We start from the raw sequence: 269400 nt of genomic DNA on the forward strand, positions 1-269400 counted from the left end.
AATCACTTAGTGCAGCCAATTCCCCAAGGCTTTCTTTCCCTCTGACTTTGCATTGTCAGCAGCATATATATATTACCGTCTCATCATCCAAGTAATTGTTAAAGCTTGAACTCTTAGCACTGATTCGTGTGGTACTCTACTGTTTACTACCTGTTAACCTCAAAACGCCCTATTTATGCCCATGCTCTGCTTCCTGTGTGTAACCCAGTCCACTATCCATGCTAATATATCAGTTCCATAATCGCTCGCCTTGCTGACTAATTGTTTTGCTTTATAGCAACTTACCTATTACTTTTTTTGGAAATCCATGTGACTTCTTTATTTTATTTTTTAAAAATTCATTTGTGGGATGTGGGCATTGCTGACTGGTCAGCATTTTCATTGCCAGTCCCAGGTTGCCCTTGAGAAGGTGACTGAGCTGCCTTCTTGGCCTGCTGCAGTTTGCCTACTGTGCATTGACACACAGTGCCCTTAGGGAGGGAATTCCACTTTATTGGTCCCACTTTATCGATACTGCTAATCACATCCTCAAAGAACTGTAATAACACAGAATTTCCCTTTTGTAAAATTATGTTGATTTGTTCTGATCATAGGATGTTTCCTAAGTAAATAACGGATTTCAGCCTTTACCCAATTTTCCCTGATGTTAAGTTAACTGAACTGCAATTCTTTGGTCTACACCTTAGGTCATCAGGTCCTGATGATTCATTGATTCATATGTCTAACATTTCTCCCAATTCATTTTCTCAATGCTCTTAATAAGAGATTTAGGGACACAATGACAATGAAGGAATGTAATTACCTTCCAGGTATACTGTTAAAGTTCCACTTCAGGATGAAGTTGTAAATGTCTTCAAGCTGACTTCAGCTTTAATTTGTAATTGTGTCTTTTGTAAAATTTAAAATATTTATCTCTAAAGCTGAAAAATGCACCATCTCTACAAATAAAAGCCCAGCTTAGTAAGCATCTCTAATTGTAACTATTTGCTACTACTTTCCAGAATGATTTGGTTTAAAGGGAAACTGTATAGAATAATGGAGGGTCACATCTCCATATCCTGCCCCCTACTGCTGATAGGTGCTCGCTCAGTGTCACCATTGTATAAAGTCAGAAGTTACACGACACCAGGTTATAGTCCAACCAGTTTAGTTGAAATTACAAGCTTTCAGAGTGCTGCTTCTTTCTCAGGTGAAGTGGCAAAGAAGCAGCGCTTCAAAAGCTTGTGATTTCAAATAAACCTGTTGGACTATAACCTGGTGTCGTGTGACTTCTGAGTTTGTCCACCCTAATCCAGGGCTAGCACCTCCATATCATCACAATTGTTTGGAAGACCAAATGGCGCCATCCTCCACATAAGGATAGGAGGCAGAACCACATTTTGGGAGGCACAATGAATGGACCTGCACCACTAGATAGCCAACAGCTCCACTATGAGTGAAAGGCATTGATGAGACAGGTAGGCACATCAGAATGGAGGCACTTTCAGACTACTGATTAAAAGGACACCTCAGTTGTGCAAGGTCCAAAGGTGTGGAAAGCCAGATGATTGTGATCTCAGTTTTAACCATCTCATTCTTACTGCTCCATGATTAGGATTTTGAGGATAAGCTCCAACCTACTGTCTTCAAGTCGGATTGGGTTGCAGACTCAGCAGGGAATGCCTGCTGTTGGGAATGTTCAGCTGGTGATAGACAAAGTCCTTTAACTGGGTTATTACTTAGATTGGCTGCCCTTGCATGATGCAGGTTTCCAATCCACATGGCAACCCACCTTAGCCAAAGCTTTGGCAATATCAAAGTGCCATCTCATAGGATTTTCCAATATTTTCTTTGACCTTTCAATTCCACCTAGAAAACTGGATCAAAGGTGCTGAGAAAATCCATTCAATGAGTTATCCAGTATCGTTTTCTCAGGTTGTTTTTCATTTTAAAGTTAACAATCCATTAATAGTTCACTCAACAACAACAATTTGCATTTATATAGAGCCTTTAACATAGTAAACCATACCAAAACACTAAAACACACTGAGAAACAAATTGGACTTCAGATAAAGAGCTGTGAATGCCTGTTTTAAAAGTGTTTGACTCTATTATGATGGTATCTACATGGTTAGCACAACAGATGGAATAGTGATGATGGTCCAATGATCTGACAGCTGACAAAAAGTCAGGAGGCTTCCCAGCTGTTTGAGCTCATTAGGAAATCATATGGAAGTTCATTTGCAAGTATTTTAAATCCATGAGACAAAAAGAAACCAATGTAAGGCCATAAACGTATTTGAGAATGGAATGCCTGCAATCCAGCTGTCCATGCTCATAAACATCTGGATTTTTCTTTGTAAACATTAGTTAATTGAAACAATAGATATGTCTGTACACTCATTAACGTAATCACCAGAAAGCATCTTGCTTTCATCAATGCAGTTAAAGGAAATTTCTTAAACTACACATTATTGGAAAACCAACCGCCATAGAATTTACAATTTAAGTGTGGTACAGCAGGTAATGTACAAAAAGTGTTGCAAAGTGTAGGATTTTCCACTCCATTGAGAGCTTGATCTCAGCTCTACAGAAGTAAATACTTCTTCGGAAAAACAACTTGGGGAGAAAACTGAAGTTGGAGTTGTCGTACTCATCACTGTAAAACAGCATTGACTGAGGTCCGCGCCGCAGAGGAAACAGAAAGACATGTATTTTGGAAAAATGTTGATAATGTAAATAACAATCCATGGTACATCACAATAGAAATGGACTTGGTTCACAATGGAAGTGAAAGCATCACCATTTATAAGTGAGACCTTTAAAAACTAATAGAATATTGAGTTTCATTAAAAAAACATCAAAATATAATGTTGAATCTATATAGAACCTTTGTGAGGTCACACCTGAGGCTTAGGGACTTCAGGAAATTGAGTTTTGAGAAAATACCAATATGAGGAGATATTTGAATTGGCCTGTTTTAGTTGGAAGAATGAAATTTTGAATTATTTTGCTGGATGCATTTAGAATTTTGAGCGGACAACACACGGACTGATGCGAAAATACCACTCGCGATTTAATCAAAGATAGTGGCCTGTCTCACTCTTAAAGGGAGGCCACAGGTGAGTCTCCTCACTTAATAAAACATTTCCCAATTAGTGTGAGGGTAGAAGGGGCTGATGCAAGATTTCAGGCCACCACTGGCAGGATGTCAATTGGTTCATTAATGAGCTGATGGATATCCATCATCCCTGAGCCCAGCGGTCTCCGGGGATGGGGGAGATGGGGAAACTGATTGGACCCCTCACTATCAGGCTACCGGTCAAAGAACCGAGCATCATGAAGTGAAAAGAGCAACAGTGAAAGGTACTTTATCCAGGCTTCTGTCCTTCACTGCCTCCTGTTTCTTGCAACATCCACTCCACAAATCCATACAGCCATCACTCACCTTTAGTCTGGGATTGCACTGTATTCCTGAGCCTCTGGTGGCTGTGTTACTGCTGGCAACCAGTGCTCCAGCTAACACTTGTAACATGAGAAACCGTAGGCCTCCAAATGACACGTTCTCCAGCTAGTGGCTGAAATCCCCTGTCAGCCCACAGAATCCTCGCCACTGTTCAGGTGGCTGAAGAGTATAAACATCAAGATGTCTAATGCTTATTTTTATTGACATCATTTTGAATGCATTTTTTATTTCCATAGAGCTGGTGTTCCTCTGTTAACTAAGGAAGGAATTGGCATAATTACTCTTAACACTCTAAAAAGAAATGTAGACTTGAATAGTGACCTCTCTTGATTTTATTTTCATTTCTTTCAAGCTAATTGTGGTATGAGAGGTTAAACGCTTTCTGCCTGTGCTCACAGGAAATGACAGAAACAACTCAAAACGTCAGGCAGCATTTGTGAGGAATGAAACACCTCGAACTGAAATTTTGTTCCTGGCCCATTAGATCACACCTGAGTTCCACAAACGTGGCACAGGAGAAAGTGCCCTCGAAGTTGAGATTAACATTCAGTGTGGCCAGATTCTCTGGGAGTCAGGCCAGCTGGCCCTGGAACAAGTGTGGAAGTTGGCAAGTGGGAGGCAAGCTGCATACAGGACCTGCCTTGGCACTGAGGCACTGGGTTGAAGTTTTAAGTGAACGTAAAACATAAATAGTCCTCACACCTCACAGTCCCCTTTCACCATCTGCACCAAGCCTTGCCACATCAAGAACCATCCCCACCCTATCCTCCTCCCGAGTGTTTTAAAACATTCAAGACATTTCATTTTAAAGGTTTAAAGGTTAGGAGGTTTAAACGACTTGACAGTTTCAAAGTTCCCTTTGTAGGCTCCTTTTGATACTCTTAACAGCACCAACAAGCTTGTAAGTTAATGAGCTCATGCATTTTTACACACACTCATGACTATTTTTAATAATACTAAAGGGCACCTTACCACTCCAAAGGGCAACTCACTTTACCCAAATATTACAGGACCTCTAAATATGTTTGTGAAGAATATACCAAGGCTCGCATGCCCTGAAACCATACACACCTTTCCGAACAATTCTTCAATGTTAAAACATACGTTAACCGGATCTAAATTATGCAGGACTCCTGATGAAGGCTTCAGGCCAAAACGTCAAATTTCCTGTTCCTCTGATGCTGCCTGACCTGCTGTGTTCCTCCAGTTCCACACTGTATTGACTCTGCAGTTCTGAATATCATGCATGGCCTGTTTCTCACAGAAACAAAAACGCAAAGTCCTTGAGATATTGAGATCTGGCAGCATCGGTAGATAGAAAAACAATTAACATTTCAAGTCCCCTGACCCTATGTCAGATCATCAGACTTCTAGCAGCTGTAGTTTATTTTTAATTCTCGTCACCAAAATCAGAGGAGTTTGTTGCTGATCTATATAGGCATCTGCCTTTGTGAGGCTTGCATGTGCAAAATTCAATCCACCCCAAATCTCACCCATGTGAAAATGGTAGGGGCCACGTTCGGTGGCAGAAGTTCCAAATTTCAGTCTCCTTAACATACCGAATGTTTCAGGGTGAGAACTTTTCATTTATCTTTGGTTTTCATTACACCATATTGTCATTGAGAAAACATATCCAAAGTTAATCTTGATGTAAGATGCTGATCAGGTCAAAAAATATCCCATTATATACAACAAATAATTAAAAATGGCAAACAGACTATCTTTAAAAACAACACTTTAAAAACATAATTCCCAGCAAACGATCTAATAGCAATCTAATATATTGTAGCATTGGAACCACAAATGCACTCAATATCACCTCAAGATGTTATTTTTCTAAGCATCCACGATGGTATCTGTAAATAGCCACATCAGGTGGAGCCCCAGACATCTATGTGAGCTGGTAATGCAAATTGTGGTCTAAATAAGCCTCTGCCCAAGATTTAGAAAGGTCCACGAGACAGAAAATTAGAACACAACTTTTAAATAACATGTAAGGTTGCGTGCTTGCAGTCGTTTAGCATTTCTGCAATGGGAGGTATTGGTGTAATGGTAATCTCACAGGGCTTGCAATGCCAAGGCAGGTCTACTGCTTTTTGGGTTGGGGGGTGTGGTGAATAAAAGCATATAACTGTGGATGCTGGAGATTGTAAATAAAAACAATGCATTGGAGAAACGCAGCAGGTTTCCAACTGAAATTTCAAAAAAGAGAAACTAGACTCAAAACATTCACTCCATTTCTTTGTTTCTCAGCATGTATGCTGCCAGACCTGCTGGGTTTTTCTTTCTGTTTTTATATTAATTCTCTTGGGTCATGGGTTCATTCCCACTATGGTGCTAATGGAATTTAAATTCAATTAATAAATGGTTGTTTCAGAAATAGTGACCATGACAGCTAACACTGATTATTGAACAATCCCAACTGCTTTAGGAAAAGCAATCTGTTTTCCTTACCCAGTCTGGCCTCCATGTGACTCCAGGCAAACAGCAATGTGGTTAGCTCTTTACAGTCCTCTGAAATGGCCTAGCAAGCCATTCAGTTCAATGACACTTGGAGATGGAAAACAAATACGAGCTTCCCCATGGAAATCTACCGGCCATAAAATAACAAATCTCCAAAATCTGTTCTTCTACCGTATAAACCAGTGGAACACAGAGGATCAGGAATGGAGGGCTTCCAAAAGGAGAGGCTGTATGTGGTAGAAAGACACCTTTACACCTGCAATGCAATTAGGGGGCAGTACAAAGTGATACTGCCATCAACATCACTTTACAAATTATAAAGTATGAGATCTGCAGAGAATCGGCATTGTATAAGCTCAAAATGTGTCTATTAGTCATCCATTAGATTAGGGCTACTACTCTGGCAGAGTAAAGGCAGGGATCAGTATCAGCCTGCTTGCAGTCTGGATGTCCATATTATAGATTTCTACTGTAGTGATTGGAGCCAGATGGATCTTGTTGACTATGAGATCCTTGATTAGGGTTGTTAACCTGGACCAACCAGGAAGTCCTAGCTGACCAATATAAACATGGAATTTACAACCCCTTCAGTTCAGGGACTCACTGCAAGCTGGCTGGCCACAGCTAGTCTAATGAGCACATGAGCAATGAGTAACAGGTGGCACGATGGATAGCACTGCTGTTTCACGGCGTCAGGGACCCAGGTTCGACTCCATCCTCAGGATGTGGAGTTTGCATGTTCTTTCTGTGTCTACATGGGTTTCCTCTGGGTGCTCCTGTTTCCTCTCACAGTCCAAAGATGTGCAGGCTAGGTAGATTGGCCATGCTAAATTGCCCACAGTGTCCACAAATGTGTAGATTAGGTGGGTTACAGGAGCATAGGTCTGGCTGGGATGCTCTAAGGGTCGGTATGGACTTGTTGGACTGAAGGGCCTGTTTCCACACTGTATGGATTCTATGATTCTATGTACTAAAGCATGACTTGGTGACAGGAACATGCCTCAGTGCAGTTATTTCATCTACAAACATTGGTGCTACTATCAAATACAAATGCACCTTTCTATGAATTGCATTTCTTTGTTTGGAAGGTGAACGTAACAAAATGGACCTGAAGCAAATAAGAAGTTTTTTTTTCTTTAAACAAAGTAAATCTGACAAAAGCTCCAGAAACATGGATCCAAAAAGGATTTGAATGATGATTCTGTGAGTTTCCATGCAAAGGGTGGGTGCAGGGTAAAGAAAATGGCTGCCAGTTTGCCACTAGCATGTTTCACACAACTGGCCAAGGCCCATTTCACCTCACTGGCTTTTCAATAAAGAGAATAGAGGACAAAATAAGGAACTTAGGATATCCTGCAGAATGCATTCACTAATTAGCAAGGTTGGTTCTGCAACTGAAGTGGAAACATTATTGTCATTCCTTACATTTTCTCTCCTGCATCTGGTGTGCTTAATTGGGTGGTGGAATTACAAATAATTTGTTCCCTGTGTAACAATAGATATTGTACATTCTCTTTGTACAGCTATAGACAACTGTGATATCTGACAGTAAAAGATCCTGTCACTAGTCCTCTTTCCTTTTAAGGCCCTCACTGATTTACAGTGTTGGAGAATCAGCCATAAATAACAAGAAGAGGCGCTTCACTTCGTAAAATGTTGTTTATTACATAACAGTAAATAGGCATGTGACGTTAGTTTGTTGGGCATTATTACTAAAGATTAGAGGAGACCTGTGGATGGCATTCAATATGATGCTTAGATGCTTTGCCTTATTTCCACACAAGCTCATATGACATCATCAGATTGGATTGAGCTTAATGCAATTTCCAACATTAACCCTTTCACACATATGACCTTCTCAAACATCCCCTACCTCAAGCTCTTTTTTTCCTCGACAGTTAACACTTACATATTTAACACTACCCTAGCTCCCCTCTCAAGCATCTGATTTTACAAATTCAAGCTTTGATCATTTATCCCAGACGTGTTGCCTTCAAACTTGAAAGTTTGTTAGGTGTTTGGTTTGAGGACCATTGATCTCAATCCTAATCTTCACTTTGTGTGGTTTTTTTTCCATTGGATGCCCTTTGTTTTGGGTATCCTTCACAGAGGATGTTGTTTCCTTGAAGCCAGATGAATGGTCTACTACTTTATCTAATAGCAGATTGAGAATAAAAATTTTCTTACACACAGTGGAGATGAGCTGCATAAGAATTCTTGGAAGCCAATGTCCACAGATTCCAATTTGCTATTGGGAAGGTGATGAGGCCTATAGCCTCTCACAAGAGAACTCTTAGTCTCTTGAATTTACTTCACTGGAGAACTCTTTCCTGCAAACTCAGGCACCTCATGGAAGCTGGCTCTTGGTGGAATCAAGTACTTTCTTCTTTGTAGTAGCTTGGATTTCTGAGCCAGGTAATTTTTTCTTTTTGGTTACTCTTCTTTTGTTCATTCACAAAATAATGGCATCAATGGCTAGGCCACCATTTATTGTCCCTCCAAGAGGGCAGTTAAGGATCAACCACATTGCTGTGGCTCTGGAGTCACACGTAGGCTAGACTAGGTAAGGATGGTAGTTTACTTCCTTCAACAGCATTAATAAACCAGATTTCTTCCTCCCCCGACAATTGACAATGCATTCATGGGCATCAATAGATTTTTAATTCCAGATTTTTATTGAATTCAAATTCAACCATCTGTGGCGGCAGGATTTTGAATCAGGTCCCCAGAATATTACCTGGGTCTCTGAATTAATAGTCCAGTGATAATACTACTAGGCCTCATTACCTCCCCTACAACAAATCTGAATCTGTGGACATTGGTTTCCATGAAGTCTTATGCAGCTCATCTTCATGGTGTATAAGAACACTTTTATTCTCAATCTGCTATGAGATCTGTTTGAAAGATGTAAATGTATTACTTCAACTTGTTGATTAAGTTAGGCATCTTCATTCATCCTTCATGATGATTGTATTGGTATTTCTCATTATTGGTCCTGGCAGATTCTGCTTATTTCACATGATTGCCACAGGTACTGGCAACTTTGCTTTCCTAGACAAAGAATTAAAATGTTCCTCTTGAATTTGCATCATTTCATCATCTGACATTAAATTCAAATCTGTTATAACCATTTGTTCTGTAAATGGCTTGGCTGCCAGAGCGGCTTAGTTAAAGATTTCTCAAAGAGCTCGCAGGCTGTATTTGCTTCCACTCATAAACGTTGCTGATTTGTGTCATCTGAAGGTGCTTCAGTGAGGAGAGGTATAGCAATCATTTCCACTACTCCTGTATAGTCACAGATTTCCTTCCTGTTGGTTGTATAAAACAATTCTCTCACGCCAATGTAGCCAACCTCTATCTAATACTAAATAGGCTGTTAATATTCCGCATTTATTGAATTTTAAACAGAATCTGATATTTTTGAACTCTTGTGGAATTTAATCCTTGCCAGGCATCTTCTAACTTTAAGTTGTTAGATTGCTACACATGGCCATAGGGACCTCATTCTTATCAATATCCTGTTCCAGGCCTAAAATGAACACCCTTCACCAATGTTACCATGGAAAGTTTGGTTTCTGTCTTTGCTATTCCTGAGCTATGATTTTACATTACACTGCCAGCCCAGAGAGATGGCAGCTCGATCCTCTCAGCAGTACCACTAAGAGAGTTGGACACTGCTTGTGGCAGCAAGAGGAATATGAGGACCCCTCCATTTTCAGGCACCCTGGGAAGGATGGGTATTAAATAAAGTTTTACATGGGACAAGCAGACACTGTGCGGAGAATGGAAGTGAAATTGAAGGCCGGGTGATCACTTTGCAGAACGCCTACATTCTGTCTGTAAAAGTCACCCCAAGCTTCCACTTGCCTGCCACTGCAACGCACCACCATGTTGCCACACCAACATGTTGTCCCAGGCCAGCGGTATCCCAGCTCGAACAACAACATCACATTTTCTGCTTGGGAACCTTGCAGCCTCTGGGATTCAACATCAAGTTCAATGACTTGAAAGTCTGTTTCCATCGGTCCATTTTTTAAAAAGTCCTCCCCACTCCCTGGACCTGTCATGACATGGATTACTTTTAGCTCCGTCTACTCATTCCCTCCTACTCTCCGATCTTAGTGTCACTTACTCAGCTTCTCTTCTGTCCCAGCCTTTACTATCAATAATCCCCTCGCTTACCTATCCCTTTTGTCTCTCTTTCTGGGCTCTTGTCTCCAACTATCTGATCTTCTCTTCTCCCCACCAAACAAACCCCAGCTCCAACCTTGTCTTCAGCTTTAATACCATGTGTTGCCAGCTGCTATCAGTTCTGGTGAACTTTCACTGGCCTCAAAATGTTAACTCTGCTTTCTCCTCAGAGAGGCAGCCAGACTTGCTGAGGTTTGCCAGAAATTTCTGTTTTTGTTTGAGGTAAATTGCAGCAGTTGGCCATATAAACTAGATGGACAGTTAGAAGAGGTGGCACAGCCAATGAACTCCTTGTCGGTGAGTATCTTTTATGTTTTTATAAAAAGAATGCTCCTCTGGCCTCTAGAAACCCAGTCAATGACCATGACAGTCAGCCATCTCACATGAAGGCTAGCATCTCCCAAAACTCATAGGTGAGAGCTTCTCATTGTACCGGTAGAAAACTGGTGAGTTTCCCAAGGGCGCTTGGTTTCCAACCACAGACATTCCATACATGCTGTAAATGAGGCTGATCCTCAACATGAACCGGATATCCTAGTTCACATTTTGTCAAACTGCTGTACAGATGCTGCCCCGAAGGGCAATCCATCTTTATATTTCAATGTCTGACCAAAATGTATAATTCAAGCAAGACTAATAGAAAATACTGGGCATTTACCAGTTTTGCTGTTTGTGTGACACTGCTACTAAAAAAAAACGACGAAATCATGAAAGAAGATATACAAATGCAAGCCTTTCTTTCTTCCTTGTCATCTACCTTTTTGTGTTACTTTGGATGTTTTCATTTCTCTCTGCAAATTTAGGGATATGATTTTAGACTGGCTAATGATGAATTTATGGCAAATGTAGGTGTGCAGTGAAAATAAATACTCCACTCCATCTAAGAAAGAAAAACAATGCAAACCAGACCAATCAGGTAAAATATAATTTATTTAATATGAATATAAAGCTCAGAGTGATAGTTTATATTACAACTAAATTGGGCAATGAAGCCTCTCTCTATACAATCCTTTTTACAATTTAAATACTTTGCAGGAGGCTAAGTCTCCCAAGCAGCATAAATTATAGCAAAGTGTTGCTTCTGAAACCATCTGTAACATAAACAGATGGAAAAGAACTGGGAAGAGAAAAACTACCAGCAAAGGCTAGGTTGGAGTTTTCCAAAGAGCTAAGCTGAGTTGAAGATTAAATACACGTTTAGACAAAGTGTGGATCTTCTATGAACCTGAATGGCATTTTAACCTTTGAGTGTCTGGCACATCCACAAAGGAGTCATGTAATAAAATGTGGCTACAGGAATGAGAGTCCCTGGGCAAGGTAATGATTAAACATTCCTATGGGGAGGCAGAGAAACAGCAGTGCTCCTCAGATGAAAGGTCAGAGCCCTGAGATGTCACATATCACATCCTCTCAACATCCCGCATCCTTCCACCCCACAGCAGTACAACTGAGTGTGTCAGTGAGATACAAAGAATGCCTAAATATTAAAATTTGGCAGGCCTATCCTCCAGCTTCTAGACTGGCCTCTCACTCATTCAGCTAGCTTCCCATCAACTACTCCTTATATTATGTCAATGGTACATTGGGCTATTTCTAAAGTGTGTTAATACTGGCAGTGTTTATGACTTAAGATCCTGTCAGTTCACAATGCAACAAGTTTGAGATGACTAACAATTTGGAGAGTACCGCAACATGAGAAATAAGCATAGGAAGTGCCAGTGCCAAGTTTGCTATTGAGGCATGCCGCAGCATGTCATTTTCCAATGTTTTTGCTGTGTTCTGAACTGCCTCATCCCAAAAACTGGGAGAATCTGACCCCTTTCGAATTTGATCTTACCGAATTTATTATTACCTAAACAATAAGAAATTCAAACTAAAGTAGTTTACTGGCTCTTAAATGAGTTTGGATAGCCTCAGGGAATGTTAAGTACATCTAAATGCAAGTTCAAGAGCTGGATGAACACAGCAGGCCAAGCAGCATCAGAGAAGCAGGAAAACTGACTTTTCTGGTCGGGATCCTACTTAGAAATGGGGGAGGGGAAGGGGATTCTGAAATAAATAGAGTGGGGGGGACATGGATGGAAGATGGATAAAGGAGTAGATAGGTGGAGAGGAGACGGACAGGTCAAGGAGCTGGGGATGGAGTCAGTAAAGATGAGTGTAGGTGGGGAGTTAGGATGGGGGTAGGTCAATCCATGGAAGACAGGCAGGTCAAGGAGGTGGAGACGAGGCTGTAGGTAGGAGGTGGGGGTGGGGGTTGAGATGGGAGGAGTGGATAGATGGGAGAAAGGACAGACAGATTAGGAAGGCAGGGACGAATTGGGCTGGTTTTGGGATGCACCCCGACCACATCCCAAAACCAGGCCAGATCATCCTTGCTTCCCTAACCTGTCCATCCTTTCTCCCATGTTTCCACTCCTCCCATCTCAACCCCCACCCACACATCCTACCTACCAGCCTCTTCCCTGTCTACTTGACCTGCCTGTCTTCCCTGGACTGACCTATCCCCAGCCTAACTCCCCTCCTACACTCATCTTTACTGGCTCCATCCCTGCCTCTCTGACCTGTACGTCTCCTCTCCACCTATCTTCTCCTTCATACATCTTCAATCTACCTCCCCTCCCTCTCTATTTATTTCAGAATCCCCTACCCCTCCCCCATTTTTGAAGTAGGGTCCCAACCCGAAACGTCAGCTTTCCTGCTTCTCTGATGCTACTTGGCCTGCTGTGTTCATCCTGCTCGACACCATGTTATCTCAGATTCTCCAGTATCAGCAGCTCCTACTATACCTAATAAAATACTAACTTCTTGTGACAGAACATTTTTGAGCAATGCTTCTGTGCCTTACTTTAATATTTTCAAGTGGATTTTGATGTCAACAAGCTGAAAGACGGGAAGCCATTGATGATTACTCATGGTTATGAGGAAACTATATGGATTTGCTCAGTTCATTTTAAAAAAGTTGACCCAAATCCAAAAAAACAGAGAAAAATGTGTGGTGTGTTAGTTCACACGTAAAATCCCCCTCGTCTGACTAAATCTGTAACTGGCAAAATGTAGCCAAATTGGTATCAAAGCATAGCTTTGTCCAACAACTTAATTCGTGTTAAATTTCATAGTGCTTCCACCTCAATATTCCCATTTCTCATTTTCTCTTACAATGTTTATAATAAAAGCCATTGAAGGTTTACAACAAGGCAAGAGACTCTTCGGCCCACCATGTCCACAATGGTCATTAAGCTCTTATGTACTCTAGATCCATCTTCCAGCCTGTAGCCATGTATGCTGTGGTACTTCGAGTGATCTTCCAAACATTTCTTAAATATTGTGATGGTTCCTGAACCCCATCACCCTTTTAGGCAACAAGTTCCACATACTCACTACACACTATTGAAAAAATTCTTCCTTAGATTTCCTTCTAAACTCCTACATCTTACCTTAAATCTATGCTCCCTTGTTATTGATTCCCCCCTATCAAGGGGAAAAGTTTCTTTCTATCTACACCCCTCACTCTATTGTACACCTCAGTCAGGTCCTACACCAGCCTTCTCTGCTCTAAGGAAAACAATTCCAGCTTATCCAACGTCTCTCTGGAGCTGAATTGCACCAATCCAGGTAACATCCTGCTAAATCTCCTTTGCACCCTCTCTACTGCAATTATATCCTTCATATAATGTGGTGACCAGAACTGCATGTAGCATGCCAGTACAAATTTTATGGATACTGTATATTTATGTAGTTACTGGAGCTCAGATTATTTTGTCCATTGTTATTCGAAGATCTTTTCATTGAAAGAAAAGCTTGACAATAATCTCAAATACTTACTGTTGATGTAAGAATTATCCTATTCATGGAGGAATAAGTAATTTCAAAACTCCTAAGTGAAAAGATTTAGAAAATGATAGAACTAGCATTCAGATGTCGCTTTTCATGTCCTGAGGCCATGCAAACCCATCTCAGAGCTAGTGAACTACTTTAGTTTGAAGTCCTTATTGTTGAGGCAACAATAAATTGGGTAAGTATCAAAGTAGGAGGCAGTCATGAAAAGGGTCAGATTTTCCAAGTTTTTGGAATGAGGCAATTCATAACACAGCTACCATCTTATACAGTTCCAGCATAACCTCCAACTCTTGTACTTAATGCCTTCAGTGAGAAAGGCAGGTTTCCTATCTTAACCACCTTATTTACCTCTCCTGCTATGTGCAAGGAGCTGAACATGCACACCAAGATCTCTCCGGTCCTCTGTACCTTTTAGGGTCCTGCCATTCAGCGTGTGCTCCTATGCTCTGTTCGTCCTCCCAAAATATAGCATCTCACAATTTGTCTAGAATGTCCTTTTGTTTCAACAATTTTGGCCCAGATCTTGAGTTAAAAATAACAAGGCATTAACAATGAACTTTTAAAAATAAGTAACTCATTGGCTACAAATGAAAGCTGGCCAGCAAAATCGGAAACCGGGTAGACCACAATTTACAAATGTCTCTCAATTGCTGGTCTACTTGCACCGCTCTGCTGATTGTGCTGGACAAATGACACATGTCTTACTTTTATTGTTAACAGCGTGCCAGATTTGTATATTAGTTGTCCATTAAACCTGAAAAATACTCAGCTGCAAATGGTTCAAATGCTACCTCCACGTGCTGCATATGCAAACAGGAAGTCACTGACAATGTGGAAAAGACGGGAACCAGCAGCCAGTTTTTTGGGTGTGGACCACACATCCAGTCAGTCACTGATAGATATCGAGTTAATTTTACACCCACATGCAGCAAATTTCAACTATGTCTCCGTATAGCTCTGTCACTGTAAGTGTTTGTAATTAACTCTAAGGTTCTGAGGGGGTTTGGTCAGATCGAAAAATTCTAAGGAGATCTGACAGGATAGATGTTGAGATGATGTCATCCCTTACCACCACAGCACAGCGACCAACGACTGAAGCAGTTTACAAGTAGGGTCACCGGACCTGAAACATTAACTCTGATCTTTTCTCGACAGATGCTGCCAGGCCTGCTGAGCTTTTTCAGTAACTCCTGTTTATGTACCCAAACCACTTGCTATCTACTGGATGATACACTTGCCAAAGTAGTTAAAATTAACTTTACACTTGGAGTTTCCAGCAAATTTCCTGACGTGCATTGATAATTATTATCAATGTTCTTGCAGATTAAATATTAATATACTTGTATTTGTTTAATAGCTGTCATAGAACATAGAAAAGTACAGCACAGTACAGGCCCTTCAGCCCACGATGTTGTGCCGTGGAATAATCCTAATCCAAAAATAAAATAACCTAACCGACATTCCCCTCAATTCACTGTTGTCCATGGGCATGTCCAGCAGTCGCTTAAATGTCACTAATGACTCCGCTTCCACGACTACCACTGGTAAACTATTCCACACGCTCACAACTCTCTGGGTGAAGATCCTTCCTTTGACGTCTCCTCTATACCGTCCTCCTAACACCTTCAAACTATGACCCCTCGTGGCAGTCAATCCTGCCCTGGGGAAAAGTCTCTGGCTATCGACTCTATCCATGCCTCTCATTACCTTGTACACCTCGATCAGGTCACCTCTCTTCCTCCTTCTCTCCAGAGAAAAAAGTCCGAGCTCAGTCAACCTCTCCTTGTAAGACAAGTCCTCCAGTCTAGGCAGCATCCTGGTAAACCTCCATTGCACCCTCTCCAAAGCCTCCACATCTTTCCTATCATAGGGCGACCAGAACTGGACACAATATTCCAAGTGTGGTCTCACCAGGGTTTTGTACAGCTGCAGCATAACCTCGCAGCTCTTAAACTCGATCCCCCTGTTAATGAAAGCCAAAACACCATATGCTTTCTTAACAACCACATGGGTGGCAACTTTGAGGGAGCTATGCACTTGAACACCAAGATCCCGCTGTTCCTCCACACTGCCGAGAATCCTGCCTTTAATCCTCTATTCAGCATTTAAACTTGACCTGCCAAAATGCATCACTTCGCATTTATCCAGGTTGAACTCCATCTGCCATTTCTCAGCCCAGCTCTGCTTTCTGTCAATGTCTCACTGAAGCCTGCAATAGCCCTCGATACTATCAACGGCACCTCCAACCTTTGTGTCATCAGCAAACATACTAACCACCCCTCAACCTCCTCATCCAAGTCATTTATAAAAACTACAAAGAGCAGAGGCCCAAGAACAGAGCCCTGCGGGACACCACTCAGCAGTGACCTCCAGGCAGAATACTTACCATCTACAACCACCTCCTGTCAGCCAACCAATTCTGAATCCAGACAGCCAAATCACCCTGTATCCCATACCTCCTGACTTTATGAATGAGCCTGCTGTGGGGAACCTTATCATAGCTCCCTATCTCAAATTGACTGATGCGGGGCAAAATGTGGTTCAGTTAGCAATGTATGTATGGAAGCATCCTGAAGCTTGTCATGCCAATTGACATCACCAAACCTGTCTGCTTATGTGAAGAGCCTGTGGCCATTTTATTGGCCCTGTTTGTAAATGCTCCAAAAAATGTAAATCTTACAACAAAGAACCATATTCATGAGATGATGATTCTCAATGCTATGTTAACCAATCTTTCCAGTCCAGAAATTGAACAATCTAAGCTGTGGACTGAGATAATGGGAACTGCAGATGCTGGAGAATCCAAGATAACAAAGTGTGGAGCTGGATGAACACAGCAGACCAAGCCGCATCTTGGGAGCACAAAAGCTGATGTTTCAGGCCTAGACCTTTCATCAGATGGGGTCTAAGCCCAAAACATCAGCTTTTGTGCTCCCAAGATGCGGCTTGGTCTGCTGTGTTCATCCAGCTCCACATTTTGTTAAGCTGTGGATTTCCATTGTGTCAGCAGGTAAATTGTTCTTAGGGATTAATTTTTTTCTTTTTCTTCCTTTTCATATGTTTCTTTTCCCTGTATCTCTTAATTCAACCTTTCTTTTTCATTATTTTGCTTTCTCCATGTGATTGGACTCTAAGTGGCTTATTGTAATTCCCCTTCCTTTTCCGATGTTGCTATTTCTTTCTAAAACCTGAACTCTCAATGCCTAAGGTGATGCTCTGTTACGCCTACCAATGACATTTCAGATGTTTTGTTGCCGTTGCCATGCTGCTAGCAGCATGCATCAGAGCAAATTAAAGCACACATTAATTGTGAGCTGAAGGGTGCATAACAAAGTCACACCAACAAGGCACACGTCCCAAAAAGCAGGCCTGTTGACACAAATAAAAGCTGCATGAAGGGCTCAGTTTCCCAACACTTCCAATTTTTGTTAAAAAGTTTCAGACATATGGCTTATGCCATTATCTGTTCCCCTCTATATAGCCTTGAGTCACAGTGTCAGCTGTTCTTTAACATTTTACACAGCAACCCATCTGTTCAAAGGTCACTGGATGCTTATTGCTTTGATTTATCTTTGTTCCCCTTTTCTCCCTCCCCTTGAGATATTCTCCTTCTAATGCAGGCCTGGTCAAATTGCCAGACTTGCATTATTCTCTCTTTAAGACTATCGCAAGATTCAACTTCTATGGAATGAGTAAGTAATGTCTGATTCTTTCACCCAGTCTTCTGTTGCTTGGTTCCTGGACCTATAACTATTTACACAAGGTACTGCTGAAATGCTACACAAAGCAACAAACATGAACAAGAAAAATATCTGTTACATTCCCACACTTACAAAGTGCTGGTCATTCTCTGGTCAATATAACTCCAGAGTCTGTTTGTTTGTCTTTGATATACAGTACATACTCAGTGAGGCCCCACAACAAAATTTCATGAAGTAACGGTAATGATTACAAATATTGTATAAGAGAAATTGATAAAATACTGTCTAACCAGCTTTTGGGGCACTCAGTTATAACACATTGATTTGGACTCAGATTTCACAGCCTCTGTTTAGAGGCCTATAAGTTACACCAAAAAAAATTATAATAGGATTAGAATTAAAACCTCATGGTGCTGCGTACTTTGCCGTTGCCATGACTTTAACAAAATCATATGCCTTTGAATAAAAGAAAGCACTCTTGTGGCCTCGGCCTTGCTTTTTTTCAGCCAGTCTTCACGTATTCCTTTGTTGTTCTTGATTTATATCCTAAATATACAGTATTTCAATTAAAATGGATGTCCAATTGAGTATGGAAGGAATTGTCTACTTTTGGTCATCAACGTCAACAGTAATTAAGAACATCAACATATTAAAATATAAGCAAAATAACCTTGGGAGACAGATGATAAAGTGCTCGTCCATGGCTTACAAACGACAATTTCAATGCTACTTTTGTGGTACAATAACAGTCTATTCAACGAACAAGATAAAGGTCGCTGGTGGGAAACTCTTTGAAGCCATGTAAAGCTGGATGCTGGGCACGTGTGAAGGCACAGAATTCACTTGTTTTAAGTGGTAACAGTAGCGTCAGGTTCCAGTTAATGATGCCTTTGCATAGGACCCAGCTTACGCCTTAAGGCTTTTACATCAGCATACATTTATGCCTGTTTCCATGGTTAGTTTACCCTGTAAGAGGTTGCAAAACTATAATTTGAGGGACACCTTCTACATAAAGCATGGCTGACCAGGGGACTCTCCAGTACTTACTGCCTGCCAGAGGTGACTTGCAAGTTGATAATCAACCACTCTTGGCGATGTTATAACTCACCCTCCTTGGCCAACAACTCCTGGAGTGGACTTGAACAAAATACTTCTGGCTGAGAAGTCTCTCTCCTGTCTGAGTCACCCTATTGAATTAAGTGCCAAATATTGAATTGTGGAGAATTCTAAGCCATGAATTCATGGATGTGTTCAGACTGCAATGAGCTAATTTTATTTAGTTACTTATTTAGACTCTTCTGAGGAAGGGACACTGTTCCTGAAATTTTAACTCTGACTTCTGTCCACAGGTGCTGCCAAACCTGCTGATTTTTTCCAGCAATTTCTGTTTTCGTTTCTGATTTCCAGCATTCTTTTGGTTTTTTAAACTTTATTTAGGACTTTTCTAATGAATCAAATCCAGGTTCTAGTGGTGAATGAATGATATGCCAACTGAGTCACTCAGTCCCAACTGTAGCTTTTACATATATAAAAATATAGTAGCCTGATTTCAGAATATGAAACTGGCCTTATGTAAAGCACAATATAGTTGCTTTCAGAGTAATTCAATCAACTCACTGCTCTGTAAAATCAAGCAAAAACAGAAATTGCCATAGAAACTCGGCATGTCTGATAGCATCTTGGAGAGAAAACAGAGCTAACATTTCAAGTTCGAAGGTCACAGGATTCAGAGTTTCTCCAGCAATTTCTATTTTTGTTTGTTCCCGATCTCTAGCATCTGCAGGTCCTGGTTTTATTATCCTACAATGTAGAAGCTGGTCGGGATACAGCCCCAGTGTAATGGCTTGTACTATATTCCAGGACAAATCAGTTTGATTCAGTTCAGTAATGGCAACTGATGAATTCTTCTCATCTAAGATTAGAGTACAGTCTTTACATAACATTGTGCATCATAGGCCTCTATTTGTGGTATAGGTCGAGATACTTGTGATGTTCTCGAAGCCGAGTGCCTTTCCGTCTCCGAGGAAGATGTGTTGCAATTCCACTTGGTTTCTTTAATGCATGGAACTTCCACACTTCAGCTATTTTGTCCATCTATAATGTCAAAAGAAAGAGGATTCAACTGACAACCTTTCAAAAACATCAAATCATTTTTCTCTCCCCATCCTGTGGGGATAGGAAACATTAAAAATTGAGCTGAACATAATTATTTCACACTTAAGACTGTAAGTGTAAGGAACAGATGACTACCAAAAGCAGCAAATGCAAATTTGGATGTTGCACTCCAAATGGAACTGCAACGGTTCCAAATTCAGTGAAAAGCAAACGAACTTGGTGCTACAACAGAAAGGAAACATAAATGGTATGAAAATCTCCTTGCAAGAACTTCCAGAATAAGCTAAGTACTTTCCTGTGAATTTAAGTTTATTCCCTTCAGTTTTATAACTTGCTTAGTTCAGTTCAACTTAGGTTCAATTATGCTTACAAAAGACCAAATTCACAGCTTGCAGTCCCTGGGGATGTAAACTTAAATTTACATGAACCTGCTGTTCAGAATAATGGTAAGACATCGGTTTGAGACAAATGAAGTTTAGTAAGGGCAATCCAGTAATTACTCACACATGGTATGCAGAAATGACTTCATTCATGGGGAATTAGTGGGGTTTGGCAATTTGATCAGCCAAGAAAAGTAATGAAAATCTGGCAGAGAAAAGGCGGAAACTCTCTCAAGTGTAATGTTGGTGAGCCAGAGAGCAATATCCAGTTAAAGACGTGTGCTATGAATGTGACATTTCATACGATGGTCACATTTTAAATTGTCTCTTTCAATTTTAAGTAAAACAGGATGCCAGGGAAGGAGGGGAATAGTGTAAAGTAATATTAGGGTTTACCTGGCAATAGACCAGCTGTTGGTTACCACAGAGACAGGGGACTCCAAACAAGACTCACTGAATCCCATATTTCACATACAAACATAAAGAAATATGCAGCTACCCTTACTTTGTGCAGACCATCAGACTTCCACCAGTCTGATTAAAAAAATCCTGGACTGAGGCTCCACCTGAGATCATGTTCCCTTTTATGGTGCTTTCCCTGTATCCTCGTGGTCTTTCAGCTTCATCATGTTTCTGTTCATCATGGTTCTATAGCTGTTAACGTTCTCACATTACCCCCTGAGATGATGGCTTTGCAAATTGCCATGCCCTTATTTGCCCATACAATTTCTCCATGTTGAGGCCAAGTAGCTTGTCATTTGTGAATAAAATCCACCCTCTGCTCCTCCTCCATGCACCACGAAATCTTACATTTTTATTGTGAACAGCATCCTTTCACTGGAGTCATTCCCTCAGGGACCCAGTCCAATGAACCTCACTTCTCTTTTCCTTGGGATTCAACAGGCTGCACCCTGATAATTAGCTGCACCCTACACACTCATCAGTGATGTCCAAACTCCCAAGGCTGATTGTGACCCACTCACCAGACTGATTTGAAAGGATAGCCCCATTTGAGGATGGCTCAGCTCCAGGACTGATGCCTCCACTGCACCTTGACTGACCTACCTGTGGTCCCTGGGCTGGTAGCACCTGACCGCACCACCCCCCGACCCCCAAACCCTGAAAGGACCAATCCCCTGGAGTGAAATCAGACAAGTCCCTTGACTAGGTTTGGTGGCTCCCTCCCAAATGACCATAGTGTCCTTGACCCCAACAAGGACTGTTCCCCTTTCATTTTCAGACATGATCATTCACTTGAAGTACATGGAGTGAGTCTGCCACTTAAGGAGCTAACACATTCTTTCAGGTGTGGCATTGACATAGAATAGTGCCATGCAGCAATGTGTCCACTTCCTTAACTAGTCAATAGTTCCCACTGTAACAAGCTGCCTGCACCTCCCACTGCACTAAAACATAATGCAAACGGCTGGCAACCTGTGACCTAGAACTAAAGAAGGCATGTGCTAAAAAGCAATGAAAGCCACATGGGCTTACAGCCTTCAGATAAACGCAAAGTGAGTGATCTTTAAGATAGTAAGCTAAGAGACATAAGCTACATTGTGTGTAGATGCATGTGTACTCCTGTATACAGTGACTTGGCAGAGCAATATGAATTATTGCTGAATCTGAGCTCCAGGGTGAAGTCCTGAATGGATGAAGTGGAGAGTCAGTCAATCCAAGAGCAGTCCATAATGATGTGGGGTGGCTGGGGATTTGATGATGCCCAATGGGGACTGAGGAATGATGAAGGATGATGCTCATGAAGTACGCAGGGCATTGATGGTGACGGTGGAGTTGTTTGAAGGCTTAAAGAAGCAAGTAGTGAACTGCAGCCACAAGGTAAGTGTACTGACTTTCATTTCAGGAATTGGCACCATCTATTTTTTCAAAGAGAGGAGATTTGAGAGCTGCACAGAAATGGGGTGAGTTACCTAACATAACAATGCCTGAGTAAAAGATAACTACTACTCATCGGCTAATGTCAAAATTCACCATTTAAACCTTTACAGAAGAAAATCAGACATTATTCAGCATCTGAATATTCAGAATCTGATTTTTCCATTTATACTGTATTTTCCCACACTTCTTGCCATTGCCAATTCTGCTCAAATAAACAAAAAATTCTGACATGAAATTGCAGAAAATATAAATTGTAAATGTCGCATAGGGTTTTCAAGTGTGTTACAATACCAATAAGGGATGTCTTCTTTTGTGAGAAAAACAGGAATTGCTGATTGAGGAAATGGCAGCAGATCTGACAGCATTTGTGTGAAGAAAGCAGACCTAACATTTTGAGAAAACATTATCTCTGCTTTCTTCCTAGAGATGCTGTCAGACCTGCTGCCTTTAGCCGGCAATTTCTGTTTTTGTTTCAGATCTCTAGGATCCACAGCCTTAATGTTGATTTTAGTTTGTTTGTTACAGTAAAAGTCTTAAAACCTAGCATCATGTATGATTCCTTTAAACTGATCACTGAAATTTTTAATCTTTTTTCTAAAGTTATCAGTCTATGGGTATCGTAACAACTTTGTTTAGCATTTGAATAAGAACAGTGTATTGTCCTCTGTCATTTTATGTTAAAAGGATAATCACTAGATAGATTAAAGTTCACAGTTGATGTTATTTTCTTTTACATAAAACTTATGCAAAATAAATCAACCTGTAGGTTTATAATAAGACTATCAGATATCGGAGCAGAATTTTAAGACCAGCTTAAATTCATTTGTGTGTATTAACCCATTGACTAGAAGATAAAATAAATGTGCATTACAGAAAGTAGTTATGAAAATTGCCTCATACTATATCAGGATTTATTGTTCCCACCCTTTGATCCTGATATAGTATGCTTAGATATTGGCAGCATAGGTAAATCCCTAGTTATACAGTAATAAAGATATATAGTACAGAAGCAGACCCTTTGGTCCAAATTGTCCACACCAACCAAATGTCCTATAAAAATTTATGGTCCCATTTGCCAGCATTTGGCCCATATTCCTCTAAACCCTTCCTATTCATACACGCATCCAGGTGCCTTTTAAATGTTGTCATTGTGCCAGCCTCCAACACTTCCTCTGGCAGCTCATTCCATACATACACCACCCTCTGCATGAGAAAGTTGCACCTTAAGTCTCTTTTAAATCTTTCCCCGCTAACCTGAGCCCTATGCCCCCTAGTTTTGGATTCGCTCATTCCAGGGAAAAGATCTTGTCTAATTACCCTATCCATGCCCCTCTAAAAGTTTATAGACCTCTACAAATTCACCCCTGTTTCTGACACTCCAGATAAATAGCCCCAGCCTAGTGAGCCTCTCCCTACAGCTCAACCCCGGCAACATTCTTATAAATTTTTTCTGAACCCCTTCAAGTTTCACAACATCCTTCCAATAGCAGGGAGACCAAAATTGCACGCAGTACTCCAATAGTGGCCTAATCAATGTCATGTGGTGCTGCAATGAGACCTCCTAACTCCTATACTCAATACACTGACCAGTAAAGGCAATCATACCATACGTCTTCTTCAATATCCTATCTAACCGTGACTCCACTTTCAAGGAGCTGTGAACCTGCACTCCCAGGTCATTTTGTTGAGCAGCACTCTCCAGGCTTTTACCATTAAGTATTTAAGTCCTGCTCTGACCTGCCTTCCCAAAATGCAGCATCTCACATTTATCCAAATTAAACTCCATCTGCCACTCCTCAGTACATCGGCCCATCTGATCAAGATCCCATTGTAGTCTGAGGTAATGTTCTTTGCTGTGCACTACACTTCCAATTTTAGTGTCATCTGCAAACTTACTAACCAAACTTATAACCCATTCCTCCCATGTTCACAGCCAAATCATTTATTTAAATAATGAAAAGCAGTGGACCCAGCACCGATCCTTGTGGCACAGTGCTGGTCACAGGCCCCCAGTCTGAAAAGCAACCCTCCATCACCACCCTCTGTCTTCTACTTTTGAGCCAGTTCTGTATCCAAATAGCTAGTTCTTCCTGTATTCCATGTGATCTGACCTTGCTAATCAGTCTATTATAAGGGATTTTATGTCCATTTATGTGAAAGACCACCAAAGCTGAACCCAGAGGTGTATCTAAAACAAATTAAAAATCTCTAAAAGAACCGTCGGCATGTCACGTTATAGTCCAAGCACATAACTTTGCTTTCATCCTAGGATAAAAATCACCAAGACCCTTTATATAAGTGTTCTCAACAGCATCTGAAAGAAAGTCAAAATAAACACAGTTCTACGTTAATCCAGAGACTGTAATTAGTGTGACGTCATTTTGACAGCAATACAGGTCTCCAGAATTATCAAAATTATGTGCTGCCAATTGCACAATAATTAAATTTATAATTTACTTGTATGTATATATATGCATGTGTTTGCTGGGATGAAGGGGGTGGAGGTTAAGAGTGAAATTAGAGGTGCTTTTGCTGCTTTAATCAAGTTCAGTCCTTCTTTTTAACAAAAGATTTGCTGAACAATTACTTCCATGTCATGGTTCAGCTTTTCCTGTATGTTTCTCTGCAAACTGTCTGTGATGCTGATTGTAATCTTCCATGTTTTCCAGCTGATCCTTGTAAGTGAGAAAATAATACGGATACAGTGAAATCACTGTGTTCAAATGCATTATAAAGAAGGATAATACCATCATCCAAACAGCAGATCTTAAAATAGCTTCAGAAATATTTCAACTGGCCCAACAGCCTTGTGAGGGAGAGAGTTCAGGTTTCTCACTGTCTTATGTGAAACAAGCGATTCTGGTTTCACTTTTAAATGGATTAATTCTAATTTTACAATTATTATTTGCTAGGTCACTTTTTGTATCTGAGCACTAGCTTTTAGACAGCTATGCACTTCACTCCTTTTTCCTCCCTCACAGCTCCTGTCTCACCATTATAAAAATATTTCAACTTCCTTCTCCCTCAACTATGAAAATGGATGCAAAGTACTCATTTGACAGGATTGTCAAATTCTCATTTCATCAGCATTTGTCTTTATGAACCCACATTCTGTTTTAGCACTCTCTTTCTATTAAAATAATTATTAAAACGTTGGCCATTAACTTTAATATCCCTTTAAAGTTTTCCTCATAACTTTGTCTGCGTTCTTTACAATTTATCTATTCATTTTGCGCTATTTTTACCCCTCACAGTCTGCAGGGTTTATACTATTCATTGCATTTGTATAAGCCTTTTCTTTTAGCTTGAAACTGTCTGCTGCCTTGCTTGTTGTTTAATTACGCAAATGGTGAACTTTGCCCCTTAAGAGACAAGTACATATTAACCACGTCCTTTCTGATCAGTGTAGCATAGCCTTCTACAGGGCAATATTCCTCACAGATTACATGATAAGAGCATTTTCTTTCCAATTCCCATACTAACTATTATGGACTTGGTGATCTGCAATAATTTAAACTTTGCTAAAAAGAAACTTGAAGTCAAAACATTTTGTCTTGCACTCATCAGTCTAAAACGGAAATTGTCTAAAAAAAAACAATTCTAGAAGAAAGCAATAATTTATTATTATTATTAGCTAATTAACTGGAAATTTGAATGGCATGGAGATGCTACAGGGACTGCTAAGTGTCTTAGTGAACTGATTAAATTCAAAACAGGCAAGCCACTCCAACTGATCTAGGCATTGCCATAGAAATGCTGCCATGATTGGCTAACTCCAAAGTCTATTACTCAAAGAAAAGGAGCCTCTAAAGAACAAAGCTCTGTGTGAATATTTGTTAAATTGGAATTGGGCTGATGTACCCCATTTCACAGAGGATCCTTTAAACTACCATCTCAGCACTCTCTGCCACACTCAAACCCATTCCAAGAGGTTTAAGGAATATGTCTTAACCTATTACACGAGCTTAAGCTCCTGAGACATTAAAGTTTTACAATGAAACAACATGCAACACAATTAGTGATAATGGGAACTGCAGATGCTGAAGAATCCAAGATAATAAAATGTGAGGCTGGATGAACACAGCAGGCCAAGCAGCATCTCAGGAGCACAAAAGCTGACGTTTCGGGCCTAGACCCTTCATCAGAGAGTGCAACACAATTAGTTCAGTACTTTTGCCCCATTTTTGAAACGAAGGATTTTTTTAGTCACTCGATGGATGAGAGTGTTGCTACCTGGCCAGCATTTATTATCTGTCCCTAGCTACCCTTGAGAAGGGGGTGGTAAGCTGCCTTCTTGAACTGCTGCAGTTGATCTGCTGTGGGTTGACTCACAGTGCCTGCAGGGGGGATTTCCAGGATTTTGACCCAGCAATAACAAAGGAATGTTGATACATTTCCAAGTCAGCAAGGTGAGAGGCTTGGAGTAGAACTTGTAGGTGGTGGTGTTCCCATATATCTACTGCTCTTGTCCATTAGCTGGAAGGTACTTTCTAGGGATCTCTGGTGAATTTCTGCAATGCATCTTGTAGACAGTACACACTGCTGCTACTGAGCATCGGTGTTACAGGGAACAGATATTTGTGGATGTGATGCAATCAAGCAGACTCCTTTGTCCTGGATGGTGTCAACCTTTGTATGTGGTGTTGGTGCTGCACTTATCCAGGCAAGGGGGAGGCAACGGCCTCGTAATGTTATCGCTGGACTGTTAATCCAGAGACCCAGATAACATTCTGGGGCCCAGGGTTCAAATCCTGCCACAACAGATGGTTGAATTTGAATGCAATAAAATATCTGGAATGAAGAATCTAATGATGACCATGAATCCATTGACAACTGTTCGAAAAACACATCTACTAAAGCTCTTGAGGGAAGGAAACTGCCATTTTTACCTGGTCTGGCCTAAATGTGACTGCAGACCCACAGCAATGTGGTTGACTCTCAACCACCCTCCGGGCAATTAGCGATGGACAATAAATGCTGCCTAGCCAACAACACTCTCATCCTGTAAATGAATAAAGGAAAAATGGGGAGTATTCCATCACACTCCTAACTTGTGCCTTGTAGATGGCATTCAGGCTTTGGGTAGTCAAGAGGTGAGTGACTCGATGCAGTAGCCTTTGGCTATAAGAGCTGATCAGTGTGTTTATGTGGTGAGTCCACTTGAGTTTCTAGTTAACGGTTACCCCATGGATGCTGATAATAAGGATTCAGTGATAATAACACCATTGAATGTCATGGGGCGGTGATTACATTTCTCTTATTGGAGGTGGTCATTGCCTGGCATTTGTGTGAGGTGAATATTACTTGCGCACCTGTCAGCCTAAGCTTGGATATTGTCCAAAACTTGTTGCATTTGAACATGGACTGCTTCAGTATCTTAGGAATCATAAATGGTCCTGGACATTGTTTCCTGATGATTGCACATCGCCACTCCTGACTTTATAATGGAGGGAAAGTCATTGATGCAGCTGCTGAAGATGGTTGGGCCTAAGACACTCTCCTGAGGAACTCGTGCAGAGAGGTCCTGAAGTTGAGATGACTGACGTCCAATAACTACAAATTCCTACCTGCTAGGTATGACTCCAACCAGTGGAGAGTTTGAGCCTTGATGCCCATTGATTTTGTTATGAAGTATGAAAATCTGTGTAGAATTGTGAATTTAACACTATTATGTCACATTCCCTCTACTGGCTTTTGTGTCAGTAGCACAATCCTTAATCTTGCATAAATGTACAGTTTGCCAATTCTAACGTTGTGATCATGAGCAGCCAACAGTCACTATCAGCTTCACAAAAGTCGAAAGAACTGTGGACGCAGCAAATCAGAAACAAAAGCAAAAATTACTTGAAAAGCTCAGCAGGCCTGGCAGCATCTGTGGAGAGAGATCAGAGTTAACGTTTCATGTCAAGTGATTCTTCCTCAGAACTATAAATTTCGTTGTGTTTGTCTCTCTATCACTCTTTTAATGAGCAAGTTAGGTTGACAACAGCTTCATAATGATACCCATCTGTTGATCTGATGCACATCGCGTTTCCCTGTAAAAGGTAAAACATAAATCTTCCGATTCTCTGTAACTTTCTGCTTCTTATGTTCTGCTTAGGTTCCCTCCTTTGTATATTTTCTCTATCACAGTTTGACATTTTGCAGATATATTTTCACAAATAGGATTCCAGAACTAGGGTCACAGTTTCCAGATATCGGGTAGACCATTTAGGACTGAGAGGAGGAGAAATTTGTTCACCCAGAAAGAGGTAAGCCTGCAGAACTCTTTGCCTATGAACACAGTTGAGACCAAAACACTGAATGTTTTCAAGAACGAGTTAGGTAGAACTATTATGGCTAAAGGGATGAAGGGTATGGTGAAACAGCACGAAGAGGGTGCTGAGCTGGAGGATCAGCCATGATCACATTGAATGTCAGAGTAAGTTTGCAGGGTTGATTGGCCACTCCTGTTCCAATTTCCATTTATCTAAGTTTTTCTGGGGACAAGGACATTGAAGATGGAGGTTGGGGAGGGAAGAAGTCGCAGGAGTCCTGGAGCTAATAGAAAGCCAAAGAATACCCAGTTGGCAGTTTGTTAGTGCTTTCCAAGGACAGAAGCAAGAGGAGGTGAGGTTGGAAGCTGTAGGTTGAGCATAGTCAAAGTTTCAAGGCAATATCCAGGGATGGTCTTGCTTGTAATCAACAATGCAGAGGTAGAAAGATGAGATGAGATGCAAATGGGTGACCAAGATGGAAGTATTTACATAGGGCAAAAATGGTCAGGATGGCAAAATCAAAGGAGAAAAGACAACTTACTTTGAGATATAAATGGAGATCATGAAGAATAGTGAGTCATGTATTGCAGAGGCTGAGAAAGGGAAATAAGACAAAATCTTAGTGCAAGCCTCCATTTGGAGGTAAAGGTGAGTAACAAAGTCAACTGTTCAAAGAAAGACAAGCATCAGAAGAACAGCGATGAATTGATGAGGCCAAGGTGATAAGAAAATAAATTAAATATGGAAAGAAAATGTTTTAAAGTACAGAATTCTATGTCTAGAAATGTTTTAATTTCTAAACCATAATCTGCTCACAAAAACCAGCCAGAATGATCTGCTTCAATTTATGAAGAAATTGTGGTTTTGAACTGAAGGTAAAGACGTGAAAGAGAATGGATAGAACCCACACACTAGCAAGAACTGCATGGTGAGTCATTCTAATGCAGTCCCTGGGCTCAGATTACATGATAAAACATTTTGCCTGCTAAAGGTTTACAACTCTCTACTGGAACAGATACTTCTAAAATTTTATGGAAACTGAATCAGGAACGCAATACATTTTCAGCTTTGTGCAGAAATGTATTTGTGCACGTTTAGTAATGAAAAGGGACGGCACTGTCCCCCGGATGAATCTACGTTTTGTTTTAAACAACATTTCTTTAAATATCATTCCACCTCTGGGCACCTCTGTGGGCTTTTAGTTAATCTCTAATTCAGAGATTCCAACTTGTTTTTGATATACTGGAGGGTGGTTTAATCATGGGAGCCCCTTAAAGCTCTGTCTGCCTTTTTGTAAAACTGTCAATCTGATCAGGCAGATTTCTAATTCCACCATCCACCGAGTATTTGCTACATAAACAGAATAGCTGTGGTTTAAAGGCTAAAATGGAACATGTACAGAACTCCACTGAGCAATTCCATAACTGGTAATAGTTACAATGATCACCCCTGAAATAGCTTGTTATTGGGGCTTATCCTGCTACCAAAGGTTTCATTAAAAGTATCACACAACTGTTTTCATGCATAAACACTCGGTCATTCCAGAGGAGACTTTATTTTAAGGCTCTTGTGTTATTCAAAAGGTGATCTGAAGGTTTGTTTAATTGATTTTGCAGTTTACTTTTGAAGTGCTAGGCAGAATCATACATTCCCCTGCACGGGGCTGGCAAGTGGAAGGGCCATTCGATGCTATGGGCCCTTTCCTGCTACTTATCCGCTTGCCCCTGTATCTGCTACAATTTTACAAGCAGTGGAGCACAGGGAAATCTGCAGACAGAGCTTTAAGGGGCTCCCATGATTAAACCAGTGTCTTGGAAACAAGTTGACAATGTCCCAACTAAAGTTCCTTAAGTGGACAATTGAGGCAGTCAAGGGCCATTCCCCTCCTTTGCCTCTTTTTCCATCAGCAGGAAGCTGAGGTGGGTGATGAATTGGAAATCCAGCAAATAACACTGCTGGGGGTCTGGAGGGTAAGTGGGGAGGTGGGTGCCTCCTCTATGTATCTGCTGTATCGACCCAGAATTTCAGCAAACCCTCACTCCATCCCAAATTCCAGATATCCCCACTCTTTCCCACCTACCACTGTCTTCTCCAGTCCCAATCCCCCTTGCCAGTGCATGCCAGCCTGGATCTCGTCATATCCTGCTGCCCCACGTACCTTGCATCCTGCACCAGGGAATAAACTGGAGGCTGAGTGCAGTCCCAGTGGCAACCAATGCTCCCACTGGCACTGTGTGGACCAGATATTTGTTCAGCATCTGGCTGGTCAGCAGCCCTTGGAAGTGGAGCCTGGGAGGGACTCTCATCTCAAGATAATTAATGTCACAATGGGCATTAAATGGCAGCAGGAGTATCAGCCTGGATGAGAATGATAGATACAAACATATCTGCAAAATACAGCCAATCATTTGCAGAGGGGTTATATCACTTTCGTTGTGATTTGCTTGTAACAAATGAATGTATCTCAATGTTTTATGTCATTATTTACTTCTTCACAAACATAAATATAAAGGTTTGTCCCTTTTCCCCATTAAAGTGCAATCTCATTAATAAACCTGCTGGATAAACTTACAGGAATGAGGTTATCTTTCTTGTTTTCAGCTTCCAGAATTGTCAGCTCTTCAGGGCTCAACAGGAAAAGCCGCAGTTCACAGATAATGTCCTTTGCTATTTCGGGTACCGGTTTGTCCAAAACTACCTATGTTGGAAGATAAAAATGACAAAAGAGGATATTCTTCAGCTAAATCTAGGACAAAACAGACGTTTTCTAACTTGATAACTGGGTGATGTAGTTGGCTCCCTACCCCATTTTATAAATATCATGAAGTTTACACTTGGTCTCGGATTTTAGAGGGGCAAAGAGGATTTTTATCCTGGTCTTAAAACTATAAAAACAGTGATGTCAGACTCAGTTTACCAGATGGGCTTGATTTTGTAACTTGGCTCTTGGTCTTGCAGCGCAGTCGGCTGGAGATATTTAGGGTAGAAAATGGATTGCTATTTTTTCCAATTTTTAAGAGATAAAGTGGTTGCAATATATGCCAATTAATGGGCATGTATAATGTGCCCTGGCAACATTGCAGCCACCATATTGGCCCTCAGTGTTTCTAGGTGTATCTGGCAGCAGCCTGAGATCAGTAATTGAATTATATAAAAATGCAAAGAAAAATCCTACTTGTGTTTCAAAACCTGTGCAAACCTAGGTGAGGCATGCACCTTGCAAGTATTTTACAACATCTCTTAAGCCAAGAAGAAATGATAAGAGAAGTTGATTTAACTCCCTTTCTATTGTGCATGGAGAAATAGGTTGGCGTGTCCTGGCTTCAGGCCGTTACTGTGTCCCACTGCCTGTTTGTTTTCAAACCTTCTTCATTTCACTGCCCTTCCCATGGTGCTTGCAATTTAATAATATCGTGAGCAGCTAGCAGCATCAGTTCACGTGAGTCACAACTGCGACGCACTATATTGTAGTTGTCCTCAATTTTCTGAAAGGAATACGAGCCCTCATGTCCTTACAATTGCATCCCATTTCACATTCCTCTCTCCCACATCACTGAAGTTCAAACTGCATGATACTTTATTTCCTTCTGATTGCCAAATTCCTCTCTAACCCCCTTGCTTCAGTTTCTCAAATCCCATTCCTTAATCTCCCTCCTTCTCCTCACACCACATTTCCAAGCCCCAATTCCCAGCCTATAACCTCTAGTTCATCTCCTAACATTTGTTCATCAGTCTCATGTTCGCTTTTATGGCCTGGTCCTGCCATCCTCTCTGACACCAGTCCCCTGTCACCCCAATCTTTGCTCCCTTTGTCCTCAACGCCCAGCAGCAATGACCAATCACATTCCACCACACCACGACCATTTCCTCACTCTCCCTCTGTTGTTCAATCCCCCTTTGAATTCTAATCATCTACCCTATTGTTTCTAGTCTCTCTGTCACTTTCAAATAGTTTTGGCTCCGACCATTGCAAAGCAAGTGTCTGGGGTGGGGGGTGGGCAATGACAGTATGAAGTCAGGACAAGGGTATTCCAATATAACAAGTGATATGTAAAAGACCTGCTGCCTAATAGGAGTATCCAGGAGACTTGGGGCAGCTGAATGTGAACCATATGTTTAACTCCCCACGCTAACAGTTGTTTGGTACAGTTATAAAAGTATTTGATGGATTAGAGTTTCACCATGATCTCTCTGAAAAGCTGAATACAAATGCAATCTGATGTTAACACTTTGAAATGTGCATCCCTTTGCCTTTGCACTAATTTGAGTTTACATTGTGAAAATATACACATATAATAAAAGACAGTAATTTAGATTTGAATGTCACATACTCAATCTACAGTATCCAGAGAGATCTGTTTCCACAGGACCCAATTCAATGATAGCTTCAGCAGATTTAAGCCAGATTTCACACATCTAGACTTACCGAGTTAACATGAGCCCATTCTCTGACAAAACTAATTAAATCCGGTTCATCAATACTGAGCAGGTCACTCTGCAGAATAGAAAGCAAGGCAGGATCAGAAAGCTCATGGAAGCCTCGGGTCTTCACAATACTCTGAGGAGAGATCAGATGATTCATCTTATTAAAATGTACTGTGTGATTCCAAAGAAAATTATATATTTGAATACATTGGTTGCCTGGTACATTTTATATGGACTGTATATCCAAAAGAACTGCCAACATACAGAATAGTTTACTATTTGAATTCCTCAACTGCATTGCGTCATCCATTTTTCTCTGCCTAACATATGGCTTTGTTGAGAAAATGTCAATGCTATATTCCCATCTATTTAAATCCCCTTATCTTCACATGCAACTTCTCTAAGCCACTACGGATGTCACACAAGTCAACATTAGACAGAGTATTCTGCTCAGAGGTTTGGAGAAAACACTGCTTTCAGTTCACACATTCCCCATAAACTTGTCCGTGACTGAACTCAAAGTGTGGAGTTCGGGTCTAGTAGAATACCATGCTTTCCTTATATTGTACAGGTGACTAATATTCAGAAAAGATACATTGGCTATGAAGTATTTTGGGATGCACTAAGATCATAAAAGGCATGACCTATATGCGAGTTCTTTCTTTCCTCTTTGTCCACTGTCATTTATTCTTCAGACTGTACAAGATGATCTAGTATTCAATAACATAGGCCCATCTAGCCAAAACCACATTTTTTCTCATTTGTGCACCATTCAGGCCAGCTCCCTAGATGGCAATCTGGAGTAGCAGTCCTGACTGCCTTTACGCTCCGTACTTTATGAGTGGTCAGGTTAATCACCAAAACCCAAAGTGCACAGTCAACTAACTAAGCATGAAACTGGGATCAGAGATAATGGGAACTGCAGATGCTGGAGAATCCAAGATAACAAAGTGTGGAGCTGGATGAACACAGCAGGCCAAGCAGCATCTCAGGAGCACAAAAGCTGACGTTTCGGGCCTAGACCCTTCATCAGAAAAAAAGCATGAAACTGGGAGCCTGGTTTATACAATACACTATAACTCTTTAGCAAGCTATAACGTAAAGAAGTGTCTGCAGTCAATGCCAGAAGTATAGTTCGAAAGATGTGACTGCAATGTGGAAAGGATATCATAGGCATGACACTAAAGGCCATCACACTTCATTCCCCAAGTCTTGCACGGAGTAGTAGGGGGAATGAACTCTAGTATCAGGAAAGTGGCACAGGCTCCACAGAATAGGCTCCTGTTATCTTTTCACAGGATGACACCTGTTCCCAATATAGTGCAACAAAGACAGACCTAACAAAACATTTTAGCTCAATTATAACAGAGTGTGGAGCTGGAGGAACACAGCAGGCCACGCAGAACAGAGGAGTAGGAAAGCTGACTTATTAATCCTGATATCGGTGATCCTTTGGGTGTTCTGTTGATTCTTCGGTATATCCTGCCATTGAAGGTGAAGTGGGTTGTGAGGCACAGGGTGCCATCTTTGGTGATGGCGTTGGTGTTGTTGGGTGTCATAGATACAGATGCCCAACAACACCAACACCATCAGTAAAGACAGTACCCTTAAACTACTGGATTTGTGCCTCAAAAGCCGCTTCACCTCCGATGGTAAGATACACCAACAACTAATCATCAGAACACCCACAGAATCACTGATATCAGGATTAATAGTGGAAGCCATAATGCAAAGACAGAAACGGACAGCACTTCCCACATCCGACCAAAACTATAGATCCGCTACATGGATGACACTTTCATGATCATCAAACATGCTAAACTGGAAGAAACCCATCTACAAATAAACAACATCCTCAACGGCATAAAATTCACCAGGGAAGAGGAGAACAATGACAGACTTCCCTTCCTGGATACAATAGTCAAACGTATGGCCAATGGTGAGCTCCAGATCAGCATACATATGGGTCAGGTACTCAGCTACATTCGCAATCATCCCAATACCTACAAATGCAGCTGCATCAAAACACGGTTCAAACGATTCACAACACTGTGCAGCATCCCGGAGTGATGCAAAGCTGAGGAAGAATACTGATAACGGCGTCTCCAGAAACAATGGTTACCAAAAAACATAGTCCATCGATAGCTGCACAACAGACCACAACAGGAAGGCATAACGCATCCGGAGACACTGGTCACCCTTCCATACATTAAGGACATATCTGAAACAACCATCAGATTACTTCCCCTACCCACCCACCCCCCCCCCCCCCACCCCCACCCCCTCACCAATCATGGTAGCACACAACTGACAGCTACACTACAACAGCTACTGATAAAAATAAAGGATCCAACAACCACAACTAACAGAACCAAAAACATGATTTACAAGATACCACGGAAAGGCTGCCAAAAACATTACATAGGCTAAACCAAAAGGAAACTAGCCATCAGAATTCACGAAAACCAACTAGCCACCAGGAGACATGACAAACTATCACTAACTTCAATACACGTGGACAAAGAGGGACACCAATTCAATTGGGACAATGTAGCCATCCTAGGACAAGCCAAACAAAGTCACGCACGAGAATTCCTGGAGTCCTGGCACTCAAACATGTAGCACTGAACCTCATATACCAACTATGAAGAAACAAACCCGCAAGTGATGACATCCACCCCAACAAACCAAGTCACATAAGTAGCAAGTGGGACAGAACAGTGACCTTCATACTGGACTCCTATACAACCAACAGCAGAGCAAAATGATCAGATTCCAAGCCCTATGTTTGATAATTTACACTTTAACATAACGAACCATATTAAGAACTTCTGTTTGTCTATCTCATTTCTTGCCCCATGTTTCCGAGGGTTCGGCCAAGAACCTTACAGGCAAGGTATTAGACAGGCTGCCAATTCCTTCTGCAGCTTATTGCTTGACCAGAAGTCAATGTAAGTCAGCAAATATAGGGTGGTCATGAGAACCAGGCTTGTTCCAGGTTAAGGTGCTACTAACAGAGTCGAAAATTATCTCAAGTTTAGGGAGCAAAATTTAGTAAAATTCTTACAATAGCTGGCAGATACATTACAGTCTTACTATTCAACTTCAAAACTGGTAATAACCTCAACCAAGATAAAAGTGTGATACCTAAAATTTTTATCAGAGATAATGGGAACTGCAGATGCTGGAGATTCCAAGATAATAAAATGTGAGGCTGGATGAACACAGCAGGCCAAGCAGCATCTCAGGAGCACAAAAGCTGACGTTTCGGGCCTAGACCCTTCATCAGAGAGGGGGATGGGGGGAGGGAACTGGAATAAATAGGGAGAGAGGGGGAGGCGGACCGAAGATGGAGAGTAAAGAAGATAGGTGGAGAGGGTGTAGGTGGGGAGGTAGGGAGGGGATAGGTCAGTCCAGGGAAGACGGACAGGTCAAGGAGGTGGGATGAGGTTAGTAGGTAGCTGGGGGTGCGGCTTGGGGTGGGAGGAAGGGATGGGTGAGAGGAAGAACCGGTTAGGGAGGCAGAGACAGGTTGGACTGGTTTTGGGATGCAGTGGGTGGGGGGGAAGAGCTGGGCTGGTTGTGTGGTGCAGTGGGGGGAGGGGATGAACTGGGCTGGTTTAGGGATGCAGTGGGGGAAGGGGAGATTTTGAAACTGGTGAAGTCCACATTGATACCATATGGCTGCAGGGTTCCCAGGCGGAATACGAGTTGCTGTTCCTGCAACCTTCGGGTGGCATCATTGTGGCAGTGCAGGAGGCCCATGATGGACATGTCATCAAGAGAATGGGAGGGGGAGTGGAAATGGTTTGCGACTGGGAGGTGCAGTTGTTTGTTACGAACTGAGCGGAGGTGTTCTGCAAAGCGGTCCCCAAGCCTCCGCTTGGTTTCCCCAATGTAGAGGAAGCCGCACCGGGTACAGTGGATGCAGTATACCACATTGGCAGATGTGCAGGTGAACCTCTGCTTAATGTGGAATGTCATCTTGGGGCCTGGGATGGGGGTGACGGAGGAGGTGTGGGGACAAGTGTAGCATTTCCTGCGGTTGCAGGGGAAGGTGCCGGGTATGGTGGGCTTCGGTCCGCCTCCCCCTCTCTCCCTATTTATTCCAGTTCCCTCCCCCCATCCCCCTCTCTGATGAAGGGTCTAGGCCCGAAACGTCAGCTTTTGTGCTCCTGAGATGCTGCTTGGCCTGCTGTGTTCATCCAGCCTCACATTTTATTACCTAAAATTTTTGTTCCTTCTACAAATACTTTTTAAAATCAGAAAATTGACAACAGGGCAAATGACAGTAAGATAAACTGAGAAAGGCTAACTGAATTCTTTCATTTGGCAGCTTCCCCTTTTACTTCATGCTGTCCTGTGACAAAGGTCACAAAAGATCTGTGTGAATGAGCTATTCTTAGTGTGATAATCGGGCAACAGGAAGCAATTAGTCACATCCAGTAGTTCAGGCATGCATTCGGAAATAACACAAGTTTAACAGAATGACTCGCTGATACAATGATCCCAGCCTTTCACTCCACAGATCATTCAGGATTAGTGTAGCAGATAAAGCTCACTTCTGCATTCTTTCCATGCACTTTATTGCCTGCATTTATTTGATTTGGCTTGTGTCTGAAAGGGCTGCACCCCTTATCCTGGCAGAACTGTATATTTACATTCTTGTGGGTGTTTGATTCTGCTACAAGGACAAGAAAGCCAGGATTGACATTGGAAATGACATGCCCAGTTCTCAAAATGCAGCTTTTCAGTGATATTTGCTGAACAAATGTTGAATGTAAAAATTCTTTCAGTCACTCCATATTCAAGTAGGCACGCATCACAATTTGTTGCCATTCATCTGGGGTAATGGTCAGAAGGAAGCTATAGCCATCACGAGTGAGAGTCAGGTTTGGGAAACCAGATGATCTCTTCCTACCGCCCAATTTTGTGTGTTTGTTCATTGAAATAAGTTTTGTTTTAAAAGGACGTTTTTAAAAAAAAGCTTCCTTCATTGCACTTTGTACCTGGAGAATTTTGTAAAACAGTACAATCCATCAAGAACTTTTACGCACCAATAAAGACTCTTTAATAAAAGATAAGAGCATCAAAATTTACAAAATGTCTCTTTTGAGATGGTTCAGAGTTTAATAGCAGAAGTGGTATTTCAAACACTGGCCAATAGGGAACATTTCAGTTTGAACTCAGATTTGATCACAGCAAATCTGTCAGGATTTCCAGTCTGCTGCTTCCTGCTGTCAGTATCCGGCTTCAGCTGTGACACACTGTGAAATAGCCTGTTGACAATCCAAGCTTGATTTTGACTCCACTGTCAATCAAACAGCCAGAAATTAACCCTCGGCAACGTGAGGCCAGTGTAATCTTGGCTCTCTGGTAACATCTAGGATGGCACAGTGGTTCAGCAGTTAGCATTGCTGCCAGGGAGCCAGGGTTCGATTCCAGGCTTGGGAAACTGTCTGAGTTTGCACATTCTCCCTGTTTCTGCGTGGGTTTGCACCAGGTGCTTCAGTTTTCTCCCACAATCCAAAGATGTGCAGGTTAGATGGATTGGCCGTGCTAAATTGCCCCGTAGTGTCCAGGGTTGTGCAGACTAGGTGGATTAGCCATGGGAAATGCAGGGTTACAGGGATCTGGGTTTGATGCTATTCGCAGGAGTGGATGAGTTTCATGAATGCCCGCGAGAGCAGGGTAAAATTCCTGTATAAGGCATAAGGATCAGTAAAGGTAAGGAATTCAGTCATTTTGACTTTCTAGCCAAGAGGGAAAGTGATTAGAATAAGCCTTTTTACATTTAAGACTCAGAGGATGCAAGATCAGATGGTTCCATGACTCCAAAGCCCAGTAGGCAGTAAATACAGAGGCCAAGAGAAAAACAAAATTGGTAAGGAAAGGCCTTTACTGAAAAGAAACTCTCACGTAGATATCTTACTGAATGGTACATAGCACGTGGCATCATCAAAATGTACACTTTATAGCAACTATCCAAACAGACCGTCTCAGAATAGTGATCAGAATGGGCTGCAACAAACATCCAAGTAATGGAGGAAGTCCAAAGGTGAGCTTAAAATGGTTGTAAAGATTGGGAAGCAAGAGTTAAGATTTTTGAAGAGAACTCCAAACTGCAGGGAATGGGATGGTTGGAAGATTTGGCAATAGTGAGGCAAAATAAAAACCGAAAGAATTGCAGATGCTGTAAAATTAGGAACGAAAACAGAAGTTGCTGGAAAAGCTCAGCAGTGACCCGAAATCTTAATTCTGATTTTTCTTCACAGATCTGCTGAGGTTTTCTAGCAACTTCTGTTCCTGTACAGCAAAGTAACAATAAGGAAACTTGTATAAGTAGGAATTGGTGAAGAAGCAATTTGAAAACAAAAGAAAAGATTTAAATTTCTAAGATGGAGTCAATGGAAGCCAACAAGGACATGTGGATTGTGTTGCTTATGGAGGGAAATGGTCAAGTAAGGGAGTTACAAGTGATCCATTGCTACCCATTGCTCTCAAACAGAAGAGGACTCTGATGGTGCAGTGCTAGCATCCTTACCCCAACTCTAAGAGTCCACAGTTCAGGTGCTACCTGCTCCAGAGGTGAGTAATAACATCTCTGAACATGTCAATTAAAAGTAGCTACATCGAACTGACCGGGTTGGAAGTTTTCTCTCGTTAATAAAAGGTAAAATTGACATTGTCCTGACAGATCATTGTGTTGCTCTCTCTCGTTACAGGAAGATGACTGGTGGTGGTTTAACTTGAGCATCACCACACCTCAGGTGAGAGGACGGATTCTGAAGGAGAGTCCTTTATGGTAACTTCAGCCGAAGTGAGAATTGGACCCATGTAGTTGGTGCAATCAGTTACCCAGCCAACGGAGCGAATCAAACTCTGTTCTGACCAATAGATTGTTCTTTTTTAGAAAATAGAATTGAGGCAACAGGACTCTGACAAATCTATTAGCATCAGTCCAACTAATGTGTGGAGTCAGAGGAGATAGGGGAAGCACTAAATGAATATTTTTCAACAGTATTCACTCTAGAAAACGACAATTTTGTCGAGGAGAATACTGAGATACAGGCTACTAGACTAGGTGGGATTGAGGTTCACAAGGAAGAGGTATTAGAAATCCTACAGAGGGTGAAGATAGATAAGTCCCCTGGGCCGGATGGGATTTATTCTAGGATCCTCTGGGAAGTCAGGGAGGAGATTGCCGAGCCTTTGGCATTGATCTTTAACTCGTCATTGTCTACAGGAATAGTGCCAGATGACTGGAGGATAGCAAATGTGGTTCCCCTGTTCGAGAAGGGGAGTAGAGACAACCCTGGTAATTATAGACCAATGAGCCTTACCTCAGTTGTTGGTAAAGTGTTGGAAAAGGTTATAAGGGATAGGATTTATAATCATCTAGAAAAGAATAAATTGATTAGGGATAGTCAGCACGGTTTTGTGAAGGGCAGGTCGTGCCTCACAAACCTTATTAAGTTCTTTGAGAAGGTGACCAAACAGGTAGATGAGAGTAAATCGGTTGATGTGGTGTATGTGGATTTCAGCAAGGCATTTGATAAGGTTCCCCACAGTAGGCTATTGTACAAAATGCAGAGGAATGGGATTATGGGAGATATAGTAGTTTGGATCGGAAATTGGCTTGCTGAAAGAAGACAGAGGGTGGTAGTTGATGGGAAATGTTCATCCTGGAGACCAGTTACTAGTGGTGTACCGCAAGGGTCGGTGTTGGGTCCACTGCAGTTTGTCATTTTTATAAATGACGTGTTTGTCATTTTTATAAATGACGTGTTTGTCATTTTTATAAATGACGTGGATGAGGGCATAGAAGGATGGGTTAGTAAATTTGCAGTCGACATTAAGGTCGGTGGATTTGTGGATAGTGACGAAGGATGCTGTAGGTTGCAGAGAGACATAGATAAGCTGCAGAGCTGGGCTGAGAGGTGGCAAATGGAGTTTAATGCGGACAAGTGTGAGGTGATGCACTTTGGTAGGAGTAACCGGAATGCAAAGTACTGGGCTAATGGTAAAATTCTTGGTAGTGTAGATGAGCAGAGAGATCTCTGTGTCCATGTACACAGATCATTGAAAGTTGCCACCCAGGTTGACAGGGCTGTTAAGAAGGCATACAGTGTTTTAGCTTTTATTAATAGAGGGATCGAGTTCTGGAACCAAGAGGTTATGCTGCAGCTGTACAAAACTCTGGTGCGACCGCATTTGGAATATTGCGTACAGTTCTGGTCGCTGCATTATAAGACGGATGTGGAAGCTTTGGAAAGGGTGCAGAGGAGATTTACTAGGATGTTGCCTGGTATGGAGGGAAGGTCTTATGAGGAAAGGCTGAAGGACTTGAGGCTGTTTTCGTTCGAGAGAAGAAGGTTGAGAGGTGACTTAATTGAGACATATAAAATAATTAGAGGGTTAGATAGGGTGGATAGGGAGAGCCTTTTTCCTCGGATGGTGACGGCGAGCACGAGGGGGCATAGCTTTAAATTGAGGGGTGAAAGATATAGGACAGATGTCAGAGGTAGTTTCTTTACTCAGAGAGTAGTAAGGGAATGGAACGCTTTGCCTGCAACAGCAGTAGATTCGCCAACTTTAAGTACATTTAAGTCATCATTGGACAAACATATGGACGTACATGGAATACTGTAGGTTAGATAGGCTTCAGATCGGTATGACAGGTCGGCACAACATCGAGGGCCGAAGGGCCTGTACTGTGCTGTAATGTTCTATGATTAATCTGCTGTTAAAACATTACACTTGTCCGGGAAAAAGCAGTGCCTAAGTTTCATAATGGTCAGTCATAGACTGTTCTGTAATTTTTAAAAAAACTAACTCTTGTTGCTGAGACAACATGTACCAATTCTGCAACATATTTATTTCTAACTGACACACCTAATTCTCATATCTAGTGGACTACACAATCGATGGATATTTCAATCTGCGTGAATGGGTTCAGTGGCCTGAAATTGTTTTCAACTGATTTCCTTTTTACATCAGAGTCTAAAAAAGAAGCCATTAGATACATTAGCCATTTTCAATACTCACTTTGGTGTGGGCCTCAATGAAAGCGAGGCATTTGTCTTTCATGTCAGTCTGTCTGTATGTCACCGCAGCCTGGGGAGATACAAAATGACAGTTTGATTGTTTGAGGCAATCATCTATTCATGTGGGTGGAAGGTGACTCAGAAATTCATTCTCAAACTCAAAACACCCCACCCTATAAATTATAAAATATAGGAGCATAATTAGGCCATTGGCCCAAGTCTGCTTTGCCTTATCATCAATCTGACATGTTTTTCAACCCCATTCTCCTGATTTCTGCCATAAATTTTGATCCTTACTAATCAAGAGCCTGTCCACCTTTGTCTTAAACATGGCCTCCACAGCCCTCTGCAGCAATGAGTTTCACAGGGTCACTACCCTCTAGCTGAACAAATTTCCCTTCATTTCAGGTCTAAAGGGTTGTCCCTTCACTCTGAGGTTATGCCCTTGGATCCTTGTCTCTCCTACAAATGGAAACATCTTCTCCACATCTCCTCTATCCAGGCCTCTCAGTTTTCAGTGAGTTCAATCAGATTCCCCCTTATCCTTCCAAACTCCATCAAGTACAAATCCAGAGACCTCCACCTCTCCTTATATCCTTTGTTCCCAGGGATCATTCTTTTAAACCTCCTCCGGACCTCCTCCAATGCCAGCTATCCTTCCTTTGATACGGAGCCCAAAACTGCTCACAATATTCCACGTGTGGTCTGATCAGGGCCTTATATAGCCTCAACAGTACATCTTGGCTGTGGTATTCTAACCCTTTTGAGATGAATGCTAACATTACATTTGCCTTCCTAACTTCCAACTGAATCTACATGTTAACCTTAAGAGAATCCTGAACTAGGGCTCCCTTTGTGTTTCAGATTTCCCCATTTAGAAAATAGTCTATGTCTCTAATCTTCCTACCAAAACGCATAACCTCACCCTTTCCCCACACTGTATTCTGATACTTCTTTGACCACTGTCCTAGCCTGTTGAATTCTTTCTGCACCCTCTTTGCTTCCTCAACACTACCTGCTTATCTTTGTGTCATCTGCAAACATAGCAACAATGCCCCCAGTTCCTTTGTCCAGATTATTAATGTATAATGTGAACACTTGTGATCATAACGCTGACCCCTGCAGACAGTCACTGGTCAACAGCTGCCATCCTGAAAAGAGCCCTTTATTCCCACTCTCTGCCCTCTGTTAATCAACCAATCTGCTATCCTTATACTGTACCCCGCTCATGGTCCTCTAATAAACTGTGGATCTCACCCACAGCTTTGTGGTGACAGGCCCACCTCTGAATCAGTAAGTTGTGAGCTTACATCCCATCCCAGGATCTAAGCACAGCATGTCTGTTGACATTCCAGTAGAATGCAGAGGGAACATTATATTGTTGGAGATAGCAAGAACTGCAGACGTTGTAGTCACAGACAATACAGCATGTCGCTGGAGGAACACAGCAGGCCAAGTAGTAATCAGAGGAGCAAGAAAGCTGATGTTTCGGGTTGGAGGTGTGTTCTGTTGGCTGGGATGTTAAATAGAGGCTTTGTCTACCCGCTCAAGTTGATGTAAAAGATCACAAGGATCATAATTTTTAAGAGTGTAATCTATTTATAACTATTAAATGGGTAAATGGTTAATTGAATTTCACTGCAGTTCTCAGTGACCTATGATGGTGTGGGTGATCCACTATCATTCTGACCAGTATCTGTTTTGAGTCAGATGAAGTGACCTGCATAAGTGTTACAAACCACGCACAATCTGAAGGTCAGAACTTGTTCAGTCAAATTCTCTTCCATGAAAAGCTCATATCACAAGTAGTAGGTAAAGACAAGTGCAATATTTCAGTTGCATTTGAACAGGAGCCACAGAGTGTCCTAATCAAAACTTATCCTTCAACTAGCGTCACTAGTATCTCTTTGCAGTTTTTGTGAACTAAAGTGCTGCTAGCTTTTTCTACAGTCCAACACTGAGTACATTTTCAGGAGCACTTCATTGACTGAGGAGTTTTGAGAAATATTTAAATTGCGAAAGGCATTATATAAATGCTGATTATTTAATAACATATGTAATTTTATAACAAAATTATTACCTCCCCCATTATTCAACGTTTGAGACTGGAACATAGGCCACAATGGTGAACATAACATACAGAATATTGTAACTTAGGAGTACGCAGGCTGTGAGTAAGTATAGATGCCCTGTTTACCACCCTGAAAAACCTCCTCAATTAATAAAGAGCAGTGCTATGTGCATAGAAACTGGTAGAGGTTAAGATTCATGCTGCGTCTTCCACCCACACAACATGGGTACAAAGATGTATGATGTTAAATGATGAAAGATGAGTCAAGAGCAACAATGGAATGGCAACCGGTGACAAGTGGTGTCCCGCAGGGTTCTGTGTTGGGGCTGCAGCTGTTCACTTTATATATTAATGATCTGGGTGAAGGGACTGGGGGCATTCTGGTGAAGTTTGCCGATGATACGAAGACAGGTGGACAGGCAGGTAGTACTGAGGAGGTGGGGAGGCTGCAGAAAGATTTAGACAGTTTAGGAGCGTGGTCCAGGAAATGGCTGATGAAATTCAACGTGAGTAAATGCGAGCTTTTGCACTTTGGGAAAAAGAATACAGGCATGGACTATTTTCTAAAGGGTGAGAAAATTTGTAAAGCAGAAGTACAATGGGATCTGGGAGTGTTGGTCTAGGATTTTCTAAAAGTTAACTTGCAGGTAGAGTCCATGATTAAGAAAGTGAACGTAATGTTGTCGTTTATCTCAATAGGGTTGGAATATAAAAGCAATGATGTGCTTCTGAGACATTTTAATGCTCTAGTTAGGCCCCATTTAGAATACAGTGTCCAATTTTGGGGCCCACACCTCAGAAAGGACATACTGGCGCTGTAGCGTGTACAGTGGAGGTTCACACGGATGATCCCTGGAATGGTAGGTATAAAGTATGATGAACGGCTAAGGATCCTGGGATTGTATTCATTGGAGTTTAGAAGGTTAAGGGGAGGTCTAATAGAAACTTACAAGATCATGTATGGCTTAGAAAGGGTGGGCACTGGGAAGTTGTTTCCATTAGGCAGGGAGTCTAGGACCGTGGGCACAGTCTTAGAATTAGAGGGGTAAATTTAAAATGGAAATGAGGTAACATTTCTTCAGCCAGAGAGTGGTGGGCCTGTGGAATTCATTGCCACTGAGTGCAGTGGAGGCTGGGACATTAAATGCCTTCAAGGCAGAGATCGACAAATTCTTGATCTCACAAGGAATCAAGGGCTACGGGGAGAGTGCAGGGAAGTGGAGTTGAAATGCCCATCAGCCATGATTTAAATGGCAGAGTGATCTCAATGGGCCGAATGGCCTTACTTTCACTCCTATATCTTTTGGTCTTAACTAGTGAATAGGGGATTCTAATGAAGCCTCACAGGTAATTTGTTAAACAGTTAGATTTAGCCCAGAGAAAGCATACAGTGAAGGCAGCAGAGAGCTGGTGATCCAGTGTCTATATGTTCAGGAAAGAAAGGGAGGAAGAAACACTGTTGTTACCTATCAAAGCAGTAAATTTCAACTCAGTAGAGTTAAGCAGCAGACTTAATTTCCTAGAATTTGTTTTGGCACAGGGACAGAAGCAACATTCCCAAAATTGGTCACATTTAAGAAGTAACTATTAGAATAGCAATTGAACACTACAGGGAATTTAGCATGGCCAATCCACCTAGCCTGCTCATCTTTGGACTGTGGGAGGAAACTGGAGCACCCAAAGGAAACCCACGCAAACACAGGGAGAATGCACAAACTCCACACAGACAGTTGTCCAAGGGTGGAATTGAAACCAGGTCCCTGGCGCTGTGAGGCAACAGTGCTTCTAAGAGCCCAGAAGTTTGCTCGAGTCTTTCGTGTCAGACGACCTTTCACCACCACGGGTATCAGGCCTAACAACTTTCTTAATGAGCAAGTCACTCACATTCTAAAATAGTTCTGAGAGTTCCGGGGCAAAGCAAACATAATTCCACATCAGTTTGTACATAGGCTTCACCATTTTAAAGCAGAAGAACAGATTAACTTGGATAAGCAGACTTTATGGAATATAAGGATTATCTGGTCAATGTCAAATTGCTGTTTGTGGAGCTTTATTGTGCTGAATATGGCGGCCTTATGTCCTAAACTGACAACACTGATAATACTTCAAAATTACTTCATTGATTGTCTCAAAATGCTTTACATTCAGAGGTGATAGAATACTGTTAAATAATTACAAGTCTTTCCTTAAGTTTCTTCTGGCAAGAAGTCAAATTTGAGGCATTGCATGTGCGGGTTGTGGTGAAATCAGTTCTTTTGTATCCATGTTGCACCATGTAAGCAGGTTAAGAAAAGTGCAACAAAGAAGGAACTTAGTAATTCAATTTTGCCTATCTATAGTGGTTGGGCTTGTTGCAAGGTTTTCAATAGGCCACCAAAGACAGTTCATGAAGGACTCTAAAGCAGATAAACAGTGTTAGTTTGTTACAGAGAGCGAGAGCGAGAGCGAGAGCGAGAGAGCGCGAGAGAAAGAGAGCGCGAGAGAAAGAGAGCGCGAGAGAAAGAGAGCGCGAGAGAAAGAGAGCGCGAGAGAAAGAGAGCGCGAGAGAAAGAGAGGGGGAGAGAGGGAAAGAGAGAGAATGAGAAGCAGTCACCATGCAGGAGGTGTGCCAGTGGCTATGCTGCTGACAAGGTGACTGAAGTCCATTGGCTGTGTGTGCTTGGAGCTCAGGAAGATGTCCAAAGAGCCCTTTGATAGTTCCACGCAAGTAGAACTCAGGTTAAGAAGCCCTAGGACCTGTTCGTTATAGCTAATTGGTACAGTTAAGATTCAAGAAAAGTCCTAAGAAGCAGCAGAAATGTTGGAGTTAGCATTCAAGAGAAATCCTTGGGCTGCAGGTGGATAGGGTTGGAAACTTGGAATAAGCCTGCAAGCAACTCATTGTTCGGTGCAGCAGAGAATTGGGTGAAACAAGCCTACAAGACAAGCAGCAGTTGTGCAAGAAACATTAGAGCTGGGATAAATCCAGGGTGAATACCAGCTTGATGAAGCTTGCTTTCAACAAACAGGCTGTAGTTGTCAGTGAACAGTGCAGTGCTGGAATGAGCAGTGCAGAATCCAGGAGAGCGTATTCCCAGGAAATGAGGGTGAACTAAAAGAAAATGTGAACAATCACTGAGACAGTCCATGACAGACTGGCTTTTGGAGAGATTCCAAAGTTGCTCTTTGAAAAAGAAGAATTAGAATTCTTTGTGAAGTATAATGTTTTATGACCCAGGGTGTCAGTATCATCTGGGAAGGGTGGGGGTATTGCTGTGAAATCTGTCTTCACTGCATTTGCTAGTTGATATGCTCTGTGAGATGTTCAACCATATCTTCTGTTACCCATACCTCCAGGTTAATTCTGGTGTTAGATTATCAAATGTAAGTATATTGTACATTACACAACTGTCCTAATTCAGTTTAGTGATGTATGTTCAAATGTTGAAACTTTGTGGCTCTATTTTCTTCGTAAGTATCTGGCATCTCAAATTTTGTCTACATTAAGAAAAAGTAGTTATTGGTCCCTAGCCAAATTTTAACATAATTCTGGGTGGTCTGGTCTTGGGCCTTAGCAGTGTTAAAATGCTATTCAACTGAAAATAAATACTTGGGAATTGACCATATTTATTCAGGTGTATGCCCTTTAGCAGATTTTAATCTCCAAAGGCATTTCACAAGAATTATATTAATTGATGGTTTATGGCTCATTTGTTTAATTTAGGGTATAATAATAGTGACATAATAACACAGCAAATTATCAATTGATCATGTAGATTGTCCTGTGAAACCTACTTAGCAACTTTAGAATCAATCTTCCTGCATCTGCTACAAAAATAGACATTGCTGGAAAAGCTCAGCAAGACTGGCAGCATCAGAGGAGAGAAATCAGAGTTAACGTTTCAAGTTGAGTGAGCCTGCCTCAGAACTTCTTCATCTGCATTCTTTTGAATATCCTTTAAGAATTGCCATAACTTTTTATAGCTTCCATGGCTAATAGTGGGGTTTGGAAGATTGATTAGCAAACAGACCACATTACCATCAGGAGGAAACCATAGAGTCATTCAGCACAGAAACAGATCCTTCAGTCCACTTGTCCGTGTCAATCAGACATCCCAAGCTGACCTAGTTACATTTACCAGCATTCGGCCCATATCCCTCTTAACCCTACCTATTTAAATACCCATCCAGATGTCTTTTAAATGATGTAATTGTACCCACCTTCACCACTTCCTCTGGCAGCTTGTTCCATCCACACATCACCCGTTATGTGAAAAAGCTACCCTTCAGGTCCTTTTTAAATCTTTCCCTCTCACGTTAAACATATGCTGTCTAGTTTTTGGACTCCCCGTCCTAGGAAAAAGACCTCAGCTATTCACTCTATCTATACCCTTCGTGATTTTATGAAGCTCTATAAGGCCACCCTTCAGCCTCTGATGCTCCACGGAAAAAAAATCTCCAGCCTATCCAATCTCTCTCTATAACTCAAACCCTTCTGTCCCATAAACGACCTTATAAATCTCTTAGAACAAAGTGTGAAACTGGATGAACACAGCAGGCCAAGCAGCATCTCGGGAGCACAAAAGATGACGTTTCGGGCCTAGACCCTTCATCAGAGAGGCCCGAAACGTCAGCTTTTGTGCTCCTGAGATACTGCTTGGCCTGCTGTGTTCATCCAGCTTCACATTTTGTTATCTTGGATTCCCCAGCATCTGCAGTTCCCATTATCACTTATAAATCTCTTCTGCACCCTCATAAGTTTAACAACATTCTCCTACAGAAAAATGAATGGAATTGTACATGGTATACTAAAAGTGGTCTCACCAATGTCCTGTATAGCAATATGATGTTGCAATACCTTCTCACCTTCAATGTTCTCACCAATGAAGGCCATTGAAGTAGTAAATAGGAAAGTAGCAGGGAACAGCATGGGCTGGGCATTGACACATTTCTCAACAACCAAGCGTATGAGTTCAGAGGCTATGTGGTCTGCCCAGTACTAGGGTTCTGGGCATCTTCCCAGGGCTAGAGAGGAACTTGCAGTGAGAAGGGGCAGGATCCAGTGTCTTGGTCCATATGGGTACAAATGACAAAGACAGAACTAGGACAGAGGTTCGGCATAGGGAATATGGACAGCAATGAATTAAATGATAATGCAGAAGTTCAAAGCTGATATTTCTAGACAATAACCTGAACTATTAGCAAATTTACAGAGGATAAATAAGATAAATTAACATGTGGCTCATAGTCTGGTGTGGGAGAAATAAGCTTCAAAAGTGATAGTAGGACTTGGGAAATTGGCAGCTGTTCCACTGGGACAATCTTCACCTGAACCTGATAGGACCAGACATTCTTCTGAGGGAGAATAACCAGCCACAGGGTATGATCCACAGAGGTATCAGTTAATTAGGTAGGAAATGGGATGTGGTCCTGCAATCAGAATTTAGGGAGTTGGTCACAAATGAGTTTAGAGCGGCTGGGTGAGTGACAAAGGGAATGAGGGAGTGATGGAGGGGCTGAGTGAGCAAAATTATTGCACAGATGCAATAGGTACCCAACTCATCATGCAACCTACTTCCTTGCCCTTGGTTATTTCAAGATCTTGAGTTTACTCAATCCTCATTGACGCAGGAGCGTAACCCTTTAAATAATACTTAAGATATAAGAGACTATATCTCAGCACCAGAAGTAAATTTATGTAATGGTCAAACAGGCAAAAGGCAGATGTTCTAACAATATTCACCAGTTATTGTCATCAGATCTGGGAGGTTTTCATTTCAGTTGTCCGAGTTAGAGTTGTTCAGATCCCAAGTACAAAGAGAGAGCTGCAGTAGAGTAAATTACCCAAAATATAAACACTTTTACTGCTCTTTCCACAACTTTGCTGCATCTAAGTTTACAAAATTAAGAGGGAAATTCATTTGTCGAAGAAATATCATTTCAAGTTTGTTTGTTTTAATTACTCAATTAGTCTCTAATTAAATGCATTTGGACTTTTTGTTCCATTTTGGAAATGTGGTCTTTTAAATTAGGTAGGGAACTTTTTCATTTTATTCCACCCATGAATCACAGCAAATGCCAAAATCCTTCTGTATTTACTGTACTTAAACTTAACAGTGTATACTTGAACGATCGTGCTTTTGCGGTTTTTTTTGTTTCTGTAAAGGGGAGGAGGCAGACAGTCTTAGGTCTATTGTGCATATCAGACAGAAATAGCTTCAAGCAGCAACAGACACTGGCAGGTGTCCACAAAGCCAAAATTATGTAAATATAATTAGAAAATTCAGTGTTCACTGACAATAAACCACAAGAACGCAAGAACCTATTTAAACATGTGCCCTCAGGAATGTGTAAACCTATACTTTAACTGCATTCTCCACACATTATTAAAAAGACAAAGCAAGTTAGAGACCTGTTGAGTGAATGCACATTTAGTAAATTACACTACAGGTATATTACCTCCTCACATTTCCATTACCCATACTATTCATAATTGTACAGGATAGCCAAATGATCAGTTACCCAGGCAACAACAGCTCAAATAAAGATCTTCTGTCATTCGTTGTTGTAATATTCCATGCCTCAATGTCTCCCTGGCACATGCCAACTGAGTTTTGGAAATTACCGAGTATGGATCTGCATTAACAGCAGTATATTGCCATACCAATACAACACAGCATTGTTTGAAATAGGATTTGATGTCCCTTCTCACTAAATGCCCCTTCAGAACTATCTCAGTTTGAATATAGGAATGTACATCCACAATTTCCTATCTCAATTTCACTTCTCTTGAAATGTCTAACACTTCAATTAGTATAGGTCCATATGCATCAGGCACCCTCTTGCTGAGTGTGTGAACTTAAACTCTGCATAGAGAAACTGTCATATTCTAGGATATTTGATATTTAGGATATTTAAGACACTTTTTCCTGGCAAGTATTCTGGGTTATGAAATGATTCAGGTACACTCGGTTTCCACCGAGTGCTCTGGTTTCATCCCACAGTCAAAAGATGTGCAGGTTAGGTGGATTGGCCACACTAAATTGCCCATAGTGTCTAGGAATGCTCCAGTTCAGAGGATTATACATGGGAAATTGCGGGGAGGGGGATCTATGGGGAAAGGGCGAAGTCTGATTGGGGTGATATTCAGAGGGTCTGTATGGTCTTCATGGGCTGAATGACCTCTTTCTGCACGGTAGGGGTTCTCTGATCCTATGGCATCCTAACTCTCTATCTATTCCAAACAGATATAATGGAACTCTGTGGCCGCTTCTGAGGTTCATCACCCAAGTGAATTAGATGTGTTAGCTGGTGATCAACAAATATCTCACAGCATCTCAAGACAGAACAATAATACAGAGCCCTGATGAGTCTTCACCACCCACCTCCAGACCTCCCCCTTACTGAGGACCAATGGTCAGTCCTCAGTAAGGGTCTCACCTTTGTCCCCCTCCACCCACACATTGACGAATGTAACTCTCGTCTAAATATTGAGCAGTTTTTCCGCTGCCTCTGCGCTTATTTCTTTAATCGTGAAACTAACCCTCCCTCTACGGACCCCTTCTCCTGCCTCCAATGCACCCCCTCCTTCTGGACACACCCCAACACTTCCTACCCTCCCTCGACCTCTTCATCTCTAATTGTCGTCAAGACATCGATTGCCTCAACCTCTCCACTCCTCTTACCCACTCCAACCTCTCCCCTGCAGAACGCACAGCCCTCTGCTCCAATCCCAACCTCATCGTTAAACCCACGGGCAAGGGAAGCGCAGTTGTAGTATGGCGCAGTGACCTCTACATTGCCGAGGCCAGATGCCAACACTCTGACACCACCTCCCACCGCCCCCTGGATCATGACCCCAGCCCCAAGCACCAAGCCATCATCTCCCAAACCATTCACAACCTCATCACCTCAGGTGACCTCCCATCCACAGCCTCTAACCTCATGTTCCCCAACCCCACACCGCCCGCTTCTATCTCCTTCCCAAAATCCACAAACCTGACTGCCCTGGTCGACCCATTGTCTCCACCTGCTCCTGCCCCACCAAACTCATCTCCACCTATCTGGACTCCATTTTCTTCCCCTTGGTCCAGGAACTCCCTACCTACGTCAGTGCCACCACCCACACCTCCACCTACTCCAGAACTTCCAATTCCCCGATCCCCAATACCTCATTTTCACTCTGGACGTCCATTCCCTATACACCTACAGTCCCCATGCAGATGGCCTAAAAGCCCTCCGTTTCTTCCTGTCCCACAGACCCGACCAGTCCCCCTCCACCGACACCCTCATCCACCTAGCCGAACTCGTCCTCACTCTCAACATCTCGTCTTTCGATTCCTCTCACTTCCTACAGACAAAAGGGGTGGCCATGGGTACCCACATGGGCCCAAGCTATGCCTGCCTCTTTGTAGGGTACATCCATAGAACAATCCCTCTTCCAAAGCTACACTGGCCCTATCCCCAGTCTCTTCCTCCGTTACATTGATGACTGTATCGGCGCCACCTCGTGTTCCCACAAGGAGCTCGAACAGTTCATCCACTTCACCAACACCTTCCACCCCAACCTCAAGTTCACCTGGACCATCTCTGACACCTCTCTCTCCTTCCTGGACCTCTCTGTCTCGATCTCTGGCATCCACCTGGAGACTGATATCCATTTTAAACCCACCGACTCCCACAACTACCTGGAATATTCCTTTTCTCACCCACCTTCCCGTAAAAATGCCATCCCCTATTCCCAATTCCTTCACCTCTGCCGCATCTGCTCCCGAGATGAGGCATTCCACTCCCAAAAATCCCAGATGTCCTCTTTTTTCAAAAACCTCAACTTCCCCTCCACAGTGATCAAAAATGCCCTCGACTGTGTCTCCTGCATTTCCCAAAACTCATCCCTCACACCCCCTATTCTCAACAATAACTAAAACAGAATCCCCCTCGTCCTCACGTACCACCCAACCAACCTCCAAATCCAACGCATCATCCTCCAACATTTCCGCTATCTGCAATCTGACCCCACTACCAAAGACATTTTTGCCTCCCCACCCTTATGTGCTTTCCGCAGGGACCACTCTCTCCGTGACTCCCTTGTCCGCTCCACACTCCCCTCCAACCCCACCAGCCCTGGCACTTTTCCCTGCAACCAAGTCAAGTGCTACACCTGCCCCAGGCCCGAGGAAGACTTTTCACATCAAACAGATGTTCACCTGCACATCTGTTAATGTGATATACTTTATCCACTGTTCACTGTTTCCTCTACATCAAGGAAACCAAACGGAGGCGTGGGGACCGCTTTGCGGAACACCTACGCTCTTTTCACAACAAATAACTGCATCTCTCAGTCGCAAACCATTTCAATTTCTGCACGCCCCCCCCCCCACCCCTTGGACGACAAGTCCATCCTGGGCCTCCTGCATTGCCACAATGATGCCACCCAAAAGATGCAGGAACAGCAACTCATATTTCGCTTGGGAACCCTGCAGGGTATCAATGTGGATTTCACAAGCTTCAAAATCTCCCCCCCCTTTGACCACATGCCAAAACCAGCCCAGCTAGTCCATGCCTGCCTAACCATGCCTCCCACCTCAAGCCCCACTCCCATCCCCTACCCACTAACCTCATCCCGCACCCCCTGGACTGACCTATGCCCCCTCCCCAACTATATTCACCTTCACTGGCTCTAACCCCACCTCTTTGACCTGTCAGTCTCCTCTCACCCTATCTTCTCCTTTATCCATCTTCTATCCGCCTCCCCCTGTCTCCCTATTTATTTCAGAATCCCCTCCCCCTCCCCCATTTCTGAAGAAGCATCCCGACCCAAAACATCAAGCTTTCCTGCTCCCATGATGCTGCCTGGCCTGCTGTGTTCATCCAGCTTCACACCGTGCTATCTCAGATTCTCCAGCATCAGCAGTTCCTGCTATCTCTCTCACAGAAGAGGGGACAGCAAAAGAATATAGGAAATATGATCAGGAGTAGGATTTTGATTTCTTCAAACCTGCTCAATCATTCAATAACATCATAGCTGTTCATTTATCCACTCTATCGACAAATCCAAGAAACAGTGAATATCTCTAGGGAGTGTACTCCTGCCAGGGACATCAGTTTAACTGATGGTAGTAGTTTACAGATCTATCAGCAAATCGCTACACATGAAGATGTCAAAAATACTGACTCTCTACTTCCTGGGATTAGAATGAACAGAAATAAGGGACAAATCCCTTGTTCAAGCAACATTAAGGTTTCCAACAAAGAACTGTGAGTTACGTACTTTAGCTTGGTGTTGGAAACCAAAAATGTAGATCAGTTTTTATGCCCAAATGTTGCCTGGAAAGAAAGCTACACAAAACCCAAGAAGGTGAGCCCATGGAAAGAATTGGACATATACTTTATTATTTCTTCTACTTGCAAGTGGAGAAGTGAGATTAGATTAAGTATCAGCATTTAGCTATGCAGCTACCTCATGTGAGTGAATTTCAACAAATCTATCTCCAACTGCCCTCAAAGTGTGAGAAGTGCATGACACAAGAGGCAAATCAAATCATCAAGAGGCACTGATGCTTACAGCTACCCAATCCCGCCAAAGCTCATCATTGACTAAGCAAGGAGGTATCCCTAGATTCCCAAACTTGGTCAAAATAGCCAACCCAAACGGTATTCGTGCATTTTCCAGCAGGAACAAAGCAGGTAATTTAGGTTCTCAAGACTGTACCTCAACTCTATTTACCTCCCTTTGTTATATACCTCTCAATACACTTATCAGTCTTGAACATTTCAATATCCTCGGCATCCACAGTCTCTCAGAGTAGCGACTTCCAGAATGACATGAAAGACTGTGTGAAAAATGTTCCTGTTTTTGATACCTATGCAGCCTAACCTTGATTGTAAAAGTATACCAGTTTGTTCTGGATTCCCCCAACACTGGAAATAAATTCTCTGTGCACTCTGTCAAACTATTTCACCATTTCGAAACCTTCAAGTAGATCATCTCTTAAATTCAAACAAATACAAGCCAAATGTATGTAGCTTGTCCTCATCTCTTAACTCTTTAAAGCCCAAGCATAATTGTGGAGATCTTCAATGTGTCTCTTCCAGAGCTAAAATATCTTCCCTGAGGTTCAGTACACAACCTGAACAGGGACAGGCTTATCAAGCTTCTGTGCAAGCAAAGCATTGCTTCCTCATTTTTGAAATATAACTCCCCTTGAGCAAACTGGCAGTAATCCACTGGACCTTTCAAATTAATGTTTGGATCTGTTCATGAGGCGCTGAGTTATAAGTACATGAGTACCCTAACCAGTTTGTTGCTACTCAACTGCTACCTTATCACCATTTAGAATGTATTCTGATTTGTCTTTTTCAGATCCATAGTGGATGACCTTGTTGAACTTTCTGGGGCAGTTGCCCCATGTCCCTTTAGGGTCATGTTCCTCTGAATTTTCATCAGCTCATTTGACTTTGCTACCTAGATCCCAGGCACTGAAGACAATTGTAATGCCAAGGCAACATCTGAGAATTCAGCACAAACTGGGAATCAAGCCTGGATCTTTCATTCTATATTGATTACGCCTACTGTGAGCTGTAATATTCCCCCACAAGCTATCGGGAGGTTCTCACCTCCTAGACTGAAGCACAATCAACCACCCACTGCAACCCACAAGGCACAAGTGAGATGTGAGATGTACGATGAAATATTTTCCACTTGCTTAGTCGGGAGCAGCTGTAATAACATTAAAGAAACTCTACATTATTCAGGATAAATCAGGTTGCCAGATCATTACTTCATTCTCGAGCTTAAACATCCTCCCTGTCTATCAATTTGTGCTGCAGCTAGACCCTAGGGTTGGTTAGCTTCATCGGCTAGACAGCTGTTTTTTGATGCAAAATGATGCCAACAGCATGAGTTCAATTTCGCTGGCTGACGTTAACATTAAAGGGTCTCCTTCTCAAACTCTCCCCTTGCTTGAGGTGTGGTGACCCTCAGGTTAAGCCACCACCAGCTGTCTCTCTCTAATGACAGAGAGCAGCCTTATGAGCTGGTCACACTATTGTGACTTTTTACCTTTACCACAAGCACAATCAATACCATCCATAAGATGTACTGGAGTCACTTGCAACGTTCCTTCAGCAGTTTCTCAAATTCACAACCTCAATCACATAGAAGAATGGCGACAGCGCACACAAGTGAATATTAGCAAGCCCCCTGCCTCCTCCCAAGCTCCCCTTCAAGCTTTAAAGCATCCTGATTTAAGCAAATAATTCCTGCTCATGGTGTGGTCCAAATCCTGGAACTGACTACCTTACGCCATGGGAGGACGCTTAGCACATGAACTGCATCAACTGCAAAAGATAACAGCCATCTTTTCACAAGCAATTGGTAACAATGCATCACCATATGTTGCCCATATCCCTCGACTAAGTACGAAAATAATATCTTAATAATGTCAAGATCCAGTGATAATGTCCTTACTTCTGCGCCAGGAGGTTGGGTTCAATTCCCGCCTGCTGCAGAAATGTGTAATAACATTTTTTGAACATGTTGATTAAAAAACAAAATAATCTCATTATGACTCATTACAACTCAGTCTGATGTAATCTGAAATAATGACAGAATGCAGCGTTTTTGCCTCATTGAATGTTAAATGAAGAAAAGATAGTCTTTTCAAAACATTTTTCAAAAAAGAAGTGAGGATCTAATCACCTTTTTTACTGAACAACTGAATAGTACTGACATTGTCAGAGTTTAATGGTGCCAGATCACCAGATGCTCCATACTTGAGACTTTCTTCTTAAAAGTTGGCTGCAGTCATGGTTTCCATGGTGAGTGCTCAGAATAAGAAAAGTGTTGTCTCACTGCATTACATTATAACTTCTATCTTCACAGCAGTAAGAGCACAATCTCTGTTGAGACAAGGCAAACATTGTGGACAATACAGTCAACAGTGGATATGTGAGTTGATGTTCTGAAGAAAGGGTAACATTAGTGGGTTCTCAATCTCCTTACCAGTACATCCCCTTGGAAAGTTATACAGTTCACTAAATTATTTAACTACATTTCCAAAAAATAATATATCGGATGTTGCTACTACTGAATATGAATAATATTCATAGCAATATTTAGTGACAAACAATGGCACTTTGCATAATGACCCTGTATCACATTTTTATGAAAGGTATTGAAATGCTCCAGAAAGGAATTATTGGTATAGACAATTATAATATTGTAGCAATTCTACCGATCTAAAAGTGAAACAACTGGAGTCAAGCACTATTTGAGTACCATTAAGTGCCAGAGATAAAATCAAGCATCATAATGTTAACATATCACCAAAATGTTAGCTTTTATAGCAATGGCAGAAAAAGACTGTCAAATGTTTCATAATGTATTCTTCGATTTTTGACACCCAGTGACACATGAAGCAGACAAAACATGTGCTGGTCACTAGTTTTTCCTGGAAATTGTCATCAGCCTGTCAAAGGCAAAACCATGAGGGGCATCGCTCTGCATCATGCAAGGAAGACCAGGAAGTTGTCCCACTCATATCGTCTGTCGTAGGCATAGTGGAAAGATTTACAGGTTAACAATATTTATGGCCATATTCTGAATACACTTTGCTTGGGCATTAGGTTCTGGAGTGGGAGCCAATCCAGAACTTCCACTTGACAGCCAGGGACACTATCCAATCCTGCCAGGGACACTATCCACTATTCACCGTATTAATTTGAGGTTATCATTTTTAGAAATATTTATTCAATTTGATCAGTAAATATGTTGATCTATATATTTCTTATAAGACTGCTGGATAGGATGTGTGGCTTTAGGCATGATGCTGACACAATTGTTATCATACTATAAATGATATTTATACTGAAATGTTTCCCTTTCTTACTGTAAAATGTCAAACCACAAAAGCACAAAAGAAAACTACACTGTTCTTCAAATAGTGCCATGGGCTATTTCAAATCCATCTGACTGGGCAGATAGAACTTCCAAATGGTTGCTAAGTTTGTTGAAAACACAAATATTAGGTAGAAAAATAAGTTGTGAAGATGCCACAAGAAGGCTACAAAAAATAAAGTGAGGTTACGTGAGTGGACAAAGATCTGGACAATGCAGCATTATGTGAGAAACATGAAATTGACTATTTTGGCTGAAAGAAAACAAAATAAAGCATATTATCAAAATGGTGAGAAATTGAAGAGGTCTGATTCACAGAGGAGTCTTGTTGTACTAGTTCTTGAATTGCTAAAGGCAACTTTACAGGTACAAGTGATTAGGAAAGATAAGAGAATGTTATCATTTATTGTGAGGGGAATTTAATACTAAAGTAGTGACGTTATCCTTCAGTTATGCAGGGCACTGAGACCATATCTGGAAATACTCTATGTAGTATTGGCCACTTCATTTAAGTAAGAATGTAAATGCAATGGAAGCACTTTAATGGACGTTTATGAGACTAATACCTAAAATGGCAGATTATCATAGGAGGCAAGGTTGGACAAGCTAGGTTTTTTAAAAATGTAGAAGACAACTTGAATAAAACATATAAGATTCTGAGGGATCTTGACAGGGTAAATTTGGAGATGATGTTTCCTCTTATGGGAGAAGCTAATGCTAGAGGTCACTATGTAAGAAGTGTAAAGGGTCATGCATTTAAAACAGAGATAGGCTTTATTTTTCACTTGAGGGTCATGAGTCCTTGGAACTCTCTTCCCAAAAAGATGGCAGTAGCAGAGTCTTTGAATATAACTCTCACAACATTGGCTCATTTTAAAGCTTTCAGTGTCTATTAGTAAGAGCCATGTTGTTTGTTGTCAGGGCACCCTAACAGGGGCCAATGTCATAAGTCACAGTGCAAGTTAAAGCTAGCTGACACCTCGTAAAGAGTTAATAAAATGTGAGGCTGGATGAACACAGCAGGCCAAGCAGCATCTCATGTGCTCCTGAGATGCTGCTTGGCCTGCTGTGTTCATCCAGCCTCACATTTTATTATCTTGGAATTCTCCAGCATCTGCAGTTCCCATTATCTCTGATACCCTCATAAAGAGTTGGTGTGTTGTGGTCAGAGTAAATTCTGGAAGTCATTCAGGATGCAAATCTAATCTGGGAACTCTGAATAACAGCCTGAATCAAGAGAGCATAAATACTGTATGAATTGATTCAAAGACAGCATGGTGGCACAGTGGTTAGCACTGCTGCCTAACAGCACCATGGACCCGGCTTCAATTCCACCCTCTGTGTAGAATTTGCACATTATTTCCAGCAATTGTTGACTTTATTTCTAATTTCCAGCATTTGCAGTTCTTTGTTTTTTTTCTTGTGTAGCATGAATACTTTACTGGAAGGTATGTTGGGAGAGGTAGAACGGAGGAGAGAAAACAGGTGTCTGCAGGGGGCCAGGGGGTCTTCCAGATATGTATTTACATGGCAGTGGGGCCAAAAGCAGTGCAAGTCAATACCTGGGTTATAGCCTTGAGGAGCTGGAGTCAATGATGTAAGAAATTCAATGGTTTCAAAAGAACAGTGACAGCATTTTCAAATATCATATTCTACCAACCATATAAATAGCCTAAGACGCTGATCAAATTACCACATTCCTACTATTCGACAACCATCAATGTCTTTCAATCAAGACTCACAATAATATGTTCCACTGCACCCTCACATGCCTAGCACAACTGCAAGCCACACACCCACATCTCACTTGCTAACTATTCAACCACAGAAGCCACATAAGCCAAGTATATTGTCTGACATTCAATGACACACTGCCTCCTCTCTTGCAGGAAAAGGCAGCATGAGTAGGCCAGTCAGATTATAGAGGGCTGCGCTACATCATTAACATCATGGTCAAGCTGAGCGTGAACTTACTTCCACTTTCCTGCCTATCGCTCATGATTCCCAACACTTTTACCCATTAAAAATCCAACTCTGCCTTGACTGCAATCAATGATCAAATCTTAATCGCTCTCCGTGGAAGTGAATTCCAAAGACGAATGACCTTCTGAGAGACAAGAACTCCTCATCTCGATCTTAATTGGGAGGCCCCCTATTTTTAAATTGTGACATCTGGTAGTAGACTCCCCCGGAAGAGAAATCATCCTCTCAGCATCTACCCTAGCAAGTCCCTTCAAATCTTTAATGTTTCAATAATAATATGTGAGGCTGGATGAACACAGCAGGCCAAGCAGCATCTCAGGAGCACAAAAGCTGACGTTTCGGGCCTAGACCCTTCATCAGAGAGCTCTCTGATGAAGGGTCTAGGCCCGAAACGTCAGCTTTTGTGCTCCTGAGATGCTGCTTGGCCTGCTGTGTTCATCCAGCCTCACATTTTATTATCTTGGAATCTCCAGCATCTGCAGTTCCCATTATCTCGAATGTTTCAATAAGATCACTTCTTGTTCTTTTAAACACCATGAAGTATACCTCAACCCTAGACAACATTCCCTCAAATGACAAAGCCTTGATTCTAACTAGTGAACCTGTCCGAACATTTTTATTGCAAAAATGTACTTTATTCACACTAGTTCCAATTCAAGGATACATCTCCTTAAGTCAGCAGACTGGAACTATATACTGTATCTAGGTGTTGCCTCACTGGTTACCTGCACTGTTGTGGTAAGATTTGCCAACTTTTATATTAAGTTCTTCTTTTAAGTCACTCACCTTGCCATTGTTTTGTTTGAAAGTTGTTTATTCTGTAAGGTCTGTGGCAGCACGGTGGCTCAGTGGTTAACACTACTGTCTCACAGCACCAGGGACCTGGCTTCATTTCTACCCTAGGGTGATAATGCTTGTGGACTTTGAACGTTCTTCCTGTGGGTTTCCTCCAGTTTCTTCCCACAATCCACAGATGTACAGGTTAGGAGGGCTGGTGACACTAAATTGCCTGCATTATCCATGGATGTCTGGGCTAGGTGAAGTAGCCATGGGAAATGTAGGGTCACAGAGATAGGGTAGGAAGGGTGAGTCTGGGTGGGACACTCTTCGAAGGATCGGTGTGGACTCAATGGGCCAAATGGCCTGCTTAACCACTGTAGGGCTTTCATGATTCTTGCAAATAACCCATACAAATTGGATGTTGTGTCAGTGTTGTGCATCAGCATTGCATGTCATCCTCATTGGTGTACACAGTTTGTGAACAGAAATCCTACTGGAAGGTATCTTTGGAAATTCAGAAGAAGAACTCTGGAAATCTATCTGAAAGAGAGCGAAAGGCTTGGGTAGCCATCTGTGACACAGGATGAAATGTTTTCTTCAAGAGTTGAGGATTGCTGCAATACAAAATTGTTGGGGTAGCGAAACTTAACTTGCAGAGATAAAAGGAAATGGGAAAACATAATGCAGCATTTCATGACAGAAAGATGACCAAGAAATATTTTTAATGCATTTAGCTGTAAAACTGGAGATCTGGCTGAGGGAAGGATAGAGGAGCACAAGGTTTCTGAATTTCAGAGAGAAAAATATGGCGGAGACTTTCTGTGGAGCTTCAGGAGGTGGTGAAAGAACCAAACTTAGAGGCCTCACCTCAGCTTTTAATCACTGCATCATCAAATTATACAGTACAGAAAGAAGCCATTCAGCTATCACACTTATGTTGGCTCTTTGAAATAGCTATCCAACAACTTATACTTCCACTCTCCAGCTCTTTCCCCATAGCTCTCCAATGTTTTCCTTTCAACTTATACAGTGTTTTTAAATATTAAGTTACCTATTTTATTTTGCAAGTTATTTCAGATGGTAGAGTGCTGCATACATATGATGCAGAATTTCAAGTCATACATTATGTTTTCTAATTGAGAAATGTGCAAACGAACTTAATTCAAACTTGAACATTGATTTCTATGTGGAACTCATGATTCACGTTAAGTTGTTTCACTTAAAATCAAATTTTCTGGACTTCTTGTCCCCACCACAATAACGGCCAACATTCCACTTGCCTTCTATTTACTTGCTGTACCTGAATTTTAATGTTCACATGATTCACATATAACATCACCCAGATGCCTCTGCAGTGCAGAATTCTGCAGTCTTTTTCTATGGAAATAATAGTCCGCACTTTAATTCTTCTTATCAAAGTGAGTAATCTACCACCTTATACTCAATCAGCCAATTCTTTATCCCTCATTCACTAATATATCCCTTTGGAGACTCCACATCTTCATCAAAACTCAACTTTCGTACCTATCTTTATATGACCAGCAAGTTTGGTTACAATACAGTAAATTGTTCATCCAACCTTTGGATTAGTAAGTTTGTGGACAATATGAAGGTGGGTCACATTGTGGGCAGTGCACAGGGTTGTTCTAGGTTACAAAGGGACATTGATAGGATGCAGAGTTCGGCCGAGAAGTGGCAGATGGAGTTTAACCCTGAAAAGTGCGAGGTGATTCATTTTGGAAGGACAAACTTAAAAGCAGAATACAGGGCTAACGGAAAGATTCTTGGCAGTGTGGAGGAGCAGAGGGATCTCGGGGTTCAAGTTCACACTTCCCTGAAAGCTGCCACCCAGGTGCACAGAGTTGTTAAGAAAGCGTATGGTGTGTTAGCTTTCATTAATACAGGGATTGAGTTCAAGAGCTGTGAAGTTATGCTCCAGCTATACAAAATCTTGGTTTGGCCACATATGGAGTATTGTGTCCAGTTCTAGTCGCCTCATTACAGGAAAGATGTGGCAGCGTTGGGAAAGGTGCAGAGGAGATTTACCAGGATGTTGCCTGGAATGGAGGGAAGGTCTTACGAGGAAAGATTGAGAGAGCTAGGGCTTTTCTCTTTAGAACGACAAAAGATGAGAGGTGACTTGATAGAGGTGTACAAAATTATCAGAGACTTTTTCCTTGGGTGAAGGTAGCTATTATGAGGGGGTATAGTTTTAAAGTGAGTGGAGGTAGATGTAGGGGAGATGTCAGAGGTAGGGTCTTTACTCAGAGCGCAGTCGGGGTGTGGAATGCATTGCCGGAGAGGGTAGTGAAGGTAGCCTCATTAGGGGCATTTACGCGGCTATTAGATAAGCATATAGATGACAGTATAAGGTAGAGGCGGAGGTTAGATAGACCTTTGGATTAGGGTAAAAGTTTGGCACAACATTGTGGGCCAAAGGGCCTGTACTGTACTGCTCTATGTTCTATGTTCAACTCATTCATTTAGACAGTAAATAGAGTCACAGCATGGAAACAGGCCCTTCAGTCTGCATCAATCAGATATCTTAAACTGATCTAGTCTGATCTGATAGCATTTGGTCCATATCCCTCTAAACCCTTCCTATTCACATATCATCCAGATGCCTTTTAAATGCTGTAATTGTAGCAGCCTCCACCACTTTCTCCGGTAGCTTGCTCCAGCCACGCACTTCTCTACGCATGAAAATGTTGGCCTTCATGTCCCTTTTAAATATATCCCCTCTCACCTTAAATCTCTAGTTTTGGATTTGAGATCCCAACATTGACTTCTGTGACACTCCTTTAGTTACAGTTTATCAATCTAAAAATAACCCATTTCTGCCAACTCTGTTAATTAGCCAATCCCTATGCTAACAAATCACACCAAATGCCACGAATTCTTAACTTGTGTAGTGATCTTTATGTGGCACCTTATCAAGGGTTTTATTTGGAAAGCTAACTACTTTACATGTATTATTCTACATTTATCGGCCCTGTTTGTAACATGTTTAAGGAATTCTAATGAAGTTGACAAACATGATTTCACAAAACTATATTGGCTCTGGCTGACTGTAAGTGTCCTGCTACTCCTTCCTTAATAATGAATTCTAACATTTTCCCAAGGCCAGATGTGAGACAAATCAATTTTTCTTAAATACTGGCATTACATTTGTGGTTTTCCAATGAGCAGGGACTTTCCCAGAAGCTATGGAATTTTGGATGATTACAAGCAGTGTATCCATTACAGTCACTTCCTATAAGACCCTAAAATGCAGGCCATCACGTCCAGAGAACTTGTCAGGTTTTAATCCCATTAGTTTTCCTATGGTATTGCCTGCAGCAATCATGACATTTAAAAATGCCTCCCTCCTTTCACCCCTTGCTTTACTGCCATTCTTAGGATACCTTGCGTGTCCTCCAGGACAGGCCAGGACAAAGTACTTATTCAAAGTTTCTGCAATTTGCTTGCTTTTATTAATTTCCCATCCATGCCCACCGAGGGACGAATACTGGCTACAACTACTCTTTTCCTTTTTATGTATTTGCAGAAACCTGGACTGCCTGCAATGGAGGGGCAGTTAGTCAACACTGGGAGGGATGTGGCTCGGGTATCACTGCAATCATTGGTGGGAAAGGGTCATCAAACTTCTGTTAAGTGTTGGTTTCCACATTCAAGTAAGAAAATGCAAACAGAAAGAAAAAGTGAAAACCTTATCTTGTGGTCAGAGGTGATCCCAAAGCTTTTTTTATTGACTACAGCAGGGAAAAGCTGCTAATAAGGAATCCCCTCATATTGTGGGAGCCTCAAACAGGCACTGGCTCCTTTTTGTGCAGATGTAAAAAGCATTTGTTGCCCACTTTAGGAGAAGGCCTTCCTTTTCCACCACCAGTATCATTGATGACACAACTGCTCAATGAAAATGAGCCCACTCTTTCTGCCTGCCAAATTTAAAACTTAAAAAGCCACTTAAAAATCAATCGCCCCTTAACTCATTGGCCAGAAAGGAAGACTTGCAGTTGACGTTCACACGCACATAATTTCTGGGCAGTACATCAGGACTGTCACTGAATGAGAGAAGAAGAAAAACCACGGAAGGAATGTAGGTAGTCAGAAAATTGAAAGACCGGCCCATGCTGGAAATCAGAAACAAAACAGAAATTACTGGAAAAACTCAGCAGGTCTGGCAGCAACCGTGGAGAGAAAGCAGAGTCAATGCTTTGGGTCCAGTGACCATTCTTTAGAAATGATGGTAGCTAAGAAAGGGTTGATAATTATGCAGAAGATGGGATTGTGGATGGAGAGGTAGTCAACAATAGGTGGAGATAGAGCCCAATGAGAGAGAACAACAGTTGAAAAGAAAAATCCACAAACCTGCCTGCCCTGGTTGACCCATTGTCTCAGCCTGTTCCTGCCCCACCGAACTCATCTCCATCTATCTGGACTCCATTTTCTCCCCTTTGGTCCAGGAACTCCCTACCTACGTCCGTGACACCACCCACGCCCTCCACCTCCACCAGGACTTCCAATTCCCTGGCCCCCAACACCTCATTTTCACCATGGACGTCCAGTCCCTATACACCTGTATTCCGCATGCAGATGGCCTCAAGGCCCTCCGCTTCTTGCTGTCCCGCAGGCCCGACCAGTCCTCCTCCACCGACACCCTCATCCGCCTAGCCAAACTCGTCCTCCCCCTCAACAAATTCTCTTTCGATTCCTCCCACTTCCTACAGACTAAGGGGGTGGCCATGGGCACCCGCATGGGCCCCAGCTATGTCTGCCTCTTTGTAGGTTACGTGGAACAGTCCCTCTTCCGCACCTACATAGGCCCCAAACCCCACCTCTTCCTCCGTTACATTGATGACTGTATCGGCGCCGCCTCTTGCTCCCCAGAGGAGCTCGAACAGTTCATCCACTTCACCAACACCTTCCACCCCAACCTTCAGTTCACCTGGGCCATCTCCAGCACATCCCTCACCTTCCTGGACCTCTCAGTCTCCATCTCAGGCAACCAGCTTGTGACTGATGTCCATTTCAAGCCCACCAACTCCCACAGCTACCTAGAATACAGCTCCTCCCACCACCCCCTGCAAAAATTCCATCCCCTATTCCCAATTGCTCCGCCTCCGCCGCATCTGCTCCCACGATGAGGCATTCCACTCCCGCACATCCCAGATGTCCAAGTTCTTCAAGGACCGCAACTTTCCCCCCACAGTGGTCGAGAACGCCCTTGGCCGCGTCTCCTGCATTTCCCGCAACACATCCCTCACACCCTGCCCCCGCTACAACCTCCCAAAGAGGATCCCCCTCGTTCTCACACACCACCCCACCAACCTCCGGATACAACGCATCATCCTCCGACACTTCCGCCATCTACAATCCGACCCCACCACCCAAGATGTCTTTCCATCCCCACCCTTGTCTGCTTTCCAGAGAGACCACTCTTTCCGTGATTCCTTTATTCGCTCCACACTGCCTTCCAACCCCACCACACCTGGTACCTTCCCCTGCAACCACAGGAAATGCTACACTTGCCCCCACACATCCTCCCTCACCCCATCCCAGGCCCCAAGATGACTTTCCATATTAAGCAGAGGTTCACCTACACATCTGCCAATGTGGTATACTGCATCCACTGTACCCGGTGTGGCTTCCTCTAGTTTGGAGAAACCAAGCGGAGGCTTGGGGACCGCTTTGCAGAACACCTCCGCTCAGTTCGCAATAAACAACTGCACCTCCCAGTCGCGAACCATTTCCACTCCCCCTCCCATTCTTGAGACGACATGCCCATCATGGGCCTCCTGCAGTGCCACAATGATGCCACCCGAAGGTTGCAGGAACAGCAACTCATATTCTGCTTGGGAACCCTGCAGCCGAATGGTATCAATGTGGACTTCACCAGCTTCAAAATCTCCCCTTCCCCCACCGCATCCCAAAACCAGCCCAGTTCATCCCCTCCCCCCACTGCACCACACAGCCAGCCCAGCTCTTCCTCTCCACCCACTGCATCCCAAAACCAGCACAGCCTGTCTCTGCCTCCCTAACCTGTTCTTCCTCTCACCCATCCCTTCCTCCCACCCCAAGCCACACCTCCATCTCCTACCTACTAACCTCATCCCACCTCCTTGACCTGTCCGTCTTCCCTGGACTGACCTATCCCCTCCCTACCTCCCCACCTATACTCTCCTCTCCACGTATCTTCTTTTCTCTCCATCTTCGGTCCGCCTCCCCCTCTCTCTCTATTTATTCCAGAACCCTCACCCCATCCCCCTCTCTGATCAAGGGTCCAGGCCCAAAACGTCAGCTTTTGTGCTCCTGGGATGCTGCTAGGCCTGCTGTGTTCATCCAGCCTCACATTTTATTATCTTGGATTCTCCAGCATCTGCAGTTCCCATGATCACTGAAAAGAAAAAGGAATAGCTAAGTTAAGTCTGGGGAAATGTGTAGCTGCTAATGGGAACTATTAGAAGCTAACAATGGGTTGCGTGTAGAAGCAGTCCATGTCATGACAAGGCCTGGTGAGTGGTGGATAGGGTAGGGAAGAAGGTGTCTCAAGCGTTAAAAATTGTTGAACTCAATATTGCGTCAAGAAGGCTGCAGAGTTCCTAAGCAGAAAATGAGGTGCCAGCTTGTTGAGCTTTGGTGGAGCACTGCAACAAACCAAAGTCTAGAGATACTGATCAGGGATAACGGTGGTGTGTTGAAGTGGTAGGCAACTGGATGATCTGTCTCTTTTTTGTGGACAAAACATAACCGTGTGGGTGAGAGATGACTTAAACTGTTTTATGATTGAGATCAAACATTATGAAATATAAATAGCAAAGTGCTGCCCACTGCCCAGTCACTGTCACCATTTTACTACTGCAATGGAACTTTACACCAACTTATCAGAAGGCATTTGTAATCAAAACATCAGCATTAATGTAAAAGGAGATGACAAAGGGAAAGTGAGAAACAGTAATTAACTTGCAAACATCTTCCTCTGTAATACCCAGGATTAGTTGACAATTCAGAAATGTACACTTAAATCAAAAGCCAACTCATAAACTAGTAATTCACAGTGTGTTTACAGTAGATTCCACTAAAGGGACAGTCCCAACAAACAGCTTGCCTAGAGTGCAAGCTGAGAACCTACTTGTGTTTGTGCTTCCAGGCTGTTACTAAAACAGAAGTATCAAATATATGCAGTCCCACGTATCACATCTCATTTCTGTCTACTAACAGGGATGTATGAGAACAGGGCCTAGTCTTCTACACTAAATTTAAAACCGCACATATACTGACTAGCTTTTATATTGTTCAGTATTATAATTCTTAGTAAGTGAAGTCTTAATCAAGGACTCATTCTCGTTCCATATAGTCCCTTCAACAATCATCTTGCTGCTCTCACTTCCTTACTTAATCGGCCCCTCCGACCCCAATCTTATCCCTGCTACAGCATATCCATTCTCTGATTTAGGAGATACATCCAGCCAAAGCTAAGTAGTAAATGTTGTTACCATAAGGCCATAAGACAAAGGAGTGGAAGTAAGGCCATTCGGCCCATTGAGTCCACTCAATGGCTGATGGGCATTTCAACTGTACTTCCCTGCACGTTCCCTGTAGCCCTTAATTCCTTGTGAGATCAAGAATTTATCAGTCTCCACCTTGAAGACATTTAATGTCCCAGCCTCCACTGCGGTCCGTGGCAATGAATTCCACAGGCCCACCACTCTCTGGCTGAAGAAATGTCTCCTCATTTCCATTTTAAATTTGCCCCCTCTAATTCTGAGGCTGTGCCCACGGGTCCTGGTCTCCCCGCCTAACGGAAACAACTTCTCAGTGTCCACCCTTTCTCAGCCATAACGTTACGTTAGCATAAGTCCATTTTTATCATATGTATGCCATTTAATCACCATTTTACTACTGCAATGGAACTTTACGCCAACTTATCAGTAATGTTGTGGTTATTTAGATGCCAACTGCTTTAGACATCTTTTATCCCGTGATCCAGTTCAGGTCAAATTTTACACTGAAATGTTTTTTCTAAATAAAGGGCTATGAAATAATGAGATGTTTCACCACCTATAAAGGCAGGAATTAGGTCAACATTTGGATAGAGGTGTTTGAAGAGGAGAAATACAAAAGGATTGACAGGGTAAGAGTGGAAATAATGGAATGAATGACAGCATCAGAGCAACATTAATCACTTCCTCTTTTGCTGTAGTTTCTAATATTCCACAAAAAGGTTTGTTTTATTTTATGAATTCATGACATGTGGACTTCAAAACTTGGGAAGCATTTACTGCCTATCCACAAGTGCCCTTGAAAAGGTGATGTTGAGCTACCTTCTTGAAGCCTTGCATTCCACATGATACAGAAACACTGATAACTAGGAAGAGATTTCAAGGATTTTGACTCAGCAATAGTGAAGGAACAGTGACAAAATTCCACAACAGGACAGTTTGCATTTTGAAGAGAAAGTTGTAGGTTGTGCTTGCTCCAATTTCCTTCCTTTTAAGTGGACCTTAGAGGGCCGTCCGTGACAGTGACTTTGGAAACCAGAGATCAATGCTGGGAACAGCATCAGACGCTGACTGGTGTGTATTTGGTCTTGAAATGTCCAGGGAAGGTTGCAAGTTGTCCTGTTTGGTGGATCCCTAGGTTGACACCTCATCTTCAGGTACGCCTGGTGCTGCTACTGGTATGCTGTCCTGCACTCTTCATTGAACCAGGGTTGATCCCCTGGCTTGATGGTAACGGCTGAGTGGAGCATAAGCCAGGCTATAAAAGGTTACAGATTGTGCTGGAGTACAATTCGGCTACTGCTAATGGCCCACAGCATCTCATGGACGTCTTAAGTTGCTAGATCTGCAAAGTCTGTCCCAAGTCTGTCCCATCTAGCATGGTGGTAGTACCACACAACACCATGGAAGTTACTCTCATTGTGAAGGCAGGACTTCGTCTCCACAAGGACTATGCGCTGGTCACTCTTGCTGATACGGTCATGGACAGATGCAACTGTAGATGGCAGATTGGTGAGGATGAGGTCAAGTATGTTCTTTCCTCTTGTTGGTTCCCTCACCACCTGCCATCTGTCTGGCAGCTACATCCTTTAGGAACCGACCAGCTCACTAATACTGCTGCTGAGCCACTCTTGATGATGGACATTGAAATCCCCCACCCAGAGTATATTCTGTACCTTTGCCATCCTCAGTGCTTCTTCTAAGTGTTGTTCAACATTAAGGAGTACTGAGGGAGGGTAGTATGTGGTAATCAGCTGGAGGTTTCCTTGCCCATGTTTAAGCTGAAGCCGTGAGACTACACGGGGTTCAGAGTCAATGTTAAGGACTCCTAGAGCAACATACTCCCAACTGTATACCGCTGTGCCGCCTCCTTTGCTGGGTCTGTCCTGTCGGTGGGGCAGAACTTTTCCAGGGATGGCGATGGTGGTGCCTCAGACATTTCTGTAATGTGTGCCCCTTTCATTTCTCTGGAATCTGTCTCTATCCATCTGCTCATTTCTCCCCTGCACAATTCCCATCCCCCAACCTCATCTTCAGCATAAATACCACTTTTTCCCTCCCTGCAATCAATTCTGATGAAGGATCACTAGATTCGGTATGTTAACTCTGATGCGTCCCCACAGATGCTACCAGACCCACTGAGTTTCACCAGCAATTTCTGTTTTTGTTTCAGACCTCCATCATCCACCGCTCTTTGTTTAATTTCAGTTTCTAAGGATTTGCGAATGGTGCTATACATTATGCAATAATCAGCAAACATCCTTATACTTATGACACAGAGAAAGTCATTGGTTAAGCAGGTAAATGTGGTTGGTAATTAAGTTGCTAATGGATCAAACTCCCTTCCACCTCAGGTTTCTCTTCTGCAAATCCTTCCCCTGTCCTCGGTTTCCCTTTGTCACCTGCTGGAAGTGACAACCTAGTTCTCAGAGCCTCTCCCACAACAGCTGTTTGCTCCAAAATGACAAGCAAAGATGTCCAACCACAGAAGACTTGATATTTACAGCAAATGCAACAACATTTGCAGAAGCCACATGATCTGATGTCATGCATCCTACATCATGTGATCAAACATCCAGCAATATTCCTTCACAGAGCTTCTAACAAAGTTGGGAACCATTCTTCCAAAGACCAGTTAGATGTTCTTTTTTCTCTTCTCCTTCATGAGCCAAATGTGGAGCTACCAATATTTTTAAAAAAATTTAATGCTCCAAAAATTATCTGCAGCTTCAATTTAACTTGGTCTAAGACGCTCAACACCTGAAAAGGCATTGTGTATAAATTCTCATGGCTGTCTCATGGGTAAAATTTAACTCACCAGAAAATAGTCAAGCTGTCTCTTGTCAGAAAGGTCAGGGGTGCGTGAGAGGGAATATATTTCTTCACAACGACAGTGTCATCACATCCTAATACATCTTTCCAAAACTGCCTTTGCTTCACATACCACTTCTCCTGTTTATGGAAATTTCTGTCAATTCGATCATCAGGAACTCTGTCCTTTGTGCGTAGCAACTGAAATCATTAACTTGCTGAACCAAACTTGCTTGGGAGTTCTTGTACCTACTTATTAAATCCTTGCCATTTGGCAATCAGATGTTTTGTTTTCTTAGAAAACTACTAAGGTTAGTTTTTTGTCAGACAACCATCTTTTGTTAAGCTTAGTTCCAGTTACCATCTATTGTTATGACACATACTACACAAACAAACAAAAATTGTACATCTTATCTATCAAGCTCATGGAACTTTGGCATCAGAATATTAAACATTGGTCATGGCTATAGTTCACCAAATAGCAACACTGTCATCCATATAACTCAGATACATATCAGCCGTCTCTTTTGTCCTATCATAGTCTGTCATCAGAGAATGACACACTATATTCAAAAATATCACCATAGGAACGTCTGATATTTTGTCAGAGAATTTCTATCATGAAAACCATTTTAAAAATCACAGGTCTGTTTCAGAGATAACAAGGTGCAGGACTGGATGAATACAGAAGGCCAAGCAGCATCAGACGAGCAAGAAAGCTGACATTTCAGGTCCGGACCCTTCTTCAGAAAGATTTTTTGAAGGAGGGTCCAGACCCGAAATGTCAGCTTTCCTGCTCCTCTGATGCTGCTTGCCCAGCTGTGCTCATCCAGCTCCACACCTTGTTATCTCAGATTCTCCAGCATTGGCAGTTCCCACTAACTCTGAGACAGGTCTGTTTCAGTCTGTTCAGACTGTATTGGTTAATCAGTTGAAGGTTGTGGTTCATTTGGTGAGCAGTATCTGGTACACACAGATGCATGTGTGTGTAAGTGAAACTACCAACTGGCGATGGCAGCAGTGACAGATTGGGGTTGCTGGAGTGCAAAAACTGCAAAAGATCAGAGAACTCCATAAACAAAGCTTCTCTACATTGGGGAAACCAAGCGGAGGCTTGTGGACCGCTTTGCAGAACACCTCCGTTCGGTTCGCAATAAACAACTGCACCTCCCAGTCGCGAACCATTTCCACTCACCCTCCCATTCCTTAGACGACATGTCCATCATGGGCCTCCTGCAGTGCCATAATGATGCTACCCGTAGGTTGCAGGAACAGCAACTCATATTCCGCTTGGGAACCCTGCAGCCCAATGGTATCAATGTGGATTTCATCAGCTTCAAAATCTCCCCTTCCCCCACCGCATCCCAAAACCAGCCCAGTTCGTCTCCGCCTCCCTAACCTGTTCTTCCTCTCACCTATCCCCTCCTCCTACCTCAAGCCGCACCTCCATTTCCCACCTACTAACCTCATCTCACCCCCTTGACCTGTCCGTCCTCCCTGAACTGACCTATTCCCTCCCCACCCATCTTCTCCATCCACCTTCGATCTGCCTCCCCCTCTCTCCCTGTTTATTTCAGAAACCTCTCACCATCCCCCTTTTCTGATGAAGGGTCTAGGCCCAAAATGTCAGCTTTTGTGCTCCTAAGATGCTGTTTGGCATGCTGTGTTCATCCAGTCCCCACTTTGTTATCTTCATCTGGTCACCAGTGTTCTGACCGTCTGGCACTGTAAGCAACATCTCAAATATTCTGTACAGAATGCTGTCAGCCCACATTCTCCAAACATCACTGAGTCTTGAGTGTTGGCCCTGGGTATACACGTTTGATGTGCAGAATGAGCTGGGATAAATTTCATTAGGCACACAGGACCAATTGTTCCAATCCCCCAGGCATTATCACTAAGTACTCATATTCCGCTTGGGAACCATGCAGCCCAATGGTATCAATGTGGACTTCACCAGCTTCAAAATCTCCCCTTCCCCCACTGCATCCCACAACCAGCCCAGTTCGTCCCCTCCCCCCACTGCATCACACGACCAGCCCAGCCTGTCTCTGCCTCCCTAACCTGTTCTTCCTCTCACCCATCCCTTCCTCCCACCCCAAGCCTCACCTCCATCTCCTACCTACTAACCTCATCCCACCTCCTTGACCTGTCCGTCTTCCCTGGATTGACCTATCCCCTCCCTACCTCCCCACCTATACTCTCCTCTCCACCTATCTTCTTTTCTCTCCATCTTCAGTCCGCCTCCCCCTCTCTCCCTATTTATTCCAGAACCCTCACCCCATCCCCCTCTCTGATGAAGGGTCTAGGCCCGAAACGTCAGCTTTTGTGCTCCTGAGATGCTGCTTGGCCTACTGTGTTCATCCAGCTTCACACTTTATTATCATCACATTACCATGTCTTTTGTAACAAAACACTGCAAAATCCATAAAATTGGTGATCAGAAAATTATTATTGGAGAGGCCTTTAGAAGGTTCACTTCTTGGTAAAAGCGCTATAGTCCATTCCAAATGAGCAAGAGACAGGATCCATAAATGAAACATCTGCTTCAGGATCATAAAAAAAATGCAGTTTACTCCTGGTACATCATAGTCATGTTTGGTTTGAAGAAACTTATTTATCAAAAGGTCAGACTCTGATTTTCCTAAGAAACAGGGCCCAATAGATTTCTGACCGCAAAGTCAAACCAATGACAAAAACTTTCTAAAAATCAATTAGATAAACATGATTACCAGCTACAAGCCTACTTTACCTAAATAATCTCATTATGCAGCTTTTAGTTTGATGCAGAGGTAATGATTCACTCCTTACAATCAATGATGCAACTAACAGTTTCCACCAATCATTTTATGCAATTAATACAGCTCCCACCAAGATTCTGACTTCCCTCAAATACCTGGCACTCTGTTCAGGACTAAACACTCCTTACACTGTGCCTATATTACTTTAAATTGGTATTCATCAAAGGCAGGAATGTTGAGATTAGGGAAAGGTGTATGAATACTCATCAACAAGTCAACGTAATGAAGGAGGAAGTCTCGGGTATCTTGAAATACATTAAGGTATGCAAGTCTCCAGGCCCAGGTGCTGGAGTCAGAGTCAACACAGTGTGGAGCTGGAGGAACACAGCAGGTCAGGGAGCATCGGAGGAGCAGGAAAGTTGACATTTCAGGTCGGGACCCTTCTTCACAACTGGGGAGGGGGAAGGGAGTTGGGAGAAAGGAGGTGGGATGGTGGTAGCTGGATGCAGTTAGGGGATGGCGGGGATTGGTCGGTGGGAAGCATGGGGCAGATGGGTGAGAAAGAAGATGGACGGGGCTGTCAGGGCAAGGAGGCAGGGATTAGAGGGAGGTTTCGAAGTGAGACGAGGCTGGGGGTGAGGAGATTTTAAAAGTAGTGATACAGGTCATCAGACTGTAGGCTCCCAAGGTGGAATATGAGGTGTTGCTCTTACAGTTTGTGTGTGGTGTTATTGTAGCACTGGAGGCCCAGGGTAGGCATGTTACCCAGGGAATGAGAGGGGGAGTTAAAATAGTTAGCAACCGGAAGGTATTGTTGATTATCACATACAGAGCGCAGATGCTCCTCAAAATGGTTCCTGAGTCTGTGCTTGGTCTCACCCATGTAGAGGAGGTCACATCGGGAGCAACGGATACAATAGACCAGGTTAGAGAATGTACGGGTGAGCCCCTATCAGATATGGGAAGCTTGCTTTGGGCCTTGCATGTAGGTGATCGGGGAGATGTAGGGGCAGCTGTAGCACTTCCTGTAGTTGCCATGGGTGGTGGGGTCAGTGAGGAGAGTGGAGCAGACAAGGGAGTCACAGAGTGAGCATCCCCTACGAAAAGCAGATAGGGGTGGAGAGGGAAATGTCTCTTTGGATGTGGGGTCGGATTGTAGGTGGCGGAGGATGATACACCGAATGTATAGGTTGATGGGTGATATGTGAGGACCAGGGGGATTCTGTCTTTATTTTTTGTTGGGGGGGAGGGGATTTGAGGGCAGAGGTGTGGGAAATGCAGGAGATGCAGTCAAGAGTACTTTAGATCACCAGAGGGGGGAGGAAGTTGCGCTCCTTGAAGTAGGAAGACATCTGGGATATCCGGGAGTGGAATGATCAATCTTGGGAGCAGATGCAGCAGAGGCGGGTGAATTGGGTGTAAGGAATTGCATTCTTGCAGGAGGAATAGTGAGAGGAGGTGTAGTCCAGATAGCTATAAGTGTCAGTGGGTTTGAAATAACTAGCCCCACCCCTTGTCCATCTCACCTCTTTGACCTGATACAACCTGTCCATCTTCTTTACCATCTATCCACCCCACCCTTCCCATCGACCAATCACCACTACCCCCTACCTGCAACCACCCATCACCATTCCACCTACCTATCTCCAGCACCACCCGTCCTTCCTCTATTTCTGTCTCGGCTCCCTTCCCCTCATCAGTTCTGAAGAAGGGTCCGACCTGAAATGTCGAGTTTCCTGCTCCTCTGATGCTGCCTGACTTACTGTGTTCCTCCAGCTCCACTCTGTGTGTTAACTCAACTATAACAGGGCACAGGTACAAGGTGAAAGGGGGCAAGTTTAGGGGAGAAGTACAGGGAACATTTTTCACACCAAGGGTAGTATGTGCCTGGAACACATTGCCACCTCTCTGAAAAACATATCCAATTAGAATTCCTTCCCTACGTTTTCCCCATAGCCCCACAAATTAAAGTCATTACAAGTAAATAATCAACTTCTTTTTAGATGTTACTACTGAAGCAGTTTCTAGAAGCAGCTACCAGATCAATGTAGTGCACTGCTCACCTTCGCATAGTTTCTCTGATTTTTCAACCAATTATTTAATAAATGTCCTTGAGTTACCAATTCAGCCCCAATGGGAACAGTTTCTCCTTAATCTAGATATTTTCTAATCAACCTGCTCCAAGATGTTATTACACACCTCTTGTGCAGCTGGGACTTGAATCCAGGCCTCCTGGCTCAGGGGTAGGGATACTATTATTGCACCACAACAGCCTTTTTATTCTGAAACAAACTGAAGCCACCCATTGTTGTTAGTATAAGTTCTGAGGAAGGGTCACCGGACCCGAAACGTTAACTCTGTTTTCTCCTTCATAGATGCTGCCAGACCTGCTGAGCTTTTCCAGCAACTTTGTTGTTGTTCCTGATTTACAGCATCCTCAGTTCTTTCGGTTTTTATTTAATAATTGTTACTACCTTGTCAGCTAGAAGAAGAACTTAGCTTTTTTCTACGTGTACTCGAGAGACATTTCTGTTTCACACATCAGCCAGTCATAAAGTCATACAGCATGGAAACAGATCTGTCAGTCCAACTCATCTACACCGACCAGACATTCCAATCTGACCTAGTCCTATTTCCCAGCATTTGGCCCATATCTCTGCAAACCCTTCCTATTCATATACCCATCCAAATGTCTTTTAAATAGTGTAATTGTGTCCGCCTACTCCGCTTCCTCTGGTAGCTCATTCTAGACACGTACCACCTTCTGCGCAAAAAAGTTACCCCTTAGGTCCTGTTTAAATCTTTCCCGTCTCACCTTTCCTATAGAAGGGCCACCGGACTTGTACTCAGCATTCTAAAAGTGGTCTCACCAATGTCTTAGACAGCTGCAACATGACTTCACAGCTCCTCTTCTCAATGTGCTGATTAATGAAGGCATGCGTGCCAAACACCACCTTCACCATGCTGTCTACCTGTGACTCCACTTTCAAGGAGCTATGTGCACCCCTAGGTGTCTATGTTCGGCAACGCTCCACAGGACCCCACCATCGTTTGAACAAGTTCTGCCCTGGTTTGCTTTACCAAAATGCAACGCATCACATTTATCTAAATTAAACTCCAAACGCTGTTCCATGGCCCATCGGCCCATCTGATCCAGGTCCCAGTGTACTTTGGACATAATCTTCTTCACTGTCCACTACATCACCTACATTGATATCAACTGCAAACTTACTAACCATTCCTCCTCTATTTACATCCAAATCATTCATTTAAAATGACAAGAAGGAGTGGACCTAGCACTATCCTTGCGGCACACCACTGATCAAGGTTCTCCGGGCTGAAAAGCAACCCTCTACCACCTCCCTGTGTTTCTATCTTCAAACCTATTTAATATCTAATTCACTAGCTCCCCCAGCTCCCATGTGATTAAGCGTCACTAACCAATGTACCATGTCAAACCTTATCAAATGCTTCGCTGAATTGCATATGGGCAAATTCTACTGCTCTGCCTCCTTCAATCTTCTTTATCATCTCTTCAAAACACTCAATCAAGTAAGTGATAATGCAGTGTGGAGCTGGGGGAGTACAGCAGGCCAGGCAGCAGAGGAATGGCAAAGTTGATGTTTCGGGTCGGGAAAATTCTTCAGAAATGTTGGGGGGAGGGAGTTCAGAAACAAGTAGAGAGAGGAGGGATGATCTACAAAGTGGTCTCCGAGCCTCGGAGCTCTGTTCACCACAAATGATAACATTTTCTGGTCGCGAAGCATTTCAACGCTCCCTCCCACTCCTTGGGTGACATTTCCATCCTGGGCCTCCTCCAGTGTCACAATGACGCCACCCGCAAACTGGAGGAGCATCACCACATATTCTGCTTCAGCAGACAACAGCCCAATGGCCTATACGTGGCTTTTACCAGTTTCAAAACCTCCCCAACCCCTGGCCTCATCCCATGACCAACCCTCCCTCTCATCCCCGCCTCCTCGACCTGACACAGCCTGTCCATCTTCTCACCCACCTATCCACTCCTCCCACCTCACTGACCAATCCCTACCACTCCCCACCTGCACTCACCTATCGCCATCTCACACTAACAGGAACAGTCTCTGAACTCTTGTTATCTCATTTTTAAAGACCTCCACTTACCAACTATCCCTTTACCTGCAAATCGCCTCCCCCAATGAGCTTTTGAAAATTCATGTCGAATAGAGTCAAAATTGGCCTTACTCCTGGAGTGGGGCTATTAATTAAGAGCTAGTTAGTGAGACATTATGAGAGTTTTCTGCAGTGAACTTCTAATGAACAGAAAATGAATTGAGAATAACATAAATACATTTTACACAGAATTTTTACACCGGAATAGCACAATTACTTTCTTCTTGTCATTCAAACCAAACAGACACAAAACAGTGGGTAAGTAACAAAACTACATTTGAGTGAGTAAGCTTCTTTACCGTATTTGGCACATTAGGCTATCAAACGTGAGTATTTTTCTGGTTTCGATCCTTAATTCATAACCGGAACGCTCATATCACTACTCCCAGTGACACACCAAAATTTCACACCATCATTTAAATGCACAGACCCACATTTCCAAACATACAATCAATAATTCTCCATTGTTCAAATTAACATGACATAAAACTTCTCTCTCACACACACACTCTTGCATTCTATTAAGATTTGAATAATAATATAATAATAAAATAAATATTTTTTTAAAAGTTATTTTCAAGCAAATCAAATTCGATTCACAAAGGAACAAACTATTCATAACTCTCTGACCAACTTGTCAGTATAACTAGTTTTATAAAGCCTGCCTCCTCTGAAGTATATTTAAATCAACATGCTCAACTGTGTTTTGAACAGTTCTGGAGCAGGTGATCCATGAATGCAAGGCTTCTAACTCAGAGGTAGGGACACTGCCACAGCAGTCCCAAACCATCTCTCCGTGACTCCCTTGTTCGCTCCACACTGCCCTCCAACCCCACCACACCCGGCACCTTCCCCTGCAACCGCAGGAAATGCTACACTTGCCCCCACACCTCTTCCCTCACCCATATCCCAGGCCCCAAGATGACTTTCCATATGAAGCAGAGGTTCACCTGCACATCTGCCAATGTGGTATACTGTATCCATTGTACCCGGTGTGGCTCTCTCTACATTGGGGAAACCAAGCGGAGGCTTGGGGACCGCTTTGCAGAACACCTCCGCTCGGTTCGCAATAAACAACTGCACCTCCCAGTCGCAAACCATTTCCACTCCCCCTCCCATTCTTTAGATGACATGGCCTCCTGCAGTGCCACCCGAAGGTTGCAGGAACAGCAACTCATATTCCGTTTGGGAACCCTGCAGCCCAATGGTATCAATGTGGACTTCACCAGCTTCAAAATCTCCCCTTCCCACACCGCATCCCAAAACCAGCCCAGTTCGTCCTCTCCCCCCACTGCACCACACAACCAGCCCAGCTCTTCCCCTCCACCCACTGCATCCCAAAACCAGTCCAACCTGTCTCTGCCTCCCTAACCTGTTCTTCGTCTCACCCATCCCTTCCTCCCACCCCAAGCCGCACCTCCATCTCCTACCTACTAACCTCATCCCACCTCCTTGAACTGTCCATCTTCCCTGGACTGACCTATCCCCTCCCTACCTCCCCACCTATACTCTCCTCTCCATCTTTGGTCCCCCTCCCCCTCTCTCCCTATTTATTTCAGAACCCTCACCCCATCCCCCTCTCTGATGAAGGGTCTAGGCCCGAAACGTCGGCTTTTGTGCTCCTGAGATGCTGCTTGGCCTGCTGTGTTCATCCAGCCTCACACTTTATTATCCTCGTAAACTGATTGGTTTTCCAAAGATCACGTGCAATTAACAACACTGACACCTATGTTCCATAGTGAAAACTGAAAATTTCACCCAAGGACTTTTTCAGTACTTACATTACTCAAGTCATCCCTTTTGACAAAATTCTAAGTCATAATCGTAAAACAATAATTCTGAGATTTCAAAATGATTCTTTGGGCTGTACACCTCTATTTCACTAGAAATTATTTTTAAAGCAGTGCTCTTAATAAATTAAGTATGTACAAGTGTTTCAGGATGAAATTGTCAGTAATATTCTATAATACACCAGACAATAATGCTCCGAAACATTACATCATTACTGATAAGAAAGGAATTGCAAAATGATGGCAAGGAGAAATGTCAAGCTGATAGCATCAACGCAATAGCCCTATTAATCACTGCATTTTCCATTCTAATCTCCTCCTCTACAGGATAAGTGATTTCCTTCAAGCATTCCATTGCAAGAGGGCCACTGGAAATGGACACAAATGTTGGCTTTTCCAGTGATGCTCACCTCCAGTAAAGAATAAAACAAAACTGTCACTTTCATGACTGTTGGCCATCGACTCTGCCGTATCTGCCTCCTCTGAAATCTTCAACACACCAACATATCTCCTCAAACAAACTCCTCCATTACAACAGTCCTCCATCCTCTGCTCTTTCTAAGTTGAGCTGTTCCAAACATCCCACTCCCAGTCACAATGAACTCAACTCAAGCTCAGTCCTGAATACCCAACAAACGTCTGTCAGTGCCACGATCATAGATCCCTGACTGGGCTACATGCTTCAAAATTGCTATCATCACATCCTCAAAATTAAGCTTACTTTCAAACTCTCCATCCTCTCAGAACTACTGCCCCGTCAACACCCTTTCTTATGATCTAAAATCCCGAAACACACTGTTAATCAAAAATTACACTTGCACCTTTTGCATTAGTCTCTTTTGAAGACCTCCAATTTCTTTCCACCTACAAATGAGAACAGAACCAAACGTTTAAAGTTACTGACAATAATCTGTATGACTATCATTCTTTATGGCTTCTCCATGGCACTCAACACTGTTGACCAAACTATTGCCTCAAATACCTCTGCTCTACTCCACCTTATTTGCACACCTCTTTCTTTACAACATCCAAATTATTCTACGCATTAAATTTCAAATTAAAATCAATTATTTTGCTTTTAACTCCTCCTCTCTCATGCAGGGTAGCCATTACTCACAAGTACATTTAGACAGACAGTTGGCTCGATTGCTAAAATATTACAGGTGAACTATGCCCCATCCTCAGCCACCATTACAGGTTGGGTGCTAAATTTTATTGTTCACTTTGCTTTTCTAAGATTGTTGAGACCTCTGCTCCTTGCCAACCATCACCACTTCAATTTCACCGATGCAGATATTTTAGCAATTCGTCGGGTGACAATCTTTTACTCCTTCTTCATCCAAAATGCAATAGTGGGATAACTCCTTTACCACAGCATTTGCGAGCATGTGAACAATTTGAGTTTTGTGGCAACATCCTTAACTTAATTTCATGAGCTTCCTCACAACTGAAAGCCAAGTGTGGGTTGAACTAGACAACATTTGCATCAAAATACCCCTCTGTCGTCGCATAACGCATCTGGGATTCATTAAGATGCAAACCATACCTTCCTAATGGCGTTAAAAGGGAAAAAATGCTATGCTGCCAGATCACCATCTTTCAATTAATGCTAATGGTTTCAATCATTTGGAAGCACTTTAATTGCATATAGATTGCAACAGAAAAACACAGAAATAGACCAGCAGCACAATACACAACTTATTGTATAACCTATATCAAAACACTGAGATTTGAGTATCTAGACGTCCATTCTATGAACACTGTAAACTGATCATAGTAAAATATTATGAACAATTTCCTTCACAAAGTACCTATGCTATCATAAAGTCAAAACTTGCAGTGAAATGGGTTCTGGTAGCACATGATGATCCAGAAATCTCTCCCAGATTTCTTCAGATCTCCAAAGAACAAATTTTCTTGGAAGACCAAAGAGACTTTTTTCCGTAATGGTCAGGCAGTCAGAACATTGTAAATGCCTTTTGGTATGCACTCGGGCAACAGTCAATACATTCTATATGTTTTGACATGAAAAAGTTTTTTTTAAAAAAAGGAAGAGTTGCATTATTGTAGCATTTTTCAGGACCTCCCAAGGTATTTTTGCCAAGTCGATACTTTTTGAAGTGAGAGGCAAAGGTGGCAGAAAAACTTCTAGGCCCAAAACGTCAGCTTTCCTGCTCCTCTGATGCTGCTTGGCCTGCTGTGTTTATCCAGGTCCACACCTTGTTATCTCGGATTCTCCAGCATCTGCAGTTCCTACTATCTCTGATACTTTTTGAAACGAGACTGCTCGGTAGGCACTGTTATAATTTAGAAAGCACAATAGCAAATTCACACATAGCCAGCTTTCTCAAACAGCAATGATAGGACAATCCTTTTTGTGAAACATTAGTTGATGGCTAAACTTTGACCAAAACATTGGGGATTAGCGTTCAGTAATATTCTTGAAAGCATTGTTAAGGCATGTTTCACATCCATATGATATTGAAAATGTATTTATTTGTTGGGCTGAAACCACTGGTCAAGTTTTAAAAAAACTGGCAACTTTCCAATTATTTAAAACACCAGATTTTAAAAAAAGCCAAACATATTATACAATCTCCAAAAATGATTATAATATTGCCTGCCTGTCTAGAAAACCCTATCAGACAGAATCACCTTGGAAGGTGTGCATGGAGAATCTCCTGATCCATTCACAAAATATACATTGACCTGTGATTCAACTAGACAGTAACAAGCATCAGGCACAATCATTTTGAACAATGGGACCTCTGGCTCAGAAAGGAACTCATGCAGCCATAATCTAATTATGTAAAAGCATGGTCCTGAATCTACTCACTATGACTATGTTTGGATGACTGGTTAGTTAGTGAGAGAGGATCATATGATGAGCCTACAGAACAACTTTTTTATGTTTAAGAAACTGATTTTTCTTTCCCTCCAGGCCACAGAACAGAAGAAAAAGTAGGACTTGAATGAATTCTCACTCTCTTTCTTTCAACCCAGCCTGCATGCCCGAGCTGCATCTGCTGGGTAACCATCCGGATACTGCAGGCACTGTTTTCAGAACCATTACAGCAGCTGCTGTCATCAGCAGAAAAGATACATCATCTATCAATGTCTTTAAATTGTCGCAACAGCTAACCTAGAGATCACCAAGTTCAGCCGAAACCACCCACATCAACAGTTTACAAGATCAAAACACCAGTGACTGTTATTAGATTTTTAAAAACAGTTTACCTCTCCACCCACTTTGTCACCTACATGTCTGTCTGTATGTGAATGCATACATACGTGTTTGTGTTTGTGAAAGAGTGTGTGTGTGTGAGAACGTGTGCGCGCGCGTGTGTGAATGTGTGCGTGAGAACGTGCGTGTGTGCGTGCGTGCGTGTGTGTGAACGTGTGAGTGTGTGTGTGACTGTGTGTGCGTGCGTGAAACGTGTGAGTGTGTGTATATTTACGTGTGTGTACGCGTGTACATGTGCATGCGTGTACGTGGGGTATGGGGTGTATGCGTGGACACACGCAGGGTCTGGGCACGCACGGGGTGCGCGCGTGGATGGGCTTGTGTGTGTTTGTGAGCCGACGTACGTGCGTGCCTGTGTGCGTTTGTGTGTGTTCATGCACATTAGGATGAACCCAAGTGCACATGTGAAAGGGAGTCAGACCAGTTTTATTATTTTACTTAGGTCAGCTGTTAAGATCAATAAATACTCTCTTTGTTTAAACACTTGTGAGTTAAATGGTTTTTGCCACTAACGTTAAATAAGAGTCAACAGATATGAAGCTGGAAAAGCACAGCAGGTCAGACAGCATCAGAGGAGCAGGAAAGTCAACATTTTGAGCCAAAGCCCTTTGTCAGGACTAGGGAGGGGGAAGGGAGAACAGAAATAAATGGAGTGAGAGGCTAGGGGTGAGGGGTGATGAAGGGTAGTTGGGATGGTGATAGGTGGATGCAGTTAGAGGGTTATTGTGATTGGTCAACGGGAAGGGTGCAGCGGATAGGCGAGTAGGAAGATGGACAAGTTAGAACAAGTCAGGGAGGCGAGGTGGAGAGGGAGGGCTGGACATGGGATATGGTTGGGGATGGAGGGCTTTTGAAGACGGTGAAGTCAATATTGAGGCCATTGGGCTGTCAGTTTCCAAGGCAAAATATCAGGTGTTGTTACTCCAGTTTACGTTTGACTTCACTCTGAAAGTGGAGGAGGCCAAGGATGGACATGTCGCCAGGGCAGTGGGAGGGGGAAATTAAAATGGTTGGCAACTGAAAGAGTTGAAGAAAGGGCTTAGGAGAGTTAAAAGGGGGCATGAGAAAACCATGGCAGATAGGATCAAGGAAAACCCCAAGGCTTTTTACACATAAGTGAGGAATAAGAGGATAACCAGAGAAAGGGTTGGGCCTATAGAGGACTGTAAAGGGAATTTGTGCACAGAGCCTAAACAGATAGGAGAGGTCCTTAATGAATACTTTTCTTCTGTATTCATAACTGAGAGGGACCTTGTTGTAGGGGAGGGCAGTGTGAAACAGGCTGGTGAGCTAGAGGAGGTCGATGTTAATAAGGAAGATGTGCTAGGAATTTTGAGGAAGTTGAGAACAGATAAGTTCCCCAGGCCTGATGGGATTTATCCAAGGATTCCATGAGAAGCGAGGGAAGAGATCACGATGATCTTTTTGTCCTCACTGTCCATGGGTACAGTGCCTGAAGACTGGAGAGTGACAAACATCATTCCCTTGTTCAAAAAGGGAACAGGGATAACCCCAGAAATTCCAGGCCAGTTAAGCTTACATCAGTGGTGGACAAATTATTGGAAAGGGCTCCGAGAGACAGGACTTATGATCACTTGGATAGGCACAGTTTGATTCGTGATAGTCAGCATGGATTTGTGAGGGGTAGATCATGCCTCACAAACCTTACTCAATTCTTTGAAGAGGTGACCAAACACGAGGATGAAGGAAGAGCAGTGAATGTGGTATACACGGATTTAAGTAAGGCGTTTGATAAGGTTCCCCTTGGTAGGCTCATGCTGAAAGTAAGGACACGTGGGATAGGGGGAAATGTGGGAGATTGGTTCAGAATTGGCTGACCCTTAGAAGACAAAGGGTGGTTGTGGACAGAAAATATTCAACAAGGTGCACAGTTACGAGTGGTGTACCACAAAGATCTGTTCTGAGTCCTCTTCTATTTTTGATTTTTGTAAATGATTTGGATGTAGGAGTGGAAGGGTGGATTTGTAAGTTCGCAGATGATATGAAGGTGGGTCGAGTTATGGATAGTGTGGAGGGCTGTTCTCGGTTATAAATGGACATTGATAGGACGGAGAGTTGGGCTGAGATATGGCAGATAGAGTTTAACCTTGCAAAGTGTGAGGTGATTCATTTTGGAAGGACAAACTTGAAAGCAGAGTCCAGGGTCAACAGAAAGATTCTTGGTAGTGTGGTGCACAGGGATCTTGGGGTTCATGGTCAGAGTTCTCTGAAAGCTGCCACCCGGGGGGATAGAGTTGTTAAGAAGGTGTATGGTGTGCTAGCTTTCATTAATAGAGGGATTGAGTTCAAGAGCCGTGAAGTTATGCTCCATCTACACAAAACCTTGGTTTGGTCACATCTGGAGTATTGTGTCCAGTTCTGGTCGCCTCATTACAGGAAAGATGTGGAAGCGTTGGAAAAGGTACAGAGGAGATTTACCAGGATGTTGCCTGGAATGGGGAAAGGTCTTACGAGGAAAGGTTGAGAGAGCTAGGGCTTTTCTCTTTACAACAATGAATTTTGAGAGGTGACTTGATAGAGGTGTACAAAATGATTAGAGGTACCAATTGAGTGGACAGTCGGAGACTTTTTCCTTGGGTGGAGGTAGCTATTACGAGGGGGCATAGTTTTAAAGTGAGTGGAGGTAGATATAGGGGAGACGTCAGAGGTAGGTTCTTTACTCAGAGATTGGTAGGGGGCGTGGAATGCATTGCCAGAGAGGGTAGTGGAGTCGGCCTCATTAGGGGTATTTAAGCGGCTATTAGATAGGCATATTGATGATAGTATGAGGTAGGGGTGGAGGTTAGATAGACCTTAGGTTTCAGGTAAAAGTTCAGCACAACATCGTGCGCCAAACAACTGTACTATACAGCACAGTACAGGCCCTATGTTCTATGTTCTAACTGGTAGGCTGTTGCGAGAAGAGCACAGATGCTCCATGAAGCGGCCCCCGAGTCTGCGTTTGATCTCTCCGATATAGAAGAGACCAACTCGGGAGCCACGGATACAATAGATCTGGTTGGATGAAGTGCAGGTGAGTCTCTGCCGGATCTGGGAGGATTGTTTGGGGCCTTGGACGGAGCTGAGAGGAAGGTGTAGGGGCAGGTGTTGCACCTCTTGCTGTTGCAGACAAAGGTACTGGATCTGATGGAGGGCTTGGTGGGGAATATGGAGCTGACAAGGGAGTCATAGAATGAACGCGCACTGAAGAAAGCAGACAGGGGTGGGGAAGGAAAGGGAAGGTTGGTGAGGTGGTACGTGAAGACCTACCCTCCTGCAATTATGCCATCTCATAATTTCAGTTTGTCCAGCGCATCTGTTCCCAGGGTGAGGCATTCTACTCCAGGACTTCCCAGATATCCTCCTACTTTAGGGGCTGTAGTTTCCCCTCTTCTGTTATTAAGGATGCCCTCAACCACATCTCTTCCATTTCCCACACTTCTGCCCTCAAACACCCACCCCCAACAGCAATAAGGATAGATTCCTCTTAGTCCTCAAGTACCACCCCACCAACCTCCAAATACAACACATCATCCTCTGACATTTTCACCACCTACAGTCAGACCCCACCAACATTCCCTTTCCTTCCCAACCCCTGCCCACTTTCTGCGGGGACCATTTGTTCCACGGCTCCCTCATCAGCTCTACACTATCCACCAACCCCTCCACCACGCCCGGTACCTTTTCCTGCAACAGCAAGAGGTGCCACACCTGCCCCTACACGTCCCCTCTCACCTCCGTCCAAGGCCCCAAACAATCCTTCCAGATCCGGCAGAGATTCACCTGCACCTCATCCAACCCGATCTGTTGTATCCATTGTTCCCCGTGTGGTCTTCTGTACATCGGGGTGGCCAAATGCAGATACGGGACTGGTTCACAGAGCATCTTTACTCTTCACGCATCAACCAACACATCCTTCCGTTTGCCTTCCATTTTACCTTGCCCCATTTTACTTTCCCCTCCCACTTTGCTGGTGACATGTCTTCCTCCACTGTCAGAATAAGGCCAAATGTAAACTGAACGAACTACACCTGATATTTTGCCTTGGGAGCTTCTAGCCCAACAGCATCAATATTGACTTCAACATCTTTGAAAATCCCTCCAACCCCAGCCTTATCTTATGTCCAGCCCTCCCCATCCTCTTCGCCTCCATTTCCTGACCTAACCTGTCAATCCTCCCACACACATACCAGCTACACCCTTCCCACTGAACAATCACAATGCCCCTCTACCTGCATCAACCTATCACTATCCCACCTACCCTTCCTCCACCAGCCCCACCCCTCCCCCATTTAATTCTGGGTTCGTCTCACCCCAGCCCAGGCGTGGCAAAGGGTTTCAGCCTGAAATGTTGACTTTCCTGATCCTAAGATGTTGCCTGGCCTGCTGTGCTTTTCCAGCTTCATATCTGTTGACTCTGGCTTCCAACATCTGTAATTCTTCCTGAATCCAAATCATTAAAAAAAAACCTGTTACAGTCGGATATCAGATGATTCTATCCCTTCCTACCTGATCATAGCACTGCCAGAGATGATGAGGCCTCAGTTTACTGCCTATTCTGAAAAAGGATATCTCTAATGGTGCAGCATATAGAACATAACAGCCACAATACAGGCCCTTCAGCCCTTGATGTTGTGCCAACCTGTCATGCCAATCTGAAACCCATCTAACCTACACTATTCCATGTACGTCCATATGCTTATCCAATGACGACTTAAATGTACTTAAAGTTGGTGAATCTACTACCGTTGCAGGCAAAGCGTTCCGCTCCCTTACTACTCTGAGTAAAGGAACCACCTCTGACATCTGTCCTATATCTTTCACCCCTCAATTTAAAGCTATGCCCCCTTGTGCTCGCCATCTCCATCCTAGGAAAAAGGCTCTCCCTATCCACCCTATCTAACCCTCTGATTATTTTATATGTTTCAATTAAGTCACCTCTCAGCCTTCTTCTCTCTAATGAAAACAGCCTCAAGTCCCCCAGCCTTTCCTCGTAAGACCTTCCCTCCATACCAAGCAACATCCTAGTAAATCTCCTCTGCACCCTTTCCAAAGCTTCCACATCCTTCTTGTAATGCGGGGACCAGAACTGTACGCAATAATCCAAGTGCGGTCGCACCAGAGTTTTGTACAGCTGCAGCATAACCTCTTGGTTCCAGAACTCGATCCCTCTATTAATAAAAGCTAAAACATTGTATGCCTTCTTAACAGCCCTGTCAACCTGGGTGGCAACTTCCAAGGATCTGTGTACATGGACACAGAGATCTCTCTGCTCATCTACACTACCAAGAATCTTACCATTAGCCCAGTGCTTTGTCTTCCGGTTACTCCTACCAAAGTGCATCACCTCACACTTGTCCGCATTAAACTCCATTTGCCACCTCTCAGCCCAGCTCTGCAGCTTATCGATGTCTCTCTGTAACCTACAGCATCCTTCATCACTATCCACAACTCCACCGACCTTAGTGTCATCTGCAAATTTACTAACCCATTCTTCTACACCGTCATCCAGGTAATTTATAAAAATGACAAACAGCCGTGGACCCAACACCGACCCTTGCGGTACACCACTAGTAACTGGTCTCCAGGATGAACATTTCCCATCAACTACCACCCTCTGTCTTCTTTCAGCAAGCCAATTTCCGATCCAAACTGCTATATCTCCCACAGTCCCATTCCTCCGCATTTTGTACAATAGCCTACTGTGGGGAACCTTATCGAACACCTTGCTGAAATCCTTATACACCACATCAACCGTTTACTCTCATCTACCTGTTTGGTCACCTTCTCAAATAACTTAATAAGGTTTGTGAGGCACGACCTTCCCTTCACAAAACCATGCTGACTATCCCTAATCAATTTATTCTTTTCTAGATGATTATAAATCCTATCCCTTATAACCTTTTCCAACACTTTACCAACAACTGAGGTAAGGCTCATGGTCTATAATTACCAGGGTTGTCTCTACTCCCCTTCTTGACCAGGGGAACCACATTTGCTATCCTCCAGACGTCTGGCACTATTCCTGCAGACAATGACGAGTTAAAGATCAATGCCAAAGGCTCGGCAATCTCCTGCCTGGCTTCCCAGAGGATCCTAGGATAAATACCATCTGGCCCGGGGACTTATCTATCTTCACCCTCTGTAGGATTTCTAATACCTCTTCCTTGTGAACCTCAATCCCACCTAGTCTAGTAACCTGTATCTCAGTATTCTCCTCGACAACATTGTCGTTTTCTAGAGTGAATACTGTCGAAAAATATTCATTTAGCGCTTCCCCTATCTCCTCTGACTCCACACACAACTTCCCACTACTATCCTTGATTGGCCCTAATCTTACTCTCGTCATTCTTTTATTCCTTAAATACCTATAGAAAGCCTTAGGGTTTACCCTGATCCTATCCGCCAACAACTTCTCTTGTCTCCTCCTGGCTCTTCTCAGCTCTCTCTTTAGGTCTTTCCTGGCTACCTCGAAGCCCTCAAGCGCCCTAACTGAGCCTTCACATCTCATCCTAACATATTTGACCAGAGATTCCACCTCCTTCGTAAACCACGGCTCCCGCGCTCTACAGCTTCCTCCCTACCTGACAGGTACATACTTATCTAGGACACACAGGAGCTTTTCCTTGAATAAGCTCCACATTTCTAATGTGCCCATCCCCTACAGTTTCCTTCCCCATCCTATGCTCCCTAAATCTTGCCTAATCTCATCGTAATTGCCTTTCCCCCAGCTATAACTCTTGCCCAGTGGTATACGCCTATCCCTTTCCATCATTAAAGTAAACATAACAGAATTGTGATCGCTATCACCAAAGTGCTCACCTACTTCCAAATCTAACACCTGGCCGGGCTCATTACCCAGTACCAAATCTAATGTGGCTTCGCCCCTTGTTGGCCTATCTACATACTGTGTCAGGAAGCCTTCCTGCACACACTGGAGAGAAACTGACCCATCTATAGTACTCGAACTATAGTGCTCCCAGTCAATATTTGGAAAGTTGAGGTTCCCCATGACAACTACCCTGTCTCTCTCACTCCTATCGAGAATCATCTTTGCTATCCTTAGAACCCCTACAGTGTGGAAACAGGCCCTTCAGCCCAACAAATCCACACCGATCCTCAGAGCATCCCACCCAGTCCCATCCCCTATTACCCACCTAATCTACACATCCCTGAACACTATGGGAAATTTAGCATGGCCCCAATCCACCTCGACCGCATGTCTTTTTTTGACTATGGGAGGAAACCGGAGCACCTGGACGAAACCCACGCAGACATGGGAAGAATGTGCAAACTCCACACAGACAGTTGCCCAAGACTGGAATCAAACCTGGGTCTCTGGCGCTGTGAGGCAGCACTGCCGCCCTATGCCTTCAGTACTGCATTTGAGTGCATTCCCAATTTTTTTACTCAATTGAGCAGAACTTGAACCGACAACCTTCTGAATCAGTAGTGAGATGTCCCTTTGCTGAAATCCATAGTAACATTTCAAAGTCATCAGTCAGTTATTCAAATACATTTGACCTAGTTTTTGATCGGATTCTAACACTGAAATGACAGTTGGCAGCCTCTCCACAAAATCAACATTATGTCTCAACAACGCATTGTTCTTCTCTAGACATGCACAAAATAACTTATGTTTAACAATAACATTGCCACTAACATGGTTTTTTTAAAAAACTTTATTCTGTTGCACTTGGCAAGAAAAAAAGCATGCTCTGAATCATTACAATCTCACTATTATGAGCATATGCAAAGTCAGCCCTCAAGCTTGTTCTGCTATTCAATTAGATTACAGCAGCAGATATCATTCTGAACACAGATGGATCATTAGCATTATCTCCATCCACATTATCCCATTACAAGTGGTGATCCTGAAACAAAGATTTAGTTAAAGAATGACTCACTCCCTTCAGGGTATGCGTCGGAAAGCTGATTTGATTTCAACACTCAGTGAATAACATTGCCTCTGGAACTTGATGAAGTAGTTTGTAAAATCCCCAGTATTACACTGGTCTGTCCACCCACCTGTTATTCAAGAATGCTTCAAGTGCCGAACTGACTTTTCCTTGTTGGGTCGTCAACCAGCTAATGTAGTCTACAGTATCACTTTCCACTTTACTAAACTGATTCATAGGAACATTAAAGATAAGTGAGGCTGAAGGGTTTCTCCCTCAGCTGTAATTTTACTTAACCCATGACCAAAGTAAGGGGCAAGCAGAAACAACAAGGTGTCCCAAGTGTAAATACTTACTGTAAGTTCAAAGTGGCTTACTTACAGTACAATGTATTTATGTAGGAGTAGACTGAGAAGAAATAAAAACTAGTGTGAATTGTAAGATTGAAGCAAATCAGACATAACATTGCAATCTCAAGAATAGGCCTTTGGCTGGTCACTGAAACAGTTTTAACAAAATATTTGATGTTACCACATCACTAAAGTCTAGAATAACAGGCTAGAATTATAACCAGTCAAAATACAGAATTGTTCATTTACCTCAATGAAGTTAAGTACACTTGCATTTGTGTGGGAATGCTTCAAACAATCGTTGTACAAAAATTATCCTAATCTACACAGCTTTGCCACTGTAAAATGCTGCACATTAAGCATTTTTGTTGATCGACAAAGTTTATATAAATTCAATGTTAGTACTTTCTTTAGCTAATGCCAGTCAAAGCAGTTTCTTCCATGCCCTGGCCTTGGAGATACTTCACAAGTTAACACACTCATGCTACAGTACTGATGTTGATGACATCATTGTCATTACAACAAGCATAGCACAAGTTAGTTAGTGGGTCAAAAATTGGGTCATTTGCAATAGCTTTGTTACATTCCGTGCCTTCTAAGAGATTAATCTACGTAATCACAATATTGAGATGTAGTGTCTGAACTCCCAACGGGGAAATCTCCAAAACTGAGATACACCAAGATCACAAAGGCAGAGCATTAGGGCTGGGGTCACACATGCAGGGGAGACTCTTCCATAACCTTGGCCCAGTTTCTGGAGCCAGGAGTGATTAATTATTCAACAATTATAGTGGGTTTCAGTCAGGATCTCTGAAAGCAGATGGAAGCCTATCATCAACAAGAATAAAGGCAGTAGTCCAATAGGGCTGCTGATGTCATATTACAAGCATTCGCAGGACAACTTTAGAGAGCCACCTGATCCTGAGAAATGTTCAAAGATATCCACTGCAGAACAGAGGACCAGCAGCAAAAAAGATATGATTTTTTTAAAATTCATTCATGAGACGAGAGAGTCATTGACTAGAAGCATTTATTGCCCGTTGCTCAATTGCCCAGAGGGTTGTTAAGAGTCAACCACAGTGCTGTGGGTTTGGAATGACACGTAAGCCAGACCAGATAAGGATGGCACTTACCTTCTAAACTCAACTCAAAGCTGTAAACTTTTACAGTAAGCACATTCTGTAAAAGGACATTAGTGAACCAGTTGGGTTTTTCCAGCAAGTGGCAATGGATTCACAGTTATCATTAGACTCCTAATTCCAGATATTTATTGAATTCAAATTCCATCATCTGCCATGGCGGGATTTGAACCCAGGTCCCCAGAACATTATCTGAGTCTCTGGATTGACAGCCCAGCGATAACACCACTAGGCCATTGCCTCCCTTTGATGCAGAGGTAAAGGGCAAGAGAACAGTCCAGAAACAGGCCTGCCCTTTATAAATGATGCCCTTTGGATCATTCCCAATTCTGTCTCCTGCCATGGTGGATAGGAGCAAAATGGGCTAGATAAGTAGGGTTGATGGAGTCCATTTATCTCTGCTGCTCATAGCATGTGCCAGAATTGGAAGTGACAGCCAGGTACTAATCCAGCAGGAGCAAAATTCCTGTTCGGTTTGAGATGTTTTGGGTGTGGGGGCATGTTAGCGGGGAGCCTGAGGCAGCTATTGGTTTCATCAACCAATTATGTCCTCTCAATTGTGGGACAGCAGAGGAAGATCATTCCATTGTGTCACATTTACAGATTAGAGACTGGAAAATGCATTGCAAGATTATTGACATGCTATTGATAAAATATTGAATGAAAGGGCAAATCTGACTGTTATAGCGGTAAACCAAATTGAACTGAATTAAATAGGTAGGCCTGTTTCACCATATCACCACACTTCAAACCAGCATTTGATATTCTTCTCCCCAACTCTGAAAGGGATCTTAGTTGGTCAAATCTTGACCATGCAACTTAGTTGTAAATTAGGGTGATGTGTGGAGTCGTTTTAATAAACATATGATTTGTTACTTTATTTTTGTTTTCATGTAAACCAAGATACAGTGGAATGAGAGGTCATGGACAAGAAATGTTCTGAGACAAACCAGTCCTTATTTTGTGTCTCGGTAGCATCCATTCTGTTTTCAGAGCAATCACAACCCATCTTTGTGGTTCACTTGTAATATTACAGCTTCTTTTTCTCAAAACAGATTGGAGGAATGATTTGCTGAATTATTCTGAAGAGACTCCATTGGTACCGATGACAACCAATGGGTCATTTTGCAAAGCCCTTTGTCACATCATTTTGCTGTACCAGCTTCATTTTCTGTTGGATCAAATGCAAGAAAAGGCACTAGCTTGTTAAATTTTCCAAAGAATCAAACACATGGAGTTGACCTCAGGGTAAGTAATAACATTTCAGCTTTTAATGATCATAGTCATCCTGCTACGAATAAAGTAAATCTAAAATGTGTTGTGGTTCGAATTAAAGTTTATATTAAAACATAATGCACACTGCCAGAATACAAGACATTGTTATTAACCCACTTTAGAAACAGAATTTACTTCCTTTGAATCTACTTCTTTATATTCTGATACAATTGGCTGGATTTCCACATGGGCTCTGGAAAATGTAATTTGTGCACTATTGCATCTTCCAAACCACACAAAAATGTGATTTAGTGCAGGATTTTTGTCTTTTGAAGGATTGGGCTGGTAGTGCAATTTGCAAACCTAAATGGAGCGTGAGAGCAGTTTGGGTGTCTAAGTGGTTCAAAGGCACACCTTGGCTTTCCATCACAGCAATCCAGCTTCTGGCGTTGTTTAAAAGTCCCTAAACCTCATCCTTCCTCCCACCCACCTCCAATCCCCATCAGATCACCCATTACACTGCAAGTATCATCCATTGCTCCAACATGTCCACACCATTGCTCTGTATCACCATACACCATCTCAGATCAACCACGCTACCTCCATGCTTCTACAGTTTTATCCAGAGCCAACACATTCACTAACGAAGGTCCTCATGAGCTATGCAATAGCAACGGCAGCACTTTTAAAAGCATCGAGGGGAAAACCTCAAACAATTTGCTAAAATCCCGAATTCAAACATACTATCATCGATACAGGAAAAAATAAAAACTACTACAGCTGTAAGAAATGTGATTCCTACTGTTTTGCAATTTTGTTTGAAAATAAACAATGCACATAAACAGCAAGTAATGTAATTACAGCCTCGGATATCAATTTTTCTTCGATCACCAGACCTATTGTCATATTCATGCTTCGAAACCCAGCCAAATATTCAGAACGCAGTTACAATGGCCATAATCAAAGCACAAAATATGACAGTGGAGACTGACAGCTTGTTTTGTTTCTATTTTTATGTATAAGCTGCTTTTAACAATTGAAATGTATAGTAATACATGACAACAATTATACATTGCTGGACAATGCAAAAGTGAATTTATTGTTCTTTGCAGAACAGATCACTATTATGTAATACTACACTGCTACTACTGATGGCTTTTGAAAGAATAAAAACATTTTGCACTTTATTGTCAGATCATTCCCTACACCTCAATAGGGTTTCCACAGCACTCATGGCAACTGGTCTTTCTTCATTAAAGATTTCAAAGACTCCAGGCCACCACATGTAAATGACATGTGAAAGGTGATACCATTTTTCTGTGATTCTCACATAGAACACCCAGTTTTTGAAAGAGGTTTCTGTGTTGAATCTTTATATATGAGGGCTGAACATGGAGGCAGATTGCTGCCCAGTCCTCACTTTGGGAAAGCAAGTCAGTGGACAGGCAATGGACCAGAGAAAAATGCATCCCCAATCTCCCCAGCCTTAACACTCTGTGTGAGGGCTAACATGTTGAAGAGTGGCACCTGCAGCATTCTGTGGGTACTGCTGGGGCTGCAACCAGCCCGACAGAGAAGGCCCAATCAATCCTGGATCCTGGGTAAGGTGCTTCAGGGACATTGAATTAAGTGGTTTTGGCCACCTCAATGGGTTTAATGGAGTGTGGCACCTGGTTTGGACAGTAGTCAGGTAAGAAGAAAGAATGGGGCATTGTCTTCGATGGGCAGGGAGGGGGAGTACTTCCAAAGTGCAAAAGGATCAACCACTCCTTAAAAAATAATATCCTCTGTTCCTTCACATTCTTTTGAATTTCTTATTTGAAATGGGCTGTTCACCTGCCAATGGCAACCGTACCACAGCATAGACAGGTTCCAGTTCAGGTTAATATGCTTGTTAACAAGCCCAACTGACCTTTCATGATGTATTTAAATATAACAGGCAACCACCCACCCCATGTATGATGGAGGTAAGTTTGAGGATGAGTGGGAAGGTAGTGGGATAGTGACCTGACCTAATTTATGTGCCCCGTCAACGGAAACATATCCAGTGGGGGAAGGAACGTCAAATCCATACCCAGAGCTTCCTGATCTGCAAACCAGACCACATAAAAACAACGAGGTCAGGAAGGCAAAGAATGCTGAAGAGAATCAGGGCAGTATTTTGTATCCCAATTCTCACCTCCATTTGGAGAAGAAAATTTGACCCCATGATTCGCTTGGAGGTTGCTGAGTAAAAGTCAAAACTGAAACATTGGCAAATACAAGTATTCTGACTAAGGCAGGGGGAAGGGAACCTAATCACCACAAATTCAAACTAAACCACAACTGTCTATCTATTGATCAACATTGAGAAAAACAAAACTACAGTACTTAGGAAGAGAAAGGAAAAATGAATAAGAGAAAAGTACAAACGAATAAGAAATTCTGCTGCATTCATTTCCCCACCCCCGCAACACAAATTTTAAAAATACAAGTATGAATCAAAATAATCATTATCTTCCCCTAACATGCTTGAGTGGGCATAAGATTTTGTTTCGTTGCTAAAGTGCAGAAAGCAAATGGAGAAAGACATTTTGTAATCACAAGAACACATCATTTGGAAAGATCCTGTTACAAACAGTTTCCCAAAAAGAATTATAGTAAATCTAATTAAAGTTAGTGATTGTGGAGCAACTGATAGACATAAAAAAAAACCAGGATACATTATCCTTTATGGCATTTTTATACAAGCTAACTATATTCTGCTCCATTCAGTCTGTTAAAATATTTGGCTTGATTGACTGACTGTTCTCAAGAGACAACGCATCTTCAGCTATATTGAATTTGTTACGTTTGCACTAACAGCACAATTTCCATTACGGCAATGAAGTGAAAAGGAAACAGTAAAACCTTAGGAACTAATTTTTCATCTTCCAGAATGCTTAACATGTTAATGATGTTAACAGATTGACTTTTTTGCTTAGACAAATTATAAGTCTATGGTCTGGGATGAAGAAATAATGCTTTTATGAATTAGCATGCTGCATGTGCAAAAGGGAATGGAAGAGAGATTATACTTTGATTCAGCTCATGTTTCACTGATAAAATCAAGGTCACTTGCTCACAAAAACGTTTATTGTCAACCGACACCAGGCAATAGTTTGCCAGTTACAAAAAAAAACAGATTTACTCATTTATTTTTAGTGTAACTTCACTTATCAGCAGTTGGGAGACTAAGGCATTGTCTGCCTTTTTAAACCTGACAAAATCTTGTACGCCTCTATTAAATCTTCCCTCAATCTCCTTTGATCCAAGGAGGATAACAACTGAATACAAAATTCTTCCTCCCTGGAACCATTCTAAAAAACTTCCTCTGCATTCTTCCCCAGGACTGTCAATCCTTCCACAATTGGGGATGACAACTGAGATGCATCATTCTCGTTGTGATCAGGCTCTATAAAATTTTTAAAATTATTTCCATGGTTTTGTATGCAATATCTCTAGATGAACGTCAAGATTCTAGAAGCTTTGGTAGCTGTGTTCATAACATGTCTTGTCACCATCAAAGATCATTTCATTCAAACCCTTAGCTCTCTCCGTCCCTGCAAACACTTTAGGAACTGGCTATTAACATTATACTTCTTGATCCTATTCCTTCTGCCGAAATGCTACATCTCACATTTCTCTCTATGAAATTCCATATGCATGAATTTGTCTGTCCATTCTTCCAGTCAGTCTATGTCATGCTGCAGTCAACTGATATCAGACACTACTACAGACACATATATTTTGGCTTTTGGGAACGTAAATGCCACTATCCATCAGTACATTGGAGGACTGTGCACCAAAGAAGTCAATCCAAGTGTTCCCCAACCGTAAACCTTGGACAAACCAGGAAATCCGCTCCCTACCGAAGACCAGACATGCAGTATTCAAGTTGTGTGACCCGGGCCAACACAGAAAATCCAGATATGACCTCCTCAAAGCCATCAGGGAGGCCAATAGGCAGCGCTGAATCAAGTTAGAGGCCCAAATCTACCAAAAAGATTCCCGCTGTCTATGGCAAGGCTTAAACGACATTGCAGGATACAAAGTAAAACAGTGGAAGATGGCAGACAATGACACATCCTCCCTGACACACTCAAAGCTTTATGCTTAGTTTGAGCAGAAGACCACCAGCGTGGCAACGCCTGACCTGACAGCCTCAGACACACCTGTTCCCTCTGTCACCGCTGTAGAAGTCAGATCGGTCTTCCTGGGGGCCTACGCAAAGAAAGCGACAGGCCTGGATGATTTCTCAGGCTGAGCTCTCAGCTCCTGTGCAGACCAACTGGTGAAGGTATTCACCAACATCTTCAACATCTCCCTCCTACAAGCCAAAGTCGCCACGTGCTTCAAGATGACCGCCATCTTTCCCGTACCCAAGAAAACACATGCAATGTGCCTTAATGACATGAAGTGCTTCAAAAGCTGGTCGTGGCTCACATCAACTCCAGTCTCCCACATGCCTCGATCCCCTACAGTTTGCCTACTAACGTAACAGGTCCACAAAGGATGCCATATCACTAGCCCTGCACTCAACCCTGGAAAATTTAGACAACAAAGACACCTACGTCAGACTCCTGCTCGTTGACTACGCACCGCCCTCAACACCATTATCTCCTGCAGACTGATCTCAAAACTGCATGACCTTGGTCTCAGCTCCACCTTCTGCAACTGGATCCTCAGCTTTCTGACCCACAGACCACAATCAGCGAGGATAGGTAACTGCACCTCCTCCACAATAACACTCAACAATGGAGCCCCCCAGTGATGCGTCCTCAGCTCTCTACTGTACTGCCTGCATGCCTACAATTGTGTTGCCAAATTCCAAATGAACACCATCTACGAGTTTGCTGATGACACCACCATAGTGGGATGGGGATGTCTAACAATGACAAGTCAAAATACAGAAGGGAGATAGAGGGCTTGGTAACACGATGAAATGAAAATAATCCGTCTCTCAGCACTGACGAAACTAAAGGACTGATCATTGGCTTCAGAAAGAAAGGAGGAGAACACACCTCATCTACATCAACGGAGCTGAGATTGAGAGGGTGAAAAAGATCAAGTTCCTCGAGTGACAATAACCGATGATCTGTCCTGGACTTCCCACATAAATACGACAATCACAAAGGCACAACAATGCCTCTTCTTCCTGAAGCGGCTCAGGAAATTTGGCATGCCAATAAAGTCCCTCACCAACTTCTACAAATGCACCATTGAAAGCATACTGTCTGGGTGCATAATGGTCTGATATGGCAACTGCTCTGCCCAGGACCAGAAGAGACTACAGGAGGTGGCATGCACAGCTCAGACCATCACGGAAGCCAACCTTGCATCCATGGACTCAACTGACTCAGTTCACTGCCATGGAAAGGCTGCCAACATCATCAAAGACCCTCTTCTGTCAGGCAGAAAGTGCAGAAGCCTTAACACACGCACGAGCAGGTTCAGGAACAGCTTCTTTCCGGCCATTATCAGACTGTTGAATGGGCTCTAGCCTCAAAAAATGTAACCTGCAGTGTAACCTGCAACCTGTGTAACTAAGTCTTTTTAATCTGTACATCCTTTGCTGGCTGTGATCTGTCTGTACTGCTCGTCAAAAAAATGTTTCACTGTATTTTGGTACACTTCACAATCAAGCAATCAAACTTACCGTGAGTCACATGAAAGCAAACTATTGTCAATGCTGGAAATCTGAAATAAAAACACTAAGTGCTGGAGAAACTCAGCAAGCATGACAGCATTTGTGGAGCGAGGAATAGAGTTAATTATGATTTTGAATCACACGACTTTTATTCAAAGCCAAATGTCCTTACATCCTTCCTTGAATGACAGTGTCACATATGCAACTCTTCGGTGAAATTAGGCCACACTCGCTGAACAATGCAAAGTGTGCTAATGGCTGCACAAAAACCAATTTAACGTCAGCAATCGAGCTCATAATGTGGTTCATTTACCCTTGTTAGACATATTCTTACACAGGGACCAGTTCTCTGCAAACATAAGGAATATATTCAAGCCCTGTACCGTTCTTTGAATTACCTGGGAGCTTGAACAGCCTGCAGCTCCCTGTATTGCTTTACAGCCGTGCCTGAGCTAATCAGAATTCTTGACAACCAATTAGCGTTTTTTTCTCCTGCAGAATAAATTACTCTGATCATTTGAAATTTAGTGTTTTCGCTTTGCCCTGCTAAGTGCAAGACAAAAATCTTCAACAACATGCCACTCTTTTCAGCAGCTGTTACTTATTCCAATTGAAATGTTTGGTTTCCTGACTTTTAGTTTAAACAAATGTCCAGGTTTAGAGAAATAGAAAAGCAAAATGAAAAGTACTCACCACTTAATTATTCACCTAACTGTTGTTTATTTGAAAGCTGTCAACTCTCACCTAGCTCTCACTTTACTCCAACGTGTGACAGACAAAAATGGAAGTCCTTAACTAGGACTAATCAAAGTGCATTTCCCTGTCATGTTCTTCAATTCTCCTCAAATTATGCTATAATTTCTTTGTTAATAATTACTTGTGATAAAGTGTTTTGTGTAACAATAACTTGTGAAAGAATTCTAATGCATCCCTTTCTTTTTCTATCAATAATCCCAAATATCGTACCATTACCAATTCAGCAATAATGAAAATGATATTTCATCACTTATCCTCTCCAAATATTGCGACTGTCTTTTTTTCTAACCAAACTGTTCAGAGAAATTATTACACACCCCTAGAGCAGGTGGAACTTGAAACTCCTGGCTCAGAGACACGGTCACTGGACCACAAGAGCTCTCCAAATGTATCAGCCAGTCTTGAGCAGTAATCCTCATTGAGGATTAGTCAATGGCAGTAGCTCATTGCTTTCGATATTTTTGAACCAACTAGCTCAGAGACATTATGGCTCACCTCAGGAGCAGGGCTTGAATCCAGACCTCCTGGCTCGGAGGTAAGGACATTACCACTTTGCTACAACAGCCCTCAGCTATTCATCCTCTCAACTGCTGGCTCTGTCACTGAGAAAGTATTACTAAATCTATTTCATATTTTAAGTCAACCATGGCCCACATGCCCCCTTAATCAAAGGTTATACTTTCAAGACCCACTTCAGAGGCTTAAAAACAGACATATAGGCTGACAGTAGATCTGGCCTTCACAAGGAGTGCTGCACTGTCAGTAATGCCATCTTTGGGAGGAGATATTAAACTGAAGCCTCCTTTGCTCAATCAAGTGCATGCCGTAGCTCCCAAAGCCTTATTTCAAAGGACAGCATGGCAGCGCACACCGACACCTGTCAAATATTTAACCCAGAATCAACATCACTAAAACAGGTTATGTGGACATTACATCATTAATATTTATGTAACCTTGATTAGATGCCAATCTCTCTTATGGTGTAATAGTGACTACATTTCAAAAAGTATTTCATTAGTTGTAATGTACTTTCAGACATCAAATAGTCATGATGGTGCAGGGGCAGGGCAGGTGCCATTTTGTTTTCCTTTCTGGCTGAATTCTTTAAGAAGGTATTGAATCCAGCAGCAGTTTCCATTCCCCACAACCAATCTATGGTGAGATTCCCAGGACAGGCAAAAACAATGCTAATTGCCTTTCAACAATATTTAGATTAAGGTGGACCTGGAAAATCTGCCCAAAATAGTATTAGTCACAAGGGTGTTTGGTATTCTGCCACTTCTGCACCTAAATTAAAACGTAGACTCACACGTCAACAGATAACACACGCTGATTGTGGTTATTGTCAGTTGTTGTTTTACAGTTTATTTTGTAATCAAGTTATCTGCACCACAACACACAATGCTCACGTGTATAAAAATAATCTTTGCAGCACCAACCCCCCAACCACAATTATTTTCCATCTACATTTAGTGCCGAGAACTATATTTGCATAGTTCTTCAAATTTTCTGAACTCCTTTATTTATGCAGTACATCTCTATGTCATTACCTTTTAAAAGAAACAAAAAGCTACAAGAATTAATATTAATTGCAACTTTTTTCTCGGTTTTTTCTATTGACTTATTTTCAAATTTTAAGTACTAATGACAAAACCTGGCTGAGAAGAAGGAGTTAACCTTGACAGTGCAAGTCTATATATGAATACACACACACAGCTAAAATGACACAATCCTTAAAGCATTTGGTTTAATCCTTGATGCTAAATTAGCAACCTGATACCGACACAGTAAGATACTTTTTCCAGTCACTTCCTCAAAGCTATTATCAACATTTGCAAGTTAAATATTAAGTCAAAACTTTCCACTGTGGACGCAATCAGCAATCGGGTGCAAAATGCACAAAACTGTCATTGTTTGGAGAACATTTACTCTCTAAATTGCACCACAAAATAATTTGCGTATCATCAGAACTGAAATCTGTTAAGAACCAGTGCATATAAGTATCACTTAAAACAACTATTTTTTGAGTAAATTTTCCTTCAAGGAATTGCTTTCGATATGTTTATGGGATGGTAACTTGGATAATTTGATCAATACAGCTTGACATGATGCTATCAATAAATTAAAAAAGGTAACCCCCTTTAGAATTTGTATTCTTGAAAAATTCTCAGATAAGGGCAATCTTTGGAAAAAATGCAAACATAGGGGCAGTGCAGTGGCTCAGTGGTTAGCACTGGTGCCTCACAGCGCCACAGAGCTGAGTTCGATTCCATTCTTAGGCGATTATCTATGTTGAGTTTGAAAATCCCCCTGTGTCTATGTGGGTTTCCTTCGGGTGGTCCGGTTTCCTCCCACAGTCCAAAGATGTGCAGGCTCAGTGAATTGGCTGTGCTAAATTTCCCAGTGTTCAGGGATGTGTAGATTAGGTGGGTTGTAGGGGGATGGGTCTGGGTAGAATTCTCTGAGGGTTGGGGTGGACTTGTTGGGCCAAAGGGCCTGTTTCCACACCACAGGGATTCTATGATATAAAACTGAAAAATATTTTTTAAACTTATTGTACTCCCAATTGATCATTATAGTCCCAATGTCAATTCACCATTTCTGAGCAACCTAATCATAAATTACTGAAACTAATTTGTTAAAGATACGCAGAACCATTTGCTAGTTATATTGGGGTTAGAGTGACTACTCATCCAGGTTTCGGCTGATCTCTCCCCTTTGCTATTCCAGACACTGCTGTTATTTTTATTTTGGGTTCACTGACAATATAGATGGTCATTGCCCTGAACAGGATCACCTCTGTGCCTCACCCTACATAGATTGATAAAATGGTTAGGGGATGAGGAGTGCGACCAAATCTGCTTCAACCAATATGGTACCATTCAGGATAAAAATCACTTTCAGGCCCCTGTCACTCAAAAGTTCACAGAAGCCATGTCACAGCCTAATACAGGAAACAATGATGTGGAAGCGTTGGAAAAGGTGCAGAGGAGATTTACCGTTGCCTGGTCTGGAGCGAAGGTCTTATAGGTAAAGGCTGAGGGACTTGGGTCTGTTCTCATTGGAGTGAAGAAGGCTAAGAGGGGATTTAATAGAGACATACAAGATGATCAGAGGATTAGATAGGGTGGACAGTGAGAGTCTTTTTCCTAGGATGATGACGTCAGCTTGCACGAGGGGGCGTAGCTGCAAATTGAGGGGTGATAGATTTAAGACAGATGTCAGAGGCAGGTTCTTTACTCAGAGAGTGGTAAGGTGTGGAATGTCCTGCCTGCCAGTGTAGTTAACTCAGCCACATTAGGGGCATTTAAACAGTCCTTGGATAAGCATATGGATGATGATGGGATAGTGTAGGGGGATGGGCTTAGATTAGTTCAAAGGTCGGTGCAAGATCGAGGGCCGAGGGGCCTGTTCTGTGCTGTATTGTTCTATGTTCTATGTCCCAGAATTGTGGCTCCCAGCTCTGCTTAAAACTGTAAATGGTCTAATCAAACAACAGGTTCACTCAGCTTGGTATAAGAAATGCAGGGAACACAGCCCCAGTGATTCAATAAAAATAGCACATGGATGCATCACACTATGAGCACAACTGAAAATCCTTAACTGGTTGTCAGAGTAATTCTGTGCACATTCAGGATTATCCAGTAAATGTTGTCCAATTGACTCATTGCTTATAACGTTAGACAACATGTTTCCAGTTTTACAAACACAGGCTTGTCGTGCACAACCAGTAGCTTGCTTTTTGCAAACAGCCACAAGGTCACACTGCTTGATGTGTGATATGTACTTACGGGCAGAAAGAACTTGTACACGGACGAGCCTGTTTCAATTCAACATAATAGGTGACAGCCATTTGCTGATTCATTTCTCAAAGCAATGCCCTGAAGAATCTGAATCAACCTGTCTGATTTCAAATGTAAACAAACCCTGGCAGATAACTGTCAATTGGCATTAATGGAAGATGTTGCCATGCCAATGCCTGTACCAATCAGAGTCCACTTGCCAAACAATCAGCACTATCATCTTCTGGACTGCAAATGTTGGTTTTCTCCTTGAATTTGTATTCTTTCAAGTGTCCTAACAAGTACAAGATGAAAAGCTTTGACAAAATGTGTCTTTTTTCAAAATATTTGTTACCTTTTATCTGCAAAACACATCACATTCCAATCACAAAGGCACACAGGTTAATTTGCTGCTAGATGTTGATCTGTAGTAAGTGCAGAGTTCACCACTGCTTTATAATCAGCTAATATGATCTGCTATAATAAAAGTCAACATTTTGCAAACATTGAGCAGGTCACACACCACTTGCTGAGAGAGAAAAACAGCATTAGCAATTCAAGTTAAAACGTATCTGCTGATTGTAATTTGCAAATAGACTTATGAGTGTATACTGGTTTCCATCTCAATATAATCAAAATACACAATTACTTAACTACTTTAGACTTCTCCATTCACAGCTTTCTTGATAGTAGAACAGCCTTTTCAACCATCAACTGGAATTATAGACAATATTCAGACTTGAGATGACAAATGTTAGGGAACACTACATACATGTTGAGCAACACCAATCTTACAAAATTAAAAAAGCAAAAGATTTCTCTGTGACCTTGAGCACCAACAGAATTCTTGAGCCCGTGTCACTATATTGCAAATCAGTACTGACCAAAAACTTGACTGAGAAAACCACATTAACAATGCTGCTGCATGAGCCAGGTACTCCATAATAGGATTGATCATCTCCTTGCTCATCAGAACTTCTCCTGTTTTTACAAATCTCATTAGGATTTCATTCTCACATTGCTGCTTGTGAAAGCTTGCTGCGCACAGATTATCTGCAAGGTTTCCTACATCACAAAGGCTAGCATATTACAAAAACACTATACTGGCTGTACAGTGCTTTCAAACATCTGATGATCAAGAAAGCTGCTACATAAATGCAAGTTGTCTTCTTTTAACTTGCTAACATGCTCAATTCACTACACAACAGCAAAACTGCTAAAGAATGTCAATACCAGACAAATCAAAACAGTCAACTGATCATGCTGATGCTGGAGACAGAGATTACACAGTGTGGATTTGGGGGAACAGAGCAGGCCAGGCAGCAAAGGAGCGGGAAAGTTGATGTTTGAGGTTGGGGCCCTTCTGTGATCTCTGTCAACTGATCAGTATCCTTGCCACCAAAGTCACCATCCACCCCCTCCATTACCACATCCTGAAGTCATTCGCTACAGATGTAGCAACCTACTAAACTTACATCAATTGTATCTTCTATCTGTGCAACATTTGTTACAGAGAAGGTGAAGAATAAGCTCGATCATTAGAATAGAATCACCTTAAAGTTTGCTTACAAGTCACACACCAATGTTACTTTTTCATTGTGTGTCAAAATTCTGGCATTCCTACCTGACTAAATAGAAACCCTTTCACCTAAGCTTTGCTCACCATCAAGCATATTCAAAATAGCATAAATAGACTTATTACTTTCAACTAAATCATTTTGGAACAATTAATGTGTAATCTTGGTTGGTTAGCATTCAAACACACCCTGATTAAACTACTGAAATTCATATTTATGGTTATATTAGTATATAAAAGACACAGGAAAATCTACTGATGTTTAGTTATATTTATGGTCACAACTTAATTAACTGTCATCAATAATATGATCAGTAATATTGATTTCCTTACTGAAATGTTTCTATCGCACTAATAACTTTTGAATGTTTCCTTTCTATATGGCCTGTGCGCATTACCAGGAGTTTCCAATTTATTTTCAAAAGTGTGACAGGAAAGAAGCCTTAGTGAAATGTCACTTCCTGGGATCATCCAACAATATTTCTCATTTCATATGCTGTAGCAGCACCCTCACTCATATTTCTCATTTCTTTCTGTGAACTTTACAATGCCTATTGTCTACCAGTCAAATTTTCTGATGAAGGGTCTAGGCCCGAAACGTCAGCTTTCCTGCTCCGAAGATGCTGTTGGCCTGCTGTGTTCATCCAGCTGTACACCTTGTTATCTCAGTCAAATTGCTCCCTGTTTCTGTGATAACAATATACTTCTGGGTGAGCTAGCAGTCATACATTCACCATAAACATAAGATGTAGGAGCTGAAGTAGGCCATTCAGTCCATCAAGTCTGCTCCGCCAGTCAATGAAGCCATGGCTGACCTGATTATCCATTGATTGGGTTGGGGCGGGGGGGCGGTCACCCAGTTAAGACAAAAATGTGGAGTAATTCCTTTTTTCAGAGGTAATGAATCTTTGGAATTCTTTACCACAAAGGACAGTGTAGGTAGGGCCAATAAGTACATTCAAGGCTAAGATAGATAATTTTTTTCAATCAATAGGGAATCAAGGATTATGGGAAAAAGCAAAAAAGTGGAGTTGAAGGTTCTCAGATCACCATGTTCTCATTCAATGGCACAGTATATTCAATGGGCTGAATGGCCCACTTCTGCTCCTAAATCTTGTGTTGTCAAAATTGGCTACTGTACTCCAATCCCAAAAGTTTAAGTGCAGCAGGAGAGGATATAGCTTTGCAATCAGGTAAAGGCTCATCTTAGTAATGGCGAGCATGAAGCCATCATTGACTGTCTGAAGAACTCATTCGGTTCACTAATGTCCTTTTGGGAAGGAAAACCAATCCTGGTCTACATCTTACTTCAGCCACTCAAAATTTCCTCTGAAATAGCCTTTAACAAACTCAGTTCAAGAACAATTAGGGAATCAGCAACAAATAAGAAGGCATACAGTGTTTTAGCTTTTATTAATAGAGGGATTGAGTTCCGGAACCAAGAGGTTATGCTGCAGCTGTACAAAACTCTGGTGCGGCCGCACTTCGAGTATTGCGTACAGTTCTGGTCGCCACATTATAAGAAGGACGTGGAAGCTTTGGAAAGGGTGGAGTGGAGATTTAGTAGGATGTTGCCTGGTATGGAGGGAAGGTCTTACGAGGAAAGGCTGAGGGACTTGGGGCTGTTTTCATTAGAGAGAAGGTTGAGAGGTGACTTAATTGAAACATATAAAATAATCAGACGGTTAGGTAGGGTGATAGGGAGAGCCTTTTTCCTAGGATGGTGATGGTGGGCACGAGGGGGCATAGCTTTAAATTGAGGGGAAAAAGATATAGGACAGATGTCAGAGGTGGTTTCTTTACTCAGAGAGTAGTAAGGGAATGGAACGCTTTGCCTGCAACAGTAGTAGATTCGCCAACTTTAGGTACATTTAAGTCATCATTGGATAAGCATATGGACATACATGGAATAGTGTAGGTTAGATGGGCTTCAGATCGGTATGACAGGTCGGCAAAACATCGAGGGCCGAAGGGCCTGTACTGTGCTATAATGTTCTATGTTCTCTGTAAATGTACATCTTGTCAACGACACCCATATTCCATGGAAGAATAAAATAAGTTATGCTTGAAGAGTTTTTGATGGACAAGTGTGCAGGGGAGACAGTTCTCAGCAGCATGACTGCTGTCAAGGTTACCGCAGGAGAAATACCACAGGAATTTTAACCATCTTTCCTTCCTTTCTCACTTAAATGTCATCCTTACATATGATGCATGACAAATTGCCACTGCCTTCAGAAGCCAACCATCTGTTTCTGTTATCTCATGCCAGTAAATACTAACTATTGTCCCTTTGCTTTCTATTTCAGCCCCAGAAATTCCAATTAGTCCTCAAGTGGCAGAGGCAAAGAGAGGAGTCACACCTCACAAAAGAAACCTTTGAAGTAGTAGCAGCTAATTTGGTCCTTCAAGCCTGTTCTGTTGTTCATTACAATTCTGGCTGAGCTGGTTGTGGCCTAAGCTCCACTAAGCCCACCATTCCACTTGGGTCTACACCCACAACCCTCAACTCCCCTGTCTGTCAAAAATCTAACTCACCCTTGCATAAACCCAACCTCCCCTACACTTGGAAAGAGAATCCTCATTGTCATGATTCTCTGAGAGAAAAATGAAAAAAAAAATCAAAATTCTCTTCATCTCTACCGTAAAAGTAAGACCTCCGTATTCTCAAATTCTGACTGCTACTTTTAGTTCTGTTCCCCAACAAAATCAAATATCCGGGGAGGTGATGGCCTAGTGGTATTATCACTGGACTGTAAATCCAGAGACCTAGATAATGTTCTGGGGACCCGGGTTCAAATCCCACCACGGCAGATAGTGGAATGCGAATTCAATAAATATCTGAATCAAAAATTAAGAATCTAATGATGACCATGAATCCATTGTTGATTGTCAGGAAAAACCCTTCTGGTCAACTAATGTTCTTTAGGGAAGGTAACTGGCCATCCTTACCTGGTCTGGCCTATATGTGATTACAGACCCACAGCAATGTGGTTGACTCTTAACTGCCCTCTGGGCAATTAGGGATGGGCAATAAGTACTGCCTCGCTAGCGATGCCCTCATCCTGTGAATGAATAAAACAAAATCCTCCTGGTATCTATGCTATCCAATACCAACAAGGTCTTACATGTTTCAATACGATCACCTCTCATTTTTCTCAACCCCAATGGATATAGACATAACCTTTTCAAACTGACTTCAGAAAATAAGCCCTTTATCCCAGGAATTGGTTAAATGAATGTTCTCTGAACTGCTCCTATAGGAATTTATCAAATAAAAAGACTAAAGCTGCACATAGTACTTCAAATGCAGTCTCACTATTGCCATGTTCAGTTGCAGATGAACATCCCAAATTTTTATATTCCATCCTGCTTGCAATTAGCAATTATATTCCATTTGCTTTCAAGTCACTTGTTGAGACTGCATACTAACTTCATGTTATTTAGGCACCAGGATATCCAGAATTCTCTGTATCATCGAGTTCAGCAGTCCCTCTCCATTTAAAGAGCATTGCTTTTCTATTTTCTTGCCAAAATGAAAAAGTTCACAATTATCAATGTTAAACACCATCTACCAAATCGCTGTCCATTCACTTAACCTCTGTATATCCATTTGTTGACTACTGATGTCTTGACCATTCACATTTTACCTGTCTTGGTCTCATTGGCAAATGTAGTTCGCATTCATTCCTCACATCCAACATATTGATGTAAGTTGTAAACAGCTGAGGTCCTAATAGTAATTCCTATGCCACTAGTTACAGGTTGCCAACCCAAAAGAAAGGGAATCATTTATACCTATTCCTTTATGCATCAACTTTCGATATGGTACCTTATCAAATGCCTTTTGGACATGCAAGTACATTACATCCACCAGTTTCTCTACTATCCACCATGAATGTTGCTTCATCAAAAAAAAAACCTCTAATCTATTAATATAATATGGAATCCTACAGCACAGGAACAGGGCCTGTAGCCTACTGTGTCTGTGACCGCCATGATGCCATTCTAAACTATCCCACCTGCTTGCTCATGGTCCAAATCCCTCTACTCCCTGCCTGTTCATGTGTCTGTCTAAATGCATTTTAAACACTGTACTCATATCTGCTTCTTCCAACTCCACTAACAGGTTGTTTCAGGCACCCGCCACCCACTATATAAAGAACATGCCTCACACATCTCCTTTAAACTATCTCCCTTCACCTTAAACTTATACCCCTATTTAGAAAAAGACTCCAATTATCCACCCCAGCCATGCCTCCCGTAATCTTATACACTTCTATCAGGTTGCCCTCAGCTTTTGATGCTCCAGTGAAAACAACCAAGTTTGTCTAACCTCTTCTTGCTGCTACACCAATGCAGGCAATATCCCAGTAAACCTATGGCGTAGTGACCAGGACTCAATACTCTAAAATGTGACTACCTAAAGTCTTACGCAGCTGCAATATGACTTGTGAACTTTAATGCTCAATGCCCCAACCAATGAAGATAAGCGTGCTATACACATCTTTACCAATTTATCCACTTACTTTCCCACGTTCAGGGAGTGATGGGCTTGCACCCCAAGATCTCTCTGTATATCAATGCTCCTCATGGTCATGCCATTTACTGAATACTTTCCTCTAGCATTTCAAGTCTCAAAATGCATCACCTCACACTTGTCCAATTTTAGCTCCATCTGAATTTAATCATGTTAGTTAAACATGATTTCTCTTTCATAAAGCCATGTTGGCTCTGCCTGACTGCATCGTGACTTTCTAAGCATCATGCAATAACCTCCTTTATAATGGATTCCAGAACCTTCCTAATGGCAGATATTAGATTAACTGGCCTATAGTTTCCTGCTTTCTGTCTCCCTTGTTTGCTATTTTCCATTCCACTGATATTGTCTCAGGATCTAAGGAATTTTGGAAAAATTGTTATCACTGCATCTATTATTGGTGCGGCCACATTTCTAACACGCAAAAATGCCAGCTATCCTATCCTGGGGTTTGCTAGACTCTAAGTCCAAGAGTTTTCCCACTGTGTTTTCCCTTGTGGTGGTAATTCTTTTAAGTTCATCCTTCCTAATAACCTCTTGGCTTTCAATTATCTTCAGGAGGTTTTCTCCCATGGAAACAGGCGCAAAGGACTGAACACAGATAATAGGAACTGCAGAGGCTGGAGAATCCAAGATAACAAGGAGTGGAGCTGGATGAACACAGCAGGCCAAGCAGCACCTTAGAAGCAGGAAAGCTGATGGTCTAGGCCTGAAACGTCAACTTTCCTGCTCCTAAGATGCTGCTTGGCCTGTTGTGTTCATCCACTCCACACCTTGTTATCTCTTACAAAGGGCTGAATCTTGTGTTTTTTGGCAGTCAGTTTCACTGATGGTTTCTCTTCACGAGGCCTAGCTAGTTCTCTCACCACATTTTACCAAACTTGCCTACCCTGGTCTCCATGCCACCCTTCTCGTCTGAATCTAGCCCTGTTCTAACATTTGCTGTGCCTGGAACAAATACCCATTGTTAGGAAATCCTGGAATTGACCAGGAATGCTGGCACCACCTTTGATATACTGTTTGGTGCTCAGGCAGGGGCTGTTAATCCAAAACTACTTTGCACGGCTCATGACATTTGCCTCAAACATGGCAGAAAGGGGAAAACTGGCACCTCATTTTGTGGGAAGGGACCTTGAGGTCTTGATGAATGAGGTCGTGAAAAGGTGGGACATCCTCTTCTTCCAGAAACTGCAGTGGAGGCCACGGCACCACATCGTGCCAGCCTAATCCAAGCTCAGTGCGACCACAGCATGTAGAGAAATGCAGAGCAATCTCCACTCTCTATACATGCCACCATTTCTCTCCAATACCACACACTTACATAATCTCTGTTACTGTACCTGCCTCCCAGCAAAGCTCATGTTCCAGCATTCTCACTATTCCCCGCAACATCTCCCTTTCAGCTGTTTTCACCCACCCCAAAACATCGCTAATCCTGCATGTCCTCTGTAGTGCCTAATCAAAACTCGGGTCATCTCCCCACTTACATCAGCACTAACAGCTGTGCCACCCACGTTCACTTCCTTTTCTTTCATTCCCGGGGAAAACAGCCCCCCTATTGGGCAGAAAATGCCAAGATGGCTGATGGGCTGCCCAATATTTGGTTCCTTACCTCTTAGGAAAAGCAGACCTTAATCCTAACTACTCTAAGCAGCTTACCAACCTTGTCCATGCACCTGGGCCGGTATCTTGAATTACTGACCCTTGAATTACTGACTTACAAGACACTTTCGTCTGAAGGCCATCTAACTTGACGTGCCTGAGGACTGCTGACAACCATGACAAGTCTCCTGGCTTTACGTCTATGCTAAATGACACAGCGATACAACAACACTGACAGCCTGATATCTGGTCTGGAGATAAGGCACAAAAAGGCAAGTCAGGAATGCTGTGAGCATCCAGATCAACTCAGACTGAACGAGCACTGAGACAGCAAGCAAGCAGGCTGGAGTTGCAGCTTGGTCCAGTCAATGAGCTTGCTATGTGTCCCTGAGCACAAAGTGTTCCTGCTGCAGCATTACACTGACAGTGCTCCATTGAAGTGTAGAAGCATATTGTAAGTAAATCAGAGATGTAACGTGAGGGTTTTTAAGAGGCTGCACTGGCTAAATACCAATATCTGTGGATGTGGTCAATGCCCATACAGCGTGCGCTAAGGTGCTAGTGATGGTGTCAGAAATGGAGGTCATTTAAAGCAAGTGCAGAGCTGAATTTGCCAGGTACCTACTCTGACTCGTATGTCGAGAAATCTTGGTGTCCACTTCCTTGTGGTAAAAGATATGGCAGGAAACTGCAAACTAATGGTGTGAGATCTTCACTTGTTAATATTGTTAAAAAGTATAAACCCCTTTAACAGGCACCTCGCCACCACCAGGCCAGCCCTTTGCTTCAACATCTGGAAATTAGCTAATAGAGGCAGTCAGTTGTATCCAACACTGAGATAGGCCTCTCTGTGATTCTGCCACATTTCTCAACATGGTACTCCGGCCCCTATGAAATAGCTGCCAAAACTTACACCATCTCTTTATTGTTCATTCTCAATTACTCAAACTCACTTTATGAACAGACCAACACAAGATTAATTACTCTGATTGCAATTCCCAATGCAAGTAACTTACTGTGTTTATATTACTAGCCAGGTTTCTCTCTCACTCTGCTTTCTGCTTCTTCATTACCTTCTTAGTCATTCTTTGTTGGTCCTCTAACCCATCACTTATCTTTGCAAATTTGTAGAGTATTTCTCCCAGAGGGTAGTGAATATCCGGAAATCTCCACCCAGGAGAATTGTGGAGGCTAGATCACTGAAACTAGTTAAAGGGAAGGTAGATAGGTTTTTGAAATATGAGGTAGTTGACAGCTATGTGGAGATGGCATAAAAGAGGAGTTGAGGCCTATGGCAGACCAGGCTTGATCTTGTGGCCCTCCGCTTCTTCCTGTCCCGCAGGCCTGACCAGTCCCCCTCCACCGACACAATCCTCCGCCTAGCCGAACTTGTCCTCACCCTCAACAACTTCTCTTTCGATACCTCCCACTCCCTACAGACAAAGGGGGTGGCCATGGGCACCCGCATGGGCCCCAGCTATGCCTGCCTCTTTGTAGGTTACGTGGAACAGTCCCTCTTCCACACCTACACAGGCCCCAAACCCCACCTCTTCCTCCGTTACATTGATGACTGTATCGGCGCCGCCTCTTGCTCCCCAGAGGAGCTTGAACAGTTCATCCACTTCACTAACACCTTCCACCCCAACCTTCAGTTCACCTGGGCCATCTCCAGCACATCCCTCACCTTCCTGGACCTCTCAGTCTCCATCTCAGGCAACCAGCTTGTAACTGATGTCCATTTTAAGCCCACCGACTCCCACAGCTACCTAGAATACACCTCCTCCCACCCACCCTTCTACAAAAATTCCATCCCCTATTCCCAATTCCTCCGCCTCCGCCCCCATGTTGAGGCATTCCATTCCCGCACATCCCAGATGTCCAAGTTCTTCAAGGACCGCAACTTTCCCCCCACAGTGGTCAAGAACGCCCTTGACCGCGTCTCCCGCATTTCCCGCAACACATCCCTCAACCCCGACCCCGCCACAACCGCCCAAAGAGGATCCCCCTCGTTCTCACACACCACCCCACCAACCTCCGGATACAACGCATCATCCTCCGACACTTCCGCCGTCTACAATCAGACCCCACCCTTGTCTGCTTTCCGGAGAGACCATTCTCTCCATGACTCCCTTGTTCGCTTCACACTGCCCTCCAACCCCACCACACCCAGCACCTTCCCCTGCAACCGCAGGAAATGCTACACTTGACCCCACACCTCCTCCCTCACCTCTATCCCAGGCCCCAAGATGACTTTCCATATTAAGCAGAGGTTCACCTGCACATCTGCCAATCATCCATTGTACCCGGTGCGGCTTTCTCTACATTGGGGAAACCAAGCGGATGCTTGGGGACCGCTTTGCAGAACACCTCCGCTCGGTTCGCAACAAACAACTGCACCTCCCAGTCGCAAACCATTTCCACTCCCCCTCCCATTCTTTAGATGACATGTCCATCATGGGCCTCCTGCAGTGCCACAATGATGCCACCCGAAGGTTGCAGGAACAGCAACTCATATTCCGTTTGGGAACCCTGCAGCCCAATGGTATCAATGTGGACTTCACCAGCTTCAAAATCTCCCCTTCCCCCACCGCATCCCACAACCAGCCCAGTTCGCCCCCTCCCCCCACTGCACCACACAACCAGCCCAGCTCTTCCCCTCCACCCACTGCATCCCAAAACCAGTCCAACCTGTCTCTGCCTCCCTAACCTGTTCTTCCTCTCACCCATCCCTTCCTCCCACCCCAAGCCGCACCTCCATCTCCTACCTACTAACCTCATCCCACCTCCTTGACCTGTCCGTCTTCCCTGGACTGACCTATCCCCTCCTTACCTCCCCACCTATACTCTCCTCTCCACCTATCTTCTTTTCTCTCCATCTTCGGTGCGCCTCTCCCTCTCTCCCTATTTATTCCAGAACCCTCACCCCATCCCCCTCTCTGATGAAGGGTCTAGGCCCGAAACGTCAGCTTTTGTGCTCCCGAGATGCTGCTGGGCCTGCTGTGTTCATCCAGCCTCACATTTTATTATCTTGGATTCTCCAGCATCTGCAGTTCCCATTATCATTGATCTTATTGAATGACGGGCAGGTTTGAGAGAATTACTAACACAGTGTAGACCTTTATAATGTAAAACAAAATAAAAATATTTAACTGCTTGTGTTTTTCTAATTTCCAATTATTTACACACACTCCCTAAGGACAGTTACTCACCAGCCAATCAACTTATTGCTTTCCTATGACATCAGTGTTTCTTTCACATTGCTATCTCTGTGTCCTTCTCTCACCCACTCCTCTAGATGCTGCTGTCTGTCTGTTTCAAAGCTCTGCTGCTGGGACCCCTCTCACACAATCCTCTAGGTGCTGCTAACTGCTATCTTCAGCCATCCTCATATACAATCCACTCTACTCATCATGGCGGGCTGCAATTAGAGACCGGTTGCCACTGCAAATAGTGATATTCATGATTGCGCAGGAGCAAAACAGATGAGTTATGATGAGGCAGGAAACAACCATTACAACTAAAAGCTCACATTCCAGCCCTGATGGCAAAGTTAGGAGCCTACCATCCATAAGATTGACAAAAATCCACAAGGAACTTCCAGTTGTATTGAGCTGCCTATCAGTGAGCTTGTGCACAATATTGGTGGTATTCAATTTCTATTTCTGCGCTGTATTTGAGCACAGCATCAAAAACATGTAGTCAACAATGGAGCAATGATTCAGTGTGTGAGCCCTGCAGAGACTCCATTAGAACTGAACTTCTGGTAACAACAATAACAAATTAGACAGAAGCAAGACAGTCGTCACCTTGACTGTGTGGGCCAACATTTCTTCTGGGTTTTCAAAAAGTACGCCTTCTGTTCTGTTCTTGACACGGCCCTTTGCTTTCATCTCCACAGATGTTGCCAGACCTGCTGAGTTTCCCCAGCAATTTCTCTTTTTATTTCACATCTTCCGCATCTGTAGCTCTTTGTTTTATTTGAGGGAATGATTGGAATTCTGATCCTGGAAGGATATGTGTAAGCTCATCAACAAATTCTCGATTGTTAAGGGCATCACAAAACAAAAGCCAGGAGAATGGTACTAAGGTAGACGATTAGCTATCAGCAGGACTGAGGAGCGGGATAGTCTATTCCTGATCCTATGTCTCTTTGGAAATTTATCATGGAAATTTATTTAAGAAGTACAGTACATTTTGACAAATGCCCAAGCAAGTGTCATTCTAAGAAGAAACAGTTTTCTGTTTGTAGTTGAAGGCTGCTGTTTCTATATTAGGGAACTACATCTTCATCACTTCCCTTTAACTTCTTTTCACTGGGGTACAGTTCCATCTCTACCATCAACCTTTCAGTACCTCAGTCGAGGAGAGTACTTTGGAACAAATGATAAGAAGATTTTCAGCTACCCAATACTGTTCCAACGCTTTAATAAAATTTAAAGAACCGCAGATGCTGTAAATCAGGAAGAAAAACAAAGCAGGACCAGCAGCATCTGTGAAGGAACAAACAGAGTTAACGCTTCACGTCCGGTGGCCCTTGCTCAGAACTGCGAATGGGTCACTGGACCTGAAACATTAGCTCTGTTTTTATCCAACATTTTAATAGATGCATGGAATTACTTGGACTACCGCTCATTTTAATTCCAAGCAAGAACAGCAGTTCCATGGAAATGTAACAAGGTGGCAATTTGTAACATATAAATGCTTCAATTTCAATAATCTTCAGCAAAATTTTAAACTCTAAGATTTTCCCTGATGTGTTTCTTTTCCAAAACAAAAGCTATTTGAGAGCATAGGAAAGCTACAGCTGGAATTGCAGAACCATTTATGATTTGGGAGATTGGGCGGAAACAAGGCAGTCCTCGGAGGGCCTCAGATGGGCTTGAAGTAGCCCAAGTTTCCATGTAGTTGCAGAAAATGCACTCCTGCTCCTGTAGGTACAGCTCAAAATGTTAGCTATTTCCTGACCTGTTGTGTTAGTGGTTTCCCATGGTTAAAGCTGAGAAGGAACAACTAACATGGAAATAGCCCAAGAAAAATTGAGTAAAAGTGGTTTCAAACCATTAAGTACCATATTACCCATGGTTAAGGGGAGTTACAGCCTTCTACAGACACAACTAAGAAAAGGGTCAATAAAAATATCAATTTAATCTCCAGCCTCTGATGACTAGTAAAGGAGATTTATAGCAATGTAAGTGAATCGAATAAACTGTTCAGGACTCACCTGTAATGCTTCACAGGCAGATTCTACTGTCAGGGTACTGTTGATATAGTCCACGCACATCTGAAAAACAGGCCCATCACTGATTAGACAAAGGATGACATGAATTAGGCATTAACAAGAAGAAAAATTTACATTACTTCATACAGAGGGTAAGGTTCTAAAAGGGCTAACATCGAAGAACATATTGAGCATGATTTCTATGTTTATCTCAAAAGGCCTGAGTGGAAGGATAGCTCAGGTCTTTCTCGTTTGAGATCCTATTAGCCTCACAGTCTCTGTAGCTATGTCTATCAAAGTCTATAGTTGCTTATATACATTTCATTTATGATGGGATCCTCTTCTCATTACAGCGGCTTACAGTTTTCCTTTTACACACCAGGCCAAGCGGTCCCTTAGACCCTCAGAAGACCTTACAAGAGGATGGTGGCATACCTACCCCATGGTGAGCAAGTGTGCAGATCATGTAAGACAACAAGGTGGTCTGCATTGAAGATCATTCAAAGAACATGGTGAGCAGCAAAATACAACAGAAATTGCTGGAAAAGCTCAGCAGGTCTGGCAGCATCTGTGGAGGGAAAAAACAGAGTTAACCTTTCAGGTCTGGTGACCCTTCCTCAGATCTTTGTTTTTTTCCTTCACAGATGCTGCCTAGGCCTGCTGAGCTTTCGCAGCAATTTCTGCTTTGTTTCCTGAGGTACAGCATCTGCAGTTCATTCGATATGGATTCCTTTTAGCAACTTCGTGAAATCTGCTGGGAGTCTGATGAGCTCTTCAGACACCATGGGCGGCATGGTGGCTCAGTGGTCAGCACTGTTACCTTACAGGACCAGGAACCCAGGTTTGATTCCAGCCTCGGGCATGGAGTTTTCACATTCTCCCCGTGTTTGCATAGGTTTCCTCCGCGTGCTCCAGTTTCCTCCCACAATCCAAAGATGTGCAAGTTAGATGGTTTAGCCATGCTAAATTGCCCATTGTTTTCAGGAATGTGTGGGCTAGCTGGGTTAGCTAGGGTTACAGGGATAGGGTAGGGATGTAGGTCTGGGTGGGATGCTCTTCGGAGGGTTGGTGCTAACTTGATGAGCCAAATGGCCTGCTTCCAAACCGTAGGGATTCTGTGACTTAGCTTTAAGAATCCATGACAACTTTAAGAATCCTGTTCATGTAGACAGCCAACAGCAAGAAAGAATGAATACTCGAGAATCTCAAGGGGAGGTTGAACAAGGCAGAACCTACATCAATAGTAAAACCATTTCCGAACTGGTGAGAGATGTACTTCAGCAGGAGAGTTAGGAACACTTACAGCTGGACTGTCAGCCAGTCCAAGGCAGTTAAAGATTGCATCTGCTGCTGGTAATCTGTAGGGGCAATTCCGAGTTGGCATCCAGAATAGACATCACATGCTCTGAGAGTAAGATTAAAATTCTGTACTCAATCTTTTTTGTTCAAAAAACACAGAATTAGATGCTAAGGTAGGTAGAATATAAGAAAAAAGTACTTGCCACTCAGATAACGCATCATGCTATAGCAAGCAGGCACCATAAGGCATGGGTACACAATTGGAACTCAAGGGCCACAGAAGTATTTTAAAATCTAAATGTCGGCATGGGGACATTACAAAGCCAGAATTAAAGAAACAAAAAGGACAGATTAGGAGCCTAAGAAGCCCTGGTTTGACAGAGAAAGAGAGGTGGGAAACTTTATCGAGGCAAGAGATCTTTCATCATTATCTACATACAAAGGGCAAAATTATAATTTTTCTTAGTCCTAATTTATTCCCTATGCACCTCATGAATAAAAGGAGAAAGAAAGGAAAAAGAGAAAAGAAATGAAAGAAAGGAGAAAAAGGGAAACCTGGAGAACGTATAAGCTATTCAGTAATGTGGCACTGTTAAATTTTTGACTATCTTCTGCCCTTTTGATCTGATTACTCTCACAAGTGAGGTTATAAAATCCTCATGACCTCACGAAAAACCTCACTGGCCCCAATATTTATGGATGTTCTAGTGACCTTTCCAGATTTATAAAAATATGTTAAAATTCCCTAAACCATTGGATCTGAATCAAATTCACTGGATTTCTCTTCACATTCAAAGCAAATCGGTCCCCATATCAGACCAGTATGAATCCAACAAATTTGCAAATAACACGTGCGTACTTCATATAATATCTAGAATAAGTTTAAACAGCTCTTTCAAAAGATCATCAGGGCAGTGGACAAGCATAATGGAGCACTGTGTGCTCAGTAGGGAAAATGGCATGTGACTGGTGTAGATATTTCTATTGTATGAGGGAGGTGTTTTAAGCTTGGGCGATGGTGGTGAAAATTACTGTGCTCGCTCTACACCTCTGATCATTTTTTGCCCTTCGGGCTGGGGACACTGGAGTGTAAAGGGTAAATGTAGATAATTTTGTGAGATGTAGAAGGGCTAAGTGTGAATTTGGCTCATTACCTAGGGTCACTGTTCAACAGCTGAAGGGATGAAGATTACATTGTTGTAGATTCTGGACTTAGTAGTTCAAGGGATAGGTATTATAAATGGTTTATGTCAATATCCTGCACAGGGGATTAACATTCATATCTTTTTGACTGACCATTAATTAGATTACACAGTAATTAGTGACTATTTGGGTAGGTAGGATACAATTCAGTGATGATAACTCAGCAATGGGGAGGACTGTTTGGGATGTTTATGTTTTCTTTCATATGTTTCAGAGTGTATTTTTGAGTGGAGGACTAGCATTCAGGATGGTTGACTATTGTCTTTTCTGTTGCTGGGTGAGTGCCTGTCAATTCAAAGTCAGTTAGTTTTGGAAAGAGATCATAAAACCATAGATTTAAGGTAAGGCTGTGGCTGTATTTTTTTCCCTTTGATCTGTACTTGATCCAGAAACTGAACTTCAGTTCTTTAGATAAGAAGAGATTATTTTCAATTGATCTGGCATTTAGTTGGAATTTTATGTTCATTGTCCTGGAATCCCCAACTTCAAGTGTTTCCACTTGGTAGACTTCTTTGTTCCTCTCCAGCTAATCACAGTCTAATTTAAAACCCACTTGGTAGATTTTGGCTGTCTCCAAACACTTACTACTGCCTGAATGCAGCTCGACAGTATGTCTACATTTCTGACTTATTCCAGCTCATTTTCTTTATGTTTTCATACGAGCCATTGTGGCATTTTCTACCGGTATTAATCCTGCTTACCTTGGTTTTGTAAGAAAGGCTTGATAAAATTTGCAGACATATTTTTTGAGGCACAGATTTCTGTTGGTTAGTTGTATTCCAATCTGAATTAACAGATAGGAATTTCGGGTTACGAACGTAATTTTGAGCAATCTCTGTTGGATTTGCTGGTTCCTGCTGCAATAACGACTCTTTGGGGAAATGAGCTCTGGGAGACCTGAGGCTGCAGTTTGGAGCTGTGCAGGCACTTTAGACACAGCCTCATTGTTTTCAATCAGTCACAGTGTACAGCAACAACTGCACGCTTAGTGTTTTTGGGATCTTAAGACCATTGATTGTTTTTCAAGTATATAATAAAGCAACTTCTCTGGATTGTAAATAATACAGCATTACTGGTTGTCAGTCTTTAAATAATACCGATATTATTTAGTTATGTTACATCACTTTTCTATTCAATAACTAAAGCCTGTCCTCTTCAGATTTGCCAACATATTGGAACCTCCATGTTCAGGGCAGTAACAGACTTTGTACATCAGGTAGCACCACGGAACAATTTCTTGGATTGTCAAGATAAACTCTTTGAGGCCATTCTGATTTTCTTGTGCCAAGGTGAATATGTTAATATTAAAAGTAATAATTAATTAGTATCTTTTAATTTTGATATTTTGCTTTATTTTGTTCCTGAGATTACCTTCAGCAGTTACTCCAGCTGATCTCACATGTCACTCACTTAGACAGACAGGTTTAAAACCATTTCTCTTCATCCCTTCAAAACTTCACTGCAAAAGTACAGCTTTTGACTTGTGTTAGTCCCCTCCCAGTACACTTTTGGGACTTCTAATTCCATTATGTCATTTTTCTGCCGTTGATCCGACTCCAAGAGTCACTACCTCCCCTCTTTGTTCCACCACCTTCTCTTGTATGTTCTTTGTCCATGGTTATCTATTCAGCCACTAACTGGCTTTGTTTCAGAGCTGTCTCCAGTCCTTTGCCACTATCAGGCTTTCTACAGCTTTGGGAGTACAATGGATAGCCTAAAAAACACAGAATTTTTTTTAAAGCTGCTGCAAACTTAACACCTTCCCCAAATATTCTCTTTTCTGCCAACCTGCCCTTTTGAAAACACTCATTTGAAACCATCAGGAGTTCACAACTTACCGCTATTCCCCTCAGCTTGAAGAAGTTAGCAGCTTGTCTAGAAGGAACTTTGAATGATGTAAGTATAAAAGCAACTTGAAAAAATTACAAGTCGTGCTTCCTTGCTGCAGACATTGAGGGATGGCAGCACTTTTACTTTTTCAAGTATGCAAAATATAAAGGTTTGAAAGATAGTGGCAGGCTGACATACATCATCTTGATGTCCATTCTGGCTAATAAACAACTGAATCTGGTGCACCATTTTATGCAGACTAGCCATAATGACTGCTTGGGCAACCAAAAACATAAATAAGGGATACAAGTATGCTGAGTTTGACCAAATACCCTGAAAAAAGTGGCTTCAACCTTTTCTGGAGTACTGTGGACAGTTCTGGCAACCCTGCTGTAAGAAGGATATTATTAAATTGGAGAGGGCTCGTAAAAGGCTTATCAGGATGTTGCCAGAAATGGAGAGTTTGAGTTTCAAAGAAAGGTTAAATAGGCTGAAAGTTTTTCCACTTGAGCATAGGAGGTTAACCTTAAAGAGGTTTATAAAGTCTTGAAAGGCATAGATAAGGTGAATGGCAAAGGTCTTATCTCGAGGTGGGGGAGTTCACAACTTGGGGGCATAAGCTAAAGGTGAGAGGAGGAAGATTTAAAAAGGACATGAGAGGCGACTTTTTTTGCACAGAGCGTGTTTCATGAGTGGATTAAAATGCCAGAGGAAGTGGTAGATGCAGGTACAGTTACAACAACTGAAGACATTTGGGTAGGTACATGAATAGGAAAGGTGTGGAGGAGTACGGGCTAAACACAGGCAAGTGGGACTAATTTAGTTTGGGAACATGGGTGGCATGGACTAATTGGACCAAAGAAACTGTTTCCACGCTGTATGTCTCTATGACTCTAAACCTGTCAATTTCAGGCATTCTTTAATACAGTATCCAAAATAATCATAATTCATAAGAGTCATGGGGTGTTGCAGTCAAAATTGGTGTCACTTGATGTCCACACACAGCAGTTAGAAAGCCAACATTCACCTTCAAGAGCTTAGAATATATAACTCAACTGAGATCACAGATCCCTAGAGTGCAGAAGCAGGCCATTCAACCTATTAAGCCCACTGCATCCCTCTGAAGAGCATGCCACCCAGATTTTCCTGATTCTTTAAAATGATGAACACATGTAAATTTGGGCCAGTAAAATGTAAAGCCAGTCTCCACAAATAACATCTGTACTCGCCAATGTTCCCAAGTACCCTGCAGGGTGGTGGGAGAGTGCATGTGAAATGTCGGGTACTCAGCAGCAATGCAGCTGGTCTTAGAGATTTAGCAGCATGGGACAACCATGATTCCACTGCGATTACAGATGGCTACTCCAATGGAACCATGACATTACAAACAATGTTAAATCAATTGCCACTACAATCGGTGAAATTGTAATAAACTGAACTACTGTCCATTACTTGTGCTATAAAACATATTCTCACTGTAAAATGACTTGTCCATAGACAATACCATCCATGATATGAAGCTTAAAATTTATGTGGATGCTACACGCTTGTGCTTCAACAAAAACAACCATTTAACTGTAAACTAGAATGCACATGTAACTTCATCAGGAAACCAGTTTCATTAGTTGTGTTGAACATTTTTTTAAATAACAGATCAATTGTATTAATTGAAACAATACAGAAGAGGAACATTTATAGAAAGCAAGCTTATAGTCAAGATATTGTACAGCCCAATAAAAGGCCTGAAAGCAGTTTTCAAGTGGTTAATCAAGCATTCAGTCATTCCTCTTTGAATGCTTCTCACAGAGCTGGAAATGAAATGTTTTTTGGAAGGAAGTAAGTAAAGTCTTTGTATGAATTGCATGAGCTTATGTAGCCTAACTTGGCCTCATGTTACAAAGCAAAATGATACTAATGGCTAAAACACAAGACCTGCTGTTTTTTGCACACTTAATTACCATGAAGCAAAGGCCTCTGAAAGGTACTCTTTCAAATAAAATCAATCAGCTGAACAAAATAAGCTTTACAACTTATAGTTACAAAGGCATCAGAACAGTCCCATGCAGTGTGATGACAAGAGGCTTAAATGCAAATTGTCTCAGCTGGAACAGTTTGCTTTAATTTCACCTCATAATAGGCAACAGCAACAGCCCAGTCACAATCGAGTTCAAGCAGTTTTTATTTTGCATCAAAAAAATGGCTGCCTTCTTTCATTACCCTAATGAAATACAGCAATTATTCTTGAGGAATATCAATTCTCAACTCTGCAAAGAACATATTAACAGAAAAATGACTGTTCTCCTTCATGAAGTACAACATTGTCGATGAGGCATCCCGTCTTTGAGCAAATACACCCATCTTTCATGGATATTTAAAACGTCTATTGTGACTCACTCAAGGAAACAGCAAACAGTATGACACAGAACTATATCAACAAGCGATGACTGAAAGTTTGGTCATGCAATTTTAAGCAGCATTTAAAAGATGAAGACGGAATTAGAAAGACAGAGGAGGTTTTGAGAGAATTAGAGAGTGTGGGACCTACACAATGGCAGGCACAAAAACTAATGCATCAAGACTTCTCTATTGAACAGTTTCAACACATTTCTGGTTAGCCTCTAAATTTGCACCATCCACAAATTTATCTTCACCACAACTTATCTGCCCAGATCTTATCTTACCCCAAGTTACCCATCAATCCTGTGTTCACTGACCTACACCAGCTCTGAATCCAGCCACACTTCAATTTCAAAATTAACACCCTTTTATAAAAAATTCCCCCATGCTCTTGCCCTTCCTATCTTCCTCTGAGATCTCCGTAGTTCTCCAATTCTGTCCCTTGAAGATCTTTGATCACTTCATCATTGTCAGCCATGTTGACAGTTGCCTAGCGTCTAAGTTCTAGAATTCCCTCCCCAATTTTTTCCAGCTGGCATTTTGTGAGGCTATTGGAGGTTTTATTTCCCAGGCAGAAAATCCCCTTATATTTCTGTATAGCCAATGGAATCAGGTGTTCCAGCAATTGAGGTAACTGGCAGATGTCCCACCAATCTGAGGCCGGCAGTTCCTAATCCAATGAGCAATAGCAGAGCTTCTATGAATACTGAATTGGATGAGACGCATGCAGTTGGAACCTTGTTGTAAAGGAGAACCTTGATCAATGTCCGTTTAAAAATTGTGGGTAGACAGCAGCCAACAATTCCTCTTCAAGTACGAGTGTGAATGCTTACTAATACAAAGTGGTGAAGGATAACCTCATGGAAGTTTTGGTAGAAGAGAACCATGCTTGAGTAATAAGGAAGATGTATTACTCAATACTAAGATAAGAAGTTGTAGTAGAATAACTTACCTTGTGTTAATTAGTTATGCATGGAAAGAGACAGCAGGTAAGTCTAATCTACATGATTGCAGACTAGAGTGTCTAACCACAGACTGAGACAGAATGACTAGCTCAACCCAGAGGCATGCCTTATATATTCAAGCATACAGAGCTCCACTAAGTATTCAGTATTAACCATTCCAGGCCAATTGTCTTAGACAATTTCTCCCTCTCCACCACCAGCCACCACCCTGCCCACACACATACCCACCTTTTAAACATTAGTTACCCCATTAAACAATTGCTTAAATATGTAAATCAAGTTTACCACTATCCATTCTACCACTCCAACATCAACTCCCAGGTCACAGACTCTCAGAATTTACAAGTTCATCTTGATTTGGATGAGTAAATAGTTATATTTGTGAGGATAATTGATTCAGATATTGCTCTTTGCCATTCTGTGCCACAATCAGGTCCTTTGATTATTGAATGTCTTTCATTGAAGGCATTTACTGACATCGACATTGCTGACATTGACTGTTGTAGATCTTTACTTCCTCAAAGCACATAATGGAGGATAATTGTGTTGGTGAAAGAAGTAAAGTTTTTTGACTTTGTCCTACAGTACTTAGATGAACACCTTTCACAGTAACACCTGTTTTTTTTCACTGATGTCATTGTATTGTTTGGTGCTGTCTTCACTGGCACTGGCTGTACACTGCTGGTAATCTCTTCTTAAACACTGTTTCTCTGTGGACCAATTGTATTAAGAGTTCACTATTGGTTTCAGATCGGAGTTCTACCAGAGTTGTTTTCTGGAAGTCAAATGCTGATGAATTTTCCATAGATGAGGAACAAGTAAGCAGTTTTTCCAGCCCAATGAAATTGGAAATTTTTTGCTTTTGGTAATGATCAACAGTTGTCTAATACTAACACAGCACAACTAACGTGGTGTTAGTTTCTGAAATTTCTGGAGAAGGGTCCAGACCCGGAATGTCAGCTTTCCTGCTCCTCTGATGCTGCTTGGCTTGCTGTGTTCATCCAGCTCTACACCTTATTATCTAACATGGTGTGTGCTTCTGTCTGGGTTCCACTATCATTATTTTAAAACTTGTACGGATTTCTTGTTGCTGAATTGTGACAAATTGGTCAATGGTAAATGTTTTCTTGCCGATTGTCACACTTGTTCAAATTTCAAGATTTTTTTTAGTGCAAGCTGTGTTTCCTTGGTCTGTAATGAAGTTTTCTGGTTCTAGTTTGGCATGTTCTGCACATCTGTGTTTTACAGAAACACTGAATATGCCTTTGATTATAGGGGTTGCCTTGTGTAATATCACAATAAGCTGTAACTATTTTTTTCAAATGAGGGAGTTGTCACAAAGCACACTAATATTCACTACTGTGTCAAACTTGAATTAAGTTGGATATCTGTTAGCTTTGTGTCACGTCTGGTTCAGGTGGGCACGACTTCCCCGAAGAATGATTGTGGTATTTGTTTTGGAGACATTTCATAATCTAATAACACATGTTCTAATGGAAGTATACCTTAGAATCAGAATTATTTTCTGATGATGTTTGGTACTAAGTATTAACATTTTTGAAGATGCAACAAGCATTACTTAGTTGAATAAGGATTGTTTCTTGTTTCTGCATACTTTATGAAAATGATGCTTCCATTTCACTTTCAAGTGACATTTTTGCAATACAGTTGGACACTACTTTGTTTTTTTTTCTCTCTGTTCTACATCTTGGTAAATAACTCCCAGCATCAAAAGATTTAAAAATTCCAAGATGGCAGCACAGTAGGACTCCTCGGCTTGTGCTCGTCTGCTCCATCCATTTCTCTTTGCTTTTCTCTTTTTTTTCATGTTTTTTTATTCCATATTTCTTCTTACCTCCCATCCTTGAGTCTAAAGTGAAATCTTCACAGGCTCCCAGCGTCAGCTTGGATTCCAGGCCTCAAAACCCTCGGTGAAGCCAGCACAGACTCCCAGCCTGGAGGTGAATCCAGAGTGGACTTCCAGCACTCAGTGTCGAGAAGAAGCCAAGCATGCACTAGAGGCTAGGGTCGGTGTGGACTGGGTTAGAAAGGCCGTTAGTCTAAACTTTTATTTAGTTTATTTTTCTAATTTATCCCAATGACTTTGTATCTAAGAGGGCACAAAGGAGGGAACCCTGTCTGTGTGGATTTTGCAAATTCTCTGTGCCTGCGCGAGTTTCCTCTTGGTGTTCCGGTTTCCTCCCACAGTCCAAAGATATGCAGGCTAGGTGGATTAGCCATACTAAATTTCCCATTGTGCGTAGATTAGGTGGGTTATAGGAGAATGGGTCTGGGTGGGGTGTTTTGAGGGTTGGCATGGACTTGTTGGGCCAAAGGGACTGTTTCCACACTATAGGAGTTCTATGATTCTATTCATGTGCCCATCAAAATGCCTTTTGGGTTTGGTAATTGTACCACTCTCCAGCACTTGGAGAGCTTAGCCAGCAGCGTAGTAGGTCTGGGAGATGTTACATAATTTGAATAAAAAAAGAGCAGAAGTGGGTCATTTGCACCTTTAAGCCTTCTCTAACCCTGTACATCTGTCAATTTGAGTGAGAACATGGACATTATTTCAGCAAGGATAAGAATGCTTGATGCTGGATTGAACAGATGTAGAAATGTTTTTGATGTGCTGCATGCTGAGATCTACCTGGGAAAACACTGAAAGCATTCATGTCTGAAGGTGGCAAATGCAAGAAAAAATGCGAGTTTAAGCACGAGTTAAAATGAGAGATCAGCGGAAGCACACAAAGCAATAGGTGATCTTACAGAGGAGCAAGTTAGAAGCCCTCACAGAGGAGATTATACCTACGTTCAATGGTCAATTCAGTAACAAGATAGCAAAAGAAAACAACGAACTACCCTTGTTAGAATGTGACAATGAAGAGCCAAAGTACTCTGATGAAACAAAAATTTGAGAAACCTCTGTGATAATTGCACATGGAGAAAGTTAGCCCTCAGTCATGGGGGAACAGTCACTGTTTTGTTTCATCTTTTACTCCAAATATTTTTGGGTCAAAATACAGTGGATTATACAGATTTTCTTTGAATATAAAATGAAAACACATCTCTTCACAAATGTAGTACTTTCTTCATTGCTGTATTTCATCAGAATCTTTCTTTTTCTTCCTCTTTGAGTTAGTTTCTGCCAATTCATTCACTAACGGATGCCTCATGAAGCACAGACAAAATAGGACACTAGTCAGATTCCTGAGGCTTTCAGTATCTCCTGCTTTTGACAGATTAACAATGTTCCCTGAGGTCTTGTTTTTAAAAGCTCTTCCAAAAAGAGAGTTCACCTAAAAATAGATTTTTATTTAGGGCACGGGCTTTAACCCTTCCTCGCACATTCCAGATGTACACACTATCTTTACGAATTACTTGGTAAAATCTACATAAAAATTGATTAACCTACAAATCCAAGCATCCAAACTATAAATGACACAGAAATATGGTTGTGCCAACTGGTTCCCAAGGGTCACAGTGAAACTAATAACGACCAGGCAAGTCGTAAGTGTTCCCATACATTTGTGCCATTTGCCTTAGATGGTGGGCAGGAACCAGGAGGGGAGTTACCTGCAGCAAGATTCCTTCTCTCTAATCTGGTCTTGCAACCACAATGTTTTTGTGTTAGTTCACTTCAGCTTCTGATCAATGGTAACACACCATCCCCCACCGCCCCAGATGTTGATAGTGGGGGAATTCAGCAATGGTAACACCATGGAACATCAAGGGGCAATGGTCATTGCTTGGCACTTATGTGACATGAATGTTATTTGTGACTTGTCAGCCCAAACCTGGATAATGTCCAAGTCTCGCTGCATTTGGACATGGACTACTTCAGTATCTGAGGAGTTACATTTGATGCTGAACATTGTGCAGTCAGTGAACATCCCCACTTGTGACCTTATGACGGAGGGACCATAATGCACAAAGCAGCAAACTTGGCCTAGGACGTTATGCTGAGGTACTCCTGCAGAAATGGCCTGGAGCTGAGATGACTGACTTCCAACAACCACAGCCATCTTCATTTGTGTTAGGTATGACTTTAATCAATTGACAGTTTTGTCCTGACTCCCACTGACTTTAGTTTTGCTTGAAATCCTGGATAACACACTCAGTCAAGTATGGTCTTGATATCAAGGGCAGTCATTGTTGCTTCATTGCAGACGTTACCTCTTTTTTTTGTCCACATTTGGATCAAGGTAGTAATTAAGTCAGATGCTGAGTGGCCCTGGCAGAACCCAAACTGGGCATCAGTGAGCAGGTTATTCCTAAGGAAGAGCTGCTTGAAAGCGCTGTTGATGGCTTCTGCCATCACCTTACTGAAGTTCCAGAGTAGACTGATAGTGCAGCAATTGGCTGGGTTGAATTTGTCCTGCTTTTTGCATAAAAGGACATACCTGGGCAATTTCCACTTGTCATGTAGGTGCCAGTGTTGTAGTTGTACTGGAACAGCGTAGCTAGGGGTGCAGCACAAGTCTTCTGCAACATTGCCAGGACCCAATGCCTCTGCAGCATCCAGTATATTTTGGATATTATACTTAGAGATGAATTGGCTAAAGACTGGAATCTGTAATGGTGGAGACTTCCAAAGGGTGAGATGGGGGGGAGGTGAAGAGACGAATCATCCATTTGGCACTTCAGACTGAAGATTATTGTAAAAGAATTCCTATTGGGATACTGTTGCATATAAAAATATATGAGACACTAGTACTACCACAAACAATTGGGTTCCTTATTTAAACAAAGAAATACTGGCAAAGGAGGCATTCCACAGAAGGTTCACTAGGCTGATCCCAGGCTTGGAGGAGCTGTCTTATGAGGGAAGGTTGAGTAGATTAGGCTGGTACTCATTGGAATTCAGAAGAATGTAAGGCAACCTTATTGAAACTTAAGATTTTTAATGGATTGGTCATGGTGTGGAAAGGTTACTTCTCATTGTGCAACAGTCTAGAGCCAGAGGACATAATCCCAGAATAAGAGGTCGCACATTTAAAACCAAGACAAGGAGGAATTTCTTCTCTCAGAGGATAGTGAATCTGTGGAATTCTCTACCACAGAAGGCTGTCAAGGCTGGGTTATTAAGTTTCTTCAAGGCTAAGATGAACAGATTTTTAAAGAGTAAATGAATCAACGGTTATAAGAAAAAGGCAGAAAAATGAGGTTGAGGATTATGAGATCGGCCATATTACTGAATGGTGGAGGAGACTTGATGGGCTGAAAGGCCTATTTCAGCTCTTATGTTTTATCTTTGCAGTCTTCATTTTTTTTAAAAAATACTTCATCATTTAGTGAGGCACTGGTGTGGCAAAGCTGCTGAAGCAGGGGAAATCAGACAGGAGATTTTAGATGTCCACCCTTAACAATGCATGTGTGCCAGCCAGAGTTGCTGTGTGATTTGCTCCATAGTGAGCACAAGCACTGATGATAGCCACACTGACATTCCTACCGCAGACCCAAACCACATCTATGAACTGAGTCAGTAAGGGTCAGTAACCCAGCTAAACCCTGTTCTCATCACAGTTCTGAACTGCTTCTTATTTAATTTCCTCTGAGATTTCTGTAGAAACGTTCTTTAACATTAAACATAATTTAGGAAATCTTGAACATTCATCAAACCAACAAGCCCACTATTTAATGCTCAGCACAAACAATACTCCCCTTATGACTCCAAAAACATGGAACTAATTTTCCTCAAGGGCCTGAATGATTAGTGAAAGTTCGTTCTACAACCTATCCAAGGAAGGAAAATAGCATAGCAGTAATATATGCTAATCAATCCAGCATTTTTGTAAAAAAAGAGATCAGTATTAATTTTTTTATCTTACATATTTCATCTTGGGATGAACCAGGCTTTAAAACAAAAATATTAGGCAATTAGATCAGAAAGGGAGTTCAGTGTGAACCTTCCCTGAAAACTGAAATCCCAACATATAATAGCATTTTGTAGTAGAACAGAGGGACCTTTACTTTGTATCTAATTGTGCTATTCATGGCTGGGGCGCTTATAGCTGAGAGGAGATGCCTAAATAGAAACAGTTTAATTCCCTAGAATTAACAATTGTTAACAACTGAAAAAAAAATGTATTTTTAAAAGAAATGAACTGTTAATGCTTTTTTTTGTAAAAACAATACTAATGTCGTGATGAGCAATAAATGGGAGATTGTATTCAATAGAATGCTGCAGCTATGGTAGTTGCACAAATGTCAGTGCCATGGCTCGATTGCTAGCTGACTTGGCTCTCATTAAGGGTTCCAAGTTGAAGGCCCAGTCCAGGGTCATAAATACAAAAACAGTCAAAGAGGCTGACACGCAAGTGCAGGGCAGTGCCAAAATCATGCTGCACTGTCAAAGATGCCATATTTTAGATGAAACGTCAACTGAGATCCCATTTTCCTACTCAGGTGAAGGTAGAGATCCTGTTGCATTACTTTTAATCATCTCTATGTCTTGGCTAATATCTATCCATTAATCACAAAAAAAATCTGGTTATTCTCAGCTGTTTGCAGGAGTTTACACTGCTCAAATTGCCCACTGTTAGTGAAATTACAACAGCAACTGCAGTGCACTTCACTGGCTGTGAAATGTTATAAGACATTACGGTGGCCATGAGAAGAGCTATATAAATGCAAGTCTGTGTTTACTTCAATAAAGGATCGCATATTTTCTTTTTATAAAACATACACTTTTGCTACCTTGAGACTCAGTCAAATTTTAAAACGAAAGATTCAGTCCCTTTCATCTGTTTTTCTGCACCAACCCTGCTTAATTGGGAAGGAAAGATGCTTGTCTGTGAGACATGGGACGAGGCTGCAGGTGGGGTCTGGTAATACACACAATCTGTGCATCCCACCACAATCCACAACAGTAACTCTCATGATGAAGCAACTTTGATTAAGTCATAGCATTGATTTTATTTAATGGCACATTTGTAATTGACAGATCTGAGGTGGTTGTCACAATAGAGCTTGTTTTTGCCGAAATTCACTTTCTACCAGACCACTCGCTGGTGTTCAAGAACACAGACTCAGGCTGAGTTTTTTTTTTAAACAGTAATACAGTCGTGCCGAAACCAGTGGTATTGCTTCCAAACTGCTGGGATCACCTAACTCCTGATTTCTAATGTGCAACTGACTATTGCAGGTCTTCAAACTGCAACAGTAGTCCGTATCAGATGACACTAATAAAATAGTAAAATTTATTGATTCTTAAATGTAAAGCAAATCTGTTGTTCAGATCCCTTCGTGTCAAGATGTTAAAAATCTGAAGATGCTGGAAATCTTTGTATTTTGTGATAAACTGTTCCTTGATAAATGATGGACAACCTCATATATTATTATTTTGTTTAAAGCTTACAGTTGCAAACCAGATACAATTATTTCCCTGAAGGTAAGATTAACACCATTGCCATTACTATAAATGTGGGTGTGAGAACCATAGTACCATTGTGTGAACACTTCCTGCCTGTTAAGTTTGTTGGTATGGTGGATGTCTAGATACAGGCATTGTGTGCAGCAATTGTTTCGCAACAGTAAAATGCTCATACACTCTATCAACTTTCACAGGTTACAAAATAATCACTATCACAAACATTTTGAACCAGCACTGTGAAATCCAGCTCTTAATGATGTGTGAAGCAAGGATCCACTGAGATCTGTTTGAACCATCAAAGTGTTACCTTATTTATCCTGAACTTCTGAATATTTAATTTCAGTCCAATTTCCTTCTGAAAACGGGTTTTTTTTAGAAAATGCAGTGCAGTGTCAAGTTTTCCTACAGCTTTTCTACACCTTTAGTCCTTGAAAACCTGTTCCACAGGCTTTATTTTGCAGTTAGTACATCCTCACTGAAGCCAATTCCTTTAGCATTGTAACGATGATAATGCAAAATCAGTTCTGCTGTTGTGGACAATGCATCCATATGTCAATTAATAGACTTCTGAAGAAAATTATTTTTTAAATTAAGGATGGCACGAATCCTGAGGAAGACACGGAAAACATTATGAGGACACCCTGAAGGGGGCAAATTGACAGTGGTGCAGGAAATGAATTTGCCAGAAACTGTGTCGCATAGCCACAACACAATCATAAGCTGCATGAACTCTACTGAGGAGAAGCAACTGGTAGACCAGGGAGTGGAATGCTGGCTCATGAATCCACCCCGCTTCCAAACAGTAACTCTTTCCCTTTCTACCCAAAGACCTGTAGTTGCAATACTGGCCTGCTTAATCAACCAAGGATATCCAAATCATAACGCCGGGCAAAAATTACCCTTACTTCAACAAACAAGTGATCAGCCACCAAAATTTCACGTTACAGCAATATATTTTAACAGCATAATTGTCAATAATATCAACAAACACCGTAGATAAAAGGCAATCAAATTCAATGAGAATCCAATGGAAGAGTGATACATAAAAATATAAGAAACTTATTTGACACTTAACAGAGTAATAGCCAGAAAAGGCTGGTCAACCCATCTAGTTCACTCTATTCCTTAGGTTCATACAGGATTGGTTTTGGCCAATTTCAGCTCCACCTCCATTGAGACCAAGTTATGTGCACCATACTCACATAGGAATAGGTTCATTATTGGTTGCCTCTTACAATACAGTGACAAGCAGAGGGGACGCTTACTCAGCAAGGTGCTTTTGAATTACTTTCCCAGAAAACTACTTCAAACTACAGAACTATTCTGATGAAGGTTACAGTACCTGAAATATTGCCTCTCCTTTCACTCCACAGATGGGGGCTGACCTGTTGAGTTTCTCGTGCAATTTCGGTTTATGTTTGAGATTTCCAGCATCCACAGTTCTTTGTTTTATTTGTGTTAATTTTGACATTGAAGGATGTCAAAGCTCGATATTTGAAACTACACTCAAGTTGTTTGGTAAAACTGTACTTTCAACCAGAGTCCTTGATAAAATCAGGGTGCCTGAGGGAGACTGAAGATTTAAGCACATGAATCATATTTGTTGGAACAAATTTGTTCATTATTACACTCAATTAGAAGTTGGTGATGCTCATTAAGGACTTCCTTTCCTCAGGTTTCTAGATTTCATTGGTATTTCCTTGTGGTACTTCATCTAATTTATTTGTAGGTGTAGATTTCAGTCCATGTAGTAATACCAACCATTTTAAAAAATGCATCAGATCAAAGAGACAGATTACTATAAGCAGATTACCTTTTTGTCCCTCAACTACGTATCATTTCAAGAATACAAAGGAGAACAATTGTGTCAAATGGATCATAAGGACCACTAGTAAACTATCCACAACATTACACGTGGTCAGGAGATGAACAGATGTTGTTTCAATATATTTAAGATAACAGGCAAGTTGTGTAAGAGTGTCAGTAACTTGTTGCTAACTGCTAGCTGATAGTGCAACTACACTGCCATAAAAATGGTCAAAAATTATAACATGAAGGTGGGTGGAAGTACATGACCACCAAAGAAATGTAACAAATACAGATGGTTATGAACCTCACACAGGAGAAAAAAGTAGTACAAAATAACCAGTACCCCTAACATCTAGCTAGTGTGTCCTCAGACTGGTGAGAAGTTTGTTGATAGTGTCACACACTGAATTCAAGATCTCAGTTGTGCCACTAGTGAAATTTCACTATGGCACTTTGAATTCTGTTTTGAAATTCTAGAAATAAGATACTGATATCAGCAAAAGTAACAACAAAGCTGTTGGATTGTCAATAAACACCTATCGGTTTACTACTTCTCTTTACATAAGGAAACCTACTACTCCTGTCTGGTCTGGCTTTTATGGACCAGATCAATGCAGCTGACTTTTAACTCTCTTCTGAAGTGGCTTAGCAAGCCACTCAGTTTTAACAATCTCCCTCATAATATGAAGTGCAGTGCTTCCATCACCTTCTCAGGGCAACTAGGGATGGACAATAAATGCTAGCTTTATTAGCAATTTCCACATCCAAAGAATGATCGTGTGTCTCCAGGAGAGAGGATGAGTTATCCTCAGTCACATTTACATAACTCTTAACAAGGAATTTTAAAAATAAAAGAAAATTATGGATTGGAATACAGCACATGGAATCTCTTTCGCGAGTGGAAGAGAATGGATTTTCTTTTACACTGAGAAAGTAAAGACTTTTGGCACACAACACAAAATGATGTTCACATACCAACTTCAACTAACAATTATTATCACATTTTATGCATATTATACATGCATAATATTTATTTTAATTTTTATTTCATGGACTAAAACTTATATCAGCTGACCAAATAAGGCACAGATAGAAAATACAACTAATTGCTAAGTGTGTCAAGGCTTTAGCAGGTTACATTTCCAGATTTTAATGTAGGACATATCACTAAAATGGCTTATTTTAAAATAAATTGGCCCATTCTCTTGATTCCATTCCCATGTTGAATGTCTATGTATCTATGATGCTCTTCAATTTAACTCTTTTTGATGCTGTTCAGCAATCTAGTTTCAGAAAAGAATGGCATTTTTAAAAAAAAATTTTACAAACAGAAAGCACAGTTCAGTACATAGTGTTTAAGAACAACAAAATGTTGGTTTCCTCCTGCTATTCCATTTCTGGAGTCCTAGTTGATCAGCATGTTTCGAAGTACACATACACAGTACAGTTTTCGTGACCACCACATAGTAGCTGATTACATTGAGGAATCAGCCACAGCTAAGTTAGTAAAATGTGAGGCTGGATGAACACAGCTGGCCCAGCAGCATCTCAGGAGCACAAAAGCTGACGTTTCGGGCCTAGACCCTTCATCAGAGAGGGGGATGGGGTGAGGGTTCTGGAATAAATAGGAAGACAGGGGGAGGCGAACCGAAGATGGAGAGAAAAGAAGATAGGTGGAGAGGAGAGTATGGAGGGGATGGGTCAGTCCAGGGAAGACAGACAGGTCAAGGAGGTGGGTTGAGGTTAGCAGGTAGGAGATGGAGGTGCGGCTTGGGGTGGGAGGAAGGGATGGGTGAGAGGAAGAACAGGTTAGGGAGGCAGAGACAGGCTGGACTGGTTTTGGGATGCAGTGGGTGGAGGGGAAGAGCTGGGCTGGTTGTGTGGTGCAGTGGGGGGACGGGACGAACTGGGCTGGTTTTGGGATGTGGTGGGGGAAGGGGAGATTTTGAAGCTGGTGAAGTCCACATTGATACCATTGGGCTGCAGGGTTCCCAAGCGCAATATGAGTTGCTGTTCCTGCAACATTCGGGTGGCATCATTGTGGCACTGCAGGAGGCCCATGATGGACATGTCATCTAAAGAATGGGAGGGGGAGTGGAAATGGTTTGCGACTGGGAGGTGCAGTTGTTTATTGCGAACCGAGCGGCGGTGTTCTGCAAAGCTGTTCCCAAGCATCCGCTTGGTTTGCCCAATGTAGAGAAAGCCACACCGGGTACAATGGATGCAGTATACCACATTGGCAGATGTGCAGGTGAACCTCTGCTTAATATGGTAAGTCATCTTGGGGCCTGGGATAGAGGTGAGGGAGGAGGTGTGGGGGCAAGTGTAGCATTTCCTGCGGTTGCAGGGGAAGGTGCCAGGTGTGGTGGGTTTGGAGGGCAGTGTGGAGCGAACAAGGGAGTCACGGAGAGAGTGGTCTCTCCGGAAAGCAGACAAAGGGTGGGGATGGAAAAATGTCTTGGGTGGTGGTTGGATTGTAGATGGCGGAAGTGTCGGAGGATGATGCAGTGTATCCGGAGGTTGGTGGGGTGGTGTGAGAACGAGGGGGATTCTCTTTGGGCGGTTGTGGCGGGGGTGGGGTGTGAGGGATGTGTTGCGGGAAATGCCGGAGACGTGGTCAAGGGCGTTCTCGACTACTGTGGTGGTCAAGTTGCGGTCCTCGAAGAACTTGGACATCTGGGATGTGCGGGAGTGGAATGCCTCATTGTGGGAGAGGATGCGGCGGAGGCGGAGGAATTGGGAATAGGGGATGGAATTTTTGCAGAAGGGTGGGTGGGAGGAGGTGTATTCTAGGTAGTTGTGGGAGTCGGTGGGCTTGAAATGGACATCAGTTACAAGCTGGTTGCCTGAGATGGAGACTGAGAGGTCCAGGAAGGTGAGGGATGTGCTGGAGATGGCCCAGGTGAACTGAAGGTTGGGGTGGAAGGTGTTGAAGTGGATGATCTGTTCAAGCTCCTCCGGGGAGCATGAGGCGGTGCCGATACAGTCATCAATGTAACGGAGGAAGGGGTGGGGTTTGGGGCCTGTGTAGGTGTGGAAGAGGGACTGTTCCATAGAACCTACAAAGAGTCAGGCATAGCTGGGGCCCATGCGGGTGCCCATGGCCAACCCCTTAGTCTGTAGGAAGTGGGAGGAATCGAAAGAGACGTCGTTGAGGGTGAGGACGAGTTTGGCTAGGCGGAGGATTGTGTCGGTGGAGGGGGACTGGTCGGGCCTGCGGGACAGGAAGAAGCAGAGGGCCTTGAGGCCATCTGCATGCGGAATACAGGTGTATATTCTCCAGCATCTGCAGTTCCCATTATCACGGATTCTCCAGCATCTGCAGTTCCCATTATTACTAATACAATTTTAACCTCACTGCGAGGCCTCTTCCAGGAATGCCTAACCTGAAGAAGTTAACCTCCTCCCTCCGGACCAACCTCAGGGAATCTCTCTCCCACTGCAACTCTCTTGTAATCTCTTCAGCCTTGAAACTGCTTGACCATGTCCTGAAGCAAACCAGGTTCCCTGGACTGACCTATCCCCTCCCTACCTCCCCACCTATACTCTCCTCTCCACCTATCTTCTTTTCTCTCCATCTTCGGTCTGCCTCCCCCTCTCTCCCTATTTATTCCAGAACCCTCACCCCAACCCCCTCTCTGATGAAGGGTCTAGGCCCAAAACGTCAGCTTTTGTGTTCCTGAGATGCTGCTGGGCCTGCTGTGTTCATCCAGCCTCATATTTTATTATCTCGGATTCTCCAGCATCTACAGTTCCCATTATCTCAGCTAAGTTAGGTTTTTCTCACCTAAACTGTACAGAGCTCATGACTTGTATGCAAAGCTTGAGGGTTGGGGCATGCCTAAAAACTGGGAGACAATTTACTGAATGGGCACCAGTGGTTTAAAAAATCAAGGAGGATATGAAGTTACAAGGCAAGAAAAACCATTTAGTGTCAGATCTTAAAAACACGATACTGTACTCTCTCTTCTACACCCTTAACAGTAATTTCTTTCATCAAAGGGTGCACAGTCTGAAAATTAGGGTCAAACTATTCAGGAGAGCTGTTAAGAAGCACTTCTACACACAAAGGGTGGTAGATGTTTTGAACTCTCTTCCACAAATGGCAGCGGATGCCGGATGAATTGCTAATTTTAAATCCGGGATAGATAAATTTTTGTTAAGTGAAGGTATCGAGGGATATGGGCCAACGGCTGGTATGTAGAGTTTTGACCACACATCAACCATGATCTCAATGAATATTAGAATATCTTGAGGGGCTCAATGACCTACTCCTGTTCCAATGTATCTACTGAATTTCCATTGAACCTGGACAGTTTGCCCCATACATTTATAACCGTCTATGCGAAACAGATGAAATGCAACACCTTCCAACAACATTTAAAAGGCATTTGGACAAATACATGGATGGGAAAGGTTTTGAAGGATATGGTCTAAGTGCAGGGAAATGGGCTTAGTGAGAATGGACACTTTGGACAGCACAGACCAGTTGTACTCTTGACCACAGTGATTATGCTTCTGTTATGCAACTTATTAGGGTTTAGTTTATCTCGAAGCCAAAAATCTAATCCTTTTTCCCAATGTCAGAGTGTCCTGGCAATCTTAGCCCAAAAATCCTAGCTCAGAGGTCTAATCCTTAGTGCTGCCCTCTTCTGAATTCTGCCTCAGGACATAACGGCCACAGTAAGAGCTCTGAACTATGCACACCAGTCCAAGTAAGAATAAACTAGTTTCCTATACAAGCTCACTATTGCGTCCTCAGTTTAATTTTCTGCCCTAATAGGTCTGGGCTGGTGTATAACCTCACTCCTTGGCCCCACCAATGATGACCATGCCTTCAAATGCCCACAATGCTAATACTTCCCTATTTACAACCCAGCTCAGTAATATTTGAGGGCAACGTTTCGGTTGAAACTTGTTAGGGTATCTACGTTTGGGGAAGAAAAAGTGTTCACTAGCTGAATCAAATTGGTGTTCTAGGCTACAAAGAGATAGAATATCTCCATATATGAAGCTAAAAGGACAATTCATAAATCAGAAAGTGATAAATTAAGAGTAACATCATAAGTAGCACTTTAATCTCAATGACAGTTCACAGAACCAAATTCAGTTTCTACTCATGAGTCATTCTAAATTATATACATAAATTTAGTCCTCATTAAGGTTTAGGAAAATTTGGAAGTGCTGTTGTGAAAAATGTCGTTAATAATCCTTAGCTTGATGGCCAACAAGCAAAGTGTAACATATATAATCTATGAAGCTATACATTCAATGGAGTACTATTAACTAAAATTTAATTGGCTTCTTACTTACACAAGGCAACTACACAAACTGCTCAGGACCAATCTAATTAAGTCAATTTCATTTCAGGACATGCAGTCCGAGTCAGCCAAAGACTGTAGCTTTTCCTGTGACTGGCTACTGCAATAAATAATTCAAGAGGACCAAGATGATCAATTAGGATGAGTACTGTCAATAACCTTTTTAGTTACTTGAAACAGTAAGGGATGTTAGAGTGAATTTCAACATGGCTTATCTTGCTCTTCCAATACAATTTCAGCAGACAATTAAAGAAACCCAGGAACAAAACATGTTCAAATACTCTCCAGGGCTTTCACAGCTCATTGGCAGAAATTATGATCGAGGAATAATGTAACCACTGTGAACACTATCACTAATGAAAAATGGCTGGGACCCCAGTTTTAATTTTGCTGTGTTAACAAGGTGTGGAGCTGGATGAACACAGCAGGCCAAGCAGCATCATGGGAGCAGGAAAGCTGACATTTCAGGCTGAGACCCTTCTTCAGGAAAATTTTGCTGTCGCGCTATCCATATCAAGAGTGTATAAAGCACTTGTTACTCTTTATCTACCAAGCTATTCTTGCTTTCTGCTCAAGGTTATTTCTGAGTCTGGCTGTTTGATTTGTCAGAATGGTCAGATCCTGTCAGCCCCAGGACATCTCTGCTCAAGTGCTTTAGGGTGGTGTCCTAGGCCCAACCATCTTCAGCTGCTTCATCAATGATTTTCACTCCATAACGTCAGAAGTGGGGATGCTCACCAATGATTAAGTGGTTGAGGCAGGTACATTAACAACATTTAAAAGGCATTTGGACAAATACATGGATGGGAAAGGTTTTGAAGGATATGGTCTAAGTGTAGGGAAATGGGCTTAGTGAGGATGGACACTTTGGACAGAACAGACCAGTTGATCCAAAGGGCGTGTCTCTGTGTTGTAGGCCTCTATGACGTCATGACTATGATTACACAATGCTCAGCATCGTTCATAACTTGTCAGATACTGAAGCAGTCAATGTTCAAATGCAGCTAATCTCGACAATATCCAGGTTTGGACTGACAATTGGCAAGTAACGTGCGCACCACACAAATGCCAGTCTATGACCCTCACCAAGGTCACCCCTCATTGCCCTACATTCCAAGGAATAAAGTCCTATCCTGGCCAACCTCTCCCTACAACTCAGGCCTACTTGTTCTGGCAACATCCTCATAAATCTTCTTTGCACACTTTCCAGTTTAACTATATCTCTCCAATAACAGGGTGACCAAAACTGTACACAATATTCCAACTGCCTCCTCACCAATAACATATACAGCTGTAACATAACGTCCCAACTCATATATTCAGTGCCTCGAATGACAAAGGCCAGCATGCTAAATGCCTTCTTCATCACCCTGTCTACCCGTGACACTGCTTTCAATGAATTCTGTACTTGATAGGCTGGAACTTTTTTCACTGGAGCTTAGGAGGCTGGGAAGTGACCTTATGGAGGTTTATTAAATCAATGTCTTTTCCCTCTGGTGGGGGAGTTCCAAACTTGAGGGCATATTTTTAAGGTGAGAGGAGAAAGGGAGCAAAGGGACCTGAGGGGAAGCTTTTTTTCAACAGAGGGTGGTTCATATGTGGAATGAACAGCCAGAGGAAGTGGTAACTGCAAGTACAGCTGCAGTATTGAAAAGACATTTGGACAGATAGATGAATAGGAAAGATTTAGAGGGATATGGGCCAAATGCAGGCATGTGGGCCTAGAGAAGTTTGGGAAACTTCGGTGGCATGGACAATTTTAACTGAAGGGTATGTTTCTGTGCCGTATGACTCTATGTCTCTATGACCCTCGTCCCACAAATGATAAAAAAAAGTACTTTCCATCAGTTTAGAAATCTAAACCTCATGGTGCTTTGACTGATGATGAACTTCCCAACGTTAGAAGGATTTATTGGTTATTCTGCAATAATATTATCCCAGAATATTTCATATTTCAGGTCAAGTTTCCAGTTGTAACAACAATGGGCTGTCAGCAGAAACCGGCATTTACAGACTGAATGAGCATACTGAGTACTGCTATGGCAATTTCTATTTATCAAAATAACCCATCTTTACCCATTCTGGCCTATATGCATTTCCAGACCCAGAGCACTGACTCTTAACTGCCCTTGGGGCAATTAGATCTAGGCAAACTGGCCAGCAAGACCACATCATGTGAATGAATAAAAAAAGAAGGTTTTACCATGTTTTCAGTAAGAAAACCAACACTTTGTTTTACTCTTAGGTCAGGAAAAGCTACACAGACCATTGTACCCTCTTTGCATCTGTCACCATATATTGGTCTCTGCAGGCTTGAGAGATGAGTTTGTTTGGGCCATTCAGCTTTTAGTAAGCTATTCAGAACACACCTGCAATAATGCTGCCACAGAGATTTTGTTTAAATGTGCTGAAATCTGCAAACCTTTTGTATGATGCTGTACAGTCAGTGTGACTCCAGTAAATGTTGGACCAATTGGTTTAGCTGAAAGTACTGTAAATCAGATGTGCCAATTCCACAGTGGCCTGGCCTGTTAAGGCAACCCTTCTGCTTTTTGCAAATTAAAAATTGCAGTGAATTGCATATTTAAGAAAACACATATCCATTAAACAAACCTCATCAGTTCTTAAGACACACTTCTGACAACTCCTCAAATAGCTCGATAATAAAATGTGGGGCTGGATGAACACAGCAGGCCAAGCAGCATCTCAGGAGCACAAAAGCTGACGTTTCCGGCCTAGACCCTTCATCAGAGCTCTCTGATGAAGGATCTAGGCCCGAAACGTCAGCTTTTGTGCTCCTGAGATGCTGCTTGGCCTGCTGTGTTCATCCAGCCTCACATTTTATTATCTTGGAATTCTCCAGCATCTGCAGTTCCCATTATTTCTTTTCTCCTCAAATAGCTCTATAGCTTCCATAAAGAAGGCAATCCCATCTGATGCTTTAGGAGGATTGAAACAGTTTTAAATTTTTACAGAGTCAAAATAAAATGTTATTAATTGTGCGTGTAAGATTGAATAAGTGGTGCTCAAAAGCAATACGTACTAAACTACATTTATTTTACTCTGTAAATAAAGTGACAAGGAAATTAAAATATTTCAAGAGAACAATATAACATGTTTTAATTTCTCATTACCAGTATCTTGTGCACTGATGTGGAGCCATTAAATAATAGGTCAGGCAAGAATAAAACAAAATAATGTCTGACTATTTTTAAACTGACATTGTAAGTTGTAATGTTATTGTGAAAGGCCTTTCACTGACCTAACAGTAGCGGCAATACATAACTGGCAAATGCAAAATAAAGTACAGTGTGACAATATTTTTACTTGACATAGAATTTCTACAGGCACAGTTCATTAACTACATTATTTAAGATCAATAAAGTAATCGAAAGGCTGAGCTAAAGTAACTATTAGTGTCACTTTTAACAATTCATTGTGCTTTCAATTCCAGCTGTCAAACTAGTTACAGTCTCTGAAACTAACCTTCTATTTAATTCTAGTAGAGCCATTTTCACACAACATGACATGTAAATAAATATACTGAATGCAGTTTGTTTCTTGAACACTTTTATTCTGGAGAAAAAAACTTTTTTTTCATGTCATTATGATAATACGTTGAATATTGAGAGTTTTTTGGCAGAAGGGTTGATTAAGGCAGATTTAAAGGAGAAAACCATTAATTAAACAAAAAATCAGCTAATCCTCTGAGATGGACGGTCAATTATGTAGTGGAACAGGGTTCAGAGAGCAGGAGGTCACTCTCATGGATAGGATAATTTTGGAGGAGCATAAGGGAAAACAAAAGAGAAACCAGAGAAAAATTGGAGTTCAGAGTTAAGTTAATGGGGGGAGCTTTAGCGAAATTGTGTTCCTGTGGCTGGGGAGAGGAGGAAAATGGAAGAGACAGTTGATAGATGATTTCAATCATACTGACAAAGAAGTCTCCTTATTTGTAGAAATAGGGTGAATGGGACAGAAAAATGGGATTAAAAAGTTTGCAGTAAGAAGAAGCTGGACATTATTTCTGCTCTCGAGAATCAACCTGGAACAGTGAGCAGTTTACGCACAAGGGCAGGATCCAATCATATTTAATCTAACTGCATTCTGGCAGTGAATGATTTGACTACTTGTCTGTGACATCCTTTCAAGACTGTGTTCCTGGATTTATGGAAGTGGACATAACATCTAGAATGAGTTAGTGGGGACTACGACATCACAGATGGAAGTGAGCATATGTTTGAGTAATTAGTAGTTACAAAAATGTGGGCTCAGGGCCAAAAGATAGACAGTGGGGTTTTTGAAAGTGTAGCTGTAAGCAAATTTGTGGTAGTTTTTGCCAGGAATGGTCTCAGAGACAATAGGATTGGGATGTGGAGTGTAGTACAAGGTATTTATCAGAAGTGTTCTTCATCAGGATTAATACAGTGGAAGTAGTGAAGCTGCATTAAATGATTAGATGATGGGATAATGATGAACTGAGGAATTTGAAGAGAGAGACAGAGAGAGTTTAAAGCAGTATAAAAGGGTAGTGATCTCAGGGAAGAGGGAGTATGGTGTGTTGAGGTGGATGCTGATATGACAAAGGATGAGAAATAATTTGATGCAGAGTTTGAGGGTGGAAATAGTATCATCTTGAAGTTTTCTTTGCTCTAACTGAATGAGGTTGAGGGTTTTAAATGAAAAGTAAGATGGATTATCAAGCTCCAAGGACTCCATTTCTAACAGTTTTGTGGGTGCACCTACAAACCAAAAATTGCAGCAGTCATAATAGGGGCTGCAAAGGGAAAATTAATTTTTATATGTTCATAAGTAATTAAACATGGCAAAAGGATTGAGAAAGCAGTTAATATGACAAGGTACACTGGGCTTTATTAACAGATCCATAGAGTGCAAGAGTAAGAAGGATATGTTAAACTTTTCTAGGATGCTCATTTGGCCTCAGCTCGAGTACTGTACCCAGTTCTGGGTACCACACTTTAGGAAGGATATTAGGTCATTGAACAGAGCACAGAAGATGTTTACAAGAGTGGTCACAAGAGGTAAGGAATTTCAGTTATAAATATTAATTTGAGAAGTTGTTACTGAAGAAGAGAAGGCTAGGAAATCTGATTATAACATTCAAATCTGAAGAACAGAGTAAATAGGGAGAAAATTTTCTGTGTCATGAAGGGATCAAAAATGATTTAAAGTAATTAGTAAAAGAAGCAAAAAAGTGATGTGTGACAGTAATACGTGAGATTTCTTTTTAAAAATTTATTCAGTCACGGGCCGAGGACTAGGCTAAACCACCACGACTAGTGTGAATATACTGCCAATCCCTTATTACTCAGAGGGCAGTTAAGCATCAACCTCAAAGGACATTAGTGAACCAGAAGGTTTTTCTGTCAATGAATTGGTGGTCATCATTAATTCCAGATTTTTACTGAATGCAAATTCCACCATCTACCCTCGTGGGATTAGAACCCAGGTCCTCAGAACATTAACCTGAGTCTCTAGATTAACAGACCAGTAATGATACCACTAGGCTGTTGTCTCCTGTTGTGATGTAGACATATTCAATCAAGACATTCAAAAACGAATTAGATGGTTATCTTAGAAAGTAGTATGGGCAGGGTTATAGGGAGAAGGGAGGAGGATGGCACCGGATCAGCTGTTCATCTGGAAAACTGGCACAGACAGTTTAATCTAGATAAATGTGAGGTGTTACATTTTGGCAAGGCAAATCAGGGCAAGACTTATACACTTAATGATAAGGAGTGTTGCTGAACAAAGACACCTTGGAGTACAGGTTCATAGTTCCTTGAAAGTGGAGTTGCAAGTAGATGTGGTAGTGAAGGCGGCATTTGGTATGCTTGCCTTTATCAGTGAGTGCATTGAATATAGGAGTATCGCCACTGAACAGGACATTAGTTCGGTGACTTTTGGAATACTGCATTCAGTTCTGGTCTCCTAGCTACAGGAAGGATGTTGTGAAACTTGAAAGGGTGCAGAAAAGATTTACAATGATGTTGCCAGGGCTGGAGGGCTTGACTTATAGGGAGAGGCAAAATAGGCTGGAGCTATTTTCCCTGGAGCATTGGAAACTGAGGGACAACCTTACAGAGGTTTATAAAATCATGAGGGGCATTAATAGGGTAAAGAGACAAGGTCTTTTTCCTGGGGTAGGGGAGTCTAAAACTAGAGGGCAGAGGTTTAAGATAATAGGGAAAGATTTCAAAGGGATATCTAAGGGGTAGCTTTTTAACGCAAAGGGTGCTGTGTGAATGGAATGAACTGCCAGGTTACAACATTTAAAAGGCATCTGGTTGGGAATGTGAATAGTATGGGTTCACAAGGACATGGGCCAAATGCTGGCAAATGGAACTGGATTATTTTAGGATACCTGGTCAGCATGGAGGAGTTGCATCGAAGGTTCTGTTTGTCTGTACATTTCTTTGATTCTATGACATGATGGGCCAAATGGCTTGCCTCTGAGATCAATTCTGTGATTCTGCAGTGAAAAGGGCAGAAAGTATGAAAGAGATAATGGGAAGTGCAGATGCTAACAAAGTGTAGACCTGGATAAACACAGCAGGCCAGGCAGCATCTTAGGAGCACAAAAGCTTACGTTTCAAACATAGATCCTTCATCAGAAAAGGGGGATGGGGAGAGGGTTCTGAAATAAATAAGGGGAGAGGGGGAGGCAGATCGAAGGTGGACAGAGGAGAGGAGACAGACAAGTTAAAGAGGCAGGATTGGAGCCAGTAGAGGTGAGCATAGGTGGGGAGGTAGGGAGGGGATAGGTCAGTCCGGGGAGGACGGACTGGTCAAGGGGACGGGATGAGGTTAGTAGTTAGGAAATGGGGATGCGGCTTGAGGTGGGAGGAGGGGACAGATGAGAGGAAGAACAGGTTAGGGAGGCGGGGATGAGCTGGGCTGGTTTTAGGATGCAGTAGGGGGAGGGGAGATTTTGAAGCTTGTGAAATCCACATTGATACCATTAGGCTGCAGGGTTCCCAAGCAGAAAATGAGTTGCTCTTCCTGCAACCTTCTGGTGGCATCATTGTGGCACTGCAGGAGGCCCAGGATGGACATGTCATCTAAGAAACGGGAGAGGGAGTTAAAATGGTTCGCAACTGGGAGGTGCAGCTGTTTATTGTGAACCGAGCGTAGGCATTCTGCAAAGCGGTCCCCAAACCTCCACTTGGTTTCCCCAATGTAGAGGAGGCCGCAACGGGTACAGTGGGTGCAGAATACCACATTGGCAGATGTTCAGGTTGATCTGTTTGATGTGTAAAGTCTTCTTGGGGCCTGGGATAGGGGTGAGGGACGAGGTGTGGGGGGCAGGTATAGCACTTCCTGCGGTTGCAGGAGAAAGTGCCAGATGTGGCGGGGGTGGAGGGGAGTGTGGAGCAGACAAGCGAGTCACGGAGAGAGTGGCCCCTCCGGAAAGCAGACAAGGGTGGGGATGGAAAAATGTCATTGGTGGTGGGGTCGGATTGCAGATGGCGGACGTTTCGGTGGAGCAGGTGCAGCGGAGGCACTCCCAGGATGAGGCACTCCACTCCCGTATATCTCAGATGTCCTCGTTTTTCAAGGACTGCAACTCCAACACCACCACCCTCAACCCCAGTGGTCGAGATCGCCCTCGACCGTGTCTCCCGCATTTCCTGTAACTCATCCCTCACACCCTGTCCCCGCAATAACTGCCCAAAGAGAATCCCCCTCATCCTCATGTACCACCCCACCAACGTTCGGATCCGACGCATCATCCTCCGACACTTCCGCCATCTGCAATCCGACCCCACCACCAAAAACATCTTTCCCTGCCCACCCTTGTCTGCTTTCCGGAGGGACCACTCTGTCCGGGACTCCCTTATCTGCTCCACACTCCCCTCCAACCCCACCACACCCGGCACTTTCCCCTGTAACTGCAGGAAGTGCTACACTTGCCCCCACACCTCTTCCATCACCCCCATCCCAGGCCCCAAGAAGACTTTACACGTCAAGCAGATGTTCACCTGCACATCTGCCAATGCGGTATACTGCATCCGCTGTACCCGTTGTGGCTTCCTCTACATTGGGGAAACCAAGCGGAGGCTTGGGGACCGCTGTGCAGAACACCTACGCTTGGTTCGCAATAAACAACTGCACCTCTCAGTCGCGAACTATTTTAACTCCCCCTCCCATTCCTTAGATGACATGTCCATCGTGGGCCTCCTGCAGTGCCACAATGATGCCACCCCAAGGTTGCAGGAACAGCAACTCATATTCCGCTCGGAAACCCTGCAGCCCAATGGTATCAATGTGGATTTCACATTCTTGGAAAATCTCCCCTCCCTCAACTGCATCCCAAAACCAGCCCAGCTCATCCCCGCCTCCCTAAACTGTTCTTCCTCTCACCTATCTTCTCCTCCCACCTCAAGCCGCAACCCCATTTCCTACTTACTAACCTCATCCCGCTCCCTTGACCCATCCTTTCCAGACTGACCTATCCCCTCCCTACCTCCCCACCTACACTCACCTCTACTGGCTCCATCCCCGCCTCTTTAACTTGTCTGTCTCCTCTCCACCTATCTTCTCTTCTATCCATCTTCGATCCGCTATTTCTCCCTCTCCCTCTCTCACTATTTATTTCAGAACCTTCTCCCCATTCCTGATGTACAGTCTAGGCCTAAAACGTCAGCTTTCCACTCCTCAGATGCTGCTTGGCCTGCTGTGTTCATCCAGCTCTACAGAAATTATGGAAGCCTTCAGTTTTGTAGAAAAACCACTTTTTTTTCTTTCAACTAAAACAAATGAACAAAACGTTTGGTTTTTTGAGGTAAAGCAGCTTGTAGCATCATCCCTTTCATACTTGAGCTGTTACATCAGCCCATTTTATTAAAAATTTAATTTAATTCTGTGAAAATTCCTGATGACCATGACTCTCTGAAGGTCAGAACTCAGATAAGGATAATCATCACACTTCCTCAAACCTCTGAAGGACTGTTCAAGGTCAGAGAAAGTGCTCCTCACCAAAGCCTTTAGTACTTCAACATCTCTGACCTTACAGCGAGAAAATACCATACACTGAGTCAGAGACTCTCAGCTTTTACTCTTCTCATACCATTGCAATCTTCCGAATATGGATCTTGTCTAGCTTAATAGTTGATTCATACTAGTAATCTATTCATAAACATAATTTACAAATGATTTATTATGCTGCTGCAAGTGGGAGACATCAGTATTATTTTGCTTCATTTTGCCCCAGGAATTTGTCAAATTATCCCAACCAGACATGATATTGAAAGCAACAGGCATGTTTTGTGCCCATTTTAGGTAAATCGCTTTACAGATCCAAGGTAATGCTGTGGAATGAGAGACTGGGGGTTGTGGAAGGAAACTATCCACAGGAATAGTCATCGTGAAAATAATCACACATGATAGTGGCATATGAAATCCTGTTAGTAATATGGGCTGGGAACGAAGTTTATAACAGATAGAAGAAATGGGAGTGGTTTGGGTCAGAAACTAAGGAAATATGAGCTGTAGGAGAGTCAATGATAGATGGATAAATGTAGAGCGAGCCACAGAAGAAAATTGAGTAGAGGCTATTAAGAGGTGAGAAAAAAAAATTAGAGCAATAAACAGCATATTTCTGCACCGAACCAAAAAAATACAACCACTTCACTGCCAGAGCTGCATCTTAAATCTTTCAGGTATAGATTGTAGAATTGCCTTTAAATGGAGTTTCACACCAGCTGCTTTCACAATACAACCAGAATGCATCCACCTATTGCATCTGCTTTCAAAGATCAGATACTAAATAATTGTCAAAATACTGATTTTCAAGAAATTAGATTTGCTCCTCGAATATGGCAGTTAGCACAAAGGTGTAACTTGTACTCACAAACAAATATATCTGAATTTGGAAGTTTGCTTCTGATTTACTAACTCACCATTTAAAGATACACCAAGAGGGAAGATTTTCCAGTGGGAACACCGAAAATAGTGAGCACGTAGCATGTTGCATTTGTGATTGCTGAATAGTGGCTGCTGCAGGTTCAATCCCCCATGGGCCTTCCCTTATTTATATTCAGTCAAGAAACATTCACGACGCAGAAATCACACTGCTGGTCAGTATCACTGAAACTTGGCACTCTTGGAGCAATACAGAAGAAACAAAGAGAACAGAATAAAACAGACAGACAGCAAAACGCCACACCCAATCATGGTGTTTAAAGAATAAGCATTTATAACAATGAAGCATCATTGAACAAAAACAATTTTATGTAAAGTCTAGTGTCTTTCATATAGGATCCCTACGATGTGGAAACAGGCCCTTCAGCCCAACATGTCCACACCGACCCTTGAAGCATCCCACCGAGACCCATCACCCCTGTAATCCACCTAATCAATACATCAATGCATGGAATAGCTTACCAGTGGTAGTCGTGGAAGCGGACTCATTTGTGACATTTAAGCGACTGCTGGACATGCACATGGACAGCAGTGAATTGAGGGGAATGTAGATTAGGTTATTTTATTTTTGGATTAGGATTATTCCACGGCACAACATCGTGGACCGAAGGGCCTGTACTGTGCTGTACTTTTCAAAGTTCTATATCCCTGAACACTACAGGCAATCCACCAAACCTGCACATCTTTGGACTATGGGAGGAAACCAGAGCACCCAGAGGAAACAAATGCAGGCACCGGAAGAATGTGCAAACTCCACACAGACAGTCGCCCAAGGGTGGAATCGAACCCAGGCAGCAGTGCTAACCACTGTGCCATCGTGCCACCGTTTGCCTTCTAAATTAACATTAGGAGAACTACATTCTGGAAAACAAAAGACATACTGAAAAACAGGCGCAGAAGTAGTTAATGTATAATCTTAATTAAAGAGCTACCATTAACTTTCAGGGCATGGAAAATTTGGAATGCCTTTCACATCTATTATCTGGTTTCACTTTCAGCCAAGATAAGGCCAAGTGAAAGGCTGTGCTCTCAAACACAGGAATGTTCTAAATAATAAACAATTTTGGCCAGTCAATAGGAAATTGCTTCACATTTCATGCAGCTATGCACATTCAATTAAACAAATATTTAAACATAATCCATTAAATGTATCCCTCAAGTTCTTGAGAGGAGCTCTAAAGGTGCTCTGCTGGCATCTCTGCCTCTAAGCCAGAAATGGCATGTTCAGGTTCTAGGACAGGACTTCAATGGTTATGGAAGGTGCAACGTATCACATGTAGTGGGTCATTTCACACAAGAATATCAAGGCCATGTGTTCTATGTATTTTTACAAATCCTTTTCTTTCAGAGGATGTGGGTGTTGCTGGCAAGGTCAGCATTTGCTGCCCCTCCCTAATCACCCTATGAATGTAGTATCTCACTTGGGCCATTCCAGAAGTCAGTTAAGAGTCAGCCACATTGTTGTGGGTCTGGAGTCATATGTCGGCCCAGACCAGGTAAGGGTCCATTTGTGAAGCCAATGGATTTTTACAACAATCAATGATGTTGTCACAGTCATCATTGTTAAGACCACCTTTCCCAGTCTGATCTTATGCATTTGCTAAAGTAACTCCACTTCAAAGTTATTTAGTTTAATCTTGTGAATTATCACAAAGAAACTTTAGAAACCAATAACTGAACAAGAAAACACCACAATTGTTTAAAATTATGATATCTTGCTCCCACTGTGACAAAAAGGTCACCACACACATCCTGAACACCGCTTCTCATTTCATTTTAAATCTAACAGTACAAAGAGTCTACATGAGTGAGCAAAAACCATTTGAAAATTCTCAAAGCCAAGTTGTAAACTCTGAGGAATATCAGCGAACAGTGCCAAATTGTGCACATGGAAGTAGGAGTAGGCCATTTGACACTTCAAGTTGCTTGGCCCCATCTAGATCCTGGATGATCTTCTACCTCTAAACCACCTTCCCACGTTATCCTCAATGCCAATTTCTCTCACTAGCCCCATATCCCTTGATCTCTTAAATGTCTAGAAGTCCACTAATCTGCTGTAAATATGCGCATTGACCGAGCCTCCACAACCCTCTGAAGTGAAAGTATCAGCACCTTCTCAATTAAGGAAATCCTGCTCATCTCAGTTCTTACCTTTTCTTCCAAGACTGCACCCCTAGTTTTGGACCCTTTACCCAACCAGGGGAAAATATAATTTCTGCTTCTAGCAAGTCAATCCTGTAAACCTTTTGAATGCCTCAATGTATTCACCTCTCATTCTTCCAGGGTCTAGTGAATATAGACACAATATCCTCAATCTCTTCTTACAGGACAATTCCACCATCCCAGAGATCAGCCTGGTGAAGCAATGTTGTGTTCACTCTATTGCACATGTAGCTTCCATGGACTAGGAGGCAAAAAGTGCACACCACTCCAGGTTTTTGGACATCACACTTCCAAATCTCTTATGATTTAAATCACTGAAATATACTGCTAATAGCTGGGCTGTAAGGTGTAATATCACACTCGTCACAATCTACAAGGTTTAAAAGCATCAAGTGTTACCCATCTTCATCTATTTCTTTCTTCAAGAACAAAAGATTAACACAAAGATGTACCTTACCATGGAGAATAAAATATCAATTTGGTCCAGTGACAGAAAAGGAAACAATTTTAAAAAGAACAAATAATTTTATTAAAAACATATAAAAGTCAATATAAAACATCCTGACATTAAGTTAAGAAATGTAGCCTTGTTTTTGTTTTGAAGTAAACACCAGAGCAATTTAATGGAAGTGCCAATGGCTCATCTGCCGAAGAAGCTCTAGATTCTGTATTTAATGTTCCATAACGAACCACAAAAACAAATTCCAGCACTTTAAAGGGTTTCCAAGTGGAGTGGGGAGGAGGAAGTAGTGAGTCACATTCTGTATTTCTGTTGTTTTACATGATGGCTTCCTGACATTCTAACTTTGATCAAACATTTTTTAATTGAATAAGTCCATCAATCTTTTCCCTTTGAAAGGCTAAAATTCATCTCCTTCTATTTGTACACATTACAAACCAATGGATCATACAGAGAATGTTGCTTAAATTTCCTGCATTAATGAATTCTTGAAAAGCTTTTGCCTGTATCCGAGCTTTAATACAAACAGGCAAGTTTCGTTGATGATAAAATGTGGTATGTGAAAGAAAAGTTGATTCTGTTTCTATTTTCAAGTTATGAGCTATGATAAATTGCTCCAAAGTCTAAGGGTTGAGTAACACTGAATCTTTCAAAGCAAAATCAGTACGTTATCAGTATATTATCAGTAATCAATAACACTTGCCAGAATAATGCTCATTGTTACGAAAAACAAAATAAGACTCAAAAAAAACCAAAAAAACACATGCAAAAACACCTGAGCAGTTCAGTTACTAATTGTACATTTAGCTGTACCAGGCAGAGTAGGAAGTTCAAAATTTGATCCCCAAAGAATTTAGCTAATTGGGACAAAAATGGTCAGATAGATGCCATCATTGGTCACAATAGTCACTGAAGTAGAACAGGAAAAGACTATCACAAACTCACATTCCAGGTCACAGCTCAATAACTGTCTAACACAACATGAGAGTGTGTGGGAAAGGACAAAGCCACATTCACATGTGAAGAACACAGATTCAGTTGGGAAGACCAATCAACTGTCCATTATCCTCCCAATTTTCATCACTTAGCTTCATAGAAGCATAGAAAATAGGAGTAAGGGTAGGCCATTTAGTCCCTCAAGCCTCCTCCATCACTCAGGAATCAGTCTGATAAACATTTGTTGCACTTCCTCCATAGCCAGAACATCCAACATCAGATAAGGAGACCAAAACTGCACATAATACTCCAGGTGTGGAATCACCAAGGTCCTGTACAGTTCCAGCAAGACATTCCTGCTCCTGTACTTGAAATCACACATTCATAATTAGGTAAGAAAAGCAGTCAGCCGTGGAACTATATTCCAACATGGAGTAAAGTATTGTGATGACAGTCAAAGAAGTGAACGCAAGTAACGTGACAAATTGTAAATGAAGCAAGACGATTTATAAAATTTACAGGACCGATATCATAACGAAAGGACAGTGGTTTCATGAAAGTAAAAGTGGAAAGTACAACATCAAGAGAAAGTGAGCAAGGATCTGAAAATGGAGACATACAGAGAAAAGGTTTCTTTAAAGTTCTGGCAATGATCGGTAGCTCGGGTTGTGGGGGAGGTTGTTGATTTGCTCGACGAGCTGGCTTGTTCTCATTCAGACGCTTTGTCACCGTGCGAGGTGACATCATCAGCGGAGCCTCCGATGAAACGAAATTATTCTACTTTTCTTGGGATTTATGCTGAGAGATAGTAGGAACTGCCGATGCTGGAGTCTGAGATAACACAGTGTGGAGCTGGATGAACACAGCAGGCCAGGCAGCAGGAAAGCTGATGTTTTGAGTCTGGACCCTTCTTAAGATTTCTGAAGAAAGATCCAGACTCCAAACATCAGCTTTCCTGCTCCTCTGATGCTGCCTGGTCTGCTGTGTTCATCCAGCCCCACGTCTTGTTATCTTGCAATTTATACTGTCTGGTCCATTATGGTGAATACTGTCATTTCCAGTTTTTTTTTAATACAAACTATATACAAACCTATAGAGATCAAAACCAGAAATGATCCTGCTCATCATAATGGACCAGACAGTATAAATTCCAAGATAACAAGATGTGGAGCTGGATGAACACAGCAGACCAGGCAGCACCAGAGGAGCAGGAAAGCTGATGATGTCACCTAGCATGGTGACAAAACATTTGAACAAGAATAAGCCAGCTTGGCGCGCAAGTCAACAACCTGTAAAAGTTTCTTTGCTTATAAAGTTTTAGAAATTAATTTCAGTTTCTCTACAATATCATTTTTAGTAGTAATACTACTGTGTATGTGAATTCTCTTCAAGAACAGTTTTGTACAGCACTGATGCACAACAATATACTAGAGAGAAATGGACAGAAGCTCCAATCAATAGAGTATCCAACTCCGAGCACACAATATATGCAGATGTTAAACTGAGCTCTGCAAAGTGCACAGTGAGTAATATAAAAGCACATCGTGGTTTATGATTAATCTGCCTCCATTTCAGCCTTGGCTCAGCGATAGCATTGATGCCTCTGAATCAGTAGGTCATCAGTTCAAGCTCCCCTCCAAAGGCCTAGACGAGACTACTCATGATTGGAGATGAGATCTTTTGGATGAGAAGACAATAAATAAGACTGTGTTCTCTGAAGGGGACTTAAAAGAGTCAGGGCACTGCTTGAACATCAGAGAATTCTCATAATATCAGAGTGAAACATTTATTTCTCAACTACTCCATTAATCATGGATCACATAGTCATTTATGTCATTTCGGTTTGTGGGAGTGTTTGATGTGAGCAAACTGGCTGCTCTATTTTTTTTACACTACATTAGCAGCTTCACATCAAGGGTCCTTTAGTTGGCTTTGGGACCACCTGATGTCAGGGAAGACATTATACCAATTGGTTTAGTATGTCAAATATAACTTTACTTACACATTCAGGGCCAAGAGGCAGGGGGAAAAAAAGAGTCAAACAAGCAGGAATTTAGCATAGTACTAATTGGGAAGACATTATACCAATATGAGTTCTTCTTTTACTTTCAGCTGTGAGCAGCTATGAGCTTCACCATTGATGGTGTTGGAGAAGACAGCTCATGCCAACTTCTCAAGCACAAAGTATATGTTTCAAGGAGGAAGGTGTATCTATGAAGGTAAAGGAGAAACGGGATAAAAGATGTAAGTCAGTGGTAAAGTATCACACATGTATACATACACAGTGTAGCCAACTGGAAAGATGAAAGTTTGACCTATTGACTCTTAGTTTTGATCTTGGGCACATTAGTGAATGTCTAATGGTGACTAACTTTAAAATATCCCTGGAAACTCAGCTGTAACCAATTGTTTAAAGGGTACAATGATTACCTCAGAAATCCTCTTGTGTTGGTGAGAAAATATCCTCTGAAAGTTTTACATAAAGGAATGTTTCCCATGAACATGCTTCCCATTAGATCATGCTGCCCTTAGGCATCACCAGGTCAATTAGTACTATGCTAAATTCCTGCTTGTTTGACTCTTTCTCCCCCTGCCTCTTGGCCCTGAATGTGTAAGTAAAGTTATATTTGACATACTAAACCAATCCTAATCTGGAGACTCTGCTACACTAGTTAAGATCAAGGACCTTTAAAATAGATCGTTTTAAAAAAAAGCAATCCCACTAGTGAGAGCCAAAAGAAATGTTGCTCTTTAACTTAAGAGAAAAAAAAGCAAATTAATTACATAGCTGCTGTCACTGTGAACTTTGTACGATGTACTAAGGTCACTGGTATGTGATATATATTTATGTACAAATCTCCAGATCCAATCAACTAATCATGGTGTAAAGGGGCAGCCAGAACCAATACTGGCAGCATTGCAATGCTAGGAAACCATGTAAAATGAAACAGCAAATTTCCAACTGCAGTAACTTCCCATTGTAAAGTACAGCAGTCAGTTACATCAACTTATATCGCAAATTTTATTCACTTTGCTATCTGTAGTAAAATGCAAGACGTGACAAGAGATACATAATTACAAGTAAAACTTCCAAACGAAGAAAACTTTAGTAAAGAAATTCACCCAATTAGTGACTCCTCGTGTCATGTGAACTGGTGGAATACGTTCAGGAGGCAGGTTTAGGCCTGCAGGAAGTACACAACTTAGGCAACCTTCATTAAAGAATTTACAAAAAAAAAGGCATTCAACTATTAAAACATCTCACTCATGGCTCGCAAATTTTAGACAGCTCTAAATTCCGCTGAGGACACATGTAAAAAGATGAAAAAAAATGGAAACAAGTTAATGACTCCATTTATTCAATCAACTATTACACTCTACAGCGCACGTATTCGCCTCTGTTTACATGTATCTCCATACCTTCAGTTTTGCATGTAATTATTTTGCCAACTTGATCCTTAACAGTGAAGGTAATCTAAACCACACCAGAGTAGGAAAGAATCCTTATCAAACTCAACTGCTTTTGCAGTGTATTCAAATTTTTGAATCCTACATTAACAGTTTAAATTTGGAATATCTCCAACACACAACACATCCTTCAATGCAACTAGCTCAACACATATGATCTTCACTCAAAAACGCTTTCTTATTCCATATATTCATTTCCTTTTGAACAGAAAAACATCTTGTGTGTCGGATGCTTCTCCCAACTCACAAATCTTACGACAAACGTCTTTGATTTTTATAAAGAGATAAACTGGACATTGTGGCTAACGTTAAGGAAGGCATGCTCAATGCAATCATTTCTTAAAAGCCTTCAGGTCATCCTCGAGTCATGTGAACTGCTGGAATATGTTCAGGAGGCAGGTTCAGGCCTGCAGGAAGCACACAACTTAGGCACCTTCATATTTCAAGGCACTAAACCTCAGCAAAATAAATAATTTTGACAAACACTTCATGGAGATTAATCAGTAGTGATTATTGCCAGTTAGACATATTTACAAATGCATGCTAGTAAGTATGCAATGGTTGGTCAGCCTCTGATCTGAAAGCTAAATGTATCAACAGGCATGTTCAGTGACTCAACTCCGTTTCCACACAGAGAAACCACTGGATCACAAGCCAATCAGCAAATAAGAGCAAAGTCCCAGCCTATCACAGGCCTTGATGGTGAAGTCCCACCTTTCCAGAAACTGCCAGTCGTTCCTCTATTAGTGGAAACAGCTTCTCAATACCTCCCCTGTCAATATCCGTCAGACTCTTGTACATTTCAAAAAAAAAATCGCCCCTCATTCTTCTCAACCCTACTAAATAGAGGTCTATTCTGTTTGACTTATCAAGAATGGCTAATCTCTTCATCCCAGGAATCAGCGTAGCAAATCTCTTCAGAGCACTTGCCATTACCAGTATATTCTTTCTTAAATACAGGGACTTAAACTGTACATAGTACTCCAAGATCGGGCTCAGAAACACTAACAAAAATTCCCACTGTTTAAGTTCTAACTCCCTAACAACTAAGGCCAAAATTCACCTGCCTACTTAATTACTTGCTGCACCTGCATGTTAACCGTTTGGTACTTCTTGTGCAGGAATGATAGACAATGTAATTTTCTACAGTCTCTCTCCATTTACATAATAGTCAGCATTTTGATTTTTCCTGATAAAGTGCATGACCAATTATTTTCCTACATTAAGCTCCATCTGCAAAGTTTTTGCACACTTTACTCAACCTATCTACATCCCCTCACAGATTCCTTATGACTCCTTCACAGCATGCCCTCCCATCTATTTTTATATCATCAGGAAAATTGGACACATTACATGCTGCCCATTCCTCAAATTCATGAATATAGATTGTAAAAATAGTAAGGGTCAAGGCCTGATAATTGTGGCAATGCACTAGTTACTTCTTTCCAAACCGGAAAAGGCCCATTAATTCTGACTCTCAGTCTTCTGTGCATTAAGCAATCTTCAGTCTTATACACCTTTGTATATATCATCCCGAATACCTTGAGTTTCTATCTTGCACAACCACCTTTTTATGTGGCATCTTATCAAATACCTTCTAGAAATCCAAATCAATTACACTAAAAAAAATACTGGTTCCCTTTTAACAAGATTGATTGTTATATCCTCAAAAAACTTGAACAAATTTGTCAAACATTATTTCCATTCCACAAAACCAAATTGACACTATTCGATTGTGTGAAGCATTTCTATTTCTTCCTTAATGGCAGATTCTAGCATTTTCCAAACCATTTATGTTAAGCTAACTGGCCTATACTTTCCTGCTTTCTGTCTCCTTCCCTTGTTGAACAGGAACATCAGATTAGCAGTTTTCCATCCATTGGAACCCTCCCAGAATCCAGTGCTAAAATATTTTGTCCAATTGCCTCCACTACGTCTGCTGACACTTCCTTTAAAATCCTTGGATACCGGCCATCAGATCCTGGCAACCTGTCTGCCTTCAATCCCATCAGTCTGTAAAAGACTTTGTTCCTCACAGTCTTTATCTTTAAATTTAGCTTGAATCAGAGATCCTGCATTGTGAAACCAAAGCATATTTAAATTGAGAATTGGAAATTTGAATGAGAATTATTTGTTATGATGGTAATTTGAAGAGATGGAGCAGACACGACAGGCAAAATAGCCTTCTTCCAAACTAACAATTCTATAGTTCTCAAAACTAATTCTAAGCTTCTTGTCTTGGATTTGGTTGTGTGTAATATTCAGGCTTAATCACCTTAGCAATTAGTATTCATTATATTATTCATTTGATGTCTTCAGGGTGGAAGAACAACAATGATCCCCCCATAAGCAGGCTTTTGCACATGTCACAACTGTCACATGCAGGTCCTGACGCAGACCTCATATACAAAGATCAGCTTCCAGAAAGACTTAGAGGTAGGAACTGCCTTTGCTGACTAAGCCTCTGCCTACGACAGAGGGTGAAACACAGGCATTCTGCTGAAACTCTCCAGAATCTGTTGCATGAGAACTCTACAACTAATCAACTCCATATCCAGGAAGCAACAGTTTCATGTCCACTATTAAGGCTAAACTGTCACTCACGTAATAATAACAGGCACTCACAGTTTTCACTGTCTTCATAGGGGGAAAAAAAAGTGTTAAAAATGGGAGGAGTTGCCCAACTGTAGCTAACAAGGGAAACTAGAGATCAAAGGGCATACAAGTTGCCCAAAAAAATTCAGAACACAGTTAGAGAAGTTTAGATTTCAGCACAGAACAAAGGAATTGATTAATGGGTGGAAAACATAGTGGGAATAAGACTTTGGGGAACACACAAACTGATTGCAAAAGCTTCTGCTGGTATGAGAAGAGAAAAAGATTAAGGGACCTACTTTTGTTTTCCCTATAGTCAGAAACTAGGGAACTTATAATGTGGAACAAAGAGATGGCAGCCCATTTAAATACACATTATGATTCTGTCTCCAAAAAGGAGACAAATAACATCCAAAAATTGTTGGGGACCACAGGTTTTAGTGACAAGATGAAGCTGAAGGAAATCAGATATGGTGAGGGAATAGTGTTAGGGAAATTGATGAGATTAAAGGCTGAAAAGTCACCAAGGTGTGAAAATCCCAAAAATTGAAGGAAATAGCCCTAGAAATAGTGGGTGCATTGATGGTCATAATTCAAGATTCTACAGACTCTGGAAGAGTTCCTATGGACTGAAGGGTAGCTAATGTAACACTTCTATTAAAAAAAAGAAAAGAAAACAGAGAAGTGGAGACCTGTTCATCTGACTTCAATAATGAGAAATATTAGAATGCATTTTAGAAGGTTTAGCAAAATATAAAACTGCAGATGGGGAAGTGATGTCCTAATGGTATTATCACTAGACTATTAATCCAGAGACCTTGGTAATATTCTGGGAATCTGGATTTGAATCCTGCCATGGCAGATGGTGGAATTTGAATTCAATAAATATCTGTAATTAGGAGTCTAACGACAGCCATGAAACTATTGTCAATTGTCAGGAAAGACTCATCTGGTTCACTAATGTCCTTTACGTAAAAAAAAATTGCCATCCTTACTTTGTTTCGCCTAACTGAGACTCCAGACCCATAGTAATGTGGTTGACGCTTAATGCAATCAGCAATGAGTAATAAATACTGGCCTGGCCACTGACACATACATCCCATGAATGAATCAACAACAAATTAAGAGATGCCGGAGATGTGAAACAAACAAAAACAGAAACTGCTGGTGAAACTAAGCAGGTCTAGCAGCATGTGAAGAGAAAACTGTTAACTTTTCAAGTCCAGTGACTCTACTTTAGAAGATTTAATGGCAGGCCCCTAGTAAACAGTGACAAGGTTGGATAGAACTTTGATTTACAAAGGGAAATGCTTGTCAAACCTACTAGAATATTTTGAGGATGACTGTAGTAGAGCCAATAAGGGGAGCCATGGATGTGGTTTACTTAGACTTTCAGAAAGCTTTTGATAAGAGATTACCATGCAAAATTAAAGCACATGGGATTGCCACACTGTATTGATATGATAGAGAACTAGAGACAGGAAACATGGAACAGAAATAGCAGATCTTTATCCAAGAGGTAGGCAGGGATAAGTAGGATATAGCAGAGATCAGTGCTATTCTCAAGACACATGAATGTTTTGGTGAGAAAACTAAATAATTTGTCTCCAAGTTTGCAGATGAAACATAGCTGGATGGGCAGATGATCTGTGAAGAGGCTGTAGAGATGATTCTGTGTGAGTAGTGGGAGGTGGAGTTTTATGTGGATAAATATGAGGTTATCCACTTTGGTGGCAAGAACAGGAAGGAGGTAATTACCTGAATGATGATAGATTGTGAAAGGGGGAGATGTAATGTGACTTCAGTGTTCTTGTACACAAGATGCTGAAAGCAAGCATGCGGTGCACTGGCCATCAAGAAGCCAAATGGAATATTGGTCTTTATAGCAAGAGGATTCAAATGCAGGAGCAGGGTCTTGCGCAACTGTACAGAGCACTGGTGAGACCACTGTCTGGATATTGTGTGCACTTCTGGTCTCCTTACCTAAGGAATGGTATTCTGGCTATGGAGGGAGTGCAGTGGAGGTAGCAGAACTGATATATAAAGAGAGACTGGATTAGTGAGTGCTATATTCATGGGAATTTAGAAGGTATTCACCACCTCCACTGGGATGCCATGACCAGATATATATGGCCCACCCCTCCCTTGTCAGCATTTTGCTGGAGCTTTCCCTCCAGACACACCTGGCCCACTCCTCCTCCAGTCCCAACGAAACCCACACCCCATGGCATCTTCCTATGCATTCGCTGAAGGTGTAACATCTGCACGTTTACTTCCTCCCTTCTCATATCCAAAACTCCAGACATGTCTTCCGAGTGAAGCAGCAACTGACCTGCATTTCACTCAATCCAACCTATTAGATGTGCTGTTCACAGCGTGGTCTTCTCTACATCAGACAGACGAAATGCAGACTGTTCTATTTTGCAGAAAATCTACGATCACAAAAATGACAATCAGCTTCCAGGTGCCTGACACTTCTACATACCACCATGTTCTCTGGCCAACATTTCCACCTCAGGCTTGTTGCTGTGCTTCAGTGAGGCCCAGCGCAAGCTGTGGAACAGCATCTCATTTTCTGCTGGGAACCCTGCAGCCTACAGGACTCAATATCGAGTTCAATTACTTTAGAACTGAACACTTTCTTCTATGTTCTTTGTAACATGGTCTGCGTTCAGCACAGCCAACCCATTTTCACTTACTAATAAACTTCATCATCAGCTTTTCTTTCTCCCTGGCATACTATCATCCCTCCTTTGTCTGCCTAATGTTCGTTCTGTCTCTCAGGACTCTAAGTCCAGGTATCCACTCACGCCTTCCACCTCCACCATCATCCACCAGACCAGTTGACTTTCTCCAGCAATTTCTGCTTTTGTTCAGCATTTGACCTCTTTGGTGGAACGGATTTAGTGGTTTCCTGATTCTACTGGACATGTTAGCCATAATTCAGCTGGTAATGCACTCACCTCTGAGTCACAAGGTGCCAGGTTCAAGTCCCATGGCACAATAATCAACATGCTCAGTGCTGCGCTACCACAGATGCCATCGTTTGGTTGAGGCATAAGTAACACCCCAGCAGTCTGTTCAGGTGGATGTGAAAGATCCCACGGCTGCGCAGTATTTCAAAACAGATCAGGGAAGTTACCCGAGGTGTCACAGAAATAGATTACATGAATATTTTCACATACCTGAGGGAATTCACTGTGTGCAATGTAGCCATCATGTTTCCCATATTACAACATAGACTGTACTCCCAAAGTATCTTGTTAGCTGTAATGTGTGTTGAGATATCGGGGGTTGGGGGGGGGGGTGGGGGTAAGAGAAATCACTATATAAGTGCAGGTCTTTCTTTCTTACTGGCTGTTTGCATAGCAGTCCTGGTACCTGCATTTCTTGGCCTCTCAGTCAGGAAAAAAAAATTGAGATCTACAAAAAGGATCCAAATCTGGAATGAAGAAGATGTTCTACCTCAGTTGCAGTGCCGCTTATACACAAATGATGGACTGACAATATCTAGGTTTCCACGTAAAGAATACTCACTTGAAGAAGGGTTGTAGGGTAAACAGTGCCGGATGAACATTGCTCCAGCATGCATGCAATTACATCAAGGCAAAAGCAAAATGGAAGAGAAGTAAAATTAACCGTTGTGGTTGAGTGGGATGGCAGAGCTCAGGGGAGAGGTTGAGGCATATTTTCATGAAATTTATAAGAGAACTAAAAAAAGAACGCATGTTATACCAACAGTTCAAAAGCTAAAGACAGATTGGCATTTCCAATTAAATGTATAAGACTCATAAGTTATCAGTTATCTTCACGCAAATAGCTCTTGCGACTCACTTTTGCCAAGTTTGTATATCCTCTGTGACTACACTGATTTTTTTGCCAATAAACCTATTTGAGAAACACTTTCAAAGTTCAATATTTCCTTTACTACTGTCTCAAATATCACTGAAGCACATGTTCAAGATGCATTAAAGTGTTCATATGATAAATATATTTCCTTTGAGGTTGGAAACTAGCCTGAATCATATTACGTAGATAATATTTTCACTTAGAAGTAATGAGTTTTGTACCATATGATTCACACTAATTAGGATTAAAGTTTAACTGGTTTAACATGTAACATTATTTGGAAAATTTTTTGCCCTTTCTCCACACCTTTTAAGCTTCTCTTTTTCAAATATTTATCTAGACCCCTTTTAAATTATGTTATAATGTCTACCATGAAAGTGGTGATAAAATCATCCATCTTCAAATCTACACAATTGCATTAAGGATAAATTGGGTGGATTCTCCACTGTCAGTGTAATGTCCAAAATGTGACTTAAATCTCAAGTGCACTCTTCCACAAAGACTGTGCATGACGAGATAGGCCACCAATGACAAAATTGCACTGCGAGTTATCCAAGTCAAAATAAATGGATGATTTATTACATCATATAAAATTGATGAATTATATCTGTGACACCAATGCCTTGGTGTTCAGGAAAACCACCCTGCGGGTGTTTCCCAGTACCTTTTTGAAAAAACAGCACCAGTTTCAAGTATAGGGATGCCCAGTAAATGCTGGCCTGATCAGCAATGCTCACATCCTATGCAGGAATAAAAGAATAATTATACTACAGCACCTCCCAAAGTACATGCGCTGCCCTCGGCATCAGCCCTTCAGAATTGTTGGAAAGATAGCTCTGAGAAGATACAGCTATGCTGAATGGATCTCCGTTCTACTGTTACTGTGAAGAACATAAACAGCAACAGAGATTGGCAGGCCATGTGACTAATTCCTGCTGTAACTTCTACGTACATGTCAATGAAATGATTAAAGTGTCCGCATTATTTCAGGGCTTTAGACTTAATTGAAGTGTATAAGATGCTGAATGTTCTTGACAAGGCAGGCATGAAAAGGATAATTTCTTCTTGTGGATCAGTGAACATTAGTGAAAACTACAGGTTGTACTTTTACGACAGAAATGAGGAGAAATCATGATCTCAGATGGTAATGCAACTTTGGAACTTGTTGCTTCAGAAATTGTAGGAGCCGGTCCATTGGCTGTTTATAAGCCAGAGAAAGTTAGATTCTTGTTAGGCAGGGGATTCAAAAGTCATTGGAACAAGACAGGAATGTGTAATTAGAAACACAAATAGATCAACCATGATTTTGTTGAATGGCACAGTAGGTTCAAAGGACCAAATGGTCTACTTCTGTTCCTATTTTGAATGTTCATAATTCAACACTTCAAAAACAAGGAAGATTTTATACAAAACAGTTAATTTTAGGGAGTTGATTTCTTGCCATGTTATTAGAATAGGTAATTGAGGAAAAATCACAGTAGTTATATTAACACTGCTGTAGCCCATGACACATAAGCAGAGTGACTGTCATTTCAGCAGGATTTCCATTCCTTAAGGTTTCAGCAAAGATCCGTAGGTCAGGTTGTGGGTGAGGTTGCTGACTTGCTTGCCGAACTGGCTTGTTTTTGTTCAGATGTTTTGTCACCGTGCTATGTGACATCGTCAGTGGAGCCTCTGATGATGCAATGTTATTCTACTCTGCTTGGAATTTATACTGTCCGGCCTGTTACAGTGAGTACTGTCATTTCCGGTTTCGTTCTGTATGTGTTTGTATATGGGGTCCAATTCTATTCATTTGTTGGTTGCATTATGGGTTGAGAATCATCCCTCTAGGAATTCCCGTACATGTCTATGTTTGGCTTGGGCTACTATGGTTACATTGTCCCAGTTAAACTGATGGCCCTCATTGTCCGCGTGTACTGTTATTAAGGAGAGTTCATTATGTCAGTTTGCTGCTAGCTGATGTTTGTTTATTCTGATAGCTAGTTTCCTTCCTGTCTGTCCAACGTAATGCTTGTGGCAGTCGTTGCATGGTATTTTGTAGACTACGTTGGTTCTACATGTTGGGGGAATGGGGTCTTTAATCCTTGTAAGTGTTTGTCATAAAGTGGCTGTGGGCTTGTGGGCCACCATGATTCCTAGTGGTCGTAGGAGTCTCATGTCAGTTCTGATATTTTCTTGATGTAGGGCAGTGTGGCCAGTGTATTGGGGCGTACTGTGTCCTCCTGTTGTTGTCTGTTTAGCAGGCACCTGCAGATGAAATTGCGGGGATAACCGTTCATAGATGCTGTTCCTCTTCCTACGTAGTTCTGGCATGTTTCGGTGAGCGGTGGCCCATTTAAATAGTGTCCTAATACAGTTTTCTTTGTGGATGCGGGGGTGGTTGCTGTGGAAGTTCAGGATTTGGTCAGTGTGGTTTGCTTTCCTGTATACTGAGGTTTGGAACTCCCCATTGGTCATACATTCAACTCTGACGTCCAGAAACGGAAGCTGAATGCTGTTTCATTCTTCGCTCGTGAATTTAATCCCAGCCAATACGTTGTTGACGTGGGTCTCTTCTGGTTTGGTACATTTAATGATGACAAATGTGTTGTCCACATACAGTTTAGGTTGAATGTGGTGGAGGGTAGTGTGTTCTAGTCTTTGAATAACTGCCTCTGCGACCTGAGATAGGTGACCCCATGGGTGTGCCATTGATGTGTCTGTATAACTGACCATTAAAGATGGTGTGTGTGGTGAGGCACAAGTCTAGCAGTTGGAGTATGTTGTCATTGTTGATGGAGCTGCTGGTCTGCGTTCCTGCTTCCTCTAGTAATGTGGACAATGTTTCTTTGGCTCAGAGATAATGGGAACTGCAGATGCTGGAGAATCCAAGATAATAGTGTGAAGCTGGATGAACACAGCAGGCCAAGCAGCATCTCAGGAGCACAAAAGCTGACATTTCGGGCCTAGACTTTATTATCAGTGTTTCTTTGGCTAGTGGGATGTCAATTGACGTGATTAAAGCTGTGATGTCAAAGGATACCATAATCTCATCATCACTGATTTTTATGTTCTTGAGGGTGTTGTAGAATTGTTAGGTTGAGTGGATGGAATGGGATGAACCATTGACTAGGTATTTCAATCTCTGTTGATGGTCCTTGGCCAGTTTTTGTGAAGATATGCCCAGTAGGAAGATAATAGGTCTGAGGGGGATGTCTGGTTTGTGTTCTTTAGGAAGTCCATAGAACCGACAAACAGCAAACACTCAGAAGGATTAAAGACCCCATTCCCACAACATACAGAACCAGCATAGTTTACAAAAGAAAATGCAGCAACTGCCACAAATATTACATCAGACAGACAGAAAGGAAACTAGCCATCAGAATACATGAACATCAGCTAGCAGCGAAAACGGCACAATAAGCTCTCCTTAATATCAGTACATGCAGACAATGGAGGCCATCAATTTAACTGGGACAATGTAACCACCATTGCCCAAGCCAAACATAGACACGCATGAGAATTCCTAGAGGCATGGTTCACAACCCATAATGCAATCAAGAAACACTTAGAAGTGGACCCCATGTACAAACCCATATAGAATAAAACCAGAAATGGCACAACTCACCATAACAACCGGACAGTATAAATTCCAAGCAAAGTAGAGCAACATTGCTACTTCGGAGACCTCATCAACGATGTTACCAAGCATAGTGATGAAAACTCTGAAGGAAAACAAGCCAGCTTGGCGAGCAATTCAACAACCTCAGGATTTCCATTCAAATCTACATGAAAATTTATAGCTATTATTGTCAATTAAAGACATTTCCTTCTCTTTGTGTATGCTACTGATAGGTCTGGAATCAATGCAATTTACTCTCAAATAATAAAAGCATTTGTTTTCTCAGCTCAAATTCATCTACTTGAAAGGTTTAAAGCAAAATAAACTTGGTCACTTGCTAGTGCTCCTGTCATACACCGATAAACTGAATCAGAGAGCGGCAAACAGTAGAGGACAAAGGACAATTCACTGAGGGAAGGAAAATTTATATTTAAAATGATCTGCCCAGAAGTATGTAAGGAATGATGAAATTACTTTGTAAATACACATATATAAAATTATAAATCAGGAGGATCCAAAATAATCAGAGTATAAAATACAATGTAAATTTGAGTGCTTTTCTTGCTACAAGTCTCTGCAAGTTTCGTAAGCACGTATGAATCACAATAGGCAGAATTATGAAATTAGGAAGTTGCATCATGAAAGAATTTATGAATCACTGCCCATCCCAGTGTTAAGTCAAGTACATATTTCATACTTCTACATACCCACCACAAAAGCAATTTGATCTTTCTGATCTTGTCAACCAGACATTTTTAATCAAAAATCTTACCCTTTGAAGCTCGTCCAGGCCATATTCCACTGCTGATGTAAGTACATCCAGAGCCTGAAAAAAAGAGATAGGTATCAGAAAGTTGAAGTGAACAAATTCATGGATATCATCATGATCATGGATTACTATTGAGCTACTTAATTTAAGGCATGTTTTAATTTTAAAGCAAGTATGATATGCACATATATCAGTGCTACTCATTTTCAACATGTTTCTGCCAGTTTCCATCGAGGCTTTGTGTTCCACTGCACATAATGAAGCAACAAGACAAATTCCTTTGAACAATATTCACTCCACATCTTTGGCAGGAATGGCATCAGTTTTTGTGGACCATACATGAACATCTAAAAAGAAAAATTTAGTCCCTCTGTTAAAGGGTAGTTGATACTCAACTGATATTGAAAAGAATACTTTCTGAAAATACACATTGATAACATAATAGCTCCAATTGACTGTAATAATTTTGGAATGGACCTTATTCAATGGATTTTTTTGTTTGAAGCCATGTTATTGCAAAGACTAAAGGAAAATGTAAATTTCTCTGAATATCAAAAGGCAAATAATTGTGCCAGAACACCACCTCGTAAGAGCTAATGGAAAAACTTAAAAAGAGATCTGGAAGCTTTTGCTTTCAGACCTATCAGCCTCGGACTGGTGTATAGCAACAGGGTGGAGAACCCAGTGCGGTGGAAAATAGTCAAACAAAATGGAAGAAAAGTTTTTTTTTAATGTATGAAGACTTCATACAACAATGCAAGTTGTGGAACTTTTGGAACTTCCAGTGGATTGGTCAGCTGTGGTTCCCCGTCATTTCATTTATGATCCTGCTGCATATCATGCTGCAAATTTGGTTGTGATCTTGAACAGATATTTATCCCTGGCAGTAGTAAAATATTCAGCTATTACATACCATCTTCCATCTGTATAGACATTTTGATATCAAATTTAGAAAACGGATTAGCCATTTTGGTGTGCATCACTCATGTTTTCTTTCCAAATCTGAGCAAATACAAGAACATAGCTTTCTAGTATCTTTCTAACCCAAATAACTCAGTTGGTAAAGTCAGTATGTAATAGAACCACAGAAATGAGAAGTTAAATAACTTATGTGTAATAGGACAGTTAGTGTCGGAAAGGGAATAACATGCCACCCCTAAATGCTATTCCTTGACTACATATCTCTCCTTGCTTTAAAGTACACTGGAACAGATATTAGGTGTTGAAGGTGTGAGGCTTGATTACAATGCCACTACAGAAAAATAGCCTCAATGCTTAATTATACAAGTGAAGAATGCCCACGTAAGCAAAGTTTCTAGATGATGTCAGTGCTCAAGAAATCTTACCCCAGCCGGAATCCTCATCTTCACAAAGAGGGAAAAACATGAACAAAATAAATTAAATCTTGGTTACAAATCACATTCAACAACGAGGATAACGCAGCAGGGTCTGTATACTGTGTCCCAGAGGGAAGAAAATCAATCTGTTTGGAGTGATATCACATTAGGTGTTCCCTCCTTTGGTGCAATTGTTTAGAGAGCTCTGACTTTCTCAGTCTGTTCAATGCTTCGAGCAAGAAGATAGCCTGATCTCAAATTCAGAGAAATATCTATCAATAAGTAATCTTACACTAACAAAGTGTTTCTTCAGTAGTACAAAATAAAAATTTTGAAGCTAGAATTTATGATTTGGAAGACGTTTCTCGATTCAGGAAAACTAACTTTATACTCTCTTCAGTACAGTGCGAATCCTACAGACATCCAGTGGCAGATGAGCGATAAATCCAGTTGCAACATGTTTAGTGTTGAGCATCATCTTTTATCAAACAACAAGAATATTTTAATTTTCAACTGACAAATATGGAATCTGTGTCTGTGTGTTTCCCTTTCACTTCACCTGGCAAAGGGGCTACGCTCCAAAAGGTTGTGATTTCAAATAAACCTATTGGACTATAACCTGGTGTCATATAAAGTTTCAGAAATTGATTTTTAAGAAAAAGCCCTGGAGCAGTGGTTACAAAGAGTGAAAACTAAGCACCTGAATGGGAGATATTATTGTTATTGGTTATTCCTCTCTTTGAGACAATATTTTAACTTTCAGTTATAATCAAAGCCCTTGGAATTAAATCACAGCATTAAATGAAATTTGGAAAGGAAACATTAGCATCAATTTAATCCACAAACCTCACAACTTCCATTAGCACAAAAGCTTTGCTCCATTCACCAGCTCTGTCGACAACAGAAAAATATGTGTAAAATACAAGGAGAATTTTACATTTGTGTGCATTTCCACTCTACTCTTTCCAATACAACTGAAACTGCTGACCTGTCCACATAAACTGGTCATACTATAATTGCACTCTCCAGCAGTGCTGACGGTATAGTATCTCATTTTTGTTTCTCAATTCTTCAACTTAAACTGCAGGAAAACCCATTCAATTCCAACTAACTTTGCTTTAACACTTTCCAAATTTCAGTTGCTTTTGAACTGTGCACAAAACACATGAAGAACGTTTTACATCTTTACTTACTGCTTGCCAAGGGTTGATGTACTTACAGCATGACATATTTACATCGGAAAATTTTATTACAAATGTTAACAGAATTTAGGAAGGAAATATAGAAGTAATGCAGTCTAACTTTTTAAAATGGCATTTGAGTAATCTCTTCTCCTGACTTCCAAATGCAATTTCCCAGAAAATACACATGATCTTCCCGCTGCATTTGCAACATTACAAGTAATTGATGAATATTGAAAATCATATGTGCACACTTGTGGTGTATTTTTAGCTTAAGCCAGGAGTACAAAAGAAAAGGTGCCTTTGTAGGGAGGTTGGCTTTTACCAGGGATAAAAATCAGGATTCTGGACAATTAGGGAAATTCTAGTTCACCAAAGCACTCTAAATTAATGACAAATTCATGAGATGGGCCTAAAGGTTCTATTGTTGACAACAACAGTCAAAAATAGACATGTTCTCAGCTGGTGTCCTCGTCCACAACACAAATCTGATCAGTACCAAAGATAGGTTGACTTGAAGTTGCTCACATTGGCATTAACAAGAGGATAACGACCTCACATTGATAAATCTATTGACTCCATCCTGTTAAAACCAACATTTGCATGGCCATGGCTAACAGGGGCCAGCTGCTAATCTGGCCTGTTTTGATTTTATGAGGCAATAAGCTCCTTTTATAATGAAAAGGAACATCCAACAACAAGCAAAGTGACTACCGCTTAAAAACAAACAATAGCGTACCTGAAGCACATTTCCGCCTAGCTTAGTGGCAATGTAGTTAACAGGTCTGAAAGGGTAGCCTTTGAATTATTTTCTTGGAGGCAGGGAAGCGTTCTATGAGGATAATTTAGTGAGCTGCCTCTGGTCAACCCTACGATCATTTCCTTCCACCCATGCCCTAAACAGTGATCACAACCCCATTTTGTCCTTCACTCTGCCACCACCCTGGTCAAAACTGAGCTTAGTGCCTGGCCTAAGACAAATAAACTGCATTGAATATCCATCTGATATCTGTGGTACATGAGCTGTCATGAAATAAGGCCTGGGCCACACTATACAAGGTGCAGATGGCTGGCTCACTTAACCAATCAGCTTCTCATGTTAAAAACTGTCCATACAGCCCAGAAACAAATGTACTCACTATATCGCGGCTCAGCATCACACAGTTTGTGTAGAGAAACTCAACCACAGCCAAGAAGACATCTGGCCGCACATCTGATAGAACAAACGGAACTTCGGCTTCTTTGGCATCACGTGACAGAAGTCGCTCGGCAAACATGGCACTAAATGCCTCGCAGCGATATGCTAAGATGCAGCGGTGAGCGTAAACCACTTTCCTCTCCTCTCCAACAATGAATTTTATATCACTGGTTACAAAAAAAAGATAAAAACCAAATTAATCACAACACAAATGTATATTTGTAAAGCTCATCCTGTGGAACAAATAGCAAATTCATAGCAACAACGGAAAAAACTGGTAAAACTCCACAAGTCTGGCAGCATCTTTGGGAAGAAAGCAGAGTTAATGTTATGAGTCCTGTGACTTCATCAGAAAATTCATAAAATTGGCATATCATAACTGCATCTTTAAAGTTTGTATTGCTACACAGAGTATCTCAAAAGAGTTTGGTACAGTTACTAATTTTTATATTGTATTTATAAACTTCATAAATATGGCAACTCTACATAATTAGGACTACAATTATCAGCATGCAGCAGGAAAAGTGACCACTAGGTAACAATAGTTTTCTCTCTTCTACTACACGTCTGATAGTGTTGATTCCTTACTGGGGTTATTTTGATAGTCAAGTTACTGGTTAATACTTAAATATTTTCTTCCCAAGCTACTCAACTGTAAAATGTATCACAGAAAAACCCAATGGTCACCACCTGAAGTGTACATGCTAGTGAGTTTTGAGAAGATTTGCAGCTCAGGTTGAGGTTCTGGATGTACATGCTAGTATCATCAGCAGAAATTGATAAAAACTCTTCACGAATGGATGATATCCCACTTAATTTTAAAAGGTATAAAGCTAAGTACTGAACCATACATTAACTCTGGCCAATATGTCACCACCAATGACTTAAAATCTTGCAAACTATCAGCTGCTCTACCCCAACTGTCAGCTACTGCAATGCGTTTCCCAGATTTAGGGCTAAAATGCGACATTTGAATCTGCCGTTCAGTTCCTAAGAAGCATTACAGCCATCCTACAGCTTTGCTGGTTGGTAATGACCTTAGTCTTAGGAGGTTGAAATGAAACAAATAAGATTGCATCTTTGTGTCAAAACACAATGACAACAAAGAGAGCCAAAAAGCTTTATAACCAAGCCTTTGATCTACCTCTTCTAATGTCTCCTTCGGCTTGATTTTTGTCTGATTACTGTCTGATCAGATGCTCTTGTGAAGTACTTTGGGACATTTTACAATGTTGAAAGTGCGATGGAAATGTTGTTGAACTCCAATGGCTCATTCTTTTTAAATGTATTGTGCTACTGTCATACACAGTAAGTCCTAATTTAAAGTTACCCTGCTGATAATCATTTCGATTTTGTTTCCTTCATTTGTGGGGCACGGGCATCATGGGCTCACCAGCATTTATTGCCCGTTCCTAGTTACCCTTGAGAAGGTGGTGGTCAGCTGCATTCTTGAACTGCTGCAGTCCATATGCAATAGATGGACCCACAATGCTGTCAGGGAGGAAATTCCAGGTTTTAACCCAGTAACAGTGAAGGAGCAGCAATACATTTCCAAGCCAGGTTTGGGGGGGGAACTTGCATGTGGTAGTGTTCCCATGTGCCTGCTGGCCTTGTGCTAAAGATCTTTGAGGAATTTCTGCAGTGCATCTCGTATTTGTACACACTGCTGTGATTGAGTCTTGCTAGTGGATGTTTGTGGAAGAGGTACCGATCAAACAGGCTGCTTTGTCCTGGATGGTGTCAATCTTCTTGAATGTTGGAGCTATGATCATTCAGGCAAATGGATTATTCCATCACACTTCTGACTCGTATCTTGTAGAAGGCGGATGGGCTTTGAGGAGTCAGGAGGTGTGCCACTTGCCACAGTATTCCTAGCTTCTGACCTGTTCTTGTACTCATTTTATTCGTAGCACAAATCCAGTTCAGTCTCTATTCAATGATAAACCTCAGTACGTTGATAGTAGGGGAACTTATGAAGTTAATGCCATGGAATGTCAAGGTGTAGTGGTTAGATTGACTCTTATTGGAGACGGTCATTGGCTGGTAATTGTGTGGCATGAATGTCACCTACCACTTGTCAGCCCAAGCCTGGATATTGCCCAGACCTTGTTGCATTTGAACATGGGCTGTTTCAGTATCTGAAGATTCACAAATGGTTTTAAACATTGTGCAATCATGAGCAGACAGCCCACTTCTGATCTTAAGGTCATTGATGAAACAGCTGATGATGGTTGGGCTAAGGACACTACCCTGAGGAACTTCTGCAGAAATGTCCTCAAGCTAAGATGAGTCACCAACAACCACAGCCTGCTTCCTATGTGCCAGGTATAACTCCAACAGCGGAGAGCTTTCCCCAAATTCCCATTTATTCAAGTTTTGCGGGGGCTCCTTGATGCCGCCAGCCAAATGTGACCTTGATGTTAAGGGCAGTCCCTCTCATCTCACATCTGGAATTCAGTTTAAAACAATTTACCATTAGTTTAGTGCCCAGTGTCCTTAATTAAAGATGCATCCCAGGTTTTAAAACCAGTTTAAAATCAGCTGTTGCACAAACGCCATCATCATATACAATGGCACGGTCAGGCTCTGAGAATTTGTTGGCAACATCATGCCCATGATAGCATTGGCGCCATTGTGTCCATGCTCAGTAGTCTCTTTGACTTAAGCCTTCCTTCATCGAAGCTGATCTTCGAATAGGGGTTGCTTCCTCTCAGCACACAGATAAAATGAAAGTGCTTTCATTGTCTCAGGGATTGTTTGGGTGAAAATTCCCACCATCTGCTAGAGCCATTTTAAAACCAATGAGGCAGCAAGCAAGGTAGATGAAAATTTTTTAAATCCCTTATTCACATGGTAACTTGGTGCTATAATCCCTTTGAATATGAACTGCTGTCGTATAGAGATCAAGGGAAAACACCAGCCTAGCAGTGATAGTTGATGGTTTAAAACACCTTGAAGCAAGTAAGTGAGCGGTTGCTTATTACTAGAGATCTTTGGCTACCATGTTATCACTGTGAGAACAATCTGTGGTAACACTGACAAAATTAAAGAAAATGCACAAATCCTTTGACCATAAGATCATAAGACATAGGAGCAGAAGTAGGCCATTTAGCCCATCACACTTGCACTGTCATACAATGAGATCACAAATCTGATAACACTCAAAATCAATTTCTCCATAATCTATGATTCCCTTCCTGGTTATAAATCAATCTATCTCAGCTTGAAATATGCTTAATGATCCAGCCTTAACAGACTTCTGTCGTAAAGATTCACTCCCCTCCGAGAAGAAATTGCTCCTCATCTCTGTCCTAAATTTGAGACCCCTTACTCTGAAATTCTACTCTCCTAAGAGAGGATCTAACCTTTCTGCAACTACTCTGTCAAGTTCCCCAAGAATTTTATATATTTCAGTAAGGTCACCTCTCTTTCTTCTAAACTCCAATGACTACAAGCCCAACCTTCTCAGTCTCTCTTCATAAGATGGTCCCTCCATAACCAGTATCAACCTATCAAATCTTAGATAGCAAAGTATGAGGCTGGATGAACACAGCAGGCCAAGCAGCATCTTAGGAGCACAAAAGCTGACGTTTTGGGCCTACACCCAGTGGTCCTAAGATGCTGCCTGGCCTGCTGTGTTGATCCAGCCCCACACTTTGTTATTTTGGATTTTCCAGCATCTACAGTCCCCATTATCTCTGATCACAATTTCAACCTATCAAACCTTACCTGGATTGCTCCAATGCCAGTATATTTTTCCTTAGGTAAGGAGCCCAAAACTGTTCAAGATATTCCAGCTGTGGTCTGACTAGTTCCTTGTATAGTTTTAGCTAAACTTTCCTATTTTTACACACCATTGTCTTTGAAATAACAGCCAATTTTCCATTTGTTTTCCTATTACCTACTAAACTTGGATGCAAGGTTTTTTTTAAGAATCATGCCCAAAAGCATCTGCTCTGTAACTTCCTGTAATCTTTATTTATTACATTTTTAATTGCAAGCAGGGAGAGTCAGTGTAGAAGGGGTATCGCGGAGTCCATGGAAAACGTCTGACTTCCTGGATCAAAGATCAAAACCAGTGCCAGGTGCCCCTACGTTTGATGATAATCCAAGAAAAAGTCAAAAGTCTGCTTGAGGTCTGACAGAATCAGCAAGGTAAGACTTCTCCAACAGAGTTTCAATACTGGACCCGTCATTCAATGTGTTCCTGTTTACACAATGTTAAAATGTCGGATGAGGCAGCCAGTGCTGATACAGAACCACTTAATGAATTCCCTCCCCATTTGAAGAGAGTCACTGAAGACGGTAACTGCTCAGCCAAACAAGTTTACAGTATCATTGAGAAGGGGCTTATTTTGTAAAGGTATACCTCAAAAAACAATACCATTTGCCAAAGAAGACAAAGTCAGAAAGTAAAAGCTGCCAAAGGTTGCCTGGCTGGTCCCCTTCTTGGGGATGTTCACTAGGTTGATGCCTGGAATACAGGGATTTTCTTTTGAGGACAGATTGAGTAGGTTTGGCTTGCACTCATAGGAATTGAGAGGACAACTTACTGAAACAGTTAATATTCACAGAGAGCCTAACAGAGCAGATGCCTGCCCACCTCAGGCAGATGAGATTGTTTCCCCTTGTCCAAGGGTCTAGGATCAGAGCGCATCACCTCAGAGAAGGAGGAATTTCTTCTCTCAGAGGGTAGTCAATCTGTGGAATTCTTTACCACAGAGGGCAACGGAGGCTGGATTATTAAGTATACTCAAAGTTGAGACAAACAGATTTTAACCCGTAAGGGACTCACGAGTTGTGGTGAAAGGGCAGGAAAATTAGGTTGAGGATTTTCAGCTTAGTCATGATTTTCATTGACTGGTAGCCAGACACATTGGGCCAAATGGCCTATTTTTTGCTCGTACATCTTACGGTTTTATGGAGCATTGCAGGAGATTTAAAGCTTAAGCCTTTAGTAGTGTACAGGACTGAGTAACCATGGACCATTGAGGGCCTACTCCCCGGAGCATGTGCACCTCATTAGGTGCTTAAAAAGGAAAGCTAGGTGATGGGGCCACTCCTTCAGGAATGTCTCACTGTATGCCAATCCCATGTGAGTGCATACTTTGCCAGATTCCTGCCTTTAACATCTTGTCGCTGTTGGATAATTGCGTAGATCATTCCATCAGCCTTAATGAAGTCTCTTAGAACGAGGAAGCTGCTTTTCCTGCAGCCCACATGACTTCACTGATACAACCAATGGATTGGGGAGCAATACCAGACCTGCACTCAAGTCCTCCATTGTACTCTGTCTCAACACATCAAGGCAATAAATGGTCAGAAAGCATCAATCAATCAAGGAATTTTGGTATGATTACGAGGACATTAACAGTACTAGCGAGGTTTAAGATGAAGTCACATCGACATGTGTGGATGATGCACGGCAGAGATTGTGGCCTCAGTGTGTCAATGTCCAAGAAGAATATCATTACTTTGTTCCTGAGGTTTAATCTGAAACTATGACCTGGGCAAAGGAAGCTGGCTTTATCAAATTCCGTCAGGTTGACATGGTGGAATTTCTTGCATCCTATGGAGTGGAATTATCAGGCATGCAGTTCAAGCTGAAGATGAAGACTGCATTGAAACTGAATCCACTCACATTCTGCCAAGGAAGCAACTGGCAAGAATGTTCTAATTCAGGGAAGAGGCGAAGTGAAATCCTAATGGAGAATGACCAAAAGAGAGCGCATGATGCCAGAGTGAAAGGGGGTACCAGTAACACCAGTAATGCCGGGAAGATACTAACACAAACAGACATGGACCTTTCAAGCAACAACTGCCCCACACTGCAGAGTTTGCAGTGTGTACATTGTATTCATCAGCCAGACAGGAAGCTAGTCGCCCTCGAGCCGAAGGTTGTCTAATGTGAAATTTTACAATGTTTCTCTGATATTTTGCAAGTTACTTCAGTCAAGAATGCACATCCATTCGTACATTGGTTTTTCCAGACAAGAAATCTCCGCAGGAATCTAACTTTGGTTGTTACGCTGATCCATGTGAGAAATCACGAATCACAAAGTTACTTCACGTACTGCCGCAATTATCAGGAATGCACCCTCAACTTTAAATAAGGATTTAGTGTATGGAAAAGATCTGAATGATGTAGACACATAAAATCTAATTCATGTCTCTCAATAGCTGAATAACTGTAAACTGTGATGTCTGTTGGACTGCCAAAGATTCTTCTGGTGACTGATAATCTGAGGGTGATCCAATAGACAGAGAGAGATCTTTGAACAGCGAGACAAATTCCTACCAGTGAATGCAGGTTGGTTTGCCAAACATGATTCCCATCAACACATCAACTGTCAAAACAGAGTACAAAATGTTGCAAGCATACTTTGCTTACGAAATGAGGAACTCACCGGATGTAATTACTGTGGGTTCAGAAGTGAAGCAAGTAGAATTCTGAGTCAATTTTGGATATAACAAAGTGTGGAGCTGGATGAACACAGCAGGCCAAGCAGCATCTTTGGAGCACAAAAGCTGACATTTTCGGGCCTAGACCCTTCCATTGGCCATTTTCACTATCCACTAAAATCAGCTGCCACAGCCTTGCTTCGTTAGAACTCTGCCCAGTTCTGAACATCTTGGCCCCTGCTGTCATTTCAAGAACATCCCCGAACCACACCTTTTTAACTAGTCTTCATTCTCGTCTCCCTATTCCTCTCAACTTTCTGCATCCACCAAACCACTCTCCTCCTTATTATAACACCTATATCTTGCTGCAAACGTGAAGCCTTATGGAAATGTGAGTTGCTGTTATTGTTGTTGTCAATGATGATAATAATACTATGGCACTCAAATGATCAGCAACGTCACTGGAAATTTGACTGCCAGGAAGTGTTAGGGTCAAGAAATAATTGTCAAATGAGTAAAGGTGATTCAGTCATCAAGCCTCTTACTTCCAGAAGAAGAATGTGATCTCTAATGTGAACAACACTCCGTTTTATGTGGACAAGTAACAGTCAGAGGTCAGCAAAATCAGAAACACCCCCCACACCAACTCACTCAACACAAACAATGCCAGGAACCAATGTGAAATTCTAAGCTATCATTACAGTCTGCCTTACTCAATTCCAATTCAATGGATTATGCAATAATTTTCTCATGCTTCCCGGACTGAAACGGTGTATTTGTACAGCATCTGGCTGTCTATATTTATACATTTATTCTTATATCTTTATATCTTATATCTTTATTCCCTGTCTTAAACAATGCTATTCCAGCTACTGTCTGAAAAGGTGACTAACTAACATAACTATTTTTGATTAAAGATTATTTCACAGATGTTTCATGAAGATTTTAATTTCCAGTCACACTTGGTATTTGCCAAATGCTGGTTCTTGTGTCATTTCGTTCAGAGCTATTATTAGACTGTAATATATTAAAAAGTGCCATGAGCCTGCAAAGCACAGAGTATCATCTTTCAGTAAAGGCCTCCCTCGAACAACCAGATGATTTTACTACTATGTTCAAGCTGGAAATCTTCGTCATGAAAGTGCAAGACTAACTGCGTGCATTGTATCTGTAGCACCATGTTAACACAGCAGCAATATAAACAGACCATCTTGTCAGTTTCAGTGCAAGTTTCACTGAAAATGACTACAAATGAAATCCAGTCATGTAATTAATCAGCCAGTAACGTGTGAGCAATTCTATTCAGAAATGTTCTGTTTAGTTCAACCTATTATGCGTTTAAAGTTGTTGGGTTATTCCCACACATACTGGATTTCTTACAGACTGCAATCCCATGAAGCGGTGAGCTATGCACCTGGAGAGAACTCTAACTGAAGGGACGGGGCTGGAATTGCAGTAAGCCAGGATTGCGGGGGGGGGGGGGGGGGGGGAACCGTCAGTGAAAATTAACATGAAACCTATTTGAATCTTCATGTGTGAAATAAACACGGTTTCCAGACAGAGACTCTACCTGAGGTGCAAAGTTTTTCTTTTCCATTTGTCTGAAATTGTCTGTTTAGAGATTCCAAAATACTGAATTATGGGCATAATACCTGCTATTTCTGTATCTCCCAGTTGGAAAAACAAGGGTTCTATCTTCTGTCCCAGAATGAGAGTGGGGGAATGGATAAAATGGGAGACTGACATTGGAAAGGAGAAATGGTAAGAGTGGGGAAAACTGGAAAAGGAGGAAAACAAGTGAGAAAGGAGAGTCAAAGTGGGAAAGGGGAAGTAACAGTGAAAAAAGTGGGACAGCAAGAGACAGAATGGGAAGGGGGTGCATGACAGAAACAGATTACGCATGTTCCTAATTATTTTCACAAATGTTTATCCTTTTGAGATTTATTTTCTGTCAGAATGTTCAATTTTGAGGAGGATTTAACAGACAGGATCAATAAAGGCAATGCTATCGGTATGATTTACATGAGCTTCCAAAGCATTCGATACAGTTTTAGCCAAAAGACTTGTAAGAAAAGTTACAATTCATGGAATAAAGGGGACTGTAAAAGCATGAATACAAGAATTGACCAAGTGACAGGAAACTGAGGCAAGTGGTGAGCAGTTATTTTCAGAGCTTTCTCTGGCAATGAGCAGCCTGCATTCCAGACTAATGGATGAAATTTTAGAGCAACAGTTACAAATAGCAACATCTTCATTGCCAGCAGACATAGGAAGGCTTACTGACGCTAAGCAATCTTAGCCATCAGTGTAAAACACTGGTGAGTTGACCATTTCACCTCACTCTCTTAAAAACTAAATTAAGCTGGGGCTTTTGTGTCTGCGGCCCTCAATTAATTTCATCCTTTAATCACAGGCCCTCAACAAGAGAAATATTCCACACCCCTGCATTACAGTATACACTGTGCCTCGTTTAATGACAATCAGCTGTTGTTCTTTTGAAAATCCTGCAGTGATTCCACCACAATCATAAATCATTCAAAGTGGCATCATCATGTATTAGCAACTTGGGGGCTTCAGGATACTCTTGCAGTTTTCGTGAGAATGTGAATGATTTCTTTTCATGTTTAGAAAATGCCATTTTTTGTTGCAACATGATTGAATTTTGACATTCCTCATTAGAACTTCAATGTTTTTGCAAAATTTGTTTTGGAACTGTATTTTCTGATAGATCATTTAGAATTGAAGTATATTTTTGAAATGTAATGAAAAAACATCAGCAACTTGAACACTACATCTGTTATTTATTAAATAGGTTAAGCTAGGAGATTTTTATGGGACAGTTATTTGTTATTGTTCTGATCTGCTCAAAAAAAACTTCCTTTGGGATTTTTTTAAAAAATGCAAAACTACATTATTTAAATCATGATTCACATAGCACTTCTAGAAATTAGTAAGTTAAGTAAAAAGTACCTCTCTACCATTCAAACTTTGGCTAAAGCCTAAACGTATTTGATGAAACTTTAGAAAGTGCTGAATTTTGGGTATTCTTCATTACATCATTTGACTCCCCACTGGTTTTCATTTTTAGAAATTTCCAGACGGAAAAGCCAGACAATGATTCCCCCTCTCAATGTGCATGTGTCCACCAAAAAGTGAGAACTTGCAGCTGAATCTGGAAAGAAATTTTCTGCAGGAACTAAATTCCAAAACAGCAAAATTACTCAATCAAGACACAGCAGTATTGCATGTTTGGCCATTCACGAAGTATCAATTAAAAGTTACAAGTTCGAATTTTTATCGATTCCAAGATGTTCCAACGAGCAGAACCGGCCAACGAAACTACTTTTGAAGTATGTGCGTGTAGGAAAACAAGCTTTTAAGGTTATTCGTAATTGAGAAGATTTTTGTAACATGTATTTATGTTTTTAAAAGGAAGCTATTCCCCGCACTGATTCTACACCGAAATAAAGCCTCTCATGGCACTTCTAGACAGATTCTCCTCCGATCATCCATGAACTATGCTTGTTTTTCAAATTATACATTAAGACTGTCCGTGTGAGGCCTGTCGCCCTCCTCCAATCCCCGGAGTGTCCTGCCTTGCCTGTGGCTGCTCTCACCTCATCTGCGGCGCGTTGATCATTCTCTTCATGTCGGCGGCGAAGGAGCCGAGACTCCCCCGTAGATAAGCAGAGTGGCAAGAGTTCGACATGGCAGGTCGCAGGAGGAGCTGGGGGCGACTTTAGTCTGGGGTGAGTCCCTTACACAGTCAGCCAGAGAGAGAAGAAATTTGAAAGAATGGGAGTGAAGAAGAGGAATGAGATACTAGAGGAAAAAGTAAAGCATGCAGAGGAGGAAATAGAAGGAAGCTTTAAAAAAAAAGTCCAAAAAGCATGAAACTATAAGTTTCATTTTGAGGAAAAGGCCAAATTTAAAGTGCAAAACAAGAATTAATATCCTTTGTTTATTGCAGCCTTTTGTTTTACTGCTGTATTTTTCCCTTTAGTACATTGAACATCACAAAAACAGAGAAAAGACCCTTTTCTCCACCACGTCTGTGCTGACCATGATCTCATTCTAAACTAATCCCACCTGTTTACACATGGTTCGTATCCCTGTATTCGCTCCCTGTTCATGTCTGTCGAAATGCTTCTTAAATGCATCACCCCACACTTGTCCTGATTAAACACTACCTGCCATTCCTCTGAGCAACTTTCCACTGTCTATATCCTGCTGTATCCTTTGATAACATTGCTGACTATTCACAACGCCACCAGTTTTCTTGAACACAGCAGGCCAAGCAGCGTCTTAGGAGCACAAAAGCTGACGTTTAAAGCAGAAATGCTGAAACACCTATCTTCTTCTCTATCCATCTGCGGTCCGCCTCTCTCTATTAATTTCAGAACCCTCTCCCCATCTCCCTATCTGATGAAGGGTCTAGGCCCGAAACGTCAGCTTTTGTGCTCCTAAGATGCTGCTTGGCCTGCTGTGTTCAAACAGATTCACACTTTGGTATCTTGGATTTTCCAGCATCTGCAGTTCCCATTATCTCTGGCCACCAGTTTTCTTGTTGTCTGCAAACTTACTTAATCAGACAACCTACATTTTAATCCAAATCATTTATATATATATATTACAATAACAGAGGTCCCAGCATTAATCCTTGCAGATCAATTTAATAAAGGTCATTGTGAAGGTATTTTCAAAAAAATATGAGCACTTCTGGTACAGTGGTATGTACCCACCTCTTAAGTCAGAGACCTGATTTCAAGTTCCACCTGTTCCAAAGGTGTGTAATAACTTCTCCGAACAGATTGATTGGAAATATTTACAAAGGATACTGTGGGATAGTGGTCTGGCGCCTGGTGTTGGACACCTGATTCATACACAAGAAGGGTGCGGGGGTTCAGGAAGACCATTTTAAAGTTGATAACAGAGAGAAACAGACCATAGAATGACCAAGACTGGACAACTGAATCCCAGCCTTCAGTAGAAGTGAACTTTCACCACAAGTGTTTCAGCATTTCTGCTTTAAAAGACATGTTAAAATAACTGTTACTTTCAAGTGCTGTTGTGGTACAGCGATCTTTGGACCAGGATGCCTAAGTTCAAGCCCCACCTGTGAATAATAACATCTCTGAACAGTTTGGTTTAGAAAATATCTACAAAGGGATATTGGGAAGCTTCAACTTAGTTGACTGAATGTAGTCTGTGCAACAGAGAGACCCTTGGTTTTGTTTAAACCATGGCACAAAGAGAATTGGGTGTTTAGGAGAAAGTCAAAAAATATCCCTAGTAAAAACCAAGAAATGGCAATTTTATCTATATTTCACCAATATGTTGCCTATGTAGAGGAGATATTTCAGGTATTGTTGAGTTATAAAGTTACATAGAAAATAGGAGGAGTAGGCCATTCATCTCTTTGAGTCTGCTTCACCCTTCAATATGATGATGGCTGATCATCCAACTCAGTACCCTGGTCCTGCTTTCTCCATGTACCCTCTGATCATTTTAGCCCTAAGAGATATATGTAAGTCCTTGAAAATATTTAATGTTTTAGCTTCAATCTGAATGGGTACATGAACAGGAAGGCTTTAGAGGAATATGGGCCATAAGCTGGCAAATGGGACTAGATTAATTTAGGATATTTAGTCAGCACGGACGAATTGGACCGAAGGGTCTGATTCCATGCTGTACAGCTCTAAGAATCTAACCACTTTCCGTGACAGAAACTTCCACAGGTTCACCACTGTCTGGGTGAAGACATTTCTACTCATCTCAGTCCTATATGGCCTAACTCATGTCTTTATCTATGATCCCTGGTTCTGGTCTCCCTGATCAATGAAAATGTCCTTCCTGTATTTACCGTAACTAGTCCCATTAGAATTTTATAGTTTTCTGTGAGATCCTCCCTCATTTTTCTAAACTCCAGTGAATGTAGTCCTAGTTAATCCAATACCTCTTCATATTGTCAGTCCTGCCATCTCAAAAATCAATGCAATAAATCTTTGCTGCACTCCCTACATAGTCAGAGCATCCTTCCTCAGATACCGAGATCAAAACTGCACAACATACTCTAGGTGGGGCCTCACCAAGGCCCTGTATAATTGTGTAAGACATGTATGTTAGTTGAAGATACTCAAAAGCATGATAACACAAAAATGTAAAAAAAAAGAAAGAACTGCGAATGCTGTAAATCAGCTGTAAAATGCTGTAAAACAAAGTTGCTGGAAAAGCTCAGCAGGTCTGGCAGCATCTGTGAAGGAAAAAACAGAGTTAACGCTTCTGGTCCGGTGACCCTTCCTCAGTGGGTTTGAGGAAGGGTCACCGGACCCAAAATGTTAACTCTGTTTTTTCCTCAGAGGGTAAGAGGAAGGGTCACCAGACCTGAAACATTAAAGATCAGAGATAATTGGAACTGCAGATGCTGGAGATTCCAAGATAATAAAATGTGAGGCTGGATGAACACAGCAGGCCAAGCAGCATCTCAGGAGCACAAAAGCTGACGTTTCAGGCCTAGACCCTTCATCAGAGAGGGGGATGGGGGGAGGGAACTGGAATAAATAGGGAGAGAGGGGGAGGTGGACCGAAGATGGAGAGTAAAGAAGATAGGTGGAGAGAGTGTAGGTGGGGAGGTAGGGAGGGGATAGATCAGTCCAGGGAAGACGGACAGGTCAAGGAGGTGGGATGAGGTTAGTAGGTAGCTGGGGGTGCGGCTTGGGGTGGGAGGAAGGGATGGGTGAGAGGAAGAACCGGTTAGGGAGGCAGAGACAGGTTGGACTGGTTTTGGGATGCAGTGGGTGGGGGGGAAGAGCTGGGCTGGTTGTGTGGTGCAGTGGGGGGAGGGGACGAACTGGGCTGGTTTAGGGATGCAGTAGGGGAAGGGGAGATTTTGAAATTGGTGAAGTCCACATTGATACCATATGGCTGCAGTGTTCCCAGGCGGAATATGAGTTGCTGTTCCTGCAACCTTCGGGTGGCATCATTGTGGCAGTGCAGGAGGCCCATGATGGACATGTCATCAAGAGAATGGGAGGGGGAGTGGAAATGGTTTGCGACTGGGAGGTGCAGTTGTTTGTTGCGAACTGAGCGGAGGTGTTCTGCAAAGCGGTCCCCAAGCCTCCGCTTGGTTTCCCCAATGTAGAGGAAGCCGCACCGGGTACAGTGGATGCAGTATACCACATTGGCAGATGTGCAGGTGAACCTCTGCTTAATGTGGAATGTCATCTTGGGGCCTGGAATGGGGGTGAGGGAGGAGGTGTGGGGACAAGTGTAGCATTTCCTGCGGTTGCAGGGGAAGGTGCCGGGTGTAGTGGGGTTGGAGGGCAGTGTGGAGCGAACAAGGGAGTCACGGAGAGAGTGGTCTCTCCGGAAAGCAGACAGGGGAGGGGATGGAAAAATGTCTTGGATGGGGTCGGATTGTAAATGGCGGAAGTGTCGGAGGATAATGCGTTGTATCCGGAGGTTGGTAGGGTGGTGTGTGAGAACGAGGGGGATCCTCTTGGGGCGGTTGTGGCGGGGGCGGGGTGTGAGGGATGTGTCGCGGGAAATGCGGGAGACGCGGTCAAGGGCGTTCTCGATCACCGTAGGGGGAAAGTTGCGGTCCTTAAAGAACTTGGACATCTGGGATGTGCGGGAGTGGAATGTCTTATCGTGGGAGCAGATGCGGCGGAGGCGGTGGAATTGGGAATAGGGGATGGAATTTTTGCAGGAGGGTGGGTGGGAGGAGGTGTATTCTAGGTAGCTGTGGGAGTCAGTGGGCTTGAAATGGACATCAGTTACAAGCTGGTTGCCTGAGATGGAGACTGAGAGGTCCAGGAAGGTGAGGGATGTGCTGGAGATGGCCCAGGTGAACTGAAGGTTGGGGTGGAAGGTGTTGGTGAAGTGGATGAATTGTTCGAGCTCCTCTGGGGAGCAAGAGGCAGCGCCGATACAGTCATCACTGTACCGGAGGAAGAGGTGGGGTTTGGGGCCTGTGTAGGTGCGGAAGAGGGACTGTTCCACGTAACCTACAAAGAGGCAGGCATAGCTGGGGCCCATGCGGGTGCCCATGGCCACCCCCTTAGTCTGTAGGAAGTGGGAGGAGTCAAAAGAGAAGTTGTTGAGTGTGAGGACGAGTTCAGCTAGGCGGATGAGAGTGTCGGTGGAGGGGGCCTGGTCGGGCCTGCGGGACAGGAAGAAGCGGAGGGCCTTGAGGCCATCTCCATGCGGAATGCAGGTGTACAGGGACTGGACGTCCATGGTGAATATGAGGTGTTGGGGGCCAGGGAATTGGAAGTCCTGGAGGAGGTGGAGGGCGTGGGTGGTGTCACGGACGTAGGTGGGGAGTTCCTGGACCAAAGGGGAGAAAATGGAGTCCAGATAGGTGGAGATGAGTTCGGTGGGGCAGGAGCAGGCTGAGACGATGGGTCGACCGGGGCAGGCAGGTTTGTGGATTTTGGGAAGGAGATAGAAACGGGCCGTGCGGGGTTGGGGAACAATGAGGTTGGAGGCTGTGGGTGGGAGGTCCCCTGAGGTGATGAGGTCGTGAATGGTGTTGGAGATGATGGTTTGGTGCTCGGGTGTGGGGTCATGATCGAGGAGGCGGTAGGAGGTGGTGTCGGAGAGTTGGCGTCTGGCCTCGGCGATGTAGAGGTCAGTGCGCCATACTACCACTGCGCCACCCTTGTCTGCGGGTTTGATGGTGAGGTTGGGGTTGGAGCGGAGGGAGCGGAGGGCTGCCCGTTCTGCGGGGGAGAGGTTGGAGTGGGTGAGAGGGGTGGAGAGGTTGAGGCGGTTAATGTCTCGACGGCAGTTGGAGATGAAGAGGTCGAGGGAGGGTAGGAGGCCTGGGGGTGGTGTCCAGGAGGAGGACTTGTGTTGGAAGCGAGTGAAGGGGTCAGTGGAAGGAGGGTTGGGTTCCCGGTTGAAGAAGTAGGCATGGAGGCGAAGACGGCGGAAAAACTGCTCTATGTCCGACCGTGACCGGTATTCGTTGATGTGTGGTTGTAGGGGGACAACTCTGTTTTATCCTTCACAGATGCTGCCAGACCTGCTGATCTTTTCCAGCAACTTTGTTTTTGTGACACAAAGATGTGTCGACATAACAGATAACAATTGCTTATGTTTTCCATCATTTTAATGTACATTTACTTCAATATTTTTCATTTCTTAATATGTGTAAAAAAGTCTACAAGAATTGTGTCTTTAATTCACTTCTGTCCCATTTAAGCTTGTGCTGAATGTCTAAATTGACTGATAAAATTTAAAATCTGTATGAATGTCCATAAGGCATGTAAAGCTGAAAATCAAACTGGGGAAACAATTAAATTAAAATCAAATCTGTACAAGGAACAAAGTAAAAGCCTGCTCCCCAGATTCCAGTATGGGCTAGTAATATCAGCCGAATGGACAGGTATCAGTGGCATGTGAATCCAACTGGCAGCAATGATCTGCAATGCTACTAGCACTTACTGGGGGAGAATCTGATGGGAGTCAACTGGGATTTTCAGTCCTAATGAGTCTCATGTTACTTACCATTCCTATTAGCGGAATGCAACTTGATTTTTCTTCTTGAGATATACTGTCCAACCCAAGCAAGACAAAATTCCAGACAACTGGATGAACAGAGCAGGACAAACGGCATCTTAGGAGCACAAAAGCTGTGTTCATGCAGCTCCACGCTTTGGTATCTCGGATTCTCCAGCATCTTGCAGTTCTCATTGTCTCCAAGACAAAATTCCAGCCTTCTTTAAATTCTTTTGAATTCAGTGTCCTCAATCTGAGTATGAGCATAGTTGCGCATGATGAATAATAAAATCAATACAAGTGTGAGGTGATTCACTTTGGTAGGAGTAACCGGAAGGCAAAGTACTGGGCTAATGGTCAGATTCTTAGTAGTGTAGATGAGCAGAGAGATCTCGGTGTCCATGTATACAGATCATTGAAAGTTGCCACCCAGTTGACAGGGCTGTTAAGAAGGCGTACAGTGTTTTAGATTTTATTAATAGAGGGATCGAGTTCCAGAACCAAGAGGTTATGCTGCAGCTGTACAAAACTCTGATGCGGCCGCACTTGGAGTATTGCGTACAGTTCTGGTCACCGCATTATAAGAAGGATGTGGAAGTTTTGGAAAGGGTGCAGAGGAGATTTACTAGGGTGTTGCCTGGTATGGAGGGAAGGTCTTACGAGGAAAGGCTGAGGGACTTGAGGCTGTTTTCGTTAGAGAGAAGAAGGTTGAGAGGTGACTTAATTGAATCGTATAAAATAATCAGAGTATTAGATAGGGTGGATAGGGAGAGCCTTTTTCCTGGGATGGTGACGGCGAGCACGAGGGGGCATAGCTTTAAATTGAGGGGTGAAAGATATAGGTCAGATGTCAGAGGTAGTTTCTTTACTCAGACAGTAGTAGGGAAATGGAACACTTTGCCTGCAACGGTTGTAGATTCGCCAACTTTAGGTACATTTAAGTCGTCATTGGATGAGCATATGGACGTACATGGAATAGTGTAGATTAGATGGGCGTCATATCGCTATGACAGGTCGGCACAAAATCGAGGGCCGAAGGGCCTGTACTGTGCTGTAATGTTCTATGTTCTCTGCTTCAAAGGTAGACATGCTGCCTCTTTATATTCTCTCTCTCTCTCTCTCTCTCTCCCCCACCCCCCCATCTTCTTAGATTCTTGTGCACTAACTTGTTACTGAGAGATTTATAAACATCACAGGAAAATTTACAACCCATAACCACCTTTTCTTTCCTATAACCCATTCACATGGAAACGTGAATCACAATGAGCCTAATATCTAGGGAGAAATGCGAATTAGCTTTCGTCTCAACAACTAACTCTATTTTATCTCAGAATTAAACAGATATTTTAAAATATAACTATTTTCTGATGAAGGTTCTAGGCCCAAAACATCAGCTTTTCTGCTCCTAAGATGCTGCTTGGCCTGCTGTGTTCATCCCGCTCTACACTTTGTTATCTCGGATTGTCCAGCATCTGCAGTTCCTATTATCTCTATTTACAAAGCCTGATACCTCCCCATGGGACTTGAAGAGAATCTACCTGCAGTCTGCACAAATGCTATTAATGTTGCCCATATTTGTGAATGTCTTGCGCCTTCTCACCAAGCCACTTGATGTGGGCCCCACTTGTACCTGTAGTAAGCAAGCCTGAGTGTCAGGTAGAATTCAGAACAGGTCGTATGACACCCTTCATTTCTCCAAAAACAACAACCACATGCGTACAAGTTTGGCTGAGTAACAGGAAACAACATAATGGTTAACAGCGTGGAGCTGGAGGAGCACAGCAGTCCTGACCTGAAACGTTGACGTGAAGAGCTGGATGAACACAGCAGGCCAAGCAGCTTCTTAGGAGCACAAAAACTGACGGTTCAGGCCTAGACCCTTCGTCAGAAAAGGGGGACGGGGAGAGAGTTCTGAAATAAGAGAGGGGGAGGCGGATCAAAGATGGATAGAGGAGAAGATAGGTGAAGAGGAGACAGACAAGTCAAAGAGGTCAGGATGGAGCCAGTATAGGTGAGTGTAGGTGGGAAGGTAGGAGGGGGAGGGGATAGGACAGTCCGGGGAGGATGGACAGGTCAAGGAGGCGGGATGAGGTGGTAGGTAGGAAATAGAGATGTGGCTTGAGGTGGGAGGAGGGGATAGGTGAGAGGAAGACCAGGTTAGGGAGCTGGAGACGAGCTGGGCTGGTTTTGGGATGCAGTGGGGGGAGGGGAGATTTTGAAGCTTGCTGTTCCTGCAACCTTCAGGTGGCGTCATTGTGGCAGAAGAGCACCTATGCTCGGTTCGCAATAAACAACTGCACTTCCCGTTCGCGAACCATTTCAACTCCCCCTCCGATTCCTTAGACAACATGTCCATCCTGGGCCTCCTGCAGTGCCACAACGATGCCACCTGAGGGTTGCAGGAAGAGCAACTCATATCCTGCTTGGGAACCCTGCAGCCCAATGGTATCAATGTGGACTTCACAAGCTTCAAAATCCCCCCGTCCCCCCACCGCATCCCAAAACCATCCCAGCTCGTCCCCACCTCCCTAACCTGTTCTTCCTCTCACCTATTCCCTCCTCCCACCTCAAGCCGCACCCACATTTCCTATCTACTAACCTCATCCCGCTCCCTTGACCTGTCCGTCCTGCCCGGACTGACCTATCGCCTCCCTAGCTCCCCATCTATACTCACCTCTACAGGCTCCATCCCTGCCTCTTGGACTTGTCTGTCTCCTCTCCACCTATCTTCTCCTCTATCCATCTTCGATCCACCTCCTCCTCTCTCCCTATTTATTTCTGATGAAGGGCCTAGGCCCGAAACGCCAGCTTTTATACTCCTAAGATGCTACTTGGCCTGCTGTGTTCATTCAGCCCCACACTTTGTTATCTCGGATTCTCCAGCATTTGCAGTTCCCATTATGTCTGAAACGTGACGTTCCTGCTTTTCTGATGCTGCCTGATATGCTGTGTTTCTCTAGCTCCACACTGTATTGCCACTGACTTCCAGCATCTGCAGTTCTAGCTATGTCCGAGCATAATTGTTAAAAGCTGTTTTTTAGACTGGCTGAAGGTATTCAATAATCTCTCATTACTGGAGTACTGCTGCACTTGATTGATATTAGTGGCCTGGACATTTTGGTAAAGAGAACAAGGAGAGACAATATAAAAAAGACATCATTCAAAAAGAGTTGAAGAAACAGAGGGATTTGGTGTTAAATTTGCATAAAACATTGAAGGTGGCAGGGCAGATTGAGAAACCTGGTTAAGCACGGGAGACCCAGGGCGATGTAAATAGAGGCATAGAGTACAAAAGCAAGGAAGTTATGCTAAATCTTGACAAAACATTGGTTTGATATTAAATGGTGTTTCCATTCAATTCTATGTACCACACCTTGGGAAGTATGTGAAAGCATTGCATAAGGTGATGAAAAGATTCACAAGAAAAGTTCCAGGGATGATGGACTTAAAATACAGAATTGTAGAATCTATGACTATTCTTAGAGAAGAGCAGGTTGGAATGATACTTCATTGAAGTGTTCAAAATCATGAGGAGATCTGCCAGACTTAAGAGAAAGAAACTGTGCCTATTGTTGGAAGGAAACAGGAGACATTGATTTAGGGTGAATGACAAAAGATCTGTAAGTAAAATGAAGAAAGATTGGGCAGCTCAGTGACTAGGGGAGGCTTGGGGACCGCTTTGCAGAACACCTCCGCTCAGTTCGCAACAAACAACTGCACCTCCCAGTCGCAAACCATTTCCACTCCCCCTCCCATTCTCTTGATGACATGTCCATCATGGGCCTCCTGCACTGCCACAATGATGCCACCCGAAGGTTGCAGGAACAGCAACTCATATTCCGCCTGGGAACCCTGCAGCCATATGGTATCAATGTGGACTTCACCAGTTTCAAAATCTCCCCTTCCCCCACTGCATCCCTCAACCAGCCCAGTTCATCCCCTCCCCCCACTGCACCACACAACCAGCCCAGCTCTTCCCCCCCACCCACTGCATCCCAAAACCAGTCCAACCTGTCTCTGCCTCCCTAACCGGTTCTTCCTCTCACCCATCCCTTCCTCCCACCCCAAGCCGCACCCCCAGCTACCTACTAACCTCATCCCACCTCCTTGACCTGTCCGTCTTCCCTGGACTGACCTATCCCCTCCCTACCTCCCCACCTACACCCTCTCCACCTATCTTCTTTACTCTCCATCTTCGGTCCGCCTCCCCCTCTCTCCCTATTTATTCCAGTTCCCTCCCCCCATCCCCCTCTCTGATGAAGGGTCTAGGCCCGAAACGTCAGCTTTTGTGCTCCTGAGATGCTGCTTGGCCTGCTGTGTTCATCCAGCCTCACATTTTATTATCTTGGAATCTCCAGCATCTGCAGTTCCCATTATCTCAGCTCAGTGACTAGCACTGCTGCCTCACAGTGCTAGAAATCCAGTTTGATTCCACCCTCGGGCAACAGTGTGGAGTTTGCACATTCTCCCCGTGTCTGCGTGGGTTTCCTCACACAGTCGAAAAGTGTACAGGTCAGATGGATTTGCCATGCTAAATGACCCACAGTGTCCAGGGATGTACAGGCTAGGTGGATTAGCCATGGGAAATGCAGGGTAGCAGGATAAGTCTGGTTGGGCTGCTCTTCAAAGGGTCAATGTGGACTTGATGAGCTGAATGGCCTGCTTCCACACTGTAGGGATTCCATGATTCTAAATGTTTTTACACAGTGAGTAACGAGGATCCAGAATGCAGTCCCTGAATGTATGGTGAAGGAAAGTTCAAACATGACTATGAAAAGTGAACTGACTAATTACCTGGAGAAAAATTCTGCAGGGATATGAAGAAAAGGTGAGGAGCGGAACTACATTATTTGCTCTTACGGAGAGCTGGCATGAAAACAAAGAGCTGAATGGGTTTCAGTGTTGTAACATTCTACAATTCTGTAACAGACAGGAAGGATTAATATTGATTTAGATTTGACGTCGAAGAATCTGACTTGTCATGACAATATACGCTTTTGCATGCGTGTTGAAGTCTAGCGCAGTGGAAAATGATAGCGGAAACTCCAACATTCTTTCCATCGTAAGGGTGAGCAGGAATCTCTCCTGTTCGTACCTGCCTACGATTGTTATGTATTGAAATTATTTGCAGCTTTATTTTCTGCCTGTTTAGTCGTGTTACAAATATACGTCCCTGGGCCACAAAGACCTGGGTTGGACACATATCCAAAGCTTTGGGCTCGAAGACAGGGACACAATGAACTGCACCTCAAGACCTCCAACTATTTAATGCAAAAACTTAAAAGACAAGCACAATTAGCACCTCGGTTCATTACAGTATTTATTTTGTATTATACATGAAAAAATCCGCAATGATTTGCTATCCTTGTTCTTTGCATTTTTATAAGACATTTATTCTAAATTTGATAATCCTATGTACAAGATTAACTATACGGATTATTTCTCTGCGTGAACTAGGAATGTTGTATTTATTTACTTTTCCTTTAAGGAGGCTGTACCTTTTGCCCTTTTTATCCAGTGTTAGAACGCTCACTGATTTTTCATTATTTTTACTTAGTTCCTTAATAAAGTTTGGTTTGGAGCTGTGAAGTGGGAACTGTGATTTAAAGATGACTTTTAGACTGTGGCTAACTGTTTGTTCTTAAAGGAAAACAGACCAAACAAGCTTTTGTATATTTATGAGGCCAGGCCTGGAAGTCAATTGCAGGTAGTTCCTGATTCTGTAAAAACAAGGTGTAGAGCTGGACGAACACAGCAGGCCAAGCAGCATCAGAGGAGCAGGAAGGCTGATGTTTTGGGTGGAAATTTCAGATTTTCCAGCATCTGCAGTTTCTACTATCTCTACTCCTGATTCTGTAGACGCTTAGTCACTGGAGAAGAGCATTGTATTTAAATAGATAGCAGAAGTTAGCTATTAATAAGGTCAGTACCTGGAAATTGATTCCAACAAGTATGGAAAAGATCTTATGCTCAAACAGGTGGCAGATCTTGCTCAGTAGCTTGGACCCAGCAGATCCAGTTAATCTGTCAGGGATTGATCAGAGCTTGAATTTGGTATTGGAGTGTGTTTTCTGTGAGAGGAAGAGTTTGGCTATTGATACTACAACATGAAGATATGAAAGCTCCCTGCCTAATCTCCCAGGAGCAGCTCTTGGAAGTCCAGAGAATGGAAAATTAAGTTATAAGTGTTGCTGCCTTTATCTGAGTAAACTGTAAAGGTGACTGTGATCAACATCTTCAGAAAATCAACCATGAAACCATCGTTTAAGCACTTAGTGAAAACCTTTTATTCTGGCCAGTTTTATAATTTTCTTTCATTTATCCCTTAACTGTGTTTGTTTGTTATTTGTGTGAATGGGTCGAAAACGTATGTTTTGGAGTTTAAAGCAGACCAATTAGATTACTGTTGTTGTTTATTTTGCTGTGTTAAAGTTATTATAATATTAGTACCTTTCAATGATAACTACTTTCCCCCTTAGATAGAAATTGCAGAACACTTGGATGGTCTTCTTGAAAGTGATGATCTTTTAATTTAGGGGACATTTGCTTGTACAGTATTTTAGTAACTTTCATCAGTAAGAATTGGCTTGTGTTAAGCTCCAACGTTTCCTTAGGATACGTAGATCTGTATTGTGGTCTTATTTTGGTTCAAACTGAACTGTTGAAAAAGATGTAGTTATGATTTTGTAATATCTTGTTTAATACATATGGTAATGACTAGAGATAATGGGAACTGCAGATGCTGGAGAATCCGGATAACAAAGTGTGAAGCTGGATGAACACAGCAGGCCAAGCAGCATCTTAGGAGCATAAAAGCAGACGTTTCGGGCCGAGACCCTTCATCAGAAAGGGGGATGGGGAGAGGGTTCTGAAATAAATAGGGAGGGAGGGGGAGGCAGACCGAAGATGGATAGAGGAGAAGATAGGTGGAGAGGAGAGTATAGGTGGGGAGATAGGGAGGGAATAGGTCAGTCCGGGGAGGACGGACAGGTCAAGGGGGATGAGGTGAGTAGGTAGGAAATGGAGGTGCGGCTTGAGGTGGGAGGAGGGGATAGGTGAGAGGAAGAACAGGTGGGATGCGCTGGGCTGGCTTTGGGATGCAGTGGGGGGAGGGGACGAGCTGGGCTGGTTTTGGGATGCAGTGGGGGGAGGGGAGATTTTGAAGCTTGTGAAGTCCACATTGATAGTATTGGGCTGCAGGGCTCCCAAGTGGAATATGAATTGCTGTTCCTGCAAGCCTTGGGTGGCATCATTATGGCACTGCAGGAGGCCCAGAATGGACATGTCGTCTAAGGAATCGGAGGGGGAGTTAAAATGGTTCGCGACTGGGAGGTGCAGTTTATTATTGCGAACTGAGCGTAGGTGTTCTGCAAAGCGGTGCCCAAGCCTCCGCTTGGTTTCCCCAACGGGCACAGCAGATGCAGTATATCACATTGGCAGATGTGCAGGTGAACATCTGCTTATCTTTTTTTCAAGCTATAAACTGACAATAATGGGAATTTGGACATTGTCATGTTGCAGAGAATGAACTAGTATTTTTATAACTTGAAGCTCATAAATGGAACTGTGTGCTTTTCAGAAGCTGAATTTGGTTTATTTATAAGACAAGCTGGCATCAGGTACTTTGGGTTGAATAAAAACAGTAACAGCTTTACGTTACTTATGTTGTGGTTTGTCACAAACCTGACTCTCACTCAGGGCCCAGGAAAGCCTAGAAGCTAGATACATCTCTCACTTTCTAATTGCCTCTGGTAAATGAAGAAAACCAGCACTCGGTGACTCTCAGGAAAGAACTTTTAACTCAATCAAAGACCTAGATCCAACTGACTGGCTAATAAGTTGAGGATCTTCTGAGGTCGACAACATGATGTCACTACCACAAGTTATGACAAAATCACCTCATTTGACCCTTGTGATTTGAACTAATTTGCTAATCCACAGAATTTGTTCCTGTTTGCCTATATTTTCCAGCCATGATATTTTTGCAGAACTGCCCAATCTTGTATGACCTATCTGTGAAATAATGTTTGAGATTAAAAGGGATATAGTTTAAATGTACATACTAGTAATTAATAACCTATTTTCCCATTTGTCAAAGGATGTTTGTTAATTGTAAAATGTCTTTTGTTTGTTGGAGAAACCTGAAATGAGTTTATTTTATCTTAAATAGCAGCCAAAGTTAAGCAAAATAACTATTTCACTTTGTGGTATATTCATTTGTAACACCTTGTGAAGTAGTGGAGATTAATTATCATGCACCATCCTGTCAGGATCATGATAATATGTATACTTTTGCCACATCAAATGCCACAAATTAGTGAAGTATGTCCTCTCCACAGACAATCCTGTTTGGCTTCAGGTATTTTTTAAGTAAGTAAGTAAAATATCCAGAACTAGTTTGCTGCTTCATTTAGTTGGATCCAATCTTTTATACTTGATTTATTAGCGTATTTTACACTGGTAGAAACATTGAATCCACAGTGGAAAAAAATGTAGATGTGGAATTGCACCTGCAGAAAGCGCAGGTGCAGTTCAGTTCACACACTGTAGCAAAATTGAACACTGCAGCTAAATTAAATATGCTTATTTTAACTACACGCAATGTCATTGGTTCAAAATCCTGGAACTCGCTCCCTGAGGCATTGTGAGCCTACCTACAGCATCACCTTCTTAAGGACAATTTAAAACGGTCAATAAATGGAAATCAATGAAGCCCACAGCCCACAAGTGAAGTAAAAAAAACACCAAGCAGAGAAAACATTGCTTTCTAGTTTACTACTTTTATAGTGGATTGTAAGACTGCGTTAAAACTGCCCAAATTTAGAAAGTAGACCTCTCTGCCTGCTTTTCAGTCTTTATCTTCTCATAAATCCCTTTTGCATTATCAATGAGACTAGCATTTGTGATGTCGTGTTTAATTGCCTTACAAGATAATACTTTAAAAGCAGTGCAGTTGTGAAATTGCACAATATTTCATTCCACAAAGTATTTTACGACTGACCTAACAAAAAAAGTCTTAGAAATATATATTCCTTCTTCCCAATGAGCCTAAGTATTTATGTTCAAGTCTGAGAAATTCTGAAAAAATTCAAGTGAATATGCATTTGGACCTGCAATAGATTGCAAGTACATAAGAAATAGGAGCAGGAAAAGTCCATTTGACCCAGCAAGACTGTACCATTATTCACTCAGACCATGGTTGATTTGCGAGTGACCTTAATGTGCCTTCATCATAACCTTTGACTACCTTGTCAATTAACTCAGCATTGAACATATTCAATTACACAGTCTACCTTATTCGCTGGGAAAGAGAATTTCAAACATTAACGATCCTGAGAAAAGCAGTTCCTTCTCCTTGCCATCTTTTAGATGGGAATTAATTTAAATTTGAAACATTACTCAAAAAGCTACCAAATGAAATCATTAAATGAGCATCATGATGATGCACATGTCTAGAATAATATGCAGAAATTTAAGTATACATCTTTATTTGCCACAGAAATATGACTCAGTCCAAATAAATTCCATCACCTATAGGTTTTCAATATAATTATTTCTTTCATACAAAAAATATCCAGAGCAATGGGATGGTTGGTCAGAAACAGACTTTCCTATTTGAAAGAGATAACAAAGTGTATAGCTGGATGAACACAGCAGGCCAAGCAGCATCTCAGGAGCAGAAAAGCTGACATTTTGGGCCTAGCCCCTTCATCAGAAAAAGGATCTAGGCCCGAAACGTCAGCTTTTGTGCTCCTGAGCTGCTGCTTGGTCTGCTATGTTCATCCAGCTCCACACTTTGTTATTTCCTATTTGAAACACTGTTATGGATTTAGGTATGTGTTGACCAAGCAGATCTCAGCTGAGGAAGCACTATCAGTATTACACCTGGCCTTAACATTTTGAGGCCAGTTTGTCATTGTTGTTCAATGAGCAATTCTGGAAAGTAAATGTGTGTAGAAACTGGTTATGGATAGGATTGGTCTGGACTGTTATAGTGGACAGCCTGCCAAAACTCATTAATTAGTTATGCCAATGAAAAGTAATTTAGGTGAACCATAATTCTTGGAAAAGTAAGTTCTTAACCTCTGGAAACATATGAGACAGAGGTCAGGTTTTGCTCTATATCACATTTGACATGTCTAGACACCAGCCATAGTGCAGCATTAATGGAGCGCTGAGCAAAGTTCTTCTGTCCATCTTGTTAGCAAGGAGAGGCACAGTGATAAATTTACAAAGAATGTGAGAAACTTAACTTATGAGTAAAATGTTTTTTTAAGAATTGTCTACAGACAAAGTTATGAGGAAACAAACCAGCTTAGTAACAAGATGTTTCTTGAACTCCGTAAATATACCAAGAACTAAATGAATAGTAATGTTTGTCAAATGCACAAGGGGGTCTGGTAACAAACATGTTAGACGTGATAAAATTTATCCCTGATACAACTTAGACTATGACAAAAGTTAATATTGTTTGAAAAAATTGTCACAGGGCTGAAGTCGTCACCTTGGAAACATGAACAGATGGCAAGCTGCCCGGATCTGCGCTGCCTCAATAGTTTGAGTCCACTTCACTTCATGTGGTGCAATGGTGCAATAAGCCTTTCAATCAATGGTCAGTCGTTTATCAGGTGGTAAAGGCACTGGGAGAATGATTAAACTTTTCTTTTTCCCTTTTGCAGTCGTTTTAGAAGGCTTAAAGGGAGCTGATAACATCCGTGTTGAAGTGTAAAACATCAGTATAGCCAAAGTTTTCATCAGGACTGCTTGTACCTTGGTCACAAAAGCACGTATGGTTATAGGAGAGTCTTAATGCTTTTTTACCTTGGACTGCAGAAAATCATCAAAGATTTGTTGCCTTCGCATTCTTTCTAGGGTAAGACTGCTTAACTCCCTTGATGGTAAATATATTTTTCAAGCAGTTTTAATTTCCTGTATTTAATTCCTACCCAGTTAGAATTTAATTTTAAATTACAAATTTCCCTACAAGTGTTTGTGGATGAAATGTCACGAACATTTGTTGAAAAGGTGTTGTTATCTGTAGATCACAGTTGAAGTAAAAATGCATGTTTTTGATGAATAATGCAATTGTCTTTCCTTTGCAGTTTAATTTTGTTGAAAGATATTTGATGTTACAGCATTCAAACATTTTATAGACATTCACACAGAATGTAAATATTTTCTTAAACGTTACACATTGAGATTTGTAAAGTGAAGGTACAATGCCCTTTGTTATTGTCCACAATTTAGCGAGGTTCAGAACCTCAGATAAAGCCATGGAGTTATACAGCATGGAAACAGACCCTTTGGTCCAAGCAGTCCACACTGATCCTTCTCCCAAACTAAACTAGTCCCATCTGCCTGTGCTTGGCCAATATCCCTCCAAACCTTTCCTATCATTGAACTTATCCATGTATTGTCAAGGGAATTAGGTGAGACAAATCCTTTATCACAGAAATGTTTAAAGAAAGTTGGATGATGCCGTTCTTGGTGGTCATCAGTTACTCCTGCATTCTAAAGTCAACAGCTTAAATCAAGTACAACCTTGCTTTAACTGAAACCATGGAAGCAGATCATAATCATGCATTACACTGTGTGCAAATTGAGTGGTGTATTTGCCTGCATAACTGCAAATGCATTTCAAAATACAGCATGCATTGGGACTGAGTGACTCACTGCTTGAGGCAACAATAACAACTTGTATTTACCTAGTACATTCAACATGATAAATCGTCCCAGGATGCTGCACGGAACCGTTATATTGCAAAATATGACACCCAGCCACTAAAGGAGATATTAAGCCATATGGCCATAAGCTTGCTCACAGAAACAGGTTTTAAGTAGCATCTTAAATGAGGAAGGAGCAATAGAGATCCTGAGAGGATCAAGGAGGGAATTACACAGCTTCAGGCCTTGACAGTTGCAGATAAGTCATCAACAAATGGATAATTAAATCCGACGATGGTTAAGGCCAGAATTAGATAACTGTGGATCTTTTGGAGCCAAGTCTGTGACAGGCTAGCCTTCTTTTTGAACTGCTTGGGTAACTTTAGCTTGTCTCCTTCCAATTACATATGCAGGCTGCAATGGATGGCATTAGACGCCATCATGACCTGTACTATTTGCTTCTGTCCTCTGAGGTTGGCCTTCATACCTCCATGGGATTTGGTAAGTACTCTTCTATGCAGAGCACAATCCCGGAGATTGGAGTCAGAAACATTTATTGTTTGTGGCTGACATCCACTGAACCCAGAAAGCTTGTGCTTTTACTCCTCATTCCTTTTCCCTTGTGCTTAGTGCTTCACCCAGTTACTGTGTATTAATAATCAATGGCATGATTTTAAAAGGGGAATAGGAACAGAAAATTTCAGCAGTGTATATATATGAAGATGACAGGACAAGTTGGGAAGTCATAAATTATCCTCGGTTTTATTAATAGAGAAATAGAGTTCAAAAGCAAAGAAGTTATCCGTAACTTTTGTAGAACAGTTGTTAGGTCTCCCTGGGGTGTTGTGTTCATCTACTGATACCATGCTTTAGGAAGGATGTCAACACAATGGAAAGGTTGCAGAGAATTTACTAGAATTTACTGGTACCAGAGATGAGAACTTCAGTTATGGAAAGAAAAATGGACACACTGTGGTTTTTCTGAGAGCAGAGATGAAGAAGAGGAGATTTGATAGGGTGGCCAAAATATGAATGGTATTGATGAAGTAAACAAGAAGAAATTGTTTGCAGCGAAAGAAGAGTCAATTAGCTAGAATTCAAAGATTTTAATGTGACTGATGAAAGAACAAGAGGTGACAAACAGGAATACATCTCTGTGCAGTAATATCTGGAATGCACGCTTGAACGGTGGTGGAAGCAAATTCAACATTAACTCTCTAAAGTGAGTTTGATAATACATGAAAGAAAAAAGATTCACAGAGCAGGGTAGTAGCGTTGATTGGAGAAAACTAGGGAGCCAAACAATGTGAGTTGTATCAAATGTCATCATTCAGTGCTGTGTGGTAAACAATGATACTGTCTATATTTTCCTGTGTGGATCTTTGTCTCTGGGTTGGTGAATGCACAAGAAGGGAGTGACTGATGGGTAGACTGAAGCTCAGATAAAACAACTTTTTTATTCACTCAAGGAATGTGGATGTCACTGGCAAGGCCAGCATTTATTGCACATCTTTCGTTGGCCAGAGGCACACGTAGGTCAGACCAGGCAAAGAAGGCAGTTACCCTCCCAACAATTAACAACGGTTTCATAGTTATCATTAGTCTCTTAATTCCTGATTTTTATTTTCCATTGAATTCAAATTCCAGAGCCTCCCCCTCACCTGAAGGGATCTGACAGAATTTCTTTTTCCTTTGCCTGAGAAGAACCATGAAAAGTAGTGCGATAGAATAAAATTGTACTCTGAGATTCTCTAACACAACAATGGAGGCCTTGATACAGAGAGTGGACAAAGGACCAGAACAAACTCCAGATAGACCCCGTGAAGACAGAAGGAGTAGATACCATGCTGATTGTATTGCTACAAGAATGAGTGTAGCTCCAACAGCACTCAAGAAAATTTACAACATCCAGGACAAAGCATCCATTCCCTTCACCAATGAAGCTCAATAGCAGTAATGTGTACAGTCTACATGATGCACTGCAGCAAATCACCAAAGATCCTTTAACAGCACCTTCCAAATTTAGCAACCACTTCCAAATAGAAGGACAAAGGCAGCAGATACAGGAAAACAACAATACTTGTTGTTTCCCTCCAAATTACTCACCATCCTGACTTGGAAATAAATTGTCTCTCCTTCACTGCCACTGGTCAAGCTCCTGGATGTTGGATTTTAAAGCCATTAACCATTTTGAAGTTAAGCAGTGTGGGTCTGCTTCAATGAATGAAGGAGTCACTTTAACAGGCTGCAGAGTTCAGACAGCTGAACAGTCATCCTTCTCTACAACATACAAAGGCCAGGACTATCGATGGTAGGGCCCTGGGTAGCATTGTAGAACAGAGACACCAAGGGGTTCAGTTACAAAATTCTTTGAAAATTTTATGACAGGTAGACAGCTTGGTCAACAAGGTGTTTAGCATGCTTGCCTTCATAGCTTACACCTTTGAATATAAGAGTTGGGACTTCATGTTGAGCTGTACAGGACGTTGGTGAGGCATCTTTCGGAGTACAATGTGTAGTTCTGGTCACCCTGCTATAACTGGATTATTATAAAATTGGAGAGGGTTCAGTAAAGATTTACCAGAATGTTGCCAGGACTGGAGGGTTTCAGTTATAAGGAATGGCTGGATAGGGTGGGACTTATTCACTGGAGCTTAGGAGGTTGAGGTGTGACCTTTATAGAAGTTCATAAAACCATGAGAGGTATAGATAAAGTGAATAGCAAAGGTATTTTCCCTAAGGTGGGGGAGTTTAAAACTAGGGGGTATATTTTTAAGGTGAGAGGAAAAACATTTAACAAGGGCATAAGGGGCAGCTTTTTTCCGCAGAGAGTGGTCAGTGTGTGACATGAACTGCCAGAGGAAGTAGTGGATGCAGGTGGTTACAATGTCTGAAAGATAGTTGGAAAAGTACATATATAGGAAACGTTGGGAGGGATATGGGCTAAACACAGGCAGTTTGGTTTGGGAACATGGTCAGGATGACTTTTCAGGGGCTAGCAGCAGTCGCTGGATCAGTGACACAGTGACTGGCCCTGAGGCTCAGAAGGAAAGGTTGCAGTCAGACAGAGTGATACTGATAGGAGACTCAGTTGTGAGGGGGACAGACGGGAGATTCTGTGGCCACAGAATAGACACCAGGATAGTATGAGGCCTCCCGGGCGCCAGAGTCATGGATGTGTCTGAGCGATTGCAGAATTTTCTAATGGGGGTGGGTGAACAGCCGGAGGTCATTGTGCACATAGATTAAAAAAAACACATAGGTAGACAAGCGATGGGGTTCTGTGAAATGAATATATAGTGAGTTAGGTAAGAAGTTAAAAAGCAGGGCCTCAAGGGTAGTGATCTTTGGATTATTCCCAGTGCCACGTGCCAGGGAGGATAGAAATAGAAAGATAGGCCGGATGAATGCATGGCTGAGGAACTTGGATCCAGAAACTTGAGAGTTCTTGGATCATTGGGATCTCTTCTCGGGTAGAGGTGACCTGTACGAGAGGAATTGGTTACACTGGAACTGGAGGGGGTCCAATATCCTCACAGGGAGATTTGTTAGTGTTACCTGGGAGGGCTTAAACTAGTTTGGAAGGGGGGCGTGGATCTCTGACTTAAGAGGGGCCATTGGGAAGTCAGGGAAAAATACATTAGCCTTCGAGGCAAGTTTACTATTGAGGATAGCCAGGGGCATAGTAAAGAGACGGTAAAGGCTTTTGGTTTAAAGTGCATTTGTTTCAAATCACAAGGCCTGACTGATAAGGCAGATGAGCTTAGAGCATGGATTGGCTCAGGGGTTTGGGGTATTATAGCCATATAGCATTAGAAACGTAACTGAGAGAAAGGCTCTGTGTGAAAAGGTTGCTGCTTAGGTCCCTTTTAAATCTTTCCCCTCACACCTTAAAGTTATGCCCTCTAGTATTGGTCACCCTACCCTGGGATTTTATTTCCATGTCTATTCACCCTAAGTATGCTCGTCATGATTTTATAAACCTCTATAAGGTCACCCTCAGCCTCTGACTCTTCAGGGGAAATAGTCCCAGCCTATTCAGCCTCTCTCTGTAGCTCAAACCCGCCTGTGCTTTGAGAGTATAAAATGGATGATCACAAAGTGTGAAGTGTTTTACCTTCTTCGTAACAGGAAAGAAAATCAGGTGGATTGTAAAATGGACTGTGGATTTGATGTTGCTGTGTTTTGTGCTACTTCACAAGACACCATTTCACTTCCATGTTCCCTGCCCACTTCACAGTACACAAATACAGCAAACCTGGGGTTTGCATTAGAATCAACTTCAGGTTCAGTTTTCGACATTCTGGCAGTTCAGTGATCTGGCATGAATTGCTAGGTTGAGAGAGTTTCTTCAATTCTAATCAGTAAGTTGAGGTTGCTGAACAAATACACCAGGTAAAACATTACTAAGGTATTTTCTTTACCTGTTGGAACATGTTAGTTTCCTTTGATATACACAAGTTTGTGATATTCTTGGCAACCCTTTAAACTTTAACTCAGTAATACAAGCAGAGCGGGAATTGAATCTCGAGTTCAATCCTTAATCTATACTCAGCAAACTGACCTTAACTGAGGCAGCAATAGGACAACTATAATTGTCCTTAGCAATCCTGATTCTGGACAAGAATATTGGCCAGGTTTATCAAGTCTGGCCATATCCAGAAAACTCTGCTAGACGTGTAAATGTATGGGCGAAGACAAGTTAGACTACATCTACCATCTGAAGAAATCTATTCAATTTTACGACCATGAAGCAGTTTGCAAGAACTGCAAGAATATTAGATTAGGTTACCTACAGTGTGGAAACAGGCCCTTCGGTCTAACAAGTCCACACCGCCCCTTGAAGAATCCCACACACCCCTGAACACTATGGGCAATTTAGCATGACCAATCCACCTAGCCTGCACATCTTTGGACTGTGGGTGGAAACCGGGGCATTCTTCAAAGCTAAATATTTCCTACAATTTTAGATGTATCAAAAACCACGTTAGTTATATCCTTTTATATTTGTCTGCCAAACATCCTGAAGATGCCTGTAGAATTAACATGCTTCCTTCATCCGACAAACCACATTCTTTCATTTTCTAAAAACTGCAATTGTATCAACTGGTTTACCCCAAAGCACACAGCTTGAAACAATTAGTGGATGAAGTTTTTGCAAGATTAATTATTGAAAAATAAATAAAAATAAATGAGAGGTGGTCAGAATCTGCGAGACAATATTGATCTGCTCAAATCTCTACATTACATATGCACATAATGAATTTGCTTCCCATGCATCATCAGTGGGCCTCATTCATTGCCACTTTTTGATTTAGATAAAGCAACAATGAAACAGCTGACAACAGTTTCTCTCCTCCGCCAAAGTTGTTGTGTTGGTTCCCAGCCATTAAACAGGGCTTAAAAATGTTGATATCTGATTCTACTGTAATACTCTATTCACCTAAATCACTTTTAAGCAATACTGGTTTCACTCCAACAGCAAACATAGACAGGAAGTAAAGACTTACATTCATCTATAACCTTTAACATTTTCATGATATTCTAAAGCGTGTTATAGCTAATGAATTATTTTTGAAATAGTCACCGTAAACAGACACAGAAGACAATTTGCACCGGGCCACAAAATGAAAGGAAATATGACCTGCTTTTGATGGTGATGTTTGAATGATAAATACTAATGAGGGGAATTTCTCTACGATGTCTTCAAATAACTTCATGGAATATTTAATATGCTGCTTGTCCTGCTGTGTTCGTCCGGCTCCACACTTTGTTATCTCGGATTCTCCAGCATCTGCAGTTCCCATTATCTCTGATGAAATATTTAATGTCCATTTGAGAGAGTGTGCAGGACTTTGCTTAATTTTAAATCTCACCCATAAAATAGTAAGTCGAACAAATGTACTGCTGCCTCATGACTAAGATATTGAACCAAAGTGCTAGAGGAAAGGGATTAGGGATCTGTGAGCTTCTGAGTCAGAGATGAGAGAACTGTCACTGAGCTAGAGCTGATACAATGATATTTCACCAATAGTCATTCCTCAGGCAACATGCGTAGCAGGTTGATGCCATATAATGCAATTTGTGCTACATTCACAGTTGAAGTATTGGATCAGTGAGGAGCAAATATAATACAAATTACAACTTAGTCTCTCAAACATGTTATATGTAATATTTGTGAATCATTCTTTTCTGGCGAAAAAGTAGCTATTGTACGAGTTAAGAGACTGTGTACCTAGAAGGAAAGTGGATCCAAGTTGTAGGTTCATCACAGATCCTTATCAACCCTGATGTGGCAGAGTATTAAATTGGTTAAAACGTACAATCTATTTCCAAGAAAGCTGGGAAAGATGGTTTGTAATGTCAGGGTAATTAAAAATTTTTTTAAAAACTTGTATTTTACAGAGAAGGCTGTGACAACTTAACTTCCATCCCATATTCTAACCTTCTTAAAGAAGCAGCAATTCTTTTTGTTGATTTTTAGCATTGTTAATCTCAGCTAAAAGGTCCCAATGGCAGTTGCTGAAACAGAAGTAGAATAGCCTTGCCCTATTGGCTGTTACTACTCTTGATCTTAAGACCTAACTGAGATACTCAGCCATATCACCATGACTATCTATCTGTCTTTTCTAGCATCCTTGTTTCCAAATGCTGGCCAATTGGATTGGTCGACGTTTTTGGGAAATGCACTGTAACGGTTTCCTCTTGCCTCCTTCAGTGGGGCTGACCATCAGGCTTATTTGGAAGGATACACAAGCTGGCAATCAACCCTAGTATTTATGAAAGCTGTTGCTAAATGATTATATAGAACAGCAAATGTGATTAATTAATTGCACTTCTCCCTCCCCTTAACGTATGGCTATATAGGGTTATTTGATCATCTCAAATTTTGGTTTTGGTCAGATTAATTGAACTTGACAACTTTCTGATCATTCATTATGCAGTACCACACCAAACAATCGATAGGAATCATCAGTTTTGCTAGAAAATTATGCCTTTGAAACGTGCACGTTTTGTCCTGTGGTTTGTTTTCCTAATTTTCTTTGTAGTTTGACAGAGTTGTGGGGGAGTGGGATTTTTTTCCCGGACATTAACCTCTCTCCTCCCCCACCCCACACCCCAGTTAAAGGATCTAGTTATAAATTGGAATCTGTTCTTGGTAACATCAAAGCCACTAAGAAAAAAGTAGAACCAATCTGAACTTAGACCCTGTGAAAGAAGCAAGTGCAGCTTAAATCTGAAGACAAAGCAGAGAGTGATTTACACTATGCCCAACATTATATTTTTTAAAAATGCTCAAGACTGGTGTTGACAGTGATATTGAAGTACAATTCTTTCAGACAAGAAATAACACAGGAGATAAAAGTGCATTAAAAGTAAAAGACGATTAAAGCCTTTAACCTAAATAAAATTTGATTTATCTTTTTCCCTTTAGACAGCTCAATATACAGTTGATATGACCGCCAAGCAGATGCCTTTATCACAAGAAGCTCTAGCTCAGTTCAATCAGGCTTTATCTGAGCACAATTTGGGACAATGCCCTCATACAAGTTCCATTTCCACTCACAGAAGTACCCAGTCCGTGACTGTGCATGCCAGCAAACATCATCTGCAGCTGAAGAACATAGATGGAAGATCTCATGTTCCTTCCAGAAGGAGCTCTATTATAAGTAATGTCAATGCATCTTTTTCTCGCAAAGGCTCAATGATGCAAGGCAAAAGACATTCCCTGAGCTGGATGACCTCTGGTCAAGTCAGTTTCTCTGGGTTGCCTCTGTATCAACCTATCAGGGAAGTGAAATGTGAAAATACATACAAATCCCAGCCAGATGAAGGCTGCAAGTTTAATTCCTACAAGGTCCAGAAGGTCTTGGAGGGAACTCTGTCAAACTACTTGGGCAACAACAAATATAACCCTGTAACATGTGTACAGCTAGTGCAGAGTTTGACAGACCATATCAGGTTGAAAATGAAGGATATCAATGTCCCTAGATACAAGCTGGTGTGTAATGTCGTGCTGGGCCAGCTCAATGATCAGGGAATATTAATCGTGAGCCGCTGTCTGTGGGATACATTGACAGATAATTATGCAACAGCTACTTTTAAAAACACTTCACTTTTTGCTGTTGCAACTGTGTATGGGATATATTTTGAATAAATAATATATCTGAAGTTATACTATTTGATTATAGCAATCTATTGACTTGCCTAAAGCCTATAATGTCAGTGGTGATAGATGAGAATATATTTAATTTTATGATATATTGTAATAATTGCAATGCTCAAGTGACTTAATATTGCATTACCACTGTTTTGTTACATGAGAAGCAACTGAATGGCACAACAAATCACTGTTTGGCTTAGATTTCTTACAAAGCCTTTGTTACATCATCTCAGCTACAGCATGCACACATCCTCAGCAACAGAGAGTAAACCATGTTGAATTTTTCTGATCATACTTTGATTGTCCAAGTACTTGCTAAGATATCGTTTACGGAATCTAGCATTTTCCCAACATCTAGTCTGCAGTTTTTTTCTAACTTCTTCCTCCCTGGAATGCTGTAGAGGTGTTACATTCCTTAATTTCCAATCTGTTGACACTGGTCTAACATCTAGAGAATTTTGGGAAAATTACAACCAGTGCCTCAATTATCTCTGCAGCTACCTCTTTTAAACCCTTTAGGATACAGACAACCAGGTGCTGGGGATTTGTTGGCTTTTGGTTCCTCAAATTTCTCCAACACTTTTCTCCTCTGTTGATATCAATTATCTTAAATTCCTTACACTTATTAGGGCTTTAGGTACCCTTTATTTCTATCCTGTGGTACATATATATTTGTCTAATATCTCTGCTATTTTCTCAAACCCCATACTGATTTCTCCTTTAGGGGACCTAAATTTACTTGAGCTCTTCTCTCTATACACTTGTAAAATCTCTTACAAACTGTTTTCACATTTCTGGTTAGTTTCCTTATACTATTTTTTAAATCACTTTTTAGTGGCTGTGTCCCAGGGTTTCTAAAGTACTCCAAACTCTCAGGCTTGCAGCGATTCTTTGCAAGATCATTGGTCTTTGCTTAATCTAATATTTCAAATTTCCTTGTAAAACAGTGATGTTTCTCATTTAGCTTTTTGTAAAATTTTAATGGTATATATTTCAATGTGCATTTTGATTGTTTCTTAAAATGTTTGCCACTTTGTTTGCTAACACATATTTTAGTCTACTTAACCAATAAATATTAACCAGTTCACCCTCTCATACCCAAATAGTGGTTTTGTTTTAATTTAAATTCTTATTTAGGACTGGAGTAGGGGGCTTTCAAACTTAATATGGAATGTAATTGTATTATGGTTTGTATCAGAAGTTTGTATCTTGTATGAACATTAAAATTCCCCACCATTAGTACAGTGCTGTTTTGCAATCTATAATAGTTTATTACTTAATGTTCCAACCAGTGGTACAATTACAGTAAGGGGACCTGTAAATTAATCTCAACAAATTACTCACACTAACATTTTCTGACACTTAAATAAGAACAAGGTATTTCAGATGCTAGTGATCTGAACCAAAAATGAAAAGTGTTGGAAAAACTCAGCAGGCCTGGCAGCATCTGTGGAGACAGAAGCATTGTTTGAATTTTGAATTTGAATTTAATATAACTGCAGAAATTCCTCCAATGCTTGGACTCCAAGCATTGCCTCTATTTCTTTGATCACCAAGGCTGTCAGAGCTCCAACTTATCTGTTTTTTCCTGTTATTCCTAATGTCTTTGTAATGGCAATTACCCAGTTATTTCTATTTGAGTCACTCATTCACCTTATTACAAATGCTGTATACATTCAGATTACTGTCTTCAGTTTTTTTACAAAAATAAATCCACTGTTCTTTGGATGAGCTGTATTCACTGATGGCATGGTGGCTCAGCGGTTAGCCCTGCTGCCTCATGGCGCCAGGGACCCAGGTTCAATTCCATCCTCAAGCGACTGCCTGTGTGGAGTTTGCACATTCTCCCCGTGTCTGCGTGGGTTTCCTCTGGGTGGTCTGGTTTCCTCCTACAGTCCAAAGATGTGCAGGATAGGTGGATTGGCCATGGTGCCCAGGGATGTTTAGGTTAGGTGAGTTAGACATGGGAAATGCAGCAGTATGGGAATGGGTCTGGGTGGGATGCCCTTTGAAGGGGTGGTGTAGACTTGTTGGGCCAAATGACCTGTTTCCACACTGTAGGTAAGTATTCTGTGATTGATCAACTTTGTTAAAGTATTTGTCCTTTCCTAACAAATACTGCTTGTTTTTATCCAGACTGTCACTGGTGGACATGTCTTCAATTTTCTAAATCTATCACCTGACACCCCCCAACCACCATCCTACTTCTCACTTATAGTTCGGCTATAGCGGTAGTTGTGAGTTGCCAGAATAGATCCCAATAGAACAGCAGACCATATTAAACACTAACGTATAAAATTGCCTCAGACAACACAGCTTCAAACTGCTCAACAACAGTACTGGATGAGGAGTTCAGTCATATACCCTTCTCAGCTGGTTACAAACATTCTCAGGAAGGGTTACCGGATCCGAATTGTTAACTTGATTATTCTTCATAGATGTTGCCCAACCTGCTGAGCTTTTCCGGCAACTTCTGTTTTTGTCTCCGATTTACAGCTTCTTTGGTTTTTAGTTACAAATAATGCCTTGTACATCATGCTGATATATTCTAACAATCTGTTGTAAAAGTAATAACAAGTATCTGCAGGGGAGGATTGCTAAAGTCATGCATTTGTCAAGCACCAGGCGATTTTAGTTGTTGTTTGATTCAAATCTTCATTAGCCGTGTAGATTTCCAGGAGACCAGAATGGACAATTTTTGAAAACTTTTCCAATGTGTTAATGCCTACTTTACTGAAAGGAAACGTGCATTAGGCAGACATAATACTAACAGCTATTAAAGTACCTTGAGGGAAGAAAGCATTGCTCCAATTTAATTGATAGGGGGAATAAATTCTTCTGAAATATTTAGCACACATTGCCAGTATCATCAGTGAAATTTTTGACTTCAAATGTATTTGTGTAACTTTTCAGAAAATTTGCAGAGAATCAAAATTAATACAGCTTTTCAAAAAACTGAGATAACATGAAATAATGGGAACTGCAGATGCTGGAGAATCCAGGATAACAAAATGTGGAGCTGGATGAACGCAGCAGGCCAAGCAGCATCTTAGGAGCACAAAAGCTGACGTTTCGGGCCTGGACCCTTCATCTCTAGGCCCGAAACGTCAGCTTTTGTGCTCTTAAGATGCTGCTTGGCCTGCTGTGTTCATCCAGTTCCACACTTTGTTTATCTAGTGATAGTCAAATAAATACACTTTAGAGACTGATGGGTATTCTATCTGGAAAACTTTGAACGTACAACTGGTATTATATTTCCATATGAAATATCAAGTACCTAGAACATTTTTATTCTATTAGAACATAAAATCTACTCTCGCTGAGTAGCTTGTGATGAATGAGCCCAGTGTTTAAATTACAGATGTAGGTTAGCACTACATGTCCATTTTTATTTTTTCAAATGAACTATTAACCTTTTATTGAAAGAGCTTTTGGTGTGTTTTGATACATCCTGAAATTACTGAATTTTTTTGCCTTTGAGTTAGGATTCCTGCAGGCTTTTATTTCTTTGTTAGTAATCCGTCTGGTTCTAATAGAAAACCACTACCACCATGTTCATAAGCTTCTGAAACAATCTGTTTGAAACGTGATATACCAAGTTTCTGCATTTGACATTTCAAGTTTCCATCTTGCAGAGACAAAAGCTCTGTCCAGAAGTTGTGGTGTGCACTGGCTCAACAGTAATTTTAGGCACCCCCACTTTACGTAGGGATGCTGCTTAGCTTTAAATAAAAACTGGACAAACTGTGGATGCTGTAAATCAGAAAGAAAAACGGAAGGTGCTGGAAAAGCTCAGCAGGTTTGGCAGCAACTGAAGAAAAAAAATCAGTGTTAACATTTTGCGACCAGCGACTCTTCCTCAGTTCTGACTCTGAACCCGAAACGGTAACTGACTATTTTTTTCCTTCACAGATGCTGCCAGACCTGCTGAGGTTTTCCAGCAACTTCTGTTTTAATTGCTGCTTAAGTTTAACTGACCACACTCCTCCAAGTCAGTCAGTCATTATTAGACAACTAACAGACAGATCTGACCAAAATGTGTCCAGTGAGTGCAGGCATTTTGTCCAGCAACAAGACAATGTGAACAGGAGGCTATTTATCTCCTTCAGCAGCTCATTCATTCAGTTCAAATCATGGCTGATCTGCACCTCAATTCTATTTAATCAGCTGGAAAATAATGCATGGAAAAAGGAGTTGAAGAAAATTTATTATCAATTAATAAAAGAATAATGAGCTTTTTTGTACACTATTCTTTTCTATCACTTGTCCATTTCAATTTGGTTATAAGATCCACACGTTTACCCAAAGCAGATTAAAGGAGATAACTTAAGTTGTCAGATTTACTTCTGTTATGCTGAGATTACTTTATCACTGTGTATGTAAGATCTAAGTGAAGACTCAACATTTTTGATAGAAAATAAATCTAAAGAGGACTATAATTTTATAAATTGATCTTAGTTACACTTAGCATTGCTTGAAATAAACCTATTTCTCTAAAGATGGAGAAATGGCACTGACCAATGCTTTACTATCAGCTGCCTTCTCATCAGAATTGAGACTTTAATAATTATCCTTCACAACTCAACTTTAGACAAGACTCCTGCTCCAAATTCAAAATCAATGTGTATGCCAGCAGAGTAAACACTACAAAGAGAAGAGACTTAAAATTAGCAGCATTAAAATCAGGAGAGGAAATTGACACAAATATATTTTAATCCACAGAAGAATAGGAGCCCCACATGACAGAAATAACAGCAAGCAGACAACTGAAGATTTAGAAATCGGAAACAGAACAGAATATAGTTCCAACGTACAGGTCAAGCCCCACAGATGCTGTCAGACTTGATCAGAATTCCCAATATTTTGTTTTTGTAATAGAGTTGACATTGGGTACAGCCTGCTTCAAAACTAAAAGTACTGACCATGAATTTTCTGGATTGCATGACAAGAAATTATGCTGTCAGTTACACCAATTTCTACAATCTTGCCCATGGATATGTATCAAAATTTCCAGTGGAGTTAATTTAGACCATGAACAAAATATAAAATATGCATTGATACAGCATCATTAACCTGCAAATTATAATGCAAGTGTAAATATAGTAGGTTACTTTGTTATTTGTCTTGAGCTTTAAATTTTGAACTTTGGTCTGTGTTTTCATGGTGCTTCAGGTCAGTGAAGAATAAGAAAATGAAATCCTCCTGAACCCCAAAATGTGGGATAGCGTTATATTCTGTTGATTCACTTCCAAGTTAATAAAATGAGAAAAAAAACATGAAGGAAAGCATTTCTTTAGTATTTTCTTGAATGTATTACTTGAAATAATTGTACATGTTCACTTAACTGGCACATATTCCACCATAATCTGCATCCTATATAAACAATCTAATTTTAACTTCTACAATATTTATGGAGTTAACTATAACCTCAAGTCAAAAATCTCAGTACAGGGAGGCCATTTGGCCCATGAAACACAAGTTAGCTCTTTGGGTGGATTAATCCACACTTGCTCTTTCACAGCTGTACTACAACCTTCCCCCTTCAAATATTCATCAAATTCTCTTAAATGTGACTTCAGAATCTGCTTTCACTTTCATAATGGTAACTTGAATGGACAGCATGGTGGCACAGTAGTCAGCATTGCTACCAGCCTAGGGCGACTGTGTGGAGTCCAAAGATGTTCAGGTCAGGCTGATTCATCATTGTAAATGCACGGTGACAGGGACAGGGCTGGGTGATCTTCAGAGAATTTGCTGTGGATTTGACAGGCCAAATAATCTCTTTCCCCAGAGAGATTCTGTAAGGCCATGTTCCCTTTGGTGAAACAAAAAGCTAGCTAAATTTGTTTTGCTGCTTAGTCAGAAATATTCTTTTGAATTAAACAAACTCAAACAATTTTTGTACCTTAGTCATTAACCACCTGTAACAACAACACTAGCAATCTACCATTTTATAAATCGAGGGGTTATCAAACTCCCTGACCAAGCTACGCAAATGGGAAGAGCTGTACTAATAAGTGAGATTTGGCAGTAAGTTCCAGGTGAAACTGTTTGGATTTCTAGTGCACATTTCAAGCAACTCTAAAATAAAAAAAGTTTGAAATACCCCTTTCAAAAATCAATTCAAAAGGCTTTGTACGTGAACTATTGCATAAGCATTCTCCAAATTGTTTTGTTTAAAAGTACAGAAATGTAATAAGCTCACCACAATCTTTTCTTGAAAATAAACCCCACGTTGCACCAGACTGTCTGATACATTTTCAATTGTAAAATTGGTAGCACAAAATATGCAGTTGAGGCAAGAACCCATATTGACTTCATTGACAAATAACTTGTGGCCTTTTGCAACAGGTTGTTGCATGACTGTCAGTTAACAAAGAACAAAAAGAGAAAAACATTACATGTTCAGTTAATGGGTGCTTGCTGCTAAATTAATAATTTGAGTCAGGCCAGTGCAACCGATCCAATGTTGAAATCCACATTTCCAGCAAGCACCACTTATGACAGTTGTCCTAAACCTATGAATGACAAATCAACTGGAAAGCAACATTGGCAGAAGCCCAAGAGCTAGTGTCTGCATTCTTCTTATACTGTTGAGAAACAAATTCATACAAACGAGAAAATATGCTCTTTGACTCAAGTACATTTCAAAGTCTGACATCCTCATCACCATTTCATTAAAAAACCTTTCGCTCAATGCCAGCAACCACCTCAGGAGCACAAACTTTAGGTTTATCCCTGAAAACCCTGCACTAATCAAGTTAGAACAAAGTGAATACTTTTGCCATCTTTCCAAAAGGAAAAGGGAACTTCAGGCCCAAGGACCTACTAGCATGAAGGGGAAAAGAGTTAGCATTTTGGGTCCAGTGACTCCTCTTCAGAGCTAATGGTGTGCACTCCAGTTGAGGGTCACCAGACCTGAAACATTAACACTCTTCTCCTTCACAGATGCTGCGAAACCTGCTGAGCTTCTCCAGCAACTTTCTGTTCCTGATTTACAGCATCTGCAGTTCTTTTGTTTTTTAAACCTACTAGCATGGCCAAGAGGTATAAATGGCAGCAAAAGATAAACTGCTTCAATGAGAAATTTTCTTGCTTGTATCTCTACAAAGAATAAACTTGAGATACAGCATATGCCAGAATAAAAAGGTGAACAATGTTATTTTTGTCTTACAGTTAGGAAGTAAACTGAGAATTGGAGGCCTTAAAAGGAAGGGAAATAGTAGTACTTGGAATGCAAGTCTTAGTGTCAGTGTCATTGTTACATGAACGGGGAGGCTACAGACACTACATTTTTAAAAAATATATAAAAAAGAGAGATACTAAAATAGGTGAAGTGGGGTGGGGAAGTTAAAAAAAACAGACTGGCGAGATGATAAAGTTTACAGATGGACATTGATTGGCTAGGAGAATGGGCCAGCATCTGATAAATGGAGTTTAAAAATGTGGATAAATGCAAGGTCACCCATTTTGGTGGAAAAATAAAATGGTAAATTGTTTAAATCTTATTTCGATTTAAAGTGCTAGTGCAGAGGGATCTGGGTGACCTTGTGTATGAGTGACAAAGTGGGTATGCTGTATCTGCATACAAGAAAGGAAAATGGAATTTTGGCATTTATTGCCAAAAGACTAGGTTATGAAAGTAGCATGGTTACCATTATATAGACTGAGATTTGGCAGCAGGAGTAGCAGGTCTAGTTTTGGTCCCCTACATGGAGGGAGGTGGTGTCAGCATTGGAGGCAGTTCAGAGATTCACCAGGTTAATTCAGGGATGAAACTGCTTTTGGCCAAGGAGCTTTTGAATAGAGATAATGGGAACTGCAGATGCTGGAGAATCCAAGATAACAAAGTGGGAAGCTGGATGAACACAGCAGGCCAAGCAGCATCTCAGGAGCTCAAAAGCTGATGTTTCGGGCCTAGACCCTTCATCAGAAATGGAGGATGGAGAGAGGATTCTGAAATAAATAGGGAGAGAGGGGGAGGCAGACCAAAGATGGATAAGGAAGATAGGTGGAGAGGAGAGTATGGGTGGAGAGGTAGGGAGGGGACAGGCCAGTCCAGGGAGGACAGACAGGTCAAGGGGTCAGGCTGAGGTTAGTAGGTAGGAAATAGAGGTGCAGCTTGAGGTGGGAGGAGGGGATAGGTGAGAGGAGGAACAGGTTAGGCAGGCAGGGATGGCTGGCCTGGTTTTGGGATGCAGCAGGGCGGGGAGTGGGGGGAGGTGGGTAGATTTTGAAGCTGGTGTAATCTGCATTGCAGCCCAATGGTATCAGGGTTCCCAAAGCAGAATGAATTGCTGTTCCTGCAACCTACGGGTGGCATCATTATGGCCCTGCAGGAGGCACAGGATGGACATGTCATCTAAGGAATGGGAGGGGGACTTGAAGCGGATAGCTTGGGCTCATACTCAGGAGTTCAGAAAGGGGAAAAATGGAGATGGAGATGTATAAAAACTCGGGGGGGGGGGGTAGAAAGAAAAAAAGAATTGAGAAGGTGCTCATTGAACAGTGGATCCTCTTGTTCAAAAGTTGTCCCAAAAATAGAACAAAAAAGGGGCAAAAATAAAAAACAAACATGGGGACAGGGACCTACTCCTGAGGATTGGGAATCTATGGAACACACTGCTCCAGGAGTTCAGTGGAGGCAGAAATCAAGATTCTGATGAAAAGCAGGATTCAAAAAAGGGAAAAAAGGGCTACAGGGAGAAGGAAGCAAAGCTGAGACCAGTACCAGATCAACCATTATCATATCAATTGGTACAGGGGACTCAAAAAAGGCTGAATTGCCTACTCCCACTAATTCCTAATTGTTAAATGGACATAGCACAGCATACCATGAAAGAAAGTCAAGCAGATAAACTGGAACAGGCCAGGCAGGGAGATTTCTACTCCATTCCTCAGTGGAGTGAACCCCAAAAACAAAACACACAAACAACCTATTATGTATTCTTCATCTGGTCAGGAAATTTCCCTATGCTGATTCTCAATTTTTCTAGTCATTGGGAAAAGGGGTTACACGAGATGGGCTAGGGAATCACAGATGCTGCAAATCTTGGTCTTCTCTTCAACCACAAACCACCTGGATGCTCAGAGCAAGTTACACATCCACATGATTTGCATGTATACTTGAAAACTGTAACAATCCATTGGCATGAAACATGAAAACAAATAGGTTTGAAGGAAAAAACAAAACAACTTTATTTGATAATTTAAAAAATCTTACAACTCATTTTTCACAATTTCAGTTGTATGGTTATCCTTAAAAACAAGGAAATAAATAATAAATACAAAAATAAATAGGCTCATTCAGTACTTTCATGAACATAAATAAGACCAGATTTATTAAATACTTTTCAAATCTACAGACAGAGGCATAAAGATAGGAATGAGCTGAACATTAGGATGTAAGTCGTCAGTTGAGCCACCTTCCACACTACCCTGAAACAGCAATTTAAGTTTTCCAATTTATAAATTTTCTTTTGATATGGAAGAAAGTTTAGGAACACCACACTAAGATTAGAGCTAAGGTGGTTCTGGGCTTAGGGTGGTCTTCCTTCTCCCAACTATCAAAAAAAGGCAAAAGAAAAGTTTGCAGTCAGTGAAGTAGTTAAGATAGCTAAATAGCCTGGATACAATTGCCATTTTTTAGATTGTGGCAAATGTCTCAGTTTAGTAGTGCATACAAACATGGAATCACAATTCCATTATATTAAATAAAAAAGTTACCTTAAACCGCATATCTAGTTTGTATGGAATCAGAACACAGGCTGGTCATAGCCAAAGCTGCCAACCTCTTCCCTTCCAACCCCACACAAAAAAGGGCACTATTGGTGAGCAGACTGCTGTTGCCAAATCTCTAAAATCTAAAGACAAGCACTAGAAAAAAATCCAAACCTTCATAAAAAGGCCATTACACAGGTGGATTAAACCAGGATTTTCTTTGAAATAAAACCAGTTTTGACCATTTTCAAAAAAGAAACATTACCAAGTTGAAATGTACAGCCTTTGGTTAAGAAAGGTAGGACAGTTTGCTTTCATAAGAGAAAAAATAAAACATCGCTCATGGCACCAAAGAAAAACAAACAAGAGAAGATCGATCAATTCTGGCCTATCCAGATCCTGGTTTAGTGAACTAGCAATGGAGTGTGCATTTATACTGCATTCCATCTGCAATAAATCATACACCATTCCCACTGTTTGCATTTTCAACATAATCTGACCCAAGTCAGTTTTGAAATGGTTCTGGGCCCACTGCATTCTGCAAAACATTCTTACCAAGATAGAGGAAGCAGCGTTTTCTAAAAGCTGAAGACCTAGCAAACTCAAAAAAGGAGTCACTTGTTAAAGATCAAGGCAAGCTTGCCTTGAGGGGAAGGGGGAAGGGGAAGGGGAAGTAGGGGGGGGGAGAAGGAGAAGAAGATCACAAGATTTGGTTTTCCATTCAGGAGATTGAGACAAAAGTCAAAAAGCCACTAAAACATAGCTGCACTGGAGCATAAACTTAAAATTTAAAAAAACAAACTGATTTCAAGGTAGTAATTAAGAAGCTGTGGCAAATTTCACAACCCACAGAAATTCTTCAAACTCTCTAGCATTGAGGGAGTGGAAAACAAAAAAAATAACTTCAATAACAGCTCACGTGTGCTAACACATTCTTCTCATTAGTGACATTTAAACAGACGCAAGATTATAAACCACCAATAGTTCGACTTTAGATTCCACTCCTCCAAACTAAACAGCAGCTTTTCTTGCCAATTGTTCAATTTTTGCACCTTGTAAAAGTCCTTAGTAGAGGTAATGCTATTTTCCTCTCCTCTTCAAGAGAGGAATCGATTCGTACGTGGTTTGCCTTCTGTTGCTACTGCAACAGTTTCAGTGTGTATGTCAGACGATGGTACAGTTCTTGTGAACAGCCCAGTTCCATTATAGTACTCAGTTTGTATGTGCAGGCAACACGCTCTTTGTTGATGTAAGTAAGTAGATAAGAATGGTCAGCTTTGCACAGAATGAGCTTTGTGTGATCATGATAAAAGTTAACCTGTTAACAAGGGGTAAAATGTTACTGCTTTATTTCAACATTATTCATGTACAAAGTTCAATTATTCCAATCCAGGGGGGGTGGAAGTTAAATAGAAATCATGAGACATTAGACTAGACAGATTACAGTGCTCACTGTTTTAGAGCAGGACTTCCTCCCCACAATGTCAACATGAACAAGTATTTATTGACATTTACTGGGCCAACCGAAGAAAATGTTAAGATTCCCTTGGCCCAAGAAAGGAAGAGCGGTATATTTAAGATTTATGATACTGAATGACAAATTTAAGTGTACAGATCAAACAGGGGGAAATTGGCTAAGGTAGGGGCATCTGATAGCTACTAACTAGAGATTGACTACATTTAAAATCTGAAAAACAAGGTTACCTGTAAAGTACCATTGTTGAACAGCATTAATAGGGAATGATCAGTTTTAACCCACTGCAACAGGAACAAAGATGGATCGTGACAGTCTTCAAGGAATGTCCTGGGCAAGTCGCCTCCCTGCAAAAAAAAAGTGTTAAAATTCTCCTGTGCAAACTTCAAAAAGGCAAAAAAATGATTAGTGCATTGAAAGGATCATGCTTTGCTAAAAATGTTTATTTAAAATTACATGACATGAATCTAGGCAATTTACAACTTAATTCAGTTTAAGAATTTCAATTGATTAGAAACTTTAACCACAAGGTGGGGGAGGGGGGAGAAAATGTGTTAAAAATGGATGTGCTGTAGTTTTGGTGTGATATCAAGGCTGTGCATTACTCACCTCCATCAAATTTTCTTCCATGTAATTGGCAAAATATAGGACAACTGCCATCTGTTTCACTAGCTGCTCTGGAATTGCAGAGGCAGAGAAGGAAAAATGCTGGTGGTTATTGAGGTAATAAAACACACTCCTGTGAAAAGAGGGAGGGGAAAAATTTCAGTTTCTGGGAAAATCATGCTTTAAGTAAATTCAACACAGACATGACAAAGCAAAAAAAAACTTCAATTTAAAAATCTAAAAAACCAGAAAGTTACAAGCTACAAAAAGTTGGGGTGTATAAAAGAGATTCAACAGATTAGAGGGAAGTTAGATGCTAGCAACATGACATGGCTAACATTTACATGCATTTTATTAGATGTTCTGCACATGGGCTGGATAGTTAAGAGTTTGCTTAAGTCTTCTGCAAGGGGTTCACATTTGAAAATAAGGAATGGAACTCACCTTCTGTCAGGGGAGAGACCCATATGAGTTCCATCATTGAACAGTACACCAATACTGCGATTAGATAACTGATAACCAAAACCGTATTTATTGGAGTAATCAACCCATTTGGTAACCCACAAGAAGGGCTTGGACCTATGCAGACTATGTCCAACTGGGTTTTTTTTCACTGCAAGAGAGAGAGAGAGAGAGAGAGAGAGAGGACAAAAAAAATTAGTAAGTCTAGGCTAATGAAAATGCAAGAGAAGCAATAAGGATTTTATCTAGCTGGGTAGCTTTTGGTTTTAGTATCATTTGTCAACTGGATATTTAGGGGAAAAGAATTCAAGCCCACACAAGCACCAAGCTAGAATAACACTTTCAGTGCATCACTCCCTTGTGACTACAAAGAGGTTCCCTTAGACCTAGAAGGAACAAGTGTTTCTTGGCAAACATTTCTCAAATCAATTTCATGAATAAGAAATTGTATTAAATGCCAGTAGGTTTCCGACTTGTGCAATTACTGCCAATTTACCTACAAAGGAAGTACCCTTCAAACCAATTTACTGGCTATAACATTTTAAATTGAAGGATAAAGGCCTTCTTTCTAGGAGGATATTTGAAAACTTGACCATCCTGCAAGTGAAATATCTCAAATGGAAGATACTGCAAGGAAAAGCGTCTCTTATTTTCTTATGGAGAGAGCGCGCGCGCAAGAAAAAAAGAGAGCACGAGAGTGTGGTGAGAAAGAAAAAGAGAAAGAGGGACAAAATTCATTACATTGAGATTTTAATCCACTGGCTTCCAAATAAGAAAAGTACCTGATGGCATGGCTGAAAGACAGCTTTTGAGAACGTGGGAAGCAGCATCTGCCATTTGTTGAGCTATGGATCCATCTTCAACAGCTACAAAACAAGAGTACTTAACATTCAGGATACATTTCATCTAACATCCATAGACAGACCATTGCTGAATATTAGAGCAAACTGGCAGATTAAAAAGGTAAAGTTGCCAATAGTTTTAGCTGACCATAGGGCTGCTCCCACTGTGGAATGATGGCTTAACTGGATGGCTCGCTGCACCCAGGAAAAGGGGAAAAGAGGGGACCTCTGCTGGCAGAGATTGAACCCATGTTGTTGGCATCACTCTGCATTGCAAACCAGCTGTCTAGCCAGCTGAGCCAAGATTGTACAGCACTAAAATAAGCCCTCTCACCAAATTGGTTCAACATGATCATAAAGGCAAAAATGTTTATTTACCCCCAAGTTTGTATCATTGGAGAGGGAACACATGGTGTCCATCAATGCTCAACTTCTTTAACAGGTGGGTACTGTTTGGGGGGGGGAGAGAAGGAAAGAGTATATAGTCCTTTATTTCCCCCTACAATTCCATTTTATTTAGTCCCTTCCCATGCTCCCTTCCCCACCCACACTTGATTGCACTCCTTGTAATAGGTTTTGCATGTAAGGTTTCCAATGAGCTACCTAGTGATTTGTTGGTGGTTAAAAAACCAAACAAACAGGATTTGGTGGTGGGAAAGTTAAGTGTGCAAGAGCACATCTGGATACAGAAGGGGATTTAAAAAAATGACCAACTCACTTTCATAGTTGGCACCTCCTGGTTCAGTGGTTAACTTTGAATCTTTTTCTGTTCCTCTGGAAAAGGTGTTTGCAGTTTGGCCAGTGGGAAGTGTATGCTAAAAAGATTAGAACATTATTAATATGCATAAATAAAAAGGTTCAAGACTTCTTCAGGAACAGAGAGACTGAGCAAAGTTAATTGTTATACTAATATTTTGTTCACATTCTGGAAGCCATGTTATCGCTGTCATTAAGGACAGCATCTAGGTGTGAAAAAGTTTATCACAAGAAGTGTTTGCACAGAAACCAAAAATACGCATGATGAAGGGATTTATGCAAGAACAGGAAACAAACTGCTTGCAACACAGTTTGATCAACAGTTAAATAGGTTAAGTTCAAAATGCAGGAAGCCACAATGATTCCAACATAAAAAAGGAACGCATTTCCTTCATCTCCTTCTGCATATCAAATTTTCTATGAGTCATTCTGACCTCAAGAACATCAGTTTTGCATTTGACATTTGTCATTGTAACTGTAATAATTGCAGATTTTTTTTAAAAATAAGTGTACTGTCATAGGAATTGCATCCAGCTACTTGTTACTTTCCAGTTCAGACAAAAATGATGCCAGGGTGTGCCAAAATTGGATTTTGGGCTTTTGCATTTGAAGTGCAAAAAATATGCAAATATACTATTAATGCAATACAAAAGAAACAGTTAAGGAAGCTGGGAAAGAGATGTGGGTGGGGGGGGGGGGGGGGGGGGGGGGAGAAGAGAAAAAAAATGGAAGGCCTGAATGGACAATTGAGCTAAGACAACTCCAGAATGGAGCAAAGCAAGAATTAAACCATTTGAGAAGTAGGACTTGTTAGTTCCATTAACAAAAAATTATGGACATAAGGGTATTAGACTACAAAAAGAAAAGTCTAGCATTTGACCAAAGTCTGTGTTTCTGGAAAAACAAAAAGGAAATGGAGGACTTTATTAACTTTGAAATGGTGGCTAGAACCAAGTTACTGGGGAAGATTTATAAAGTGCAAACTTTTTACCTCCGTTGCATTCTCAGTTTTATAACTGGTCTGTCTGTGGATGGAAGTCTTTACAAGATCTGCAGCAAGCTTGGAAATATCATCCTTTTCCACACAAGTGGTTTTAGTATCTGCAATCCAGACAGGCAAAGTTTTAGGCCAAAGAAAGAATAAAAACTACACTAGGTAATTTATTTAGTATAAATTGTAAGAGATTGCTGTGTGGAACATAGTGCTTTGCTTAGAGAATCTGAGACCAAGCCAAGTTATGCTATTACAGCAAGGAACAAGATTCACCAGATATCTGCAGAAATACTGATGATTTTTTGGCCGGGGGGCGGGGGGTGGAGAGAAGGTGTGGAAAGGTTTTCATCTAGTGCTAAAGAATTTCCACAGCAAGAAATACCATGATGATCCCTATAACTTGAAAAAAAGTTTTGTAATCTGGAGTCTAGGCGCAAGAACCAAATGATTTTTCCAAAGAAGGAACAAATTACAACATCTTTACGGAATAAAGATTATGCAGCATAGACAAGATTAAAGAAGTTTTAGTGCACAGTTACTGCAATTTAAGTTACAAGCATGTGATAGGAGAGGATAAGTATAGTCATTATATTTCTAAAGTATATGAAAAGACTATTAAGTGACTGAGCTAAAGTATAAAGATAATTTGATGCTCGGAACACAGCTTTTTGCTTTGCCCATCAGCCACTGTTCCTATTAACAATCCAAGAGCAGCAGGATTGCAAGGCTACAAACAGCCAGCAAATCAGATTAATGGATAATTGTTAAAAAGTGACTAATTTTAGCAGCGTTATAAAGTGGTCACATCACTAACCTTTTGACTTTTGTTTCCTAAAAAACAAAGCTTCGGTAAATTTTCTCAGAAGGTTTTTAGTGGGAGCTGGGACATTCAGTTCCGGAACCATTAAGCAGCTGCTTGGATGGAGCACATCAGGTATAAAGCCCTGCACGCCAAAAACAACCTTGATTAAAAGTGTTACCTGCAAACATTACATTTCAAAAACATAAACCAGAACCAAATACTCTAGCTTGTTTATGTGGAGTATTTAAATATATCATATTAAAATGGCAGAGAACATTGTAAAGGACTGAGCAAGTGGCTTACTTCTGTTCTCGGTTCACATGCATACATGTTTACTTTCCCCCCCCCCCCCCCCCCCCCACCTCCACAAGATACTGAAGTAACCAAAGATCCTATTCTTCAAAATGGCTTGTTTCCAGTTGTTAATTCTGCAATAGAACTCAATATTCACAAATATGAGTAGCCCAGGTGACAATGGCAGATGAATTTCTTTTGCAAACTAACACTTCACTTAAGTTTGTGAAAAAAAGGGTACAGGAATTACAGCTCCAAAGTTTTCACCTTGAGGCAAATCCTCCCACCCCCATCCCATGTTACTATCAATATAAAATTATGCATTAGAGATTGGAGGAAAGAAGTATTGCAAAGCAATTGTAGCAAGACAAGCTCAAAAAACAAAGTGTAGTCTCTCAACAGTTTAAAACAAAGCATCTGGCGACAGTAGACTATTGATATTCAGTACTGCTGGGTGTTCAAATTGGAACCAGGCAAGTCCATTGTTTCTCTCTGCCCGCACTGCCTCAAAAACCCACATACAGTCATCCCGATCTGGGAAGCATTCTTACTTTTGTGAAAAAGTCATGCTGCATAATTGCATCTAGGGTAGGTCTTTGTTCTGGGTTCTTCTTCAGGATGCTACTGACAAGATCCTTTGCAGCAACTGAAAACGAGGATGGCATGCTGTACTCAACTGCTCGAATGCATCTGTAGGTGTCCTTGAGGTCAGAGGTCTCAAATGGAGGCCGCCCAGACAACATTGTGTACCTATGAACAATGGAAAACTGTTCAATATCCCAGAATTCCAACAGCAATATCCTCCTCAGATTTAAAAGCTGCATGCAAAACTGACTGTAGGAGAAGCAAAGCATTTTACAATTACACTACAGATTGCAGTTGAGATTCCATGGCTTTAAAATTGAAGTGCGAAACATCAAGTTTCACAAGAGATTAAATTTAAGGGTTACGTAAGAACTTTGATTAGATACAGATTTTCACAAAGTGATCAGCAATTCCTCCAATTGATAGTTAGAGGTCTGAAAGAACAAGGATCAAGCTGTCAAGATACAAGAGCACCAGTGGCTGCTTTACAAGAAGAGTGCTCTTTGCGTGATAAGCAACAAGGAAAGACTATTGGTGGGTTTTGTGCACGTTGAGCCAAACTACAATGCACACCGTGCAATGCTCCAACTTAAGTTTAGATAAATGGCACACACAGAGCTAAGTCAGTCAGGGCAGATCTGTGTTTGCTGGAGCTTCCTCACATTTCAGGCTCAACATCACTACTAACTGAAGTTTAACATCAGCATGGAGGCTTCATACGCAGGAAGTAGTGGTTTTGTCATCACTACAAACGAACCCCGTGCCTGCTCCAAGTTGATCAACATCTGTTTAAAAATAGCCTTGATTGTTTATAGTGGTTTGCCACTTTTTCCATACCTTCTGATTGCTATACAAACAAAAAGTAAACTTACATTACACAGCCTAAAGACCAGATGTCAGCCTCAGGACCGTGACCCTGTTTGTTTAGTACTTCAGGTGCCAGATAGTTTGGAGTACCACAGACAGTCCTGAAAAAGAAGCAAGGCTGAATATTTTAATAAGAACAAGTAGTTGTCAAGCTAGTTTCGGAGTAGCTCAAATCTAGCTTAAAAAGTCAGCCATCCAACCATAAAGCAAATCCAGTTAATGAAGTCTCTCCCTCTGCAGAGCTTAGATTTTTCTTCTTGAGTTAAAGGCCTAAAAAGGGTGCTTTAGGTCCAGCATTAATTATTCCTAGATCAAAGAACTACCATATGCAAGATCCGTGCTCCAACTGCATGTCCTAGTTTCACAGTTTACCAACTCCCTTGTACTACTGATCAATTGTACATACATGGAGTTGGCTAATCTTTCAACCTCCTTCCAACAGCCCCAAATCTGAAATCATAATTCCATGCAACTTTAAGTGTTGCATTTATTTTAATGGATTACACACCTCTTCCTCTGGTCAACTGGTAGAAGCTTAGTTGCCAAGCCAAAATCTCCAACTTTCACTTCCATGTTCTCGTTAACAAAGAAATTCCCTGTATAGAAGTAAAAAGAGAAAGGCTTGAAGGAAGAAAGCAAATCATGGTGAAGTTACATTTATTCTAAAAACAGATTTAGTGCCCAAGATCTGCCTCAGTTGAGGACAAAAATATTTATCTCCTCAGCAAAGGCAATTAGATACTGATTTCTCTTTTTAATATGTGGCCAGAAAATACAAGAGGTATCTTGATCAATGGGGTGATGTGTGGCAGATGGAGTTTTAATTTGGGAAAAAAATTAGGCTGATTTTGCCAAAATGCAATGCAATTGTAGAATTGAAAAGTCAGGCCCTTGGTAGTGTTGGCAAGCAGAGCCCTAGGGTGTCAGACCCTTCTGGTGAAGGGTCTAGGCCCAAAATGTCAACTTTTGTGCTCTTAAGATGCTGCTTGTCCTGCTGTGTTCATCCAGCTCTACACTTTGTTAGCTTGGATTCTCCAGCATCTGCAGTTCCCATTATCCCGAGGGTTTCAGGTCCCTAGTTCTTTAAAATTTGCATCACAAGTAACAGTGTGTTAAGGCAGCATTTAGCATGCTTGCCTTCATTGCTCAATGGATTGAGCATAGGAGTTGAGATGCCATGTTGATGAGGCTGTTCTGGAGCTGTGTGCACAGTTCTGGTTTGCTCTGCTATCAGAAGGATATCATCAAGGTGGAGAAAAAAAAAATTTAACCACATTTGAGTTATCAAGATAGGCTGGATCTTTTGTCCCCCCCGCTGAGTGTAGGATGTTGAGGGATGATATTATTGATACTTATATGAGGGACATAAAAAGGTTGGGGTGGTCAAAACTAGGGGCATATTTAAAAGAGGAAGAGGAAAACTATTTACAAAAGGACAAGAGGCAACTTCTACAAAAAAAGTGTGAAGTGTATGTGGAATGACTTTCCAGAGGAAGATTCAATTACAATGTTTAAAAAGATATTTGGATAAGCACATGAATAAGGAAGTGGGGTGGGGTTTGGAGGGATATGGAGAGAAAAAAAACAACAGGCCAAACAGACTAGCTTGGGAACATTAGCATGGAATAGTTAAACCAAAAGATCTGTTTCCACGCTGTATGATTCTAGTCACTGAAAAGGCAGGAGATGGGGACAGGATTTCCAGAAGGGATTCTCAGGTACAACATAGTTTTGGCTTAAAAAAACTAGTCACACGCATTCCATTACCTCACCCAAAATGGTCATTAGCTAGCCAAGACTGGTACCCAGGTGCATGCAAGGTGACACTCCTCCAGAACGGAGATGGAGACATGAAACAGTATAAACAATACAATGTTCTTTCTTTAAAAAAGGGGAGCATAAAAAAGTTCCTCATGCACATCTAGGCAGACATCAGGCCAATTTTGTACCGTCCAAGCTAGAAGCACTAAAGCTAACTGCACATACCTCACTTCAGCCTTCAGAACTTGAACCAATCACTTTAGAGAGATAAAAGCAATGCACCTAATCAGTCTGTAAGTCACTCGATTATACAAACCTAGCTTGAGATCTCTATGAAGAATATCCCGAACATGGAGGTACTTGAGGCCCAAGATAATCTGTCTGAGATAATACCGGACTTCTGGCTCTGTTAACGTTCTTCTTGTTTTCAAAATATGCGCTAATGACTGAAAGGCAACAAAATAGCACTAAGAAAATTGCAGATTCATCCCTTCACTTTATACTAACTGAAACCCAAGACAGAATCAAAAAGCCAAATACAAAGTGTTCAACTGATAAGTGAACAATATAAAAAGTAGCAAAGTTAATTTTTAAAATGTGAATTACATTTTCAATGCAATTTCAAATTCTTGCTGTGAGCAAATGAATTGGTGACGAAGTTTAGAGGATTCAAAAGTTTATGCACAAAGAACAAGTCAACCTACAGTAGCACAGACAGGCTGTCAACACAATTCTACCCACCTTGTGACTGCAGTGCTCTAGAAAGATATAAATATTTTCATCATCTTCAAAGTTATGGTAAAATTTCACTATGTGTTTATTGGACAGGGATTTATGGAGTTCAATTTCCTTTTCAATCTGTTAAGGAAAGTTTGAAAATAGTTCAGTCTTTTAGATTATAAAATCACAGCTCAAATGAAATGTTTCATGTTATATACGACTAATCCCAATGCCAGGTCACAACCACGTTAAGCCAAGATTCTCTGGCCCCTCGTGAGGTACACCTCAAAACTCCTGATGAGCTTCTGTTGAATGCCTAAAGTTGTCATACAAAACTGTTGCAAACAGAAGGCCATTCAACCCATCATGTATGTGCAGGCCCTTTTCAGAAGTAACCTGTGCACAGATACTCCCCTGCATTTCTCAAGATCTTAAAGATGTACACCTAGGTGTACTGAGTGGATGACCATTCTAAATCTCCATGAAGTCTGGAGCATCTTCAGTCAGTCAATTTGATTCACTATTTGATGTAGAAACAGCTGAAAGCACCTGAAGATCGTAAAACATTATGGATCCTTGACATTAGAATTGTCGGACTCTACACTGCAAAGAGCTATTTGGTCTGTTGAGTTTGCATTAATCCTTCTGAAGGGCTTCCCACTCTGGACTCAAGCTTCACCTCAAGTCATGCTGCTCCAGGGCAGCTAGACAAATGCTGGAATCTACCCAGCTATGCTAGAAGATTATCTATTCTCCATGTACTAGAGAAAAAAGCAGGATAAATCTAACTTCATGAATTACTGCCCTATCAGTCTCTTGATCATTAGTAAATTGACTTTCTTTTTTAGGGGCAGGGCTGGTATGGGGAGAAAGAAGCTGACAACAACAACACTTGGCTATAACCTGCGCAGCAATGCACACTTTGGGTTTACCAGGGCCAGTCAGCTCCTGGCCATGTTACAGCCTCTGCTCAGACATGAACAAAAGAACCAAATTCCAGGAGGCAAGCAAAGGGTGACTACACAGTGACTTACAGTGGTAAGTTGTGTGTGGAGTCAGATGAGATAGGGGGAAGCGCAAAATGAATATTTTTCAACAGTATTCACTCTAGAAAACGACAATGTTGTCGAGGAGAATACTGAGATACAGGCTACTAGACTGGGTGGGATTGAGGTTCACAAGGAAGAGGTATTAGAAATCCTTCAGAGGGTGAAGATAGATAAGTCCCCTGGGCCGGATGGGATTTGTCCTCGGATCCTCTGGGAAGCCAGGCAGGAGATTGCTGAGCCTTTGGCATTGATCTTGAACTCATCATTGTCTACAGGAATAGTGCCAGATGACTGGAGGATAGCAAATGTGGTTCCCCTGTTCAAGGAGGGGAGTAGAGACAACCCTGGTAATTATAGACCAGTGAGCCTTACCTCAGTTGTTGGTAAAGTATTGGAAAAGGTTATAAAGGATAAAATTTATAATCATCTAGAAAAGAATAAGTTGATTAGGGATAGTCAGCACGGTTTTGTGAAGGGAAGGTCGTGCCTCACAAACCTTATTGAGTTATTTGAGAAGGTGACCAAACAGGTAGATGAGAGTAAACCGGTTGATGTGGTGTATATGGATTCAGCAAGGTGTTCAATAAGGTTCCCCACAATAGGCTATTGTACAAAATGCAGAAGAATGGAATTTTGGGAGATATAGCAGTTTGGATCGGAAATTGGCTTGCTGAAAGAAGACAGAGGGTGGTAGTTGATGGGAAATGTTCATCCTGGAGACCAGTTACTAGTGGTGTACCGCAAGTGTCGGTGTTGGGTCCACTGCTGTTTGTCATTTTTATAAATGACCTGGATGAGGGCGTAGAAGGATGGGTTAGTAAATTTGCAGATGACACTAAGGTCGGTGGAGTTGTGGATAGTGACGAAGGATGCTGTAGTTTACAGAGAGACATAGATAAGCTGCAGAGCTGGGCTGAGTGGTGGCAAATGGAGTTTAATGCAGACAAGTGTGAGGTGTTACATTTTGGTAGGAGTAACTGGAAGACAAAGTACTGGGCTAATGGTAAGATTCTTAGTGGTGTAGATGAGCAGAGAGATCTCGGTGTCAATGTACTCAGATCCTTGAAAGTTGCCACCCAGGTTGACAGGGCTGTTAAGGCGGCATACAGTGTTTTAGCTTTTATTAATAGAGGGATCGAGTTCCGGAACCAAGAGGTTATGCTACAGCTGTACAAAACTCTGGTGCGGCCGCACTTGGAGTAGTGCGTACAGTTCTGGTCACCGCATTATAAGAAGGATGATGTGGAAGCTTTGGAAAGGGTGCCGAGGAGATTTACTAGGATGTTGCCTGGTATGGAGGGAAGGTCTTACGAGGAAAGGCTGAGGGACTTGAGGCTGTTTTCATTATAGAGAAGGCGGTTGAGGGGTGACCTAATTGAAACATAAAATAATCAGAGGGTTGGATAGGGAGAGCCTTTTTCCTCGGATGGTGACGGCGAGCACAGCTTTAAATTGAGGGGTGAAAGATATAGGACAGATGTCAGAGGTAGTTTCTTTACTCAGAGTAGTAAGGGAATGGAATGCTTTGCCTGCAACAGTAGTAGATTCGCCAACTTTAGGTACATTTAAGTCGTCATTGGATAACCATATGGACGTACATGAAATAGTGTAGGTTAGATGGGCTTGAGATTGGTATGACAGGTCAGCACAACATAGAGGGACGAATGGCCTGTACTGTCCTGTAATGTTCTATGTACACATGTCCCAACTTTCCAAAACCTACCGATCATCCACAAAGTACAGTGTGATGAAACTCCTTACTTGCCTCACTGCAGCTCCAATGCTGGAAGAAGCTGGACACCATCCAAGACCAGGGAACCCACTTGATTTTCAGTATGTGGTGCCATTCACTCCCGTCACTGCCAATGCACAGCAGGGTGCACTATCAACAAGACGCATGGCAGAACGACACTAAGGCTCCTCAGACAGTACTATCCAAACCTACAATTACAGCCACTTCAAAAGGACAAGGGCAGCAAATGCATTGCAGCATCACCAACTGCAAGTTCCTCTCCACGCCACCCTATTGACCTCAAAAATAAAACTGTTACTATTTCAAAAGTCCCAGAACTCTGCCTCCCAAATGAAAGACCTTCACAACCTGTACACTTCAAAAACATCTTACTCCACAATTCAAAAGAAAAACAACCCTCACTTCTCCGATCAGGCAAAACATACTTTCTCTTCAAGGAGGTTACAGCTTTAGGCCACAAGTGCATTCATGAGGGAACAACAAATTTTGGGGGGGGGGGGGGGGGGGAGGAGAAGATGCTGACAGATGTTGGACAAATTTGTTCTTACCTTCTCTTTTTGATGAGGCCTTGACACTCTGGAATGTGGAATAACTTTAACGGCATATATTCTGTTACTGGAGAGATCAGTCATTTCATAGCATCTTGCAAATCCACCCTGATAATTAAAAATAACTAAACTAGTAAGATTGCAAATCCAATGCCAACCTTTCCACACATCAAGTTGACCAACCCTCGATGATATGCACACGTGGAAGAACAGCAGCATTCTCAGAACGATCTAATGCATAATTCTGTACAAATCAAAACTGTTGATCAGGTGGGTACATTAAAACAGTTACCATTATAACCACACTGTTCAAACCAGCTACTCTGGAAAAGACAAAAGCTTTAACAAAACTAATCCACCGTACATACCAGACTGGATTACATAGCCCTTCTATGTCAGGAAGCTTGTTCATTTCAGCATTTGACTTTTGAACAATCAATACCCAAAAGTGATATTCCTTAAATAAAAAAGCCTCAGTTCCTAACGCAGCAATTGTACAGAAGACATTTCTACACAACCAAGTTTCCCAGGATGGGGAGTGGTTTGCTGTTGTTTTGCTCTCCAGTACTATTGGAGGAGAGGGCACGCACCAGAGACAGAAAAATAAAGTGATTGTGCTTTACTTAACCCCATGCTTCTGGTTCCCAATATTTAATACTGGTATGCACATCTAACAAAAACAAAACCACATCACTAACAACAGTTAATTTCAAACAAGTACTCATTTCAGTATCAAGTGTCAAATTATAATGTACATTTTTCCAATTCAGTAAATGCAGAAGTGTAGCTTGGATCAGGCAATAGGCTCATGTAACATGGAACAGTCAACAGCACTGTGCTAACATTTCAAGAGTCAGATGTGTTTTTTGTCTGATGACATTGACACCAAGACAACCTACGCTAACAGGCAGATTTGATGTCATTTAAGTGAATCATTTTTGACAAATCAGGGTACACAGTTCCAAACCATGAAGCTGGTGCAATCTGTCACTTTTAAAAATGACAAAGCAGTAATATTCAGACAGCCCAACAACCATTCGAGATAGCAGTTGACATTTCAGATATTATAGTCAATTAAGGAAAGATTTTAAATAAAATGACCATTTTCAAGTTTCCCTCCAGGCTAGAGTCTGATTTTCATTCCATTTCCTCCTCATTTGCACTAAATTTCATTTTGACTCAGGTAGATATACACAGGAATCTAAGAAAATAAGCCATTAAACTCATAACACAACCAAGTAAGACACTTGTGCCTAACCAGCTAACCCCCTCCCTTTTTTAATTCTTCCCTGGATTTCAAATAAAGTTATAACCAAAATCCCATTTACACTAAGTTAGGAGTAATTTTAAAACCTAACGTTTGTGAACATCCAATTCAAATGCACGACACAAAGTTAGACTTCGTTCTGATAATGCTCCCCAGGTGTATCTTAAAAAGTGTTGTAAACTGTTTCTAGAAAGATGTTATACAAATGCAAGTTGATATTAGTCACCCTCTAACTTCAGGTTCAGATCCAAGTAATATGACAGCTTACGGTCGAGACAAACCATGAGGCAGCTTAGTTATTTTTTCACCCAAGAGGCAGCCATGGCTAAACGTCTGGTACTACGCCAACAGGCATATTTTAAGCATTGCTCTTCGTGCTATATTTAAAAATGGAAGTGCTGGAAGGGGGTTTCCGCTTCCAGATACAGGAATTCAGCACACGTGGCAGTATAAGCTTGCTGGAAGAGAGGGGATGCAACTTTTCCTCAGTTTGGGCGACAAATCTCACTTGTCTATTTCCATATGGACGTGGAAAAGATTCTCAACCAACGCCCGAAAATAAACTCCGTTCCACCGCCCCGCAGAGATCATTCACATTAGGTCATGCGGAATCATGTGGATTCAGAACATTCGTCCGGCCAGAATCAATGAAACATAACCTCGGAGAACGATGTTCAGAACCCGCCCTCAAAAAAATCCACTCAAGTCCGTAAAGCCAGCGTGTGTCCATTGAGAAATTAAAGCGTAGAACAGTAAAGATGAAACGGAGTGCTGATAATTAGAAGCTTCGACTGACAGGCAGGCTGTGTGCACTAGACACCTGGCTATTTAATAATGAAGTGCAGTCAACTGGAAAGCTTCAGCTATAACGACCATGTATAACTTGTTCGAGGAAAGTGACAGCTTTTTGAAAAAAAACTATGCTCATCGTCGTTTTAGTCACGCAAGAGTCCGTTATTTGTACAATTATCATCTGAATTCAATCTTAGATATAAGAAAAATCAATACCCGCTTCGTTGAATGTACATGTAAGTGATTTAGCAAAGTGAAGGTCATTACAAACGTTTTAAATAGAAATACTCTCATGAAACCTTTGTTCTACAGATAACCATCATCTCACCTGCACTCCAAGCACGGAATTCAGAAAATTAAATAAACAGCATCCAGAAGTGGGCGAGAACCGTTCACAAGTCAAACAGAACCCGCAAACTTTGCCCTTGGGGCAAAATAAAAAGGACATATGCGTATGGTTTTAAAAAAGAGACACGACACTGCACTGCAGCACGCACCTCTAACCTGCTTTACTATGAAGCAAGAGGTTTTCTAATAGAGCTGTCGCGTACCTTTCCGAGCAGCCGCCCTCGGCAGTAACATTTGCCGGTCTTGGGAGCGGTAACCATCCGGCACAAATCCTTTCCCTCCCGGGCAATTTTAGGGTGAAGACAAACAGCATCCGAAGCTTTTGGAACGTCCGAGGTCATGGTTTAAAGGACTACAACTGACAGCAATAGATAGATGTTTTTAAAAGCCCCCAGCTGCAGCAGCAGTAATACCTGCTACTGGTCAGCCGAAACAATGAGAGCAGACACGTGGCCAGGGAATCCCGGGCGCTACTTTATATCGCGGGTCTTCGCCGCCTGACGTCACAATGGTAGGATACCCCATTGGGGCGGGGTTTACACCGCAGACTGCACTCTGATTGGTCCATACGTCAGTGGGGGTAGCGCCGCTCGCTGGTGAATGTGGTGTATGGCAAGCCCTGCCGTCTTGTGGCTGAAATAGAACAACATGAAGTTTCCTCGCCCCGCCTCGGTCAAGAGGCAAGAAAATGGGACCAGCGCTAGATCATTGACAAAGACGCCGTGCCCGCGTCATTATATTCATCTTCAATTGTCAGTATGCCTTTCCAGTTTTCACTCCCTTTTCAGTGTCACGATTCTTCGGCATGTTTCAAACGGTTAAAAAACGAAACACAAGGTTATTTTAGTTAAGAAGCAATTTATAACACCCTATTGAGGTTATAGATGTTTTCAATCAATTTGATGAGCAATGTTATGACACGTCTCGGGCAGAAAGGAGTTATACCCAAACTTTCTGACCGAGAAGTAGGGGCGTCACAAGAGCCCTTCAGTTTAATTTTGGACACTTGCAGCGGTTGCGCCGACAGGTTAAATTGACTAATGCATTTTATTCGCTGTTCTCCAATGCGAGATGCGTTGACGTTCAGTGTTTTACATCAAGCAGAGTCAGCGGGAAATCGGAGGAGTCAACCCGAAATGGAACCATGAAAGACAATATGTGGGGCTTTTGAAAACAGCGAGGCAGTGACAAGGCAGTTGGAAGTTCCAGAAAAGTTTAGTTGCTGACTGAACGACCACGTTGGAGCCCGTTGTTCGAGGGATGGGAAAATCCGTGCGTGAAATTCTGGAAATCATTTAGTCCGGGGGAGTGGGTCAGGGGAGAATCGGACCCAGGGCTGAGAATTGCGAAGGGTGATTGGAGGGGTGTGGCTGCTTCGTGTGGGAGGAATTGTTTTAATTCCCCAGGAAAGCCACTAAAGAAGGGGACGTTAGTAACAGCTTGAACACGTGTACTGTTTCCAATCAATTACAACTTTTGCAAGATTGAATCAGAAAAATCAGAGCGCGCACTGTAAAACAAAATAAAACAAAGAACTACGGATGCCAAAGATCTGAAATAAACGCAAATAAAAACAGAAATTGCTGGAGAAACTCAGCGGGTCTGACAGCAACAGTGGATAGAAAGTAATATCAACGTTTCGAGTCCAGTGACCCCTCTTCAATTCTGAAGTTTCTCCAGCAACTTCTAAATTTGTCATAGAAAAACGTTGCTATGAGAGTACATTATTTAATTGTGATGTGGAGATGCGGGTGTTGGACTGGAGTGGTCAAAGTCAGAAGTCATACCACATCAGGTTATAGTCCAACAGGTTTATTTGAAAGCACAAGCTTTGGGAGCGCTGCTGAAGTCTTCACCAGATGAAGGAGCAGCGCTTAGAAAGCTTGTGATTTCAAATAAACCTGTTGGACTACAAGAGATATTAGGAACTGCAGATGCTGGAGAATCTGAGACAACAAGGTGTAGAGCTGAATGAACACAGCAGGCCAAGCAGCATCAGATGAGCAGGAAAGCTGACATTTCAGATCTGGACCCTTCTTCAGAAATATTCTAAGGGTGGCCTCCTCAATGACTTGTACAGCCGCAATATGACCTCCTGGCTCCTATACGCCATCACAAAAAAACAAATCGCTGGAAAAGCTCAGCAGGTCTGGCAACATTTATGAAGAGAAATCAGAGTTAATTTTTTGTATTTGCTGACCCTTCATTGGCAATGATTTATGGTTATTTTTCTAATATATGCAATCTGTTTGCGTCCAACATGTCTCTAGTCGTTTTTTTTCCCGTATAACAGTGAATGCATCTAAAAGAAAAAAATATATTGAAATTCATACAAAGTGCAATTTAAATGTAATTTATTACTTTAGGTAATGTTCATCATTAACTTATTCAACCTCTCCCTCCACAGTATCTTTGCAGCTGTCTTTCTATTCTGTTATCCAGTCTCTGGAGAACTTCTCCACCAATTGTTGAAGAACCATTAGCATTCTTGCCTGTATTTTCTGGACCTTTTCCTTTTAAGTACATCTGCCTTTCATCCTGCCAAGTTACAAGTGTTCACTTCTAAACGCCTGTTGTTGACCAAGTCTTAGGTCACCTCTGCCAACTGCTCCGCCCACTACCACCCACCACAGGCAGACAGTATGTTTTCTCCTCTGGATTGCTTTGTAATCGATTCTGCGTTAAAGACCGAAACACACTCACGGATAGCTCTGGAGCGCCCTCGTTTGGTTACTATTTCTCTCCTTTCAGAAAAAAAATCATAATGTTGATGCTTTTACTTGTCAAGCACAATAACGGTATTTAAAAAAAACACAATTTAAATCAAAAAAGAATAGATGGCAAATACTGACAGTATGGTTTGTGTTCCTTCATACTGTGCTCTATAGTTTATGGATCAAAGCCAGGACCGAGGAAGACCTACATCCCAAATTAACAGACAATAGGAACTGCAGACGCTGGAGAATCGGAGATAATAAAGTGTGGAGCTGGATGAACACAGCAGGCCAAGCAGCATCACAGGAGCACAAAAGCTGACGGTTCGGGCCTAGACCCTTCAGAAAGGGGGATGGGGAGAGGGAACTGGAATAAATAGGTAGAGAGGGGGAGGCGGACCGAAGATGGAGAGAAAAGAAGATAGGTAGAGAGGAGAGTATAGGTGAGGAGGTAGGGAGGGGATAGGTAGGTCCAGGGAAGATGGACAGGTCAAGGAGGCGGGATGAGGTGGTAGGTACGAAATGGAGGTGCGGTTTGAGGTGGGAGGAAGGGATGGGTGGGAGAAAGAACAGGTTAGGGAAGCAGAGACAAGCTGGACTGGTTTTGGGATGCAGTGGGGGGAGGGGAAGAACTGGGCTGGTTTTGGGATGCAGTGGGGGAAGGGGAGATTTTGAAGCTTGTGAAGTCCACATTGATACCATTGGGCTGCAGGGTTCCCAGGCGGAATATGAGTTGCTGTTCTTGCAACTTTCGGGTGGCATCATTGTGGCACTGCAGGAGGCCCATGATGGACATGTCGTCTGAGAAATGGGAGGGGGAGTTGAAATGGTTCGTGACTGGGAGGTGCAGTTGTTTATTGCGAACCGAGTGTAGGTGTTCTGCAAAGCGGTCCCCAAGCCTCCACTTGGTTTCCCCAATGTAGAGGAAGCCACACTGGGTGCAATTGATACAATATAGCACATTGGCAGATGCGCAGGTGAACATCTACTTGATATGGAAGGTCATCTTGGGTCATGGGATAGGGGTGAGGGAGGAGGTGTGGGGGCAGGTTTAGCACTTCCTGCGGTTGCAGGGGAAGGTGCTGGGTGTGGTGGGATTGGAGGGGAGTGTGGAGTGGACCAGGGAGTCGCGGAGAAAGTGGTCTCTCTGGAAGGCAGACAAGGGTGGGGATGGAAAAATGTCTTGGGTGGTGGGGTCGGATTGTAGATGGCGGAAGTGTCGGAGGATGATACGTTGGATCCGGAGGTTGGTGGGCTGTTATGTGAGAACGAGGGGGATCCTCTGGGGGTGGTTGTGGCAGGGACGGGGTGTGAGGGATGTGTTGCGGGAAATGCAGGAGATGCGGTCAAGGGCGTTCTCGACCACTGTGGGGGGGAAGGTTGCGGTCCTTGAAGAACACGGACATCTGGGATGTGTGGGAGTGGAATGCCTCATCCTGGGAGCAGATGCGGCGGAGGCGGAGGAATTGGGAATAGGGGATGGAATTTTTGCAGGAGGGTGGGTGGGAGGAGGTGTATTCTAGGTAGCTGTGGGAGTCAGTGGGCTTGAAATGGACATCAGTTTATAGCTGTTTACCTGAGATGGAGAATGAGAGGTCCAGGAAGGTGAGGGATGTGTTGGAGATGGCCCAGATGAACTTGAGGTTAGGGTGGCAGGTGTTGGTGAAGTGGATGAACTGTTTGAGCTCCTCTGGGGAGCAAGAGGCGGCGCCGATACAGCCATCAATGTAGTGGAGGAAGAGGTGGGGTTTGGGGCCTGTGTAGGTGCGGAAGAGGAACTGTTCCACATAACCTGCAATGAGGCAGGCATAGACTGGGCCCATGCGCGTACCTAAGGCCATCCCCTTTGTCTGTAGGAAGTGGGAGGAATCGAAAGAGAAGTTGTTGAGGGTGAGGATGAGTTCAAGAGGTGGGGATGGAGCCAGTAAAGTTGAGTGTAGATGGGGAGGTAGGGAGGAGTAGGTCAGTCCAGGGAGGACAGACAAGTCATGGGGGCGGGATGAGATTAGTAGGTAGGAAATGGAGGTGCGGCTTCAGCTGGGAGGAGGGGATAGGTGAGAGGAAGAACAGGTGAGGGAGGCAGGAACTTACTGGGCTGGTTTTGGGATGCAGTAGGGGGAGGGGAGATTTTGAAGCTTGTGAAATCCACATTGATGCCATTGGGCTGCAGGGATCCCAAGTGGAATATGAGTTGCTGTTCCTGCAACATTCAGGTGGCATCGCTGTGGCACTGCAGGACACCCAGGATGGACATGTCATCTAAGGAATGGGAGAGGGTGTTGAAATGGTTCATGACCGGGAGGTGCAGTTGTTTATTGCGAACCAAGCAGAGGTGTTCAGCAAAGCGGTCCCCAAGCCTCTGCTTGGTTTATCTGATGTAGAGGAGGCCACAACGGGTACAGCAGATGCAGTATATCACATTGGCAGATGTGCAGGTGAACCTCTGCTTGATATGGAAAGTCTTCTTGGGGCCTGGGATGGGGGTGAGGGAGGAGCTGTGGGGACAGGTGTAGCACTTCCTGCAGTTGCAGGGAAAAGTGCTGGGTCTGGTGAGCCTGGCGGGGAGTGTGGAGCGGAAAAGGGAATCACGGAGAGAGTGGTCCTTCCGGAAAGCAGACAAGGGTGGGGAGGGAAAAATGTGTTTGGTTTTGCAGTCCGATTGCAGATGGTGGAAGTGTCGGAGGATGATGCGTTGTATCCGGAGGTTGGTGGGGTGGTATGTGAGGACAAGGAGGATTCTTTTTTGGTGGTTATTGCAGGGGCGGGGTGTGAGGGATGTGTTGCGGAAAATGCAGGAGACACGGTCGAGAGCATTCTCGACCACGCGGGGGGAAGTTTTGGTCTTTGAAGAACGAGGACATCTAGGATGTACCGGAGTGGAATCCCTCATCCTGGGAGCAGATGCAGCGGAGGCAAAGGAAGTGGGAATAGGGGATGGAATTTTTGCAGGAAGCTGGTTGGGAGGAGGTGTATTCTAGGTAGTTGTGGGAGTTAGTGGGCTTGAAATGGATATCGATTTCTAGGTGGTTGCCTGAGATGGAGACACAGAGGGCAGGAAGGTGATGGAGGTATTAGAGATAGTCCAGGTGAACGTGAGGTTAGGGTGGAAGGTGTTGGTGAAGTGGATGAACTGTTCGAGCTTCTCATGGGAGCATGAGGCGGCGCCGATACAGTCATCAATTTAAAGGAGGAAGAGGTGGGGTTTAGGGCCAGTGTAGGTGCGGAAAAGGGACTGTTCCACGTAACCTACAAAGAGGCAGGCATAGCGTGGGTCCAAGCAGGTACCCATGGCCACCCCCTGTGTCTGTAGGAAGTGGGAGGAATTGAAAGAGAAGTTGTTGAGGGTGAGGACGAGTTTGTCTGGGCGGATGAGGGTGTCAGTGGAGGGGGACTGGTCAGGCCTGTGGGACAGCAAGAAGCGGAGGGCCTTTCGGCCATCTGCATGGGGAATGCAGGTGTATAGGGACTGGACACCCATGGTCAAAATGAGGTGTTGTTGACCGGGGAATTGGAAGTCCTGGAGGAGGTGGAGGGCGTGGGTGGTGTCACGGATGTAGGTAGGGAGTTCCTGGACCAAGGGGGAGAAAATGGAGTCCAGATAGGTGAAGGTGAGTTCGGTGGGGCAGGAGCAGGTGGAGACAATGGGTCGACCAGTGCAGGCAGGTTTGTGGATTTTGGGAAGGAGATTGAAGCAGGCCGTGCAGGGTTGGGGAATGATGAAGTTGGAGGCTGTGGGTGGGAGGTCACCTGAGGTGATGAGGTTGTGGATGGTTTGGGAGATGATGGTTTTGTGCTCCGGGGTGGGGTCATGATCCAGGTGACGGTAGGAGGAGGTGTCGGAGAGTTGGCGTCTGGACTCAGCAATATAGAGGTCAGTGCGCCATACTACAACTGCACCTCCCTTGTCGGCGGGTTTCTGGTGAGGTTGGGATTGGAGCAGAGGGCTGCACGATCTGTGGGAGAGAGGTTGGAGTGTGTGAGAGGGGTGGAGAAGTTGAGGCAATTGATGTCTCGTCGGCAGTTGGAGATGAAGAGGTCGAGGGAGGGTTGGAGGCGTTGGGGTGGTGTCCAGGAGGAGGACTTGTGTTGGAGGCGGGAGAAGCAGAAGGGGTCAGCAGAGGGAGGGTTAAGTTCATGGTTAAAGAAATAAGCGTGGAGGTGAAGGCAGCGGGAAAACTGCTCAATGTCCAAACGTGACTGGTATTCGTTGATACATGGGTGGAGGGGGACAAAGGTGAGGACTGACCGTTCGCAAGCTTCAAAATCTCCCCTCCCCCTACCACATCCCAAAATCAGCCCAGCACATCCCCACCTCCCTAACCTGTTCTTCCTCTCACCTATCCCCTCCTCCCACCTCAAGCCACACCCCCATTTCCTACCTACTAACCTCATCCCACCCCCCTGACCTGTCCGTCCTCCATGGACAGACATATCCCATTGCCTATCTCCCCACCTACACTCACCTTTACTGGCTCCATCCCTGCCTCTTTAACTTGTCTGTCTCCTCTCCACCTATCTTCTCCTCTATCCATCTTCTATCCGCCTCCCCCTCTCTCCCCATCTATTTCAGAACCCCCTTCCCCTCCCTCATTTCCGATGAAGGGTCTAGGCCCGAAATGTCAGCCTTCCTGCTCCTAAGATGCTGCTTGGCCTGCTGTGTTCATCCAGCTCTACATCCCAAATTAATTCAGGTTATGACCGGAAAAGTAACAAGTGAATGACTTATTTTTACCCTACCCAAAAATCACTGACTGTTTCAAAGCTGGCTACTGGAGTGCACGCATATAGCTCCTAATAGTAAATTTAGCACAGTTTTAGCTTCCCTCCTGATCATGGGGTAATAGTAGTGTGATTGAAAAATACACTGTGAGATGATCCACTAAAATGGCAAAGAAAATACCAGTTTTTATCTGATCTGTGCTGACTTAACTGGTCTCAGACAATAACGGAACAGTGCATCGTTTCAATATTCATAGGTTAAGTTAGTGAAAATCCTGATTAAAAATTAACTGGAAATAAGCATGAATGGACATTGACTGAGGACAAGATCAGGACCTGCTAGGACAAATAGTCTGGTAACACTGCAAAGTCAAATACAAATAGTATGGATAGCATTTCAAAAAATTGCCACTTTGTCCTAAAATGAATCGAATCTTGGAGAAGTAAGCAATGGCTTGATGGTACCAGTCTCACCTCTTAGTCAAAATGGTATAAATTCACCATGATAACCAGGTCCACAGCAGGCCAAGCAGCATCAAAGGAGCAGGAAAGCTAGACCTAGGGTCTAGGCTCAAAACATCAACTTTTCTGCTCCTATGATGCTGCCTGGCCTGCTGTGTTTATCCAGCCCTGCACCTTGTTATCAGATTCTCCAGCATCTGCAGTTCCTACTATCTCTGAAATAAATTTACCATCACACCGACGCACAGAATGAATAACAAGTTTGTGACTGATATTAAATGCAATGTGAGGAAAGTGCTGTACCTTCTCAGGAGGATATCCCATTTTGAGAAGAAGAAGACCAGAAGAGCTATATAGTCATACAGCACAGAAGAGGTTGTTCAGCCCATTGAGTCTGTACCAACTTGTCCCACTTTCTAGCACTTGGCCTAGAGCGTTGGATGTTATTACATTTCAAGTGCTTATCCATGTATTTTTTTAGAGATTGTGAGGTTTCCTGCCTCTACTACCCTCTCAGGCACTGCATTTCACCCAATCGGTGCAATTGAAATTCCTCCAGTCCCCTTTAAATCCTCTGCCCTAAAGTTATGCCCCTTCTTATTGACCTTTCAACTAAGGGGAGCAGCTGTTTCCTATCCAATCTGTCCAGGTCCCTCATAATGTTATACACCTCAGTCAGGTCTCCTCTCAGCCTTTTCTGTTCTAAATAAGCAACCTGACCTGTCTGTCTTCTCTCCACCTCTCTGCTCCTTTTTCCACCTTCCATCATTGTCTCCCCCCTCTTCTATTTATTTCACAATCCCCTTCCCCTCTCCCATTTCTGAAGAAGGGTTCAGACCCGAAATGTCAGCTTTCCTGCTCCTCTGAGGATGCTTGGCTTGCTGTGTTCATCCTGCTCTACACCTTGTTATCTCAGTCTCCAGCATCAGCAGATCCTACTATCTCTGAGACTGTTCAGCCTCTCTTCATAGCTGAATTGCTCCAACCAAGGCAACATGCTGGTATATCTCCTCTGCACCCCCTCCTGTACAATTGCATCCTTCTGTATTGACCTTACCAATATTTATAACTTGACCAGCAACAACTAAAACATGTTTTTTCCTCAACAAAAACCAATGAAGCAGATTATCTGGTTCTTACAATTGATCATAGAACAAAAACAAACATTTGAGTTTGACATTCCCTTCAGTTGCACAAGCCAAAGGCATTTTCTTAGAATGCCTATAGTGTGGGAGGCCATTCAGCCCACTGAGTCAACACTGACCCTCTGAAGAGCATTCCACTCAAACCCACCCTATCCTTGTAACCCTGCATTTCCCATGTCTAATTCACCTAGCCTACACAACCCTGGACACAATGGGCAATTCAGCACGGTCAATCCACCTAACCTGCACATCTTTGGACAGTGGGAGGAAACTGGATCACATAGAGGAAACCCACGCAGACATGGAGACAATGTGCAAACTCCACGCAGACAGTTGTCCCCACCTAGAATCAAACCAGGGTCCCTGATACTGTGAGACAGCAGTACTAACTACTATGCCATCATGTCACCCCAGAATGTGAGCATCGATCCCGCTGCTTCTCGTATGCCAAGCATAAGCTTATTTTGAGCTTATTCTCCAACACAGTCTTACTCATGCAGGGCAGTATTTATACACATACTTTGCATTGAGGCACAGAAAGGGTCTGATAACTGTACAGACCCTTGTTAAATTTCTGCAGAAAGACCTTTGAGGATGGTCTTTGCCCACTGCATCTTGGCAGCAGCTGGATCAGGCTTTAGTGCATCTCTCATTGCTTATCTTGGAGTTTTGTTTTGGAAATATGCAGCTTTGAAGGAAGCTGTTCAGCCCTTTGTATCTCTGCCCTGTCTTTGAAAGAAATTCCCAATTCTTTCCGCACTCTCATCGCGCCTTATTTTGTTTTATTTTCAAGTATATCTCAAATTCCCCTTTGAAAGCTGTTCTCTTTTCTGCAGTGTACTTTTGCTCATCATAAATTTCCAGAACTTGTGGATCTTTGCGATGCACAAACAGGTTGGAGTCTTTCCTGCAATTCAATAATCATCATACATCGAGAATGTTTTGGGATTTCCATATACAAATATATTTTTCCTTTCTAAGGAACAGTATTAGAGAGGAAGAAAATTAATTAAAAGTGGAAATACATAAAAATTGTAAGTGATCGTTCCATAAAATATCGGACATTTTACAGCTATGTTAAAATAATTTTCCTCTATGCCATTTATTTGACTGGAATGTCTCATGCCTACCCTCCAGTGGCGATTATATTATTGCAGGAAATTACTTTTTACTGTAAATTAGTGCCACCTTACGGTTATAGACTATAACAAGTCTTTATATTATTTAGCCACCCAATTACTGATGTCAATTACAGTGAGAAGAAACGAGAAATGACTATCAATATTTCACTTCCAGCAACCCAGAGAGTAAAGGTGTTGGTCATTCCAATTAGGGACATCAGTCATGGGACAATGGTAGCACTACCACTTGGGTTGAAATGCTGCTGCATGGGTTTCCTCTCGGAGTTCCAGTTTCCTCCTACAGTCCTAAGATGTGCAGGCCAGGTGAATGGGTCATGCTAAATTGTCCATAGTGCCCACGGATGTTTAGGTTGGGTTGACTAGACATGGGAAATGGGTCCGGGTGGGATGCTCTTCGGAGGGCAGTGTGGCCTTGTTGGGCCGAATGGCCTGTTTCCACGCTGTAGGGATTCCATGATTCCATGATGCTGGAGCAATGTTCAAAACTGACCCTTCAATGCACTACTGAGCATAAATTAATTGAGCATAAAACATAAATTAATTGGAAGGAAAACGGACAAGCTTTTCTGCTGTTTTGGCTGCTCTCTCTGCTCAGATCCAAAGTTTGGAGTTTATGTCCCAATTTAATGATTTGAGCACAAAATATAGCTGTCAGTTCAGTGCATTTGTGAAGACCAGTTTCGACTTTCCATCCTTTCTAATGAATTAGTAATGAAGTGCTTTTGCCTAATTAAGATGATGAAATGCATCATTCTAATGCAAACTGTTTATTTAGTAACTTCCATTTAATAAACAGCATATTTATATTTGATCCTCATGTTGATCTGTAACAGAAATGTTTTGAATTTAGCTTGTGTAGTGATTAATCACAACTGTCCCACCCTCCCCCTCATTTACAACTGTTCCAAGTAATTGTTTAGTACATAACAACTATAAAAAAGTTCATTGTGTTTCATTTCTGAATGTGAAGACTGAGGGTGGAGACATGAAAAGGAAAAGTTGAAAGATAGCTGCATAGTAGAAGCATGAGAAAAAACATTATCTTGAAGACTTTTATTTAAAAAATGGACATTATCACATGGAAGGACAAGAAGGAGGTGAACGTTTATTGATTTATTGCACCAATTTGCACAGCAATCACACTGGGAGTGCTGGATGCTATAACAACCGAGAATGCTCCAGCTAGTGTATTAATGTCATCAGCTGATTAATGATTAATATGAAACGTACATGTTTGAATGATGAATCATGCAAGCAATGTGAACAAACAGAAGCCTGAGATTTTATGCTTGGGAGTCAAAGTGTGTGGCATATTCATTGCCAAAAGAGTGGTTGAGGTTGGATGATGACTGGGGGCAGGCCATTGATATGAAGAAGCGTGGTAGTGACTGTTGATCTAATATACTAACATAAAAACAGTCAAGATAGTTTGAGTGAATAATAACCACAACATGTACTTATATAGCATCTTTAATATAATAAAGTATCCTAAGAAACTCCAAAGGAGCACTATGAAATGAAAAAATTTAAAGGGGACCTAAGGGGAAACTTTTTCATGCAGACAGTGGTGTGTGTATGAAATGAACTGCCAGAGGAAGTGGTGGAGGCTGTTACTATTACAACATGTAAAAGGTATCTGGGTGGCTATGTGAATAGGAGGGGTTCAGATGGATATGAGTCAAATGCTGGCAAATGGGACTAGATTAATTACTTTAGGACGTCTAGTCTGCACGGATGAGTTGGACGGAAGGGTCCTTTTCCATGCTGTACATCTCTATGACTCTATAAACAAAAAAATCCCCCCACAAAATATTAGAGCAAATGACAAATCATTTGGCTTTAAGATACATTTGAAAGAGGAAGAGAGATTTAAGGAGGGATTTCTGGAGCTACAGCCCAGGCAGCTGAAAGCACAGCTGCCAATTATCACTCTGGAGTGATTAAGATCATGCATCTTCAAAGGGTTGAGGGGCTGTTGAGGACTCTGGGTCTGTACTCAATGAGTTTAGAAGGATGATGGGGCAACTATTTTAAACTTACAGAATGCAGAGACACCTGGATGGATTGGATATAGTGAAGATGTCTCCACGAATAAGAGAGACTAGGCCCCAAGGGCACAGCCTCAGAGTGAAGGGGCAATCCTTTAGAACTAAGGTGAGGAGGAATTTCTTCAGCCAGAGCACAGTGAATCTGTGGAACTCATTGCAACAGAAGGCTAAGGCTTTGAGTGTATTTAAAGCAGAATAGAAAGATGGCAGGGGTCAAAACCTTATTGGAGGATTTAAACATGCAGCTCTTAGAAAGTTGGGCATGCATTTGGGTGGTTAAGTGGATATCATTTGCCTCACTGTTACTCTTAGCACAAAATCAGTTTAACGTATTTTTTTTCCAAGGGTATGTCGAAGGATGTACATTAATCATTTTACAGTTTTTGTTGCTGCTGATGTTTTCGCAAATATGTTGCTTTTGCTGTGCTGCAATTGAGTTAAAGTGGGCACAAGCCTCACCCGTACAGGAACACCTAAGAACATTCAGAGGATGGAATCTGTTGTATCACCTGTTTTATATTGTACCATGACGTGAACCACAAAGGCTGCTCGGGTACTTTACACACATTTGCTGATATCACTGTGCCAAGTGAACAGAATGTGACACTCTTACTTGTGCATGTTAGCGGAGACCCACCTCCATTGGACGTACAATTTGTTCTGGAGCCTGGCATGTAGAATATGTCTGGCAGGAATGATTCTTCTTACTACTATCGAACATAAATCGGCAATTGCACAGAATCTATGCAAGTGACAATAAAGATCATCTGCCGATAAGTCATTTCCTCAAATGAGGAAGCACAACTGAGAAGGAATCATTGAGCAAAGTTTGCTATGTAGGATCTGAGATGAAATCAAGAAAAGATTCCATGATCTCTAGAAAGGATGAAAAGTTGAAGCTGGTCTTCAATCATCATCCAGGAAAGTGGAAAGACATGATGTGTCATTATAGATAGAAGTAGTGTTATGGTCCCAACTGTCCCAACTGGACATGTTGGATATCAAAGTGTAGCTTGATTAAATAGACCATGACTTTTGTTGTTATAATTTATTTACCATTGTTGTCTGTCACTGAACAATTTCACAGTGGGCTGTTATTGTACTTTTGATGCAAGAATATAAAATTTTATTGCACTCACAAAGACAGACAATACTAACTATCGAGTTTTGAGAAGATTTGTAGCTCAGGTTGAGGTTCTGAATGTGAGATTGCTCGCTAAGCTGTAAGGTTAGTTTTCAGATGTTTCGTCACCATTCTAGGTAACATCATCAGTGAGCCTCCGACGAAGCGCTGGTGTTATGTCCCGCTTTCTATCTATCTGTTTCCTTGGGTTGGTGATGTCATTTCCTGCATTGGTGATGTCATTTCCTGTTCTTTTTCTCAGGGAATGGTAGATTGGCTCCAAATCAATGTGTTTATTGATGGAATTCCGGTTGGAATGCCATGCTCCTAGGAATTCTTGTGCATGTCTCTGTTTGGCTTGTCCTAGGATGGATGTGTTATCCCAATCAAAGTGGTGTCCTTCCTTATCTGTATGTAAGGATACGAGTGATAGTGGGTCATGTCATTTTGTGGCTAGTTGATGTTCATGTATCCTGGTGGCTAGCTTTCTGCCAGTTTGTCCAATGTAGTGTTTGTCACAGTTCTTGCAAGGTATTCTGTAGATGACGTTTGTTTTATTTGTTGTCTGTATAGGGTCTTTTAAGTTCATTAGCTGCTGTTTTAGTGTGTTGGTGGGTTTGTAGGCTACCCTGATGCCTAGAGGTCTAAGTAGTCTGGCAGTCATTTCGGAAATGTCTTTGATGTAGGGGAGAGTGGTTATGGTTTCTGAGCCCGTTTTGTCTGTTTGTTTGGGTTTATTGCTGAGGAATCGGCGGACTGTGTTCATAAGGTACCCATTCTTTTTGAATACACTGTATAGGTGATTTTCTTCTGCTCTGCGTAGTTCCTCTGTGCTGCAGTGTGTGGTGGCTCGTTGGAATAATGTTCTAATACAGCTTCGTTTGTGGGTGTTGGGATGGTTGCTCCTGTAGTTCAGTATTTGGTCCGTATGTGTTGTTTTCCTGTAGATGCTGGTTTGAAGTTCCCCATTGGCTGTTCGCTCTACTGTGACATCTAGGAATGGCAGTTTGTTGTTGTTTTCCTCCTCTTTTGTGAATGTTATGCCAGTAAGGGTATTATTGATGGTCTTGAAGGTTTCCTCTAATTTGTTTTGTTTAGTGATGACAGAGGTGTCATTCACGTAGCGGTCCCTAAGTTTGGGTTGGATGATTGGCAAAGCTGTTTGTTCGAGTCTCTGCATTACTGCCTCTGCTAAGAACCCTGATATCGGAGATCCCATGGGTGTACCGTTGGTTTGTCTGTAGGTTTTGTTATTGAAAGTGAAGTGGGTGGTGAGGCATAGGTCCACTAGCTTGATGATGTTGTCCTTGCTGCTGAGGTTGGTGGTGTCTGGTGTATGTGTCTTCGGTTCTTCTAATAGTGTCATCAGTGTTTCTTTGGCCAGGTTGATGTTGATGGATGTGAACAGGGCTGTTACGTCAAAGGAGACCATTATTTCATCCTCTTCTATCTTGGTGTCTTTGATGGTGTTCAGGAATTCTTGGGTGGAGCGAATGGAGTGGCGGGAGTCTTCTACTAGGTGTTTTAGTCTTTGGTGTAGTTCCTTGGCTAATCTGTAGGTTGGTGTTCCAGGTAGCGACACTATGGGTCTGAGGGAAGCTCCTGGTTTGTGAATTTTTGGTAGTCCATAGAAGCGTGGTGTGTTGGATCCATCTGGTTTCATTTTTTGGAAGTGTCTCTCGTTTGATTCTCCAGATTTTTGATATACAGACAACAAGCAAAACGAACGTCATCTACAAAATACCTTGCAAGAACTGTGACAAACACTACATTGGACAAACAGGCAGAAAGCTAGCCACCAGGATACATGAACATCAATTGGCCACAAAAAGACATGACCCACTATCACTTGTATCCTTACATACAGATGAGGAAGGACACCACTTTGATTGGGACAACATATCCATCCTAGGACAAGCCAAACAGAGACACGCACAAGAATTCCTAGAAGCATGGCATTCCAACCGGAACTCCATCAACAAACACATTGATTTGGAGCCAATCTACCATTCCCTGAGAAAAAGAGCAGGAAATGACATCACCAATGCAGGAAATGACACCACCAACCCAAGGAAACCTAAACAGATAAATAGAAAGCGGGACATAACACCAGCGCTTTGTCGGAGGCTCGCTGATGATGTTACTTAGAATGATGACAAAACATCTAGGAACAAACCTTCCAGCTCAGAGAACCAACTTACATCTGGAACAAAATAAAGACCCACTCTTCTGTGGACCGAGTGGAGGAGAGCGCTGTGTTGGAGGTGGAAGGAAGACGTCGGATTGGCTGTGCACCCTTGCAACTGGTGGATCTTAATGCTGGCTTTGGCCTAACGCTGGTTCAGAGGAGCAGCCAACCTGCAACGATGGCTGCGGCAAGTGCTTGTGCCCCAGGTCAGGGGGTCCGGAACACCATCCATGTTTCCGTGAAGAAGGTGGATGAAGGTGCACCTGTGGACCGCACCTTCTTCGTGAAGAGGGTCCTGTTGGACTGTTGTGGGTTCGCTGCTGCGGACATTTACTGCCTGCAGGATTTCCCCGGAGGAGGCTTTTAATGATGTAACCTTTCAGGAGTGCCAAGCTTTGCAAGCGCTTCCCGGAGGTTTTCAAGGAGAAAGGAGGTGAGGGCCCCTCTCTGTATTGACCGCTCTCCTGCAGTTTGTGATCCCAGCGCAGAGGAGCCGTATGGTGACTGTACACATGTACAACCCGCATGTGCCAGCAGTTGATGTCCTGATCTTCCTTGGAAGGTACGTGAAGGTGGAGGGGGACCTAACTGACATCATGGACCCCTTTGGCATCTGGACCAGTAAGAGGCAGGTCAAGGTGACGCTGAAGATGGATGCGGTCGGGAACATTGTACACCCACCGTCCAGCTTCGCGATCGGCGGGAGCAAGGGCTACCTGACCTATGCAGGGCAACCTAAAGTCTGCCATGCCTGTGGTAGGTCAGGTCTCATGGCGGCCGACTGCAAAGCCACCATCTGTAGGAACTGCAGGGAGGAGGGACACCATGCAAAGGATTGCCCACAAGAAAAAAGCTGCAGCCTTTGCGGGGAAGTGGGCCACCTCTATAGGGCATGCCCGCAGCGGGGCACCACCTACGTCCAGGTCGCCGGCAGAGGCAATGCGGGGCCAGCACCCCCGGAGGAGAGGAAGGCACAAGGGCCCTGCAAGGACCCCACTAATATGCAGGAGGGCCAGGCCGTGCAGGAGGGCCCTGCCCCGCAGGATGGGCCCAAGGCCAGCAAAGCTCCCCTCCAGGCTCTGCTCCCCCCCGACAACCTGGAGTCGATGGAGGCGGCGACAGGCGATCCAGGGGAGTGGACGACGGTCCGGAAAGCGAAGAGGAAGGTGCGTCGGCGGGCCCAGGAACCGCAACCATCAGGCGGGAAGAGGCAGCTACAGGGGGGCTATAAGAGCTCATCTGACAAGGGGGATTCGGAGACGGCCTGCCCAAAGCAGAAGCTAAAGATCTCAAGGGAGAAGGAAAGCAGCACCCGACTTCCAGGTGACGGGAGGCGTCCTGAGCCTCCCTCCAACACCCAGTCACGTGCCACTGGGGTCCTGGAGGGACCCCCCGAACTTCCAGGCGGGAAGGAGGAAACAGCGCGTCCCCAGCCTGACGCAGAGCCGGACTCTCCTGCCTCCGTACCCCTGACAGGGGGATGCCACCCGGAAGGCAGCACGGATGGTTTCCTGAGCCCGGAGAGTGTCCAGCAGTTAGCCCGGGCAATGGGCATGAAGGGACAGATAGAGGGGCTGGACCTTGGACTCGGGGAGGGTACTGCGGTCACTGCCCACAATGGGGGTACGAGTTGCAAGCATTAATGTGTGCAGCGTCGAGTCCACCGTAAGATGTGTGTCCACATTGGCCTACCTGACCACCGTCAAGGTGGACCTCCTGTTTCTGCAGGAGTGCGGGATACCGCACCTCAGCAGGTACAGGAAATGGTCCGGTGCCTGGACCTGTGGGCCTTCGATCTGGTCGGGGGGTAATGACTGTTGCTCCTCGGGCCTGGCTATTCTGCTGTGGAGGTGCAACTTCACCATCTCTCAAGTTCAGGAGGTGGTGGGGGGGGCACCTCCTAGTGGCTGACGTCACCTACAGGAACGCTCCCCTGAGGCTGATCAACGTGTATGCCCCAGCGGTACGGAGTGTGCGGTTGGCCGTCCTGCAGCGGCTTCCACCCCTGCTGGCTACGTCCAGGCCGGTCATCCTAGGCGGAGACTTCAACTGCATCATCGATGCAGATGGAAGATCTGGCATGGGAACAGCGGGTGGGGGGAGTCAACTGGACGTCACGTCCAGATTCCTGATGGGCACGGTGAAGGACGCCAAGCTGCTCCATGTCTTCAGCACCCCTGCAGACGGAGCGCAGCGGAGGTACACCTGGTCGCGGCCAGACGGGTCTATTCGCTCAAGGATAGACTTCCTGTTTGTGTCAGGGGCGTTCTCGGTCAGGTCCACCGGCGTCGAGCCGGTGTTCTTCTCTGACCACTGCCTCCTGCTGGCCGACTGTCACTTACAGGATGACCAGCCAGCCGGCAAGGGGATGTGGAAGTTCAACACGACTCTGTTGACCCCAGAGAACATCGAGGAGCTTAAGAGGGAGTTCGCCGGTTGGAGAACCGTGAAACCCCTCTTTGAGTCTCCGGGCGACTGGTGGGAGACGGTGAAGGAGAACATCAAGAGGTTCTTTGTCCTCAAGGGTGTTCGGAAGGCAAGAGAGAGGCGGGGAAAGCTGTCGCCACTCCAGAAAAGGGTGCAGAACCTGCTCCTTCTGCAGTTGATGGGGGTCGATGTCACGGAGGACCTCCGCGAGGTGAGGGGCTAGCAAGCCTCGCTCTTTGCCGCGGAGGCCTCCGGGATAATCTTGCGGTCCAGGGTCTGCTCTGTGGAGCAGGACGAGACGTGCTCGAGTTTCTTCTTTCAGAAGGTGCACAAAAAGAGCTCTGTGCTTAGCTGGCTGAAGGAGGATGACGGCTCGGTGACGTCGTCTCGGCCCGACATTTTGAGGATCAGCAGATCCTTCTATGCCGGACTGTACGACACGAAGCCCATGGACAGCACGGCCTCCGAGTCGTTCCTGTCGTCTATCACGGAGGTCTTAGACGACGGCACGAGGGAGTGGCTGGACCGGCCGATATCCCTGGACGAGCTGACCAGAGCCCTCAAGTCCGTGGAGAGGAATAAGACTCCCGGGAGCGACGGCTTACTGATCAAGCTGTATTCCGCTCTGTGGGACCTGGTCGGCCAGGACCTGCTGGAGGTGTACGATAGTGCACTTCGGGCAGGGGAAATGTGCAAGTCCATGAGGAAGGGCATCATCACCCTCATTTACAAGAGGAAGGGGGAGAGGGAAGAAATTAAGAATTGGCGTCCCATTTCACTATTGAATGTGGACTACAAAATCCTGGCCAAAGTCAGAGCCAACCGGGTCAGGTCTGCCCTGGAGTCGGTGATTCACCCTGACCAAACCTGTGCTGTGCTGGGCAGGAAGATCGCTGAGAGCCTCGTGCTCATCAGGGATACGATTGCCTACATGCAGGACAGACGGGTGGACACCTGCCTCGTCAGCCTGGACTAGGAGAAGGCCTTCGACAGGGTCTCTCATGCTTACATGAGGGACATCCTCTCCAAATTGGGGTTCGGGGAGGGCATCCACAATTGGATCCGGCTGCTCTACACCAACATTGTTAGCGCAGTCTCAATCAACGAGTCGGAATTGGACAGTTTTCCCTTCAGATCTGGAGTCAGGCAGGGATGCCTGCTCTCTCCTGCCTTGTTCATTTGCTGTGTGGAGCCCTTCGCCGCATCCATCAGGAAGGACGTGAGCCTGAAGGGCTTGACGATCCCAGGCAGCAGAGGCCTGCAGGTCAAGACCTCCCTGTACATGGACGACGTCGCCGTCTTCTGCACTGATCATCGGTCGGTGAGTAGGCTGCTGGACATCTGCGGCCAGTTTGAACTGGCCTCGGGTGCCAAAGTCAATAGGGGTAAGAGCGAGGTCATGTTCTTCGGGAACTGGGACGACTGCTTCTTCATCCCCTTCACCGTCAGGACAGACTATCTGAAAGTACTGGGTGTTTGGTGGAGCTGGGGTTTGCACTAAGACTTGGGAGGAGCGTATCACCAAACTGAAGCAGAAGCTGGGCAGGTGGACGCTCCGGTCCCCCTCCATCGCGGGTAAGAACATGGTTGTCAGGTGCGAGGGGCTTTCAGTACTGTTGTGTGGCGCAGGCCTGGCCTATTCCCTGGACCTGCGCCGCTGCGGTCACCCGGGCCATCGGTTCAGGGGAAGGTGCCGGGTGTGGTGGGGTTGGAGGGCAGTGTGGAGCGAACAAGGGAGTCACGGAGAGAGTGGTCTCTCCAGAAAGCAGACAAGGGTGGGGATGGAAAAATGTCTTGGGTGGTGGGGTCGGATTGTAGATGGCGGAAGTGTCGGAGGATGATGCGTTGTATCCGGAGGTTGGTGGGGTGGTGTGTGAGAACGAGGGGGATCATCTTTGGGCCTCACACCCCGCCCCCGCCACAACCGCCCAAAGAGGATCCCCACCAACCTCCGGATACAACGCATCATCCTCCGACACTTCCGCCATCTACAATCCGACCCCACCACCCAAGACATTTTTCCATCCCCACCCTTGTCTGCTTTCCGGAGAGACCATTCTCTCCGTGACTCCCTTGTTCGCTCCACACTGCCCTGCAGGAAATGCTACACTTACCCCCACACCTCCTCCCTCACCCCTATCCCAGGCCCCAAGATGACTTTCCATATTAAGCAGAGGTTCACCTGCACATCTGCCAATATGGTATACTGTATCCATTGTGCCCGGTGTGGCTTCCTCTACATTGGGGAAACCAAGCGGAGGCTTGGGGACTGCTTTGCAGAACACCTCCGCTCGGTTTGCAACCAACAACTGCACCTCCCAGTCGCAAACCATTTCCACTCCCCCTCCCATTCTTTAGATGACATGTCCATCATGAGCCTCCTGCAGTGCCACAATGATGCCACCCGAAGGTTGCAGGAACAGCAACTCATATTCCGCTTGGGAACCCTGCATCCCAATGATATCAATGTGGACTTCACCAGCTTCAAAATCTCCCCTTCCCCCACTGCATCCCAAAACCACCCCAGTTCGTCCCCTCCCCCCACTGCACCACACAACCAGCCCAGCTCTTCCCCTCCACCCACTGCATCCCAAAACCAGTCCAGCCTGTTTCTGCCTCCCTAACCTGTTCTTCCTCTCACCCATCCCTTCCTCCCACCTCAAGCCGCACCTCCATCTCCTACCTACTAACCTCATCCCTCCTCCTTGACCTGTCCATCTTCCCTGGACCTACCTATCCCCTCCCTACCTCCTCACCTATACTCTCCTCTCTACCTATCTTCTTTTCTCTCCATCTTTGGTCTGTTTCCCCCTCTCTCCCTATTTATTCCAGAACCCTCACCCCATCCCCCTCTCTGATGAAGGGTCTAGGCCCGAAACATCAGCTTTTGTGCTCCTGAGATGCTGCTGGGCCTGCTGTGTTCATCCAGCCTCACATTTTATTATCTTGGATTCTCCAGCATCTGCAGTTCCCATTATCAGAGATAACAAGGTGTAGAGCTGGATGAACACAGCAGGCCAAGCAGCATCAGAGGAGCAGGAAGGCTGTCGTTTCGGGCCTAGACCCTTCTTCAGATAATGAAGAAGATGAGTCTAGGCCCGAAACGTCAGCTTTCCTGCTCCTCTGATGCTGCTTGGCCTGCTGTGTTCATCCAGCTCTACACCTTGTTATCTCAGATTCTCCAGCATCTGCAGTTCCTACTACCTCTATCCCAAAAACAACAACAAACGTTTTCCATATGTCCGGCAGTGTGGCCTTCAGACCTTCCACCAACAAAGGCAACAGTGTTGGCCACGCGCATCTTCCATGTAAAAGAAAATCGAAATTTCTGCCAGCCCAGAAACTTTCCTTTTAATGGTGAGCTCCAGTTTTATTAAGAATTAGTACTTCACTGAATTTGATGCAGTGTTCGTGTGGTAAATGTGGTACAGGTTTCTTCCAGTGCCAGTAACTGATTCAAATTAGAGGGAAGAGCTCCCTTTACAACGTTTGCCACAATTCTCCCTTTGTGTTCCTGGGAAAGTAGTGCGTAACTCATGGATATGGGGAGGCATAATCCCAAATACAGCAGATCACAAAATCAAGGGAGCATTACTTATAGAGACAGGTTCGGGAACGACTGGAAGAAATTACTGAAGTGGTTGACCTAAGACCCAAACAAAAGGAATGGTTTATGCATGTTTCAAAATAATGCTGTTGGAATTCCAGCAACATAGACACAAAATCAGGGACAGTGGAAATGTCAAAACTGCATTTCTATTAACATCAACATGTATCAAAGCGCAATACCACCACATTGCCAAGGAAATTTCAGACACTTGTATTTAATTATCATAAACTACTTTAAACTTTTTGACTAAATAGAGCTGGACATCCTTAAGGACCTTCCATAATTTTCAGTCAGGGGATCGCTTTGTACTGTAATCACTGCAGATGGTGGAAGCCAGAGTCAATAAAATGAAGATGGTGAGAATTGCCGAAGCTGGAGTCAGAGACAATATAGTGTGGAGCTGGAGAAACACAGCAGGCCAGGCAGCATCAGAGGAGCAGGAAAGCTGGCATTTTGGGTTGGGACACTTCTTCAGAAATCTTTCTGAAGAAGTGTCCCAACCCAAAATGCCAGCTTTCCTGCTCCTCTGATGCTGCCTGGCCTGCTGTGAAATCTTTCTGAAGAAGGGTCCCGACCCAAGACATCAACTTTCCTGCACGTTTGATGCTGCCTGGCCTGTTGTGGTCCTCCAGCTCCACACAGTGTAATCAACAAATGTGGAGCTGGATAAACACAGTAGGTCAGACAGCATCCAAGGAGCAGGAATGTCAATATTTCAGGCTGAAACAACTGGAGAGGGGGAGGGGAGCCCATAAATAAATAAAGGTGGGGGTTCCTGGGGCTGGGGAAAGCTAGGAAGGATGCTAATAGCCTGGATGCAGGTAAGAAGTGATAGCAATTGGTCAGTGGGAAGGGTGGAGCAGATGGATGAGTCGGAACATGAACTCCTTACCTACATCCACCTATCACCATCCCACCTACCTTTCTCCAGCCCCACCCCACCCCATTTATTTCTGGGCTCCCCTACACCTCCCTATCCTGACAAAGGGTTTTGGCCCAAAATATTGCAATTATGTGGCATTTTTAGCATTGTAAAATGCCCCAGGATGCTTCACAGAAGTGACTATTAAACAAAATGTGGCAAAGAGAGATATTAGGGCAGGTGATAAAAACTTTAACAGACAAAGTGTAACAACAAAAATTAGGGGCATACCAGAGGCCAAAGCAGGAGGAGCTCAGATAAATTTTGTTTCATTCATTCACAGGATGAGAGCATTGCTGGCTAGGCAGCATTTATTGCCAATCTCTAATTGGCCAGAGGGCAGTTAAGAGTCAACCACATTGCTGTGGGCCTGGAGTCACGTGTAGTCCAGACCAGTAAGGATGGCAGTTTCCTTCCCTAAAGGTCATTAGTGAACCAGATGGGATTTTCCATTCAACTTTGGATTCGTGATCATCACTAGACTCTTAAATCCTGAGTCTTTTTCTTGAATTCAAATTCCACCATGTGCCGTGGCAGATTCAAACCCAGACCCTAGAACATTGCCTGGGTTTCTGGATTAATAGTCCAGTGATAATACCACTAGGTCACCACCTCTCCTTGGAACAAAAACAGAAGTTGTTGGAAAGCTCAGCAGGTCTGGCAGCATCTGTGAAGAGAAATCAGAGTTATTGCTTCAGTGACCCTTCCTCAGAACTCATTGCCTCTCCTCGGAAGTTGTATGACTGGAGAATATTCCAGAGATTCAGGGGAATGATGCCATGAAGGGACTTGAAAGAAATTTAAAAATAAAGGTGTTGCCAGCTGAAAACCAATGTTAGTCATGGGGTAATTTGTAAAGAGGACATGGTACAGGTTATGAGCAGCAGAGTTTCAAAAGATCTCAAAGCTTAGAGGGGTAAATATATAAGTATCTAAGGCAATTTACAGTTAACAGAAAACAGATATGCGTGAACTCTTTGTAATCCAAGCAATATAACACACTACAAAAAAAGACATATCCATTAAAATTGAACATAGGCATTATTAACATTTTCCTGAATTTCTTCATGACACAAGTTACCTGTGGGGCCATTACTTTGAGGCCCTCTGCTAACTTCTTTCCATAGTCACATTGAAATACAGTATGATATGAAAGTTGTGTTTATTATGTTAAGGAGGTGATTTCAATTATGATGGTGTTTTGCAGACTTCTTACTCCTTGGAAATGAAGCTGGAGGTTACACTGGAAGACTCAGCTGAAAATTGGTCATGTTGGATGGCCTGAGAAGCTAACACAGCAGCAGAGTCTAAAGATGCTTCCTGATCTCAGATTTTCTGAACAAATATAACTCTAACCTCAGCAATAAATATACTATGCATTAGAATTAGTTGAAAGTAAATATTTCAGAAAATAGTTTGTAAAATCAATAATACAGTGAAACTACCATTAAGAATTTGTTATATGATGTAGATATATTTCTTTAACTTTGGGTGAGCTTTTGTGTCAGCCTGACTGAAAGATGCCTGCTTTGGGGAATTGACTATTTTCTCATTTTTTTTGCTCTTAAAGAACAGCAGCAAGTGCCTGTTGATTCAGGAGCGAAAAATAACAATTTTTTTTTTAAAAAACTGCTTCCGCAGCATCAACAATGTGGATTAGTCCAAACTTCAGAAATGTACTCCCTACTGGATCAGTTAACATTTCTATTTCGCACACAATCTACCCTCTGAATGATCCAGTATTAGATAACGTACTTTGTGGCCAATTTTGTACTGTGCACATCTGGTCACTAGAATGAAACAGTTCAGATCTGATGAACTTATACAATCATGAGTGAAAAGAAACATGCATCCTAGGACTCAATTAAACTCAATAGCAAGAACCAAAAATAGGATGTACAATATTTATTGCTAACTTACTCTGCCATTTCTTAAGTGCAAACAGTTGATTATGTGTTCAGCAGCAGGAAGCCTCCACACACCACCACCAGCACTAGCGATGTTTGACAGAATCGTTAACTATTTGCAGCTTAGTTATTCACAGCTTATTCTTTACAGACTCTGTGTTTTGGGAAGTGCATTTTGAGGAATTTGTTATATTACGACAGGTGTCAGGTAGGCACAATATCTTTAAGACAGCTGGACGGCATTGAGACATGTGGCAGTCTAGTATGAAAGGTCTCCATCTTATTTTCAGTCAGTGCGGTCAGTTGTTCAATTCACTTCAATGCAGTTGATCTGTCAGTTAGTCAGCCAGCCAACTATGTAGATAATGTAATAGTAATTGAAGAAGGCATAATACCTAAACCGTATATGTAAGCCTGAGAAATTATAGCAACATATATACTTAGTATTGTTAATAAAATTAAAGTAACCTATCTCAACAAGAATCCAGTCATGGTGACATTTATTACATGGGGCTAACATACAGAATAACACATTACAACACAGTTGGTGAAGTCTGAAAGAATTGGCGCGCTTGTAGTGATTGCAAGGGCGTTTAGCACACCATCTGTTCTCCATCATGGTGCTACACTTGTAATTCTCCTTGGGCTGAAACTTGAAAGGGAGCTAGCAAATAAGAAGGTGTGTTGCTCGTGGAGGGAGGAGGAGATGGCATCGCAGCAAACGGCTTCATCCACTTGCAGGAGCATTTTTCTTACCACTCTTTAAACTAGCAGAAACGTGTATATTATCTGTGATTCACAAAGAAGTGTTACAGACCTCTCAGGATCAGTCCTGTTGCCTCAGGTCAGGGCATGGACGATACCACTACTGACTTAAAGGTGAATAGTCCCCCGAATTCAATCATATCTTGATCCTTCCAGAAAAGAACTAGTGGCATGTCTAACATCTCCTATTCACTGTCCACAGCTGCATTAGAGATGTTACAGAACTTCTTCAGGCCGAAAGAGAGGACTTCAGAAGTGAAGCGGGCTGAGCACACACATATCTTTGGCAGGATGAAGGAGGGAAAAGATGGGGTAGAGGAGGAAGAAGAAGAAAGGAGGATGAAGTCAACACACGTGCAGTCCACTTGAATTGTCCACGAACTAGGTTCCCACAATTATAACCCAATCCATTATGTAGAACAATTCCACACATATAATCCTTGCATGACCAGCAGCATCCTCTTGGTCATATTCTGTTTTTATTAAAAGTTGTTTGTATGATGTCTTGCCACTAGAAAGGCCAATGCTCATTGACCCTCAGGAAATTATGGAGTGAAGCAGTTGATTATGCACAAATCTCCTATAGTTAAGCAGCTAGGTCAAGGAACACACATGGTTCACTGGGAACACTCTCATTGCCTTATTGTCAGAAATAATGCCTTCCATGGTAACAAAGTGCTCTTGGTACAGTATTTTTGTCAGGAAAAGTTCCCATTTTCTGGTTTGGCTTTCAAGTTAAACTGCACAATTCCTCAAAGCAATCACACAGTCCATGTTTGGTCTTGCCAAAGTAAAGGAGACTGCATTGTCAGCAACAAATGCAGTTGAATAGATCAAAGTAAGTAGAAGTAAAATGCTCCTTCATCTAGAAGGCGTCTTTGGAGCTTTGGATGGCGGGAATGGGGGATGTGACTAGGCAAATGTTATACCTTCTCTGATTGCAAGGGAAGGTGGCATGGGGGAGTGAGGATGTTTTAGGAACAATGGAGGAGTTGACCAGAATTCCACTGAGGGAATAGTCACTCTGGAACGTTGACAGTAGAGGGGAGGGGAAAATGTATTGGTGGTGGTATTCTGCTGGGAATGGTGGAAATGAGAGAGGAATTCATTGATTCTTGTTGACATTCCTCTCAGCAGTGTGGACCAGCTTTCCCCTTTTCAAACCTATCATTTACACCCATTTGACATTTCTGTCTCTCCTTTGCCCCTAGGAGGACTCCCATTGTCTTTTTCTCTGGGCAGCCTCGTCATCTGTTCCTTTTGCTCCTCCAGCCTCTCTGTCAACAGCAAAAAAACTGCCATTTTTCAGCCTCTTTTGGTTCTGACAAAGGGTCATATCAAATTTCAAACGTTAACTCTATTTCTCTGTCTACAGTACCTGCCAGACCTGCTGAGTTTCTCAGGAGAATAGACTGCAGACAAGATCTCCCATAGTCAGAGTGGGAGAGATTGCAGCAAGTCAGTATGACTGGGAAACAGATTAGAAGAGCAGTCCTGCCTGAGCAATTCACAAATGGCAGGAGATAAAATCCTTAGCTGGAGCCTCTTCAATCTGTTTGTAAATAAAGTCATGTACAAGTAAGAAATGCCATTGGTTTGTTTGCTGAATAGAATCAAATTCCAATGTTTGTTTGTTTCTTCACATGCTACTGTACAGAAGCCAATTGCTTCAGTGACTATGTATGTATACAAAGATATTTTCATAAATAAAGCATATCTTTGAAATTAAAAAGATGTTTTTGTTACAGCTGAAGTGTTATGCCACAGGAAAATGGATAAGAGATTGGTGTGTGTTTTTTTTCATGTTTGTATTGATTGGCCAAGTGGTTTAAATCAGGAGACGTTATTACAACTGAAGAGAACAGTAAACAAAAACTGTTTTAAAGTATTTAACGCCGAAATTAACTGAATAGAATAGATAATAAAATGTGAGGCTGGATGTCCAAGTTCTTTAAGGACCGCAACTTTCCCCCCACGGTGATTGAGAACGCCCTTGACCGCGTCTCCCGCATCTCCCGCGACACATCCCTCACACCCCGCCCCCGCCACAACCGCCCCAAGAGGATCCCCCTCGTTCTCACACACCACCCTACCAACCTCCGGATACAACGCATTATCCTCCGACACTTCCGCCATTTACAATCCGACCCCACCACCCAAGACATTTTTCCATCCCCTCCCCTGTCTGCTTTCCGGAGAGACCACTCTCTCCGTGACTCCCTTGTTCGCTCCACACTGCCCTCCAACCCCACCACACCCGGCACCTTCCCCTGCAACCGCAGGAAATGCTACACTTGTCCCCACACCTCCTCCCTCACCCCCATCCCAGGCCCCAAGATGACATTCCACATTAAGCAGAGGTTCACCTGCACATCTGCCAATGTGGTATACTGCATCCACTGTACCCGGTGCGGCTTCCTCTACATTGGGGAAACCAAGCGGAGGCTTGGGGACCGCTTTGCAGAACACCTCCGCTCAGTTCGCAACAAACTACTGCACCTCCCAGTCGCAAACCATTTCCACTCCCCCTCCCATTCTCTTGATGACATGTCCATCATGGGCCTCCTGCACTGCCACAATGATGCCACCCGAAGGTTGCAGGAACAGCAACTCATATTCCGCCTGGGAACCCTGCAGCCATATGGTATCAATGTGGACTTCACCAGTTTCAAAATCTCCCCTTCCCCCACTGCATCCCTAAACCAGCCCAGTTCATCCCCTCCCCCCACTGCACCACACAACCAGCCCAGCTCTTCCCCCCCACCCACTGCATCCCAAAACCAGTCCAACTTGTCTCTGCCTCCCTAACCGGTTCTTCCTCTCACCCATCCCTTCCTCCCACCCCAATCCGCACCCCCAGCTACCTACTAACCTCATCCCACCTCCTTGACCTGTCCGTCTTCCCTGGACTGACCTATCCCCTCCCTACCTCCCCACCTACACTCTCTCCACCTATCTTCTTTACTCTCCATCTTCGGTCCGCCTCCCCCTCTCTCCCTATTTATTCCAGTTCCCTCTCCCCATCCCCCTCTCTGATGAAGGGTCTAGGCCCGAAACGTCAGCTTTTGTGCTCCTGAGATGCTGCTTGGCCTGCTGTGTTCATCCAGCCTCACATTTTATTATCTTGGAATCTCCAGCATCTGCAGTTCCCATTATCTCTGAATAGAATAGAGATGGTTGGACAGGTAATGTATTGCTGCTGTAGTACTTGGGACCTGGTAGATGCAACTGTGTAGCACATGTTGAAAGGCAACTTTGAAGTAGACAACAGGAGAGACAAATTTGTAAGGTGCCTTAGGGAATGCTTCTTATAGCAATATGTTGAATGACCTGATGAAGGGTCTAGGCCCGAAACGTCAGCTTTTGTGCTCCTGAGATGCTGCTTGGCCTGCTGTGTTCATCCAGCCTCACATTTTATTATGTTGAATGACCTGCTTGGTTCAGGATATTTTAGATCCAGTAACGTGTGATGAAATAGGATTAAGAAGAGATCTCATAGTTAAGGATGTTTTTGCTGGATAGTGATCAAAACATGGGAGAATGTAAAATTTGGTTTGAGGGAGAGCAACTCAGGTCTCAAACCAGTATCCTCAACTTAAATTAAGGCAACCACAGAAGGTATGAAGGAAGAGTTGACTAAAACAGTTTCAGAAAATAACAGACATTTAAGCAGATATATCATAATCGATGATAGGACACAGAACTGTACAGCACAGGAACGGGCCCTTCAGCCCACAACACTGTCCTGAACATGATGCCAAATTAAACTAATCCCTTCTGCCTGCCCTTGGTCCATATCCCTCCACTTCTTGCATATTCATGTGCTTATCTAAAAGTCCCTTAAATGCCCCATTGTATCTGCCTCCGCCACAATCCCTGGCTGTGTGTTCCAGACTCCCACCAGTCTCTGCATAAAAAAACTTGCCCCTCTCATATTTCCTATGAACTTTCCCTTTCTCACCTTAAATGGATGTTCCCCTCCCCCTAGTTTTAAACATTTCAAGTCTGGGAAAAAGATTCTAATCGTCAACCTTATCCATGCATCTCATGATTTTACAGACTTCTATCAAGTCTCCCCTCAGCCTGCACCACTCCAGAGAAAACAACCCAAGTTTTACAGCTCATACCCTTTAATCCAGGTAGCATCCTGGTAAACCACTTCTGCATCCTCTCCAAAGCTTTCATATCTGTCCTGTAATGAGGTGGCCAGAATTGAATGCAAAATTCTAAATGTGGCCTTACCAAAGTCTTATGAGCTGCAACATGACATCCTAACTCTTGAACTCAATTCCCTGACCAATAAAGACAAGTATGCCATATGGCTTCTTTACCACCCAGTCTACTTGTATGGCTACTTTCAGGGAGCAATGGACTTGAACCCTAAGATCCCTCTGTACATCAATGTTGCACAGAGTCCTGCCATTAACTGTACACTTACCCAGATTAAAGTCCATCTGCCATTTCTCTGCCCATACCTGCAACTGATCTATAGCCCACTCAGCAGAATTTATTGTGGTTAAAAAGGACTCAATGAGAAGCATCAACCACCGGTGGTTAACAAAAGCAGTCAAGGAGAGTGTCAAAGAAAAAAAAGACATACAAAGTATTAAAACCAGAGGTAGACCAAAGGATTGGAATTTTTTTATGAACCAACAGTGGATCACTAAAGAGCTAAACAAAAAGAGAAAATTGATTATGGAAGTAAATTGGCAAGAAATGTGAACACAAACAGCAAGAACTTCTATGAACATATAAAAAGGAGAACAACTAAAGTTAGTGAGGGCACCAGTGAGGATGCAGCTGTGGAATTCATAACAGAACATGGAAATGGCAGATAACTTTAAACAAATATTTTGCACCAATCTTCACTGTTGGACACTGCGGAGTGTGGAGGACACTGCAAGCATCCCAAACATATCAGATCAGCGATGTTATATTTTACTCTCTTATCACTGGCTTGCCAGCATTTATTGCCTGTCCTGAGCTGCCCTTGATAATTTGACAGTGAGCTGTCTTCTTGAAACATTGCAGTCCGCTGTAGGATGGCCCACAATGTGGCTAGGAAAAGAATTCTGGAATTTTGACCCAGTGACAGTGAGGGAGCAGCAAGATATTTCCAAAGGGGAGACTGGATTACACAAAGCTTGTGGGAGAGGCCTGTCCACATGTTTGTCGAGGTCTCGACAGCTCCAGAGAGTTTTCTTTTGTTTGCATGGAACTTGGAAGGCTTTTCAACTTGTTTGTTGAGGCTTCGATATTACCAGTTTAAATAACATCGGGAACCAGGGATCGAAATTCCTTTACTCAAATCCAGACCTTTGAGAGCCAATGGATACAAGATTTGAGAAGGTGGCTCTTTTTGTTTGCGAGAATTTCAACTACGTGCTGGGTTTTTAAGAATTTCAATATTCTCTTCTCTTTTGCATGCTTAAACTTAAAAACTGGGTAAGGGAAGGGTAGAGTCACAGAGATACAGATCCTTTGGGCCAACTTGTCCATGCCGACCAGATATCCTAGCGTTGGGGATGATTCCATCCCCAAGATCTGTGTCGTTTACTCACTGTAGACGGTTTGCTTTTTCTAAGGTTTGAGTTACGAGTTTTTCACACTGTTTCCGCTATGTTGCGTTCCTGGCTGAAAAGACTGCCTATCAATAAGCTCACTTCTCATTGGCTTTTGGATGCTTAAGTACGCTACTCTACATTTGATTGGTCGAGGTCATTCCTAATGTATAAATACAGACGAGTTGTGTCCATTTTATGTCTTTGGACTGAGACAGTAAGAGCTCTTTTTCTAAAGGCCTCGTGTCCTCTCTTCTTGCGTCAGTAAGTTTGGGGTGCGACTCTAGCTGGGGACTGGGGCTTGTCCGCTATCATCTAGTGTCACCGTTCGCATCAGCTTGCGCCTAGTCATCCGCGTACAGTCGATCACACCTTGAGTCCGTAGCTACCGAGGTATCGCGAAACATAACACCTAGATAAATCTAATTCCATTTACCAGTATTTGGCCCATATCCCCCTAAACCCTATTCATATACCCATCCAGATGTCTTTTAAATGCTGTAATTGTAGCAGCCTCCATCACTTCCTCTGGCAGCTCAGTCCATATGCACCATCCTTGCTTGAAAATTATACCCCTGAGGTCTTTCTTAAACCCATTTCACCTTAAAATTATGCCCTCTAGTCTTAGATTCCCTATCCCAGGGCAAAGATCTTGTCTATTTACCTTATCCATGCCCCTTATGATTTTACAAACTTCCATAAAGTCACCCCTCAGTGTTCGAAGCTCCAGGGAAAGTACCGTCAGCCTATTCAGCCTCTGCCTATAGCTCAAACTCTCCGACCCTGGCAATTTACTTGCAAACCTTTTCTCAACCCTTTCAAGTTTCACAACATCCCTCCTATAGCAGGGAGATGAGAATTATACACAGTATTCCAAAAGTGGCCTCCTCCAAAACCTTAGTAACCAATATCCTGTAGAGCTGCAACATGACCTCCCAGCTCCTATACTCAATGCACTGACCAATTACGGCAAGCATACTAAACATCTTCTTCACTATCCTGTCTACCTACGACTCCAATTTCAAGGAACTTTGAACCAGCACCCAAGGTATCTTTGTTCAGCAGCACTCCTCGGGCCCTTACCATTAAGAAGGTATGTCCTGCCCTGATTTGCCTTTCCAAAATGCAGCACCTCACATTTATCTAAATTAAACTCCATCTGCTACTCCTCAGCCCATTGGCCCATCTGATCAAGATCTAATTGTACTATGAGGTAACCTTCTTCGCTGCCCACCACACCTCCAAGTTTGCTGCCATCTGCAAACTTCCTAACCATAACTCCTATATCCAAATCATTTATATAAATGATGAAAAGCAGTGGACACAGCACCAATCCTTACGTCACAGGCCGCCAGTCTGAAAAGCAACCCTCCGCCACCGTCCATCTTCTACCTTCAAGCCAGTTCTGCATCCAAATGGCTGGTTGTCCCTGAATTTCAGGTGATCTAGCCTTGCTAACCAGTCTACAATGAGGAACTTCTGTTGAACGCCTCACTGAAGTCCATATAGATTTTGTCCACTACTCTGCCATTTCTAACACTTCTAACTGATTTGGAAGTGAACATAGGAGGTATGGTTAGTTTCCTTGAAAGGAGAATTGTAGGTAAACTGGGTAGCGAAGAAGGCATCTGGAATGCTTGCCTTTATTAGGCAGTGCATTGAGTATAGGAGTTGGAAGGTCATGTTGAGGCTGTACAGGACATATGTTAGTCCACTGTTGGAGTACTGCGTTCATTTCTGGTCTCCTGCTATAGAAAGGATGTTGTGAAACTTGAAAGGCTTGAGAAAATATGTACAAGCATGTTGCCAGGGTTGGAGGGTTTGAGCTATAGGGAGAGGCTGAATAGTGTCTGGCTATCTTCCCTGGAGCTTCGGAGACTGAGGGGTGACCTTACAGAAATTTATAAAATCATGAGGGGCATGGATAGGCTGATTAGCAAAGGTCTTTTCCTTGGGGTGGGGTGCCCAAAACAAAATGGCACAGGTTTAAGGTGAAAGGGGAAAGATTTAAAAGGGACCTAAGGGGCAACATTTTCATGCAGAGGGTGGCGCGTGTATGGAATGGGCTGCCATAGAAAGTGGCTGAGGCAGGTACAATAGTAACATTTAAAAGGCATCTGGATGTGTATATGAATAAGAAGGATTTGGAGGGATATGGGGCAGATGCTGGCAAATGGGACTAGATTAATTTAGGGTATCTGGTCAGCAAGAATGAGTTGGACCGAAGGGTCTATTTCTGTGTTGTACATCTCTATGACTCAGTGTCTCTATGACTGGACTACCACAGTGTTAAGAGTTTGGATGGTGAGGAATTTGTTTAATGTGTTCAAGAAAATTTTTGTTATCAATATACATACTTACTAGGGAAGGAGCAAAACACCCTGACCTTCTCTTGAGATATAAGGGAGGGCAAGTGATTGAAGTGTTAGTGAGGGAGCACTTTGGGACCAGTGATCATAATTCTATTATTTTCCAAATAGTTATGGAAAAGGGTAGTCATTGTACAAAGTGAAAGTTCTTAATTAGAGTAAGACAGATTTTGATGATATGAGACAAGAACTTTCAAGCATTGATTTGAGTAGAGTGTCCACACTTAAAGCAACAACTGGCAAGAGGAAGGCTTTCAAAATTGAGATAATGAGAGTACGGAAGCATTATGTTCATGTCAGAGTGAAGGGTAAGACCGGTAAGAGTAGGAAATAATGAAGGAATAAAGATATTGAGGCTCTGATCAAGAATAAGGAGGAGTCATATATTAAGTATAGACAATTGGGATCAAATGAAGCACTTGAGGGGGCTTAGGGACATTCCTAAGAGGGAAATCAGGAGGACAAAGATGGGATATAAGATAGCCTTGGCAGGAAAGATTAAAGACAATTCAAAGAGATTCTACCAGTACATTAAAAGAGCAACTAGGGAGAGAACTAGCCAGGGAACTCAGGGTAATAAATATTGGTGTCTTGAAAACAGTCCACATTACAGAAGAGGAAGTGCTGGAGATCTAAAAAAGCACAAATGTGGATAAATCTCCAGGATCCGATCAAGTGTGTCCCAGGACATTGTGGGAAATTAGACAAGAAATTGTGGGGCTCCTAGCAGAGATATTTGTATCATCTATGGCCACAGGTGAAGAGCTGGAGGATTGGAAGGCAGTTAATGTTGTGTCTTTATTTAGGAAAGGCTATAAGTAGAAGCCTGGGAACTAAAGGCCTGTAAATCTGACATCTATGTTGGGTAAGTTGTTCAAGAGGATTCTGAAAGATAGGATTTACATGCATTTGGAGAGGCAAGGATTGACTGGGGATAGTCAGCATGGCTTTGTGTGTGGGAAATTGTGTCTCACAAACTTGACTGAGTTATTTGAGGATGTAATCAAAAAGATTGATGAGGGCAGAGCGGTAGAGGTTGTATACATGGACTTTAGTAAAGCATTTGACAAGGTTGGACTTGGTAGGCTAATTAGTAAATTTGGATCTCATTGGATTCAGGGAGAGCTTGCCAATTGGTTACAAAATTTGCTTGAAGGTAGGAGACTGAACATGGTGATGAAGGGTGATTTTTTTGGACTGGAAGTGTTTCACAGATTGGTACTGGGTCCACTTTTGTGTGTCATTTATATAAAGGATTTGAATAAGAATTTAGGAAGTATGGCTAGTAAGTTTGCAGGTGACTCCAAAATTGGTAGCAGAGTGTACAGTGAAGAAGATTATCTAGAATTACAAAGGAATCTGGATCTTGATCAATTAGGCTAATGGACTGAGGAGTGGCAGGTAGAGTTTAATTTGGATAAATACAGGGTATTGTATTTTGAACAAGGGAAGGAATTACACAGTTAATGGTAGGGTAGTATTGTTGAACAGACAGACCTAGAGGTTCAGGTACATAGTTCTTTGAAAATTACATCATTGGTAAATAGGGTGGCTAAGAAGGTGTTTAGCACATTTGCCTTCATTGCTCAGACCACGGAGTATAGGAATTGAGATGCCACGTTGGAGTACTGTGTATGGATCCTGTCACCTTGCTATAGGAAGGATATTATTAAATTGGAGAAGTTTCAGAAAATATTCACCAGAATATTGTTCAGACTGAAGGGTTTGAATTCTAAAGACATGTTGGATAGGCTGGGACTTTTTCACTGGAGCATAGACGGTTGAGCGATGACCTTATAAATTATGAGGAGCATTAATAAGGTGAATAGCAAAGGTATTTTCCCAAGGATGGGGGAGATCAAGACTAGGGAGCATATTTTTAAGGTGAGAGGAGAAAGATTTAAAAGGGAGCTGAGGGGCAATTTTTTTCACACAGAGGGTGTTTCGTATGTGAAATGAGCTGCCAGATGAAATGGTAGATGTGGGTATAGTTATGACAATTAAAAGATATTTGGATAAGTACATGAATAGAAAAGGTTTAGAGGGATATGGGCCAAGCAAGTAAATTAATAAAAAGTAAATATTAAAACATTAGAAAAGCTTAACATAACCAAACAGAGCCAGCATTGTTTTGTGAAAGAGAAATCACAATGGACAATTTTGCCAGAGTTCTTTGAGGATATAACAAGCATATTTGTTAAAGGAGAACCAATTGATGCAGTGCATTTTTGATTTCAGAAGGCATTTGACAAGGTGCCTCATAAAAGAGTATATCACAAAATATGAGTTCACAGTGTTACGGGAAATATAGTAGCATGGATTAATGATCAATTAACACACAGATTGACCATCAGGATTAATGGGTCTTTTTCACATTGAAAAGACTAGTGAAGTGCCACAAAGATCAATCCTATGACTTCAATTATTTACTGTCCATATCTGTGACTTTGAGGAGGGGGCAGAGTTAATATATCCAAATTTGCTGATGATACAAAAATAGGTGGGAGGGCATTTTGTGATGAAGTCATAAGGAATCTGCAAGTGGGCCCAGACAGGTTAAGTGGGTGAGCAAAGATTTGGTGGATGGAGGTTAAAGTAGGGAATTGTGAGACTGTGCACTCTTTGACAGAAAAATCCAAAGGCAGATATTTATTTAATGTAGAGAGACTCAAAATGTGCAGAACGGAAGGATCTGAGTGCTCTTGTGCATGAAACACAAGAAGTTAGCATGTCTGTTTAGCAAGACGTAAGAAGGCAATTGGAATTTTGGCATTTATTGCTAGGGAATTGGAGTTCAATAATAGGAAAGTTTGTTACAACTTTATAGGGTAATGGTGAGGCCACGACAGAAATACTGTGTAGAGTTTTGATCCCTGGTATTAAGCGAAAGATGTCCTGGCACTGGAGAGTGTTCAAAAGAGAATCACTAGACTGATTCCTGGGTTGGATGGGGTTGACTTATCAAGAGTGGCTAAACAGCTTAGGCCTTTATTCATTGGAGTTTAAAAGTATGAGGGTGATCTCATTGAAATATACAAGGTTTTGAGTGTGTTGACAGAATAGATGTTCAGAAGATGTTTTCACTGGTGGGCAAACATTGAACAAGGGGATATAGTTACGGAATGGGGAGGGAGCATTCATTTAAAATTGTGACAGAAATGAATTTCTTCTTCCAGAGGGCAGTGAATGTATGGAATTCTCTACACCAGAGAGCTGTGGGGGTTAGATCACTGAAAATATTTAAAGAGGAAATAAATACATTTTTGAAATACTGAAGATTTGAGAATTACAGAGAATTGGCACAAATGAGGAATTGAGGCCAGATCAGCCATGATTTCACAGGAAGGAGAGTGAGCTTGAGGGGAAGATTCCTGCACCTTGTTTAGTTCTTATGATTTACAGAACAGCTTTGAGGGGATGAATGTCCCGCTCCTGTCCCAATAATGTCTGCAACGTTGCAATCCAAAGGAGCAGCTCTTAATTTGGGGAGGAACCAAGATATATTTTGTAATCCATCTCAGCCTCCACTGATCCCCAGCATCACAGATAGAGGTCTTCAGCCATTTCGATTCACTCCATGTGATATCAATAAATGGTTGGAGACACTAGACACGGTAAAGACTATGGGCCCCAAAAACATTCTGGCAACAGTACTGAAGACTTGTGCTCCAGAACTTGCCGCTCCGCTAGCGAAGCTCTTTCAGTATAGTTACAACGTTGGCATTACCCAACATGGAAAATTTTCCAGATATGTCCTATACACAAAAAGCAGGACAAATCCAAACCAGCCATTTACTACCTCATCAGTCTACTCTCAGTCATCAGTAAAAGTGATAGAAAGTGTCATTAACCGTGCTATCAAGCAGCACCTGCTCAGTTATAACTGCTCAGTGGTGCCCGATTTGGGTTCCACCAAGGGCACTCAGCTCCTGGCCTCATTACAAAATAGATAAAAGAGCTGAATTCTGGAGGTGAAGTGAGAAGGGCAGCTTGGCAATCAAGGCTGTATTCGACTGAGTGTGACATCAAGGAGCCCAAGTAAAAGTAAAATCAATCATATCGGGGGGCAAACTCTCCATTGGGTTGGAATCATACCTTGCACATAGGAACATAGTCGTAGCCATTGGAGAAGAGGCATCTCAGCTCCAGGGCATACAGTCATAGAGTCATACAGAGCAGAAACAGACCCTTCAGTCCAACCAGTCCAGATTGAACATAATCCCAACTAAATTAGTCCCACCTGCCTACTCCTGGCCCATATCCCTCCAAACCTTTCCTATTCATGTTCCTATCAAAATATCTTTTTGGAGTTCCTCAGGGTAGCGTCCTAAGCCCAAACATCTTCAGCTGCTTTAATGACATTCATAAGGTCAGAAGTGTGGATTTTCACCGATGATTGCACAATATTCAGCACCATTCACGACACCTTAGATACATGTTCAAATGCAGCAGGATTTGCACAATATCCAAGCTTCGGCTGACAAGTCGCAAGTAACATTTGTGCAACACAAATGCCAGGCAATGACCATCTGCAATAAGAAACAACATAATCACTGTCTCTAGACATTCAATGGTCATTGAATTTCCCCATATAAATGTCCTGGGGGCTACCATTGACCTGAAACTTGTCACATAAATACAGTGGCTACATGAGCAGGTCAGAGGCTTGGAATTCTGTGACAAGTAACTCACCTCCTGATTCCCCGAAGCCTGTCCACCATCTACTCGGCACAAGTCAGGAATGTGATGGAGTATTCCCGACTTCC

At 42.4% G+C, this 269400-nt stretch overlaps 3 protein-coding genes across 3 annotated transcripts; 1 reads left to right on the plus strand and 2 right to left on the minus strand.

Annotated features, from left to right (window-relative positions):
- Positions 1 to 16935: 16935 nt before the first annotated feature.
- LOC125456053 (BTB/POZ domain-containing protein 19-like) lies at positions 16936 to 180374 on the minus strand. Its single transcript, XM_048538714.2, has 8 exons — positions 180178 to 180374; positions 170100 to 170325; positions 166446 to 166499; positions 116458 to 116517; positions 41765 to 41833; positions 32718 to 32849; positions 30864 to 30989; positions 16936 to 19734 (listed from the first exon to the last, which is right to left on the minus strand). The coding sequence occupies exons 1-8, from the start codon at positions 180267 to 180269 to the stop codon at positions 19600 to 19602; spliced, it is 894 nt and encodes a 297-aa protein (XP_048394671.1). The 5' UTR covers positions 180270 to 180374; the 3' UTR covers positions 16936 to 19599.
- Positions 180375 to 196564: 16190 nt separating this feature from the next.
- LOC125456054 (dynein light chain Tctex-type 5) lies at positions 196565 to 207229 on the plus strand. The gene is made up of 2 exons (XM_059647980.1): positions 196565 to 196962; positions 205164 to 207229. Exons 1-2 carry the CDS (start codon positions 196960 to 196962, stop codon positions 205884 to 205886), a joined length of 726 nt encoding a protein of 241 aa, XP_059503963.1. The 5' UTR covers positions 196565 to 196959; the 3' UTR covers positions 205887 to 207229.
- A 7891-nt stretch (positions 207230 to 215120) lies between these two features.
- Positions 215121 to 231966, minus strand: plk3 (polo-like kinase 3 (Drosophila)). Its single transcript, XM_048538955.2, has 15 exons — positions 231736 to 231966; positions 229126 to 229233; positions 225797 to 225913; positions 225372 to 225501; positions 223803 to 223890; positions 223300 to 223395; positions 222394 to 222592; positions 221561 to 221690; positions 220744 to 220853; positions 219715 to 219811; positions 218937 to 219020; positions 218137 to 218305; positions 217696 to 217825; positions 217317 to 217433; positions 215121 to 216930 (listed from the first exon to the last, which is right to left on the minus strand). Exons 1-15 carry the CDS (start codon positions 231871 to 231873, stop codon positions 216751 to 216753), a joined length of 1893 nt encoding a protein of 630 aa, XP_048394912.1. The 5' UTR covers positions 231874 to 231966; the 3' UTR covers positions 215121 to 216750.
- Between the last annotated feature and the right edge of the window lie 37434 nt (positions 231967 to 269400).

The sequence above is a fragment of the Stegostoma tigrinum genome, chromosome 8 (genome assembly GCF_030684315.1).
Source record: "Stegostoma tigrinum isolate sSteTig4 chromosome 8, sSteTig4.hap1, whole genome shotgun sequence".
In the NCBI taxonomy this organism is placed as follows: Eukaryota; Metazoa; Chordata; class Chondrichthyes; order Orectolobiformes; family Stegostomatidae; genus Stegostoma; species Stegostoma tigrinum.

Coding starts and splice junctions, on each gene's coding strand:
- LOC125456053 (XM_048538714.2), bottom strand. CDS start 180,269: ATGTCGAACTCTTGCCACTCTGCTTATCTACGGGGGAGTCTCGGCTCC. Junction 32,850..41,764: donor TCATTGAGGCCCACACCAAA/GTGAGTATTGAA, acceptor ATCTCTCCTCAG/AGTATTGTGAAGACCCGAGG. Junction 19,735..30,863: donor AGAAAGATAACCTCATTCCT/GTAAGTTTATCC, acceptor TTGACATTATAG/ATGGACAAAATAGCTGAAGT.
- plk3 (XM_048538955.2), bottom strand. CDS start 231,873: ATGACCTCGGACGTTCCAAAAGCTTCGGATGCTGTTTGTCTTCACCCT. Junction 225,502..225,796: donor TAGAGCACTGCAGTCACAAG/GTGGGTAGAATT, acceptor GTTGCCTTTCAG/TCATTAGCGCATATTTTGAA. Junction 217,434..217,695: donor TGGAAGAAAATTTGATGGAG/GTGAGTAATGCA, acceptor TTTTTTTTGCAG/GGAGGCGACTTGCCCAGGAC.